The 288,358-nt window shown below is 44.6% G+C and overlaps 1 protein-coding gene across 3 annotated transcripts; it reads right to left on the reverse strand.

Moving 5' to 3' along the window:
- Window positions 1–16,991: 16,991 nt before the first annotated feature.
- Window positions 16,992–235,514, reverse strand: NUDT8 (nudix hydrolase 8). 3 transcript variants are annotated; one of them, XR_011281820.1, is made up of 6 exons: window positions 235,300–235,456; window positions 223,290–223,613; window positions 162,820–162,952; window positions 141,169–141,246; window positions 119,616–119,716; window positions 17,428–17,560 (listed from the first exon to the last, which is right to left on the reverse strand). XR_011281820.1 is itself a non-coding variant. In XM_069628917.1 (5 exons), the coding sequence occupies exons 2-5, from the start codon at window positions 223,595–223,597 to the stop codon at window positions 17,339–17,341; spliced, it is 741 nt and encodes a 246-aa protein (XP_069485018.1). In that variant the 5' UTR covers window positions 223,598–223,613; window positions 235,300–235,514; the 3' UTR covers window positions 16,992–17,338. The 3 variants fall into 3 exon arrangements, 2 of the variants coding, with proteins under 2 accessions (XP_069485018.1, XP_069485019.1); XM_069628917.1 differs by lacking the exon at window positions 119,616–119,716 and having other exon boundaries at window positions 16,992–17,560; window positions 235,300–235,514; XM_069628918.1 differs by lacking the exons at window positions 119,616–119,716; window positions 141,169–141,246 and having other exon boundaries at window positions 16,992–17,560.
- Window positions 235,515–288,358: the final 52,844 nt, after the last annotated feature.

Below are 288,358 nucleotides of genomic sequence, written 5' to 3' on the forward strand. Positions count from 1 at the left end.
TTGTGCCATGTCTAGAACATTCAGTTAATTTAGCAGCACGTAAGTCAAAACCCAGGTGTAGGGAGATAGGACATGAAGCTACCTCACCACCCAATTAGCCCAACATCTCTCATCACCCACGCTTTCTGCCATGAAATCGTCTTTGTACTTGGCCTCGCAGAGTATTCTCGTCCTGGGAATACACAGGAGTGAGGGCACTCGCTATCGTGTCTGGAACTCCAACTTCAAACTATTTCCATCCTTGGCTCACGTGACAAGAGACCACAATTTGGTTCATTCTGCAGCTTTTAAATGCTTTAAATGAATACAAACTTGGCATCCCTTGTAGTCTTTATTTAACCTTAACGTTAGAGGAATCATCCTGCGCACACTCGTTCTGCTTTAGAGTAGATAGCTGACCTCAATTTCTATTATCATGACTTCAGGCTAGACAGCCTCGCCACGCAGCTCCACTAGCCTGCTATTCTACTGTGACACAGCTTTTTATTCCCCAATCATGGTTTTTGGCTTATTTATTTCATGATACCAATGTCCAGTTTCTATACAATGGCGGCTTCGCCTGCATTCTATTCACTATTCATAGCTAGCCTATACAAAGACTTGATCTACCTTGCGTTTCAATGTCTGCACATTCTTCATGCTTCTGTTTTCTGCAGCACTTTGATAACATGTAATCTTTTCTACTTTGATAATTCAGTTGATTCTTTACTTCGTCATTTGTCCTCTAGGATCCATACATTGTCTTTATTCAGTATCTCGGGATGTCGTGCACACTTTCTTATGACATCATCCATTCATGTTCTTAGCTCTTTCTCATAGTCCATCAGGGAGTTCCTCCTGTAGGCTGTCATCCACTCAAGGGTACATTCGATAGGATTGTCTCAATGGATTTGTTCTTCCAAATACTTGCTGCAGTATTGGCACAATAGCTGGTGTCAGAGAAGGCATGGTCTCATGTCTCCAATACAAAGGAGGTAGGGGAGAGGGATCTCCTGTGGATGTATACATCTGCTCCTCTACATTCCCCCTTCTGGTCAAGTCCTCGATCACCTCAAGTTTTCCTGCTTCCTTGTATCTTCTCTTGAAGAAGGGTTTGTTGGGTATCCATATTTTTGTCAGCCCCCTCAGGGTGCCTGCTTTTTTATGTGTTCATCCACACTCCATGTCATGTAGATGCATTCTCCATTTGGGGTACAGAAGAGCCAACATCCCATGTAATTCTTATGATCATTTGTATACCAGAATTGAGTTCCTTCAGGTGCTACAATACTTGCTTTTATGTAGTCTCTGATGGCACTATCGGTCAGTACATGGTCTTCTGGTTCATCTCTTGTGTCAATCACGATCTTCATTCCCACTGCTTTCTTTGCCGTTTTCTGGCATTGTTCAATTAATATCCTTATGATAAACAATCCAAACATTATTATCACCAATATTGCTCCAAGAAACTTGAATAAGTTTGCCATCCAGTAAGGAATCCATGAAAACAGGAGGGAGAACCAACTGTCATCTCCAATTGTCCCGGGAGGATAGCTCAGCGGCAACGTACTCGCCTTGAAAACAAGACGATACGGAGAAACACAGGTTCGATCCCCAGGTCCGCGTCTTAGAAACCTCTGGGTATTAAGCGTGTTATAAATGACCTATCATATCATATCAATGGCCTCTGTCTCATCCACCATTTTTACCTGTAGCTCTGTCAACATTGATATGGTTTCCGTCAAAGTCCCGTTGTCACTGTCATGAGATGGCATGAATGTACAAAATGATGGCCCGATTTTGGCGCAAACACCTCCTTCCATTGCTGTAATCATGTAGAGGACATATCTATTCTGAAGGGTCATCAACCTTATGGCCCTCAGCTCTTCTTTTATGGCGTTAAATCCTTTTATAGTGGCATTGATTGTTTGCAGCAGCTCCCACCTGGTGATCTGTAGCCATTTGGCATTCACTGCTGTTTGAATTACAGGCATGAACATAGAGGTGAACATCACCACAGTTATGCTGAACAGTTTATGCTCATCAGGAATGTCTTCATAAGCCGTTAGTGATGTTTGTGAGAAATAATTTCCACTCTTCATCCGCCAGAGTTCTAGTGATCTTCTTTTTCTCAGGTGTAAGTCCACTTTTGGAAATCCTTCAATCTTCAGTTCACTCTGTGGAATCGCCAATACTTAAAAATGGATATATACCAAGGAACACACTCCACCCCAATTCTTGGGCAGTTTCATATATGCTCTAGATCCGCAGGCCCAATGTCGATGCATTAAGACAGCCGTCCCTCTTCTCATTCCTGGAACATCAATTATGTTCTTGCACCCTTTATTATGTCCAACTTGAATTGTTCCTTTGCTGCGAAAGCCCGGTGTCGCATTAACCAATGGGACTACAGCCACTGTGCCTGATGCATCTTCCACCCATGCCAGAAGTTTAGAGTACTGGGTCCATGACTTTAGATGCTCATCATTCACCTTCTGTACCTCCTCCACTGCTTCTTTCCTCAGCAGATGTGCTGTACAGGACATCATTCCATCCTCCCATCCTTTGGCCGTACTTGCTCGTCCATAGATTAGCAGCTGTGAACGTTCCAAGCAGCCAGGCATTCCAGCCTTTTCCATCATGTCAGAGCAGTTATTCATCTTCATTTCTTCAACAATCACCTTGTCTTGTCCTGCAGAAGGATACACAAGCATCTTATCTGTCCATCCAGGCTTCTTTTCCATTTGTGTTTTCTTGATATCATCATCCTGGTATGGAAATGACTGTCTTGGTCTCATCACAAGGTTGTCCATTTCCATTGAAACTGTTCTCTAGTAGTACATGCTGCTAGATGACTGAGGCACGTTGCATCTTGCGCCGACATCTCTCTTGAAACCAATGTTCTTACTGTACTCACAGCATAGCGGACGAGTGAGCATATTTAGCAATTCTCATCAGATGCTCTCCTCCGCCACCTTTGTCATGTGTTGGTACCACATATTCCCCAGGTGAGCTGAATTATCAAGATAGGTATTTATCCCCTGGTTATCTTCTTGTGTATCCTTCTTATGTCGCCTGACATGCCCAAAGAGGTCAAAGAAATTATCATAATCTGTACTCATACTAGGAAAAGTCAAAGGTGTTTTTTTTTCAATTGGAAGATATAGAAAGAAAAAGAAAATACATAGGCATATATATATTAGGCATAGAAGTCTGGAGAAACATTTGGCGTGCCATCCCAATACTCATTGAACTCGCGCTCTATCTATAACCACGTTTTCCTCTTCACAAATAATTTTAATACAGGTGTTCAATTTACATTCGTAGTTGCACAATCTGAACAATTATTGCAATTAGAAGTCTTCTTATAACTGGCAATTCTTTTCTGTCATAAAGAAAGATGTCAATATTAACGTCTCTCCTAACAAGAGCAGGGTATGACTGAAGTATAAACACACGAATAGCAACTACAAGCCGATATGTGTCACTGTCAACGGGTATCATATATTATCCTTGAAACAGATATGTTTCTAAAAACAAATCTGTGTATTGATCTCTCTTCCAATTTCTAATCCGGAACTGATGTTTAGGCATAGTACTGATGCGGTTTTTATCTTTTCAAAGAATTTCTAGAAAGTATGTTTTAGACTCTGGAATTCTATGCAAGTCCATGCACTCCCTGCAAAAAATGTGAAAGAGTGTCCACTGAATTCCAGTCCAAAAGAAATGTGTGCTAACCACACACTGTTTTATGGTCCTTCTTGGTCATCGATCGAATCTGCAGATGCGGAAATTCTTTGTCTTGCCTTGATTCTTGCTCAACAGGTGCTGGAGGGAGGGTCTCACCTTTGTAGATTTTTACATCTCCTAAATGTAACCAAGCTCTTCTTCCAAATACCCTAACTGCAGTAGGGGAAACTTCTTCTACACAGAAAGGACCATTACATCTTGGTTCGTGCCATCTACGGGTGAAGTTCTTTATAAGGATTTGGTCTCCAACATACAACTTTGGTGGTGGCAATAATTCCCTCGGATTGGTTACTTCGCCATCCTCTTTTGTGTTCCTTGACCCCTCCCTCTGATGCTTGACTTGATCTGCAATGAAAGAAACACTGGTAGTCATATATGTCAAATAATCGTGCATTTCATCACATAGAGTCTGCGCTACACTCTGGGCATAACACTTGAGTCTAGATGGGGGCGTAAGAGGTGTCCTCATGCAACGCCCTGTCACTAACTTGTGAGGCGTAAGATGATAGTCTGAGCCTGGCTGATTTCGGAGGGCATATAAGGCTAGGGGTAGGCAATATAGCCATCCCTTTTTCAAAGTTAATCTGATCTTGGCTATCCTCTCTTTTAGGAGGCAGTTTAGTCTCGCACATATCCCGTTTGCTTGTGGATGATAAGCAGAAGAACATTTATGTTTTATACTCACTAGAAGACCTATTTGTCCAAATAGCTCATTAACAAAATGTGGCACATTATCAGTACTTTGCATACACCCCATCTCAGAAATACTTTGCACACTAAAAACTTTGCCGCGCAAGTGGTATCAGGGTGTGTACGGGGACCGGCTACGATCCACCTGGAGAAGGGACCTACCAACACTAATAGATAACTGTATCCATTAAATGTCTGCAGCATATCAACATAATCGATATGCACATGTTGAAACGGACCATTCGGACGGGGCATTACTCCTCTAATTGTTCTGAGTGCATGCCTAGCTGTAAACCTCTGACACACAATGCAATTCACAATGAACTGGGCAACATGTTCTAATAATTTGGGAACAAAACAGTCTTCTGCAATGGTAGCCGCAAGACTTTCTCAGGTTATATGCACGGGGTAATGCAACTGCTCGGGTGTGATTTTCAAAAATGCTGCTGGCATCACTGGCTTTCCAGTCGGTCCTGTCTCCATAATGCTTCCGTGGGGGATAAAGAACACCCCCTACATTTACATAGCTCCTGTTCTTCTTGTGGGGATTTACCCTGAATCTCTATTGTGTAATTGACAGCATATTAAACCCTCCCTGTCTTAGCATTCTTCTGTTCAATATTTCCTTGACATTCTCAGTATCAAAACTTAAGATTTCTGAAGAATACGCAACCCTTATGGCTTCCAAATCTGTGGCTTCGTTACCACGCAAGATAAAGTCTGTTTGTTTAGTATGCGCTGCACATTTTATGACTACTATGGCTACTGGGAGTTGTAGTGCCTTAATGAGCCTGTCCAATACAGACGCATGTTGCACGGGAGTGCTGTCTGCGCGAAGATAACCCCTCCTTTTCCAGCGTAACAGCCCTTCGTGTACATTGATGTCACATAGGCGGAGTCACCGTACACAGTCACTTCCTGCCCTTCGTGTTGCAACAATAAGTGCTACCAATTCTCTGCCTGTGCTGAAAAATGGGACGTAGTCTTGAACTCACCACTACCTCAAATTCACCATTTAATCTGTGTCTTATAACCCTGGAGCCTGAAAGCCTCTCCCCACTTGTTTGGCCAATTTTCAAAGAACCATCAATAAAGAGAATTTCCCCTCCCGCTAGAGCATTTTCTAATCATAAATGATATATGATCATAAAATTCGATATAATTTGAGCAATCGAGCAGATGACCACCTTCTTCTACAGGTTTAGCTACAAATGTGGCTGGGTTCACTATTTCACACCTCACTTCCATAATTGCTGGATTAGAGAGCATCACCTCATATGCAGATGCTCTTTGTGATGGCAATGTACCCTTGGGTTTATGTAAAATGACAAACAAGGCGTGCTCAATGTAGAGAGTCATGCAGAAACCCATGGTAATACTTACAGACTTTTCAATTGCAAATGCAGCAGCAGCCAAAGATTGTTCAAATGGAAAATGTCCTCTCATAACTGGATCTAGAATCCCACTGTAGTACGCCAAAGGTTTATACCCTAGAGCTGTTCTTCGTGTGAGTACTGCTGTCATTACTGACCCATTGGTGTGTGAAAACAAATACAATTCTTCACTATAATTGTGAATCCCTAAAACTGGAGCTCCGTTTCTTCAGTCAATCCTATCTTTTCCTTACCAACTTGTGCTTTCTTAAGTGCAAAAGCGATTTTGTATATGTGCTGTAGTCGAACACACAAGCTCTGCAATAATTACATAAGCCCAGAAACTGCTGAATTTGCCTTACTGTATTTGGCATTGGTGTCTTCATGATAGCCTCATCTCTTACAGGTGTCATGTTTTTTCCTTCATGTGAAATTAACTGGCCTATGTTCAAAACCTCTTCCTGACAATACTGTAATTTCTCCTTGTCTACATTGTATCCCTTGTCTGCCAATATAGTCATTAACTGGACACAGTCTTGTCTGCATTCATCCTCTGTTTCACTGCAGATTAATATGTCATATACGTACTGAATTACTGCACTCTTGAATTCAATGTTGCCTAGATCCATCTACACAACCCTGTTAACGATTGACAGGGACTCACAGTACCCTTGAGGCAATCGAGTATGTTTAGTCTCTTTTGTCTTTTGTCTGAATGTAAAGGAAGTAAGGTCTTGTGGGTCTTTGTTGAACAGGATTGAGAAAAATGCATTTTTTAAATCGATCACCATGAAATACTTAGCTTCAACTAGGATGCTACACAATATTGTCGCAGGATTCGAAACTAATGGAAACTCGGCTTCTCAATCTGATTAAGAGGGCGCAAGTCCTGGGTAAATCTCTACGACCCCCCATTTAGATTTTTTTTTTATCAGATACACCGCAGTATTGAATGGGGATTCTGATGGCACTAAGATTCCTTGATTCATCAGCACTGATATAGTCTCAAATATGTCTTCATCAGCTTTTCGAGACATAGGGTACTGTTTTGCTTGTGGTAAAATTCCTCCTGGCTTGAGTTTTATTTTAACCTCATCTATTCCCTTTGCTAGGCCTACATCACAGGGGCCCATAGGCCAAAGGACACTTGGCCCCTTTTCTAGGTCTTCCTAAAAGAACGCTTGTCATTGTCGCATTAGCGCCATTCGCTGCAGAACTTCCCTTTTCTCAATTCTTATTCAATATGTAATGCTTATAAAAACACTACCTCCTCCTCTATATGTTCATCTCTGAACATATCTTGATCTGTTATGTCAGTCAGTTTGTATTCCCTCCTTAAGTGCTATCACTGTTCTCCAGGCTCTGCCTTCGTCTACTACTCCTTCAAGCATTGCTATTTTTCCTTTTACTATAACTGCTTCCAATTCTAATGGAATAGTCTGACCTTTTTCCTCATCCATAGGTATTTGTGGTCTGAATAAGAACTCATCAGGTATCCCCACAATCTTCCCAACTAACCGAGGTACCCATGTTAATAAAATACTCACCCCATACATGAAGACTTAAGGATCTACAGGGACTCCTTGTAGAGCCACTTGTAATGCCAGTATAAACTCTGCTATGTTTAAATAGTGTATTCCTGGAGTGGAGCACACTATTCCTTGATCAGTGAATGAAATTGTCATGTTAAGTTTTGTCATTAAATCTTTTCCCAAAATGTTAACTGGCGTTTGTCGCGAATATAGCAAGGGGACAGACATGTCACATTCCCCTATGGAAACAGGTAATTTATCAGTAAAAGGAATTACATTCGTAGCTCCAGAGAACCCTTGAGCATTCATGGCAATACCTGACATTGGATATTTTCCCTCCTTTATACAAGAGCGAGTCGCCCCAGTGTCTACTAGAAAAGAAGAGTATTTGTCTCCTAACGTCACATCGACCATTGGTTCTTCTTGGGGTCTGGTCTTACTGATAGTACTGAACACATCAAGTCACGCTATGAGCTGTCCTATTGAGGGTACAAATACATCCCTGTGAAAGGGTTTCCTCCTACCACAGTGACATCCCTTATCCTAGGTGTTAATATTTGCTCGATGTTCGCATTCTGTTGTGTTTGCATAGGTGCTTGTTGAAATTGCCCTTGCGGTGGGTGCATTTGCACCGGAGCCTGCTGCTGTGCCTGTTGTGCTTGCGGCACCTGTGTCTGATAGGATGTGTGATCCTGGGCAAAGCCCTCTCTTGCTTGTGTACTGTATTGCGGTGGATAAGCTTTCCCACCTCTTAAATGTTGTTCATTTTGTTGCACTCTTTCTCGGCTTCTACATACTCACGCAATATGCCCTGTCATCCCACAATTTCAACATATCGGGGGTGGCCCTCTCGCAAACCCACCATTATATCCTCGCTGAGGATTCTGACTTCCATACTGGGCATTTTGAAGTCCACCTTGGTGTTCTGAAACCCTCCAACTCTTCCTCTGAAGCCTACACCTCTACCTCGTGGCCAAAACCCATACCCACTTTGATCCACTGGGTGTACATTATTCACCTGTGAGGCACCCATAATTTCTTGCATTCCTACTCCTTCTCCGCTTGTTAATACTGCCCCTTCTATAGAAAATTTCGACAATTGTTTCTGGACTAACTGAGCTTCCTCAATCTTCCTGTTCTCATCTTTCTTATTGTTCTTCTCTTGTAGTAACCAACAATGATGCACAATAGTTAATTGTATCTCAGCTCACGGCTTTGCTTCCATTTCTACTTGTTTTTTCATTTGTCTCTGTACCTGTTATGGCAGTCCCTGACACAAAATATGATGGAAACACTTGTGTATGAGCGCGATCGAAATAAAATATCAATATCAATAGAATAGGGCCACTGTTTTTCCCACGGTTCACGCATTTCAAACTGCCATCTCTCTTGAATGTTGTGAATATGAGCAATAGGGTCCTCATCTTCTTTCATTTTACGTGTCATAATTGCACCCATATCTGATGTTTCAGGAAACTGTACCCTGAAAGCCCTCCAAATGTCTGCTCTGCAATTATCAAATGGCTCTCCATCCTGCACTGTGTTTTGTGCTGTCACACTCACATATCCCGCTCATTTCCAAATGTCAATCAGCTCGGTCTCCATGAACCAGTAGACCTTTATGGCTCCTATGGCCAGCGTGTTTCCCCGTGTCATTTTTTCTAATTCGTATATCCATATCCCAGCCCCCGAAGTCAAACTAGGTAACTTATATTTTAAGTTATCCTTATCCATCTGGGGCCATGGAATACATTGTGGTCTTGCCCCCACTTCTCTAGCAAGGAGAACTTTGAGAACCCCATCTCATAGTCAGACCCCATTACTTGTTTACCTAATGCAGGGGTAATCGTCCCTATCCGTCTTTGTGCTGTTAACCTTAACCTACTCACATAAGATGGAGATTCTCCTCTCTCACTACATAATCATCTTCGGGGAAGTTCAGGATATGGAATGGGATCTTGCGTTCTTTCCTTAGGATGTTCCAGATCTGACCATCTCACCTCTTAGTCCAAACCTTGACTTTGTCCAATGTACCCTCTCCCTTTATCGCATGACCTGACTCTCTTTCTTCGTCGACATTGCTAGACCCCAAATAGTGTGACTATCATCCTCATCTTCTCTATCTAAATTGAATCTGCTCAAAGACAATCTGCGTTCATCACTAAACATGTTTTAGTCCTCATCCTGTGGTTTATGTATCGGGGACCGGTTGCCGCTCCCTTGAGTCCTATACTCGCTGCCCTGCCTCATTTGCTGATACATTTTATCAATCCTTTCTTCAATAATTTCTGCATCATATCATTCCTCTTGCTGTGCTACTTTGGGTATTTCTTGACTTTTTCCTCTCATTGGGAGAACTTCACTTATTGTGTCCCATTGCCCCTGTATTTCATCGCTTGGTCTTATTAGTTCTTTAAGAACGAGACTGGCATCAAGACCTCGCCATCTTCTGTCCACCCCTTTATATTGCCATTTACCTTAATCTACTAACATCTATTTAATCAACTCGAGGCCTTCGGTATCAACTCCTCCTCCAATCCGACCACTTTGCCTTCCGTCCACAGAGCGCCCGTGGAAACCGAGCAGGGATTTCATCAAAGAGAGACCTGCCCACCGCCTCAATTCTTCCTGCAAGTTTATTTCTATCGCCCGCTCTCCACAGGAAACTCCACGATCTTCCAACTAATGGCAGAGGATGACAGATCGTCTGAAACGCTAAAGTCAAACTAGTTTAGATCTGAAACCATGCGCACTGCTACCATGTGAGCTTATGGCTCTTGGAATGTGCATTTGTTAATGGATGGGATTACACCAGAATAATTCTGAGTCCAAATAACGTGCCAAACTTAAGAAGATGGCAAGTTACTGTTTTATTAATAATTATCTAAAACAGGGAGGTTACAACGAACATCAACGGGAGTATGCTCAGTCTCTCAATGATTTCCACAACAAATACACTTCATATTCTCCATTATGCTTCAGAGTGACGTCATACTATGTGGCAATAGTGAAAAACCTATCAAGGGCTGGGATTGGTTAATGGAAACATCTATATATTCAATCATATAGGAGCTAGAATTGTTATTGGCTGTCCCTTATCAGGTTCACAACTTCTGCCAACCTCTTTAAACATGCAATTTAAGAAAAAATAGTTACATCGCGTTTCATTGGTTTTATAAGCTATAAGGTCCTTCATTATACAGACTAATACAATTGGTTGGCACGCTTGTGCCATGTCTGGAACATTCAGTTCATTTAGAAGCATGTAAGCCAAGATCCAGGTGCAAGTAGAGACATGAAGCTACCTCACCACCCAATTAGTCCCAAGTCTCTCATCACCCACGTTTTCTGCCATGAAATTGTTTTTGTACTTGGCCTTGTAGAGTATTCTCATCCTGGGAATGCACAGGAGTGAGGGCACTCGCTATTGTGTCTGGAACTCCAAGTTTGAATTCTATTTATCCTTGGCTCACGTGACAAGAGACCATGGGCCTCATTATAAGTTTGCCAGATGGTAGAAACGGTGCCTTAACTACCGGACCGGCAAACTACGAGTTCTGCTCGTGGGTGCCTTCCTGCCTGCCAGGTTTGAACTGCTGGGCGGACCAGCACCCACGAGCAGACCATGTCGGATGCACCAGCATCATTCACGAATGGTGCCGGTGCATCCGGGCTCCCCATTCCCATTGAGCCCTTTGGTGCTCGAATGGGAATGGGGAGCATTTTTTTCCCGCGCCCATGAATGGGCAATTACCGGGTCCGGCGGGGCCGTAATGACCCAGTAATTGCCCATTCGCGGGCGCCAAAAATAAAATGATACCAGCGGGAGCCGTGCCAGTTTTACTGGCATGGCTACTGCTGGTCTCATAATGAGGCCCCATGATTTGGTCCATTATGCAGCTTTTAAATGCTTTAAATGAATTAAAAGTTGATATCCTTTGTATTCTTTCTCGCACCCCAACGTGAGAGGATTCATCCTCTGTACACTCGTTCTTCTTCAGAGTAGATATCTGACCTTGATTTTTAGGATCTTGACTTCAGGCCAGACAGCCTTGCCACGCAGCTTCACAAGTGTGCTATTCTACTGTGACACAGTTTTTCATTCACCCTTCATGGTTTTTGGCTTATCTATTTCATGATACCAATGTCCAGTTTCTATACAATGGCGGCTTTGCCTGTATTCTATTCACTACTCATAGCTAGCCTATACGATGACTTGATCTACCTTGCAGTTCAGCGTCTGTACATTCTTCATGCTTCTGTTGTCTGCAACACTTTGTTAATGTGTAATCTTCTTTCTACTTTGATAGTTCACTCGATTCTTTATCTCGTCATTTGTCCTCTAGGACCCATACATTGTCTTTATTCAGTATCTCGGGAGGTCATGCACACTTTCTTATGATGTCATCAGTTCATTTTCTTAGCTCTTTCTCATATTCCTTTAGGGAGTTCCTCCTGTAGGCTGTCATCAAGTTGAGGGTACATTCGAAAGGGTTCTCTCAAAGGATATCTTCTTCCAAATACTTGCTGCGGTATTTGCACGATAGCTGGCGTCAGACAAGGCACGGTCTCATGTCTCCAATACAAAGGAGGTACGGGGGTGGGATCTCCTGCGGATGTATGGATCTGCTCCTCTACAGAAAATTCTGGCCAGAATATACCCAGATGGAGGTCCAGAGAAAATATGTTTTCTTCTGAAGTCGAACGAGGATTCCAATAAGGGTGTGGGGCTACACCCCCTTAAATATAGTCAATCTGCCACAGCTGAGTGACCCATTCTCAGCTTTCCATAAAGGTCCAATTCTGATTGCTGCGATCAGTGTCTTTTACTGATGTTAGTCCCAGAGTGCTTTGTTTGCAGGAAGTAGGGCAGGACAAAGGAAGTGGGGGAGTACTGGAGGATTCCAAGATGGTGGGACCCTTCTCTGGACTGGGACTCCTCACTTTGCTATTATAACTCTACCATCTCTCTTGTCTGCCCTGCATGAAAGAGTCTCCAGTTATTACCTTGCTGGTCTCTTGAACACAGGTAAAAGCAATCAGAAACAGAGAGTGCTTTGGTACCCTGTGTGCAGGCCTAAGGAGGAAAATGTACACCTCCATCCCGGCTGCCCTCCTCCCTGTAGCACTTCCATCTGATGCAGCTAAATCAGGTTGCATACGGGTATGTGGGACTGCACGAAACTGGCAAGATCGGAGGATTATTGCGACTACTGTAAGGGAGGCATGATATCACAAGTATGACACTGACACAAAAGGTACAATTTGTAAAACCTTTATTCAATTTTAGGGGTTTGGAAAAATCCTACTTTGCTCTGTAGCTACGATGGGAGTAGTCTCGATCATCAAATAACAAATAAAACAGTACTAGCTGAGTCCGTCAAATCAAAATGGCCTACACTAACAAAACCTAATGCCTACCCTATCTCTTGTACAAAAAGTGTGTAAAGGGGAATATGTATGCAAAGGAAAATCAGTGAATATAAAGAATAAGTATGGCTGAGTCAGCTCTCCTCCCCACGTTATACAACATGGAGTAAGGCAGTCCCCGTAGACAGGATGACACACTCTGGCTCAGGTTCTCAAAACAAGGCAGTTCAAAACGTGGATTGAGGCCCGCCTGGTCTTCCACATAAAAGTGTCTCTTTTGGGCTTTCAAAACACAGTCCCTCAGTCGGGCACAGACCTTTCAAAGCAAAATGTTCACATAGGTCTCCCTCAGTCAGGCTCTGACCTTTCAAACACAACACATGCAGGGATTCCCTTCCCCAAGCTTAATTCAAATCTGTTAGGGATTTCCTTCCTCTAACTTATCACACTTGCGGTCTCCTTCAGCCAGGCTCAGACCTTTTTCTGATGTCGAATACTTTCAAATGTGCGTGGCTTTTACTATAGACCTCCACAGGACCACTTCGACTATCAGCGCACACTCTTGTGTTATTTGCCTCAGTGTATCTTGATCTGGGTAGTTCGATGTCATAAGCACAAAAGTTCAACGCTCACCTTTTACTCCTCCCTTTTTCTCCCAGGGTTAATTTTGATGACTTTGCTTTTTATAGTTCATTCACTTCACTCCATAACCAAAACTATTTCACCTTTCACCGGACCACTCCACTACTTAGTATCGCTGGTTTCAGAGAGATGGGCAATTCAAAGTTCATCACAGGTCTGCCTTCCTTCGCGTCTCCACCCGCCTGCAGCCTTCAATTGAGCGAGATACTATTGCAAATTCAATCTTTTCTTAACACACACCGGTCTTTCATGTCACTTGCCAACTCACCGGCTGTGTGCATCTCTTTCTTGTCTTTGCAGTTAATTCACGAGTCAAGGTCAGCACCACAGGTTTGGCCTTGCCTCCCCAACTCTGCCGTTCACCCTGGAGGGTTTCCTTGTCTGGGATTTGGCTTTCTCCACGTGTCTTGCACAGCCTTTTGGAGGCAACATCCTACTGCAGGGAACTCCTGGGGTTTTCTACCCTTTGCTCTCATCCCTCGGCTCATCGCTCTGTTCCAGTAAGTTCGCCTTCGCCCCGGAAGTTCTTCTATTGCTCGTGTTCCACCTTGCTCAGAGTGTGTCTCTATGTTCCACCTTTTATCCGTGTGGGGAGAGCCAATTGGTATCGGATGTATGCACTTTAAGTCAAGTGTCTGACTTTGCCAGACCCGATTAGCGGGACATGTCCAATGAGATATGAAAGGGTTAGCCTCTTTAGTTTCAGTCGCCCTCTTCCTCAGCCCAGTATTTGTGTAAAAAGGGGGTGGGGGGGAGTTGGGACATGAGAGAATCCTATAAAATAGGATGGGTCATGTGTATGGGAAAGAGGGGAATACTGCGTCTCGCCATCAGTCGCCACACCCCCACTCCCTGAAGACCCCTCACCCAGGTGATCCTCCCCCACTGGTCCACCCGCAGAGTCTGGATCCAAAAGTGATGGCCGTGCCCTGGCTACCCGAGCGAGAGATCCCTGGGGACTAGTAGGTGAGACAACCATTGGTTTCTCACACTACCCATCCAACACTGGAGTGCCACCTGCTGGTAAGGAGTAGAAGCGAAGGAAGGGTTAGAATCCTCATACTATCCCTACACTGCTGTTCCCAGGGATCACTGTGCACAAAGCCTTCTTTCTCTTGGTACATCTGACCTGCTTGGTAAGGGAGAGGAGAGTTCTCATGCCAGCTCCCATACTTGTTTTCCATATCACCATGAGTGCAGGTATCAAGTGCCCTTGTACAGTGCTTCATGACAGATTCACTGTGATAACAGATACTCCCACATGCCCCTAGCATCCTAGCCACAGGACCCTGGTAGGATGCCGACTTTCAAGAGTGCTTCCTGCAGGCACAACTGGCCCTGCCTGGAGAGGGCTATGGTATCTGGGAGAGTTATGCCCTCTTGCTGTTTCGCACAACCCTTTCCCCTGGCATAATGCACACACGACAAAGAGAAAATGCTGGGAGTCCGAGATGGCAGTATAAGAGAGATGGGAGCAGAGAAAGAAGAAACAAGTGAGTGTGTTGGTACAAGGAAAACAGAGGAAAGGGAAGGCAGAGTGTGACAGTGAAAAGAAATCAAACGGGAAGAAAAGATAAGCAGGGAAAGTAAGGAAATTAAGCAGGAAGGTCAGATATAGTGGGAAAAGAAGAGACAGGTGAGGACACCAAGAGGTAAATAAAAACCGAAGGAATAATGAGTGTGAAACAGAAAGAGAAACAGGCAAAGGGAAGTGAAGCAATGCACAGAATTAAAGAGACTGTTATAGAGGAGCAGGACAATGACAAATGCAGTGAAGTGATAAGCGAAACCAGAGAAGACTGAAATGTACAACTATTTCTCAGAAGCTCATTACTAGATCAGAAATGGGTTCAGAAGCATATCGACAGGTAGCCACGAAATATATTCAAAAGGGACTCTGCTAGTTTGCATGATGTCAGAAATGCATCATCTGAGTAGCAATATCTTCAGAAACCCATCACAAGAAGAGGGATATCTTCAGAAAAACACACTAGTGAAGAAATATCTTTAGAAGCACTTTCCTATGATACGTACAGTACATCCTGACTATACTTAGTATATACCTTCAAAGTGAAGTAACAGAGTAGAGATCTTCAGAAGCACTTAAGTCTGGGAGCTATTGTAGATCTTCAGAAGGACAGTGAGAACTGGAAACTTTGTGTATATCTTCAGAAGGGCAAAAAGAAGATTGGAATATTAACACAATAGAAGATATCATTTGAGACATTACCATCAGAGAAAGAATAGCTCCACTCACAACTGCACTAATGAAGATAGAACACAGTTACAGAAACATCAGTTAAGCCAAGATATTTTCTGAAATAAATCAAATTAACTACTATTAAGAATATTGTTTTTTTTGCTTAATAAACAGTCCATATAATTTCTTCCCCACAGAATACTCATCAAAACATTTTAGTAAACAAAAAATTCCAAATACAGATAAAGTTGCCCTACTGTATAGTTGTAAGCCCTGCTGTTTGAACGTATATAACAAGAAACTTCTTGGTCTGGGCAGAGCATGAATGGCGAATCATCCCACCAGACATAAGTGCAAAAATATGTGAGACAAGACCCCAAAGAGAGCGGTCTTTGAAACCTAACGGAAGGCTTATAGAATGGTGAAGACCCTAGCCTTCCCAGGAGTAATATTCAACTCTGCTTTATGACTAACTTCCTTGAAATGTTTGCAAGGAACTTGGGGTTGGTCACGTTGAGTTACCTGGGGGCAACCAGACGTGGACTCCCTGCTCACTGTGCTCAGAGAGAAAAAGCTTCACATCACTGATGAGGCCCAACAAGGCTGAAACACATCTATGGGGTTGCTTTTGGTACTCTTGTTCAGAGAGGAATTGCCATAGCATTTCGGTGCTGGACTGCCCATGTGGGCGGGACAAAGACTGATATGCAAATGGATATTTCCCATCTGTGAAAGGTACAGTGAGCAAAAAGCGTGTGCTGCAAACTCTCATCTCAGAACAGGTTATCATGCCATGTTCATTCTGGAGAGGAGCGCCTGCTAAGTTCTTTGAAAAACTCTGATTTCTGAGCCTAGGCAATCTGCCAAATCATAAAGAGGCAGGGTTAATACAAAAAATGATCTGCATTTAGAACCCATTATAGGTTACAGAAACGACTCAAAGCAAGGGAAATCAATCACACAGTTGGATAGCAAGGCTTCTGAAGACACCCAAGACTGCCATAGCACAGTCACAGTGGAACATATACCATTTACGGGAAGTACTAACAACTTTCTGTCCAATAGATTCCCATGGCCATCAAGTGTTACAAACCAAGAGCTGGGCAGCACACAGCTTTCCCCATACAACTACAGATCATCTCAAGCCCCTATAGAGCCTACAATCTCCACCTTGCAAAGTCCCTAATGCGTAAGCCTGATTAAAAAAAGAATATATATGAATGGCTGGCTTTGGCCAAAAGACAATTGTATAAATGACTTTGATAATATTGTAGTAAGTCTTTCTGAAAGATGTGGCTGGGCTCTACCAAAAAATAAAGCACATTAATTAAGATATACTGCCTAGTTTGGCAGAATAATTAGATTTAATCATGTTTTGTGCAAATGTGTTACCGGATCCTAGAATTCCCTAGTACAGCACCAAGCGCATCGCCTGCAATGAATGCTGCTCACAAATTATTAATACACAAACCATCAAATCAGTTTATTAATTTTAAATTCCTACTTGTTCTACCTCAGAGCCATGAAGAGGATACTGCAGTTTGGTAAGGTCCAAAGAAAATTCAGCATGATGCCATATGGATCACTCTACCAAGCTTCACAAATGAAGATTTCCTCCAAACCCGTGGTGGAACAGAAATGTATAAAATGTTTCATCCAATGTTTCTATTCCCCAATTTTTAAAGCTATGGGAGAGTCAGTAGATTTGTCCTTTAATTTTTTATTGGTCTGCCAGGATCAAAGCAGGTTAATTTTCTAAGTATTGGGAATCCTCTGATGTCTGTGATAGGAGGTGGTAGTCATCATACTTTACGGGTTCCAAAAACCTTGCTCTGATAGGTGCTGGGGACCAACATCTTGAGTGCTGAATCAGTGAGGATAGCAGTCAACCCCCACACTCTGTGCTTCCCGCCTAGGAAGACAGGCAGAGTGTAAGCATAGCGTCCACGCAGGCGGAAATGAGTGTAGGCCTGATTATTCTCCATGCACAAGTGGGGGATCGATAGAGTGAAGATATCTTCCACCTGGAGAGAAGAACAGAAACAGATGAAAACACCAAAGAATAGCAGGCAAAACAGTTCCCTTTTATTTGGTTGCATTAATTTATCTAATGCTATTATATCGCTTTTTGTTGTAGTTCATTGCATTTATGCATCCATGGTGCAAATAGAAGAATGCTGCTCTGCATCCAGACTGCAGAGCGACAGATGACCAGGTTTGTGGGAGGCAGCCATATTGCATAGATGAACCTCCCATCTAACAGCTAGTCTTCAGTTTAAACAGCAGTAGCTTAAATTGATCACCATAAATAGAGCCCTGAGAAAATGCACAACATTTTGTATCTCCTGCCAATTCATTAAACGTACCCATAAACAACAGATAATACAAAGCAGGAAAATGTGCAAAGATGGTAGCCCCTGGTGATTCATAAAAGCTATTCAAATACAACCTAGCACAGGGCTACCCATTTCTGTGTTCAAGCTACTACCAAGGAATAAAAAGTGGTTACCCACTCCATTCTGCACATAAACACACCAAACCATGTCCTACTCACCAAGAGTCAATTATCAGTAGCCATTGGCAAGTGCACATTTTGAAGCCTGGCCTAACACATTACAACTTGGGGAAAGTATTAGTATTGGTTGATCACATTTGTCAATCCATTAGAAATAACCACAGGACATTACAGCCATTCCTTTAACGTAAAGACTCTCTTGCAAACCTATTTTATTCAGAATTTAATGTCTAATGGCTGACAATGTGAGAGACCCGCATTACTACTCCAGTTTGCTAAAAGCAATTTCTCAAAAAAGTTACGAATCCGGCATTATCTGAACTTGGTTGTGGCATAAATACAGAAGTAACCACCACTGTAAACAACCAAGCTACAGTAGCAGATGCAATCTCAAGTAAAACCTCTATTTCATCCATGCTCCAGCAAACATTTCAGCAGTCTACAGCATTCTTATTATTTACACCACAAGGTATATAACGGCACATATCTAGTCAAGAAGAAACCATGGGCCTCATTAAGAGGAAGGCAGTAACCCGCCAGAGCTACCGGCGGCTTTGCCGCCGTCCTCATACACTGAATCCGCGGCCTGATATCCCAGTGACATTACAAGTCCCGGCGGGCCGGGATATCAGGTGGTAGATTTGGTAAGTCCCCATTCCCCTGGCGTCCTATAGGACTCAACAAGAATGGGTTCACGGAAGCACCGGCACCATTGTTAGCGGTGCCAGTGCGTCCGTGACAACTCTGCTTTCTGGGGCCGTTGTGCCCGGCATGTCAGACCTGTCAGGTGCAATGGTCACAGAAGGCAGAGTTGCAGTGTGGCGGTCCGGTGTGACCAGCACCCTTATTTCCAGACTGCTACACTCATAATGAGGCCCATTATCAGAATAATGTGGGAAGGATAAAGTCAATTATCTTCTGGTCCACAACCACACGATCAAGCAACCTTCCGATTCCTGAAGACCGCAGATGACCAGAACCGTTGCCTGCAGCTGGCAAAAACGCTGTCTGACTTAAGGATGATTGGTCTCCATACCTGCTACAAGGATATTGGGGCTCATGTCTGTCAGTCGTATAACATGATTGAAAGGCATAAAAGCCTTGAGTAAGGCTTTAACGCCTTTCAATCGCCCCACACCACATTTTCATTCATTTGTATGGCTGAGAGGAATTTTGAAACGCAACTTGCGTTTCTGCCACCTCCTTCCTTTCTGCCATACAAATGCTCCAGCATGGATTTTCATGCTGGAGTAAATGCTGGAGACCACTATGGGGTCTTCATGCTCGATGCACCAGCATAAAGTAGGCAGACCCCATAGGGATCCATTGTACACACTCCATCCCATTTGAGCATGACAGGCAGCGTGTACAATTGAAATGAAACTCTCCCCGACATGCTTGTATTACGGAGAGGGTTTAATTTCCATTACTGCTTACCATGCACGTGTTTACTAATTTTTCACTGCAGAGTGCCAATGTGCAGGCAAAAGGTGGTGTACACACTTGTACGCTGCCTTTTGCCCTTTAAATTTGCACCCCGCAGTGCAATTGGGGAAACTTTGTAGCTGCTTATGTTACAGTGTAAACGTAACTACCGTCACATTATGCTAATGGGCAAAATGAGCTCCATTGGGCCTCATTACAATTTTGGTGGTGAAGGGAAAAGGAGGTGGTAATTCCATTACCACCACTTTTCCTGCACTGCCAAATTATACTTTTTGTCAGATTTACTGCCAAAATACTGCCAAACTCGTAATGAGGCCCATTGTGCCATAAATTGACTAGCCAACATCAAACATGAGGACAGCATGCACAGTACAAGATTTGAATAAACATAAAATCGATTAACTTGTATAAAAACTTACCATAAAGAGTGCAAAAATGCTTGTCTCTATGTCTTTAAAAGAATTAGAATACCCAGTACTATTGGGAATTCGAATTCAATAGCAAGACTAAAGGCAGGCATTATGCTTGTTTATGGCTTACTCACCTGAGCCATAATACTTTTAGTACATATTGCGGAAGAGGGACAGCCACTAAACGAAAAGGATGCCTCAAGATGATCAACATTTGCTCTACTCCCACAGGTTTCGATACCACTGTGATGGCTTGTTTAACATTTTTTGTATTAAATGATTTACTAGTTTTGTCTTACATAAAACAGAAGTTAAATTAAATGTATCTTTTAGCAGTGGGACACAAGGTTTCCAATGTTCAGTAAAAATATCATAGCAAGTAGAGTGTATGCATAGTACAGAACAAACATGTCCTTCTAGGGTTCGACATTGCTCAAAGCTATTTAGCTCCTGGATGGGGCCTAGAAGAACCCAGGTAGCTTGATACCAACTGCTACCAGGAGAGTTCTTTGGCTCCACAAGCCCACTGGTGCCACACAAAAATACATACCTGATTATTAACTTTATGGGCTGGATTCTCAAATATAAGTACAAAGGAAAGCAGTGCAGAGAATGTGCTCCTTTCATTTGTGCTCATTGCTGAATTGCTCAGGTCACCTTATTCACAAAGGTGGCCTGAGCCTTTCAGAAGGGGTTGGACAATAGTGCAAATATGCGCTGTCTAGCCACCTTGCATGCATTATTGTCGGGATGTATGACAGGGTCCCAGCAACCACGTGGTTCCTGGAAGCTCATTTCACCGAGATGCACCTTTAAAGGGCCAGTCTCAGTGAAAGAACATGAAAAAAGCATTTCCATTCTGGTTTGGGGGAGGGGAATGCTAGTGTGATAGTCGCAGTTTAAACAGCAGTGGTCAAAATTCAAATACAAATGAGGTCATGTCAAAAATGACCCTGCCATGATTTACGCCTCCCTCTGCGCCTATTTCAAAGGGTGCAGGGAGGGGAAGATCAGCCATTCTGGGCGTTTAAAAGCATATTCTATTCGTGAATTCAGGGTGCGCTTTTAAATGCCCAGAAATGCCACCATCTTTCAGAAAATGCGCAAAGGGGGGAAGAGAATCTGAATGAACGCATCCAAGATGCACACATTCAGATGTCCTTTGAGATTTGGGCTGCTCCTTTTTTGGGCTAAAGTCAGGAGATCTGCTAGCGCATCTCCTGAATTTGCACCAAAAATAGATTTGAGAATCTGTTCCTATCTGTCTGGGAATTTGCTTAAAAGATGCATTATGTTAAAGGTACTTAAACCGCACACTGTTGCCACCTGCGCGGTCTCTTGGCGCTCTATGTATTAGCGCCTCATTCTGCAGTAGCAGAGAGAAAGAGTGAACAAGGTCTCATCACAGAAAAAGAGGAGGCGGCAGAAAGACTAACAGAGATAATGAAGTAACAGATGTGGTAGCATATTTGTGATGTAGCAGCAAATATAGGTACAGACTAAATGAGAGGTAGCAGCAAGATGAAAGAACTGACAGAAAAGAAATGTAAACAAAAAGGGAAAGCAATATAAAGATAATATAAAAAAGGGAAGGAAGGTAAAACAACATGGTAAGAGACAGATAATTGCAGAAACAACAATAGATTACAATATGCATTTTTGAGTGCATGCAACAGTTAGGATTAAAAAAGCAAGTTCTGCCATGCTTTGGAGGCTCCATTCAGGAGAATGGACTTTAATAGCTCCTGGGTTGCGATAAGTAACTCCTGGTCAAGGAAAGTCCCGACAACTAGAAGCTATTTCTAGCTCATGTTCTTTGATTTCCAATTTTAACCACTGCGCTCTATCCTATATACTCCACAATGTAGGCCCGGTTACTTCTGATTCTATTTGTTTCACCTTTCGGACCGAAAATAGAGCTCTCCATTACACAGGTTCTGAGCACCTCCGACCGCCAGTTCTCAACAGACTGATGGTCACTCTTCTAAAACACAGGGGGTCATTACGACCCTGGCGTTAAGGGTTTAACGGCACCGTAAAAGGTGTCGGCGCCGTTAAACCCTTAACGCCTGATTACGAGGTCCCTTTGCGGGACCCGACCTTAACGGCTGGTTTTACCAGCCGTTAAAGTAGGGTGCCGCAAAGGGACCTCGGTGCTAATTACGGTACCGCAATTTGCGGCACCGTACTTAGCGCCTTTCCCAGTCCCATTGAGCCCTATCAGGAGAAAATGGGAATGGGGAAGGGCCATGGTGAACTGGGGAAATACCGCCCAGCCAACCTTGGAATGGGGTGGTATTTCCCATTCCACCATGGCGGACTCGTTACAACACCGGCACCAACCATGGTGCTAATAGCGCCATGGTTTAGCGCCGGAGTTGTAATGAGGGCCACAGTCTCTTCACATGCAACTGCAGGTCCAGGCCTTTATCTGCACCCATGATGAATATTTCAATCCAGGTAGGCTAGAACAGTATTTTGCCATTTAACAGGATCACAGGGTTTTGCCAAACTTAAGCTGCCAGTAAATCAGAAAGCTGTTCAATGGGTTCTTCTCATGTCTTGTAAGAGATACAGTAGTCACTAGTGCTGCAGAAGCCAATGGGCCCTCTTAATTGGCCTTTGAAACAGCCCACTAGTCTTCAACTGGGTAATTATCCAGCAGCCAGCCACCCAGATGACAGAGATAGTGTGGTATGCACCAAAGTCTGGCAGGTCGAAACTGCCCTTGGACAGGGGAAACTGCAGAGTTTTAGGCAGATCCCAGCAGGCCTAACAAGATATAGGAATTCCAGTGAGCAAGTTAATGTCTCTGAAGATCTTTGCTGGGACAGGCAGTGGAATAACGGACTGATTATATTTGTCTTTGGGGGCTATGATAATTTTGGCTGAATTAATCTGCCTCCAAAGTAACAACCAGATTGTCGATTATCTGACGACCAATGATTTGAGTTCCTCCAGTATTTTGTCCATGTTGTACCTCACAAGGTCCACCCCATCCGCCTATAGCTATACACTAAGGTATTTTAGACTCTTTGTGCAGCAAGTGAAACTCAGGTCCCCCAGGTCACTCTTATGACATGAATGGGTAGTGCTTCCGATTTGGACTGGTTGATTGTGTAACCAGACATAGCACCAAAATTATTATACGGGGATGATCTCAGTGACAACAACACATTTTTGATGACCAGCTGCAGATTATCTACGTTGTCAGACAAACAATTATTTTCCTATTCAGGCAGAGGCAAAACTGTACAATTCCTAGGTCTTTAAATAATGTCATTAAGAACAAAGTTGTATTCCTTTACTAAAAGTGTCTTAATACCATGTTTTGATTGATTTCCAAAGCTTAACGATCTATTTGGCTGAGGTACTCTATATATATGAAGATCTCTAACTTATCCCTGGTGTATTCAGCAAAGTTGGCATACCGCGGGGTTCAGTCATGGTTACATGTTGTGGTCATTTACATAGTACCAATGGCGTTCTATGTAGCGTATGACGTAATTCTACGCACAATAGTTTACACTGCGGTCAGGGTGACATCAAACACGTAACTTCTTCCCAGTTAGGAATGATTATTTGTTTTGAGATTTTGGTTAACTCAAACAACACTACTGCTTGATGTCCAGATCCAACTTTTTCATTTAATAAAGATTCACATATTATATTTAAAATTTCGGAGTACTTTATATTCTTGCTTTATTATAATTGTAGGTTCATTAATTATTTTTATAATGTTTGTTTTTTATAAGGTTGAGTTGCTTCAACATCTATGTGGGTTACTATGCAGAACAAAAGACAAATTCATAATTTTCATACAAAAATGTAGTGTACAAATTGCATCCATTATTGTGTTTTAGCATATCTACACAGATACATATGTATAGCATTGAATATTTTCTGGCAGTGAGCCTATTGAATTGCACATTCAAGGTCCCATTGTTCTCCAGTCAATTGTCCCATTGGTTACATAAATACATTAATCTCGTGCTCAGTATTTAGTCCATCTTGCAATGCTCTATGTTTGCATATCAATCTTTCTTCAATTTGCCTCAAATTAAGCTTTCTGTCACCTCCTCACATATCACTCTTCATAGCAGGGAGTGCATGCGGTGGTCAGGAAGGGTCCTCATCATTGCGAGGGGTTCATGTTGATGACTGAGGATGGCAGCGAGCTGGGAGCAATGTTGCAAATTCACATGCATTGAGTGCAGTTAATTATCTATGAGATATGTTACTTTTAGTGTCACTGTTTAGAATGTATACATATAGATGTTCACATACGTAGAAAGATACAATATTAAAACGGCAAATGCAACATGAACACAATGTACACACTGGGTGCTTTGCAAAAAATATAGTAGCTAGGTCCCTCTCGCAAAATGCATTTTTAACTTTTAAACTGACTTTTTCAGGTTTTCAGACGGCAAAAAATGAGTAAATCAGTAACTTTAACCTTTGCAGTTACCTGATTGAATTTTAAGTAGCAAGAACGTTAGTTGACGGAAAGAAGAATGAGTCATCTAGTAAGGTCGGAAACAGGACAAAGTTTTATGATTTAACAGTTCAGCAAGGGAAGAGATTTTATCTTCGTCATTGAATTGAATTTGCACAGAGGAGTTTGGTCATTTGTTTGAGCTGGCAATACAAATGGGTCCCGAGGCCAGGGTGTCTGGCCGTCAATTGGTTTTACAGATCGAAACCAGAGGCTGCATGTTCTGGAGTAGGGATTGCATACATTAGTGTGTCTTCAGAAGTGCCAGGAGTCTGGGATAGTTGGGATTGCAATCAGTAGTTCAAAGAATATTCTGTTTATTCAGGCCTTCCTTGTATTTGCTAAAATATGTAAGCAGACCGTGTGCAATCACACTTAAAGTTAAAGCCACTAGACCAGCTATTGCTAGTAAAGTATTATGTTTCAATACCAATGTTCAACCATGCACTGATGTCATGGCTGACTGTGGACGAATACTAAGAAGAGGTGTGCTCTGAATATGATCTGAAGATGACTATCAGGATAAGACTGGCTAATGAAAATGGAGAAATTGGGAAAAGATGGGATTTATTTGAAGAGGTTTCGGTCCAATCATGTTTAGGGGTGGACTGTAATAACTATTTGGGAGTGTTTTAACTGTTGCAAAACTATATAAAAGATGTTAACTGATGCAGTATTGATCGACTGATTTTATAATTTGTGAAACGCACAAACACCATAAGGCACCTTGGAGCTAATCCACTAAACGGAAAAAAGCAGACAAGTCACCAGAACAGAAAGGTTTTCAAAGCACGTCGAAACATAAGGTGATTCTCTGTGAGTCGTAGCCCACGAGGGATAGAGTTCCACAGTATGGATGGCAGCCACAGGGATTCGCCCGGCCTCCTACACGAGAGTCGAATTCTGGGGATAGCTATGACAGCATTATTCTGAGAATGAAGAACACGACTAGAAACATAGGGACTGAATTTGTGTTGAAGATATTCTGGTCCAACTCTATAAGAAGCCCTATGAACTAAGCAGAGAGATTAAAACTGCACTCTTTTTTCAATAGGCAGCCATTGTAGCCCACGAAGAGGGGGCAAAATATGTGTGGAGAAGGGGACCTGTGATACCATACGTGCCGCAGAGTTCTGAAGTTGCTGAAGACGCTGAATGAGATAAGATGGTTGAGCCAGATAAAGTGAGTTGCAATAGTTGGCTCCACTCAATATGAGGAAGGCGACCACAGGGGCATGTAGCGATACGGGAACAAAAGGAAGCATTTTCTGAGGAACTTTTAATTTAAAATGTTCAGCTTGACACACAGCTGAGATCTGAGCCTCATGAGACAGAGGCAGAAAGTTTGACCCCAAGATCCTTCACCACCAAGGCAGGAGAGGGAAGCGATCCAAAAGAAGCAGGCCAGAAATCAGTATTCCAAAGAGAAGCAACTGAAGGGGGACTCACCACCAAGACCTCTGTCTTGTCCCCATTCAGCCTAAACCAGTTGACACCCATCCACCCACCCACTGCCCCAGGCACTCTTGTAGATGACAACGCCCCCACACGCTGAAGATCGATATGGACAATAATCTGTGTGTCATCCGCATAAGAGTAGCACCTGAGCCCGGGGGAATGGATGAGTCTGATCAGAGGCTGAATGGACACATTGAAAAGTGTAGAGGACAAGGTGGAACCCTGCAGAACACCAGATGATAAAGCAAGAGGAGCAGATCTAAAAGAGAAGAGACAGAGACTGAGTGCGCCCAGTGAGAAAAGATATCAGCCAGGCCAGCACCTGATGAGACACTTCGGCCTCTATTAAACGATCAACCAGGATCGGGTGGTCGACAGTGTCAAATGCGGCTAAGAGATCCAAAAGAATCAGTGTGCCCACCCCACCCTGGTCAGAGAACCGTGTAAGATCATCCACGACAGAGACCAGTACACATTCGGTGCCCCGGGCCAAGGTGAAAGTCTGACTGGAATGGATCAAAAAATCCAGTTTTTTCAAGAAAAGAGCTAAGTAGAGGTGACACAAGTGTTTGGGTCTCCTATTTTCTCTGCTTAAAAGAAATATGTTTGCGGCATACGAATGTTGTGGTGGCACGTAAATGCTTGGTTCAGTGTTGCAAATTGCTCACTTCACTATGACTGTACTTTGTTGTAGATGAACCAGGGTCCACTTGAAGCGAATAAACTGTTGAATATATTTTACCCATTACTGTTGGTCTTCTCTTATCTTGTTTTCAGTTCCAAGATTTTGGTCTTACAAATTGGCGCCCAACGTGGGACCCTATCGAGGATGAGCCACCGCTTTTTTCGATGACGGAGTGAACAGACGTTAGGACCAGTGAGTGGGGGATCCCTGCTAATCTGAGACAGAGTTTCTCGCAGCTGCTACTCGTGATACACGTTTGTCTCTTTGGCCAGTGATCATCCCAGCGAGGGTCCCGAACTGTAACTGCAACTGTGTTTTCGCCCTTTAGAAGACCACCACCCAGAGAGTTTGTTTGATGGGGGATTGCTTTTGATTGGAATTAGGTGAGTTTTTTTCAAACTGGTTGTACACGAAAATATTTTGCAAAATATTTTCCAGGTGAGACCCTTTTTGAGTTAAGAAATGCCTCGTTTTAGTAAGATGTGCACATATTGAGCAGCACTTTGCTGCAATAGAAAACAACTCAATGGGTTAGAATATGGTCAGCCAGCCCCACCTGAGGGTTTCCCAGCCTATGAAAAGGTATATAAAATGTGGGTCAGGATCAATAGTTTTTAACAGTATTTGAAAAATATTTGGCACTGCTAGACCAGACATGTACCAGATTTGCAGTGGCCACAAAATGGTTTGTTTGAACTAGCAAGAAAACAGCATTTGGAGTGTTAATAAATAAAAAAAGCTAGGCATGCTAGTTTTGATGTGGTTCGCATTGGCGCAAAGAAGCCACTCAACGCCTCAAAAGTAGAGAAAAATATGCTCTCAGACATATTACCCAAGCAGACTAGCAGAAACAGGATGAGGCTATTAGGGCCATAGACACGAACCTCCAGTTAGATATACTTAAAATATACCTGTCAAAAGACTTGTGCACGTCTGATGAATTGATGGCCAAACACCTCCTTCAGCACCACGCCCTCCCATGTACCGCCACCACCTCCGCCAGCCGAACCACAGCTACTAGCTCAGACACAAGCCTTGACTCTTGACCCGCACCCTCTCCCACACAAGAATTATCTAAAACCTCACCACTGACATCCCCTGTTGCTTCCAATACTGCTCTTCTGCAATATTCACGCTTCTTTAGCAACCAGAGGTCAGGGCTTCGTAGAGCACTGACAAGGAGAGAAAAGGAAGATTTAGAATCAAAAGCTGAAGACTATAAGTTATAAAAGGACAAAGCAGCTGTGGCTGCTCTTTGCCCGACTTTTCTGAGGACTAGCGGAAACATTTATTTAGACACATGGGGGATACACTTGTCCGACTCTGGAAAAAACTCACTGATACTGCGATACCTGGCAAAATACAGCAACTGAAATATTCAGTTTGCTACCTCACTTCATTGGAAGAGGCACATCAGCACGTGTCAAACTTGTTCTCTCTAATAAGTGAAATGGATGAGTTTTATCTAACATATCTAACTAGATCTCGCACCACATTAGATAAAATATATGCTCAAAAGACTACCCTCCCCACCAAGGAAATACGCATCATCACTAGAGACCCTCACAGATGGATTTCAGATACCTCTATCTCCCCTAAAAAGATCCATGAAACTTTCACCCAATATTCCCCATCCATTCAGAATAAAGCATTCCAAGTTATGGCTGAATACTTGCAAAACGAATGTCTTAAAGGAAATTGTGTTGTGCAGCAGATATTATGCAGCTATATAAACACACATTTGCTGATGACAGCCCACCAACAACACTGTCCCTCGACCTAGCTTTGCTCCTAAGCAACAGGTTTGACAACCCAACTGTACAATAAGCAATGAGAGAGGTACCCCCTATGCTTGTACAACAGAAAGTGGAACCAGCCGATAGTGACATGCCTGTAAGGACTATTGCAGCGCATTATATCTCACAATTTGTACATGTCCCCTTCTCAAAACAGGAAGTTAACACCCTTAAACAATCTCTGACATCAGAAAGAATCCCAAAAGATTTTATAAAGAAGTTGAGTCAGTTTTAAATTCCTCCGTCTTCACTTTACGGGACATAGATTTGTTATGTCCTGTCATATGGCAACAGATCAGAACCATAGACGATGTGACTGCATTTGGCTACACATGCGTTGATCTTGTGCAGGCCGACGCAGGAAGGGATGCAGGAGAGAAACCTCTGCAAAGCATACTGGCATTACCTAACAATATTGTGAAGAAACTTAAGGCATTGGTGCCGGAAAAAATGATTATTTGGGATAAATTGACCGCCTGCATGCAAGGGAAAACAGAAGGGGCCACAGAATACAGATCGAGCAAGTCTTTACACATTATAGTGGTCAGAATTTGAGTTCTGAACCAGGGAAAATATTGTTTGTTGATAAATTTGTATGTGCATTATTGCCAGACATTCAGTCTCAAATCACTGCCTCTTAGAGTGCCTCACAAACTAAAACAACATCCGAAATCCTACATATGGCCCAGTGCTATGAGAATTGAGTGAATAGTGAGAAGGAAAAGATTGAAAAGAAAAAGTTGATTTAAAGACAAGGGTGCTTTTGCAGCAAATTGTAAGGGGATCGAGAGGAGGGTATGCCCAACCCAGAGGACAGTTTACCCACAAATAGGATTTGTGAATGTGATCGTGAACCAGTGAGCCTATTATAAACAAGAAGGCCATTGGAGGGCAGAGTGTCCGATCCTCCAGCAGAAGGAAAATGCAATGTGGGATAGAAGGCCAAGAGCATGTAGCAAAGGCCTGCCGGGGCCCGAGCAGAGGTCAGTTCTCCCAGAACCAGCAGTACGACGATAATACAGGAAATCAAGATGGGCAACAAAATGCTCGGGGTGCAAACATTTTTGACAACACTTCCCGCACTTATTTTTCTGAAGATTACACATCAGACGATATATTATTTCACTAGGACAGCCCAAAGCAGGATCTGGAACCCACTCCTATCCCTGTAGACCAGAAAGGACACTATGTAAAAATGAAAGTTGGGGATAGGTGTGGTTCGAGATATCCCCCTGTCAGGGCAACAAAATGTATCAGTACGGTTTTCTGGTACTCCGGTGGTAAGCCCGGTCTCTCAACCGGTGCGCATTTCTCTAGGACCTTTTACTGACTCATGCCCCTTTTTGTTAACCAAAAACTGCAGTGAAAATTTGCTGGGACTGAACTTATTGAAGTTACACGCTGTAATTTACTGCTCTTCTGATGGAGTTTACTTAACCATTTCCCCCCAGCGGAATTCCACCTCCCAATTTATGGCTTTGCCTTTACCCATTGAGCTGCACCACATACCTACACATCTGTGGGCAATCAATGACAATGATGTTGGAATTTTAGATGTTGAACCTGTGCGCATAGACCAGTGCCACATTGCCTCGTATTCTCCAATATAAAGTTTCGGTTGAAGGAGAACAAACACTTAAAAAAGTATTGTCTCCGACCTCGTACATCAAGGTGTCATAAAAGACATTTCTGGTAGCAAGTGTAATAGCCCGATTTTACCTGTTTACAAGAAGGGTGACGATGCATTACCCTCCCGTTTCGTAATTGACTTGAGACCTGTTAATAAGGTTGTTTGCCCCAGTTTCCCATTGTTGCTGACATCACTACCATTCTAACGATGATCGCTGCCCAGGCTACCCACGTTTTGGTCATCAATATGAAAAACACATTTTTTAGCATACACATACACATACACCAAGATAGTAGGTATTTGTTTGCCTTAACTCTTGGGGTATGTTCATTTACTTTTACCAGGATACCACAGGGGCACACAGAAAGCCCTAGCATTTACAGTAGGGCTCTCAAGGAACAGCTAGATGCACCAGAATTACCTTCCTCTTGTACGCTAATACAATACATAGATTACTTAATTATCGCTGCAGATTCAGAGAACTATATTGATGTTAAAACATTTAGCTGACAATGGACATAAGGCATCTTTGAAAACATTCCAGTATTGCCAACAAGAGGTCGCCTACTTAGGTTACCTCCTGTCGAAGGAAGGTAGGTACCTTGCACTTGAAAGGGTACAAACTAACTCTGACATGGCAGTTTCAAAAGCTCAGGAAGAGGTTAGGACTTTTATCGGGATGGCTTCCTATTGCAGGCAATGGATTCTGAATTTCTCCCTTTTTATTAAGCCATTGCTAGCACTAACAAAGAAAGATGCTGCTCTACCCCTACCTTGGGATACAGCTTGTCAAGGTGCTTTTGATATGCTCAAGACTGCTCTGTGATCCGCGCCAGTATTGGGCACACCAAATTACACTGAGTTTGTGTTATTTGTGCATGAAAGAGATGGTTGTGCTTTGGCTGTTTTAACGCAGGAACATGGGGGGGGAGAACAGGCCGTACGGCTATTTTTCCTCCATGTTGGACCCTGTTGGCCTGTGCTTTGCCAAAATGTCTTAAAGCTGTGGTTGCAGCCGCCGCCTCAGTAAAGCAAAGTGAAGGAATGGTTTTGGGTCACTGCTTAACCATGATGGTGCATCACTCGGTATATGTACTACTGAATAGAATGCAAACTCAGCATCTCACATCTGCTCAGCTCACTAGATACAAGCTCATTTTATTTGCACCCCACATAAAAATTAAGAAATGCAATTCTTTAAACCTGGCCGAATGTTTACCTCCTCTAGACGAGGACAGTACCAATGACACCAGTCATGACTGTCTCTATGTCACCGAGCAAGACACAAAAGGAAGAACTCATTTGATTGACACAGCCTTGCCATCCCCGGATGGGGAAATCTTTTGTGACGGCTTTTGTTTTAAACTTCCGGATGGCACTTCTACTGCTGCCTATGCAATCACCACCTTGGACACAATTGTTGAAAGTAGAAGAATTCCTCACAATTCTGCCCAGGCAGCAGAAATAATCACTTTAATTCGAGCTGGTGACAATTCCCAGGGGCTCAAAGTGAATATTTATACTGACAGTCTGAACGCCTTTGGGGTAGCTGACAACTTCGGGAGATTATGGGCAGAGAGAGGATTTTTAACATCCCATGGCACTAAGATTCAACATGGTCCCTTGATAATGCAACTATTGTCAGCATTGGCTTTTCCTAAACAACTTGCCATAATGTGATGCGCAGCACACCAGAGAATTACTGACGATATTGGGAAGGGGAACACATTTGCAGACGGAATAGTCAAACATACTGCTACAGATCTGCAATCAGGAATGTACGTATTAGGGCCTGCAAGATGGGTTGCTGAGAGTGGAATAATGGAAGAAGGATTGGGAAGGGGACCGCATTTGCAGACCGAATAGTCAAACAAACTGCTACAGATCTTCAATCAGGAATGTACGTATTAGGGCCTGCAAGTAGGGTCGCTGAGAGGGGAATAATGGAAGAAGGCATTAGCAGTGTAAAAGAGATTCAGGCTGAGGCCACGGCCAAAGAAATTAAAGAGTGGGTATCGGGACCGGCCCACATAGATGAGGAGGGTTGTTGGGTTAACCATGACAAACAAAGATGGATGTTACCCAATACCTATGTACAGGCTATAGTGACCATGGCCCAGCCAACATAAGCGCAAAAGGCATTTGTAAACACCTAGAACCGGTATGAAGGAACTCCAACATATCCAAAATAGCGGACCAACTGGTCAAAAACTGCATATCTGTTTACAGCATAACATTAGGAAAGGAACACCAGTACCTAAGGGAAGCTTTGATTGCCCTTCCATGCCCTTTTAAGTAATAAACTTTGATTTCATTGAGATGGAAAGATGTCAGAATGTTAAATACGTTCTAGTGGTAGTGTGTGCATTCTGAAAATGGGTCGAAGCTTTCCCCTCTGATAGATAACACTGCAATGTCAACAGCAAAGGTAATGCTAAAAGTACTTTCCCCGGTTTGGTTTACCAAGGTTAATATGGTCAGACAAGGGTCTCCATTGTGTAGCATCAGTCACCCAGCACATGTGTGAGGGATTACAAATAAGAAAGACATTTCATTCAGCGAATCATCCCCAATCAGCGGGATTAGTAAAGAGATACAACGCACCCTGAAAAGGAAGCTAGCGAAGATATGTGCACACAGCCAGCTGAAATAGCCTGACGCTCTACCCTTAGCGTTAATGTGAATAAGGATGACAGCCCAAGCAAAAACAGGTATGTCCCCATATAAAATTGTGATGGGGAGACCTGCTAATGTGTGGAATGTACCAAGTTTGAAGATTGAGTTTCGATTATTGGTGGGCTATTGTAACCAATTGACTCAAAACTTTTGATTCACCAACAGGCGTGAGAAGCGTTGCCAGATCGATACATGGGTCCTGGCCACACCATTCAGCGTGACGACTACGTTCTGTTGAAAGACTTCCTGCGGAAATCCAGCCTTGAACCACACTGGAAATGGCAGCTCCAGGTGCTATTGGCCACACAGAATGCTGTGTGTGTCGATGGCAAGAAACATTGGATTCATGTAGCACATCTGATGCGAGTACCTCTGCCATTGGCCTATAACAGATGGGTAAAGGAGGGGGTAGCTAACCTTGAACACTTTCCCTGCAGTAGCTGTGAAATGTGTTCCAATGGCAGCAGTACAGGGATTTTGTTGCTGGCCTTCTGGCCCAAAGCAACACCTCCATCATGTCTTCCGGAAGGTCCCAATCTTTGTATTTTACCCTTTCAGAAACCAGACGTGAAGATTCAGAGTACTGATTTCTGAATGAAGAAGGAGACCCCCCCTCTTGTGAGAGCAAGTACTCTTTTTGGGGAAGACGAATCGGAGGGCAGATGGCCATCTCGAGACGGTCCTGGTACCAAGTCCTCCTGGCCCAGTCCGAAGCAATGAGGATCATGGATTTTCCAACTTCTTCAACCTCCTTATGACATGAGGAATGACGAAGACTGGCGGAAACGCATACAGAAGTGGAAATTCCCAGTCCACCACAAACACGTGCTCAGAGAGGCACAGCTTCATCTCACTGATGAGGCCCAACAAGGCTGAAACACATGTATGGGGTTGCTGTTGGTACTATTGCCATAGCATTTCGGTGCTGGACTGCCCATGTGGGCGGGTCAAAGACTGATATGCAAATGGATATTTCCCATCTGTGAAAGGTACAGTGAGCAAAACGCGTGTGCTGCAAACTCTCATCTCAGAACAGGCTATCATGCCATGTTCTTTCTGGAGAGGAGCGCCTGCTACCTTTTTTGAAGCACCACAAACACGTCCCCTAGAGCTCCTCTTTGAGCAAATTCCCTGGAGCAGAACAGATCACACCTCCTGTTGACACTGGTTGCAAACAGATCCACTTGGGGGGTTCGCCAAAGGGTGAAGATCTCCAGAAGGACTTTGTGAGCCAACTCCCACTCGTGGTAGACTGTGCTCTGACTGCTCAGAGTGCCTGCCACTATGTTTTCTTCTCCAGATAGATGAAATGCCAGAAGAGAGATTCCTCCTTGTAGTGCCCAGAACCATAGCAGCACTGCCTCTCTACACAGGCGCAGTGACCCCACACCCCACTTGTTGAGGTAGTCAATGGCCACGGCGTTGTCCGTAATTATCAGGACATTTCTCCCCCGCATCGAGGACAGGAAGGCCATCAGCGCTATTCTGATTGCCCTCAGCTCTAAAAGGATGATGTGAAGTCTGGACTCTGCCAGAGATCAGTGTCCACTGACTGAAAGATCCTTCATGTGGGCTCCCCATCCTGAAAGAGAGGCGTCCGTCACAATTGACATCTCCGGCCATGGTTGCCAAAAGGGTTCTCCCCATTATATTCTCTCGGCAGGCCCACCACAGGAGATCATGGGCAACCTTTCTCTGAACCTGAATAAGGTTTGTCATTCTGCCAGAGAATTCAGACCACTGGGATCTGAAAGCCCACCGAAGGGATCTCACTCTCAGACGGGCTTCTGGAAGTCGACGGCCGGCAGATGTTGGGCACTCTGAAATTTGTGGTCAATCTGCGAGAGACGTTGAGCCCTTAACTCGGGTGGCAAGGCTTTTCCCGAGGCTAAATCCAGGACTACTCCAATAAATACAAATGTTTGAGATGGTGTCAAGTGGGAGTTCTTGAAGTTCAGGGAGAAGGCCAGCTTGTGAAAGAAGTGGGAAGTGTAACTGAGGTGACTCTGAGGTTGATCAACCAGTCGTCCAGGTAGAGGTAGATGTGAATCCCCTCTCTCCTTAGACTTGCTGCCACCACTGCCATAAGCTTGGTGAAGACCCCTGGGGCAGAGGTGAGCCTGAATGGCAGAACCCAAAACTGATAGTGAGAACTGCCAATTGCGAACCTCAGGTACTTTCTGTGCTTCTGATGGATGGGCACATGAAAGTAAGCATCCTGAAGGTGAAATGACACCAACCAATCCTGGAGTCGAAGGGCCTGAAGGATCTGGGAAAGAGTTACCATCTTCAACTTGTCCTTCATGAGGAACTTTTTGAAGTGTCTGAAGTCGAAGATGGGTTGCACGCCTCCGTCCTTCTCGGGTATTAAGAAATAAGGAGAGTACCATACCTTACCCCTCTCCGACCGCACCTTTCTTTAATAGGGTAAGGATTTCCTGTTAAAGCAGCGGATCTGGGACTCACATAGCAAGGCCTCTTGGGGGGCAATCTGGAGGTTTTGTCAGTAATGGGAGCAATAGCCGTGAGCCACTGTTTGAAGTGCCCACGCATCTGAGGTTATGCCCCGCCAACTCTCGGGATGTTGAGACAGCCTTCCTCCCACCACAGTCTTGTGTGCTAAGGAATCAAAGGGGTTTTGAAGGTGCCTCTGCTGCAGCTGAAGGTAAGGCAGCTGAGGCTGAAAGGGAGATTTTTCCTCTTCTACTTCTGTATCCACATGGAGCCCTTCTCTGACCCCTTTGTGAGAAATCGTCTCTTCCCCTTGACAGAGAGGAATAAAATCGAAAGGAACACCCTCTCCATAAATGCGCAGAACCTTGAGGTTGTGCAGGCTCGTGAATTGCCTCCTCTAGGGATTTTGCTGCTGCTTTTGAAGCTTGAAGCTTCTCCAAGCTACCATCAGTCTCCTTGGCAACTAACTGCCACCCGTCAAAAGGCATGTCCATTAAACGCGTCTGTACATCAGGAGCAAACCCAGATTTCCTGAGCCATGCGATATGTCTCAATACTGTTCTGGCTGCCATTGCTCTACTAACTGAATACACAGAATCCAGTCCAGATTTTAGTGGTTGGCACATTGCCTCTTTGCCATCTTGGACCAAGTTTAAAATCCATCCCTCTCCTCCAAAGCAGCGATGTCCCATAAGGTATGGGAGTATTTGTCCAATGCACAAGTCGCAATAATTGATTTTAATGCCATACTTCCAGCACTAAATACTCTTTTCCCCAGGACATCAATCTTCTTATCATCCTTATCCAGTGGAATGGAAGGGTAAACTGAAGCTCTTGAATAAGAAGTCTCTGTCTGACTTTCGGGAGTCGGGTGCCTGGATAAAAATTTAGAGTTTATGGAAGCAGCCCTATGTTTTTTCATTCGATTTTTGGTTACTGCTGCATGGAGTCGGGCTTAATCTAGTTCTGCAAAATCCTGGTCCTCAAAGCAGTGTCAAATGACAGTACCGCTGCTTTTGGTGGTCCACTAAGATGTCTGTGAGATCATCCTTTTCTACTACCGCGGCCAGTCTACCCCAGCCAAGATATTCAGTTACATTACTCATAAATGATCTAAAAGAAGGAACTGAAAAATCAGATATGCGGATGACTTTATCCTCTTTGACCGTACGTCTGGCATCAAAAATTTACTTAATGAGCTACAGGTATACTCCTCACAGTTGGGCTTGGTTATAAACCTGGAAAAAACGAAAATAATGGCTATTGCAAGAAAAGGGCCAAAGCAAACTGGTATTGATACTAACTTGGGAACAATTGCGGTGGTGGAGCAATATCCATATCTGGGTTTGGATTTCAAGGCTTTATCCGATTATGAAGCTATAATCGGAAACAAAAAATGGAGAGCAAAATTGCTCACCCTCCAGGCCTGCAGATTCGCAAAGGGCACTGCAGGTTTTAATATGGCCGGTATTATGAAACTGTACCAACAATGCTTTGTACCCGCAATACTGTATGGCTTGGAGGCAGTAGCCATGCAAGATCTAACTTGGCTCAACATTCTAGAGGGACACTATTGGCGCAGTGTTTTTGGCCTGGGACCTTCTTGCTCAGTACAATACCCAAGACTAGAACTGGGGCTAATCTCCCTGAGAGGGATGGCACTGCGTGCACGAGGTTCCTTTTGAAAGCGCTAGCAAGTCCCGGTTGTAAATTGCTCAGGTTGGCAGGGCAAAGCTACGATTCAGAAAAACACCCGTGGGGTAGGTCATATAAAGACTTGAATGAATCATTATTTGTGGAGATTGACTGGCCTCATGAAAAGCTAAAACGCTTACCATATATCCACCAGAAAAAAGCATTTCAAGATAAACTAAATAAGTGGGACTGGTGTAAGAATACAGACCACTTAACTACGCTCAGTGGCTACGAGGCAGTCTCTCATGTCACCCAAAGATATTTAAAAACTCAGGTGTACCTATTGTTATCACCGGCACCTGAAGTTAGACGCTTCTTGTTGCAATTAAGAGCTAACCAACTACCGGTCCTTACTATTATTGGGCCAAGGTTGAACATCCCCCGAGAGGCCAGGATCTGCCGAATTTGCCAGGGGACAGGAGCACTGGAATCTGCCCGACATATCCTAACACTCTGCCCAAAACTTGGTCCGACATATATGTGCACATACCAAAAATGGGTCCATAATTCTGAGGCCATAAAAGATGAAGCCTTTTGGTATGGCTGCCTGAATACAGTGTCCTTAAACCTGCAGCTAGCTCTCTTTAGGGTATGGACCCATATAAAGCCCTTACTCCAGTTGTAAAGTCATACTTATCGGGAAGTCGATATACTGCTTATTTGGGACTGTGTGAATTCTATGGTCGGTTTAACAATCGTAACGATAGCATTATTGCTTTTATATTTTATATTGCAGTTTATATGGCAGTGTATATCTTTTATGTTGGTGTTTGCTATGTGATGTACTCTATATCTAGTCGAATTTATTGCATATATATATTTTGTTTGAGATGTATATGTGATATGTATGAGTTGTGTAAAATCCAATTTCTGGATTGTACCACAATAAAGTATTTATTATTATAATCAGATACTTCTGGGTTTGCAAAATCAGTCTCTGTATATGTTTCCTGGCTGCTAGCTTCTCTCCAAGTCTGTACAAGATTTATCATTTTTGACTCTTCAGAGTCTAATTTTTCGGGTACATTGGGAGTACCATATTCTTATCCAAAGGGTACATCTTGGTCTTCATCTTCCTCAAATATAGACCCCATAGACCTGAAAAGATCCAAGGCCCAGGTGTCTGACCTCTATCAATCGTCGAGGAAGGAGAACCCGACTTCGACCTGTGTCTCGAGCAAGACTCCTTTGACAAATGGCGAGAAGGCTTTCTTACGGGGCTCTCTGATACACAAGAAGCGTAGGCTAGAGGTACTGTGTGAAACCTGAGGATATTCTCACTCGTATTACCCATGGGTCCTCTGCGCAGGTGGCCAGGAAAAGGCCATCGCTTTTGGATCCTGACCCTGGGGGTGGACAAGCGACAGAGGATCACCTGGGTGGAGGGTCTGTGAAGACTAGGAAAGGGATGCCCTTGGGAAAATCCAACAAACACCAAGGGCAGTGCTGTAAACTATACTTACTTCTATTGCATTCCTGCCATTAAAGCTAGCAATTTATAACAGAATGGGCACTGGAGTATTTATATACAATGGTTTCCATATTTGTTTTTTTTTTTTTTATTTACTTGATTTTAACCAAAAAGAATTGATTTTTACAAGGTATGAAGAAAAGAAGGAGATCAGCGTTTTTTTTTTTTTTTTTTTCTGGGATCTGTTGATGCAGTTTCGCCAGTTTTTCGTCTTAGCTAAGTTCGTTGTTTAGATCAAAGTTCTGTAGTTTGTTTTAAGGCAGCTTCGAGAATCTTGACTGCCACTATAACCCATTTTGTTTTTTCCCCGGCGATCAATCTAGACCACCAAGTCTGTTCTTCTCTAAGAGTAGAGTCCTGAAGTTGCGGTAGCAAGGATGTCGTTCGAAGGTGGGCGGTTTTAGGACAGTTTAAGATCAAATGTCTTGATGTTTCTGTAATGTCTGGGTTTAGACATAGTCTGCAGGTTTTATTTGCTAATTGAGTACGGATTGCTCGGATTTCTTGTGTTTGTATCAGGTTTAGTCTTGTTCGCATGAACGTTTTTCGGAGATTTTTGCTTGGAAATTTGATGCAGTAGTTCAGCGGAAGGTTTAGTTTGTTGGTGGTTGGTGGAAGGTGGTAAAGCAGTTTGTTTGCCGTTGCCAGATTACATGTGGTGATCCAGTCCTCATGTGCTACTTTGCTTTTAATTTTTTCTGGGTTTTGGATTAAGTCCTCGCGGGTGCAGGCAAGGGCTTTTAGTTTTAAAGTTAATTTCTTTTCCCACAGGGTCAATGCTTTACAGCGCCCCGTCTTAAGTTCTTCTCGAATCATTTTGTATATTGGGAGTGAGTCCGGGTCAATGATTTTCCTTAGTGCTCTCATTTGGCTTTGTTCTAAAGATGCTGACAAAGATAATAAGCCAAGTTCTCGTCGTATGGCTGCAATAGAAGCCGATTTTGGCAGTCCTAAAACTGCTTTCCAGAGGTATCCCTCTAGTTTTGGCCAAATGGAGTCGTGCATGTTGAGCGCTACGTCCATTCCGTAGATCAAAGCAGGTACCACCTTTTGTTTGTAAAACTGGATTGCTGGTATTAGGGAGAATTTACCGTATTTGTTGTCGATCAGTCTTGTTTGAGTGGTAAGTGTTTTGACTTTTGCCCACAGAGCCAGGATGGATGAGTTCTCATTTCTTGATTCATCAATCATGACACCCAAGTATCTGATGTTTGTGACTATCTCGATCTTTACATTGTCTAAAAACCAGGTACCACCTGGGTTAGATTTTGAGCGCTTGTTCCCCAAGATCAAGATTTTTGATTTCTCTATGTTTATTTCTAAGTCGTTTTGGATAATGAATTTGGCCAGGTTTGTCAACTGGCGCTGAAGACCGACTTGAGTTTGGTCCATCAGAATCAGGTCGTCGGCGTAGAGCAACCTGGACACCGCGCTGTTTCCAACTTTAGGAGGAAATACTCTCAATGAAGTTTGCGTATATTGAAAGTCGCCTAAAAATGTAATGAATAAGGCGGGGGCTAAAGGACACCCCTGTTGGACCCCTCTTTCGACCTTTACTGCTTCTGATAGCAAGCCTTGTCGGTTTAGTCGAACTCGCATAGTTGTCTCTGTGTGTAGTGCGATTATTGGTTCTAATATTTCCTCTGGACACTTCCAGTTGGATAGTTTCGACCATAGTCTTTGACGGTTTACTTTATCAAATGCTTTAGATAAGTCGATAAATGCGAGGAAGACTTTTGGAGCTCCGTTTTTTACATTGTCTTTGATGATGTTCAAGATCAAGATGTTTATGCTTGTGGAGGCCGTCTTGAGAAATCCCGTTTGGAAATGATCGATTGAAGGAGAGGTTCTTGCCCAGTTTTGAAATTTTGATAGGAGTAGAGTTGCAAATATTTTGCCCATGATGTCCAATAGGGCTATGGGTCGGTAATTCGCCGGGTTGTCTCTGCTTCCTTTTTTAAAAATGGGTACAATAATTGTCTCTGTCCATGTTTTCGGGACTTGTCTGGATATTCTGCAGTGATCGAAAATTTTTGTAATCAAAAGGGACCATTCCGTTTGGTTTTTCTTTAGATCTATATTGGTCAGTCCGTCTGGCCCGGGTGCTCTAGACGCTTTCAGCTTTGAGATTGCTGACTTGATTTCGTCTTGGACTGCTAGATTTATCCATGTTGCTTCCTTTTGGTTTCCCAACACCGTGTCAGATATGGAGGTAGGAGCGAATTGGGTAGAGTAGAAAGCTGTCCACGATGATTCCGGTATCAAGTTGAAGAGTTTGTCATCGGTTCGGATGCCATTGTTCTTTATTAAAGCCCAGAAATCTCCAACACTTTTTGACGCTAAAGTTTTTAACATCTGTTCTGCGTCCTTTTGATAAAGTTCCGCTCTCCGGTGTCTTACCCATGATCTGTAAGATCTGGTCGCAGCAGCCAGTGATTGTTTAGCCTTTTCGTTTGAATTTCTTTTGAAGTCGCGTTGTAGTTTTCTCAGTTTTCTTCGTTTTTGCACTAGAACTTTGTCATATTCATGATGACCAGTTGTTACTGTGGCTTTGCCGGTTTTTTGCTTTTGTATGTGGGGTATAAGGAGGGGCAGGTAATTTGGCCTAGCCGGAGTACCCGTGGCGTTTTGTTGAGCTTCATTGTCATTTTTCGTTATGTCTTTGATGTTTGATGATGTGAGCTGAAGCCGCTTTTGGTTCGCTGCCAATTGCAGTTTTGATGTATAAAACGGTCTCACCGGGATTTTGGATTCCAGCGTCATGGTTAAGAGGTTGTGATCACTTTCTTTCGTTTTATAAATCTCGAAGGAGGACGCGTAGGGTAATAGAGCGAGTGAAGTGAAGATATAGTCAAGTGTGGCTGTTGACGTATCACGTTCCCATGTTGGAAATGCCGGAAGTTGGCCCCTTACCATTGCCATGTTTTGGAAATTTCTTGCGTCCATCAGTTCTAACCACAGGTCTCCTCTTGCTTTTGCGGCTGTCGGTAATGCTGTATTCCTGAAATGATCACACTTTGCGTTCAGGTCACCGCAAATTATGATGAAGTCGATGCAAAGTTCGGCGGTGATCTTATCTAGCAGGGTGGTCATTTCGTCGCAAAATTCCTTGTTTGTATATCTTTGCGGGTTCCAATAAGTGTTAATGATAGCCAGTTTTGATTTCTGGTTTCCCTTTACGTTTGTGTTCGGATGGGACCATTCTGTCTGAAGAGCAAGGATTCCGTAAGTTTCTGCTATCTTTGCCTTGATTTCGATTCCGGATCCGATTTTGATCGAGGTCAGAAGGCCAGATGATGGTCGTCCAAAAATGCCTTTTGTAGCTGGTGATATTTCAGTGTCGTATCCATCTAGAATTGGTTTTTCCCTCAGCCAAGTTTCTTGGAGGCAGATTATGTCGAATTTTGCTAGGTCTTGTGTTTCTGGGTTTAGCAGATGGTCGTGACCTCTTGTATTCCAGGAACACATGGAGATGGTCAGGGGAAGGTCTTCGATGATTTGATTCAAAAGTTTGTCCGAGTTTTGCAGTTCTGTACAAGGTAATTGCTAGTTTTGGGAATTTGGTTTTAGCACTTTTCTCAACCAAGACCAGGACCCGATGGAGTCCGTGATTGCGATTGGTTCAATGGTTCTTTGTGATCCGAGGGGAAATCTTTCACTGGGGATCTGTCTGACCTGAGACGAGTTTTTTTCCAATTTTGACCCCCTTCTTGTCTAAGGTGGTGAGCTCTGCTTGTCCAGGTCCGTGGCGTATATTTAGGTCTTTCACGCTGGTGTTCTCGTGTTTCTGTGTGGTAACTTCGATGGTCGGTATTCTGTTTTACTTGCGCGCTTTTTTAATGATTTGTGGTTTGGGAATTGGTCTTGTAATGTGTTGATCCGGCTTGGCAGGTCGGTTGAGGTAGTTGTATTTCTGACAGGCCGAAGCCTAGTTGGAGCAGCGCGTCAAGCGTGTCTTTAGTTGGCTCATGTTGAGGGATGGTTTTTACGTGTAGATATGCTTTGGCCTTTTTCTGCCTATGGTATGGTTCAATTAAAATGAAGTTCGTAGTGGACAAATGAGTCAAACTAGGCACTTTGGCCACGATTGTAAGAACTGTTTTTCTGTTCAGAACAAGAAAATTTCTTCCTGGCGTCAGTTGTTCCATTTTAAAGAGTCGGGTTTGGTTCTTGGATTGGATGTGTGTTGGGGGGTCTTTTTTTTGTTTTGTTTTGGTTAATTCAGACCTTGACTGGACTGGTGTGTTAATGCACTCTTTATTGTTGTCCTGTGGATTATTTTCAGGCGGTGTCATTTTGACGGCCGCTATGGGGTGTGTATTTGCTGACTGTGCCTCAGACGGTAGTTCTTTTGCCGCTTTGATTGCGAATGAAACAGCTGAGTTCGATGAAGTCAAGGACGCTTTTGTGGAGCCCAGTGTAGATGGATCGGTAGAAGCGTTTGTTGGTTCTGTTGACGAAGACTTTCGCACAGTGATATGTGGATTTGATGTATCTTCCGGTTCTAGGTGTTGTGTGAGGTTCATCAAGGAGGAATCTAGGATCGATGAATGTAAATCGTCCACCTCGGTTATCTGCTGATATTCCAGAGGTGCTGCTTCTTTTGATAAATTCTGTGTCATGGTTTGTAGTAACGTTCTTTTGGGGTGTAGCTCCTCTCGTTGTTTATTCCAACTAAGGCTTTGTGCGGGTTTGGGTTCCGATTTCTTAGAATTGGTTTTTGCTTTTACGATGAGCGGTGTCGTTTTTCTGCTATGTTCATCCACAGCTCTTTTCAAATCTTTGGCTATTTGATGACAGCCTTCTTTGGGTAATTCAGTTTCAGGAGTGATTTGGGTTTCACTAATTGGTTGACCCTTGATTGCTTCGTTCGTTTTTTCCTGAATGGTTGTATATCTGTCTATGTTTGTTGATGTACGGAGTGTGTGTGGGGATCCTGATCTTGATTGGGTTTCTAGGAGTGACATTCTTTGATCCCACTGAAGTTCTAGTTCCGTGTTTTTTTGGTTTTGGGCCGTGATGAAGCCTTCCAAGAAGATCATTTTTGAGTTTGTAGAGGTTACTATTGTCACCAGGTCTTTCATTGATTCGTTGAGCGATTCATACAGTTTTCCAAACGGGGACAAGGCCACCGTGATGGCTGACATCACAGCGAACATGTCTGGAGACTGATTTTTTGACTCGTGGTTCAATTTTGATGGCGAAGACTCACTGAATTTGTCTTTTTCCGGAGTGGAGGAGTTTCTCTGATGATCTAAAGGGCGTGTGCATGGAGCGAGTTGGTTTGCAGTAGTTCTTTGAGGCGGGGTGTCATTTTTGGTTTTTGTTGGTAAGTTATGTTTATCTGGAACCAGGACACATGATCCTAGCACTCGGTCTTCGGATGACTCAACCAACAAGTTGAGAGCTGGTTGTGTGGGTCCAGTGGGTGGACTTGGCTGTAAGTGGTCCGAGTTATGTGACAAGGCTGAAGCTCTTACTGGAGAAAGGCATAGGTCAATTAACGGTGAGTTTTGTGAATCAACCTCCCCCGTTTTCTTTTGTTTAGGAGCCGGGGGAATTTCGGCGATTGCGTCCAATAGTTCTGCGTCTGAGAGCTCAATTTCCCTCACCAGTTTTCTCTTAGTCTGTCTGGCGAAGAAGTCTTTTAATGCATGACATGTTAAGGGTTTGGCAAGTAGCGTTTTTCCAATCTCGATTTTTTTTGCTGTTTGGCGCTGCTTCCGTTGATGATAATTGGAACTTTGTGAAGTCCCAGATTCGTGGGTTTTTTTCTGACGAAGTGCTTTTCGTTTTAGTAGAGCTATAGCAGTTTGTCTTTGTGAAGCGTAACGCTCTGTGGGTGGTTCGTTCTCCAAGGTTGAGTTTGGGTCCGCTTCCACGGCTGAAGGGGAAGAAGCCACCGTTAAAGGGAGGGACGAGGGACCTACCGACCTCTCTGTTGTCGGTGGAATTAGCAATGGGTGTGGTGGTAAAGTGGGAGGTGTTTCGGTATCGTCTCCTTCATCTAATGTGGTCGTGTGGCCAAAATTTGCATGCCATTCAACTTGAGTGGTACTTCCAAAGTCGGCACATGACACCAGGTTGTCTTCCAGGTTTCTAGCTTGTAGAGCGTGCGTATGGATGTTGCGCTTTTTGTAGATTTGTTGTAAGGTTGAGTCGATTAGGGGTTCGAAACTCTGTGCTTCCTCTTGGACTGAAGCGCAAGGGTCAGATCGACGCGACCTTCCAGCGACAAACGGTGCGATCCCAGTCGTCGTAGCAGAAGCTGGAAGGTCCGGGGATTTTTGTCGGCTCAGTAAGACCATACCGCTGGGGTCAACTTGACTGCGCCCTTCGGCGTTGTCAGGTCTGGTCCCATTCGCCACAGCGGAGGCAGGTCGATCTCTTGAGACTGAAAGCTGATTTCTCGGTGTCAGGAACGGTGTGTAGTCAGATGGGTTTGTCATCGTCGTTTCGCACTTATCTATGGAACCTCCTGGAGAGATCACAACAGAATTAGGCTGCAAAGGGGGTCCAGTAACGGCGGGGAGCTGATGGAAGACTTCGTCTCTCAATAGGTGTAACTCAGTTTGGACGGCGGTTTCTTCTTCTTTGTCGGCTTGGGAGCTTGCTTCACGCAGCAACTGGCTGTCTAGCGAGCTTGGCCTAGACGATGGAGAGGAGGAGGAAGAGGAGGAGGATGAGATGGATTTAGCCTCCCCCTTTGCCTTCCTTACGTTGCAATGGGATCGTAGATTTTCTCTGTCTTTTGTATTGCGTCGATCAATTCGTTCCAGGCGTGTGTATTGGCTGCGTAGGACGCGACCTAGCGGTGTTATTGGTGTTGTTGATGAATTGAGTGAGTTCGAGTTGACTGAGGAGGCCATATCGGCCGAGACGGCCACGTACTGCCGTAGATTGCTTGTGGTTTTGGCAAGCCAACACCGCGTGCCGCTTCGCGTAGGTGCAAGGGTTTTGGTCGCTCCTCCCTGGAAGAAGATGTGGTGTGTGTGATCAGTGTCTTACCTAGCCTTTTAGCCACCACCAGCCGCAAACAGCAGACAACAGCTCGCCCTTTTCACCACTCGGGCTTCTCGCCGCAAGGGTCGAGCTGTTCTGCTTATGAGGCTGAAGCAGAGGGAGTGGCTTCCGAAAGTCACGTGACACGGGTCACGTGTTGCAGGAGGGATGCCCCTCACTTCAAACTGCTCGCAGCTGAGCTGGGAGTCTTACGCGATTTGGAGGGGGCGTTGTGAAATCGATCCTCCTCCTGTCCACAAGGCGGATGCCTTTCAGTTCCTTCAGTTCTTTACACGAACAATGTCTTGAGCATGGGTAGCAGCCGCACAGCAGACAACAGCTCGCCCTTTTCACCACTCGGGCTTCCATATTCAAACTAATATCACAAAGCACATGGACTGTCCCTCATGAGACGCACACCCTAACCCTGTCAGGATAAACTCTCCCTAGGTAGCCGGTGGCGCACCTCCTATCTAATAGAGGTAGCGGAAGAAACGTACCCTCATCAACAATTATTCATAATAATGAATCACACACAATTTAAATATTCAACCAGAGCAAGTATGAGTTGAGACAGTTAACATTAGATCTTGTCTTCTCTGAGTCCTGTGGAAGACTTCTCCCACGGGGATTTTCTACATGTTTATTCACCAACTGGGTGGATATCTTCCAGACATCAGGCCTTGTTCCAGTATATTAAAACAAAGAAACCCCACAGATATGGGGTAGCCTAGAGGCCAAAGAGCTTTCTAGGGAAGATGGTTTTTATGACGTGTTCAGTCTGACTTAGAGGAACATCATCTTAATCATGATAAGTCTCATGATTGTTGGCTCGAACGCTTTCGATGACCAATACAAGTGGGGTCATCTTCAGCACGTATTTGCATCTGTCATGGGCGTAGCTCCATCAATGATCTGCTGTCATGGATCAGGCGGTACCTCCGCCCCCTAGAGGGAGACAAAAGGTGAAATGGAACACCGTCTAACAACGAGGTGAATTGAGTAAATGTTCATTAACACTTATTGAATTTCGAATCAAATGAGAAGTGTACCAATCATATCTTTGTACTTATTAAATGCCAACCTAAAAGAAAACTATTATCTATGAAGATCATACATGAAAGAAGCTTATAAATTCAGCAAATGTAAAGCTCAAAAGTAAATGCAACTTTAATTAAAAGTCAAGTTTATATATGTTGAATCTACATGTAAAAAAGCTTTGATTCAGAGAAATTAATCCTTATTGAACTTTAAAGTTAACAGAACTTCATTAATACAAGTAAACTAAAAATACGTTGGACTCCAGAGTGAATGGAACTTTAACAAAGGAATAAACTGCAACTTGCAGTCAAGACATTTTTGTATAAAGGCCAACCATATCCAGAGGGCGCAAGTTTGGCACAGAACTTTAAGAAAGCTGGGAAATATCATTTTTCATTGAAAGTCAATCTTGGGGAAGGGAACCCTGAGATTTATCATTAATAATTAGGAAAAGCTTACTGAAATGCGACAACCTCTTATAATGAAATGAACAGGTGAGTCTGAATTTTGAATTGTATTTGATCAATCTTCTTTATTTGCCAACTTAAATACGGTTCTTTTTTTCGAGATTCATGAAGTGTTGACTTCACACATCATATGTATTCTTCAGTTCAAATTTAGCAAATCATTTTCAACCAGTGTTGCTTTCACACTTTGTGACAAATAAATCCTCTTAATTTCAGGAAATTGACTTAGATTGCTGTATTGGTTACTGTGTACTTTATAGCTCATCATTTCTAACTCTCGACACGTGTATTCTTCAGTTCAAATTTAGCAATGATTTAGCAATGATTAGTCATAGTGATTCTGTGCCACAGCAAGCCACAGGACAACTGTATATGTTGTACCCCCATTTGGTCTTTAATTGTTTTAATGCATGCAGGTCACACTAGCATTAGACTCCCTTTACAGAGATGCACCTAACAGCAAGTTTGCCCCGCACTTTTATGTATTTTCTATTTAATACTTTTCCTCTTTTACCACACACAGGGGTGACCAAGTCAAGGCCCAAGAAGAAGGCTCTAAGCCGAAACGTCACGGGACTACATAATTTTGAAGGCTTTACTTCCTCCAATCCCGTCCATAAGTTGATCTGTCTCTAGACGTAGACCAAAGACTAGGTCCCTGTTTCTCTAAGAATTTACAGACACCAATTGTCTTGCATTTATTACTTACTCAAGACAAAAAACTTTGTTATTGATGGTTCAAGGTTTTCCCCTTTTTTTCAGTTTTTTTCATTTGTTCATTTCTCTGTATTTGTCAAGTTTTTTGCCACAAATATGTTTGTTTTCTGTTCCTTTCTCAAATGCATTTCTAAAAATGAGAAAATGAATGTATTTTGACGAACGATGTACCTTAAAAAACACCTATACATCTTCTTGTAAAATCAATTGCATAGAAGATGTTGTGCAGTTACTAGCACTAAGTAATCCTTTTTCCCTAAAAAATAAAAAAAGAAAATTAAAAAAATGTTGCAATTCAAGGGCCTCTTTTGCTCATCTTTTTAGAATACCCTCTGACAGCTAGCCAAGTAACAAAGCTGATGTCAAATCCTATTTTGCATGCAAAATAATCACCCTTTACCAAAATGTATAGGTAAAGAGACCTAAAGACAAGTGGCAGGACGCCTCCCTACTCGTTCCATATAGTGATTCTGTGTAGCAGCCACGCAGCCATTGGGATTTACTCGCGCTGACTACAACAGTCATCGAAAAATATTCAGAAATGTTCAAAGTGTCGCCAAGGGAGTGTTTTGTTGGCTGTGATTTTTTATTTAACCCCGAGATTTAACCTGCTCATTGACTTGAGGACAAAATCTGAGATATTTTGTGTTTGGAACTGCTTTATTTGTATTTGTATTTACTGTTTTATATAGCACCTTAATACAAGGCACTTTATAATGAACAACAAAATATACATTAAACATGGAACAGTAGAAGCTATAACGGTAAACATGAATCAAACCAGAAAATTAGCATGTAGCACAATTTACATATAAGAAAGAAGAGAAGGGGGGAAGAAGGGAGAGAGAGAGAGAGAGTAGTGAGTAAGGTGAATAGTAGGAAGAAGGGAGATTTAGAATAGAAGGGGAAGATAAAGAACAAAGAGAAGGGTAGAAAAAAGAGGGGGAAGGGGATCAGGGAGGGGAATGAAAAAGATATTTCAATGAGGAGCGGAAGGAAGAATAGGAAGGGGAGGAACGGATAGAGAACGGTAGGGAGTTCCAGTGTAAGGGGGCAAGGAGCTGAAAGGAACAGAACGAGAAGAGGCACAAGGGGGGGGACTGAGAGTAAGAAGAGATCGGCAGAACGAAGGGAGCGAGAGGGGGTGTAAAATGAGAGAAGAGAGGAGAGGTAAGGAGGAGCAAGGTCGTGAAGAGATTTAAAGACCAGGCAAAGGAAGTGATATTTAAGTTGGGAATGGAAAGGAAGACATCCTAGTGAGAAAGTGAGTTGGAAATGGAGTCATGAGGAGAGAGAAGACAGAGGGTGCGGATGGCAGGGTGTTAAAGGGATTTGAGGGGAGCAAGGTGAGAAGCGGGTAGACCAAAGAAAAGAGGAGAACAATAGAAAAGACGAGAAAAGATCAGGGAGGAGATTAAAAGTTTGGTAGCATGGAAGGTGAGAGAGGAACGAACTTTGCAAGGGAGTATATACTTGAACGAACAAACCTTATACTTGGGCAAGGGAGTTAAAAGAAAGCTGTGAGCTGGAGAGCTGTTGAACACTGTTTCATTGGTTGCTGATATCCCTATATATTGTAAGATTAGTTGTGAGGGCAAGTATAGGTTTGGGACACAGACAGATTCTTAAATTGAACATTTGGACTTTGACTTTCCTTAGTTTTGGTTTGGTAGGGAAATCCCACCATAGTAAAGGGCAAGATAGGCGTTTTTCCATCCTGACTTTTAAGTTAATAAAGTTTTATTGCTGATTCAGAATATGTTGTCTGTGTCTTACTCCAAGATATCTTCACAGTACCCTGCCAGTCTTGTCAGACACAGTGGGTTTTGGAGACTTTGTCAGCTCTTTTGGGGGGCGCATGGAGGAATACTCAGTGCAGCTTTTTGTAAAACCTGCAACATATGTAGTTTAAACTTTTCCCAATCAGCCGGGGATGTCGACTTCTTTGGAAAAGCAACCGTCCTATCAGGTGAGGAGGAAGAAGACGACGACCTGTGACGTCGTTTCTTTGACTTTTTATGTGAGGAGAATGACGAATGTCGAGACCTCAATCTCAAGCGCTTTTGGTATTTACTGTGTTTTTTTGATGGGGAAGCATCCCTCGAGTCATCCGAGGACCTCCTCTTTGACGGGGTAACAGAATGGGATTTAGATGGGGGCGTACATGCCTCGAGTTTCCCCTTCCTGTCTTGGAAGGCCTACCATCATTGACTGGCAGGAACTGCAGTCATCTACCCTGAGCTCTGTTCCCAGGCACAACACACAGACTGGATGCGGGTCTGTTATGGCCATTTTTGCACCACAATCAGAACACTGCTTAAACCCTGTCGTACGTGTCGACATAACATTCGAATTACTGGAAGAAACATAGATGGATTTCGCTGAGACAAAGAACTGGACGAAGCTCGTTAGCATGCTGAAAAAACACAACTGAGGCAACGGTCACCATGCGTGCTACTTATACCAGCATCGCCGTAAGGGCTGAGGACAGGACAAAGGCTGTTGAGAGCTGCAACTCAACGAAACAACGCCCGTTACTTGAAAAAAATGTTCTGAAGCAAGCTGGAAACAGACTTGAATATCAAAGATGAGGAATATGTGGGAGGACACAATAGATTAAAAATTCTGCATTTCTGGAGGCCTAACATCCACCAGCAGTAAGGACATTTCCAAACTTGAACTCTGAAGGTGCAGGAAGGAAAGAACCAGAAGACAAGTATTCGCAGTCTACCTCCTCCCTGGCAACACCAGGCTCGCCCTCGCTTCCACATTTCAGGAAGGAGCTTAAGCCCCTCCTCTTTAAGAAATGGCTCCTCTCTAACACCTAGGTCCACACACCCTCCACTCCTTCACCTAACCTGAGACTGGGGGATCTGCGGCCCAATGTTTTCTCGACTGGTTGCTTGTAGATCCCTTACTGTCTAATTACCCTTCCCCGTTTGCTAGCTTCCAACTCGCTAGTATCTCTGCCTACCTCACCCTGTCCTTCCCCTATGACTACTAAAGCACTCCGAAAGTTACTTCCCAGAGCTAGGTCTGCGCTCAATAAGGAAACTAATAATAATAATTATAATAATGGAGAGAAACATTAAACCTTATTGACATGGTTGACTCTTGCAACAGTATGCCGGTAGTCCTGGAAGAATAGAGTGGTGCAGCTGCTGTGAAGCTGCATGGAGGGGGAAGTCGGTCTGTGCAGCGGGGTTCTCAGCATGCACAGGAAATCTAAACTTCCAAACTAGTGATTGAGATGCACCCACTACTGAGTAGAATACTCTAGTGGGAATGACAAGGCCACTATAAAAGGAATAGGCACTTCACCATAAGCATGGGTGTAGAATGGTGAGTGAGTAGAGGAGGTTGCTGGAGGCAGAGAGAGGTGGTGGAAGACAGATGGAGGAAGGAGGATGGGAAGCAAAGAGGGGGCAGAGAAAGGCATTGGAGAGGAAGCAAAAGGAGCATGCAGGAGTGGCAATGAGAACATCAAAGTGGAGGTGGAAAGTGAGAGGTTGGAGACGGGAATAGAAGGATGGAGTAGATTAAAAGCAGAGATAAGGAAGATGCTGTAAGGGATAGAAGAGGCTGAAGGAGATACCAAGGAGAAAAGTCGAGGGAACCTTGATGAGGAGGGAAGAAAATCTAAGAGGAGACTGGAATAAGAGAGAGAGAAAGAGAAAATGAGAGTGTAGAGAGGTGGAGGAACAAGTCCATGGCGAAACATTGAAGAAGCGCTGGAGGAGAGACAGACTGGAAAAGAGAGGGAATATTGAAAGGGCTGTCTGAGCAGTGCTATTTCAATTTACTATGCCAACTACAAATGACGGCCCAACGTAGTACCGGCACAGCAGAGACACAGTTCAGTAAGATATCCATTGGGTACTTTGAAGGCTTTACATCTTGCCGATGAGATACAATCCACGGGGTAAAGGCCCCCTAAGGACAAACTATGTTATCTTGTTTTAAAAAGAAGATAGGTGATTCTGCTCTGTCACATGGTTTCCCTGTAAACAAGATGCATTCCAAGACCATGTTAGAAATCAACACCTTTTATTTGAGGCTTGTTACAAGAAATGCCAACTAAAATGTAACCAGAATCTTCTCAAAGAAACAAAATGGTCAGGATGGTTCCTCTCCACTATCCAAGAAGCTCAGTCGCTTCTCCATGAGAGACCTTCCCACAATGACCCTCTGATATTCCCAGATCCTCTGGCCTTCCTGGCCTCTTTTTTCGTGTCCAAGTCCTTACAATGCAAAGGGGTTTTGTTAGCCCTTCTCCTGGGTTGGTGGGTGCTGTGGACTTTAGGGTGACCCAGGCACTTCTTTGGTTGTTGGTATAGATGCAGGATTTCTGGAGACCTGTTCCTCATTACACTTTGGAGCGCAAGATCTTGCAAGTAGATGGGTCATGGGGAGTAGCTGGCAGGGAGCAGTGGAGAGGAATCCCTGGTGATCTGCCTTTCATTGTCTTTCTTCAGGTTCTTCTGCCCTCACCCACCTGGTCAACGGCACTGCTGGGAATGTCATGATTTATCTACAAGGCTGTTCACCTTCTCATGGGTCGCTCCTTAGATACCTGATGTTTTGGCACCTTCACATCCCCTGTTCGTTGTTGAGCACCTGAGGTTATGTCTTCCTTCTATGTTCATTACCACGAGAATGTCTGTGCCACATTCTCTACTTTCTGTTCCCACCCCAAAATACCTTCACCTTTTGGTGTTCTCTTCTGGGATATCCCCTTCTCCCCACAATGTTATACTTTCCACTGCCTCTATTGTACCTTCATTAATACCTTCATCAGTTAATATTTCTATCTCCACCTGCTCCCACCTCCTTTGTGTCATTTTCAGCATTCAATGGTATTGCCTACTCCTCACTTTGGGTTTCTCACTCTCCTCTTTTACCCGAGATCTTACTACCTCCTCCTGCAACCTCTCCCCTTCTGATGTTATCACCTAATCTTTCATCTCTTCCCTCTCACCACTTCCTACTTTCCATTGCTGCCACTGCAGTGTCTCCAGGCTCCACTCTCTCAAATTCTCCCCAGTCATGCCACTGCAAACATTGACCCCACAGCTCTTCCAACCAACAATGGCTTACTGGGCCTTCTGGGTGTTATACTCTTTTTCCTCCTCTTCTTGGGTTGATCTCATATTAATGGATCAGCACCCGCCCTAAGACAGGGCTGAGTGGTTCATGTTTAAAACACACCAGGGCTCCTTTTGGGTCTGGAGCAAGTTTATAACTGGCCTGTCCACTATCTTGGAATTTATCCTCCCCTTCCTGACTCTCTCTGGTGCTGCCTGTTCTTGCGGAGTGTAGGTGTCCTGTTTCTCCATAGTGTGGATAAACTGCTACGGAAACACTTGCAAAAGGTTTACAGTTTTTGCGTGAAGAAACTTTGTGTGCGTACGTGGTGAAAATTCAACATTGTATCCACGTGCGCAACTGCTCTGCACGAAAAATGCTTTGCCAACTTCAATTGTCATGTGATAACATCCATGGTCCGAAAGCTGTGAGCTTGCAAAATTGCATGCACATAACTCCCTGGTTCACCATTGTGTATCTTTTAAGCTACAAAGACTTCCCTGATGTTGTATGCTTAATTGTAACAATATTAGAAACCCCCCCCTAGTCGAATAAATAAAAGTGATTTCTAGACTTTGGCTTTAGACTGTCTTAGGTAGGGAAGAGGGGACTTTATCTTGGTAGTAGTGGAGTTTTGGAGAGGGTCAATGTTTTCGGAACTGACCACCCTAACTGGCTGGTGGAGTAAGGAGGGCAAAAGCCTCAGGAATGGCCTGCAATGCAGTACTCAGATTTTCCCCTGCCACGTGACAGGGACCACGGGTTTCTCCCATATCACCCACGGGCCGACTGGCCTGAGTGAGTGTTGCTCAAAAGCACTTTGCAGAGAAGAAACCATGTCAAGTAACCACTGTCTTCACCCAGTCGTCTGTAGAGAGATTGCGGTCCTGCTAAGGAGTACTTACACAGAGGTCACGTTTCTGCAGTAGGCTAAACTTTGAAATGCCTGCCAGGTAGGACCAGCCCGAGACCGGCCAGGACTTTGGCCACTATCCCAAATAAAAAATCCTGAAACAAAAATGTGGAATCACTTTAGAACCAGACTTGAATAGACCCCTATTCTCCAGTTTTACTCGGTTAACCCGTTCCTAAACCTATATTGTGGTTGCAATATCTGTACTGTTTAATCTATTTGTACATCTCTATACCTTTTGTGTGCTCTAGTAATAGGCTTCTCATTTTTATATGTATCTTTGTCATATAGGTTCTTGTTATCATAGTCTGTTTTATATGCTTGTTGTTTCATGTACCCCTTGATACCTTTTGCAGAACGAAAGCTTTACTTTGTCCTTTCAACTCGAAGGTGAGCAGTGATCGTTGATAGAGAACCGTGGGTGCATCTCTGTCTAGAGATAGCTGATGTAAATTCCTGTGGGGGCCCATGGACACGGCATAGGGTAGTATTCAATTTGTCCCAGACTTTCTTACATGGGGGCCATTTTCTTCGAAAATCCAAGTTATATTGCTACCAATTGCCTAGGAAACATGTGGTTTGTTTGTAAACACATAGATTTTATAAGCTAGAAAGAACATGTAGTGGGGCAATTGTTGACTAGAGAGCATGTGCCCCTCTGCCTTCCTCAGAAGAACCAGAATTATAAAATCAGTAAGAACACATTTGAAACCGTACTTTAAATTCTCCTGGAAATGAAGCTAGCACAAAGACTAGTTAGTTTCGCTACACAAGTAGGGGACAGATAAGGCATTAGCTTGCACAATTAGTGTGTTTTAAATAGCATAGAAAAGGTGACAGAGAGCTGTGTACCCAACACCAGGGTTCACTACACAAGTAGGGCAGTATGGCTATAGGTAGGATCAGGTTGGAGCTACCCATAGGTAGATATATCATGTGCCAGGCATGCACCAAGACTCGTTAGATAGATAGCAAAATAAATGCAGAGCAAATGTTTCCTACAGAGGAACATAACGTGACAAGCAGCTGCCATTTTAAATTGCACCAGCACAGCAGACAACTGAGCTCTGCAGCTTTAAGAAAAAGCCCCAGTTAAACACGCTTGAACAAATATATTTAATTCAGAAAAATACTGTGGCCAGCTAGATGATAGCTGCCTCAAAGGAATGTCACAACCCAAGGCCTCGTAGGGGAGGGTTACTTGGCAGAACAATACACCATTGTGTGCATCCAGCTGTCAAGGTAAATTAGATTACGATAATACGGCAGACCGTTTCAATTCTATGGGCGATACTGAACATCCCAGGAAGTTCATAAGTAGTTGGCAGATGAAGGCCTCTGCGTTCAGCTAGGCGTGACAGAGGAACGTGATACGACTAAAAAGACAACTTATTGCTGCAATGAAATCTTAACAGGGTGGAAGTAGCATGACTCACAAAATAGTTATTCCTAAATGTGTCAAGAACAGATGGCGCGGGTACTGTTGCGAGAACAGGTCCTTGAGACGACATTATGTCAGGAAATAACATGGGCTATTTTATTTAATTAAGAATAAGGCGATACGCTTGTCCTCTCTTTCCGCTCATTTTTTTTTTTTAAACTTTATTTAACAATTGTGGTGGTACACTTTACTTCACAACATGACATTCCATAACTTTCCACATTTCATTTATCCAATGTCGGGACTTGATTACAGTTTAAGGATTCTGCACTCTTGGTACATTAACAGTTCCCCCCGGGCTGCTTCCAGCCGACCCGATTCACACAGGTATACCCTAAATAGAGCCCATATGTCCTTGGGTTTGCATGGACTTGGCAAGGACATTACGTATTGTTCCTCACACTCATTTACATAGGCCAATTCTTTAAGAAAATGGTTTGCGCTCGGGGCGTTTGTGCTTTTCCAGTGTTGCAGTATACATTTTTTAGCCACTGCGCATGCTACATTGAATAATCGCCTAACCACTTCCGAGGTCTTGCCAATGTCACCAAACAAATATTTCTGGGGTGCTAGGTCCGCCGGGATCTGTGTGATATCTTCTAGGGTGGATGCCACTTCGCCCCAGAACTTGTGTATGAGGGGGCAACTCCAATACATGTGGAATGAGTCGGCTTGCTCGCCCCCACATTTCAGGCACCTGCTTGAGCCATCTCGTGTAAATTTCGCTACTTTCTGCGGGGTGTAATGTAACTTGTTTAACACCTTAAATTGGATCTGGCGGAGACCTGCATTGATGGAGACTTTTTTGGTTAAAGCACAGTACTTCCCCCATTTTTCGTCTGGGATCGTGATCCCCAGATCGGTCTCCCATGACAATCTGATCTTATTTGTTGTGGGTGTATGTACCTGCATTACTGCATATAGCCCCGAGACACTAACCCCCCCTCGGGTGGGCAGCCCAGCAAGGCATGGGTGGGTGAGTGGTTCCTCCGGAAACAGAGGCCATCTAGCTTTAAAAGACATTTGCATGCGATGGTATTGTAATATTTTCAGTGGATCCCTCCCCATCCCTACTTTAAATTCCTCCAAAGTTATAAACTTGCCATTAGGGTATATGTCCCGGAGTTTAAATTCCCCCTCTGGATCCCAATTTGTGCGGATACCCGGGTCATAGGACGGTGCTATACCGGGGAAGTTCCAGAAGGGTGCTTCTGAGCAGTAAGGAGCTGCAATCCCGAGCCTGCGGAAGAGTCTAGACCATGCGTGTACTGTAATACTAACCGGGTGGAATGGGCAGTCATCTTTATATTTCTTATTGAAGATTATGGACCGTATATCGGTGGGGAGAGCAGCGTGCTTTTCGATAACAACGTGTGGGGAGGTATCTAGCTCATCATACCAGTATTTGATAAATTGGGCCTGCGCCACTAGATAGTACAACTCAAAATCTGGGGCAGCTATTCCCCCTTTGTCATAAGGCTCCACCATTTTTTCCCATTTCATTCTGGCTGTGCTCCCTCCCCAGACAAATTCCACCGCCAAGGATCGAAGGGTTGCAAAGAACTGTGCCCCCGGCCACAACGGAATATTAGTGAATATATATAGCAATTTCGGGAGTATTACCATTTTTAGTATGGCCACTCGACCAATGAGTGAGATGGGGAGTCGTGTCCATAACTTGAGTTTGATAGAGATGCTATTCAATAGCTGGTCGTGATTGTCAGCATAGAGAGAGGTCGCTCCACCCGACACAACTATTCCTAGATATCTCATCTTGGTGGGAGACCATTGCAGACCATATGTGTCGATCGGGCATCTCGTGGCGGGGGTTAAGGGGAATATCTCGGATTTAGACCTGTTGGTTCTATAGCCCGAGTACTCGGCAAACTCATGTATGGTTTCGATCGCAGGGCCTAAATGTGCATCTGGTTCTCGGATATATAACAGTGTATCATCTGCATATAGGGAAATTGATTGGGTCAAGCCAGCCATTGTTATGCCCCTTTGCCCCTGGTGTTCCCTGATTGCTGCCGCAGCTGGTTCCATCGTGAGGGCAAACAATATAGGGGAAAAAGGACATCCCTGCCGCGTACCTCTACCCAGCCTAAACCAGTCAGACAGCACGCGGTTGGTCAGTACTCTGGCTCCTGGGTCCGAGTATAACAGACCGACACATCTCAGAAAGTATGGACCTATACCGAATTTTCCTAGCACTTTGAACAGGTAGAGCCATGATACCGAATCAAACGCCTTTTCAGCGTCAAGTGAAACAGCTACTGCCTGGGCTTCCGGTTTTATCTGGGCCATTATACCAAACAGCCTCCTAAGGTTAAGGGCCGTCGATCTAGTAGGGATAAAGCCGCACTGGTCGGGGTGTATCAATGTGGGCATGTGGGGAAGAAGTCTAGTGGCCAGGATTTTAGCAAATATTTTAGCATCACAGTTAAGCAGGGATAGGGGTCGATAAGAAGACATCTCATTGGATGGTCGCCTGGGCTTCAGCAATATTGTGATTATGGCTTCTCTCATTGATGGTGGAAGGGTGCCCACCTCCACAGCCTCCTCCCATACCGACAGTAACACCGGGGTTAGTTCCTCGCTAAGCTCCTTATATAATTCTGCAACAAGCCCGTCTGAGCCCGGTGCCTTACCGTTGGCCAATGATTTGATCGCATCGGCGATTTCCTCAGTGGTCAAGGGTTGGTCCAATGCCAGCCTGTATTCCGTGGGCAGCGTTGGGAGGGTGATGCCGTGGAGGTATGCCTCCACCTCTTCGGGCGATTTCGAGTCGTGATTGGAATAGAGATTTGAGTAGTACCGAGTAAACTCTCTATTTATCCCATCTTCGCTAGTGACCACTGAACCATACTCTATCAGTATACTGGAAATCGGTATGTGTTGCCTGTCGGCTTTCAGTAAGTTGGCCAGGGTGTGCCCTGCTCTGTTGCCCTCACCATATCTGCGTGCCCTATGAGGGGTTGACATATACAGTAGTTCTCTGGTAGCTAGTTTGTTGAATTCTAACAAGTTACGATTGATATCTGAGAGGGTTTCATTATCATGTTTGTCCGTGTATCTAGCCTCCAGGTTCCCCAGGCGTTTCTCCACCTCCTCCAGCTCTGTCCGAACTGCCCTCAGCATACCTGTGGACTTAGAAAGCAGTATACCCCTCACCCATACCTTAAAGGCCTCCCACAGGGTATGATAGCTATTCACTGAACCCCTGTTGATGTCGAGGAAATGTCCTACCTCTATATGTAATGACTCCGCTACCACTGGGTCGCTAAGGATATCTGGTGGCATCCTCCATCTTCTGGCTGGGGGTTTTATGCTTCCTAGTATGATTGTCATCATTACAGGGGAGTGGTCTGAAAAAGTACGGGGAAGTATTTCACAGTTGTCTATCTGGTGTAAGAGGTCCGAAGAAATCAACCAATAGTCTATTCTGGACTCGGTGTCATGCACTGATGAATAAAATGTGTATTGTCTCCTATGTGGATGTAGTGTTCTCCAAGAGTCGACCAGTGCCATTTGTGACAGAATTTGTGACAGCATCTCTGCCGCCCTAGAGAGTGCTCGATGCTTTGTACTGGAACGGTCTAACGTAACATCAAGGATAGTGTTAAAATCCCCCCCCACAAAATTTGTTCAAGTCCCGTGTATCCTATCTCATGTACCACATTCACATAGAAATCGGGATCGTCCAGGTTCGGCCCATATGTGTTTACCAGCACCACCTCCCTTCCCGCTATGCTCCCCCATACTATGACGAAGCGTCCCTGGATATCCACTTTGCTTTTTCCGTATCGAAAGCCAACAGAGGGGTGTATAAGGGTCAGGACCCCCCTCGCCTGTGTGGAGTATTCTGTATAGTATCGATTGTGTCCCCAGTTCTTCAAAAAGGCCGTGTTTACTTTGCGGAGTGCATGAGTCTCTTGCAGCATGACCACCTGCGGGTAATGCCTAGTAATGTAGGCTCCCAGCTTTCTAGACTTAGCTTGATTGTTCAGACCCCTAACGTTCCATGTAAGGAGCTTTAACTTCAGTCCCTTATCTTTAACTCCGGCACGTGCCATAGTTGTGTGTTAATCTCATCATTCTTGTTCCGGTTTTTCCCGGGCGAATGTCATGTGCAGCGTTGTGACCACCACTTTTAACTTGTAACACCCTTCCAACTGGGCTCCCCAGGCTCCCCAAATTCCTCCCCCCTACATGATTCCCATAGATCCCAACAGAATGAATTTTATCACAACTTCTTGGATCCCTCCCCACATCATCTACCCCAACCTGACGATGTTGCCCAATAACACTCGGGATTCCCCCGATGGGCATACCCCTGAAATAAACTTGGAACTTTCCTGAGGGTAGCTGCTGTCGCTATCTGGCCACCTTGTCGGGGGCTCACGGCTCGGACCTACATTAAGTTTGTGTCCAGGCCGTTCTCTGTATTAATTCACATTTCCCCGTGGCATGGTTTAGGCGGTACAAGTCCTTCAGTCTGCCGCATCCAGCCCCTCCACTCCTGGCCATTTGTATCGTGTGTCCTGTCTCTGGGAGGTAGAGGGATGGAGGCCTCCACGTATGCCATGGCCTCTTTGGGGCTTTCAAAGAAATGGGCCCTGCCTCCATGTTGGATTCTGATCTTCGCGGGAAAGATCAGGGCATAAGGTACATTCCGCATCCGTAGTTGTCTTTTCACCGGCTCATAGGATCTGCGTTGTGCCTGCACCCCAGCAGAGAAGTCGGGGTAAATGTGGATTCTATTGTGTTCGAAGTACAACGTGCCTTTCTCCCTGGAGAGCCGGAGGATTGCATCTCTGTCTCGATAGTTAAGGATGCGTGCTATGATGGTACGAGGCGGTGCCCCGGGCTTCGGTGGTGGTGCCAGGATGCGGTGGGCCCTTTCAACCAGAAAATGTTCCGAGAGGGATTCAGAACCAAGGATATCTTTCAAAAGGTGTTCCACCTGCCGCTCCATGTCTCCCTTGCCGAAGGTCTCCGCGACCCCAACAATCCGTATGTTATTTCTGCGGGATCTGGATTCCAAATCCTCGCATTTGCTCTGGGTTTTCCGCAGTTCAATCTGCAGTTGGGCTATGTCTCGGCCGTGCTGGGATATTGTATCTTCACTTGCACTGATTCTATTCTCCGTGTCCGTTATTCGTGAACGCTCCTTCTCCACTCTGGCCTTCAAGGATCTGATCGTTGCCACTATATCGTCCAGCTTGACGTTTACAGCCATGAACCCGTTCTGGACCAGCGTCGCCAGGCGTTCCAGGGGGTCATCTTCCTGCCTGTCCGGGGGCTGGTGAGACCCACCAGGCACACCGCATGATTGGGAGTTAGCGAAGGAATCCATTGGGCCAACCTTTTTGCCTCCTGCACCCTTTTTTTCAGTGCGGCCCATATAGGATGATGAAGTGGGTCGTATCCTCCCACGTAATGCGTCGTTGACTAGGACCAAAACAGTATGGGGGTTCTATGTCTTGTGTATCCGCTCTTGGTTCGGATATCTGTCCCCCTCTGCTTGTTCTTCCCGTCCGAACCGGTGCTGCCGACTGGCGGCCCCGTCCCAGCCGCTTGGGGAGTCCAATACACGTGGGTACTCAGCCGGCTGACTCACCGGCGCACCCGGGCTTACGTTGTATACCCCACGGGGAGTTATTGGAACCCAGAATAGTCCCCTTGGGCCTCCACGTTGTGCCTACGCAGCGTGGCTCCTGTCGTGTTTGTTGAGCCGCGTGTTATGCTTGTAAGGGATGGGGGGGGCTGGGAGTCCCACTCACTTGTGCCGCCGGGCCGGCGGTGATTCTTACCGCGCCTTACCAAGGCGCCCTGCTCGGGTCAGGTCCGGTTCCACAGGAGGGCGGCCGGGTCCGGGGCCACGTACAGCAGCGGGGCTCTCCCCGAGCGCCGACTCAGCGAGGCCGGGTCGACGTTGGTTTCCAGGAGGCTCCGTGACTCTCCGCTTGCCGCCGCGCCCCTCCCCCACTGCGGCCCGCTCTTCCTGCGGCCTCTAGTGAATCTGCCACGGAGCCGTCGGGCGGCGTCGCTGTCTCTCCCCTGCCGGTGCTTCTTCCGAACAGGATTTCTCGGCAGCCTAGCTGCGGTTTTGTCCGATTTTTTGAGGGTGTGTGTAAGAGACCCCCCGCCACAGGACTCTACTCCTCCAACGTATGTAGAACGGTTCAGGAAGGATATTTAGACATAGGATTTTCTGGCCGAGCCGGAGCTCTCCCTTCAGGCGGCCATTTGCTGTGCGCGCAAGACACGCCTCCTCTCTTTCCCCTCATTTACATAAAATATGTCATCATGCACCCAGTTCATGGAGAGTGTAACCGCCTGTTAACCAATGAGCGCATGTCTTTTATTTTTCACTGCAGAAGTAATTTAGGGCCTACCAATAATATTCAAGTATGATGAGTAGCACATTTTTTTTATGGGATGGTTCATGCGTGGGATCTTAGAGAAGGATTGTCCAATCACTAGTTGAGGACATATCGAATTATATATGTAGCTTATCAGAGCGAGCCAATGACCAGGAGCAATAGATTTTCATAATTGTGACATTACATCGCCTATAAAACCTGCTGTTTCCTGTTAATATGTGGAGAAATTCTTGAGTGAGAGCTTGGCTTTTAATCTTGCATTTTCCCCCAGTCTATATTGCAATAAAGCTGGGTTACCTTGCATTTGGTAACCCAGTAACAATCGCTACCAGTTATAGGACCATTTGGCTTTTGATCTGTTTCATCTGGTAGCAGAGGATGGTTGGGGCTGTGGATATTGGGGTGCCCTGCCACCCCCTGTTTTGGACAGCAGATCGGCCAGGAGAGCGGATTTTCTTTTTTGGTTGTGCACAACTTAACAGGAAGGATAGCAGGGGCTGGCTTTGGAGTGGAACCCTGCCTGGTCTTCCACCGCCCGCTGGAAGCAAAAGGAGGAGCTGGCAAATTGAGGGTACCCCAGAGCCCACAACTCTCAAAGGTCCACGGAAAAAGTGAGTGTTCCAGGGGCATGGTAACAATTGGGGGGTGGGAAATGTATTGTATGGTATTTATGAAACAGTGAAAAGTGATAAAGGATAACCCTAGACAAGGTCTTGGAAGACTGCGCTGTAGGACCCCTAAGGGCCCAACCTTCTTTTGATGGTAACGTTAAAGAGACAGAGAGATAAGGACACCCCGGGGCAAAAGAAATAAACCGGAAGACAGCTGTATTTTATTTTGTTGTATTGTGTTTTTATTGATTACATTGTTGATTGTGAGACAGGTCCTGTAGAGGTGGTTTTTCTTTGTGTGTTGGGAGAGTAGCAGATAGTATTGTTTGATAGAGGTTGATGCGGTAAGTATGAACATTTAGATTGTGAGCAGATTTTGTTGGTGTGACCCAGAGGTAGTATTTGGACATTGGGGCGTGGCCTAGACAATGAAAACAGATGTAATAGATGGTGTACATTTCAAGTGGGGAGTAAGTGTGAGTAAGGGAAAAGTGTGAGAGAATTCCAAAAATTATTTCTGTTCTAATTATTGGTAATATGACCACTATTTTGCATTTTTCATTCTGTGTAAGTGCCAAGCTGCGCGCTGCTTAAAAGTTGTCGCCATGTCAGATAACCCAATATTTCACCTATGCAAAGCATTCCCTAGATATACTGCCAAAATCATTAAGTATCATGCTGGGTGTGTGAAAGGGACTGCTTGGAAGATGTACCTGTCCTGGCCACAAGAGGGCACTCACTGTACAAAATTTACTCCAACACATGTCCACATACTTACACGCCACACACAAGGACAGGAAGCTCAAGAACAGGCTAGGTGTATTAGAACTCTGGAAGGCCTTTGGGGAAGAAACAGAGGGGCCTAAGAAGGAATGGATGCTTACTATGTGTGAGGGGGAGCGCGAGCAGTCCAAAGCGCCGCCGCCTCCTCCCTCTGAGGAAAACACTTACACACAGCCGACAGCTCTGCCATCACCAGCTCAAGCAGGCATCCAAACACAATTCACAGTACTGTCTCCGTACGAGGAGGGAACCCCAGCCTCAACCATCCCAGGAATATATCCTGTACAAGCAGCAGCTGTAGGGTATAGTAATCCCAGGTATGAATCCCCTGATGAGGAAAGTGATGATAGTAGGAGAAGGGTGAAAGTGGTAAAAGGAAAGGCACTATTATTGCAAATAGAGAATGAAGCATGGTACAGCTCAGAGTCACAGTTAAGGGATGAGGGAGAATACAGAGGGCTACAGAGCTTAGAAAAGCAGCTAAGAGCAGCTAATGAAGAGCTCCTGAGAGTGAGAGGCATGCAGATGATAGGGTGCAGATAGAGGGGTCACAGGGTGAGATGCGCACCCATAGTTAATGGAGATGGGGAGAGACTATGATGAAACCAGACAAATGGGTCGGAGGAAAAATATTGTTGAAACTCGATGGGAAAGGCACAGAAAATAATTATGTGAAGGTAGTGGAGTATGAAAAAATGAAGGAAGCAGGCAGGGAGGAAGTCAGGAGGGAAACACAGGAAGAGATAGAGGAAAATGCACAACAGGAAAAAGAGAGGGAATGGAGAGAAGCAGAGAAGATGCAGAGACAGGAACAGGAATGACAAACAAGGAAGAGGGAGGGAGGAGAAAGGCATGACTATGGAAAGAGGCTAAATGAGAAGAACAGGAGAATGGCAAGAGAAAAGGAAGAAAATGACAAAATGAGGAAGGAGATGAGCTGAAGGATTAGCATCAATATGATGTCAGAGATGTGAGGAGAAGGGAGTGGGACAATAACCCCAGAGACCAGGGGCAGAGATGTGTTGCCAGAGATAATGAGTGGAACATATGTAAGGGAGCCTGCTAAGGGAATGAGTTTTTATCTCATATTTGAGGATGACGAGAATGGAGAAAGTGACAGGGAGACAGATTGGGCAGACATTGATGGTGAAGAGGGGGGAGAAGAGGCAACACAAGCCCCACAAATGGATACCACAGGACCAGGCTTGGGAGAGATAGCAGATTTATTGGGGCGAAACTTAAGCTTGTATCCACCCCTCATATCAGTACTGCCCATACCATATATCACCATAATTCTTAAGAAACCTGCCAGAACGCCAGCAACACCGTGTAGATGAGACACTGAAAAGCAGAACTCGCACAGCATCACCGTTGCACAAGAAAAGGGTAACACAATTCCCACAGCTCCACAAGGGATTAGGGCAACTCTACTCTACTTCACGGAATCAGACAGACAAAAATAACGTGACGTATAAGCTACCATCACTGACAGCAGGGGTGGGCCGGTGGATCTACAAGCTAGAACGAGAGACAGCTGGGATAGCATTAGCTATAGGTGACATGAAAAGTGCTATAGTGTTAGCTTGTTAGCTTAGCTTTATTTATCTGTCTATTTCAGCTTTTGCTGGAATATCATGATGTCATCAGGTAACGTCCCTCTTCTACATCTGTGATGTTGCTTGTTTACTTTCATTGGGAATTCTATGTTGGGCAGTTGATGGTCAGCAATAATTGTTGGTGCTGTGTCTGCATTGCTGGGGGTCTTTCAGTGTTCTATTTCTCTTAATAAAGCCTATGAAGATACGACACGCGTCTTGGTGTCATTGGCTCAACATTAGCGATGAGGATTTTTTGTAAGACCCCCAGTCAAGAAGAGGGAAGAACCTGCGCCACCCGTCCACGAAGTTGCTGCGGGCAGCGAGGGACCGCCGCTCCATTTTCATTAACGTTGTAGCGGCCAACGTTTTCACAAAGCACAATGGACCAAGTAAGTTCCCCATTGCGCACCCTGAGTGCCGCCTGCCACCTCCCTCATTACAAAACCCCTGCCATTCTCCTTCTGCACCCATCCGGTCGTGAACGTACCCCTTTTCCGTTCACTGAAACGCCTCTGCCAGCATCGGGGCTGCTTTCCTGCCCTCTGCGACACAGAGTTTGCTCTGCCCACTACACTTGACTGTATTACCATAGTTCATGGTATAGAGGAGCAGCCAATTTGAAAGGCCGTAGCACTGCAGCTGACAAAGTGGTTGAAGCTGCATCCTGAGTAAAGACGAATTAAGGAATAGAGTAGCGGAGGGTGAGCGCGCAGAGGGGCAGAAGGGGCAGAAAAAAAACTAAAAAGAGAGAAGAAAGAGGTGAAGGAAACAAGGAGAAGAAGAGTGGAGGGCGAGTGTGCAGAAGGGGAGAAGGCCAATCCAGGGGTGAAGGAAACAAGGAGAAGAAGAGTGGAGGGCAAGTGCACAGAAGGGGAGAAAGCCATTCCAGGAATATAGGAGAGCAATTTCAGTCTTCAGCTAACAAGAGGCACGAGTTGCAAACCGACGTGAAATGGCAATGTCCAATGTAAGTGGACCACCTATGTTCATGGCTACCCTGGGACCAGTTAAAATCAAATGGGCACAGTGGAAGAAGGGATTTTTACACTACCTTAAAGCCGCTGGTGGGAACTATTCTCAAATGACAGGAAAGTTGCCCTGTTGATGCACCATCTGGGGTTCGAGCAGCAGAGAATTTTTGAGACCCTGCCACAGATCCCGAGTGATAGTGATGTCATGAATGAGCTCGAAAGTGCGTTTGCTAAATTAGACTCACACTTTAACCCCACAACTAGCACAATATTGGAGCGCTTTGATTTTCGCATGTGGGTGCAGGAGCCTGGAGAATCAGTAGAGGAGTATGTCACAGCCCTTCGCCAATTAGCATCGTCATGCAAATTTCAAGGATCTTATGATGAACACTTAGGGGACCAATTTATGACACACTGTAGTTCAGATCAAATACGTGAAGAATTATGCTAAAAGATGAGCCCACCTTGGATGAGGCCCTGAACATTGCCCGTAGAGTGGAGCATTCATTGGGCTGTATCCCCAAATTGTCAAGAAAAGAGTCCTGCGAAGTAAAGTCAGAGGTTTTGAGTGTGAATGAGCCCAAAAACAAGAAGAAAATTAAAAATAAGGATAAACAATTGCCGTGTGGTGGAACAGATATGAAAATTAGCAAACAAAGGTGTGAAAGAGGCAAAAGAGAAGAACGCTTACGCTATCGATGCGCTAGCAACATTCATTTTGCCGGCTCAAGGATATGTCCCGGAAGGAAGATGACATGTTCAAAGTGCAGGAGAAAAGGACATTTTGCCAACTGCTGCAAGAACTACCAATTCAACCAGAGGAGGGTATTGTATGTCAATGAGGAAGAGGGACGAAAATCGTCTGACGAAGAAGTCGATTATCCTGTGGAAAATATTACTGTTAATACCATAAATGTGGTGTGTGAGGATGATGACGAGTATGAACTTCCCTAAGCAAATGTTAAGGTCAATGGAAACGATGTCTGGATGATGGCAGACTCTGGGTCAAAGATTACCCTGGTGTCTAGGGAGGTGTTTGAGAGGGATGTAAGCCTGATATCAGACCTGGGGGTTATAATCAAGATGCCATTGATCTATTGGGATATACCATTGGAACGTTTGAATTTAAAAGACGCATGTGTGATGGGAAGGTTTGTGTAACTAAAAAAGGCCTCACACTATTAGGGGGGAGGGAGCAGAGAAAGTTGAGGATGAGACTGGATGCCAATGAAGTTGAGCAAGTGTTACAGATTGGAGGTACTGTTATGGAGAGGCACCCGAGGGTGTTTAGGAGGGGCGTAGGTAAGATTAAAGGAGTGCAGCACCAAATTATCCTGAGAAAGGGGAGTGTGCCTATTGCGGCAAAATTGAGCCCGGTACCCCTGGCCGTAAGGGAAGGGGTCAAAAAGGAGCTAAACAAGTTGTTACAATTTGGGATTATTGAAAGTGTGGGAGGAATGGACTGGACCTATCCATTAGTTGTGGTTAAGAAGAGCTCTGGAGAGTTACGTTTGTGTGTGGATTTACGCCAACTGAACAAATGTGTGTTGGTGGACCGACACCCACTCCCGAACATCGGAGAGATGTTGTCGAGAATAGGGCAAGGAAAGGTGTTCTCCAAGTTAGATATGGCATCGGCGTATCACCAAGTGGAATTGGAAGAGAGGTGTCCCAAGTTGACGGCGTTTATTATCCATGAAGGGGTATTCCAATACAGGCGAATGCCTTTTGGGCTTGTATCGGCGTCAGCAGTTTTTCAAAAGATCATGGAGAGGTTAGTTGGTGGGATAAGTGGAGTGTTTTGTTTTCAGGACAATATACTGGTGTGCGGGAGATCCATACTCAATAAGGTATTGGAAATGTTTGAGAAGAGTGGCATTGTACTGAGGGAGGAGAAATGCAAATTTGGCGTTACCAAGATGGAATACTTAGGTCATGAGATATCTATAAATGTAGTGAGACCTAAGGATAGCTTAGTGGATCCTATCAAAGAGATCAAGAATCCCGAGAACATGTGCAGTTAAGGTCGTTTTTAGGAATGACAGACTTTTATCAAAGATTTGTTTACAACTATGCGAGCAAAGTGGTTGAATTAAGAAAATTGTTGAAGAAAGGATGTGAATTTGTATGATCCCTAAAATGTGAAGAGGAATTTGAGAGATTGAAGAACGAGATAGATCTAGCGCGTCCCATGGGGTATTTTGATACCAGGCGCCGGAGCAAGATTACGGTTGATGCATCGGAAAGGGGGTATTGGTGCAGTTTTGTCGCAGATGGAGGTTGGTGGAGCAGAGATTATTATTGCACATGCTTCTCGGGTTTGAGGGGTGCTGAATCCCGCTACTCTGTGTTGGAAAAGGAGGCTCTGGCGTGCTATTGGGTCATGGAGAGGTTTAGGAATTTCGTTTGGGGGACGGATTTTGTTATTTGTACTGTTCATAAGCCCCTGAAGGAAATATTGGAGAATAAAGGCTTGGACAAAGTATCAAGGACGGTTGCTGGATAGATCACTTGCATTCAATGTCATAGTCTTGTTGTTGAAATTATTCCTGGAAAGGAAAACATTTTAGCTGATAGTCTGTCGAGATTGAAAGGGAGGAGTGATGTCGAGTTGGAAGGTGAGAGTATGGAAATTGTATATGTTAACACAGAGGGTATTGTATCTAAGGAAGAGTGGTTGGAGGAAGTCGGTAAGGATGATACCTTGGTACGAGTTATGTCGAATGTGGAGTCTGGCACCTGGCCAAGAAAGGTGGCTATTCAGCAGAAGGTGGTACCCTTTTGGGAGGTAAGGAATGAGTTAAGTGTGACGGGTGGAGTGCTATTCAGATGGGAGCGGGCTGTTGTTTCCAAAGGAATACGCAATAGGGTCATTGATTTAGCTCATGGAGGGCATTTTGGGATTACTAAAACTAAGGGTGTTTTGCAGAACTACTGGTGGTCTGGCTTTGATAAAGATATAGAGAGGAGGTTGTTGGATTGTCAATTGTGCATCAAAATAGGTAAGGGAGAGGAAGCGAGAAAACAGCCCCTATTGAAAGTTGAAGTGCCAACGGGGGTCTGGAAAGACCTAGCCATAGATATTTTGGGCCCGGTGGATCTGGGATACGGGAGATGAAAATTTGTGGTGGTCATTGTTGATTTATTTTCCCAATGGTGCGAATTCAGCATTGTGAGGGAGATTTCAGGGGAAACTATGGTTAAGGAGACCCAGGAAGTGTTCATTAGGGAAGGAGTTCCCGAAAGCATTTTAACAGAAACTGGACCTCAATTTACAGGTGGTTGTTTTGGCAGGTTTTCAAAAATGTGTGGGGTGAGGCATAAGAAAGCGGCCCTGTATCACCCCAAAACTAATGGATGTGTCGAAAGAATGAATAGATGTGTCATGGAAAGCACGCAAATGGCTACAGAAACTGGCTGTGACAAAAAGGTTGCGATTCAGGAAATATTATTCGCAATGTGGATGTCGTTGCCTACGACCACGGGAATAAACCCATTTTAATTGATGGGAGGGCGAAAACCCGACACGCAGTTAGTCCACCATGGTTGGGCAGAAGCTGGGAGAGCGACTATGTGGTGGATGATGTGAGGAGAGCATTGAAGAAGGAGGAATGGGTAGCCTGAGAGAATGTGAGGAGAGTTAAGAAAGAACTGTGGGTTGAATGTGGCAACATGGTGAGAATCAAGAAAGGAGTGATAAGGAGCAAAGGGGAGTCGTCGTACTCTGATACTGTGATAGTTGTGGCTGTGTTGCGTGGTGCGGTATGAATGGTTGGTGGTCAGGTGTGGAACAAGGATAGGGTAGCAGTTGTGAGGAGAGGTTGACGGATGTTTAACAAAATAAACGGAGGGAGGTGTGTTATAGTGTTAGCTTGTTAGTTTAGCTTTGTTTATCTGTGTATTTCAGCTTTTGCTGGAATGTCATGATGTCATAAGGTAACGTCACTGTTCTACATCTGTGATGTTGCTTGTTTCCTTTCACTGGGAATTATTTGTTGGGCAGTTGATGGTCAGCAAAACTTGTTGGTGCTGTGTCTGTATTGCTGGGGGTCTTTTAGTGTTCTATTTATCTTAATAAAGCCTATGAAGATACGAAACGCCTATGGGTGTAATTGGCTCAAAAAAAAGCCCATTTGCATCCATATTGGATGACCAGGCAGAGGACGTGTGGAAGCGAGAAGGCTATTTTGCAGTGACAGAACTTAACACCAGTAAATATGACGGGTCACCTTTTAATAATTGTAGAGCTAATGTATGGAAGGCACTCGGGTGCTATTTCCAGATCAATCTGACATGACCGACATAATGACTAGGAAGATGGGGCATACTGAGGACCCCGCTGCCTACATTCAAGACATTAAAGAACGTTAGAGTTTGGAAACTAAAGACCATTGGGATACAAATATACCAGTGTTTTATCATATTCTTTGTCAGGGCCTACCTGAAGAATTACAGAGACAGTTCAAAAAGATTGTGGGGATTGAAATGAGACCATGGCCAGAGATACAATTAACTATCGTACATCAATGTAGGTCAAAGCAGGGGAAGGATCAAAAGAAAATAGAGGAAAGACAAAAAGAAGAGGCAACATTGGTACAGAAGAAATTATCCAAAATGGAAGAAGGAGCGGTATTGGTGAATACAGGAGATGGGAATAATGGACAGAGAGCTGTCATGCCACAGCAGCGCATGGGTGGTTATTTTGCAGGAAGAGGGGAGAGTAGTTTTTAACCCCAGATAAGGAAGAGGATTTGTTCACAGAGGGAGAGGATTTGGGTTTAGTGGGGGACAGCCCTGTTTCAGAGGACTTAGGGGAACTGGAGCAGTATGTTGGGCATGTGGGAAAGTAGGACAAATTTCACGAATGTGTAGAAGTAGAGTAGCTATGCAGCAAGGTGCAATGCATTATGGGCCAAGAGGGGGGATGGCATATCCAGCACCATATGATGCACTACAGCAAAACCATGAGTACTATGACTACACACAATATTCACCAGTTCAGGCACAATCACAGCATGTGCAGCAACCCCAAGGGCCACAGATACCGCCACAGATAGTGCCACAACAACCACAGCAGACATTGACACAGCAACCACAGATTGCACTGCAATCACAACAAGCAGTGACACAGTGGGATACCAATATTCTGCCACAGACACCATGAATAGGAGGAGTGACAGCGGTTGGGGGGACCCCTTTTACAGGGACAGGACTGAACATGTATCCCCAATAGGAAAGCCCACAGAATAGCTTGGTGTGCCCTATCCTATCAGTAACCACAGACACTGAACAGGAACAGAGGGTGGAGTATCTATGGGCGACCAGACTCTCTCTTTCTTAATTGACACTGGGACAACAAAATACTGTGACCGCAGGAGATCAGACAGTAGCTATCCCATTTCTGTATTCCAGGAAGACACCTGTTGACATATTGGGAAGAGATCTTATGGCCAAACTCAATATGTCAATATCATTAACAGAGGACCGCATAATATGCTCTACACCAGGCATATATTTCCAGACAGCAAAAGAATACATACAACCCTTTCATGGGCAGAAAGTACAGAGGGGAGTACCAGTGGATCCTGAAGTATTTTTCTATGGAGTACAAGTGATGTTAGCATGGCTTCCTCACATTGAGGGACAGTTAGTGAGACTACTCACAGACTTTTTATTCAGAACTCAGATACCTACAAATGTAACTGGAGGGGAACTGGTTAAAATTGAGCTAGAGATGGCTTTAGTGAGGGAGGATAGAGTGATTTTACACGTCACTGATGAGTAAGGGGTGAGTTGGTGCACAGTAATAGCACTTGACGCATCACACAGACTGACCCAGTTGACAGATGATGAGTTGTTTGACTACAGTCACTCTGATGATGAGGTCTTGTTTGAGATAAATATACCATGTCATTTGAGAATAGAGTATACAGAGGTGCCACAACAAATAATGCTAGCTAAAAAAAGTACCATCATTTATGGAAGAGGATTTGGCAAGGGTACCCAGCACACTATGGACGACCAGTCATATGATGTTTACTTTACTTTTAATTTACTTTAATTTATTTGGAATGCGCAACCATGAACCCTTAGGCGTTAGGGTGCAGACAAAGACAGCACAGACGATAAACAGCAAGAGGAATTCAGCTGAGAGGTAGGGCAACTTTAGGACAAGAGGGCTAAGCCCAGCAACCGGATCAGTAGAACAGCAGCGTCTTCAGGTCTTTCTTGAAGATCGCTTGAAAAGTCTGACCACGCAGTACAAGTGGCAGCCAATTCCATGCCTTGGGAGCAGCAACGAAGAAGGCTTCATTTTGTACCTTCTTCATTCTGCATAAAGGCAGAAACAAAAGGTTCTGGTTGCTGGACTTGAGAGTTCTGCAGTTAGCCTTCTCCCTAATATGTTCTTGCAGGTCGGTAGCATGATCCCCAATCTGCATTTAAAAGTAATGACCAGAAGTCTAAATGTGACACGTGCCTCGACTGGGAGCCAATGCAGGAAGTGTCTGGCCTCCGAGACGTGGTCGCGGCAGGACAGACCCACGACCACTCTAACCGCTCCATTTTTTACCACTTGGAGTCTATTTATGTCTGCTTTGCAGACTCCGACAAGAAGATTACTACAGTATCTATCTTCACAGCAATCGATTCTGCGTTAGCGTTAGCTTGGGAGATATACGGTCTGAGATGAGCCAGTAGTTTGACATAGTAAATGTCTGCTGAGACCGTGCTCCCCACATGAGATTTCATATTTAACAGCTGGTCCAGAATTATGCCAAGGATTTTTACTTTAGGTTGCAGCGCTATTGTCACCTCCCCTAATCGAAAGTTCTTGTAAGCAGGGTCCAGTTTCCCCAAAATTGCTGGCGTGCCCTCAATCATGAGCTCGGTTTCCCCTCTATTTAGGGCTAGACTGTTACACATCATCCAGTTCTCTATGATGGTGAAGACTCTATTAAGTTCATATTCATCTTGGGAGTGGGAGCCTGTAAAAGGGATGACACACTGGCACAGAAAAAGATTAAATAAGAATTGAATACCACTGTAGTTGTCCACTTTTTTCTGTGGGTCAACATAGCTAACATAAGACGATACAAGAGTGCTGCCTCACTCCTCACTGCCAAACTACCAGGATCCTGAGGGAGAAGAGAACAAAACTAGACCGAGGACAAGAGGTTCAAGTGCATGTTGAGAAAGAAGATAAAAGGAATAAGGAACTTCAGAGTAAAGAAGATATAAATCACATTGTACCACTTGAGGAACACTGCTGCTGAACTCTGAGGCTGAACTATCACTGGAAAAGTAAGAAATGGATTGATGCTGAGGGCTTTTTGAATACACCACCAGCACAGTATTTCTGTTGATGTGAGGACTATTTTTCACAAGAACATACATCTATAACAGACTATTTATTCTACCTTTCTATCTTTACATTTCTGTTGGGACTATTTCTATCTTTCACATTTTTATGTTTATCAGCACTATTTTTATATTTTTCAATGCACCAGATAATAGTGGAAGTGGTTTGAAAATCAATCAAATATTTTATTATTGTCATTATATATGCTTGTAAAATGATTTGAAAAAGGTATATACAGCTCGCCTCACTCACCATTGAAAAATAATAACCTACTATTGCCCGGTACTAAGTAAACTGTACAAATGTTTTCATATCCGTATGTTCCTGATATCTTCATAATACCTCTATCAATATGCTGCAGAACATATCTACACACAACAGATATTATGGTTATTGCAGTCCTTCTGTTTTCCTTTCTCTTATGTTGTTTTTTATTTCTTATTTTATCTCACGCTGCATTTAACTGATTATGATAAGATAAACGTGTCCCTATAGCATAATGTTAGTGAAGAAGTTAAAAAACAGGAAGATTTCCAGTTAGAGCAGGAAATGGTATTCCGCCCAGTTGTGGAGACAGTAAGGGCGCCCAGTTGTGGAGACAGTAAGGGCTAGGAGAAGTATTGCAGATGATGAAAATTACATGAGAATGTATTTTGATTATTCCATAAATATTGAACAAAACTCAATGTATAGGTCAATGGAGAAGGTGGAAAGAGAGAGATCAAGGAAAGCTTCTTTGTTTCTCACTTATCCCCTATGTCATGACAGCCTCTTGAGTATTTATACCTCAAGATGTACCCGAGTACAGAGCACATTGCTTGGTACATCTCGCAGTATGCCAGACCAGAGGAACATTTCAGGGACAAACGGCCATGATGAAGTATTTCACAGGATCAGAATTCCCATACGTACACAACTATGTAAAAGAGGGACACATGATGGAGAGTATACAAATGAAAAGTAAAGTGCTCCAGTACATGCTATCAGGTCAAAAAAGGGGAGATGTTAAAGTAGTGGATCACCAAATATGAATGTGTACAGATGCCCAGTTTAATTTGACACCTCATTGTGCTGACAGACCAACATTGTGAATAAAAGGGAAAGTATATAATTCAGGAGGAAGGGTTGATGGAATAATGGGATGCAAAACAGAGGCAATATGGACTGCACCAGTAAAAGTGATAAAAAATGCAGACAGAGTGTGATGTGAGGAATGGAAAGAAACTGCAAATTTGTTAACATGGGTGGAAGATGAAGCAGGACCACTACCCATAACCAAACTACAAGCACCAAAATTATGCTTTAGAAATAATGGTTCAGTAAAGCTTGGTGGCAATGAAGGGTGCAAACGCATTATGGATTTACCAGGTATGAAAGTTGTCACAGCTGTACTAATGGACTATTACTGGGCCTTCGGTACAAGAGCGTATATGCAGCTTCCACCCAACTGGGGTGGCATATGTACAATAGTGCTACTAAATGCACCAGCACTGGTAATACCACAAAGTGAGGTTGACATTGGGACCTTTCCTTCACTGGCACACAACAGGAAGAAAAGATCCCTAGGCCTAAAACACACAAAAATAACTATTTTTCCAAAGAATCGAATGCTGCATTCGATGAAATCCCAGAGAGTCATAAGTTGTTTGGTAAAACAACAACGTTCTTCACATTCTTTCTAATGCCCGGTGTAACGCTCACCTGGTATCCACGGGGACGTCACTCAGCCTGTTCTGACCTCTTACGACCTCAAACTCTTCCCTGGAGTCTACTCGACTGGTGACTGGGCCTGAAACACAGGATTGGTAGAGTTTAACTCCCTATTGTCTCTGTGTGCTTGAACCCTTTCTTCCCTGGGGTCCAACCCTTCCCTTTGATCCACAGCTCACCTTGTTTTCTTGGAAAGTGTGCTCGCCGTCCTGCTTTCAGCGCAGGGGCGCGTTGATTGATGCGGGCTCGTTGCTGCCTAGTTACTTCACTGGCAAGAGTCCGACAGGTAAGTATAACAAGTCTTTTGAACAGTTCTCTAACTTCGTTCCTTTCCTTCCTTAGATGATTGTCGGAGTCCGAGGATGGTGACGTGCTGCTGAGATGAGTAGCGCTGAAGGTGAGTGAGAGCGCGATGCGCGAGGGGACCCTTTCGTATTTGTATTGAACCGAGTTCTTTTTCTGTGTCTTTTATGTGCCGCAACATTTTCAGCGTGAATGCCGGTTATGAAGAAGAAATGCGGTTAGTAAGCGCGGTATGCGGCGCCTCTAGATATTTTCCACGCTAACCTGGAGTGTCTTTTCCCTCTTTCAGATGGATGAGAAGTTCCGGAGACAGAGTTCCCCCAGAGCGGCTGAGATTCAGGTAAGCGTTTGAAGCTCGTACAGTCTTTAAAAATAAGCGAAGATTTGCTGAATGCTTACTAATAACATTTTTCTGTTCTTTTCCCTTTTCCTTACGAAGCGACGTGCCGGGATGGGAATGACACTGCTGAAGATGCCCGCAGAACAGAGGAAGCGATGAATGATGGGCAGAAGCGCCGCAAGGTAAGGCTGTTCCTAACGTTGTTCTTGTTCTTGCAGGAGCTGAGCGCAGAAGAAAGATGCAGGCCTACTGGAGACCGATCCGAACACGGTGAGTGTCACGCTGCAGGTGCAGAAAACACAAAGCATGTTTCTCAGCCTGGGCGTGGCTTAAATAGTCTCTGGGTATCCCAGGTGTCTCTGGGCTGAACCACACCCAAAAGACTAGACTGCACATGCAGTTCTGGGAACCGAGATATGTGGGGGCATCCATCTTGTCCCCATCAATGCACTACAAGTCCAATCCCCAATGTTATCCTATGGGAGTGAGTGAGTCTGATGCCACAAGCACAAAGTCTGACTCCAAGTGGGTCTTTGGAGGGATGGAGAGGCCCTTGAGGGCCATGTAGGTGATCGTAGCCTGGCTCCAGCCTGACATCTTGGAGGGCTGGGGACATGAGGGGCAGGAATCATGACACCTGGCCTGCAAGCAGCAGCAAATGCACATTGGATCCAGATAACAAGGTGGGAACTGTTACAAACTATTAAAGCCACAATAAAAGGCTTTAATGCCATCAAGGAGGAGTTAAGAGCGGTCAGATTGATGATCCTACAGAGCAGGTATGTTCTGGACCTCCTCACAGCCCTGGAGGGAGGAGTGTGCACAAAGATAGTGCCATGTTTCTGTAAAAATGTACCTGCACATGATGAGGAGAATGGGACCTTGACAGAGGCCATATACTCCCTGAAATGGCTGCATGATAAAATGGTGGAGGAAGTGGATGACATTGAGGACGATAGCTGGTTCAGTTATCTTTTCTGCTTGATGCCTACCTGGCTGACAGATGCATTCAAATTTCTGTTGGCAATTGTGGTACTGGTCGTGGTGGCTTTTTGCATCTTGAGGATAGCAATAAGCCAATGTAAAATTACTGGCAAGAAGGCACTCCGAATGACAGTAATGGTTAATGTGTTTGACACTGTACATCAGTACACTCAAACTGATGAAGAAGTTTACGGTCCCATGTACACCTTGGTGCAGCCAGCTAGACAACCTGGAGCATTGTTTAGATGGCCAAAATATACTCATAACTACAATGAGCACTGGATGAAATGTGACGACAATGGCAAGTGCTGGCTTATGACATGCAGTCCAGCAGAAAACATAGCAAAAGGAGGTAACTTGAGGGGGGTCACCAGAGTGTGGCTGCCCAAGAATGGCTATAATATGTAGAGACAAAACGAAGGCGTGGTCGATGACTTGACCAGAGGGGGAAATGTAGTGGGGCAATTGTTGACTAGAGAGCATGTGCCCCCCTGCCTTCCTCAACTTTAAATTTTCCTGGAAATGCAGCTAGCACAGAGAATAGTTAGTTTTGCTGCACAAGTAGGGGACAGATAAGGCATTAGCTTGCACAATTAGTGTGTTTTTAAATAGCATAGACTAGGTGACAGGGAGGTGTGTATCCAAGATAGGGGCTCACTACACATGTAGGGCAGTATGGCTATAGGTAGGACCAGGTTGCAGCTACCCATAGGTAGATATACCATGTGCCAGGCATGTACCAGGACTCGGTAGATAGCAAAATAAATGCAGAGCAAATGTGTCCTACAGAGGAAAATAATGTGACAAGCAGCTGCCATTACCAGCACAGCAGACCATTGTGCCTTGCAGCTTTAAGAAAAAGCCCCAGTTAAGCATGCTTGAACAAATACATTTAGTTCAGAAAAATGCTGTAGCCAGCTAGATGGTAGCTGCCTCAAAGGAATGTTGAAACCCAAGGCTTCGTAGTGGAGGGTTACATGGCAGAAGAAGACACCATTGTGTGCATCCAGCTGTCAAGGTAAATTAGGTCACGATAACACAGCAGACTGTTTCAAGTCTATGGGACATATTGAACATCCCAGGAAGTTCATAAGTAGTTGGCAGATTAATGCGTAGGCGATCGGCTAGGCGTGACAGAGGAACGTGATGCGACTAAAAAGAAAACTAATTGCTGCGTTGAAATCTTAACAGGGTGGAAGTAGCATGACTCACAAAATAGTTATTCATAAATGTGTCAAGAACAGGACGGCACGGGTACTGTTGCAAGAACAGGTCCTTGAGATGACCTCATGGCAGGAGATAACATGGGCTATTTTATTTAATTAAGAACAAGGAGATACGCTTTTCCTCTCTCTCCTCCCATCTACATATAACATGTCATCATGCACCCAGTTCATGGACAGTGTGACCGCCTGTTAACCGATGAGCACATGTCTTTTTTTTCGCTTCAGAAGAAATTTAGGGCCTACCAATAACATTCAAGTATGATGAGTAGCACATTTTTGGTATGGGATGGTTCATGAGTGGGATCTTAGATAAGGATTGTCCAATCACTAGTTGAGGACATACAGAATTATATGGAGCTTAGTAGAGGGAGCCAATGACCAAGAGCGATAGGTTTTCATAACTGAAGGCCACATTGCCTACAAAACCTGCTGTTTCCTGTTCATATGTGGAGACATTCTTGAGTGAGAGCTTGGCTTTTAATCTTGCTTTTTCCCACAGTCTATTTGCAAAATCTGGGTTGCCTTGCATTTGGCATTCTACAATCACTCTCTGTTGTCTCTTTTTTTGACAAATACTAGTTAGGGGGCTATTTGGCTTTTGACTTCTGTTTCACTTTGGGAAAAGATGTCCAAACATAAAACTACTTTAATGCTGCTTTTTCTATCAATCCAAATGTGTGGGATTCTGGTACAAACTTGAAAAATAGCTCAGCAGAGCTTAGCCAAGGTCTATGTTTTTTATTTGTGTGTGGTTCTCTTAACAATTAAGGAGTGGTGTTTGGTGGCATTGAAAGTGGTGGGGGCACCACGCCTGTGGTGAGTAAGCTTGTGCACAAACGATTCCAACACACACCTAGGGAGATTGAGGCTTCACTACACAAGAACATTTTGAAAAACAGGTTCAAACTATGCATTTTAAACAGTTTTCAAAGGAAAATGGCTAAGATGTAATTGGTTTTACAGCCAGTTCTTAAGAGGAATAATAAAGTGTGTCAAAATCTAGGGTCTGTTGCGTTTCCACACCATCAATGTTGCAGCAAATGATGACCTAGTTTATAGAACACCCAAAGGAATTAAAACAGCACCTGTGTCATCTGCTATGATAGACCAACCTATGCCTATCTGATATGTAAACGGTACGACTTTGCAATCAGCTTAAACGCTGTGTTTCGGAGGCTGGGACTGATAGGTATCTTTCCTTACAGTTAATGGAAGGACAAATTGTAGAACTCCCAGGATCTATGTATGTCGGCATGAAATGAAATAATGGTTTATAAGCCCCCAAAAATATGCTGTCGTTGGAAAAGGAGAAATCATAAAAACTCTATGAGTTTGGATTATTTTGAATGTCCAACCACACACAAATTTGGTATTTGATTAAATACCGTGAAACTATGTCATCATCTTAATTCTCTCAAGCACAGCAACGATCCCGAGGATGCAGCCTCTGTACAGAACTCGGTGAAGGTGAAGAGACGAAAATGTCACATTTCCATTATATTTTACTCCACTCTAGCACTACATGACAAGAAAGAAATGGTAGAATATTTCTTGCCCACTTGCAATTATATACTTCTGCCAATGCAATTATAATCATAGTGACTAATGATATCTGTTCAAGTGCATAAGTTGCAGAGTGTACATACATGCACACATAAACACACCACTGCTTGCTATTCAAGATAAGATAGTCCCATGGCATTGCTCCATACAATAAAACTTCACCGTTCATATATTGGACATCACAACATTATTTGTTGCCTGACGTCCTCATGGCACATTTCAGTAAAGTGACTTCTCATGTAAGTATCCATCAAGTATAAAAGGATGATGCCAAACCATCTTATATCAGCAGCATGTGTCGCTCACTGGCACAACCTGCAGTTACCACCAATGGCATTGCCTGCACACAGCTGTCACCTCCACCAGGTAGTCACAACAGTTATTCACATGTCATTGGGTATATTTTTATGGAAGACAGAGGGCCATTGAGAGAAAGATGGAATGGGAAGCAAGATACAGAAGTGAGAAATGCACCCATTGTACTGCCCTTGAACACTCTCCACTAACACTACACTGAAAACTGATGTTCTACTCGCTCTACACGCAGACACGGTCTGCATCTCCTTTTACGGCAAAACTTATACCGCACTGGTTCTACTCTTTCTCCCACAGCAATGATTTCACCAGTGCTGGAAATATAATTTGTTTACTTTGGGATCCCACTGGGGGACAGGCACGGTGGGGCAGTCATTGGGGGATTCTAACCCCATACCCTAGCCCACATCAACATTTGCCTCTCAGAAGGTTTATCATGAACACCTAGAATGAAAGCCAAGGAAGGAGTGTTTCCTATAATGTTGAAGCAAAATATAAAGTGTTCACACCTATAAAATATGTACTTGTGTATTCCCTTTTTCCTTAGTACAATCTTAACAAGCGAGTTCACAGACATCCTTATCAGACAGAACCTGGATTGGTCTTGTGGTTAAGTGCTTTAGTCCTAACGAACGCGGTTGCAATACTTGCTTCAGCAGCGTGATACCATTTAAAGCAGTCCAATTGCACTAAAATATTGGATAGTGGAAATGGATTCATTTTTGCCGAATCCCAGATGTGGCAAAATCCAGCCCAAATGCCATCGCTGAATGTAATCCTATAAACACCACACCACACCCACTGGTTACAGCACGGTTTTCAATGCACTGGTACAGCAGTGGTGGTACTGCACCTACTCCAATGGAGTGCTGCTCCTACTGCAATGAATCACTGACTGCATGTACTCTCCTGTCACTGAATTCACTCCCATGGCACCACACTCACTCTACTGGCCTTGAGCTCATTTGTGCAATACTTCTCCCAATCTCCTAAGTACTGCCACGGTAACATGCCAGAGGCAGCAATACTGGGAACGCAGTCGCCAGCCTCTGAGAGAGCTTGAAGGGGAGGATCCTCAGCTGGGCGCCAGGGTGAAATCATCACTGGGAGCCACCCGAGCGCCAGACGTCCAAAGGCAAGCAGGGTCTCGGGCGCACTATAAGAGGGGTAGGAAGTGGTACCCCCGCCCCCTTTGTCTAGCGCATCCAAGACCTGGCAGAAAGAGTGGCAGAGGCCGGGAGCGCTAACTTCCCGCCTACCCACCCCGGATTTAGGGCTAGGAGATGTACGGTTGGGGTATGGGTGTGAGCGGTAGGTTAAGCATATTGCATTGCATTTATACTGCTCCCTATCATTTTGGGATACTGGTAGGGAGAGTTGCTTCTCAAGGTTCAGGGCTTTATAGTGAAACAGTCATGGTCAGCGCTAACCAAATGGTGCTTAACTGTCAGACACACAGAGGTGTCCTCATTTCCCCAGAACCGTTTGGGGAGATGGGCAGAACTACTACACCATGCATAAGTAAGGGATTGGCTTTGGGAATGTAATGTTGGATACATTTAGAATGATGGCCATTCGCTTCTGTCACATTTTGCAAATGAATAAATAAATGCAGCCAAATGCCTTCCAAAATGATTACAGTGTTCCGTCTCTCCTTGGGCTTGCCGCCCACACTGCCCAATACAATTTGCTCACTCTGCACTTCACTCACTCTCTAGACCCTGAACAGACTCTCCTTGTATTATGCTGACACTACCATTCAGAGGCAGCCCGAGGCATGGGCAGTCTGCGCACTGGCCCAGGGTCCTGCTGTCTGTGGGAACACGCACGCACCAGTGCCCACATAGAATCCACCAAGCAGTGCAGTTTTAAACAGGGGCTCTTCTGCTTCTATGTACAACGTCCACTTTCTGCTACACAGTAACCTCCCAACCCGGTGTGAGGCTCTTGAGACAACTACCCAGTCCCAGTGGCCAATCAGACGCTGCTGGCCCCATAATTACTGCTCATCACTTTCTTTCTTCTAGAAGAGCTTTTAAAGTAGAAGTGATTTATTAGTGATGGCTCATTTCAGAGACCAATGTTTTGGACAAAAGTTCTTAACGTTTCCTCTTAAGAAATGCAAAGACTCATTTCTATTCTGAAAACACACACAAAAGCACCAGTTGGTAAGTCTATCACACAAAACAGTTTTAAACTGACTACATTCTTTTGAGATCTTCATATCTAACACACCAAAAAGCATTTATTTTTGGTAGAAGTAACAGTTTAATCATATCATAAACAAAGCCTGCATTTATCAAACATTGAAACACTAAGAGGTAACATGTTCACACATTACCTTTAGCTATGAGTCTTTACACGTTGAAAGTACATTTTCAAATTCCAAAGGCCATTTTTTGCCTTCTGCCAAGTTGCATTGTGGCATTTGTTGTCTCCCATTCAAGTAATAATTGCACTCTTTTTGCCTAACATATTTCTATACGGATCTATATATTTGTGGCAGTATCAAATAATGGTTTGTGTACTTTTCAAGTCATCTTTATAAAACAGAGTATTGTTGAAAGCCAAACATGGGGATGAGGAGGGGAAATGATGAGAAGTCATGAATATTTGCCCAGCATGTGGAAAGAGGTTGCAATCCTGGATACTGGACAGATTATTTTCCCTGGTTGCTGCCATGTACTGCTTGTCAGGGCACAAGTAGAGGATACATGTTGATGGACAGCTTCCGCCCAAGTTTTTCAAAGGGCAGACGCAAAACCCTTTTAAGTGTTCTTGAGGCCGGCAAGCTTACTCAAGAGTTTGGCTACCAGAACTTCACCCAGGTTGTCGTGTTCCCAGTACACACGCTTACCCACAATGCTATATAAAAGTGTCATAAAAGCACATGTCCCATATTGTGATTTTATTGTACAGAGAATATTTAATTTTAGTACCCTCCGAGGGCGCAATCAGCATGAGAGAACCATTCTGATTGGCCCTCGCCAAGGCATTACCCGGCCGGGAATCGCTCGGCCGGAATTCCACGGCCATTGTTCCCTGCAGGGGGCGTGGCAGGCCCTAAGCCAATGAGGAGGCTCAAAGCGGTGCCATCCCCACTACGAGCCTCCAGGCTGAGAAGCTGCCTTCGCTCCCCGCCGGGGACTCGGATAAGTTTGTTATTTATTTTTATTTTTTCTCCTCCCCCCTCCCGACCCCACTTACCTTTACCCTGTTTTGTCATTGGTGGGGGACGATGGCAGCCTCCAGCCATGTGGAGACTCGAAGCGGGGCCATCCCCGCTCCGAGCCTCCACACAGCTGGAGGCTTCCATCGCCCCCTGCCAGGGACCCAAGTACGTTTGTTTTTTTTCCCCTGCCTCCTCCCTCCCAACCCCAACCCCACTTACCTTCTTGTATTTTGTTTTCGAGAGCGGACACCCTGGGATCAGAAGTGTTCCCAGTGCGTCCACTCCTGATGGCCGCCATGGAAAGGGAAAACGGACCCCGTTTTCCCTTTCATGGCGGTCATTTTCTTGGTCATTTTTTTTTTCCTGTCCGAAACAGAACAAAATGCTTTTAGTGCCCCGGTCACGCAGATCTTGCGGGCCGGGGTACTAAAAGCAATAGGACCCTTGCGGCGGCAGGGGCATTACCACCTCAGGTAATGCCCCCGGTTCCTTCGTTGGGGCATTACCGGAGTCGCTAATGCCCCCGCCGCTCGGGTCATATTGCTTAAACAGATTGTTGTGTTTAAAAGGTGGGCACCATTTATACGTTGACATCCTAGTTATTGGAACATTTCCTTCCTCTCTCAGGTTATTGTTCCGGTGTTGAAGAATTGTTTTGAAAGACCAATGATCTTTTGTCTTGTGCACTTTCTTCTAAGGGAACAGCCAATTGAACTAAGTTTGTATATTTCACCTTAAAATATGTGCACTTACTGTGCGTATGTTCATGGCTGCCAGCTTTTGATTTTCGATATGAAGCAAAAGAGTCATATCCATCCCATGGTTAAAATGCCACATTTTACAGCACATTTTGCAGCAGGAATAGGAGAACAGCCATATGATTTACAGGAAGGTATAAACATATAACATCACAGAAACAGTCACCTAACCTGTTGATTTGCCGTTTCAACTTTCTGCTATAGGATCGCTTGCTTCCACCTACTATTCCCGCACCCACCAAACAGTTTTGGCCTGCCCTCCTCCAATTAAGATTCAAGGAGGTACATTGATGAGTCTCCCTTCTCATTTTGAAGTGAGCAGCACTTGATAATTTTGCAAGATGTTTTGTCTCCCGCATTGTTTCTTGTATGCGGAGGAAACCGCTGCAGCCCCCTAAGCCGTAAATAGCGAAGTAGGAGTGCTCACTTATCTAATTTTTTTTCAGATTCAGTATTTTATACCTATGCCGATTGCAGCAAAACCGTATCTACGACGCTCTAGATATGATCGTTTGGGTCGATACCTAGTTTAATACCGGAACTGTAGAGTGTTGTAGTATTAGTTACAGTACATTTATGTGTAGTCTGGCTTCCTCTGCGGTCCATTTTCCTTTTATGTGGAGAGAGCCCACATGCGCACCAAGGCCGGACAGCAAGGCTTCCGTCAACACTGTGTGGTGTAATCTGCAGCTTGTCGTCCCACAACCCTGTGACCTGGGACCATCTGCTGGTGAGGAATTCTAGCAGCGGACACATGTTCAGTGTGAAGTGCGGTATGAGGGGAATGCAGGAGGCCATAGTCCATAAAAGTCCCATGCATTTCCTGACTGATAAGCATTTTTCTGGTTTGAACAGAGGAATCATTGCCTTCAGGGTTTCTATTCTATCTCGCGAGGAGCGAACTAGGGCTTCGTATGTTGCAAAGTGAGCCCCCAGAAACACTAGGCTCTTGGATGGCAATAGAGAGGATATTTCGAAGTTTATCTAGAATCCCAATTGCTGCAGTAAGAGCTTCGTCTCCGCAATGGCTACGTGAGCGTCTCCCACGGTTTTTGCTCTATATGGATAGACGTAATGGGCCTTTTTCTGAGGGCTGCTGCGACCGATGCTAGGCATTCGGTAAATGTTTGTGGCACTGATTTTAGCCCGAATGGGAGCACTTTGAATTGATAGTGTTGGCCTGCTACTGCGAAGCGTAGATACTGTTGATGTTTCTGGTGCACCGGGTTGTGGAAGTACGTGTCTTTTAGGTCTAAGGACGCCAGGAAGTTGTATGAAGCACTGCTTTTTGATGAATTTGTTAAGCTTATGCAGGTCTAGTATCGGGCGCCATTTTTTGTCTGGTTTCTGCACTACGAAGTATCGAGAGTAAACGCCCTTTCCTGTTTGTTGTTTTGGTACTTTTTCTATGGTGTTTTTTCTTAACATCTGTTTTATTTCTTGTTTGAGCACCTTTAGATGTGCAGTGGAGTTTTTTTTTAATGATTTGATTTTATTGAGATTTTAGCAAAACAGGTTAAACAACATACAGGAATTGGACGATGTGTAATTTATCTGTTACAGTTCAATCTCACATACCCCGTTGTCACGCCAACTCTATCCCTTCATCTAAAAATAAAACCCCCTCCCACCCACCTCCCTTCCTGAGGAACGTCATATAGCACAACATATGTCTATGGAGAACATGGTCTTGTTAGCAACATGCGAGTCAAATTTATATATGGATCTTTTCCAATGTATTTGGGCTGCTTTTTCATAATATTAGCAGAGGCACAGCCTTGGTCCTCAAGAATCCACAGCTCCCAGAGCAGTACCTTGTCTCATCCCGGTAATTTGTGCATACAGTTTAAACCATCACCTGGGACAACATTCACCCCTTTCATCACGTGGTGGTAACGTATTGGCCCAGAAAGTCACCCCATAAAAGATTTCATACTGTGTGGCTTTTCCATGTAGGGCAGCTGTAATTTTTTCCATCACTCTGATGTTGATGGCGACATTCAACCATTATTTCTTATCTGGGGTGTTTGCCGCCTTCCACCGCAACACGATACATGCTTGTGCAGCGAGAAGGAGGGCCGCCGCGATTCCGGTCACCCTTATAAACTCGTCTCCACTCTTTTCCAGCCCAAACAGCATCAAGAAGGGTGTAGCTTCCCGCTGGATCCCATCAAGATCCCTAATCCATCTGGGAACCTCATACCAGTACACTTTAATTTGAGGGCATCTCCACCATACGTGCCAGTAGACTGCACGTTCTTCACATTGTCACCAGCAGAGAGGATTCATCTCTTGATTCATCTTGGATAGCCTGTATTGATCGTATTGCCATCTGTGAAGCAGTTTGATGGCATGTAATTTGTATTGGCATGCAATTGACACCAGTGAGGCACCCTTACACATTTTTGTCCACAACTCAGGGTCTATCACCAGATTCATATCTTTCTCCCATTTACTCTTCAAGTTAACAGTGGACCCATTCCCCACATTCATTAGTGTTTTATACATAATGGATATAAGGCCCTTAATCTCCGTGAAAGTATTGAGAATAATCTTCTCTTTCCCTAACCATCAGTATGTCTTTAAGTTGCAGGAAGTGGAAGACAGGGAGGGGGCCTATTCCTAACTCATTCTCAAGTTCTGTAAACGTGAGGAAACTCCCCGTCCTCCAAAGCTGTCCCACCCTCTCCGGGGCAGCTTCGAACCGGGGTTGAAATCTACTGTGCTCTGGGATCTCGTCTCAAATCCCCAGTGCCCAGATATGGCTCAGGGGGGATGGCCATTTGGTGATACTTCTCATCTCTACTCCCTCCCTCCAGATCTGCCATATGGTCCCTAATATGGGATGGTGTCTAATTCTACAGGTTCGTTTATCTCTTGGTACCCAGAGTCATTCCGATAAAGTGGCCGTGGCGAAGTTGTAATTATCGAGGTGTATCCACTGCAAGTGCGTGTAGTTTCGCATGTGAGGGACTAAGACCCGTAGCTGTACCGCCACATAGGGCCTCATTACGAGTCTGGCGGTAACCGAGGCGGTAAAACCGCCTGGTTACCGCCGGACTCGTATTACCATTCCGCCTCCGTGATTCCCGGAATTACCGGGGCATTACAACCCCGGTTTTCCGGGAATCACGGAGGCGGAATGGTGTTAATCCCCATTCCCATTGAGTCCTATGGGACTCAATGGGAATGGGGATCATGGAAACACCGGCAGCATCTCGTAATGCTGTTGGTGTTTCCTTGTCCGCCTGCAGGCGGGAGGTGATGTTCCCGCCAGGAGTCGCCAGGAGTCGGGATCAGGCGGTCCGGAAACAACGGTGGCGGCGGGTTTACCGCCACCGGTATTTCCGGACCGCCTGATTTGTAATGAGGCCCATAGTATTTTCTAAGATCGGGTAGACCCACTCCCCCCTGTTCTTTAGGAAGAGTTAGGACATCATAAGCTATCCTCGCTTTCTTCCCTTGCCAGAGGTACCTTAAAATGGCCCTCTTCACCTCCCCAAAGAACAGTTTTGGCATCTTGATTGGGAGCATCTGGAATGGGTACAGAAATCTGGGATAGCACACCATTTTAATTGCATTAAGCCTCCCCATCCACAAGATCGTTAGGGTCTGCCACTTGGCTAGGTCAGCATGAAATTGGGAGAGCAAAGTGGGGAAGTTGACGTCAAACAGGGTATCTAAATTTCTTGTGAGGTTTATTCCCAGGTATCGTAATGTTGTTTCTCCAATGGTGAGACGCAGTGTGGAATATCTGTCAGTGTCCTGTTGTGTAGGTTCTTTCAGGGGGAACAGAATTGATTTGGACTTTTAAAAGCCTGATAGTTGGCCATATCGTTTGACTAGTTGTATAGCTCTTGGTTTCGATAGTAATGGATTCGACGCATGCAGTAACAGATCATCAGCATATAAGGCTATTTTATAAACTTTCTCGTTTACTTTCCTACCTTCCACTAACTGATCAGCCCTGATTGTCTGTGCGAGAGGCTCGAGAGATAGATAATAATAATATCACGGACAAAGGGCAGCCCTGCCTTGTTCCTCGACCCAGAGCAAACCACCTTGAGTAAGTAGAGTTAACCGCTACGGAGGCCCTAGGGGACGTGTACACTGCCTTCACCCCTCTCTTGAATTTCTTGCCGAGCCAAATCTTGTTCAAGACAGCTTCGAGGAAGCCCCATTCCACCCTGTCAAAGGCCTTTTCGGCATCAATGGACAGGAGGGCAGGTTCTCCGGTCATACTTTTTGCCTTGTGGATCAAGTGTAGTGTTTTGCGCATCATATCTGCCCCTTGCCTCCCCAGTATAAAGCCCACCTGATCTGAGTATATTAGCCTAGGCTTGTATATTTCTAGTATGGATGCCAATATCCTTGAATATATCTTTGCATCGATATTAAGCAAAGATATTGGACGATATGATCCGCAATGACATGGGTCTCTACCTTCTTTGGGGATGACTGTGATCACTGCTTCTGAAAAAGAGTCTGGTGCTATCCCCGTGTCCAGTATGTCATTGAATAAGTGTACCATGAACGGGAGGAGGGCTGACAGAAAGGTCTTGTAAAAACCTGCCGTATAGCCATCATTCCCTGGGGATTTCCCAAGACGTAGCCTCTTCACTGCTCGCTCCACTTCTCCAGCCTTGATTGGGGCATCCATCGTGTCTGCCTACTCATAGGTGAGTTTCAGCATCTCTACTTCCCCCAGATACCCCTCTATTTCCATTGCATTCTGCGTCGTCTCTGATCTATATATGTGCTCATAAAATTGAGCGAATGCTTCTGGGATGTCTCCTTTGTGCCCATCTCAGGAAGTGTCTCCCCTTGAATCTATGGCGGTCACCCATCTATCTTCTCTCTGGCCCCTTAATCTAGCTGCTAGGAGGGCATCAGCCTTGTCTCCCATCTCATAATATTTCTGTTTAAAGAGCCGTAGCTTGTGGGCAATTCGTCCCTACTCAAGGAGCCAGAGCTCTTCCCTTTTCTGTTTGGCCATTGTGGATTTATCTGATCTGTCCTCGGTGGCTGTCCGAGCGGCCCAATCTAAATGTGTGATCTCGTCTCTCAGCTTGTTTTCAATCTCTCCCTCTTTTTCGTAGCTCCTTCCATGATCAGTATTCCTCACCATGTTGCCTTCCCCGCCTCCCATACTGTTCTCTTTGGTATATCCCCGGTGTAATTTTTATTAAAATATTCTTCTTTCTCAGTGGTCATTTCTGTTCGGAAGACAGGGTCCTTCCAAAGTGACTCAATACATCGCCATTTTGATCCCCTGTGCCGGAGGGCTATTCCACATATATCGGCAGTGACCATGTCATGGTCCGACCAAGAGAGGGGTACAATCGCTGAGGCAGTCACTGCCTCCGCTAACTCTTCAGAGATATACACGTAATCTATTCTGGTGAACATGCCGTGGGGTGTCGAATAGAAGGTATAGCCAGTTTCATTCCGGTGGAGTCCCCACCATATGTCTCGTAACCTATATGTTAGAATCATTTCGGACACTGCTGACCGGCCACCATCGCTGGATCGCCCTGGTTGGGGTTGCCAGCCTGTCCGTCCTCTCTAGTGTTCGCCCCGAGGTTGAAACCTCCACCAAGGACTAAATGCGCTGTGGCTTCTAGCATTATTTTGAGTATTGTCCACTGTAGAAATCTGGCTTGGCCAGTGTTAGGGGCAGAGAGTGTTGCAAGGGTGAACGTGGTTTCATTCACAGTACCGGCTACCATAAGTGCCCTGCCCTCCACATTGGTCCATGTCTTCAGAACTTTTAGGTTCAACCCCTTTCTGACGAGTATCCACATTCCTGACTTTTTGAGAGGGCCTGAGCACCAGTGTTCGGTCCCCAACCTAGGTTGAAGGACTCTACGTTCATTCCCATGTGCGTATTTGGTTTCCTGAAGAAATAAACGTCTACCTCTGATCTTTGAAATTCCCTGAGCACCAGGGACCTTTTCATAGGGGAATTCAATCCTTTGCACTGACTCTAAGGAGCTTGTTTTGCTTAGTACTGAAATTCACTGCCATACCTCTATTGCATCTTGTGATGCCGTCACTGCAGCTTCTTGGTCCTTTGAGTCACATGTGTAACATCTAAAACTACATATCGCGTTCTCACCCATATAGTCGTTCCTGTCCTCAACCCTCCCTTTATTATGTCCACACACCCAACCTTGCGATGGCATCCGATCCAGCTCGGTTATCACCCAGGTAGGATCAAACCACCAGTGGGAACCGGATCCCCCACGGTCCTGTCATGAACCAATCACTTAATCAGTGAGCCCCCACCTCTAAACCCCCCCCCTCCTTTACCTCCTCCCCACAATCTCTCAAGTCTTCACATTTCTTCCTTACTTTGCCTAGAACATATCCCCTTCATAGATACATCACCCAACTTAACAGCGTTCAATACGTCCTGTCGTCCCTGCCACCTTGTCTCTGGAGCAGCTCCCATGGGCTTCATGGAGTGCCCGTAGAGTGTAGTCGATCTGATGCTGGGTGTTTTGGAGTATCAATAATGTTTATTCCATGTTGTTAGGGATGATTATGACCTCTGAGAGTTCTTTTGCAACCATCATGCGTTTATAGCGACGGTACGTCCTGTCCGCCACGATTGTGTTCAATTCGATCATGGTGCATGGTGATGCGCTATTCAGAGGTCCGCACCTGGTGAGGCATTCATCCTCCTATACTTCCTTGACCCGAGTATGCGCCTGCGCCGGGGGCCTTGGATGCACCACTGCATGTCGTCTTCTCCTCTTTAAACATTGTTTCTCTCTGTCCCCTTGATTTGCCAGCAGGTCAGTTATGCTATTCTGGATGTCCTTCTCAGGTCTCAGACGAATCGTAGTCCCTTCCCATTCAAATGTGAGAATGGGTAACCCCAGCGGTATCGGACACCCTTTTCTTTCAGCCATTTGGTGAGTGGCATACACATTCTTCTCATGGCGAGAGTTAAGGTCGACCAGTCCTGGAAGATCGCAATTCTTGCCATGTCGAGGAGGATCTGCGGGCTGCATTTGGCTATCTCCAGAATCCTGTTTTTATTTGCATAATTGTGGAATCGTACCAAAACTGTTCTGGGATCAGCCACGGCTCGGCCAACTTTGTGTATGCGATCAATTTTCGGTTTGTCGATTAACTCGTCCTCGAAGAGAGTTTTCATGATTGTGTGGAGGGTCTTTTTCAGATCTTGCTCAGTTTCGCCCTCTCCTTCTGGGATGCCGAAAATGCGTAGATTTTTCTGTCGCTCTCGGTTTTCAAGATCGTTCATTTTTAGACAAAACTCCTCCTCCCTGGTTTCAATTTCTGTGAACCTCTGGTCCATTCGGGACTCCAGTGTGCCAAGTGAAGTTTGCTCATTCTCAACTTCCTCCAACCTTTCTTCCATTTTGTCGATCCGTTGTGTTATTTTATCGACCTTCCCATCTATGTCTGCTCTCATGCTCTTCATTTCCGTTAACAGGCCTGCCTCATCAGCTTTTGTTTCTACCGCCTCGCCCCGATGTCGCCATTACAGGTACTGGGACAGAACTCTGGTCGATACGGTGTGGATCGATCCGATATGTTGCGAGTTATGGCCTTATGTCCCTGCGTTTCCCAACTAGGCTCTATCTGCAGTTCACGGTTCGCCTTGATGCTTCACTTCAGTGTCACTTCTGTTGTCCCCAAAGGACAGTCAATTCACTGGGTCAACTGGGCTCCGTTGCTTGAGTCGCTTCCTCTGCTGCAAGGGGTACGCCTTATTATTTCAACTGAGATTGTCCGTGGAAGAGGGCACACGCCCCATAGGATTGAGGGCCCAACCTTCGAACTTACAGACACTGCTCTGGCCCAGAGAAGACTCTTATGTGTTCTGGATAGAGGGCGAGCAGGCGTTTTTTAGGACCGTGAGTTGAGTCTCACGGGATCTCAATGATGGTCGGAATTGGCTCTCTGTAAGTGTTGGTCTTTATGTGGATACCGAGCGTGGGAAGAGTCCTCTCCTCTCAACCGTTGTGCCTGCTGCTGCCGAAGGAGGGCACACGCCCCAACCATGGGGGCCCGACCATTCAGTGTTCTATCATGGAGCACCATAGGCGCGTCGTTGGGGTGTGCTATGTTGTATGCAGTTTGCTACCGCATCTACTTCTTCACTTTCAAATCACCTTCTCTGAGCAGGGCCATCAGTTTTGGTATAGTTCTCTGTCCCTTTCGCCTATTACAGTATGAGGCTGCTTTAGTTCTGTAGTAGACTGTCTGTAGAGAAGGGCCCACACCCCTGAGGAGGGGGCCCAACCCTCTCAGCAGCCATCGTGGGTCAGAAACACAGAAGGTAAGCACATGTTTTAGGGATGTGCTGTAGAGTGGAGAGGGGATTCCGGACTCCTTTCATCAGGATTCACCAGTAAATATTGTGTCAACTCCAGGAAGACTGGTCCCTAAGCGAGTTGTGGAAGTGGGGAAGATCTTCACCTATTAGTGGTTGTGTCAGCGTCACTCAGAGGAGGGCACACACCCCGATATCAGGGCCCAACCCTCTAGTAGTCTCTTATATTGTGCCCCCAAATTGTGTCTACTCTGGTATGGGGGGGCTGTACTCCTTTGTTGGGTATGTGTGACTCGACTTTTGTTATAATTCATCAGGCCTTCACTTGCCCTTTGTCTTTATGGAGGGAGCTGTGGGTTTTCACATATTAGAGGAGGGCGTGTTTCCCCAATTCAAGACTGTCTGGTAGTCCAGCCTTTACTGGATCGTGAGGTGACTCGTGGGCCCCTCTATGTCATCCCCTCAACACACAGAGCATTCCAGGTTAACAAGTATGTATTGATCTTGTCAGTTTTTAATACGGGTGTCTTCAGAATGATTCCAGGAGTTTGTGCTCTCTCAGGATGCTCTCTTGTCCCAGGGTCTCCTTCCCCACATCAGCTTCTCCCCAGCACACTGTTTTCTTGGGCTGTTGTCAATGCCAGGGATTGAGTTCTGTTTCCTCACCTTGCGTTTCCTCTCAGTGTATCAAAATATATGAAGAGGTATGTACCTAGCTCAGTTATGTAAGCTGGATCAGTGGGAAAGAGGGCAGAGATTCAAATACCCAACGTTCTCTGGCCTCTCTGACGCCAAGTGGTTGGTGCATGGCAGCCGGGGTATGGACTCCGAGAGAGGCCCCCCAGTAACTGTGTGTGCGGAGTCGCAGTAGTTGCGTTTTGTTACACCCAAGTGCAGTTAATTGACGTTGTGTGTTCTGGGGGGGGTTCTTTCCCTCGTTCACCTTGTATAGGGGATTTGACTTTGTCCGAGGTCTGTGGGATTGTTGCCATCGGGCGACCCGCCAGCTGTTTACACTATGCGATCCTTTTCACAGCGGTACAACAGCTTTCTGTCTAGTACGGTCGTCTGCGAAGGGGATGCAGAGTATTTCCATCTTACGAACCACAGTGAATACTGGACTGTGTGCCGTAATGCACGAATGTCCGCGCTTCAACTTTGAGTCCCTCAGCATGGGATTGCGCCCCCTCACAATATGTTTCGATTGTACCTAACAGCGTGTTCTCCGATATTCGGAGGGCGAAGTAGTCACGTCGCAGCAAGGGGGAGTGGTAATAGCTGCCTCACTTTGGGTACCACTTGAGGTGCTGCTCCTCAGTCATGCCGGCTACCGTGTTTCTGCCTCTTGTGTGCATCCAGGGGGGAGGAGGGCTGCTGTCCTCGCCGGCCGCAGGTGGGGCGCCTTCTAGAGGGGAGAAACGCCTCCGCTTCAGGAGTTCGTGTTGAGAATTCCAACTGCGCACTGGGCATGAGGTTGCTTTCGTTTTCTGTTGCAAGGGCCAGTCCTGGCCGAGGTCCTTACGCGTGTCTAGAAGGTAGCCGATTTCTCAGGGAATCCTGCTTCGATTTCTTCTGGATTTTCGATCAGTTGCAGGGGGGGGAGTCTTCACAACGACACTCTGCGATTTTCCTGCAGGGTTGGGGGCCATGCAGTGGGGGTTCAGTCCACTTTTTGGACCATGGGAGTGGGAGCTCATACAGAGGTAGAGCTTATCTGTGCGCCCCCTGGTGGCCAGTCCAGTGGAGGTTTTTAACGGTGGGATGTTTGGTGGTTGTTTGGTCTACTGTAGCAGGTGCCCTGAATCGACCACTTGCAATACACACTTGTCCGTTGTTATTTGTCGCCACCTATGTGTCTGTGCCTGTTTCAATTGCCTTCAGTGCCTCATCAATTTTGGGCCCTAAATGACTATCGCCTACGAAAGGTATGTTGAGCAGCTTCTGCTGTACCTCAGGTCTAAAATCTGTGCAGTGGAGCCATCCTTGCCTTCTGAGAACTACCCTGTTATTAATTTGTTTAAAACCAGTCTCGGATAGGTCAACTGCAATGTTGATACTATGGTTTGCAGCCTCCTCTCGTTCTTTCAAGATGGTGATTGCTCCGGCGTGCTTCTGTTCTGGCAAGTGTTCCAGAATGGGCAGTAATCTATCCAACATTTCGCGGTCATACCTGGACATGATGGCTAGCACGTTGGCTGCTTTTACTGTGGTGGCTCCCACCGTAAGTACCTTCTTTCCCAGAGCGTACATTTACGTGACAGAGTGTACGAGACAGAGTGTACGACTTTCTGCTGGCTGCCGCAGAGACAATCAACTCTGTGGACAGCTGCGACATGAGACACTTGGGAGTGGTGTCTTGTGCCTTAAACTTTTTGTCTAGCCTGACTTTAAATGCTGGTTCTGTAAAAGGGTGCCTCATGGTACAGAGCCCCTCCTCCCACACGTGGTCAAGGATTGTAATTGCCACCACTGATTTTCTTCTTTTATTCATATAATCAAAAATAAAACATCATTTTTTTCTTCTCAGAGGGGACAAGGCCAAACTCCTGGCAAGCTTTTGTAATGAGTGAATGGAATGCCCCAATGTCGTCTGGGGGTGATGGTTTTGGGGCTTTCTCCAGCTGGTCACCCAACTGATCGTTGTCCGTGTCCCACTGGTCATCATCCTGAGGTGGCGATGTAGTGGTGGATGTTGTGTCTTGCAGGCCTTGATCTGTGCCTGTATCCGTAAGCTCCCCTTCCTCTTGTTTAGTGCAGCGTATTTCTGCTGCATTAGAGCCTGAACCCCTGGATGTTGCTTGACGTTTAGGGCTGCGAGGATATGGAGAGAGCAATCTCTCTTTATGTTTTTGTTTCTTGTCTGCTTTTCGCAGGTGAGGGACAGTCATTTGTAGCTGGTGTCTTTGTGGTGCTACAGGTGGTTGTGTAGCCACTGGGGCATGTAGCCCAGCCGGAAGTCTAGTGTCCATTTGAATGAGTAAATAAATTCTTGAGTGTGGCCAGAACCTGCAGTGAGAGGAGAGATTGTGAATTTAGCAGGTGTTCTTGTGGTTGTGCCACCGGAATATCCCTTGGTTCCCTGGGGCTATGTCATGGACGCTGCGGGAGATGTGGCGATTTTAATGGGGGAGGCGATTTGTAAGAGCCTTCCCATGATTGTGGACTCGTCAGAGTCGTAGAACACTGGCAATGCTGTGTGTTGAGCTTCAAACTCGGAATACACTTTGTACTACAGGATGTCTTCAAGCATGACCTGTGAGTATGTGATTGGAGAGACTGGAGCAGTAATTGGATGGTGCTGGTTTGTTTCTCGCAACCCTGATTGGTCCAATTCTGTCTGTGGAGATTGTGTGGGTTCAGCATTTGCTGGCTTCTGCCTGCACTTTTCTTTTTCCACGGTCGACTGGTCTTTTGCCGCTTACGGTGCTATTTTCCCTATAGACAGCTGTTTCTTGTCCACTACTGGCAGATGGGATTTGTCACTCGCCGAGCAGTCTCTGTCGCCGCGCGGTTCTCGCCTGTCGAGGAGTGGCTCTTATCCGTCAACGAGCGGTTCTTGCCCATCGACATGCGGTTCTTGTCTGTCGACAAGTGGGCCTTGTCCATGGACGAGTGTTTGCTCGTTGATGAGTGTTTCGTTGACGAGTGCTTTTCCGTCATCAAGCTCATCAACTGGGGAGAGCCCTTTTCGACGTGTTCTGTCGTCCTCGATCCTACCATGAACGGGCCTCCCTTTCGGAGTCGTCAACGAGGACATTGGCTGTCCGGCGGCCTCCTCTATTGATGACAACAAGGCCTGGACCTTAATGATTCGTTTTATCACTAATTTAAGTGGCCAAAACTGCCCTTTTTGACCCAGAGTCCATTTTTTCTGGGCATCCTGGGACTGCCAGGCTTCTTGAGGACTCTGCCTCTGAAGGGGGGTGATGGCCTTCATTTAGCCAGCATGCCAGGTGTCTCTTTCTATCTTTGAGAGTTTTGGAGCTGAAGTTTTTACTTATTTCACACTCTTCAGCAGAGTGGTGTGGGTGAAGGCAGTAAATATATTACTCATGCCTGTCCCCCTCAAAAACGTGTTTTAGCCACAGTCAGAGCAGGCTCTAAAGAGGGACTTATTCCCTCCACATTCACTGCCCTCCCTTTTCACTTATCTGACAGAAAAAGGTGAAGTTCCTGAAGAGAGAGTTAGATGTTTTTGAAAAGATGTGCTGATTTCTCTCTGGAGAAACACATGAGGACTCCTTCCACCATGACATGCGGTTAGAAACTGAAGGGAGGCTGCAGTGAAGGAGCTACATACTCAAAGTCCCATTGGTGGGGACCAAAAGCACCCAAAAGAGAAGCAATTGGATACAAAATAGACACCTAAAGTTTTCTTTATTTAGTATTGTAAAAAATTAAACAAGGATTCCCAGCCTGACGACGGGGAATTGTTCATAGCATGAGAATCTATGAAAGATCCACTGCTGGAGAAATCTCCTTATCCTTCTTCCAAGGCTATTCAGCAGTCCCTTATTTCGTAAGTAGACTAGACTTGTTTCAATATACCTATAAAAAATAACATTGGGAGTCATTACAATACCGGCGGTAGCCATGCCGGTATAACAGGCACGGCAGCCGCCAGTATCATTTTTTTCCCGGCGCCCGCGAATGGGCAATTCCTGGGTCATTACGGCCCGCCGGACCCGGTAATAGCCCATTCGAGGGCGCCGGAAAAAAATGCCCCCCATTCCAATTTGAGCTCCATAGGGCTCAATGGGAATGGGGAGGTCGGATGCACCAGCATCATTCGGAATGGTGCCGGTGCATCCGACATGCTCTGCTCGTGGGTGCCGGTACGCCCGCAAGGTCAGACCTGGCGGGCGGGAAGGTACCCGCAAGCAGAATTCATAGTTTGCCGGTCCAGTAACAACGGTACCAGCAAGCTTACCGTTACAGTTGTTACCGGACCGGCAAATTTATAATGAGGCCTATTGTGGGCCCTGATCTGTCTCATCCGCTCTTATGGGCTTAATTGTTACTCATATGCAGATGACACACAAATCCTGATCCGTTTAGATCAGGATCAGTCTGAGGCCTCAGTGTGCCTCCACGACTGCCTTCAGGCAGTCGGGATTTGGATGGATCAGAATTGGCTAAAGTTGAACAGGAACAAGACGGAGGTACTGTTGGTAGGCTGCCCCCCTAACCCCTCCCTGTGGACCTCTGCTTTTTGGCCCGCTACCTTGGGCCCGCTGCCAAACCCAGTTAGTAAAGTAAAGAACCTAGGAGTCATTCTTTCCGCCTCTCTGTCGATGTCCAACCAGGTCACGGCTGTGTGCCAGTCCACCCACCACCAGATTCGAATCCTCAAGAAGGTCATGCCCCTGATCCCGGAAGCCCTCCGCCCCCCTGGACTATTGCAATTCGCTCTACCTGTCTCAACCGATTGGCCTTATACACTGCCTTCAGCGAATGCAGAACCTTGCTGCTAGGCTGGCTTCTGGCTCCCCTTACGGTGCATACATCACGCCAGTACTCCACCAATTGCACTGGCTTCCGGTCAACGAGCGAAATCTTTTTAAATCTCTGTGCATTGTTCACCGGGCTATTCATGGCCAGGGAGCTGAATTTCTGCAGCTCAAATTCACCCGATACTGTCCGGACCGGAACCTACGTTCTGCTTCTTCCAACCTGCTTACTGTCCCTAGGTTTAACCGGGCAAGGCTCGGAGGTAGAGCCTTTTCTGTCACCGCGGCCAATCTTTGGAACAGCCTCCCTGCATCTCTTAGGGCCACGGCTAACCATCTTGGATTCAGAAGAGCGTTGAAAACTAATCTGTTTTAAGTCTGTCCTCTTCACTGGTCTTTCCCGATTGGGTAGCTTCCTTTCCAGCGCCATGATGCCCTTGGGCGAACGTGCGCTTTACAAATGTCAATAACATAACATAACATTGTGTTACCCTACTGTTATGTCGCTACACTCTTCAAAAATGTGTTAAATCGTGTCAATGACCTCCTCTGATCCCCTAGAGTCACACTTTGCATATGCCTAAAACAAAACAAATTGTGCTGTCAATACTTTTATTATCACTTGCATCCTGGCAATACTTAAATTTAATGAACAAAACATGCAGATGCTCACCCAATTCCATTGAGTCAAATTACACATCGGGCACTTCAGGTGTTCAAATTGTCCTTAGCGATAAAACCACCTATGCAACAATATTGGAAACAGTCAAAACACACTATTGCACTTAATTCTGAACTGGAGTTCCCGGCCCTTTAAGATGAGGTAGCAATACCCTTGAGATGGATGGGGATGTAGAAATTATTCAAACATCAATAATCGAAACAACTCCGGCAGTTGGCAAAAGGATAGCTGTTTTAATATCAATTATTTAAAACAGGGAGTGCCACGGACATCAGCAGACATCTGCCATCACAATCTCAATGCATTTTGAAAAAAATCTTGCTTATATAACGGAAAATCGTCATAGGTGATGTTAACCCACGTATTACTAACGTCATCCTACATGGCAAACTACAAAAACCTAATGGCAAGTGCGATAGAGTCTAAGGAAACATCTAAGTATATGATCCATGCTCGTCTAGGGCAGTGGAATAAAGTGATAGGCTGCGTAACATCATGTGGGGACACTAAGCCCTCCCCTTAAACATGTCACTATGAACGTCACTAAATATACAACGTTCAATTGGCTAAACAACTATAGGTCCCTTCATTGTGCGGTCCCCTATTATTGGTTGGCTTCTAACCTCCGTCAGTACCTTCCCACCTACATATAGCAGCACGGAGGCTAAGCGTCTAGGTGCTGGTGAGTTTATCTTAACCATAGCTTCCCACCAATTAGCATATTCATCCACCATGACCTTAGTGGTCTGCTGTCAATTAGGGCTATGAACTTGGCTTTGGAAATGTTGCTTACTCTGGAGAATTCAGGGGAGTGAAGGCACGCTCTGCCCTTGTGCGTAGGTGTGACCATCATGCTCGTCCAACTTCATCTCACCACGTGACTGAAGCCCGCAAAATCGAGCTTCTTGTGTATTAAAATAATATTTTCTAATAGACCTCTGACGTCTTTCTTGTTTTTGTCCATGCCTCCTGAACAGGACCTTCGTTCTTTCACAAGATTTGTATCCAATGTGAGCTCACCCCAGCCTGATATGGCCTTGGCTTCTTGGCTCATCCAACCTCGCCTTTCTGCAATTCGACTGTAATTCACTTGTTTTTCTAACTGCGACATTCTGGAAAAGCGTTCTTTCTTCTTTTGCAGAGCTCTGCTATTATACGTAGTGGAAACATCCATTCTTTACTGACTCCAATATGTTAATATATACATGTTGGCGCATGCCACAATCTATTCACTATAAAGCTAGCCTCAAGAATACTTCATCTGCTTGCGTTTCTTTGCATATGTACACGTGTAAAACAGCTTGATATCTTCATCTATCTCGTTAGCATAAGCTTCTTCATCTTGATCCCAAGATGTCACTTATCTTTGATACTCTCTTGATGCCTTATAGAATTGTCTGCATTCTCTAGCCTCTGCATCTCTTCTATGCACGTCAGCTCTGTTCTGTATGATGTCATTGTTATTCTCGTTCAGTCGTTTGTCCTATTTCTTCCGGAATTTCATTTGAACGGCCATCGTATTGTCTTGTATGCAGGTATGGCTTTCTCAATGAGAACCTTGCTTCCAGGATTCTCCTTGGTATCTGTAATTTCAATGGCTCTGTACTTGTCTCATACTCTGGCTCCCAACATATAGGCAGTATAGGTGAGGTGATTGAGGTGGGGGCACTTGGCTCCTTCTCTACACTCCCCCCTCTGGGCGATTCATCGACCACTCTCCCATCATTCTTCATATCTAAACATCCTTGTCTGAAGAAGTGCTTCTTTGGGATCCATATTTGGATGACTCCCTTCAGGCATCCAACTGATTTTGCATGCTCATCCTTGTACCAAGTCATCAGCCTGTACTGTCCACTTGGACTGCAATAGATCCATCTTCCAACATACTTCTTATGGTTCTTTGGATACAGGAATTTCATTCCCTCAGGTGCATGGATACTGGCCTTCACAAGGTCTCTGATCTCTTCATCTGTCAGATCTCTGGCCTTCCATCCTGATTCAACATTGATCATGATTTTCATCCCTATAGCTTTTGTTGCTGTCTTCTTACACTGTTGATTATTAACTTGATCACACAGAATCACAGCAACACGAACACGATTAGGGGTCCAAGGAACTTGAGCATGTCTGCCATCCATTATGGAACCCAAGAAAAGAGCAACCCAAACCAGCTGTCATCGGCAATGTCTTCTACATCATCTATCATCTGGACGTGTAGCTTCGGTAGCATCCTATGGCCTCTGTCAAGGTTCCATTCTCAAAAACCAGCACTGTGTATTGCTACCCAGTAGGCCCAAATTGCTTCCTAATGGGACGGAAAGTCCCGAATTTCTTTCATAGATACTTTGGTAAACTATAGCCTGTACGGGCTTGGATTTATACCTGTACATTCATAAATAATCTGGTTGGATACAAATGGTTAATATGTATGCTTTGTTGCAAATCTTTCAATCAATAAATTATGTATTTCATTCAATAGACCCAATCTCAAACTTGATTATTAGAGAATCTTTCCCTTTTTAATTTTCTAGTATTAAACAAATACAAATAATAAATTTCAAATTTCAACATTGTTGTCTTTCATGACAATATAACAACACATTGACACTTCAAACAAAAAGTGAACATAACAATAGGAGCATCGTTTTTTGATTTTTAGAGTGTTTCAATATGGGTTTCCCCGAGTGGGGATGTGAAATGGAGTTGCCTTTAGTGATATTGCTGCAATGTTGGCAATTGTGGCACGGAATCGTGCCTTTGAATTGAGTCGATATCCCTGAAGGTATAATCTCTGGGTTCACTAGGCTCTTCCGTAAAGATTTGCTATTTCTGTATGCAAAGGTTGGAAGGTCAGGGAACAGGTGTTGTAGTTGTGGGTACAACTGTAGCATTGGCCAGTGCTTCTTTATTGCTCTTTTAATTCTCATGCTTTGCCCTGAATATGTAGTGACATAGACCAGTTGTTCCCCAGATTTCTGTGGTTTAGGCACTAGCATGGTCTCCCGATTGATATTTCTGACTTTTCCTGCTACATTGCTAATCAGCGATGAATCGTAACCTCTTTTTGTAAATTTGGTTGCCAGTGTGGACGATTGGCGTTCATACTCAGTGTCCTCTGAAATGCTTCTTCTGTACCTTAAGAATTGACTGAATGGTACGCTGTGAACTGTTCTTTTAGGGTGAAAACTCGTTGCCAATAGTAGGCTATTCTTGGGGGGCGCTGTTGCGCACAATGACGATGGCCGCCTGATTGCAAGCTCCCGCTCCAACTGAAAATCCTGGGTCTAGATATGCTTTTAGACGCCGCCAGGTGAGCTGAAAATCGAGGCACTAACGGCCAAGGCACCTGTCCACACCTCAAAAAAATCTTGCCCAGTTCTGTTGGTGCTGCCCGAAGTTATACCCGTTTGCTCCTGGACCAGACCCTGCGGTGGGCGTGATCCGTCTAAGGAAACAGTGGCAAAGTAACCAGCGGCCGCGGATGCGAGGAAGACATTAGGCCACGGTGGGCGGGGCTTGCGCTCCTGTGATTGCTGAGCCCGCACACCCGACGGAAGGCTGTCCCGAAGACCGAGAGGGTGCGAGGTATCGGCGCTGAACTGGGCGCCGGCCTGAGGCTGCCGGTGGCTAGAGCGGAGCCGCGCTGTGTCTTTCGGGGCCCGGAGTGAGCGATTGGCTCATGGCTGCAGGCGCGTATACCAGGAGGGACGCGCAGACACACAAGTAAGGAGACGGCTGGGGGAAGGAGCCCATCCATTGTAGGCCATACATTGTGAGCGGTTTCGGCCCTCCACCCCCTCTGTGGCCGGGTGGCAGGTCGCGGTTACCCGGCCTGAGTTGCTGCATCCGGAGCTGTGTGTTTCACGGACCTGGCGGGCTCCGGTCTTCGTATTGTGGACCCGCCCGGACAAGCTGGGCTGGGCCCTTCCCGAATGGCCTACGATGCACGTGCGCCTTAACGGATAATTGAGGGTTGATAAACCCCGAACTCGGCCAGCAAGGAGCCAGGCTCGATCCTTGTTTAGGAACATAGTTCTAGAGGCATACCGGCTACGCCTACCTGGTGGCCACGCGGGAGTGCACCACATTTACATCCCTTGGCGAGCCTACGTGGGAGGGCACAGTCCATTGGCAACAGATGGCCCCCACCCCCTGGAACTCCCCCTCACCGTTCGCTGGACTCCCTCTGCCAGTATCCGTATCCACATACACAATGGTCGTGGGCGGGAGAGGAGAGGAGGATAACACCATTGGGCAGCGCACATCCGAATATACTACGAATGAGCCACAGAGATCTGGGAGAGGGAGCAAGACCCCCGGCAACAAGAAAAAGGGCCCAATGGACGCCTACACGGGAGGCCAGATCCAGACCACAGCTGCAGAGGTAAACACCAACGCTAAAGAGACCCAATGTGCCGAGGGTGAGGAACACGAGGACAGGCTAACAACCATTGTCCAGAACGGGTTCCGTGCACTGAACATTAAAGTGGACAACATAGTATCCACTATAGGCTCTCTTAAAGCAAGGGTCGAAAAAGAGAGCGCATGTGTCACGGAAACGGAGAGCAGAATAAGTACTAACGAGGATACCCTAGCACACCATAGCAGAGACATCAACCAACTCAAGGAGGCCATGTCCAAAATGCAAAACAAGTGTGAGGACCTGGAATCGCGATCTAGGCGTAACAACATCCGTGTGGTGGGAATGGCATCCACATAAACCCCAATTTTTCTGCCGGGGTTCAGGCCAGTATTAGATCCTATGAACCGGTTAAAAGACTCCTCAGGGACCACCAGGTCCCATATGCCTTGATGTTCCGGCCAAGATGAGGATACAGCATGCGGGAAGGGCACACTTCTTCGAGTCCCCGGCTGAGGTAACACAATACATTGAGACTTCTATACCTCTCCCTCCTAGAGAGGGGAGACCAGTTCAAAACAACAGGCCAAGGCCGGAAGACTAAGATACACGTGCTGTTTGCATATCAATAAGGCTGAAGTGTCTTATGAAACTCAGATTAGCAGATAAATGGCCCGGGCGGGTCCATTTAAGTTTATCATTGGAGTTGTGGGGCCAAGTCGGCGGTCATGTGTTGCGACATGTCCACCTCTGGAAAGCTCCATCAGTTAATTGGGTTATGTCATCAAGTTGGGGGTGATGATTTGGGAGGGAGGGAGGGGGGAGAAGACGGCACTGTTTTTGTTGACGGGAGGAGTTTAGGTCACAAAGTGAAGAGTGGCCCAGGTTCTAGCTTGGCTATGGTTAACTGTTCGTTTCAAGTTAAAAAAAAGTGGTGGCACGGGGAATGGCGCTGTTCGGTTGGTGCATATGGCACAGTTTTATCGGTCATGGCTCTGGGAAGATTGGTTAGTGCATAATGTTGGTGATGGAATGAAAATAAAACTGCATACATGGAATGTAAGGGGTCTGAACAACCAGGTGAAAGTCAAGAAAATTGCTAACTATGTTGCCAGGCATGGCCCCAGATACTGATGTTGCAAGAGACACATGTAATGGGAAACTGTAATTTACACATGTTGCCTAAATGGGGAACCCAGCGCTACTATACAGATTACTCTACGCAGGCTGGGGGGGTAATCAATCTTATCCATCCCAGCATGGGGTTCGGGCCTGAGGGCCATAAGGTGGACCAACAGGGAAGATACGTGGTTGTGTGGGGCAGGCTCGCTGGTCAACAAATACTTCTGGTAAATACTTATGGGCCAAATATAGACGACCCTGCATTTTATGTAAATATGTACCAGATGATCATGGCCTGTGGTTTGTCTAATGTGATATGGGGTGGGGACTTCAATGTAGCGCTGCACCCTGGGCTTGATAGGGCCTGCAGGGTCAACAGAACTCCTAGTAAAACAGCTTCCACCCTGAGCAGTATCCTAGTTCAATTGTCAATGGTAGATGCCTGGCGTATGTTGCACCCCGGGGACAGAAAATACACGTATTACTCCTCGGCGAACTACTGAGTCCGGGATAGACTACTGGTTTGTTACATCGGCTATGTCTTCTATGCTGCAGAAATGTGAAATTTTGCCCCGTATGTTTTCGGATCGCTCCCCAGTACAGATAGAATTGAAGATTCAGGGAGCCCCGTGTCCACCTGCGAGGAGGAGAATGCCGAGTGGAATGTTGAGAGACCCAGGGGTAGTGGAAACACTACATGAGGAGATAGCAGAATTCTTCACGAATAATGAGGGAACGGTAAACAGATATGCCACGGTATGGGAATCATTTAAAGTGTGGGCCAGAGGTGTACTACTGTCTAAATCCGTGGGTATGCTGAAAGCTGTGCGTGCTGAACTGACAAATATTGAAAGCAAACTGGCTGCACTGGAGAGCGACTACACTCGGACACAGAATAGGGACCTGTTGGCTAATATACACACACACATTTGCAGGAATTTGATAAAATGGACGCTAGGGAGGTGCATTATGCTGCGGCCCCCATGCGTGCACACAGATATGGGGAGGGCAACAAGGCTCGTAGGACACTCTCCAATCTACTCAAGGGTAATAGACAATCTAACCAAATTACTAGTATACAAACTGAACAGGGGGAGCTACTTCTGAGGGAAGATGAGATAAATAAAGAATTTGTCCAATTTTATACCAACCTATACTCTAACCAAGATAAGAAATCACCCGGCGACATCAAGAACTATCTTGTGTCTCTAGACCTGCCCCAACTCTCTGAGGCTGACCTTGCAGCGTTGGATCAACCAATAACGGTAGATGAGATCACTGAGGCTATCAAAATGTTGACATCAGGTAAAGCGCCAGGGTCTGATGGGATAGGGACAGAATTTTATAAATAATTCGAGGAAGAGCTTGTCCCGGTGCTTCTCCAGGTGTGGGAGGAATCCCTTGACTGCAATATACTACCACAGTCTCTGAGAGAAGCGGTGATCACAGTGCTGCCCAAGCCATGGCGGCCACCACAGGATGTATAGTCCTACAGGCCCCTGTCACTTAATAAAGATGCTAAAATATTCGCAAAAGTGATGGCCAATAGACTTTTGCCGGCCGTTCCTGGGCTGGTCCACCCTGACCAAAAGGGGTTTATTCCCACCAGGTCCACATCCCTAAATCTCCGAAGGCTCTTCGGGCTAAAGGCACAAATAGACCCTAAGAGAAATGCGGCTGCTATATCCTTAGACGCCGAGAAACCCTTTGATTCGGTTTCCTGGGTTTACCTTCTTGCGGTAATCGAGGCATTCGGAATAGGCCCTAACTTCATTAGATATGTAAAACTTCTATATACTGAACCCGGGGCTCGAGTTCTGACCAATAGGCCCATTTCAGACCCGTTCTTGTTGGGCAGGGGCACCAGACAGGGCTGTCCTTTTTCACCCCTGCTATTTGCACTGACTATAGAACCCATGGCAGCGGCGGTACGGCTGAGACACGCTGACAAGGGCATAAACATAAAAGGTTCAATCCAGTTAATCTCACTGTGCGCTTATGACACGCTATTATACATCCGTGAACCCAAAACAAATATAACACCCATAATGGAGGAAATACAAAATTTTGCAGCTTACTCTGGGTACCGGGTGAACAGAGCCAAGTCTGAAATATTCCCACTCACACCTTCCACTGAGTGCCCCGATGTGCTACACGGACTCAAATGGTCTGATGAACACATTAGATATCTGGGGATCCTGGTATCCAGGGATAGAAACATGCTATACCGGGACAATTATGAGACTACACTGCAGGCCATCACCACGAAACTCCAGATATGGGGGCAGCTGCCGATATCCCTACATGGCAGGGTGGCAGTTCTTAAAATGATAATCCTTCCTAAGCTTCTCTATCTGTTTGTCAACATTCCAATATGGCCTGGTAGACCCTTTTTTTCTAAACTCCGCTCCATATTGGTGACGTTCCTATGGAGTGGGAAAATTGCTAGGATTAGTTGGGAGAAGATGGCTGAGTCATACTCGACGGGCGGTATTACAGCTCCCGACTTTGAACTATACTACCATGTGGCTCAAGCACAATTTGCAAAATATTGGTACGACACCACTCAGGAGACACCCCATGCACTAATAGAGGAATACACCATACACCCCACAAATATACAATCAGTCATCTTTGATACACTATACAGGGACACGTGTGAATACAACCCAGTTAGCTGCACGGTTAAAGCATGGGAGGCCATATACAGAAGACTGAGAATAGAAACACCCTACAATCCAGCGGTCCCCCTCTGGAACTATCCAGGTATAACCCCTACACATGACAGCACTATACAGGAGGCCTGGGACCCTAATATGGAAATGAAAATTGGAGACATGTTCATAAATGGTAAATGTGTGTCCTTGGAAGAAATATTGAGAGCGTTTGGTCGTGGCCAATTTAGGACACTCCAATATTACCGCATGCGGTCTGCATTTCAAAAGAAATGGCCTCTGTTCCCAGACGAACCACAGCCACACCCATGTTTACAGTTGGTGACTGCGGAAGGTGGCCTGGGAATTTCTAAACTATACACAGCGGTGCAGGGCCAAACCCCCACAATTAAAAGTGTAAAAGAAAAATGGGAAAGGGACTTACAGGGGCCCATCGAAGACGAAAAATGGAATAGATATTTTTCCTTGACTAAGAAGGTCTCCCTGAACGCAGGCCTGCAGTTAATTCAATTCAAGATTCTGAATAGATTACATTACACCCCAATTAAAATAGCAAAATTTACCCCAGGTGCCTCGGATGCATGCCCCAAATGTAATATGCCGCAGGCAGGAGACTATCATATGTATTGGGAATGTCGGGGAGTGAGGAGTTTCTGGAGGGAGGTCGCTGAAATGTTGGAAGAGGTCACACAGATCCCCCCTGACCTGAAGCCCCAAAAGTACCTCTTTGGAGACATAGGCAAATGTTCCGAGAAAACTAGAAGATTGTTTAATGTTGCTTGTGCAGTTGCCAAGAAATGTATTCTATTGAAATGGAAAGTTGCGAGCCCACCCAGCATGAACCAATTTCCGCGTGAATTAATGTATGTAAATCAGTCAGAGGAACAATATGTTATGACCCGACCCACTACCTGCAGGCCTAAGGACATATGGGGCCCATTCAGAACTTACTTATGCAACTTGGCCTCTGATGGCGAGGACTCTGTGTGATGTTACTTGATTGTCATGATCATGATGTAAACAATTGGTTTTGTATATGTATGGCCAAGGTGGAGGAGAGTCATGTATCTCTGTGTTGCCACTAATAAAAAGATTTAAAAAACAAAAATAGTAGGCTATTCCTGTCGTTCTGTTTAGTGTAAATCCTGGTTTCCAGTTTGGCCTCGGCTGCATATACTTCTACATCCAAAAAATGGATACTCATATTGCTAATCTCCATGGTTGATAAATTTAATTTGGGAATTCATCTCATTCATCATCTGAAAAACTTGACCAATTCATCATGTGGGCCAGTCCAAATTCCAAAAATGTCATCGATATTAGCCTCCCTTTACCTTACTTACAGCCTCACTTTATTATCATTAATTACTCAAAGGTATATCCTTTTGAATCCCCCACAGGATCAGAATAAGGAATCTACTATGTCTTGTAGTTCACCATTTATAGGAATAGAGAAGCCCCCACCCTCAAGATGGATCTTTGATCCGAAACGCGTCGGTTAATTGTGTTAGATCTATAAAGGGTTTCCCTGAAGGGAGTTAACCACTCCAAGAGACAATTGCCTTGAACACACGCTATGTTCTACAAATCAAAAAACTATGCTCCTATTGTTATGTTCACTTTTTGTTTGAAGTGTCAATGTGTTGTTATATTGTCATGAAAGACAACAATATTGAAATTTGAAATTTATAATTTGTATTTGTTTAATACTAGAGAATTAAAAAGGGAATGATTCTCTAATGATCAAGTTTGAGATTGGGTCTATTGAATAAAATACATCATTTATTGATTGAAAGATTTGCGACAAAGCATACATATTAACCATTTGTATCCAACCAGATTATTCATGAATGTACAGGTATAAATCCAAGCCCGTATAGGCTATAGTTTACCAAAGTATCTATGAAAGAAATTAGGGACTTTCCGTCCCATTAGGAGTGCATTTGGGCCTACTGGGTAGCAATACACAGTGCTGGTTTTTGACAATTTTCATGTCCCAAGTGGCCTTGTGATGTTTGCCCGTTTGCACCTGAAGTAGTAGGTAGAGACTCATTACATTTAGGAAGATAGATATCATAGAGTCTGATACACACTGTTCATAAATTAGAACCAGCTGTGCACCCCTGCACCCCAAATCCTTTAAGGTTCCATTCTCGTCATCATGAGAAGGTAGGAAGATGCAACATGATTCTCCAATTTGTGCATAAACACCTCCATCCACAGCTGTGATCATGTCCAAGACATATCTGTTCTGAAGAGTCATCAGGCATATGGCTCTCATCTCTTCTCTGATAGAATTGTATCCCTTTATAGTGGCATTGATTGTCTGCAGCAACTCCTATCTGGTAATCTACAGCCATTTGGTGTTTGCTCCAACCTGGATTCTCAGCATGAAGATAAACGCAAAGACTGACAAAGTCTGGCTGAACAGTCTGTGTTCATACGGGATGGAGTCAAAAGCTTGTATAGACTTGACAGAGAAATAGTTCTCCCTTTTTATTCGATTTATCAGCACCACAGATCTTTTCTTCCTCCGGTGAGCATCTGCTTTTGAGAAACTGTCAATATTGAAGTCACTTTTCAGAATCACCAATGCTGGAACATGAACATTCAAAAGTGTGCATATTCCTCCCCAGTCTGCGGGCAATATCATATAAACTTTGGCTCCACAGGACCAGTAGTGATCCATGATCACTGCTGTTCCAAGATTCATCTTTGGTGCATCAAAGATCTGACTACAGTTTTGATTCTTTTTGACTTTTCTTGTGCCATTGTTTCTGAAGCACAGTTTTGAACTTTCCAAAGGCAATATCTGCAAGGGTCCTCCTCTGTCTTCGGCCCAGGTCAACAGTTTAGCAAGTTTCGGCCACAATGGTTTGCATCCTACTTGTGCATTCCAAACAGTTGATTTGGGACCATCATATATCATCCAAGCTCTGCAGATAACCACTACTTCCTCCAATCCATCGGGTGATAGCATTGATCCCCAAATCTGCATCTGGCCTCTGTTCTTCCAATGTCGGATGTCTTCTTCAGTTTTTCCTGAGCTCTCAAGCCTTTTGTTTATTTCCCATCTGATTCCAGCTCCTTTTACTCTAGGCTTTTCATATCTAATCACGTGGTTCTTGCTATGAGCTCTGTCTCTTGTCTTGGTATCTTGCACATAGTCATCTTTATCTGGATCTGTCCATTCAGTTTCTCATTTGAGATAGTCATCTCAACCCATGAACTGGCCTCTTGTTCTGCAGAGTGCTATGTGTGACAGACAAAGTGCTTTCTGGACGTCTATTTCAATAGCTATGAAGATCTTAGACTTCTCCATGCTATTTGGCACAATTGCACACACAAAGCATTCCTCCTTCGAGGTCCTCCTTCCCACTTCCTTCATATGCTGATACCATTTGTTATTCCCCAAATGTGCCTGTACTGTCCAGGTAATCATTTACCTCATGATCATCCTCCCTAGCACTTCTCTTGGATCTGGTTCTTTTCTTACAAGGTTCTTTTACCATCTTATGGTTAACATGGCATCATAGTTCTTCTTCATTAGATCACCTATAGAATCATTCATCAGTAGACTGGGTGCGTTTACATGTGTTACCTGTGTAGGAGAAAGTTCCAGAAGTTTCATCCTATCAACATAGATTTAAGGCATCAAAATGTCTTGCATAAACTCCACATGTGATCTCTTTCTAAAAGGTGACCCATGTTCATTCATCACGGGACCAGGTGCTCTTGTGTGTAGCTCTAGAGTAGGAAAAATCACATAAGGTCTTGGCTGCCTTGTAGTTGCCACATCTGTACCCTTCTCGTGTACAGGAGGATACACAGGAATCTTCATTCTATTTATTTCTGCATAATAAGGTTTACGTACTGCAAGTGAGAGCAGTATTACTATGAACAAAATACAGTTGTAAATTGTGCACAAACATGACCACTTATAGCAATGACTTTTGGCACATCGTGGACGTCTCTCTGGATGTGATGACGAAATTGCTACTGATGCTGCCCATCTTTACTTTTAAGGAAGGAAATAATAATCTTTAATGGGGCAACATCATGCACTATTTCTGGAATCTGTTGAGTCAGCTCAGAAAGTTCCTCAATCAGCTTTAGCAGGCTGACTATATAATAATGAACTCAAATTCCCAATGGATGCCACGAGTTGGCCTCTGACCAGCCGACATCAAGATCTTCTCTCAGCATGAAACAAAGTTCCTCTATCAGAAGGCTTTTTAATCTTCTTCGTCAAAAGTGTTAATCTTCTCTCAGAGTACCCATTCACTTGGATAATGATGTCTCTCAATATTTCATTGAGCGCTTCATTATTTCTCAGATCTGTCAAGAAAGTTCGGACATCGGTCATGAAGCTGAAGGACTGTTCGATGATAGCTGCAAGCAATCTTCTCACAATTGGACCATTCTTAGGATCTTGCAAGAATAGATGAACGTTAATAGTCCTCTCCACCAATGCAGGGTAAGCATGCAAGATGAACAAGAAAACAGTAAGAACGATCCGGGAAACGTTGTCATTGGCTAACACCATGCGTGCCTCTGAACAGGAACTCAGTAAGAAATGAATATGGGTACTGCTCCCTCTTCCAATTGTCAAAAAGGAACTCCATATTTGGCATATCTTCTTCTTTTTAATCAAGGCTTGCCTCAGTCCAATGTCAACAAACTCCTATGGCTCAAGAATACAATAACTTCCCTTAACTCCTGTTCAAATGACTGAAAAGAGTGGCACGAAATAAGCCACAGTCCAATTAACTCTTATCTTTCCTTGAAAGCAGCTCCTGTGTCCTCCTTTCCTCATCATAGAACTAGTCTGCACGTGCTGTGGTTCTTCCCCGATGCTCTCTTCGGGTGTGGGTGAGGGTGATTCTCCAGTATAGATCTTTACATCGCCGAGGAATATCGAAGCACGTCTGTCTTGCACCTTGCCTGCAGATAACGTAATGTCTTCCACAATGAAAGGGCTGTTGAAACAAGGTTTGTGCCACTTCCTAGTGAATTTGCGGATTAGGACTGCATCTCTGGGAAAATGTTTGGGACGACAAAGCTGGTCAACTCTGGTTGTTGTGGCATCTCCTTCTGTGTTCTGTGTTGCCCTACACCCCTTTTGCTTGAGCTGATCTGAAATGACAGAGATACTTGAAGACATACACGTAAGGTAATCACGTAGCTCCTTTCCTAACAATTCTGCTGTTGGCTGGGCATCACTTCTAACCTTAGGTGTGAGAAGTGTCCTCATTCGCCTCCCTGTCACTATCTCGTGAGGGGTAAGATGGTGGTTTGAACCTGGCTGGTTTCTCAATGCATACAATGACAGTGGTAGACAATGCAACCATCCTTTCTTCAGAGTCAATTTCAATTTGGCTAGTCTCTCTTTAAGCAAGCCGTTGAGACTCTCACAGAGACCGTTTGCTTGCAGGTGATACACTGATGAAAACGTGTGCTTTATGCTAAGCAGCAAGCTTATTTGTTCAAAGACTTCATTGACAAAATTAGGTCCATTATCTGATCTCACTTCTTCACATATTCCCCATCTAGAAGGCATTCTCGTACTAAGAATTTGGCTGCACAGATGGCGTCTGGGTGTGTACATGGACCAGCTTCAACCCACATTGAAAAGGGACATACTACTACAATCATATCCATTACAAACTTGCAGCATGTCAACATAGTCGATGTGTAAATGGTGAAAGGGACCATAAGGTCTCAGAATAACTCCTATAATTGTGCGCAGTGTGTGCCCAGCAGTAAAGCTTTGACATACGATACAACTTACTACATAAAATGTAACGCGAACTACTATATTTGGAACAAACCAATCCTCCACTATTGTTGCGGCGAGCTCTCTCTAGTAACGTGCGCAGGGTAGTGCAGCTGTTCCAAAGCCACCCTTAATAAGGCATCACCGGTTTACCAGTGATGTCTTATCGCCACAATGCCTCAGAGGGGATTAAAGAACACCCTCTCCGCGTCCACAAGTCTTTTCCGTCTTGGGGCGCTTCCCCTTGAAGTTCTCCCAACTGAGTTCTAGACAAGTTATTATTACAATTTGGCACACTCATCATCACAACCATGCTTTCATTCACATCAGGCGTATCAAATGACATAATTACTTCTGTACATGTAATACGTTTTGCTTAATCATCTGCTTTTTGATTTCCACGTGAAATAAAATCTACCCTTTTAGTGTGAGCTGTGCACATTACGACTTCTATGGCTACTGGCAGTTGTAGTGCTCTAATAAGTCTGTCCAATAAGGCTGTGTGCTGCACCGGAGTGCCGTCCACTCGGACGTAGCCCCTCCTTTTCCAATGTACTAGCCCTGCGTGTACCATTGATGTCACATATGCAGAGTCACTATACACCATTACTTCCTGGTCGGAATGATTCTCAAGCGCGACAATTAGCGGCACTAGTGCTGCAGCCTGTGCCGAAAAATAAGACGGTAGTCGTGCACATATTACTACTTCAAACTCTCCACTGGCCATGTGCGTTACCACTGCAGCACCTATATATCTTTGTCCATCATTTTGATTGATTCTAGAAGAACCGTCGATAAAGAGAATCTCTCCAGTTGCCAATGCATTTTGCTTTATCCTTGGGAGTTCGTCATAGAACTCCTCATAATTCAAACAATCATGTGCGTACTCACCATCTGCCAGTGGTTCAGCCACAAACATGGCAGGATTAACTATTCTGCATCTGACTATTTAAATAGCCGGATTTGATGTGACCACCTCATAGGCAGAAGCCCTCTGAGATGTCAACGTGCCTTACGGTTTTTCCAAAATGGCAAACAATGCATGTTTAACAAACAATCTCATAGAACATCCCATTACTATACTGGCAGCCTTCTCAATGGCAAAGGTGGCAGCTGCCAAAGATTGTTCGCAAGGGAAGTGACCCCTCATTACTGGGTCTAAAATCACACTGTAATATGCAAGGGGCTTGTACCCCAATGTGGTTCTCTGCGTAAGCACAGCTGTCACAACAGTGCCATTTGTGTGCGAAGACAGGAAGAATTCCTCAGCATAATTAGGAATCCCTAAAACTGGAGCTTTATTTTAATTCATCAAACCTTCCTTCCATTGCCTCATTCCAAACAATTATTTCCTGATTTATCTGTGCTTTTTTCAGAGCTTGCAACAAGGGCCTTATATATGACCTGTAGTCAAAGACCCATCCTCTCACATAATTTTATAGTCCCAAAAATCTCTGCATGTGCTTTATCGTGACTGGCTTTACTGTTTTTAATATAGCCCTAGCTCTTTCAGGAGTAACCTTATTTTCTTCATGCAAGATTGACTGGCCTATGCACAGCACTTCCTTCGGACAGTATTGTAACTTCTCCTTGCCTACTTTATATCCTTTGTCTGCAAGAATAATCATCAGTTGAACTGAATCGCGTCTGCACTCTTCCTCTGTGGTGCTACAGACCAATATTTCATCCACATACTGCAACACAACACTTTCTAAATCAATATTGCTTAAGTCCATCTGCAGGACCCTATTGAAAATCGATGGGGACTCAATGTACCCCTGTGGTAAACAAGTGCTTTTCAGGCGAGTTTGTCTGAACGTAAATGACGTCAGATCTTGTAAGTCTTTGTGTAATGGGATTAAGAAAAACGCATTTTTCAAATCAATCACAGTGAAATATCGTGCCTTAATAGGTATATTGCATAAGATTGTCACCGGATTAGGAACTAGAGGGAACTCGGCTTCTACAATCTGGTTAATTAGTCTTAAATCTTGAATTAAAAGCCACAACCCTCCTTTCCCTTTTTTGATCGGACAGGTTGCAGTATTACACAGTGATTCTGACACCACTAAAATACCCTGTTCCATCATAGGAGATATTGTCTTAAAAATACATTCATCTGCCTCTCGAGAAATGGGATACTGCTGTGCTCGAGGTAGAATTGCTCCTTGTTTCAATTTAATCTTTACTTACCCACCACCCTTCAATAGGCCTACGTTATAGGGGCCTTTTGTCCATAAAGAAACGGGTAACTTTGCCATGTCTTCTTCGTAATACTTAGGGAGTTTCTGTGCTAACATCATCTTCTGAGGAACTTCACGTTTAATTGCTCTCACCCAATAACTGATTCTTGTTTCAAAGATTACATTGTCATCTGATGGAAGGTCTCTAAACAAGTCTTCATCCCGTGATGTCAATCAATCTGTAACCCTCCCCAATGGCAATTACGGTGACCCATCGTCTGCCATCATAATAAACTCCATCAAGCATCGCTAATTCCCCTTGTACTATAGCAGCTTGCAACTCTAAAGGAAAGACTCGTCCTTCCTCTTCAAACATAGGTATCTTTGGCCTGAATAAAAATTCATCAGGTATTCTAACAGTTTTGCCTACTAAGCCTGGCAGCCATGTCAACAGAATGCATGCTCCATAGTAAAAAACTTCTGGTTCTAATGGCACTCCTCGGCTACCTGTCCTTCAAATGCCATAACAAACTCGCTCACATTTAAATAATACATTCCTGGTGTTGAGCACACTATGCCTTCATCAGTAAACCAAATCGTCATGTTCAATTTGGTCATTAAATCTCGACCCAATATATTGACAGGTGTTTGTCTTGAATATAGTAACGGTACATACATGTCACACTCTCCTATAGAGACTGGTAGTGCGTCAGTAAAAGGAACTCTACTTGTAGCTCCTGTGAACCCTTGAGTATTCATTTCCAGACATCGAAAATGTCCCTCGTGTATACATGAGCGTGTTGCACCTGAATCTACTAAAAAAGAAAAACATTTGTCTCCGATATTAACATCAACCCTTGGTTCCTCTTGCGGATTAGGCGTTACTGATAGTATTGAACACATCAAGTCTCCCAGTGAGCTGTCCTATTCTGGAGTACATTCTCATCCACGTACCTGTGAAAGGATTCCCTCCATCAAAAGTGACACCCCCATTTCTAGGAGTCATTAACTGTCCTGTGCTTGTGCTTTTGTGTATCTGCATAGGTGACTGCCCCAGATTCATTGTTACCTGCTGTGTTTGAAAGTCTTGCTGTACTCTCAGCGCTTGTGTCTGGTGTGCTGTCTGATTCTGAGCAAACCCATTTCCATTCTGCTGCGAATATGCAGGTGGGTTTGAAGTCCCCCCTCTCGAAAATTGATCATTCTGCACGAATCCTTGACTTCTACACATGCGAGCAAAATGACCCGTCATACCACATTTCCAACATATAGGCGGAGGTCTCCCCATCTGTCCTCCCTGCGTACCATGATGATCATTTTCCCACTCTGATTATTCTGAAAGTTCCCCTGATTATTCTGGAAGCCTCTTCCTTGAAAACCTCCCCTTCTCGTGGTATAAACACATTATTACCTTGCTCAAACTGCCTTTGGTTATTCACTTGTCGCATGTTTGCTGCTTACTGCGAGCTTGGTCCGTCTCCAATAGTCAACATTGCCCCTTCAATGGCGTACTTAAGAGTTTTTTCTGCAGTAACTATGCCTCTTCGCCTTTTCTAATATCGTCTTTCTTTCGATTTCTTTCTTGCAGAAGCCTGCAATAATGCGCGATGGTCAGCCGAATCTCCGACCCTGGCTTTGCTTCCATGCCCACTAACTTCTTGAGCTGCTTCTGTACTGGTTCTGGCAGCCCTTGGCATAGTATATGATAAAACACAGGTATAGATTTCCCCCAAGCCTTGCGTGTCTCCAAAGCCCACTGCTCTTGAATATTCTGAATGTAAACAAGCGGATCATCCCCTTCCTGCATCTTTTTTGTCATTATAGCTCCCATATCTGATGTATCTGGATGCAGCACTCTAAGCGCTTTCCAAACTGCTGCTCTACAATTATTAAACAGTGCTCCATCATGAGCAGTGTTTACTGTGGTAACACCAGAATATCCTGCTCTCGACCAAAAGTCATCAGCTCTTTCCCCAAGGATAGCAATCAGGTGACCCTTAATGTCCCCTACAGCTAACCTGTTTCCTCCTGTCATTTTCCCTAATCCATTTCCCAGCACCAGAAGTTAAACTTGGGAGTTTGCACCTTAAATTATCCTTATCCATTTGCGGCCAAGGTATGTGCTGTGGTCTGGCCCCTCCCTTCTCTAACAACCGGAACTGTGAAACCCCAAACTCGCATTCATCACCCATCATTTGTCTGTCCATAGCAGGGACAGTGGTTCTGCACCGCATTCTTCCTGGCAGCGACCTTAATCTGTTCACATATGGTGGCGAGTCCCCCCTCTGACCATGGGACCGCTCTATAGGCTGATTTAGCCGCGTCACTGAGTCTGACGCCCAAGATATAGGGAGGTCTAAATCCGACCATCTTACTTCCTTATCTTTTGACAAACATCCTACAGGTCCACCTGTATTACCTTCCTCCTCCCCAAGGAAGGCTTCTCTGTCTTCGTCTGACATCGCCTGTGCCCAACTCTTGTGACCTCTGTCCTCTTCATATCTATCCAGAGTCAGTCTATATAGAGACAGCTCTTTGGGCTCAAAATTACACGAGGCTCTCTCTTTTTCGTACAACTGCGTACTCTCCCCTGGCTCATTTTTACCCTTCCCCTGCAGTACTTTCTTAGTCTTCATATCATGATGGACTTTATCGATTGCATCCCCAATGCTTCTAGAGTCAAACTCATCCTCTAGATTTGCTCTTGACTGACCTGCTATTGGCTCATGTTCTGGGAAGAACTATTCTAAATCTTCCCACTATACTACTGGATTAAAGGGATGGTCTAGTAAAATTTTTTATTTAAAAAATAGATAGGCCACATAAAAAAAAATATACTAGCATCCTCCGTTTTAAAACTTCCTATGTAAAATTTTGAGCTATTCAAGCTCAAAATTCGAAAAAGCAAGCACAGGGGCGCCGCCATTTTGTGAAATGGAGGCCCTCCTGTGCTGGCTTTTGCTTTTGCGGCACTAATGAAGGAAAAGCCAGCCAGCTGTAGTAAACAAAGTCTACCGCTGGGTGGCTTTCCCTTCATTAGTGCCGGGACTCGGAGGACGCGGACCGGAGACCAGAGCAGGAAAGCTGCAGCTGAATCTCGGTAAGTGCTATTTATTTTTTTTACAAAAAATAAGCACTAGCTGCGGTTTTTTTTTTCTAAGTTTTCCAGGCTGGAGGAGCCCGGAAAACTTAGAAATAAAACCGCAGCTTTAAAAACGTTGTATTTATGTTTGCGGTCGCTTTTGAAGCGACCGCAAACATAAATAAAACGTTATTGTGTTGGAAAACGCTGCGGTTTTAAAACCGCAGCGTTTTCCAACACAACCGCGTGTGTTTCTGCCTGCTGTGGCTATCACTTTGGGTCTCCGGTGCTCCCAGGGTAGCACCGGAGACCCAAAGTGAAAGCCACAGCAGGCAGAAACACACGCGGTTATGTTTACATGCCGCGTAGTGTTTCTACCTGCAGCTGATTTCCCATTTGGGGCTCTCGGGCTCCCCGTGGGGAGCCCGAGAGCCCCAAATGGGAAATGCTAAATGCTGCGTTGTCTGCCTAAATCTGCTTTCCCATTTGGGGCTCTCGGGCTCCCCACGGGGAGCCCGAGAGCCCCAAATGGAAAAGCAGATTCAGGCAGACAACGCGGTTGTTTTCCGCAATGCCGCGTTGTGTCTGCCTGAATCTGCTTTTCCATTTGGGGCTCTCGGGCTCCCCCGGGAGCCCGAGAGCCCCAAATGGTAAAGCAGATTCAGGCAGACACAACGCGGTTGTGTTGGAAAACGCTGCGGTTTTAAAACCGCAGCGTTTTCCAACACAATAACGTTTTATTTATGTTTGCGGTCGCTTCAAAAGCGAACGCAAACATAAATACGTTTTTAAAGCTGCGGTTTTATTTCTAAGTTTTCCGGGCTCCTCCAGCCCGGAAAACTTAGAGAAAAAAACGCAGCTAGTGCTTATTTTTTGTAAAAAAAAATAAATAGCACTTACCGAGATTCAGCTGCAGCTTTCCTGCTCTGGTCTCCGGTCCGCGTCCTCCGAGTCCTGGCACTAATGAAGGGAAAGCCACCCAGCGGTAGACTTTGTTTACTACAGCTGGCTGGCTTTTCCTTCATTAGTGCCGCAAAAGCAAAAGCCAGCACAGGAGGGCCTCCATTTCACAAAATGGCGGCGCCCCTGTGCTTGCTTTTTCGAATTTTGAGCTTGAATAGCTCAAAATTTTACATAGGAAGTTTTAAAACGGAGGATGCTAGTATATTTTTTTTTATGTGGCCTATCTATTTTTTAAATAAAAATTTTTACTAGACCATCCCTTTAAGATCCATTCCCTCCTTTTCCATGCAATCAAGATTGCGTGCTCTCTGTCTTCTCTTTCGTTCTACTTATTCGTAAAACTCTCTTTGCTTTCTTGCTTCCTCTCGTACCGTCTCCTTCTTTTCTTTTCATATCTCTTCTCTCATTTGTCTTCCGTATTTTTTCCTTTCTGCGCATTTGCATTCTTTTATCCATCAATTTCTGTTCTTCTTTTTCTTTCTAGTCTTTCTTTCTCTTCGATCGCCCTCTGTCTGTTGTCATACTTTCTCTGTTCTTCTGCTCTTTCCTCAGTTGCTCCTCTTGATACAACTCGTCTTTGTCTATATTTTCTTTTTGTTCCATCGTCTTTCAATCTTTCTTCCATTTCTTTATCTTTCTTATCTTGTTCATCTCAATCTTCCCTTTGCCTTAACTCCTTTAAGCCTTTACCATCGAGTTTCAGCAAAATCTGACCACCCATCCATTTGTTATGTATAAGCGCTAACACATCAGCCTTATCCTTTTCTCCTTTCCATCTCTTTATTTCTCATCTTATATCTAGAGGGTTACTTGGTTGATCGCTTTTCTCCTTGTCACGTCCTTCCTTGTCCCTTGGGACCTTAGAAATTACATCTCTCTCAGTATTTTTCTCTGGGCCCTCGGTGCTGCTTTGCGCAGGTGACTCATATGCCGGGATGCTATACCCTGTTGCTGGCTTGAGCTTCCTTACTGGGTACAGCCCATCACCCTTCTTACTATCGCCGTCTGCTTCAGGCACGGTGGGTGGAGCAGAAGGCTCCTCACCCCCCTCAGTGCATACATTAAGTATCCAATCTACAGGAGGCGGGTATTTTCTTTCCTACTGGTACATTTTCCAGAGCTCTAAGCTCGCTAGTCGTTTGGGTAATTTTTTCCCCGTATATGCAGCATGCAAATATGACATCATATGCTGCAGAACTGCCTTCGATAGCTATCCCCATTGTGGCCATGGCAGGAAATTTTATCCGCATTTCCTTTAACCCATTCTGCACTGTACTGTCTAAGCTTAGGTGCGTGTTTCGGTAGTTGCTTACAAAGGTGTATAAGGGGAGTAATATGCTCCATTTTGACACGTCACTCTTTGACCGTCAATACTCACAGTTTACTCCTTGCAATGTTTAATAATACTTTTCAATTAAAACAAAATAATATCAGCATGCACCTATCGCCGCAGGTTCCAAACCCTTTATTATTACGTTTTTTACTTTAATCTGCTAAAAATACCATCAATTCAAGTTAATTAAATACACGCTTAGTTCTTTAACTCTCGCATTTCTCCTTTTTTCGTTTATCAATTTCGTCTATCATTACATAAAATAGACAGACAAACACGCTCGGCCGACCACATGCATCTTAGCCTTTCTCCTCAAGACTTATCCTGCCTCTAAAAATACTCCTACGGAGTTTGAATTGACCTCATTGAATTAGTCTTTAAATAATATTTGTCTCCTATGTCACCCCTAAAGGGCTCTAGGTGTGATTCCTTCTGACCGTTATTTAAAACGCAGGTATCTAGGAGTACTCTATTAACGTGGCTTCTCCTTACTGTATTTCTTAATTCCTCGGCCTCTCCTCAAGTCAATTTACTCAATATGTAACACTCCTCGTTCTCAAGTTACGTTATCCCCGCCACCCTCTTTACTCGTTTTCCCCTGATCACTTTCTTCACCCACTGCCCATTCACACTTTTGCCAACTCGCTCAGTTTCTTACTCACCATTTGAATTATTCACAGCCGACTCTCGGGATCGTGGGCCTCCTCAGTATCCTCTCCAACTTTCTGTTCGTTCAGCTTCCTGTAGACGCCGGGAGGGGTTTCTGCATGAAAACAAGGGGACCGTCTAACCTGGTTTGCAAGACTTTGCGTTACACTAAACCGCTATCTACAGGGAGCATCAAGTCCTTTCAGCCGAATGGCAGAGGTCGCACGATATTTCCGGGACTCAAAAGCTTACTTATCTCGATGACTATCTAACCATCCTCTGCTACCACCATAGCTGGAGTTCCCAACCCTTTAAGATGAGGTAGCCATACCCTTCAGATGGATGGGGATGCTAATCGAAACAACTCAGGTAGCTGGCAAAAGGATAGCTGTTTTAATATCAATTATCTAAAACAGGGAGTACAAAGAACATCAGCAGACATCTCTCACCACAATCTCAATGCATTTTGAAAAAAGCCTGCTTATAGAACAGAAAATTGTCATAGATGATGTTAACCCACGTATTACTAACACCATCCTATGTGGCAAACTACAAAAACCTAATGGCAAGTGTGACATGGTCTAAGGAAACATCTAAGTGTATGATCCATACACGTCTAGGGCAGTGGAATAAAGGGATAGGCTTCGTAACATCAGGTGGGGCAACTAAGCCCTCCCCTTAAACATGTCACTATGAATGTCACTAAATATACGACGTTCCATTGGGTAAACAACTAAAGTTCCATAGATTGTGCGGTCCCCTATCATTGGTTGGCTTCTAACGTTCGTCAGTACCTTCCTAACTGTGTATAGTAGCACACAGGCTGAGCGTCCAGGTGCTGGTGAGCTCGTCTTAACCATAGCTTCCCACCAATTAGCATATTCATCCATCATCACCTCAGTGGTCTGTTGTCAATTAGGGCTTTGAACTCGGCCTTGGAAATGTTCCTTGCTCTGGAGAATTCAGGGGAGTGAAGTCACAGTCTGCCCTCGTGTGTAGGTGGGACCATCATGCTCGTCCAACTTCTACCCACGTGACTGAAGACAACGAAATCAAGCTTCTCATGTATTAAAATACTATTTTCTAATAGATCTCTAACGTCTTTCTTGTTTTTGTCCATGCCTCCTGAACAGGAACTTCGTTCTTTAATACAATTTGTATCAAATGTCAGCTCACCCCAGCCTGAAACGGCCTTGGCTTCTTGGCTCATCCAACCTCGCCTTTCTGAAATTCACCTGTAATTCACTTGCGACATACTGAAAAAGCGGTCTTACTTCTTTTGCTCAGCTTTGCTATTGTACGTAGTAGAAACATCCATTCTTTACTGACTGAAATATATTCATATATACATGTTGGCGCATGCTGCAATCTATTCACTATAAAGCTAGCCTCAAGAATACTTCATCTGCTTGCGTTTCTTGGCATATGTACATGTGTAAAACAGCTTGATATCTTCATCTATCCCGTTAGCATAAACTTCTTCATCTTGATCACAAGATGTCACTTATCTTCGATACTCTCTTGATGCCTTATAGAATTGCCTGCATTCTTTAGCCTGTGCATCTCTTCTATGCACGTTAGCTCTGTTCTGTAAGACGTCATCAGTATTCTCGTTCAGTCATTTGTCCTGTTTCTTCCAGAATTTCATTCGAACGGCCATCGTTTTGTCTCGTATGCAAGTATGGCTTTCTCAATGGGAACCTTGCTTCCAGGATTCTCCTTGGTATCTGTAATTTCAATGGCTCTGTATGTGTCTAATACGCTGGCTCCCAACATATAGGCAATATGGGCGAGGTGATTGAGGTGGAGGTACCTGGCTCCTTCTTTACAATTCTATTTGGCTAATGAAAGCCCCCACCTGATCCAAGTACTCACTAATATAAGATGATATCTCAACGGGCAGTGAGACAGCAGACTGGCATTACCGGTCAGGTGCCCTGCGTCCGCCTATTTAAAACCTAATTTGTTTTGTGTTTTAGATGCATGTAATTAATGGAAGACAGCCACAAAACCGGTGGCCATCTCAGAGTGACTTGGTTTCTTCATTGTTCCAATGGGGCATCCCCACTCTTATACTGATCTGTCGTATTAAGAAAAGCTGTAAAAAAAAATATATATTTTCACATTAAGATAAATCTGTTGTCGCTCATTTAGAATTGAATTGCGACTAAAATCACAAGTGCGAGAATGTTGTACTCGTGAATGTGGTAAATATGGAAACACAGTAGTCAATGCCAAGATCAACTCCTGAACAACAAATGTGTAATATCTCGAAAGCATCCGTTTAAAACAATTATTCGTCTCATGTTTATGATACTTGTAATCGTGGGAGTAGCCGGTGGAACATCTTTAAATTGCACTGTGTCTTCCTATTTTTGCATTGTTGTCTCCAATCACCAATTAATGATTTTTTTCCAACCAAATCACTCGGATACCCAATTGTCAGATTCCTAAAGATCATTAAAAATACAACTGCCATGCAAATACAAATGCAAATTAGTACACCCTGCACATCTTTTGCTGCATAGAATTTTGCAAGTCCTGGAACTGGTCTTGCCAACACGGCCATTATGTCTCATAAAGTCTGTACAGCAGCATGCCAAAATAAAGAGAACATACTGTGAGGGGCAGCACCATAGGATGTTGATTTATGTAAACAGTCAGTCTTAATAATGGACATTTCACCATGTGCGAAGATGATTGTGCAACTTTTTTTTCTTTTCAAGTTGGGTTTTGGAATGTGAAAGAAGTGCTGTCAAACAACAAACATGTTGTCGAGGGAAAAGGCCTGTGGTGGTAAACCTTGTAGTGCAGTTACACACAGAAAAGTGCGGATGGGAGCACAACTCGATTTGGTTGAAGTTAGAAAATTAGATGTCTATGTAAGATCAATATGAGTTTCTAACGTGAATCAAACATGTATAGTTATTTCAGGTGCAAAGGGGTAGAGAGTCTCAAGGCCACCCAAGACTCAATGGGAAAGAAACAAAAGCGTGACCTGTTGTGTGTCAGCAGGTAACCCCAGTATGCACTCCCAAGGCATGAAGAGATCCCAAAAGCTTTTGGAAACGTACAATGGGGCAGACCCTATAAGATGGGTCACATCAAATACGTTATCCATTTTAAATGTTTAGATGATTTTCAGTATCTAGTCTGAGACAGATGACAGTTACCAATATACACATTCATATTTCACAGAGGACCTTACACCAATCCAAACAATTCAATATTACAGTTGTTAAGAAGAAAAGCTTCAGATTTAATGAGTTTGTTTCAAAATTTAATTACGATAAATATCATGAAGGAAAAAGTGACTCTCCAAAATAAATGGTAAGTACATCAACACATATACGAAGATTTAAGTCATACAGTAGTAGGTTGTGTTTTATGTGTCACACAACAACTTGTAACAGTGTCAAAATTTCCAATGTAGGTGCTTTCATTAACATCCTAATAAACTCCACTAATGATAGTCTTGTTAGTAGTTGCCAACACGTTTCAGATTCTTCCTAAATCCTTCTTCAGGGCCTTGGAGCCTATTATTCCTTGTTCATGTGATCAAACTTAAGCGCCTGGATGTGTACCTGAAAGGTAACACACAGAGGCTAGGTTCAGAAAAAGGATCAATTGATCATAAAGAATAATAATCAATATGAACCAGGTATAAAAGGTGACTAACCTTCAGTCTTCCTTGTGTAAAGACATAGGGCCTCATTACGAGTCCGGCGGTAACTGAGGCGGTAAAACCGCCTGGTTACCGCCGGACTCGTATTACCATTCCGCCTCCGTGACTCCCGGAAATACCAGGGCATTAAGACCCTGGTGTCCTGGGAATTCCGGAGGCGGAATTCGGTAAGTCCCCATTCCCATTGAGTCCAATAGGACTCAATGGGAATGGGGAAGTGGAAACATCAGCAGCATCTCGTGCTGGTGCTGGTGTTTCCACGTCTGCCTGCAGGCGGGAGGTGTTCAGGGAACATCACCTCCCACCTGCAGGACTCAGGATCGGGCGGTTCGGAATTAACAGTGGCGGCGGGTTTACCGCCACTGTTAATTCCGGACCGCCCAACCTGTAATGAGGCCCATAGTGTCCGTCCACTGTATTCCAATCTCCTACAGTTTGGGGAATGAGTATATTCTCACTACTGTGTATTAACCAGCCGCATTGCTGGAATTCAACTTCTCAATTAATTCCCTGGCGACACTCGCCGTGAATGGTGAAGGTCTTCTGGCGGGTTACTAAACAGGAAAACCACAGTTTTCTGTGGATAAAGAGTGAAATTAATCGTGGTGATGGGTTAGTTCTCATGTGCACCTTCAGCAAAAAGCACTCGAGTCTGAGTACGCCTTACACAGAGGAGGCATATTTTGTACTAACCATGTCATTCGGCTAAGTGTAATATTTTCGTGTCATTATGGTATGTCATAACAGACTAAAACACTATATATGAGCATACTGGCATCTGCACGGTCAGCCCGTGTGTAAAAAGTTAATGAGTGTTCCCTCAAATCTATATGTTAGACCTAATCACACTTGTGATGTGAAGATGTTTGTAGTCTCCGCTGGACTCACCTTAGTGTTACAGTAAAGCGTCCCACGTCAGCCTTCCCTACGGCGCGTCACCATCGGGCAAAGTGTTTATGTGGTTGCTGGGTAGGTTTTGAAGCGCTGGGTAACTGATGGGCATGCGCATTCGAGCACTGTGTGGCCATCTTTGTGTGGGATTGCATATGTTGCCATGGGATATCATTCTGATTCACAGTGCATATTCACCTTCCCCGTGGGAGGGAACATTAAGTATATAAACGTTTGTTCGAATATTAGTGAGGCACTATACCTTGTAAAGAATAAAGTTGAGAACCGTCGAGCTGAAGGCTTGGCGGGCATAGTCTTTGTAGACAGGAGGAGGGGCAGACTGCCAACAAAAATCAGCTGGGTGCCCCATTCCTGTCAGTGTATCCAAGTTATAGGAAGTCGTATATATTGGTGTTATTAATCATCCAAATTGTCATGTATTGTGCGAATGATCACATATCATAGTGCTAACTGATTTAGTTTAGTTTAGTTTCTTTATTTGTACCGCGCACCGAACCCTCGGGTAACTGGGTGCTTCAAGCTTATACAGAGACTAGTACTGAGATGAACAGGGCTAGCTCCTTAGCGCCTTCCTGAATGATCGTAGCTGGGCAGAGATCACCTTGGCATTTGGAAGGTTTGAAACATTTGATAATTTTTTTTACTTCTTTAGCCGAGACTGGCGAGAAGGAAAAAGGTGGGCATTCTGGGATGTTAAGCGGTGGAGTGGCGGTGGGGGAGGTGGAGTTCTTGATCAGATTGCTCTTTTTTTGCTTAATTTTGGATTGGAGTAGAGACATTTTGTCTGCAAGGGCTTTCTGGATGTTTGCACACCAGATTGCGTCTTTAACGCAGGTTTCCGAGGGAGGTGCTGGTGACTCTAGCTCCCTGAGAATGCTAAAGAGCTCTTTAGTTTTGGAGTTGGCGTTGTGGATGCAGTTGTCGTAGGTTTCCTTATTTGTACTGAGGATGGCAGTTTTATATGATGTTGTTCCTGCGGTGAAGAGGGCCTTATTGTTTGGGTTGGGGGGATTTTCTCCAGTGGGTTTCTGCTGCTCTTTTGGCATTCCGCAAGATTTTGGGATCAGGCGTAAACCATTTGTTGGGGTGGGCAGTTGGTTTGGCTTTGGCTAATTTGATGGGGGCGATGCTGTTCACAGCTGCCTCAAGAGTATTGTTGTAAAGATCCACTAGCTTGGTTGTATCTAGGTCCTTAAAGAGGGTTGGGTCGAGGACGTTCTGGATCAGGGATCGTAGGTTTTGAAGCGTTAGGTTACGGTTATTCCTGGTGAGGACTTGTGGGGCAGTGTGACAGGTGGGGATGGTATGGGCGTTCCCCCGGATGATAAAGGAGAGGAGGTGATGGTCCAACCATGCGGTAGGAGCGTTTTGGAAGATGGCTGTAGAGCAGTTGAGGTCAGCCAACCAATCCAGGGTTCTGCCTTTATTGTGGGTTGTGGAGGTGACACGATGGTTAAAGCCGAGTTGGGAAATGGTGTTATCCACGGATGAGGCATTGGTGTCGTTAAGATCAGATAGACCTGGGTTAAAGTCACCAAAAAGTATTATTTGTGAGCTAGGTTTGGTGTTGTTGGTCAGTAGGTCAGAGATGTCTTCCTCGAAGGAGGAGATGTGACCTGGGGAAGGTAAATGAGGTGGATGTGGATGGTTTGAGTTGCTGAAATGGGGAGCTTGACTCAGAGGAGCTCCATAGATGATGGGTTGGCTATGGAGGTGGCTCTGAGGCCGAGGGATGTTTTAGCGATGAGGGCTACTCCGCCTCCTTTGCTATGCTCTCTGTCCTTCCTTATTATTGAGTAGCCATCTGGGATCGCTAATAAAAGGGCTGGGCCAGCTACCTGTTGCAGCCAGATCTCAGTGATTGCCAAGAAGGGAAGGTCATTGCTTAAAATTAGGTCTGCAATGTCTAGGGCATGGGCGATCATGGAGCAGGTATTGATGAGTGCGCCTCTAATGATAGGTTGTTTATCTAAGCTAGGAGTTTCAGGGGTGTTGGGCGTGGAGAGTGGAGGAGGTGTCCTGGTGAGAGGATGCTGTGGTGGGCGAGGCTGGTGGGTTCTCCAATGGGGTTCCTCCATGGCGGGAACCGAGAGCTGAGTCTGGAATTCCTCGCTTCCACTGGGCATGGGGTCCAGGGAGTAGGACGGGCTGCATAGCGGTTGATCCATTCAGAGGGACGAAGGGGGGTGATCGGGGGATGGGGTATTACAGTTGATGCCGGAGGAGGGCTCTGTGAATGTGTAGGGGCAATGTTTCTGAGAAACTGGATGTAGCGGGTGAGAGTTGTCTGGTGGGGGGAATTGTGTTGAGAATAGAGAGGGCAGAAGCCATGATTAGAGTGAGGTAGATCATAGTCCACTGGCTAATTACCGGAATGCAGGACTGAAGTGGGTCAAATGCAGTCAAGAGGGCAGCAGGTCTGAGCTGAACAGATGTAATGGGTTAGGGTGGCACAATAGTCAGGCCAGTATAGATTGATTACTCATTGACAAAGGCTGCTACAAAGGTGTAGGATGCAACGTAGGGTGCAGCGAGTCAAATCAGTGGACTCACTGCTTGTCACTAGGTTGCAGGTGCGATAGGCTGATACATACAGTAGGTAACAGTAGGTAGGCACACTCAAATATGATGCAGTGGGCTAGGTCATAAGGTTGCATGTGCAATAGGCTAATACAATCAGTAGGTAGCAATAGGTAGGCACATACATATTCGATATTACAGATGCGTTAACAATATATCATAGTGTCATGCAGGTAGAGTGTTATATATTCATTGCATAATGGGCCACATTGTGTGTGGGTCTGCAATGTTGTTTTCCTGGGTTCGTGCCCGTCAGAGATATCTATCGAGGCAAGTGGCCCAGGGGGAGATCTTGGCCAAGTTATCTGGCTTCGCGTGGTGAGCTTAGCAGGTAGAGGAGGGTGGGCTAGGAACACACTGGTGATGGAGGTGGAAGGCAGCAGGCCTCCGCTAAATTCTATTATATTAACAGGTCATACGAGGTGGCGCCAGCATTTTGCTTCACACTTGCAAATTTAAGGAGCACAGACAATAGGGTTGTAACGGTATAACGGTATACCGTTAAAGATACCGTGAACCACTTAATTGAACAATAATAACCGTCACATTGTTTATACGGGTATACCGTTTATACCGTTAAGTGTGCTTTTCAATCTGATTTGGAAAGGCTGCAGCAAGCAAGTGCTGCGCAGTCTTGGTCTTGTACTGTTGGATGTGCTGTCTGCGAAGTAGTTTCGGTTGGAGCAGTTTTTAATGCCATTCCATAAACCACACATGCCTGACATAAAATCAATATGTTAGCAATAGGAAGAATAAATACAGTGCCAAGAAGGAAAAGGGTTTACTTTGGGATGGCGTCTTTGGGGTTTATATATTTATAATGGATAACGTTTGCTAACATATGACAATGGGGGATTTCGCTGGTTCCATCATTGAATTTACATAGAATAAGTCACTGGGCCTCATTACGACCCTGGCGGTACGGGGTAAACTGTGCCGTAAAAGGTGCTGGCGCCGTTTACCCCGTACCGACCTCATTACGAGGTCCCCTCGCGGGACCCAGGAAGCAATGCCTGGTCAAACCAGGTGTGCTTACCGGGTCCCGCGAGGGGAAGAGAGAGCAAACAACGGCCAACTCGTAATGGCCCCTGGTTTGCTCCCTCTCCCATTCCCATTTAGCCCTATGGGGGCTGAAATGGGAATGGGGAAGGACCAGGTCCGGGTCCTTGGAGGGAGGAATTACCGGGCCTTCTGAACTCGGAATGGCCCGGTTATTCCTCATTCTGAGGATCCGGACGTGATTTCGGCGGCAGCCATGCCGCCAATAGCGGCATGGCTACCGCCGAACTCGTAATGAGAGCCACACTGCGAAATTCACTCAGCTCTGTGGGTATTCCCTGCTGCCATACCAAAGGGTAACATGTCCGTGATTACTGAACACCTTTTGGCCTGCAAGTAAACTAAAGGCTGTAACGTAAAGAGTGTGTGTGTGCGTGTGTGTGTGTATGCGCACAAACGTATACTACCATCAGCCTCCATTGATCTATCAAGATGGCAACATGTTCATCTTCACCAGTAACCAGTGGGGGAGCTAAAAGCCTAAATGACCACTTAAGAAAAGCTATTCAGTCTGCTTTGCCAGTCGCAGCAGGGCTCCCCCCCCCACCTCTTCACACGTGGGTTTGGTGGAAGCAAGCAGTGGCATTTCAGTGGAAAGTATGTTGAAAAGCCCAATTCTGGCCCTGGGTGCCTGGTTTTGTTTGTGATGATAAATCTGACAATTTATGACCTTTTAGAAAATATTTGTTAAGATTAGTTAACTCCACCTGCTATACCGCGATAACCATGATATACCGTGATACCCCTAACAGACAATGCTCACCTATGATAGCGGAGTACAGAGTCGCACGCCTGCACAGACGGCTGCCGCCTTACGGTGGTGGTGATTGGCTCCTGCGCTGGTCGCTGCTTGAGGTGAACAGCCTCAGTTTCAGGCCGCGTTGCACTGGTCATCTTAGGTTGGGCAGAGGCCCGGCAGCAACGTAGCGAATGGAAAAAGGGAATTGGAACTGCACAATTCGTGTGCATTGGCTGGAAGGGAGTCAGGCACAATTTGTGCATCGGCTGGGATGTGATCAGGGTAATTCTCACCCTGTGTGTCAGTGGTTTCACTGACCTGCAATCCTGGCGCTGGGTGTTGCAAATGATGCGGTCGCTGGAGATGGAGGTGCAGGGGAGGAGGAGGGCTCCTGCCCACTCGACACTGGCGGTGGGTCTACTGAGCACAGGAGACAAAGCAGGGCCTGGTCCTGGGCCTTTGCCGGAGGACGGCTGCCGCCTTACAGTGGTGATGATTGGCTCTTACGCTGGTCGTTGCTTAAGAACTGCGGTAAATAGTCTCAGTTTCAGGCCGCGTTGCTTAGGTTGGGCAGAGGCCTGGCATCAATGTGGCAAATGCAAAAGGGGAATGGGAACTGCACAATTCATGTGCATTGGGGTGTGATCAGGGTAATTCTCACCCTGTGTCTCGGTGGTTTCACTGAGCTGCAATCCTGGCCCTCGGTGTTGCAAATGATGCGGTCGCTGGAGATGGAGGTGCAGGATGGCTCCTGCCCACTCCGACGCTGGCTAACAGTTTCACATTGTGGGTAACACACTTTGTAAAGTCACAATTTCATCGTGCTCACCAATCTAACAATTTCAATCTCTAACATCAGTCATTGCATCAAGACAGCTGTAATACCAAATATCGTTGTCATAAGAATTATCATGTGTTAATAAACACGTAAGACTCATCACATTAAATTCTGGCTGATTAGACAAAACACATGAAATCTGATTTGCAATTCATGCCCCTATGGTGGATAGAACCCAAGAGGTCAATCCACAGGACTTCCCTTTGTAGTAGCCTCCTATGTACGGATGGACGGAACATAAGTCAAATATCCGTACCAAGAACACTAAATCTCCTGTGGCGATGCACTTTATGGAAGTGAGACACACAGTGGCCCAACTTAAGTGCGTGATCTTAGAAAAAGTAGTGTTAGGGAGCGGAGGAGACCTACATAGACCTTAATGATTAATAACGACCATGATTACGTCTAACATATAGATTTGAGGGAACCCTCATTAACTTTTGTAATTCATTGCAACACAATACGTACACATGTGTTATGCAATACTAGAACCTTAGGCTAGTTACAATAACTCCCGATTGAATAGGTTTGGAGGTCTTACCTGAGCAGACTGATATGTTCAACGGGAAAGCAAATGCTGAGCTCAAGAATCTCCCCGACCAATGCGTCAACCTCTCAACCGGTAGGGAAACTCAGCGTGAGAGGTACGCACCAGTCAGGGAAACCCTCTGGGGAAGAAAACCCTGGTCGAGCGCAGGATCCGAAGATTGGAGTGTGGTTTGAGTGTGGTTCGCAGGCTGATGACTCCTATTCGATCATGGCGTTGAGTATCGGAAGACTGCTTCTGGAGAGGGGAGAGATGAGAAGCGAAGAGATGAATAGTAGCAGTACAGGAAGGGAAATGGGTAAAAACAGGCAGGAGACTGATTTCCCTGACCTCTTAACCAGCCGGATTAGAAATACCAGGAGAGAAGCCGAGAATACGGGACACAGAGAGTGGTAACTGGAACACTAGTCTGTAAGAAGAAAGTAAAGGTAAGTAGAATCAGATCCTAAAATACTCGAAGAAGGAAGGGACTTGGACGAGAGTTTTTGTTAATACCCAGAATGCAGTAACTCGAGAACTCTGAGGCAGCGTTTCAGAATGAGACGCTAGATGAATCCGGGGAATATGTATCTGCCAAGAATGCTGGATAGAGGATCTGGAAGGTCAAGAGAAGAGGGGTTAGTAATGGTAGAGGTAGAGGCTTTACGAAGGATTGAGATTGCCTAGTTGCGAACTCACGGAGCATCCGCTAGCACAGTAGCGACGCGAAGAGCTGGAAGTCTCCATGGCCTATGAAGAGTCACGTGAGCGGTACGCCGTACCTCTGGCGAACGTGAGAGGACTGGAACGGCAATAGCGGAACCGTTCGTACTGCGATCCACCATCTTGGAGGTACCATTCCGAACGGAACCGCAGAGCCGGCTTCTAGACCAAAGGGACCAGCGCTTCGTGAGTGTAACAGTATGCCCCCTTCTCCTGGGGGGCGACCCTGGTTTCCCTGGATGCAACCTAAAGAATCGTCGGACCAGACGTGGAGCATGAACTCCAGAGGCCGGCTCCCACGTTCTTTCTGCAGGGGAGTACCCCTTCCAGTCCACCAAGAACTGTAGCCTCCCCCTCCGATAACGGGAATCACAGATACTGGCGACTTCATATTCTGGACCAGTATCGGTAGAGATAGGAGGAGGAGGGGTACAATCCGACCGGTGAAATCGATCCGGTACTGTCAACCGAATCTGGGAGAGGTGAAAAACAGGATGAATCCGGGACCATGACGAGGGCAAATCGAGCTTGACTGCCGCAGAACCCACCATCGATAAGATCCTGAATGGACCGAAGAACCTAGGGGATAACTTGGAAGGGACCAGATGCCGGGGAAGAAAGCGAGAAGCCAACCAAACAGTATCTCCCGGGCTCAAAGGTGGGACGTCTTGGCGATGTTTATCAGCAGTCCGCTTGGCCCTATCTTGAGCCATTCGTAATGAGACTCTAGCCGATTTATGTCCTTCTTGTATTTCGGAAATAAGGCCATCCACTCCTGGACAACTAGAAGGGGATAAAGGGACAGAAGGAACAAAGGAAGGATGGAATCCATAAGTACAATGGAAAGGGCTAGTATGAAGGGCCGAATGAAGGGCATTGTTATATGCAAATTCGGCTAAAGGCAACAAGTCCAACCAATTGTCTTGGGCGGCTGATGTGAAACACCGTAGATAGGCCTCCAAGGTTTGGTTAAGGCGTTCCGTCTGTCCGTTCGTCTGTGGGTGATATCCCGAGCTGAGAGCCCGCTTGATTTCTAAGACTTGGCAAACCTTTTCCCAAAACTTGGAGGTGTATTGAGGGCCCCTATCGGAGACCACTGTGTCCGGTAGGCCATGTCTGGAGAAAATTTCAGAAAGGAAAATCTTAGACATTTCCCCAGCCCCAGGCAGCTTGTTCATGGGAGTGAAATGTGCCAATTTCGTAAGATAATCAATGGTGACCATTATGGCGGTCTTGTTGCGTGAGGGAGGAAGATCTACTATAAAGTCGGTAGAGATCACTTGCCAAGGTTTCTCTGGAATCGGCATCCGGGTGAGCAGCCCCAAAGGCGGAGTTCTGGGATTCTTGGATTGGGAACAAACGATGCAGGCTGCTACATAGTCCTGTACATCCTTGCGGACTTCCGGCCACCAAAAATATCTTAGCACTAGGTTCAAAGTGCCTTGAACGCCTCGATGCCCAGCGGCCCGAGAGTCGTGACACATTCGTAATACTTCATGCTGCAACTCTGAAGTAGGGATGAAGACTTGCGATTTGTGAAAGAAAAAGGAATCGTCCTGGGAAAGATGGTAAGTACTGGCTGTCTTCTTGCAGGCGTCAAGGTTAGAAACCGATGCAGTCCTCAATTCGCTTAAGAAGTCGGTGATGACAGCGATGAATTTTGCTTTGGGGAACAATTGTTCAGAGCTGAATTGGGAGACAGGAACGTCCTTACGAGAGAGAGCATCCGCCCTCTGGTTTTGTTTTCCTGGAAGAATAGTGAATTCGATCCGGAATGGAAGGAAGAAATACGCCCAACGTGCTTGTCGGCTGTTGGTTGTATGTGCATTCTGTAGGACCCTGAGATTTTGATGATCTGTTCGTACCACTACAGGAAAGGGTTAACCTAGTAACAAGTGTCTCCACTCTTCAAACGCCCTTTTTATAGCCAACAATTCTTTTTCGAGCACAGAGTAGTTCTGTTCCGAAGCATTGAAGGTTTTAGAAAGATATGCAACAGGTCTTTCATCTCTTTGGTCGGTTTGTTGGAGTAAGACCGCGCCCAGAGCATGATGAGATGCATCAGTTTCCACAAAAAACTGTTTATTCTGGTCGGGGGTAATCAAACAGGATGCAGAAGTGAACAAGGATTTAAGTGTTTGAAATGCAGAATCGGTGGATTTATCCCAAACAAACGGAATTCCCTTCTTTAACAGTCGAGTCAGGGGCAGAATAATATCCGAAAAGTTAGGGATGAATTTCCTATAGAAATTAGCAAAACCTAAAAACCGTTGGATCTCCTTAACGTTAGAAGGTATGGGCCAATCAACCACAGCGGAGATCTTTTTTGGATCCATGGAAATGCCTTGGGCTGACATCACAAACCCGAGATAGGTTACCTGTCTTTGGTGAAATTCACATTTAGATGCTTTACAGTACAGCTGATTTGACTGCAGTCGTTTGAGTACAGTTTCTACATGTATCAGGTGTTCTTCTTGAGAGTAGGAGTATACTAAGATGTCGTCTAAGTAGATGATTACAAAATGGAATAGAATATCTGCGAACAGATGGTCCATGAAACGCTGGAACACAGCAGGTGCGTTCACCAATCCAAAAGGCATGACGTGATACTCAAAATGCCCAAATGGGGTTCGAAATGCTGTCTTCCATTCGTCTCCAGGGGCAATCCGGATGAGATGGTATGCTCCGCGAAGGTCCAGTTTAGTATAAAAGGAAGCTCCTCGGACTGCCTCCAAGATGTCAGGGATTAAAGGCATAGGATATTTATCTGCCACTGTGATTTTGTTAAGACCCCTGTAGTCAATACAAGGTCGAAGTTCATTAGTCTCCTTCTTTGGAATGAAGAAGAGAGAGGCTCCGGCCGGGGAAACCGACTCAGTAATGAGCCCGTTCCTTAAATTGGTTTGGAGATATTCTTTGAGGACTACCTTTTCTTGTTGGGAAAGGACATACATCCTCCCAAACGGGATAGGTTTGTCCGGAAGAAGTTCAATGTGACAGTCATCTCTTCTATGAGGCGGTAGAGTAGGGAACTGGGGATTGGAAAAGACAGACTGATACTTAGAATAGCATTCCGGAACAATCTCCAAGTTGTTTATTGAGGATACTGGTGAAGGGATCGAGTTTTCAGTCGGGATGTAGATGCCAACTGATTCCTTGGCTAAACAATGGCTGACACAGTATTCCGAGCCGAGGAAAAGAGTACCTGCTGTCCAATTTATAAAGGGGTTATGTCTCCTTAACCAGGGGAGACCCAATATAATGGGGAAATGGGCTGCCTTGATTAAATCGAAAGATAAGGTCTCTTTATGAGAGGCAATTTGACAGACAACAGGTTCTGTCTGTTCTCGGATAGGACCAGAACTTAGTGGATGTCCGTCCACTCCTTGAATAGGAGTGACCATCGCTTTGGGTATACAGTTAATTCCATGTTTATTGGCCCATTGGTCATCAATGAAATTCCCTGCAGCACCGCAATCTATCAGAGCAGGTATGTTCTGTACCATCTGAGTGTGAAAAACAAGAGTAACAGAAATAATAACCATGTTTTGAGTGGTTGCTACTGAGTCCAGATTTACAGGGATTCTCTTCGGGGAATCAGAATCTTGCGCCCCTACCGTTGTTCCCCCTGCGGTAGGGCTTTGAAGTTTCCCGACCCCTTGGCTGGAGTGCGTCGGGGGGGAACTAAAGGACAATCTCGTAACTTATGAGACGAAGCTCCGCAATACATGCATAGTCCCATACTCTTCCTTCTCTCTTTCTCACCTATCGATAGGGGCCCTCTCACTGTTCCTATTTGCATAGGCTCGTCTGAAGTGATAGCTTTATTTGTTACGGGGGGATAATCGAGTTGAGATCGTATGCCTCTAGTTTTCTTCTTTTCAAAAGAACGTTCATGTAAGCGGTAATCGATTTGCATGATGAGTGTGATCATATCCGCTAGATTTGCCGGACGCGGAACCTTAACTACCTCATCCTTTAATTCGTCTGAAAGTCCTCGTCGGAATAAGGTGAGCAACCCATCGTCTGGCCATCCTGACTCAGAGGAAAGCTGTTTGAAGAGAGTGATATAGGTAAGTAGGTCTTTGTTACCTTGTCTAAGATCTAACAGTCTTTCTTGCGTGGATACCGAGATCTCTTGTCTACTAAACATTGCTTTCAAACTGTTGGTGAAAGCAGAATAAGAGTCCAAGATCACATTATTAGAGGTCACTAAAGGTGTAGCCCAGGCCAAAGCAGGTCCGGCCAAATGAGAAATCACAAAGCCAATCTTATCTTTGTCTGTTGGAAAGAAGCGGGACTTGAAGGTAAATTGCACAGTGCAGCTATCAAGAAACTCCTTGAGTTTGTGTGGGTCTCCGTCAAACTTGCCTGTATTCAAACATACTGGAGGAGAGTCTGAGAAGGCACGAGTAACCTGTTGTCGTAATTGGGCATTATCCTGTTTAAGAGCTTGTATCTCTAGGGACATTGATTGCATGGCGGCAATTAGTTGTTGCATTTGCTGTTCCATTGAATCACAGTCTGCCGTAGCCTTATTTTATATTTTTATTTTGGGCGTCGCTAACTGTTATGCAATACTAGAACCTTAGGCTAGTTACAATAACTCCCGATTGAATAGGTTTGGAGGTCTTACCTGAGCAGACTGATATGTTCAACGGGAAAGCAAATGCTGAGCTCAAGAATCTCCCCGACCAATGCGTCAACCTCTCAACCGGTAGGGAAACTCAGCGTGAGAGGTACGCACCAGTCAGGGAAACCCTCTGGGGAAGAAAACCCTGGTCGAGCGCAGGATCCGAAGATTGGAGTGTGGTTTGAGTGTGGTTCGCAGGCTGATGACTCCTATTCGATCATGGCGTTGAGTATCGGAAGACTGCTTCTGGAGAGGGGAGAGATGAGAAGCGAAGAGATGAATAGTAGCAGTACAGGAAGGGAAATGGGTAAAAACAGGCAGGAGACTGATTTCCCTGACCTCTTAACCAGCCGGATTAGAAATACCAGGAGAGAAGCCGAGAATACGGGACACAGAGAGTGGTAACTGGAACACTAGTCTGTAAGAAGAAAGTAAAGGTAAGTAGAATCAGATCCTAAAATACTCGAAGAAGGAAGGGACTTGGACGAGAGTTTTTGTTAATACCCAGAATGCAGTAACTCGAGAACTCTGAGGCAGCGTTTCAGAATGAGACGCTAGATGAATCCGGGGAATATGTATCTGCCAAGAATGCTGGATAGAGGATCTGGAAGGTCAAGAGAAGAGGGGTTAGTAATGGTAGAGGTAGAGGCTTTACGAAGGATTGAGATTGCCTAGTTGCGAACTCACGGAGCATCCGCTAGCACAGTAGCGACGCGAAGAGCTGGAAGTCTCCATGGCCTATGAAGAGTCACGTGAGCGGTACGCCGTACCTCTGGCGAACGTGAGAGGACTGGAACGGCAATAGCGGAACCGTTCGTACTGCGATCCACCATCTTGGAGGTACCATTCCGAACGGAACCGCAGAGCCGGCTTCTAGACCAAAGGGACCAGCGCTTCGTGAGTGTAACAACATGGGCTGACCGTGCAGATGCCAGTATGCTCATATGTAGTGTTGTAGTCTGTTATGAAATAACATAATGACACGAAAATATTACGCACAGCCAAATGGCATGGTTAATACGAAATATGCCTCCACTGTGCAAGGCGTACTCAGACTTGAGCGCTTTTTGCTGAAGGTCTACATGGGAACTAATCCATCACCATGATTAATTTCACTCTTTATCCAAAGAAAACTGTGGTTTTCCTGTTTAGTAAAAGAAGGCCTTCATCATTCACGGCAAGCGTCGCATAGGGAGTTAATTGAGAAGTTGAATTCCAGCAATGCGGCTGGTTAATACACAGTAGCGAGAATACACTCATTCCCCAAACTGTAGGAGATTGGAATACAGTGGACGGACACTGTGTGTTTACATAAGGAAGACTGAAGGTTAGTCACCTTTTATACCTAGTACAGATTAGTAATTATTCTTTATGATCAATTGATACTTTTCTGAACCTAGCCTCTGTGTGTTACCTTTCAGGTACACATCCAGGCGCTTAAGTTTGATCACATGAACAAGGAATAATAGGCTCCAAAGCCCCTGAAGAAGGATTTAGGAAGAATCCGAAATGCGTTGGCAACTACTAACAAGACTATCATTAGTGGAGTTTATTAGGATGTTAATGATTGCATCTACATTGGAAATTTTTGAAGTTTGAAACTCTTACAAGTTGTTGTGTGACACATATAACAGAAACTATTACTTTATGACTTAAATCTTCTGTATATGTGTTGATGTTCTTACCATTGATTTTGGAGAGTCACTTTTTCCTTCATGATATTTATCGTAATTATATTTTGAAACAAACTCATTGAATCTGAAGCTTTTCTCTTAACAAAAGTAATATTGAATTGTTTGGATTGGTGTAAGGTCCTCTGCGAAATATGAATGTATATATTGGTAACTGTCATCTGTCTCAGACCAGATACTGAAAATCATCTAAACATTTAAACTAGATAACGTACTTGAGGCGACCCAGTTTATAGGGTTTGCCCCATTGTACGTTTCCAAAAACTTTTGGGATCTCTTTATCCCTTGGGAGTGCATACTGGGGTTACCTGCTGAGACACAACAAACCTTTTAGTGCATCCACATAAATGGCATATGCCGTAAATGAACTACATCAAAGGAGGCTAAGACCCAAAGGGCCTGATTTACAAAAGCCTTTCACAAGGGAGCAATCACATTGAAAAACACTTTGTAAATTAGGCCCAGTGACTACTCACCTAAGTGACCCCCTTAGGTTTCAACTGTAAACATCAGTGCAGGTTCCCTTCCAACATGACCGTGTCACGCCCACTTTAAAGGGATGGTCTAGTAAAAAATGTTATTTAAAAAATAGATAGGTCACATAATAAAAAATATACTAGCATCCTCCGTTTTAAAACTTCCTATGTAAAATTTTGAGCTATTCAAGCTCAAAATTCGAAAAAGCAAGCACAGGGGCGCCGCCATTTTGTGAAATGGAAGCCCTCCTGTGCTGGCTTTTGCTTTTGCGGCACTAATGAAGGAAAAGCCAGCCAGCTGTAGTAAACAAAGTCTACCGCTGGGTGGCTTTCCCTTCATTAGTGCCGGGACTCGGAGGACGCGGACCGGAGACCAGAGCAGGAAAGCTGCAGCTGAATCTCGGTAAGTGCTGTACAAAAAATAAGCACTAGCTGCGTTTTTTTTTCTAAGTTTTCTGGGCTGGAGGAGCCCGGAAAACTTAGAAATAAAACCGCAGCTTTAAAAACGTTGTATTTATGTTTGCGGTCGCTTTTGAAGCGACCGCAAGCATAAATAAAACGTTATTGTGTTATTGTGTTATTGTGTTGGAAAACGCTGCGGTTTTTAAACCAACACAACTGCGCTGTGTCTGCCTGAATCTGCTTTACCATTTGGGGCTCTCGGGCTCCCGGGGAGCCCGAGAGCCCCAAATGGAAAAGCAGATTCAGGCAGACACAAACGCGGCATTGCGGAAAACAACCGCGTTTGTGTCTGCCTGAATCTGCTTTTCCATGCTCCTCCAGCCCGGAAAACTTAGAAAAAAAAAGGCAGCTGGTGCTTATTTTTTGTATAGCACTTACCGAGATTCAGCTGCAGCTTTCCTGCTCTGGTCTCCGGTCCGCGTCCTCCGAGTCCCGGCACTAATGAAGGGAAAGCCACCCAGCGGTAGACTTTGTTTACTACAGCTGGCTGGCTTTTCCTTCATTAGTGCCGCAAAAGCAAAAGCCAGCACAGGAGGGCCTCCATTTCACAAAATGGCGGCGCCCCTGTGCTTGCTTTTTCGAATTTTGAGCTTGAATAGCTCAAAATTTTACATAGGAAGTTTTAAAACGGAGGATGCTAGTATATTTTTTTTATGTGACCTATCTATTTTTTAAATAACATTTTTTACTAGACCATCCCTTTAACACTCACTGCCTCGCATGGCATTGTTACACTATCATGCCGATAAGGTGATATGGTGAAAGTATGAGCAGGCCCAGAACGGTTCGACAGCGGAGGCAGGGCATTCATTCACCCCAGAAAGGCGCAGCTATCCGATCCGTGTTCCAATAGCTTTACTTCGCATTTAGTAAGCAAAAAACGCATTGCAAATACTCAGCGAGAGCCCAGCTGCAGCCCAGGCTTTGATGAATAGGGCCCGGCCCTTCATGGAACCAAAGCTTACTTATAAACTCATTCAAAGCAGACATGTGCCTTACTTCATTACTCACAATCAAAAGGTTCATGATTAAAACACCTCTATTTTTAATATAAAACAAAATGCATAAAGTAATAAAGGGGACTGCGCGGGCTGAGCTCCATCACGAGCAGTGACTTTCCAGCTGCATGGCGGAATCCAGGGTCGGAAAATGTTCATCTTACCTCCAGACTGGGTGATGAGAACTTAAGTTATACATATCACAGCGTGAGTCTCCACTGGCTGGGCAGGCATGGGCTACTGGAGGAGGAGGAAGGAACCTGAACTTGTCTTCTTCTCGAGTTGTGTGGGTCTGTGGGACCTATTGCTTTGCTCTGGGCAGGCTGGAAGGAGAAGGATGACCTCCATGCGCAGGGCAATCATCCACACTATAGGACCTTTACACAAGCCCCTCCAATGTAGCACAGAGGTGGAAGCCCCACGCAGGTAGCAAAGGTGTGCTTCCAGCTGACACCACCCCAGTCTCGAAGAGGCATAGAGTAGGTGTGGGGTTAGGGTGTGGGGGTCAATGACCAGTTTTCACATTAAAATGCATGGGCGCAGCCTACTATCGCCCCCCTGGGAGTTATGTTTTGAACTGTTTTAAGGTAATATCTGGCACCCGACCAGCTGAACTGTGCATGTGTGGAGTGGGCTGCTCAGAAAAGCAATGATCAACCCCATATATTCACAGTTCAAAAGCTGCGTGTCAATGAGTGAAACTCTGCTCCATCTCATTCAAACACATCCGCAGGCTGGGCTTTCAAGGAAGGCACCACCCAGGCACCCTAAAACACGAGCCGCCACTACAAGTTTCTGTACTCAACATATGAAACACAATATTTTGACACGTTTTACTATAAAGCACTTTGAGGCCTTCAAAGTTCAGCTATAGAAAGCCTTCAACAAAATAAACGGACAAATGAGCAGGGCTCAAGTTGAGGGTACACACGGGTGGCCTTAGTCCACCCATCTTTTCAGAGGGTGGATTTAGTCCCCCCCTTGCTAAAATGAGAAACATTGAATGTCCTCTTTGAATTTATGAATTAAAGCCGACTTCGGGATCGAACCACAGTCGTCATGTTTGCAGGCCGGATACTTCACCACTGCACTAACCTGATGAAAAATAACAGACAACTAAAGGAGAAATGCCCCATTTCGGTACTGCAAGTTCCAGGGAAAACATTTGTATTGGTTCTTGAAGTTTAAAACATGCACACCTTTTAACATTTTCAAAAACACTATTAGAAACAAGTATCCTCTCTTGGTTTTGTTTGTTGTGTTGATTTTATGAAAGGCAAATGCCATTTGTCCTGTGAAATTTGGGTGGTTATGTTAAAACAAATGTAATGAAATGTGCATATTTCACCTTGATATGCTAACTTCTGGCGCGTGACATCCCATTGCGTTTGTTGATGAGAACCCTACTTTTATTTTTATGACTTGGACCTGTGCATGTTAGAACATGCCAAGTAGGGAAGTATACCACTTTCAGCAACACAACAGCTCATCACTGACCATGGACAGCAACAGCAGTTAACAGCAAAGACAGCAACACCCTCAGCAGCACAGAACTCCAAACTACGAGACAGCTCACCAGCAGTACAGCACCTGCTAAGACCAAAGAAAGCACCTCCAGCAGCACAGGTCCCGAACCAACATAAACAGACACTCTAGCAGACAAGTCCCCTAACACCAGAGAAGGTGGCTCTGGAAGTACAGGTCCCCTAACAGCATAGGCAGCAATGGCTGTACAAGAAGCACAGATACCCAAAAACCATAGATATTTACTACAAGCACAAGTCCCCCAAAAAGCTAGACAGCCACTGCAGCAACACAAACCCTTCCAGCACCATAGACAGCAACCCAGCAATGCAGTGACCCCTAAAACGATGGATCGGCCTGTTAGCACAAACCTACCATAATCAAAGCAATAGACAGCCTTCACACCAACACTGCACCATTCACCAAAATAGATAAGCCCTCCCAGCAGCACATCACCCACTAAAACCATAGACCGCATTGCCAGCAAAACAGGTCCCCTAATCACATGGACAGCCACTAGAGGAGCACAGCAGAACTGGTCACTTAGCACTGCAGAAGCACAGTACCCTAGACACCTCAGAAAGCTTAAGCTTCACTCTCATATTCTGCAAGATGACACTCTGAACCAGTAAGTGGATTTTGTACCAGCTGTTAACAGGTAAATATCTACATTTCAGTATCTATTGATGGATTAAGGCAGTGTATCATTTGACAGTATTACCTCATTTCTGTTTGGTTTAAGAGAAAGTGACTCCAACGGGCCAAGATTTGCAACCACTGGAGCAACTGCCATTCCTGCCTGCAGTGGAAATAAAAGGACAAGAGAAAGAAAGACCTTGAGTGAATAATAAAAATATCACAGAGCTGAACCACATTCCGATGGGCCCTGCCTCTTTTGGGATGGGAGGGGAATTTATGTTCAATCAATCCTGGGCTATTCATACCCATATACCATATTCATATACCCCTCCCCCCTCTCTTTGGGCACTCACTGATCTACCTATGGAAACAGTGCCTACTTGAAGGGACCACTATGCCACTAATGGGCTCAGCCCTTCCATGGAGTGGGTCCTAGCACCTGAGGTGAGAGGAACCCAGTGTGACTGTATATTAAAAACTGGTCTTAACAGCACTGTGCAGCGTTATATGCATCTGATGCAATCTTTAGGGCCTAAGAACAACTGTATGAGCCACATACAAAACATACAGGTTTTCAATTTCTGTCTCACTACCATCAAGGAGAAATCCTGCCAAATTGCCTGAGAGAGAAACTTAAATATCAGCAACTTAAAAGTTAAATGTTCCCTCCCTTTCCAATTATCATTTGGTCAAGTACTTGTTTTACCATTTCTCCATAAGTACAAACATGTATTAAAATAAAACATTTCTGGAGGGCGTGGTCAAGCAGCAACGGAGATGGCAGCATTGACGCGGAGCTCCAAGAGCAGTGAGATTATATTTACAGCATGAACATTTAACATTGAATGTGTTAACTCCTACACATTACCTTTTAGTGTTGTCAACAGCAGGGTATAATTTTTAAAGCATTTCCGCGGCTTCAACCGCAACACGCACTCTTATTGTGGTGCCGGTGACTTTGATGTGAGACGGTATAGTGCCCGCACCTTCTCGGACGTCCTCCAACTCGGTCTCTCCCTGATATCTGCTGCTGTGTGTGCCAGGAGGCTTGGAGGAGGAGGCTTTGCCGACACCTGGCTCGACTTCGGAGTGTCCTTCATGACGGTGACAGTTGCGCTTTACCTCGGAGGTGGGTCCTTCATTAAATGCGATGCATTTTTGCAATTTTTGCCAGTGCAGTCCCTTAATTTCACTTCAGCAGCCACACAGTGATAAAAGCAATGATTCCTGCCATTGCTGCGGCTTGTTCAAGCTGGCTAACCGCTTGTGTCCTCCGTCGGAGCCTTCTCCTTTCTTCCTCACAAGCAGGAGCTTTCCTCACGTCATCCAGCCCGTCAATCACTTTACCTCCTGCCTGCAACTGCACAGTGAGGCCTACTCTCTAATGGCACCAGGTGGCTGAATTGTATAGTACATCTCATATTTTATTTTAATTTCTTTCTGATTTCCTTCAACTTCAAGCACACAACAGCTATCTTTTACGTCTGAACATGGCTAATACTACCAAAACTGCACCCATATCAGATAATTCACCATTTAATTCCTGCATGAAATGTCTTTTAGAGAAACTCAGCAACATTTGTTCCTCCATTTCTACTCTTGACTCCCACTCCTCCAGCATACAAGAAGAACTTAAAGGCTTCAAAAATGTAATTAAAATATTCTCTGGCAGACTAAATGAAGCAGACGAAAGGGTTGCTATTGTGGAGGATAGGGTGGAAGGTCTTCAGAGCATGCATCTAAGACTTGCATAACTGGAAGATGAATTCACGGAATTAGAAGATAGAAATCATAGAGACAACCTACACCTTTATGAGATCCCTGAAAAAATGGAAGGAGACGACCCCATCAATTTCCTTTCCAAATGGATCCCATCCACCTTAGGTATCACCTTTTCACCCCCGTTCGTACTGCAAGGTGCTCACCGGAAAAGGCCTTGCTTCTCTAACAGCAGCACCACGCCAAGACCCTTAATTGCTTGCTTTTTAAGACATCAACAAGCATGCCAATCTCTACTAGCTGCCAGAAAGAATTCCCCCATCCTTTTTCAGGGCAACAGAATCTTTATCTCTCCAGACTTCTCCAAGATAACTCAATCCACGAGGAAAAGATGCCTTGATATGAGACGTCCCTTGACATCAGATATGGACTACTGGATCCTGAAAAGATGATAATTACCATTCTGTATGGACCTACCAAAGAATTCACAGAACCAAATGATCTCTTCAATTTGCTGTAATCTCTTCAAGCTATGTCGATGGATACAACCTCCCTGGACTCCTCGTTTAGCACATCCAAGCCAGACCTACAACTTCAACTATCCCCCATGATACTCTTTCTTACTTCCATTGAAACTAACCTCACCTCATCTCTTTTACCATTACTTATGTTTATATCAACACTAATATTGAACTTAGTGTTTTTTCCTTTCTTGTCGTGACCCCACCCTTCTGTTTCTCCCCATGTACACCGGTGATGCCACAACATGTAGTGAGTATTGCGCCAATGGTTTATTACATCTCTTAAAATCACATTTATTGTATTACGTTAATGTATTAACTTTCACTGCACTCTTTGTTTTAGTGATCATCAACCTTGTTATTGCATATGTCTATTAAGATTGTTACTTGGAATGTCAAAGGATTGAATCATCCTATTAAACGCAACAAGATAATCACTTAACTTGCCAAAATTAAAGCTGATATTGCTTGTCTCCAAGAGACTTATCTGAGCTCTGATAGCGAAAACCTCAAAATAAGAGCCTCTTGGGTCAGCCATATCTTCTCCAATGCTTTAGACAAAAATGTGTCTCTGTATTGATCAATAAGCATCTACACTTCACATTAGTCAATGAAGATAAAGACCCTGAAGGCCGGTGAATCATTATAGAAGCGATCATCAACAACTTGCCAATAACTATAATCAATGTCTATTTTCCCAACGCCCCAACCCCCTTTTCTGGTCTAATTTTAATCTAAAGCTTGCTCAGAAGAGTCCAGATAGACTTATTTTATGTGGAGATGTGAACCAGGTTTTTGACTTTACCCTTGGCCGCAAATCTACATCAAATCTTGTCGATTCCAAATTCTGCAGCAGTTTCCTAAGCTTGCTACAAAACCTCAATTAAAATTGACTCTTGGTGCTTCTGTTACCCAGATACAAAAGATTATACGTTCTACTCCCCTGCCCACCAATCCTTCTCTAGACTAGATAACATTTTTGCTAACTCTTCACTAACCCCCACTATTATTAATTCTGAAATCGGTCACATAACCATTTCTGGTCATGCACCTGTCTCTACTACCCTATAATGGATACCTATACCTAAACTCTCACCAAGATGTAGATTTAACTCATTTCTCCTTGAAGACAAATCCTTCATCAACAAAACCAACTCTTTTATCGAAGAGTTCTTTCTCAACAACCGTCCAGAACACACCTTCATGCATAATAACTGGGACGCTTTCAAAGCCACCCTACGTGAGTTTATGATTCAGTTCTCTGCCATTAGAAAACGACAATCAGAATTCACTCATAACACACTAACAATCTCAATTAAAGAACTTGAAAGGTCGTACTATGCTAACCCTGATCTCAATATTGCAAAAGGTCTCAAGAATTTAACAAACTATGCACCAATAGAGGGTTCCATGTAATAATGTCGCCACAAAAATCTCGCCATGCAAAAATATCGCCGCAAAATGGCAGTTTTTTGTGGCAAAATTATTGCATGGAACATGCGAGGGACACCCCGGCAACCCCCAAACCTTTTTTTTGTTTTACATTTTTTTTTTTGCCCCGTCCCCATATATATGGTCACCCAAATAATATCGCCACAACATTTTCCCGGCGATATTATTTACGGCGACCATATATATGGTGATATTATTACCTGATACCCAATAGAGCTGCTAATTCGATACTTAGATCTAGATCTAAACTATACAATGAATCTAACAAAGCTGGGAAAATGTTAGCATCCTATCTAAAAAAGTAAAAAGAAAAATCGCTCATTACCCATATCATCTCTCCCGATGGTAATAGATTAACCAATCAAAATGATATAAATGATGCCTTTCTTGACTTTTACTCCAACCTATATTCCTCTGATACCTCTATTAGGATTTCTTAAATCCATTTCTTTGGAAAAAATAAAAGATAATCCTTACATCCAGTCAACCTTTCCCCCCTTTAACACACCTTTATCCCTAACAGAAATTAAACAAGCCATATTAGATCTCTACCCAATAAAGTCCCAGGTCCTGACGGTTTCACCGTAGACTTCTATAAGGCATTTATTGATTCCATTGCACCAAAACATTTACAATTATATTTGTACTTTGTTGAAAGTGGCCAAAGCCCCGGTTCCTTTGGTGAGGCACTTCTCATACCTTTCCCCAAAGTACATAAAGATCCCTCATTAATTAAAAACTACAGACCCATCTGTATTATCAACTCTGACTCTAAGATATTTGCCAAAATTCTGGCAAAACGCTTATAAAAATATCTTCCTAAGATTATACACTCGGACCAATCTGGTTTTATCAAAGATCGCCACGCTTCATCTAATAATAGACTCTTATTTAATACGCTTTCTCACTCCCAAAATTCTGACAAACCCCTGGTCCTCCTGGCACTTGACGCAGAGAAAGCCTTTGAATGTGTATCTTGGACCTTTATGTTCTAATCCTTAAAATGGCACGGCTTCTCTCCTTACTTTATCAATTTGGTCAGAGTCTTATACTCATCTCCTACCACTCGATTTCTTATTAACATTTATCTCTCCTCTTTCCAAATAAAAAGAGGCACCCATCAAGGTTGCCCCCTCTCTCCCTTGTTATTTAACTTTGCACTAGAATCCCTTCTACAAAGCATCAGAATAAATACCAACATCAAAGGTATCTTCATTAATAAAATAGAAATAAAATGATCTGCTTATGCGGATGACATTCTAATTTATCTTTCAAATCCTGCCTCCTCCATCCAACATTTAATATCTACCATAAATAATTTCTCTATTGTCTTTGGTTACAAATTAAATTTTGATAAATCTGAGGTTATGCCTCTCACTAATGCATGTAATCCAAACAATACCCCATTATCTGGTATGTCATGGCAACCCCCCACATATTAAATATTTAGGACTTCATATTGCTAAAGATATTCACACCACTATCAACCTCATAGTCGAAAAAGTAACAAAAATGATCTGAGGGTGGTCACCTCTCTTCTTATCTTGGTGGGGGCGTCTTGATACCATAAAAACGATGATTAGCCCCATTATCGTCTACTCTTTATCTATGATCCCCATAGCAATTCAACTAAATGTTACAAAAAACTTGACTCCCTACTTCTTAAATTCTTATGGAACCATAAAACACAGTGTATTGCCATCAACAAACCAAGACTTCCTAAACTTTTAGGTGGAGTTAAATTTCCTAACTTTCAGTTGTACCATAAACCCTTCGCCCTAAGCAATTAACTATTTTTAAATACTATGAAACCCACCTCCAAAGCGCTCCTTTATGGGTCAGTATAGAAGACAGCATTATTTCATCGCTCTCCCTCTCCCGCTTCTTAATTGCACCCTCTTGCCCTAATATTACTTATTTTCCTCCACTGCACTTTTTAAAATCCATTTGGAATAAGCTCCCTACCAATTCTTATTTTGAAGCCAGCATAGGTGACATCGTCCTCTGGTTCAATAAACACAATTCCACCAAATCTAACCCCACTACTATTTATAGCTGGTACTCATCAGGCATCACATTTATCAAACAACTACTCCATAATTCTGTAGAAATCCCCTTTGCACAGATTTGTTCACAATACAATATCCCTGAATCGGATCTCCCCTTTCACAAATTCCTCCTCAAATCAATATCTAAATATTTGCCCATCCTTGACCCAAAAATCCCATACCCCACTTCTGACTTTTTTAACCAACAATCCGTCCATTAGTTCAACCAAATTAAATGTGTTCCTAAATGATCCCCCTTCACCCAATCTATTAAAATCTAGTGTAAACAGGCAATGGGAGATTGACCAGAACTTTCAACCTACCTCAGATTTGTGGGCGCAAATTTTGAAAATGTGCCATTCTATGTCTGTAGCTGGCAATCTTACCCAAACCCATTTATTAATTTTCCACTGCGCTTTCCTTACACCCCTACGAATTGCCAAAGTTGTGTATAACTCACCCAACAATTGATGGTCTTGTCATGAACCAAACACAGATTTTCCTCATTTAATTTTTAATTGTAAATATGTGTATGCTTTTTGGACAAGGATCTAGTCACGTCTGAAAATGATCTTTCATTTCACAGAACCTTTGTCGCTCTCAAATCTTATGATTGGTTCCATTTTTAATCCGATTATACAACAAATTGAATCTCCTGCATTATTTAATTTGTTTGTCAGTATTGCTTTCCATAACATTACTTATAACTGGAAGAATACATCTAATTTACCTTATAATAGCTGGTGGAATTTTATCTGCTCTACTCATCGGATTGAAAAATTACATGCATCTTCTCTCGACTGTTTTTACACAAATTTAACAAATAATTGAATGTGTTTGTTCATTACCTTAACAATCCTGACTAAGTATAATAAATTCTCAGTCACTGATGTCCTTTACCTTTCCTTCCCTATTGTCTTCAGTCTTATATTTTCGTTTTTGTCTCCCCTGTTTGTCTCAATATCTATTCAGTCAAATAATCGTATCAACTTTATTTTGTTTAACTTGTTTTATCAATCGTTATGGATATAATACTCAGAGAGAGTATAATTGTTAAAATATGTTTACCATATACTTGTATTAACTCATTTTTCTTAGTGTGACTTATCTGCAAATGTCTGAGTCTGAAAAAGTGAATAATTTCAGTGTACGCTTTTCAAAAAAGCGCAAATTGTTGAGTCTTGCTCCATTTTCAAAATAATAAAAATGATCAGCATATAACAATTTATGTCTTACTTACATTCATGCCATAACTTTCCATTATGCACTAGACTATCAAAGGCTGGTGTCACTTCCTCATACATTTATTTTTTCTATTGTCACTCCTGGCAGGTAAGTACAAAAGCAAATAAGGTCACCCTGCACATCTTTTGCTGCACAAGGCTTCACAATTTCCAGAATTGGCCTTGCCAACATGGCCATCATGGCTCCCAAAATCTGTACAGCAATATTTCTTAATAAGGAAAACATCTGTCAAACGCAAAGAAAGGGCATGGGTTGCATAATGTGACAGGTAGCCATGCCCACTTTTAGTATGACCTTCACCAAAGGTCATACCAAAATGGTGTACATTCTTTGATGTTACACCTGCACGTTGTACACCCGCACTCCTCTCTCTCCTTCTCTCAACAATTTCCCACACCTGTCGCTACCACCTCTTGAATATTCGCAAAACCGTCCTTCTCTCACTTTCCACGCTACTAAACTTCTAATCTCCTCCCTCATCTTCTCCCGCCTCTTCTACTGCTCCTCCCTACTCTTTGGACTTCCTACTTCTCATCTTGCCCCTCTTAAATCCATCTACCACTCTGCTGTTCGTACCCTCTGTCTACTTACCACCCGTGACTCCATCTCTACCTCTCTCTCTTTCCTTGGCTGGCTTCCTTTTCACTCACAACTTAAATCTCAATTTCTCTGCCTTGTTTTCAAATCTCTCCATAGTCTCACTCCCCCTTATCTCTCCTCCCTTCTCTTCTTCTACTCTCCCTCCCGTTCCCTTCGGTCAGCTGACCATTTCCTTCTCACTGTACCTCCCTCCCCTTGTGCCTCCTCCCGTTTCCGCTCCATCCAACTCCTAGCACCTGTACACTGGAACTCCCTTCCTCTTGCTATCCGCGCTACCCCCACCTTCACCTCATTTCGCTCTTTGCTTAAGTCTGTCCTCCTCCATTCTCCTCCCTGAATCACCTCCCCCCTCCTGCGTCCCCCCTCCCATCCCTATTCTTTCCCCTGACTATCTCCCCCTCTCCTGCCTCCCCCTCTCACCCTCCTCCTTCCCTCCTCCTACCATTGTTCACCACTCCCCTCCTATCCACTCCCTCCCCCCTTCCCCACCTATCCCCCTCAGTTAATTGCTCTTTTCACTGTTTTGTTGATTGATTCATAATGTATTTGCTTCAACTGTTATATTGTTTGTTTATGTATTATGTTGTTCAATTTTACAGCGCTTTGGCGTAAGGTGCTTAATAAATCAATAAATACAAATATAGAAGTGACCCTGGATCAATTATAAAGGTTTTACTTCTGTATTAAAGGGCATTCATTGTACAAGCATCAATTTTACGATCTGTTGAACACAACTAGCGTATTATATAGTCAAGCTTTCAAGCGATGTGAAAGGAAGATCTTTTATAAAAGTGTGAAAAGCACAGCACAACATTTAGCACAAACTGTAACACTGATTCTACATTAATAAAAACTAAACATCATCTAAAAATGTAATAAAAATAAAAGGTATTTATATGTAAAGTGTCTCTTTTGTTTTTTATCCTTGGGAGGGAAACTTGGCAGAGAAACTGTTACGCAAAAAATCTACTATGATGAGGGGTGTGTGGGTAATTACAGGTGTTTTGATCCCTTTCTTAAAGCTGTGGAAGCTGTGGATAAGAAGATCAAAAGGTAAAATGTGGTAGAGTGGTTATCGGGGGAGGACTCTTACACACTACATCAGCTGACTAGAAAGCGCTAACTTAGAAGAGCAGTTATAACCGGTTATAAAGACTTGCAATGGCAGGCTGATTTAACTGATTTGCATAAGTTTAAAAATCACAACAATGGCTGCAAATATATATTAACTGTCATAGATGTCTTATCCAAATATGCTTTTGCAGAGATTTTGATGATAAAATGGGCACCGTAGTGACTCAGGCTTTTAAATCAATTTTTAAACAAGGCTGTATACCTGTAAAACAACAGACCAATGCAGGTAAAGTGCTTTTGAACATATCTTTGAGAGCATTACTAAAGAAGTTCAATATTCAGCATGTAGTTAAGCATACAGAGGTCAAGGCATCTATAGTAGAGCCTTTTAATAGAATACTAAAAAAGTACATTATGGCGTTATTTTAACATTGCAATACCTACCAATACACAGATGTCCAGTAGATGTTTATAAAGTCGTATAATGCTAAGAACCACAGATCTATCAAAATTGCTCCTAAGGATATGACTGACGATAATGCTTTGATAGTGTGGCGAGACCTTGATGCATTAAGGTTAAAGTCGTTAAAAAATTGAAATGTTATTCCGAAAGGATGATCACGTGAGGATCTCCAAGTTGAGAGTTGTACTTACCCAGGGATATGTACAAACGCGTGTGACTGAGCAAATTATCATAGATGAGTCCGGTGTCAAGGAAGGCTTAGCTATCGACTGTTTTAAGGACTATAACAATGAGGGAGTCGAAGGTGTTTTTTTATACTGAAGAGTAGCAGAAAATAAAGAACGATCCGAATAGAGTATTTCGTGCTGAAAATATTGTATCAACAAGGGGTAGCAGTTGCCAGAAAGACTATCTGGTTAAAGGGACAGTTGTAACACAACATTTATTAGTTGGATTTTGGTTAGCTCCATAAAAGATGCAAAGGCTTAAAATGCTACGAGTAGGGTAAGAAAATGGAAAATCGCTCTTTCTATATCACTGTACCATCCAACCCATTCCCACAGGTTTCCAGACATCCAGATCTCCAATTACACCGTAAAATGATCCAAACCTGTAGATTTAAAAGGGCTGTGGAAAGTGTCCCTCGCCAAGATTCAATATCCTAGAACATGGAATACTTTTACAAGAATCAAAGCAAAATTTGCAATCATGCGTAATAATCCTACACCGATACTGCATAGTTAATTCCCTAATTGGTATTACAAAAGCGTAACAAATGTCATAACCGCCATCAATAAGACGCTTTCAAACATCAAGACGCATAATGGGGGTCATTACGACCCTGGCGTTAAGGGTTTAACGGCGCTGGAAAAGGTGTCGGTGCCGTTAAACCATCAACGCCTGATTACGAGGTCCCTTTGCAGCTCCCGACCTGGTATGGACCAGCCGTTAAAGTAGGGACCCGCAAAGGGACTTCCAAGGTAATTACGGTACCGCAATTTGCGGTGCCGTAATTACCGCCTTCCCCAGTCCCATTGAGCCCTATGGGGAAAAAATGGGAATGGGGAAGGGCCAATGGTAAATGGGGAATTACCACCTGCCAACCTTGGAATGGGCCGGTATTTCCCCATTTACCATTGGCGGACTCGTTACAATACCGGCAGCAACCATGGTACTAATAGCGCCATTGGTTACCGCCGGTGTTGTAATGAGGGCAAATGACGTGCAATTGGTTATACATGCCTATGAAAGGAAATCATTTATTTTAAGTCCCGATTCAGATACCAAATTTAATTTTACTCGATAGCTGTTCAGGGTTTTAGGAACGGTACAGCACATAGACAACATAAAGCCTTTGGACAATACCCGGGAAGATATCAATGGTTGTTTCTGTACTTTGTTTCTATACTTTGACATTGTAGAATCTCAAGCGAGTGGGCGATAGTTATGCACCTCTGCTCAGACCCATACCAATCAAAGATTTGAACAATTAGATTGTGAATATTCAGTATATTAAAATGGACTATGTGCCAGTGTGTAAAGAACATTTTGATACTATAATCAACTTTGTTAAAAAGGATGTTCAGGCTTTTCCTGTGTCTTTCAAGTATGGGAAGGTGATCAAGAAGCTACATCTTCGTCCTCGAAAGACTGTTGACTATTGATCATGGTTTTGATAAAAACGATGTCGACCCTGCCCTTTATAGAGATTACTTCATGACCCAACCGGGTCATGGCATGCCTGTCTTCCATGGGGCTCCTGTCATGTACAGTGCAGGATTGGGTGATATATTTAGATGCTTACTCAGAAGAGTCATACCTTTTTTGAAGAGAGGATTACAGATGGTGAAGCCCCATGTCACCACTGCTGCTAAGAACATTGCTATGGATGTGATGGGTTCGGTATCATGGGCATTGTATAATCGTATAGATAATAAGACGCAGCAGCATGTTGCCCAGCAGGGATCTGGACTAGTCTACGTGCGGTGTGTAAAACAGGTACTAAAAGAAAAAGAATCAATGCATGTCATAGACCACCTAGACCTAATAAAAGAAGAAGAAAAAACAAAGTGCCAGCCCATTCACAAAGAGTTCACAAACATCGAGGAACAGTGCTTAAGAATATCTTCTAAAACATGGATTTTGTACATCTGCAGAAAATGACAAGTTGGAAGTTGACATTTTCCAAATACCACCCACCCAATCCAGTGTAGAAAAGAGTTACTTTTTGGAAGTCCCGCTGTCAGTGGATCTGTATGATTTTCCCGCGGCTGAATAACCCGCAACGGAAATGTTTGCATGCGAAATGTACACAATACAAAATGTTTGGACATTTCCCATGCGGGCATCCATTACAAAACAACCCCAAAACCATACAAACACACACCTCCACCCACAACACAATCACACCCACACCCCCAACATACCCCCACCACCCTACTTACCTTTCCTTCCGATGCGCTGTGTCCCTGCAGCGCCGGTTCCCTTTCACTTCCGTACTGTATAGTGTAGTGAACGGGGTGTTGCGGGGGACACCCCAGCAGCCTTTCTAAAAATAAATCTTTTTTAAACCGACCCCACCAAAAGACCTAAACATATACCACGAAAGGTTCGAACTTTTGGTAGTTCGAACTTTTCGTGGTATGTGTTTTAGGTCTTTTGGTGGGGTCGGTAATTTATATTCAGTCATTTTGACTGATTCCCTGTTAGTGGCCCTTTGCAGTTCTTTATAGCCAGATCCCATCTTTACTTGGATCTAAGCAACACACTGTTATGCTTATCGTGTCAGATCACTAATGCTGATGGATCAAACATCGGTGCTGGGGCCAGGGTAGCGCATGTGTGCTACCCCATCGCTAGCCTATTTAGTCAAGTGGATGTGATGCTTGGAGATCATTTGATATTCCAATCTAGAAATTGTTACGCTTGCAGGGCCTATACAGAACTGTTACTAAACCATAGCAATAATGCCTTAAGTACTCAGCATACAGCAAGTCTCTTCTACAAAGATACACCTAGATTTCATCAATCTACTGCTTTGGATGGAGAGAACTCAGATGTTATTAAAAGGGCACAGTACACAGACAGAAGTCACAGGTTTGATTTGATAGGCCACATACACACAGATCTGTTATTTCACCAGAAACCTATAATTAACGGATTAGATGTCAAACTGAAACTCACAAGGAATGCCAATATGTTATGCTTGATGTACAGATATGTAAAAGCCAGTGTACTAAATATTGTATGTGCGAGTCTATTTGTGAAGCGCTCACAAATTTCATCAAGTGTGTAGCTGGCCCAATCAGAAGCCTTACAAATTGCCAAAGCCAAATACCCTGGTGATAGTGTAACCATTAAATATGTCAATATTCAAAGAGGTAGTGCCAACAGTCAGGATAATTTATTTATGGGGCAGTTACCGAAACTAGTGATAATAGGATTTGTGCTACACAACTAATCCTTTCAACTTCAATCATATAAATGTGGCATAAGTGGGAGTGCAAAGTGATGGAACAATAATACCTAGTACAGCATTGATGCCTTATTTTGAAACCCACAACAGCGAGATAGTATATGAATCTAGTGCCATTAACAAGAAAACATCTCAAAGACTGCGGTATAGCTGTGGATCGTGAACAATTTGGGAACGGATGAACAAGTTACTTACCCCAGATAATGTTCTTTTGACTGGATGTTTGTTTGGGAGAAAAGGTCTTCAAGGCCCCCACTCCCCTTCATTCAAACCAACGTGTGGACTATGATTCGTCCAGCAGCCACCCATGCGCCTGTGGCCAGGGATGCAGGATGGCTGTGGGTTGACCCATATGGCTGCAATACTCAGCCAGCTGGACTGCATTTTTATGCCACACTTAGACTCTATTTTGTACATGACAATTTAGGGCTCATAAACATCAGCGGCCTGCAGGGCTGCAGCTCTCCCCTCCTGATCGCGCACAGAGGGCCAGTCACTTCCCACTCCCTCCTCCCCTCTGCGTCCCTGCAGCAGGCCTGTTCTCATGGGAGACTAGGCACGAACAAGCTACATGACAAACACTGTATCTTTCACCTTCCGGAGTCCATCATTGACCTGCAAATGACCGTGCGGAAACTGGGGATTGAGAAAAACAAGTTATCTCCATAAACTTGTCCCGTCCCCTTGCAGACCCTACATTCATGACATGCGCTGTGGATAAACCTGCAACCCTATTCCCCGGTTGAAGTGCCAGCTATGTATGCCAAGCATGTGTGCCACTCTGTTTCACCTATGCAGCTAATCCTACTGAAGAGGTTATAAATCCATTTCTGTTGTTGTATGCCAAGAGATAGATTGTATATAATGAAATAAGGTGACCCTTAGCATCTCCGACTGCACCCAAAGCTATGAAGTATAAGTCTAGACTTCTCAGCACCGGTCAAGAATTATTCTTAGGTACAAACTACACGATGCACTGTATGACATCAATGTAAAAAAACGTTAACGGGACGTTATGGTTAAGTTGCGCAACTAAAAACCCATGAAATTCAGTGAAAAAATGTTGTTAAAGGGGCGTTATGGTTCCAAGTAAAACCGAAAAAACCCTGAAATTCGCCAGTTATGGTAAGCTAAGCAACCATAACTCGCGCCACCACCGTGCACTGCTAAGCCTAACACCCAGGACATCAAAGATGACATCACAAATAACTGGCGAATTTCAGGGGTTTTTCGGTTTTACTTGGAACCATAACGTCCCTTTAACACAGTTTTTTCACTGAATTTCATAGGTTTTTAGTTGCGCAACTTAACCATAACGTCCCGTTAACAAAGTTTTTTTACTGAATTTCATAGGTTTTTAGTAGCGCAAGTTAACCATAAACTCCCTTTAACAAACTTTTTTCATTACCACGCAGACAATATACAAAGATGGAGTGTAAAAAGCAATTTCTCAGGGATGGCTTTACACAGAATGTTGCAAAGTAAGAATTTATGCTCGTTCACAGTGAAGGTCAGCTGCTTCCATTTTTTGCTCGCGGGCCGGAGTGGCCCACGACTCGCACTATAAGGTTCTAATGTTTTTTTACCAAAAGACTTCTTTTGAAGGAGGGGTGCAAAAACGTTAGAGACGATAAGGACGAAATTTCTGAAACTAAACCACTTTTATATATTATATCACTATGAGAAAGATCGTTGGCACAGACGGAGTCGTATTTAGGGACTGCATTACGCGTAGACAATGGAAAATGCCAATATAATGTAAGTAACCCTTTAGATTATTTTATACCGGAATATAATAACAATAGCGTGGCGTTAAAGCCCGGTTAAGTTGTACTTGTTCGTTCAATGTAGCATATTGTTTTGTACCGCGCACTATCACCGCCGAAGTGGTCCCTGGCGCTCAGACAGCTCTGAAAAAGGCAGAGGAGAGAGGGTGTGTTAGTGGGAATAAGTTAACATGCTCCGTTGCACTATCCTCGCTAGCAAATAGTTTCACGCCCTAATAAATAAAATGAATATTTTTAATGAAGATCGGCTCGTGAGACTAATTTATGTTTTTAAAACAGGTAAATCCTTCCCTACTATCAATGCCACGATTTTCAGACCCCGGCCGACAGATATTTTAACTGCCAGGTGCAACTACTTCTAAACAACTTCATGACCGTCACCATTTTATTGGACAATCGCCAAGGACCAATATGCCCTTACGCGGTACTAGCGGCTAGAAGCAACATACCAACCGTTATGGTGGTCTAATGCCTCGTTGTTGGAACAGCCTTCCGATATCAGTGCGACCATAGTGCTTCTTTTATCATAAACCAACACCCTGTGTACCGCAAAGGAACAGCGCGTGACTCAAGATGAACTTTTGCGGATCGACAGCAAAGACAAATGCAAATCGCTGAATATTCTCTAAACATTTGATGTCAAATAAAAGTACTTTACGAAATGTACAATCTTGCTGTTTGCTTTTAAATCACAGTTTCATATTCCGAATTGTGGCGCGCTGTGTTGGGAGATGATCTGGGCGCGTTTGGCTACGCACCCTGTAACATCACGGAGAGAGACGGGGAATATGAATGCTTTGATAATGTCAAGCTTAGGGGCGGGACATACGATTTAGTGTCGCAAAAGCAGGTCAGCCAGGTCGATGGGGCAAGTGATAGGATTATCACATAATGTCGGCGCACAGCAGCCTGATTTATCGTTTGTTTAGTGGACAAAAAGTCGGGTAAGGCCCATAGGAAATTGTAATGTCAACGGACATAAGGAGGGTTCTTAGAACACTTTCAACCTGACAACGAACAATACGAACAGCGTTCTCAGAACACCCCCATTTTGTTTAATTGCAAACATTACCTCCATGTCCACTCTTCCTCGTCCCAGTACTTACTTCATGAGGCCCCTGCCTCCGACACAGGACCTTCTTCTATTTCTTTAAATTCCTATAACTCCTCCCCCACATCCACATCACTCAGTTTCATATTACCAAGCCGGAGCATGGGAACTTCCCCGCAGGGAGGGTGAGGAGGGTCGTCAGTACTGTGACGAGGAAGAGTAGGACTAGGAGTAATGAAAATTACCAGTAAGTAATCAGAGCATTTCAGGACACCGCGAGTGTTCTTAGAACACATTCAACTTGCCAGAGTACAATACGGACAGCGTCTTCAGGACACCTCCATTTTGTTTATGTACGAACATTTAAGGACACCGTGAGTGCTCTTAGCTCAATTTTAGCTTGTTTGCGAACTAAACGGACACATACTCCGTCCTCAGAACACCCCACCATTTAGTTTATATAGAAAATTTCAGAACAGCCGTGTTGACCGCAGACAAATCGAACACAACAAAAGTGTCTAGCACATAAAAAAACAGAACATTGAACCTATCTCATACTCCCCCACCCTCCCCAAACACTCTTACACACCAACACACTCCACTAAATACAATTTTTAATCTTAGTTTCACCGCGCTGTCCGCGGTCGTCAGCGAATGCAAGATGGCGGGCGCCACAGAAAATCTGACACGCTTCACGCACCACGCCGTCCAATCAGCGAACACGTCGCATGTCTGCGGACATCACGCAAGCCGCTCGGCCAATCAGGGCACTGTCCGCGGAGCAAACCGGGAAGTCCGTCCGCGGAGCGAACAGAGATATCACTAATTTGTTTGCCTTACATTTTGGTCATTTTGGTCACTACTGGACGGATTCACACCAAATTTGCAAAAGCACGCTTTCGGGACCAAGCACCTGCTCCTGCCGCAAATTTGGTGTAAATCCGTCCAGCGGTTTGGGCTGCAGGCGTGCGCAAAATTTTTTCCCATTATGTCTATGGCAGTTCTACCGGCGCCGTTTACCCTCTACCGCTTTCCTCGTAATGAGGCCCAGTGTCTTCTGTATCATTTTGCATAACCTCAAAGCACTGAACATTGTACCCCATTGTGTAAGTAAATCTTTGTACACCATGTAATGTACTTGTACACACACACTAACCTATTTCTACCTCGTTTGTATGATTCATGTGTACTTCCCGCAAAATGCACGAGATACGGTGCAACAAGCTACAGGGCCTTCTCTCCCCTTCCTGCAGCGCCGCATTCTCAGCCCCCCACCTTCTCTCCCTCTCCCAGGCCGGCTGACATGTAAAGTCCTGGCTTCACTGACAATGTGATGATATGATTGGAACCCCTTACCCTTCCGCTGAGCCTGCACTAGATACCCACCCTCCCCCAAGTCCCCGGACCCACAATAGCACCATAAACCTTTTCCACACCCCCAGACTCTCGTTAAAGATATATGGGTAACAAGTCTCTCATCCCACAGCCTTTTTGATGTACCAACTATGTGCCCTTTGACCAGGTAGTATCCCAGCTCACCCTAACCCTGACTGATCATGGTAGCCATATATTTGTTCTTGTACTAACATACTATAAAGATGTCTCTCACTAGATCTAACGTAGGATGGAGATAGAGGTATCCCTGAAATGTACCCCCTGCTAAGCCACTTGAAACCATGAAGCAGTTAATTTATTGTATAGTATCTTTATGATGATGAAACGCGAACACCCAGAGGTAGGTGCTATTTTTCTTGTGATGTTAGAATAACGACTTGGAGGATTTAAAGGGTATTGTGAATTATAGTTAACACTGAATGAGTATGTGTGGCCACAAGGGCAACTGTTAGTACAGTCGAGATGTATCAACTCAAAAATCGCCTGACCCAGCTCTCCATCCCGACAGGTCCAGATGACATGGGAGCATCACTGTGACACCACGTGGAGCCTCGCCAATCCTGGAGCTTCGACACTATATATTCTGTACTACCCATTCCTCATTGCTCAATCTCAGCGATTCATGTAATCCCTAGTTCCCACGTCATAGGTGACATGGTTTTGTAACAAAATGTTAATGTTTTCTGATGTTTGCAGAGAGCTCTCAGAGTTTGCAGAGTTCTCTGCTTGGCCTATTTTGGTTTGGATAAACTTCTACCTTTTCACTTCACCCGCACTTGGTCTTGGTCTCATTCCCTTCTGGGGTGTGTCCTTTACTGACTCTCATTGGGGAGTTTGAAATGCATTATTGGGGAATGCTAACTTTCATGTTCCTCCCATGTATTCATCATCTTTAGATATCTTCCCTTCCAGCATCAGCTGCGTCAGAATTTCTTTTTTGGCAGAGGGTGCTGTGCGTCGTCATGGTCAACTCAATGTCCCTCGAGGGCCTGAGTCTCAAGGTTGACCTCATCGAAGATATAAATAGCATGCACTGCGCACGTTACTTCAGTTCAATTTTTTCACCTTCCACCCACAGGATAACCGGCATTAGCATGACCAAGACAGTATTAGACACTGAAGAAACGCAAGGTGTAATACATGGAAATTCCACTGAGGGGTAGGATGGGAGGGGCGATGAAGAATACGTGGGAGGAACATCCAGTTGAAAGAACGTTTCCAGGGGTAAGTAACTTGTTCTTCAAACGGACTGTGTCCTCCCACGTATTCCTCATTATTAGACTTCCAAAGCAGTATGATATTTTAAGGAGGGAGTAAGAATTTTCAGAAAGGAATAATAATTCTGAGATTTTGTCCTGAATGGAATGTAGAACGACCTTTCCAAATCCCGCCTCCTGGCCTGAAGCAGAGTCTAGGCAATAGTGCTTTGTGAAGGTATGGATAGAAGACCAGGTGGCCACCACACAAATGTCACCAATCACCACTCCTATTTGTAAGGCAGAAGAAGTAGCCATACCCCTTGTGGAGTGAGCTTGCTGACCTTTTAGGGGATCCTTGCCCGCCAGCCTATAACATTCCGTGATACACAGAATTATCCATCTGGATAACGTTTGTTTGGTAACTGATTGCCAGACCCAACATATGCCGGTTGTTATCCACAAAAAGCTGGTTGTCCTGCCTTAAGTTATGAAGACGTGATATGTAAAAGCTCAGCTCTCTATTAAGGTTTAGTCTGTGCAGTCTTTCTTCCTCCTTAGTAGGGTGTGGAGGAGGGTAGAAAGTTGGCAAAACTATTTTCTGCGAGATATGAAAGTCAGTAACTATTTTCGGAAGAAAAGTGGGTTTAACTCTCAAGACAACTTTGTCCTTATATAAAGCTGTAAACGGTGGCTTACATGATAAAACTTGTAATTCACTCATCCTGTGGGCAGATGTTAGAGCAATTAGAAAGGTTGTCTTGAATGTCAAAAGCCTCAATGGACATGAGTGAAGAGGCTAAAAGGGAGCACACATAAGGAATTCTAGTACTAGATTTGAATCCCAAACTGGGACCAGAAATGGGACTGGAGGCTGAGTTCAATAAGGGTTATACAAAATAAAAAATGGTGTTCCTTATAGGTTATTTGTATTTGTTAACTTCATTGAAAATAAAATGTTTAAGCAAGGTTCGTATACATGTCTCCATTTAAGTGCAGCTCTCTTCTTCAAACTTTTTGTTTCGGCTACTTCAACATCAAAACATTTGTTATTTTTCTTATGGTATTTTGTGTAGGTTTTGTATTTTTCAATTGAAGCAAGAGTCTAATCCTTGAGAGAGTAGAGAGTATAACTGGTCCACGTTTTGAGATAAGAGCAATTTAGGAGAATTAGTTGAATTCATATTTATTTCCAAATAAAGTGGTATCTACAAGTCTCTCCAAACTCCTATGAGAGGTTGTTGGGAAATAATTGCCACCAAGATAAAAAAAAAGGCACAAATAGGAATATGCAGCTTCACACAGGAATAAACATGCAGTAAGCCTATGGAAAAACAAATAGATGTCTGGCTGTTCGTCCAAACGTTTTGTAGATATACATTATAGACAGAAGAAAAAACGAATGGCCATACCGAGTAGTAGTTTAATAAAGTGAATGCTACCTAAATATGTAAATATATACTAATAGTGTGAGTTTAGGAAGGTATCAAACCATTACCCATTAGGGTGAAAGAATTTTGTATTTACGTTGTAGGATTGGGGGAAAAAATACTTTATTATCTGATTTACGGTTATAGCTGACGACACATATTATTCTATTCCATTATTAAGTACTTCAACAATAATATAAGATGTATCCTATTTTAGCCATTATACCAGAGTTCAACATACAATTGGCAACATTGATGTAGACGGCATTCTATTTAATACATAGTTATTTACTAATGTTCAGAAAATAATGGATTACGAATAAATCTTTATTATAATTTTGAACGGCACTCTACTACAAATCGACTCATACTTTTCTTAAAGTTCGCTTTCCACATCTACTAACAAAGGGGACCACAAGATTGTTTTAAAATGGCACTGGCAATGAGAGGAACGCCAAGAACAATAACTGGCAATACCAATTCTATAGTTTCAGTCCATTTTCTATGTTTATTAGTAGATTGGGATTAAATAAGAATTTGAAAATGGCACATGCAAATGCATGTAAGCAGAACAAGAATTGAACCCCCTTTCTCAAGTCCACTTTCTATATCTATAGATCGACTGGCACTATATAAAAACATCAAAACTGCAGAAACGCCAAAACACACAGCTACAATACCGCATGCAGAGTTTACAAGCTCTGTTTTGTATTTATCTGAAAAAATTACATTATGATAAATACGTGCTTATTTCCTAAAATGTATAAGATAATCTCAACATACACAAAACTTGTAACATTTTGGGGTTACTAAGAAAACATATTTAAGGAAGCTGTTCTAATATTTCAGAGTTTAAAGAAGAGAAAAACAAAGGGAACATTTTTTTTAGACCAAAATGAACTTCAATCTATAAACTCATTTAAAGGAAAATGTACTAGGTGAAATCATATGATTATTTGATGCCGATTATAAACTGTATTTTTGATTCTTTATTTTTTGTTTAGATGTGTGATAATTAATATCTGTGGATTAATAGTTAGTTACAAAGATACTATGTGGAGGGTGCACAACAAAAAAACACTTTGAAAAAGTAAAATACAGAATATTATCTTACTTTAGATTAGTACCTTTGAAATACATCAACACTAATAGGTTGTGCCACTTTTGTGATTTTATTCTTCCTTGTGACCTAAATGCCCCTCATACAAAATGGAAGGATACTTAATATGCTAAATATTGTGTATAAAAAGTTAATACACCCTGAATAAGCTCACACCTAAAATTTTCACTACAGATTTTGAGTGGCCTGACATGTGTAGGCTGGTTAGTTTCTGTTGAGTTTACAAATAGGAATAGCAGACTTCTCCAAGCCATTAACTGACTTTGACATAATGGTGAGCAGGTTATGTTTAAACTAACAAATTGGAAGACTATGCTTTGTTAAGGTATAACTTGTTCATGTTACAACATTTCCAAACAAACACATTTCAGAGAATAATTTCTTTTTGTACATATGATATGGTTATATTAAGCTAGACATGTAACACTTGGATAAATTGTATCCTCTGGGAGGTAGCGATTGTTTTGAATTATTGTAACTTGATCATTATGTTTTAAGTATTTTGAATATGAATTTGTAACCAAGAATAGGGTGGGAAATTGTTCAATATAGTAGAGGACAGTGTCAATATAGTAGCTAATTTAAAAAATAGTAGTGTCCACAACTCTAGGATATCACAAAACACACAGCGCTAATTTTTTCTCATTTTTTTCCTTATTTATTTGATCTTACCTGTAGTTATTAATTAAGTTAGAATTGACACATTGTCACAAAATAAAAAACTGACTGAGCTCAGTGCAACCAAGAAATATTCCCTGTATTAATTGAATTGATCATGATTTGTAAGTTATAACATCTTATCTGAAATTTTGACTGAGGTTATTCACAGATTGACAGGTGTGCATGGGACGGGGGTGTCCTAGAGTTGTGGGCACTACTATTTTTTGTCATTGAATAGTAGTGACTTCCTGTGCCAGAGTCATGTTTTTCTCGCGTGCACTCTTAATCCACAGAATTGATTCCAACTCTTAGCTAAATTCTTGTTAACATAGGTGTGCATGCTATTTCTTTTCCCAGTCCGTATAGAAGCTATACCTATTAATTTAGCACACTTAATCACCAATTATAGCAACCTGTTCTAGTTCTTGTATGCATGAACATTACACACTCAAGTAAAATAAATCTGATTTGGAGCACTGAGGTCCAATCTAAATTACCAGATCCATGATTGGTTTCATGACGCCCCATGTGCTCTCCTCCATCACTTGGATCCCTAGCTCTTCCTGAGCCTCCCTCAAAGCCGTGTGGACGATGTCTCGGTCCGATGGGTCGGACTTTCCCCCCGGGAAACTGGAACAGAAGAAAAGAGAGAGACAAAGCCATGAGATCACCTGGCATATAAATCTGTTAAAGAATATCACATATATTTTCCTTGGCAGGTCTTTAGCAGGGCGTCCTATGGCCACTGAAACCTGATAACTCACAGTATGGTGCTGGAAATGTGTCCCAGAAGCATTCTGGACCCTACAAAATGGGTCAAATAATAAGGAGGTTTACATAAGAAAGGAAAACAAAAAGATACATAGAGGACACCAAACTATGCCCAAAAATAAGAACATGAAATAAAACCATGTATGCCAGAGAGCAAATCCAAGAGTGCCCGAGAATAACCATAAACCGATCACCTTTTATATTCGCTCCAGCTTTCTTGCTCTCTAACCAGTTCTACCTTACACTAACTTTACCTCCTTTTTATGTCTCATTCCTCATTTTCTCTAGTCCCTCTCTCTCACTCTCCCACATCTTCCTCTCTCCTTTATCTCAGTGTTTCTTGCCCCAACTGCTTCGATCTCTCTACCTATGTGACTATCCCCATTGCTCCTGAGCCTGTAAGGGTGAATCTCACACACTGCTGCAAGAAACCATAGTATGAGCATGTTTCACTTACTCTTCCTGCAAACATATGGCATCTAGAGAGTGAGTGACAGAGACAAAGGAAGATAAAGAGGCATTGGCAGATTGTAGGAGACATCCAGGGACTGTGACAAAGATCAAGACAAAGTGAAGGAGATGGCTGGGGACCGGGACAAAGAGAGACTTTGACAGAGTGAATGAGACATTTAGGTGACGAGACAATGAAGGATAAAAGACACTCCGGTTGTTAAGGAGAAATCAAGGGAGTGAGACAAAGAGAGAATCTCTGAAGCTCAGCAAATAAAACATCAAGGAGGCAAGACAAAAAAGGACAGCGACACAGAAACACAACGGCAAAGAGAATGATAGAGAAAGATACAGAGAATGAAGAAGATAACAATGCAGTGAGAAACAGATGGATGCAGAGTGGGAAAATATCAATGGAGCAACATAGCAACAGAGGAGGAGACATCAAAAGGAGAGAGAAAAAGAAAGGCAAAGAGGATTAGGCCATTAGGAAATTTAGAGAGAACAAGGCACAGATAAATCAGGCCTGGGGAGCCAGCAGGAGACCTCTAAAGAGTGAGACAAAGAAAGATAAAGGCACACAGCTAGAGTGAATGAGTCATTCAATGTGTGTACATAGCATATATGAAGAGAGATGGAGCCATCAAAGGAATGAGGCACAGAGAGAGTGTAGCATTAACAAAGAGTGAGAAAGACATAAAGACAGAGAGGAGACATTTATAAATGTGAGTCAAAGGGAAAGCCTGGCACACAGACATTGTGAAGGAGACAACGACAGAATCAAGGAGAGAGAGAGAGAGACAAAGATAGAATCAAGGAGAGAGAGAGAGAGAGAGAGAGACAAAGATAGAATCAAGGAGAGAGAGAGAGAGAGAGAGAGAGAGAGAGAGAGAGAGACAAAGATAGAATCAAAGAGAGAGAGAGAGACAAAGGTAGAATCAAAGAGAGAGAGACACACAGATAGAGAGAGAGACAGAGAGAGAGAGAGAGAGACAGAGAGAGACAGAGAGAGAGAGAGAGAGAGAGAGAGCGAGAGTTAGACAGAGTGCATGTGAGAGACAGAGAAAGAGGGAGAGATAGGGAGAGAGGGAACGAGAGAGAGAGAGAGACAGAGACCGAGATAGAGAAATACCATGGAATATAAAGACATAAGGGTAGAGAAATAAATATATTTGGGAAGAGAGACAAAGAAAGATAACGACACACAAGACAAGTGAAGGTACGGAGGGAGAACAAAGGATGAGCAAAAGAAACGCCAAGGTAGCGGGAGAAAGAGAAAGTGGAACACAGGCAGAGGAGGGGACAGATCAACAGAGCGAGAAAAAGACACACACGCACACCAAATAGAGGGTTATTCAAGATAGAACAACGGGTATTGTGACTGAATTCTGAGAAAGTATTTTTTGCAGGGAAAGACTAGGCACATAAATGGTGACAGATAATAGGATGCAAACAGTGTCCGACATGTGACAAGTACCCCTCTCAAGCGGGGGCAAGCAGCCTACCAGGGTATTGCAAGATCCGACGTACCCCAGAGGTGGTTTGAGGGAGTTGAGAGGGACCCCTGTCCCTCACTTCACCCTATGTTCTCTGTGGTGAGAAAGTATTGGGACCAATATTGCATCCACAATGCTTAGCCGCCTCTTGTGTGGACAAGTTGCTTTTGTTACAGAATGACATCACCCAGAATGCCACATGTTGCAGCAAGAAAAAGTGAAACGAAACCGCAAGACCGAAAAGACTGCGGCGGAACGCTCGACAACCTGAGACCCAATCACGGCACCAGCAGATGGAACAACAATGAAGCAGGAATTGGAACCTTACTCGTCACAGGAAGATGGTGCAGTGAAAAATAACTTTTAGTCAGGACTGCATCAGAAAGCACACTGTAGACCAAAAAGAGGGCAGGACTTACCAGGATTTTGAAAGCATCTGACACAGAAACCCTACCCCCTGTGTACAAAGCAGGAGGGAATTGACCCAAGCACACAAGTGGCACGCAAGAACAATGGGAGCCCCGGGGAAGTACCAAGATAAGGGAGTCTGTGCTATAAAAACTCAGCGGGACAAGGAATGAATGAAAGGTGTTCGATGAGGTCAGAAGTGGAGCTTGTGGGCCAATAGAGCTGATGGTGGAAGGTAGTGTTGAGGAGTCTGTTGTAGCATTGGGAAAGAGCGTGGTTAAGGAATTGTGTTTGAGAGAGAGAGTGGTACCAAGTCTGATAGTATAATGTAGTATGAGTGTGTTAGAGTGACTGGTGGACAGAGAGTGAGAGTGACAGAGTGGGAATAATAGCGTAAGAGTAGAGGGGGCGTTATATAGTGTGTGGAGGTGGGTGGAAGTTGTGGAGGTATTTGTGAAAAAGAGAGGGTGTGACAAGAGGGAGGTAGAAGAACAGAGGTAAAGATTTTGGGAATGGTGGAGAGTAGGAGGGTGGCATGTAGGAGTGGAGGAGATAGAGGGAACGAGGAGTGAGAGAGATAGTGTGAGAAAAATCAGGAGAATGGGAAGAGAGGCGGATACGATCATCAGTGGGCAGATGGAGAGAGGGAAGGAAGATAGAGGAGAAAAGTGTGAGAGAGAGACAAGTAACAGAAAGGTGCAAGCAGTGTAGAGATAGAGAGAGTGAAGTAATTAAAGAGAGCAGGATAGGTGTAGGGAGAGGACAAAGGTGGGAGTGTGAAGGAGAGAGAGAAGCAGAGAGTACCATCTAGATATAATAATCATAAAGCCCATCAGAGTGAACAAAAAACCAGACAATCCCAAACAGAGTGTGACAAAGAAGGCCACAGCTTTTGGGTCATCCCGTAGAGATATCTTAGAAGTAGATTGTTGGGGTTACTAAAGCTAGTAAAAAAGCTCAGGGCCTTAGGCAGCGTTAAGGACAACTGGGCTAAGATGGAGGGAGCCCAGATGGAGGTTGTTAGAGGTTTAGAGATCCCACCCTTGCTAGCATGACCCCAGCATTCCTTAGAACCTTGTTACAAAACAAATCTCAATAAACTATAGCAAATATACTATCTGTGTCTGTAGATTTGGTAGGCCATCTGTGACAAAAACAGTTTTCTCTAAAGGGGAATAGTATGAAATGGCAAACCTGCACTGTATCACCCAGAAACAAATGGGTGTGGGAAACAGTTTACCAGCACTATCATGGAGTGAGCAAGGATGGTGGTTCATGCAGTAAGGAATTGGGATACATTTTGAACAAAGGGGTGGCAGAATACAGATCAGCATGACAGGACACAAGCAGACGTATTACATTTTAAATATTAATAAGGAAACATAATACAAGATTGTGTACATATTTTTTTTTTATTTGTGTTTAATCAAAAAGATTTTTTACAAAAAGAATCACATGAAAGCAAATTCTCGAAAAAAGAAAAAAAAATGCTAATCATGTCAAGAAGCAGTGCAAAGTTCAACGTCTGTAGACAGTTTTGCTAGCGTGCTAACTAACTAGGCGGGTCCTGTAAAAGTAGAGCCGTATTTATATAATTCAAGATGTTAGAAGTTGCCAATTGCCAGCTTGTTCTGTCCACCCCTATTAGTTTAGCCCAACAGTTGTCTTGGTCACTTAATACAAAGTCACTCATAATATCTGGTAAGTACTGCGCTCTTAGGCCTTGAGTGCCCGAGCATTCCAGGATCAAATGCCGAATTGTCTCTATTGCAGCTTGGTTAGTACAGAAACGCATTTTTTTGTTGGTGAATTACCTCTAATAGCCAGGATTTCGTTTGTTAATAAGAGGTTCAGTCTTGCTCTCATGAGCAAATCACGAGCCCGTCTTGACGGAAACTTTTTAATATAAGGTTGTACTTCATTGAATCTCCTTGTGTTGGGAGGCAAGTGTTGAGTCAATTTGTTATTTGATGCTGTTTCTCTTGTTCTGATCCAGTCTATTTCTTTCAATTTTTTCTGGATTTTAGTTGGATTTGCGAACAAGGTTTCCTCATCACTTTCAACTGATGCTAAAGTATCTTGATTCGAAGAGAACCAGGCAGTTAATGTTTTGTTGGTGCCTTTCTCTGCTTCTTTCAATATCAGGTTGTATATTGAGTGATCTTCTGACATCTTGCATTTCCTGAATAGCATCAGAGAATTGATTTTTACTATGCCTCCCAAAGACAGCAGGCTTAGTTCTTGTCTAATCACTGCCACCGATGTAGAGTTTGGAAGTCCTAATATTGATCTCCAGAATAAAGCTTCTATTTTTGGCCACAGGGCGGCTGGTAGAGTTGGCATTGCGTCAGCACCATATGTCAAAGATGGGACGACCTTTTTCTTGTAAAACTCAAGGACTGGTAACAACGAAAATTTGCCAAATTTCCTATTAATGGCCTTCCCTTGAGCAATCAGTTTTTTTGTTTTCAATTGTAAATGAGTCTGCATCGCTTTTTCAGAACTCGAACTGTCCAGGATTACGCCTAGATATCTGAATTCAGTCACCTTTTCAATTGGTTCTTTTGCTAGGTGGAGTGTAACCTTTTCAGATCTTCTGGTTTTGGCCGAAAAAATCATAAATTTGGTCTTTTTTTCGTTTATGTCCAGATTATTTATCCTCATGTACTCCTCAAGGCCGCTTAGCTGACGTTGCAGCCCAATAGGTGTATGATTGTGTACATATTGGATAGAAGGGGAGCACTGTTATTGATAGAGCACATATGCACAAGTGTTTTGCCAGCACCAGGCATGTAACAAAATTAAACTGGGCATTGTAAGAAACATATATATATATATTTATTAAATGTTTTATTAGTTAAATAATGTTCAACCTTTCACATAATCACATATCCTATTTACATCATTATCCCCATCAACCTTCTATATCCATTAATTACCCTCTATATCAGAATCCTGTCAAGTAATTCTTATTTAAGGTCAAGTGAGTTCCTCAATGGGGGTCTTGCCCAATAGTTTCTCTGCACATTTTTGTGCATTAATTGTCCGACCCAATCTATTTGCTGTTAGAATATTCTCCCACAACTCTTCCTCCTCCCTAGTATCACAGTCCCACACCTTGAGATTAATTTCCTTTTCCCTTATTTTATTTAATTCAGGGCATCTCAACATCCAATGTCTTATGGTTTCTATTGAGTTTCTTTCTTTGCAGTATCTACAACACGCTTCTTTTCTTGTTAATTTCTTTCTTCTCAGCATATCTTCTCCAGTTGCCAAGGTATTTAACCTAATCCATAATAGCAGGTCTCTATAATGCGCTGATGGAAATTTTATCAAGTAGAGTGGCAATTCATTGATCTTCGCACGTTCCCAAATGAGGCTGTAGCATAATTTACTTTGGCTCTTGAAATCAATAGTTCCTATCCAATCCTTTTCCTGAAGCTTTTTCTTCACGTGATCAGGATTCCCTTTCAGGGTTTCAAGATCAATGCTTATACTATCCAAGTTTGTTTTGCATCTATCTCTCCATCTCTGAAGGCAAACATCCTTTTTTAATCCCCGGCCCCTAAGTATCTCAAAAGGACCAGGTGGAGCATCTAACACACATTTCCTGTAAAGAGAAATCGACTTCCACAGGACTGTTGACTCTAAGGAGTATAATCTCAGCTTGTGTCGGATTAGTAAGAAATAAAATAAGCACTGTTATCCATAAAAGAAGAAAGGTTAATTAAAAACTCAAGACAAAAGTGGGATGGGAGAGCATTGCGTGTGTGCAAAGGAATCAAATGTGAGAATTACACCCTACCATACACATTGTAACAACGTAGAAGAATAAAGTGAAAGTAGATGTGGTAGAAGTCTGCATACACACGTGTCCAAAAAGTTATGTCAAATTTTTCAAAGACTTGCAGGGTTGTGGAAAAACTGGGGAATATAATACAAGGGATGGGACTGGAGGAGATTACATCATCCAGTGGTATAAGGCAGTTAGGAAGTTGGTTATGCTTTCAGATATTGAAGGGTGTGAGGAGGGCACAGAGAAGAAAATCTAAGTATCATCAGCAAAGAGGTGATAGTTAATGCCAAATGGGAAAAAGAATTTGCCAAGGGAGGAAGTGTATAGGATGAAGAGAAGTGGGCCTACGGCTGATGTTGAGAAACACATACTAGAAGGGGTGTCCTGCAGGAGGTTCTCAATTCCCATGAGAGGGCGAAGGAGCGGTTAGAGAGATAGGAGGAGACCTAGTTGTGTACATTTTCCTAGAAGCTCAGGTGGGAAACTTTGAAGGAGGGAGGGGTGAACCACAGTTTTCAATGAAAGGTATGGAAGGGTGAGAAGGAAGTAGAGGTAACAATGCTTGCCAATGGTAAACATTTGGATAAAGCCAGCAAGGAGGTGCACCTCAAGATAGGTGACAATGCGGTTGAGGACATATCTCGGTATTAAAAGGTCAATTGTCATTCGAACAGTTGTAAAACGAACAATTCGTATACAACCCATATCTCATGGCTATTTCATGGCTGATTTAAGAGTAGTAAGGGAAGGAGAAGGTCTGTGGAAGGAGAAGTTGATGGAATCAGCCCCTGGCTTCTTTAGGAAAGGAATGACTGTGGCTATTTTGTAACAGGCTGGGAACATACCAGTTGAGAAAGAGAGAAGTTGAATTAGGCAGAGAGGTGCGGATGTGACAGGTGCAACTTTCATAACAATATGTGCTGCAAAGACATCAACTGGAACACAGGATGGGGTTGGCAGAGCAAAGGATGGATAGCATTTCAGTGAGAGAGGTGGGTGAGAAGTGGAAATGAGAGGAAAGTGTTTCAAAGATTGGTGAATAACGGATGAGGTGGAACGGTTGACAGGGTGTCCCGTATTTTGGAGATTGCAGTGGAGAAGTCTGTGGCGGAGAGAGAGGAGGCAAGAGATCAGTTTTTGGTTTGGGAGGGGGAAGAGTATGACCTGGAGCTGGAGGTCCTTGTTAGTTTGCAAGGGTGTGAGCATAGAGAGGAAACAAGATTAGTCTAATAGGAGGAGTTGGCTGTGTTGATTGCTGTAGTCAGGGTCAGTAGAGAGTTCTTGTAAGGCATGGTATCAACAGTAAGACAGACATAAGTGACCACAGTTCAAGGGTGTTTATTTAACTTCAACAAGGGTGTGATAAACACCTATCTAATCATAGATCTACAGATGGGAGTAAGCTACGACCATCAAATAATAATAATGCAGTGCTCGTGGAGTCTTGTCAAAATAAAAGGGCCTATACAAAAAAAACTATTGCCAATCCTTACCTCTAAATACAAATAGTGTGGGTAATGTTTATGAAAAAGAAAGAAGTGTTCACAAAAAATGATATGTCAGGATGTTAGACCTCCCTTCCCCACGTTTTCAGCACGGGACAAGGCGGATCACTCTAGAAAAACACAATGTCTGGCTTATTCTGCACGAGGATACAGTTCAAGTACCAGCATTAGGGCCTTCTGTGCCCAAGTCTCTTTGCTTATCAAAGTCTCTTGATTCAGAGGGCCTGATGTACCAACACAAACGAAAAGTTCATTTCCTCTTACAAGTACTCAATTCAGGTGATTCACTCTTCACCCTGGATCCCCCTCAGCCGGGCTCAGATCCCTTTTATACAACAATCATTACTTTGGAGCCCCCTCTTCCGTGCTCAAATCCCCTTTTCCAATGTTCAGAGAATATCTTGGGTGACTTATGGTTCACCCGGGATCACCCTCAGCCGGGCTCGGATTCTTCCTTTTACGCAATTAGTCTCCCTCAGCCGGGCTTGGACCAATTTCAGTTCGTAATTGACTATCAAAGACTTCCGAATGTGCACAGGGCTTAACTTGACCCGCTGCAGGAACACTTCGATTTCACAATTCCTTTTTACATATGCCATCTCTCAGTTGGATACCTAACAGAGATCTTTGAATGAGCACCCACGTGGCGCCGGACCACTCTGTATACGGTATCTATCTTGGCTTCAAAAGATCAGTCACACCTTTGTTGTTCAACTATATTTGCGTTGTTTGTTGCATAAGCTTCACACACTATTCTCTGCAGATTTCTCCATACAATGTTGCCGCTTGAAACCTTGGTTCTAACACAGACCGGTCTGCTATCAGTTTTTCCGACTCACCGGCTGTGCTGACTTTACTGGCGCTGCTTTCTTGTAGGAGCCAAGGACAGTACCACTGCAGCAAACGCTCCTCCCCGCCTTGGCTATCAACGCAGGAAAACCCAATGCAGGTATTTTCAACTTTAATTCCAGGTCTTATGTTTCTTATTCTCGAAGGATTGTGAAAGTAACAGTTTTTCTCTGAAAAGGTCAAGGGCACTTCCCTCCTTGCAACCCTCTCTGGTCTTGCCGTCTTTCTCCTCGTATTAAACTGCCATCTTGGAACTGCTGCTTCCTTATGTGCTTTGCCTTGCTCAGAGTGTGCTTTCGTGCTCCACCTTTTATCCGTGTGGGGAAGTGTGATGGAAGTCGGGTGTGTGTAATGATCAGTAATTGCCCGACTCTGCCTGACCATTGTGTTGGGACATGTCAGGTATACAACTTGGGTGCTGTGTTAGTCCGTTTTCTCTCACAGTGAGCTGTTCGTGAGAAAATGTTTGTGTCGGGAAAGAGGGCTGGGGTGTTGAGTTCCTCAGTATTGTACCTGGTAGGATGTGGAAAAGGTGTTACAGGGAGGGGGATACCATCTCACCATCCGGTGTCCCACTCCCACTCCCCCAAGGACTCCCATCCAGGTGATCCTCCCGCACTGGTCCACCCCCAGGAACTGGATCCAAGAGTGATTGCCATGTCCTGGACACATGGATGACAGATTCCCGGGAACTAGCGGGTAAGACACCTTCAGGTTTCTCACAATACTAAGTAACGGAGTGGTCTGGCGAAAGGAAGTAGCCCATTCGAAAGTCTCTATGAAAGGTACATTGTTTGAAGCTAAAGCACGAGCAAACAGCAAAAGTGAATTAAGCATGAGTAAAGGTGAACTTTGAGTCGAAGTGGTCCTGCCGTGGTCTGTAAAAAGAGCCACGCACATTGGAAAGTCTTCGACATCCAAAAGGGGTTGAGCCCAATTGAGGGAGACCCGAAGTATAATAAGCTTGGGAAGGGAGCCCCCAGCAAGTTTGTGATGAACTGTGACATGAGAGGTCTGAGCCCGGCAGTAGGGGACCTTTGTGAACTGTGTGCTGTAAGGTCTGAGCCCGACAGAGGCGGATCTTCGTGTACTTTACATTGGAATACAATTTTGAAAGTCAAGAAAGAGTCTTTAACGTGGAAGGCCAGGCGGGCCTCAATCCACGGTTTGGAACTGCTTAGAAACCAAGCCAGAGTGTGTCATCCTGCCAGAGGGACAGCCTTACTCTGTGAGGTTAAATGTGAGGAGGAGAGCTGGTTCAACTACCTTTATTCTTTTGAACACTGATTTTCCTTTGCATACATTTCTCCTTTTTACACTTTTTGTACAAGAGATAGGGTAGGCATTAGGTGTGTGTTAGCATGGGCCAATTTCGATTTGACTGACTCCACTAGGACTGTTTTGTATATCGTTTGATGGTTGAGACTACTCCCATCTTAGTTACAGGGCAAAATAGGTGTTTCTCCAACCACAACATTTTCAATAAAGGTTTTACAAATTGTATCCATTGCGTCAGTGTCATACTTGTGATACAATGCCTTCCCTACACTAGATCCCTGTGTTCACCAAGAGAGGGTGCAGAAATCCTGATGGCTTTACTGTGCAGCAAACCCAGAGATCCAATGTAAGTAATTGTCCAACAGAACCATGTGTGTTGGGGTTCTGTTTCAGTTAATAAATTCCCCTTTTATGTGGGTGAGGGGGGCTGAGTAGACCCTTATCAAATGTTACGGAGTAATAATGTAATTAACTCCCATATAGTCATGGAACGTGGGGGGGCTCGGGGAGTTCATAACCTTTGCCCTTTTTCCTGGCGCTAATTCAAGTTATTGGGCCTCATCACGAGTTTGGCGACAGCCCTTAAATGTGGCGGTAACGGAATTAGCTCACCAATACTGCTCCGCTGGAACACGAGTCGATGCAAAATACCGCCGGCCACAAAATGAACCAGCGCTATTGCAGCTGCCGTTAATAGTGCTGTCAACATAAAGTGCAATTACAGCTGTATCACAAAATCCTTGTACGGCGGTATTGGCCCCGAAAATCAGCGCTAATACAGCTGAGATTTACCTCCAGATGGAGGTAAATGAACACAGGTGCCAGAAATGAAGCCACGGGTGCACCCAATGCACTCCAGAGGGCTATATAAGACCCGCCCATACCCAAAACACTGTTTCCAACACCATGCTGCCATTATTTGCTGCGAGCTGGGACAAGCAGCTGGTCATGATGCACCTGTAAGATGAGATGCAGGACAACCAGGTCAGGGTACAGGGAGTACAGGTGGTGGGGAGATGGAAGGTGAGGAGATCCCAAGCAAGACGTGCACCCATCCCAAGGGTCAGGCCCTCACCCTGGACCCTCACAGAGACCGCTGTTCCGCCTCAACAGGCAGACCATAACTGAGCTGCTCAGTACAGTAGAGGATGGCCTAGGGAGCAGGATAAACATCCGGACAGCCGTACCCCCACTGCTGAAGCTAGTGCCTGTACTACAATTCTTAGGAACTGGCATCTTCCAGCACTCTGTGGCCATGATGCACGGCATGGCACAGGCCACATTCTGTGCAGTGTTGGCCCAGGTGCTGGATACCCTCCTGCGGCATGTGCATCAGCACATTGCACTGCCCACCAACCCAGCCCAGGTAAATGCCATGAAGGCAATGTTCTATGGCATAGCCCATCTGTCAAATGTAATAGCAGCCATGTGGCCGCACCCATGTTGCGTTGGTGGCACCCCAGGCCCACAAAGCAGTCTACAGGAATCGGAAGCACTACCACTACCTCAATGTGCAGGTGACCTGTGACCCCAACCTCATCATCACGCACTGCTGTGCCTGCTACCCAGGTTCCACCCATGACTCTATGGTCCTACAGAACAGAACACTGCCAGGATACATGGAGAGGCACAGGGAACAACAGATGTGGCTAGTGGGTGAGTGAATCTGCCTGGACGCATGTGCTGTGAAGCACCTGACCAAAAGGGGTTAGGAGTGTGATGATTGACACAAAGCATTTCCTGTCAAGCAAATGCGAATGTAGTACCTGGGTGTCCCGTGCACCAACATCAGAGCACAGCCTAGGGTGCATGCACATGTTGGACACACCTGGACGGACATGCTGTCGAACACATACAGCATCAATGCACACCACACACGACTACAGGTACCACAATGCATCATGCATGATCCAAAGCAATACCAAACAAATGCCTACATTGCATCGTCCAACTGCAGACTTGCCAGTGCCACAGCCATGTTCACCTGTACACCCACCCTGCAATGTTGCCCAACTGCCCCCAGAAGAGTATGGAAGGCCGATGGGAAACCCTGCATGCCACAAGCAGGCGAGCAATACACAGGCCCAAAGCTGCCTACATAAACACATGTCACCAACAGACACTACCAAATATCTAATGCAATGTAACATGATGCATGTGAAGGTCAAAGAATGCATGATACCAGTGACACAGTACTCACAGAAATTGGGATGAGTCCCCATATGCATGCAGATGATGTCCATTGCATGGATAGAAAATGTTAATCCACCAACACACATTTCGCAGTGACTGATGTGTGTGCCTCTCCCCATCCAGGTGACTCTGGATACCCGTAGCTGGCCTGGCTGATGGCCCATGTGTATGGTCCACGAACACTGCACGATATGGCATACAACCATGAGCACAGCAGGACCCGTGTGTGCATTGAGCTGACGTTTGGACTCCTGAACGGATATTTTCACTGCCTAGATCGCACAGGCGGAGCCCTTATGTACGCTCCTGGAAAAGTAGGGAAGATAGTGCTTGTGTGTGCTATGTTGCAAAACATTTCTATAAGGCAGAATGTACCTCTACCCCCTGACGTGGGCATGCCACCCCCAGAAGATGATGACGCAGTACCTGAGGAAGGTGCCAGACCAGGCAACGTCAGAGATGACCCGAGGGAAGGGAGACTGGCTCGCCAGGCACTGATTGACATTTTTTTTAAAGTCATTTCCCTTGCACAAGCCATGCACCACTGTGGGACTGTCACTTGTAAGGAAGCCATGGTATCAACAGTAAGATAGACACAAGTGACCACAGTTCAAGGGTGTTTATTGAACTTCAAAAAGGGTTTGAAAAACGCCTATCTAATCCTAAATCTACAGATGGGATCAAGCTACGACCATCAAATAATAATAACGCAGTCCTAGTGGTGTCTTGTCAAAATAAAAGGGGCCTATACTAATAAACCTATTGCCAATCCTTACCTCTAAATACAAATAGGATGGGAAACAATGTTACATAAAAGAAAGAAGTGTTCAAGGAATGATATGTCAGGATGTTCAGTCCTTTGGCCTCCCTTCCCCACGTTTTCAGCACCTGACAAGGCAGTACACTCGAGCTGAGCACAGTCTCTGGCTTCTCTAGCACAAGGGTGAAGTTCAAACATTAGCATCAGGGTGTTCTGTGCCCAAGTCTCTTTGCCTTTCAAAGTCTCTTCTTTCAGCGGGCCTGATGCGAAAAACAAACAATACATTCTTTTCCTCTTGTTTTCACACATTCTCAGGTGATTCACTATCCACCTCGGGATCTCCCTCAGTCGGGATCAGGTCCTCTTTAATACAATGCTTGTCAGATTTTCACGTATCTAATTTCTCGGTTTATTCACGATTCACCCCCCGATCCTCTTCAGCCGGGCTCAGATCCGTTTCAACACAATGTTCAGTCTCCCTCCACCAGGCTACGACAAACTTTCTCTACTTTGTAATTTCAATCAGTCACCCTCTGCCGGGCTCGGACCGACCTTTGTCTATTTTGTCATCAACCTGCTTGGCAGTATCAATATGGAAGACTTTTGATTGACCCGCCGCAGGACCACTTTGATGTACCGTTCTTTTGCCAATCATTCACCTTTCTTAACTCTCAGTTGGATACCCTATAGAGACTTTCGAATGAGCACCCAGGCGGTGCTGGACCACTCTGTCAAGGGCATTATTTCTCGGTTTTAAAAGTTCAATCACTCATTTGTTGTTCACTTTTTACTCGCATTATCACATGCTTTTCATACACTGTTCGCTTCACTGTTCGCTGTACAATGTTGCCCCTTGAAACATTGGCTTCAACACAGACCGGTCTGGTATCAGTCTCCCCAAGCCACCAGCGGTGTTGATTTCACTGGCACTGCTTTGTTGTAGGAGCCAAGGAGAGTACCACAGCAGCAAGCGATTCTCCCCGCCTTTACTATCGACACAGGAGAGCCCTGGGTACCTCAGACACACAATGCAGGATTCTTCAGCCTTGTTTCCTGGTCTTACGCTTTCTATTCTTAAGGGTTTGTGAGAGTAACCATTCATTATTGAAAATGCCAAAGGCACTTCCCTCCTTGCAATCCCATTCTGTTTTGCCGTCTTTCTCCTCGTGTTAAACTGCCATCTTAGAACTGCTGCTTTGTTGTGTTCTTTGCCTTACTCAGTGTGTGCACTTGTGCACCGCCTTCTATCCGTGTGGGGAAATGTAATGGAAGTCAGGTGTGTGTAATGGTCAGTAATTGCCTGACCTCGCCTGACTATTGTATTGGGACATGTCAGGTATGCGGCTCGGGTGTTATTCTTTTTCTCTCATAACGAGCTCTCCCTGAGAAAGTGTTTGTGTCGTGGACAGGGGTTGGGGGGGGTTTGAGCTTCCTACGTATCCTACCTGGTAGGTACCATGGTCAAGGTGTTACAGGGAAGGGGATACTGCATCTTGCCATCCGGAGTCCCACTCCCACTCCCCGAAGACCCCTCATCCAGGTGATCCCCCTGCACTGGTCGACCTCCAGGAACTGGATCCAAAAGTAATGGCTGTGTCCTGGCCCCCTGGATGACAGATCCCTGGGCACTAGCGGGTGAGACATCTTCAGGTTTCTGACACACTTCTGTAAATAAACTCCACAATGACACAATCAGGAATGTCCTCGCATTGATGTAGTTCAACTGTTTTATTCTTAACTATGTGCCCCAACTATCCCCCTTCCCCCTCCCACCACCAACTCCCCAGCACACTATCCCCCCTAGCCCCTCCCACCACCACTCCCCAGCACACTATCCCCCTCCCACCACCAACTCCCGGCATGTCCACTCATGGCGGCCGTTGTCCCAGTGTCAATCACGGTCGGGCCTCTTACTCCCCCCTTGCTGGCCCCAGGTGATCTCGGGCGTAGCAGGCGCTGCGACTGGTTTTGTGGCATGCCCTGCTGTGAGAAATCTGTGAGGGTGGTGGAGGTGGATGGTATGGACCCAGCCAAAAGGTGCTGCTGCCGCTGCAACTCATTGCCCTGCCTTGTGGCTTCCGCAAGGGCAGAGACACCCTCTGTCATCTCACGGACACGTTGGGCATAGAGGGTCAGGGCGGACGTGTTAGAACTGGGCGTGTGAGCTGTGGCCTTTTGGTCATTGGCCTGTGTTTGGGTAGGACAGGGTGTCCATGCTTGGGCAGATTTTGTCTGACATGCATGCTCGTGGTCCTTCATGGCCCTACATCCCCTCCTCGGGTGGCAGTGACATGGTGGGGTTGGGGGGGTGGCTTGTTCCATGGCACCCTCATGGCTCTATGTGGCACTGCTGTGCTGCCAACTGGGCTGTTCTGTGGTGCACAGTGATTGGCATGCTGGGAACAGGTCTGTGTGGGACGTGCACTTTCATGTGGCTTGTCTGACATGCCCTCATGGGGCAGGGCTACTGGATCCGCTACATTCTGGGTTGCTCACACACCTCAATCCCACTGGTACATGGAGCGCCAATAGGGGGAGGTGCGCATGGCATTTGTTTGGTTCACTTGCCTTCCCTTCCCACTGCTGTGATGCTCAGGGATGCCCTGCCCCATGGCTGCTCTGGGGGTGGCTGATGCGATGCTTGGTCCCTCTGCCCTGTCGGCATGCCCAGCTTTGTGGTCTGCTGACTTGTGTCCCTGTCCACTGAGGCTCCTTATACTAGTTTGACATTTGTGCATGCATGGGGGGGAAGCAGGTTTCACTCACCTCCTGCCTCTTGGCTGCTGGGTCCCCCCTCTGCACTGCCGTGGCTCTGCAGTGCCTCCTCCTGTTGCCAGGGACTCACAGTGGTGTTGGGCCGAAGGTCCCCTCACCCGTACCCTCAGGTCGTTCCACCTTTTACGGGAGTCCTCACCATAACAGGGTATGCTGGCAACTGCTTTAACCTTCTAGGCGATGTTGGCCCATATGGCAGTGCGCCACTGCCCACTCATCTTCCTCTGCCTGGCTCCATGCATCGTCTGTTAGGACCAAAAGCTCACCCCCAATAAACTTGGGCTTTCTGAGCCGATGTTTCGGCACCCTTGACGCTCAGGCTCTCCTGTGTCATGTTCGGTGGTTTGCAGTGTTGGATGGCTATAGGAAGTGTAGATTTTAAATGGATTGTGTTTTGCAAAATGGCTGCCACGATGCTTCCCGTTCCGGCGGCGACGCAAATCCTGTCGGCACTTACAGCGCCGGGCTAGCCGGCGGTAGCGCTATTAGTGCCAGCTATCCCAGCTGTAGCCCCTTATTTGAATCAATTAACAGGGGGCTCTAATAGCGTTACCGTCAGAGTAGGAAGAGGGCGCACGCCAGGTTGTGATGCAGCGCGGATACCGCTGCGCGACCCGGCTGTCACGCTATTTGCACCCGGCGGTAATTGCGCCCATTTACCGCGGAACTCGTGATGAGGCCCATAGTCATTTAAAATAATTCAAGGGAAGGGGTATCCTTGTCTAAAAATGAAATTCCTAAATTGTTCACCATTCTTCAGATCTGGCTTTAATGCAGAGGGGTGATAAATGTACACTGAATTTTAGGATTATTGGTGCTGGGGCAGAGAAGTGTCTTGCTAAATGAAATAAAGTGAAGTCTGAAATTGAAATATACACTCTCTCCTGAGAGTGAGAAAGTGACCCTGATAGAAGTGAGATTTTAGATTGCTTCAGGGCGAAGGAGGAAAAGGTTCCATGTGTGATAAATGTGCTGTTTTTCAATGTTTGATGTGCTTTGACATTGCTAGTTTGACATGTGCGTAAGGAGATTATAAGTCAAGCGCACTACATGGAAGAAAGTGCTTTACACAAATGAACAATTGGGCTGTGATTTAAATCCAACTTCAGAAAAGGATTACCATGTCCATGATTTGGTAATGTTCCACGGTATTGTTACATTATGACATTCAGGGGGTTTTGTGGGACAGGACGGTTGAACGGTTTATTTGGCCTGTGTTCCATGTACATGACACACAAAAGTGAATTCCCAAAAAGTGAGTTTTTGTATTGAAGCTTTGTTTTGTGCCACAGGGAAGGTGGCATGTGTAATCATTTGGTGCAAATATTAATTGGACATATTATTCAATAAATATATATTCTGCCTGTACCCTGGCCTGGTTTTTGGTGTATTGGTGGCACAGGGGGAGCGAGCTACGTGGCTCTTTATAAGTCATAGACAGGGCTAGACTGAATCAGACAAATGATATACAAGGGTTGTCTCGAAATATATTGTTACAAACTACAAACATCTCTCAGCAGTAAGTTAAGGTATGATGCTGACACTTGACAGATGCATTGACAGTAGGCCTGGGGGTAATACTCTCATAACTATATGATGGACGAGAACATCCTGTCCTATACACTCGTATGAGACTGTTTTCTAGAGAGCAAGCCAATTCCACGGTAGAGCTAGAGGACCTCGCCATGAAACGGGCTGTCAGCAGTCTATGATAATGCCTGGCAGGACAGAAGTTTAGCTTGGTTACTGATCATTCCCACCAATATGGATGGGTTTAAGGAAGGAATCTAATGCAGAGTAATGAGATAGGTCTTAGACTTGCAACCATTCTGCTTCTCTGTAGAACATCGGAGGGGAAAGGAAAAAGAGAATGTGGATTTTCTCTGCTGCTTCCCGTTAGGCCGAGAAGAGAGGAGCTACCATCTAACGGAAGGGGTATGTGACGAATCCAGGAAATAAGTCTATTTTCCATGCAGAGCCACTCCTTTCGCACTAGGGAAGAGAGTGCACTATGTAAAGCACTCCCAAGGGGACAGGGCAAGCAGGATCTCATTGGGAGTGATGCCCTTCCCTTACAGGACAAGGAACCCCAGGTTCCCAATGTTTTGTTCGGTAGAAGGTGCTAAACACATTAATAATGTACAGAGGTCTTTAACAGTGCTTGATATGGCTGCTGACCCCACCTTGATACCAGAAACACAGAACTATGGTGATGCATCTCTTGTTTGCAGAGGAATGCAAGAGGGCTGAGACCCTTGCCTGCGGGGGACAAGCCAGATGCTTTGAGAGGGCCAGCCAGTGCAAGGCCACACACAGCGAAAGGGGGGCAGAGGGATCTGGGAGCCCGTAGAATGCTGCCAAGTCCAGGAGGGCGGAGAGGCCCAGGCACACAGCTCTGCGACAGAGTGAGACCAAACTGCCGCGAATGCGGTGCACCAGCATGCCCGAATCACGTAGCCCGGATAAAGAACTGCTGTGATGGAGCCGACAACCTGAGAAGCGTGGTACTGCAGCTACAGGAGCAGCCACCTTACCCGACGAAGAATGCTGCGGAAACACAGGTATGTGGCGGCAGAGCTCCGAGACACACCAAGAAGGAGTGAGGACAATTCAAGACCAGCTAGGGAGCCAGAAGGCCCATGTGGGGCTACCAAAGATTTAACATAAATATAAACATGTTGGAGGGTTGAACTTGAAACCAAGATTCCGCAAAGGGAGTACCAGAGACCTGAGAGAAATAGAAAAACCCAGAAGGGGTGAACCTGAAAGCAAAACCCTGCAAGTGGGTTCCAGTGACCTAAGAGAAATAGAAACATCCGGGAGGGGTAAACCTGAAATCAAGAGCCACCAGAGAATCAAAAGGATTAAAGGACCAGAGCCCAGTCCAGATCCGAGAACCATAGCCACTCACAGAGGGTGAGAAACCACGTTAAAACAAAACTGACAGAAGGTTCATGCTGAATCAAGAAAAGCCAAGGAATCCCTCTCAGATGAAAGGTGCCGGGCAGCCAAGAATGGTTCCTGCAAAGTGGCTGGAAAGTGGCATCAGTCTGCAGTCAACAGACAGCAGTAGCACTAGCACTCAACAGGACTCTGGTGACTATGCCGGTGCCCAGTGAAGCCCTCACATGAGTACTGTGACCCATACTTGAAATTCCTTGGACTAGGTGTGGAACACCAAATTTGTTATTATTATCATGTTGTCACAGGATTAAAACAACTAACAGCTGAGTTGCTGAATTTGGAGGCTTGGAGGCTGCAGGGTATTAACCCTTTGATCCAAGCAACTGCAGCGTCTGCCACCCTGTGGACTGATATTATCCAAATTGCTGAACTTGGAGGCTTGGAGGCTGCTGGGTATTAACCCTTTGATTCAAGCAACTGCAACGATAGGCCCCCTGTTGACCGATAATTTCCAGTAATGTTAGGAGGACAGTCGAAACATTTACGGACTTGAGCTCTGGGTGCGAGTCTCCGGGTCCCATAACACACTTGGCGACAGACTCTAAAGGAGGCGACAAGGCTGTCACGACACAAGCCTACTGCTCAAGGAAGCTGTTGGTAACCATCCAGGTATCAGCTGCTGGGACACCGGGTTTGAAGTTGGCAGAGGAATGAGGCAGGATAGAAGGCTGCAGGGGGTCTGCCCTATTGATGGTAGGGTAGAAATTGGAGCCACAACGGCCTAGCCTCGGAACATTTTGGAAAATGAGGCGGTTTGCTCCACCATGAACTTGTAGTCCCACAAGCTTGTATAGGTGATGAAACCCCGGGCCACGTGGTCAAACTGGCAGAGGATGCGTCCAGCAATGTGTCGGCAGAGGTCCAGGAAAAAAGTGGAACTACTGAAATTCCTGCAGCTCCCCGGTTAAATAAGGAACTCGGCTCTAATGCAATCACCATAAATCTTACAACAACGGGCAATTTAAAAAACAAACACAGCCCTCTCTGAAGATGGTTTGGAAAACCGCGTGCCTCACCCCCACCAATTTGCTGTCAAAACAAAGTTTTTTCTACCGTAAAATAGATAAGACCTCGCAACCTGGCGGTACTGTGGTAGAAGGAAACGTGTAACCTCTGAACCTTGATCCACATGCCAGCCCAACTCACGAAATTGTTGAAGATTTGGAGAAGGAAGTGGGGCCAAATATGCACATGGAAGCCACGCATCCAACTTGTAAAAGAGTTACAAATTCCCTAGTTTCAAGGGAGAGAGGGTCTGATGACCGCGAGAGTCAGAGCGAGGTGAGAAATAACATCAGCACAGGGCATTCCCGACATCTAGTGCCTTGAGGTCCTGGGCACTTGATATTGAATCATCTCGGAAAAGAAGAATTACAGAATATCAAGACCCATGGGGGTCAGCATTAATGAGTAGGAAAAAGGCCAAATTGACCTCAGATAAAACACAGCAATTCAGCCCGCCTTGTGGAAACAACAGCAAGCATTTAAGAACATCATCGACCATAGAGGAAGTACAACGAAATCCTGAAAAGCCTCTATCAGACGAAGACCGTCTGCTGGACATGGCAGCTGCCCAAGTGGAAGACCGGTCATCAGTTAAGCCTACGATTGATGCAGGTCTGATTGCGGCCTTCACAATCACAATGGCGCTATTCATGAAGCTTTATGAAAATCTGAGTGATCAAATTAAAGACCATACAACTGTGATGGCAATGCTTCACTCCAAGATTATATTTGTGGAAGGCTTTATATCGGCCATCCAAGGAAACCTAGCCAAAAACTCAGAGCAGATCACAAAAATTCTACATTGTATTATTGATCCAATAATAAATTAAAAGAATAAAAGACGGTGTGATTTGGATGGACAGAGGAGTGAATCAAAACTTGAAATAGATAAAACAAAGAACAGTGTACGTTTAAACAAATCCAACGCCTAAGCTTTGTGAACCAGCCCCTTTAGCTAGTTCTAAGGTCCTGAAGGACACTCAGGAACAGGAAGCGAGACCTAAGGAAAAGGCCTTTCTTGAGCTTACGGATGGATTTGCTTGTGATACTAGTTGTTATGAGAATCCAGAAACAAAAGGAACAACCCTCTCAAATGAACAAACTACACTAAGCAAGCTTAATCAAGGCTCAAGACTGCCTCCCATGAATAAAGAGTTATTAAAAGGCAATCCCACCAAGAAGTTTGAGATATTTTCCAAATTGATAGACAGGAGAAAAACAGGTCTAGACCTTGATAAGTCACCCCAAAGTAAGATAGAGACCCTAAAGTTGAGACTTTCTAAACAAAGGAAACAAGCAAGTAAAGGGACAAGAAACTTCCTCAGCCCAAGACTGCCTCAGCACTTGCCCCCTCAGAAGAAAACATTGGTATTGAGAAACGTATTCCTCCCAAAAGATACCAAAGCCCCCACGCAGAGAGAGAAAATCAAACCTATCTCAAATGTAGGTAATAATATCGAACAGGGGGCGTTTCCCAGTTGAGCAGAAAAAGCCTACCCAACAAATAGAGGAAGTGCCTGAGGAAGAGGAGAATGTGGATTTAATCAACTTATCAACTTACACATCACTTGAAGAAGAGGGTAGCATTGACCCAGGAGAGTTGGAAGATCGGAGATGAAAAGCAAGTGTACCTTGAGAATTGAGATAGTAAGCTCGGAAAGGAGGAGGGGCAGGTCTCTCAGTGCGATCGAGGTCCATGCCCCTGCCTCCAAGGGTAACTTCTACCCAATTGAGAAAGGAAAACAACATTTGTTTTTTTAAAAAAGGATGCCGGAACTATTCAAGACAATGGAGCAAAGGAGGATTGACCTGATCAGGGGAACGAGTGCTAAAAGGGGGAAGAAACGTCTGATATCACAAAAACTCACTAAAATGGAGAGGGGTGGGACAAATAGCAGCCAAGAATGGGATCATGATATTTTTAGATTGCTCCTGGAGAGAGTAGTATATATAAAAGATGAGCTAATCTTAAATAGAGCAAATGTGCTGCGGCTTTTCCACTGTATCCCTAATTTAAGGGGGATTCAGTCAAAGCACTTAGATCTGATTGAATTCCCAGAAGAAGCCCGGCTGGATAAAGCAGTGATCTACTTATCCTCAGCAGTGAAAAGAAATCTGTTGCTTAGAGAGGAGGGGAATTCATTGTCCATGGGCTTTGCCTTATCGAAATATGAGCTAAAAGATCAAAGCCTGCATAGAGCACAAAAGGGAGGAAGAAATATCCCCCCTGCGAGAAGCACAACCCCCAGAAGCTCGAATACACAACAGAGGGCAAAGTGGGAGCCTAAACTAGATCTACAATCTACCTACTTCCATCACACAGTGACCTGAAAAAATCTAAGACTCTGCATAGTAGTGGAAAATAGCAAACCATTAGAGGACGCAAGAGGCCATGAAGAAGTTCAACGGCAAGGACCGCTTGGGCTGGTTAGCAGGTGCTCTGGCTGCCGGTGGTTCACGTTCATAATGCTTAAAGCCAAAGGTGAAGGAAACAGATCCCCCTCAAATGGTGATAGGTAGTTGGAAAACAAGAGGTTTTGCACATCTCTTTGGAAAGGGGAACCTAAACTTCGCAGACTACGACATAATTTGCCTACAAGAAACGTGGCTGCGGGAACTACCACTCCCACTCCACTCCTTCAGGCGTTGACACTAAAGGTGGGTCCCCGTCAAGACGGTACAGTAAGGATTGTTTGATATTCAACCTATACTGGAATATAACATCATCCAATGCAGGTGGTTTTGGAAGAACAGTTCTAGATCTAATAGATGAGGCTATGGGAAGCTGGTCAAACCTGGACATTGTGATATGCAGGGATCTAAATATCCATTGTTTTGATGCAGAGGTAAACTTGATCAAAGAGCTTACCCTATCGGCTTCACCCTCAGTAGTAAGAGGATTGCAATGGAGGAATGATCTAGCAATGAGGAATATCACGTTGGAAGGCAGACACATTAAAGGTGATATACCGGCCATTCCAACATGGAACAGGGGCCTTGAGAAAAAGCCTTGAAAAAGATACTGGATCTTTGTTTCAATTTATATGGAAAGCAGTTGAGTCTGGAGGTACAGAACACTGAGTTCAGCAATCATAACATCATGAAGCTAACTAACAGGAGTTGGTACCCCAAACTCCCTAAATTTATGCTAGTAAAGTTTGGAGTTGCCCCTGGTAGAAACAGATCAAGAACACAGCCTGAATATTCCATTTACCCAACGGAAACCCTAACTGGGAATATAACTCCTGATTCAACTACTACTCTTAAGGCTTTTGCGGAAGTAAGATCTAGCGACTGAAGAAGAGGATTTTCAATTAGCCATAGGTTTGACACTGAAGTGGCAACAAAGGAAAAGGAGCTTAAAAGGTTAACGAGAATATGAAAAAAAAACAGATACAAAGGGGTCTCTGGAAACCTTAAGGAGATTGAAACAGTAGTTTAAAAATTGGATGAAGGGGCACAAGTATAAAATGTTCCAGCAAAACCCGGAAAAGATATTTAAAATGGTGGCCTCAAACAATACTTCGGAAATGTGGAGGGTAATTAATAATATAAGTGCTCCCCAGTTCTCTCTGATTTCCAATCCATGCCAGCCGAAATATGGGTGGAGCATTTCGGCACACTGTTTATGAGACCTGGGAATCCAGAGGTCTGGGAGGATGACAGCACCTCAAGAGACTGGTCCATCCCACCAGAGAATAACAAAGTTACTCACTATAGTGACTACCTTACTCCTAGTACATAGCCCCCTTTCCTCCATACTTGTGGGACATTCCGTCCTTCGGGACGGACCAGAGCACTTTTGTCAAAAAGCATCAAAAATGAAAAATGTTGTCCTTCTCTTTTTACGTGAGGTATGATATGATATGATATGATAAGGCATTTGTAACGCGCCTATACACAGGTGTTTCAAGGCGCGACGAGGCAGGGAGGGGAGGAACAAGGGGAGACAGACAACGATCCTACTAGGCCAGGTGTCATTCAGATCGCGCAAGTGCAGGGGTGGGGGAGGGGGAAAAGTGCAAGGGGAAGGGGAGGGGGGGAAGTGCAGTACAAGGTAAGTGGCGTAAAGTAATAAATAAATAGGGCCAGCTGGTGGCAAGTGCAAGGTAAGTGCAGAACAAGTGCTGGAAAGGGGGGGGGGGGCTGAAGGGATACAGAGAAAGTCCCGCAGTGCAGAGGGGATTCCAGGGCATCAGTGCAAGTGGAGAGTGGCTGGGCCCAGGACCGAGGCCGTTAAGAGTGGTCCAGTTGCAGAATCAGTGCAGTTTCAGTGAAGAATATTAGCTGTTCAGCAGGGGAGAGGAAGAGAGAAAGCAGAAGCAAAGAGGAAGGTTTTGAGGTGCTTCCGGAACCGGAGATGGTTCTCCTCAAGTTTCAGGGAGGCAGGAAGGCTGTTCCAGAGGGAGGCCCCTGCCGTGGAGAGAGATCTACCCCCAGCTCGTTGCTTCGAGAAGCGGCTGACCCTGAGGGAGTTGGAGGCGGATGAGCGAAGGGCTCGGGAAGGAAGATATTTGGGAAGAGAGAGTTGAAGGTATTTAGGACCAAGGCCCCAGAAGGCCTTGTGGACAATGCAGAGGGTTTTGAACTTTATCCTCGCAGCCACTGGGAGCCAGTGTAGAGATTTCAGTCCTGGAGAGATACGGTCCCTGGGCTTGAGGCCAAGGACAAGTCTCGCAGTTCTGTTCTGGATGAGTTGCAGAGGGCGGAGAGTGGAGGCAGGCAGATTAAGATAGAGGCTGTTACAGTAATCCAGCTTCGAGAGAACCAGGGCTCGGGAGACAGTGAGCTTCTGGGGGAAGGAGAGGAAGGGAAGAATACCTCTGAGGAGGTGCAGCTGGTAGTGTGACTTCTTAGCGACGTCAGAAATATGAGGAGAGAAGGAGAGTGTGGAGTCGAAGATGACCCCAAGGTTTTTTGCATTGCAGGTAGGAGCAGGGAGGGGGCCAAGGGAGGCAGGCCAGAGAGCTGCAGGGAAGGAGGGAGTGGGTGTACCGATGAGTAGAATCTCAGTCTTACTGGCATTAAGGCAGAGGTCATTGGCGGCACACCATTCCTGGATAGCAGACAGACAGTCAGAGATGAGGGAAGGAGAGGGGGAGGCTGAGGGTAGCCTGAAAATGAGCTGGGTATCGTCCGCATAGCACTGGAAATTAGGGCAGAGAGCGGCGATGCGGTGGGCAAGGAGTGCCAGATACTGGTTGAACAGCCAGGGAGAGAGATTAGATCCCTGGGGGACACCACAGGTGGAGAAAAAGATGTCGGAGAGGAAGGACCCCAGTTGGACCTGGGAGGGTCGATTTGAAAGGAAAGAGGTCAGCCACGCCAGAGCCTGACCAGTGATACCCAGGTTTTCACGGAGACGGTTGAGCAGGATGGCATGGTTGACAGTGTCAAAGGCAGAGGAGAGATCGAGCAGAATGAGAACACACGGAGTGTTGGAATCGAGGTTCAAGAGCAGGTCTTCACGGATGTTCAGGAGAGCAGTTTCCGTGCTTCTGGCAGCTCTGAAACCAGATTGATGGTCATGAAGACTACCAACAGATTCAGCATGGAGGTTAAGCTGGGAGATGGCCAGTTTCTCCAGGAGCTTGCACAGGAAGGGAGTGATGGAGATAGGGCGATAGTTAGCCGGGCAGGAGGGGTCGGAAGAGGGTTTCTTGAGAAGAGGGTGCACAAGGGAGTGCTTGAGGGGGGAAGGGAAGACTCCAGAGGCGAAGGAGGCGGCACGCGGCCGTAACCCTGTCCTCCTGAGCTCTGCCCGGCCCGAAGTTGGAGTTCTGAGTTGGCAAAGACTTTCTTGCCCAAGGAGTCCAGAATCGTGTCTTCCTTGGACAGAATCTGAGCCGCAGCCGTTAAGGTCGCAGAGGCTGGCTTGGATTGAAGCGTGGTCGAAGAAGGGAGCGGACAAGACGCCAAGGCTATCTCCTCAGAGGTGTGGAGCCTGTAACGGGCGTCAATTCTCTTATTGATATGTAGCGCCGTGTGGGGTTTATCCCAGACCTTATGGGCCTCAGCCAAAACGTCCTTCTGGAGGAACAGGCCGGTGCGTTCTTGTGGTGACAAGGTGAACACTCCCAAAAGCTCCCCCTCCTGCAGAGCGGGTGCCTAAGGTACTGGAATGTCAAGGAGGGCAATCATATCCAGGACCCGATCATGGAACGCTCTGACAGAGCGGGGCTGCTCATCCCTATCCGGATATGCTTGAGGGTCATCCAGCGAGTCGGGAGCAGACGGCTGGGCCATCACAGGTTTTAAAGTGCTATCTCTTTCTATCGGTGTCTTCTCTATGGGAGACAGCGGGGGTAGGGGAGGAAGAGCTGGAGGTGCGCCAAGAGGAAGAGGAGCTGCTGGAACAGCCATAGTGGAAGCTGGAGCTGGAGGTTCAGGGTAGATTTCCCTGAAAAGACCCTTAAACTCTCCTTCATAGGGTCAGAGTGCATAAGCCTCTGAAATTTCCCAAAAATACATCTTCTGATGAAGGTTTAGGTGCTGGGGCAGGCAGAGGGCGCTCATATGGGGCATACCCTCCACGAACGCAATGAGGATGGTTGCCAGGAAGGCCCACCACCAATCAGGTCCGCATAGATCAGGGGAGCAAAAAGCAGGTGGAAGCGAGACATTATGAGGCAGCGGGATCCGAGTACGCCAGTCATAAGAAGGGCAGAAAAGATTTTTACCTTCCCTCTGAGGTGGAACCGGCTGCTCAGCACCAAAAAGAAGGTTCCCAGAACATAGGTGTAAGGGAAGAATCCAAAATGGCCGCTGACCATGAGGGTTGGGCCGCCATTTTGTCGATGCCTGAAGAGAACTGCGTCACATGTGCAGATGAGGCAACCGTCTCTTCAGGCTGGTCAGGGGACTTAACTAGCACCTTAGCCTTAACACAAGGATCCTTGGCAGAGCCGGTACAGGGGGTCTCGGATGCTTACTGGACATCTTGGGGGTGGCCCCAAAATTAGCCTCCAGAGGAGGAACCACAGCAGAGCCAGTAACAGAGGAGTTCCGGTTAATGACCACCCTCTTTGCCCCCTCGACAGAATCGGTATCACCACGTCCGTGAGCGCGGGAATGCTGAGGAATCCACGTCATAGACAAGACCTTCAGAGCAGGTCCCTCGGTTTTATCGGTACATACCTTAGCCTCAAAAAGAGGAACCTCGGGTTTCCTCCCACTACGTGTAGCTCCCTTCTGAGGGGCCTCAAGCTGTGGCTTGGTACAGAAAGCTTCAGAAAAGGAGGTCTCAGGGCGTACCCCGGTGTCTGTGTAGAAAGCTCCAGAAACAGAGACCTTGGAGCAAACCCCGGTGTCCAAAGCCACAGATGAACTGGGCAGAAGTTTAGCACCTGACAGGTAAACCGTGGAACGTGGTCTGGCCTTGGCAGGTTCGTCTTAGGAACCCTCAGAGAAAACTCTGTTACGCCTATTAGGCCTGCGAGGCACCTCAGGTGAAACCCTGGTGGTAGAGCTGCTCAAGCCCCTCCAAGAACTAGAAGACCCCGGGAAGGAGTCCCATGGCCGGGGCGCCCTAAAAAGTAAGGAACTGACCGGGCGTCTCTTTTTGTCAATGAAAAGCTGAAGATGAGGTGGAGGAACACACTGAAAGACGTCCTCCCACCGAAGAAGACGGCACCAAGTGCCCGGACGGAGAGGGAATCGCAGTAGAAACACGAATCCCAGCGATGGTCCGGACCGAGACACTCCAAGCAGAGAGAATGGGGATCCGCCCTAGCGATGTTCCCATTAAGAACAGGACACAAATCCCAGACGCTCCGGCATAGACGGAGGACTAAGCGACTGCAGAACCGGAACCGAAGAGAAGGCCAACGGGAACAAAAAATCTTTCCCGGTGATGCAAGTGTGTCCAGCCGCAACCGCGCGGAGAAAAGGACTGAAGGGCGATGTGCGGGTTGGAGCTCAGGTGGCGGGGTTAAGGCTGCGCGTGGTACCCCATGTAAAAAGAGAAGAAGGACAAACATTTTCATTTTTTATGATTTCGGCCAAAAGTGCTCCGGTCCCGTCCCAAAGGACGGAATATCCCACAATTATGGAGGAAAGGCGAACGGGACGTAGGAGTAAAGTAGAATCCTGAATCTAATTAGGAATGCAAGCAACTATAGGGCCGCTGGACCCGACGGCATCACAAACATAATATTGAAAAAAGATCCAGAGAAATAGGCTATCTATGCAGGGTTTGTTTGAAAAAATCAAAAAGACAAAAACAATAGCAGACTCATGGACACATTTGATTATTGTTCCAATCTTTAAGAAGGGTGATAGGTTGAACCCTAACAACTACAGACCAATCACTCTCTTAGATGTGATTTGTATAATCTTCAGCGCATTGATCCTAAAGGCTCATAATCGAAGCACTATGATCAATGGCAGGTGGGATCAGTGAAAGGGATCGGTACTGCAATAAATCTCTTCCTGATTAACATCTTAAAGTCCAGGGCCAAGTCTAAGAACATCACTGAAATATATTTTGCCTCAATTGACCTAGCCCAGGATTTTGACACAATCGACAGACATACTCTTGGGACAAAGCTAAAAAATGGTGGTTGCCCACAAGACATAAGAGACGCTTTAAGGACTCTATATACGGATGCCACCTTGAGAGTGAGGTTAGATAATGCCGGAAACTTGACAGAGCCTATTCAAACATCTAATAGGTTGAAACAAGGCTGCCCCAGCAATGTTTAACATGTTTGTCTCAGACATCGAGAATGCTTTCAGAAATATAAGAAGTTTTCCACCACGAATAGCTGGAGAGCCCGTATGTCGACTATTGTACGCTGATGATCTGATTCTGCTGGACCATACTCAGGTTGGCTTACAAAGGCAGTTGGATGCACTGGCCTGTTTTGTTGAGTCGAATGGGCTTAGAGTCAATGTACAAAAATCAAAAATTCCAACTCTGGGCCATAAACCGGGAAAAAGTGGCAAGGAAAAACACTTGGAACTTAAGAGGGGAGAAGATAATGGAGGTCTCCTCCTTAACATACTTGGGAATGTGTTTAAGCGACAGTGCCACTGATGCTCAAAGAGAATTACGGAGCAAGACAATGAACCTGGCAGCTCAGGCGAGATTGATACAGGTGAGACACTGCACATTCTCGCTGATTCTGGTCATTAAATTCTACCGCATGAAAGTGATGCCAATTTTGACTTATTGTGCAGAGGCCTCATTTACCTTGTCGGCAGGGGTCTGGCCAAACTTGAAGTTATTTTTTAGAGACGGGTGCTGGCCTTACCTAAGTGCATGCCTATCCATGCAGTCAGAATGACGTTGGGCCTCACCTCGATGTACGCTCTTACGGTTTGGAAAACGTTGTCATTCTACCGTAAGTGTATCATGGCGAATAACGAGGGAGGTTTTGCAGTGCTGAAGAAAGCCTTGACAAATAACACAGAATATTCATTGGTGTAGTGGAGGATGGCCTGTAGGGCAATTCTGAAAAATGTGAATACATCCGCAGAGACCCTAATGGTGAACCCAGCCCAGGTATTACGGAAATTATATGATCTGGACTGGATTGAGACACTGGAGACCAGAAGAAACTGTAAACTCTATGGGAAAAGTAGCCCAGAATTGAGGGCCGAGGGCACGGTCCCAAGTTACTTGTCAAGATTTCCAAGTAGCTATTTGCGTGGGCAGTACATGCACTTTCGATTCAATTTACTGCCAACGAAGGAAGTGACTGAGGTAAGAAAGGACAAAAATCTGAGTGACCTCACCTGTAGACTGTGCAAAATTAATCAGGAATCACTGTACCATCTCACTTTAATTTGCCCAGACCTAAGAGATATAAGGACCAATTGGATGGGGGGTTCTTCAACCAATCATTAACTCTATCTGCAGAAGACTGGTGGGTCCTTCTCTTACAAGGGGAACGGATCTCATTAACATTGGCACTGCTCATTTTCTTAAGGACATTTTTTCAGTAATTGAGGCGAGCGCTCAGCCTAGTGGTTGACCGTAAAGTACTTCTGGTCAGACTGATGGGGGCCATGTAGAAAGCACTTCTAAATGTAGGTAATCATTGGTAGATATGGGTTGTTGTCCTTGGCAAGGAGAAATATGAATTGTGAATTTTGTTTTTGCATTAGCGAAAAGGTTTGATTTTGTAAACCAAGTGCTGATAAAATAAAATTTTAAAAAAATAAAAAATAAAAAGAATCAAGAAAATCCGTTCTTTCAAAGGAACTAAAATGCTCTGGATAAGTGAGCAAGAGATACCAGTTACAAAATTGGATGATTTACAAATGCAAGTCTTGCTATTAAGGAATAAACTCAAGCAAGGTTTTGATGAGGGCATCAGAAGCCCCTTTTGTTGTATAGAAAATCAAGGAACTGTTTGAATTGCACAAACAGGCTAAGGCCTGAATTTGAGAGAAACATAAGCCAAGAAGGGAGAGGGGGGAGTAAGAGTAAGAAAACACTTCTCAGGACTAAGTTCTGTTTTCCTTATTGTTAGTGCTAGGGTCGGTCAGTAGGATAGAATTGCTTTGGACAGAAGACAAAGTTTTTTTTTGTGCAAGACCTGATGAACACATGTTTATTATTTTTCAGAATAGAGGACCTTCATCGTAGAAGTAGGGATAGAGGAGGCACTTTCTTTACTTTCATAAAACTGACACACTTTAACGGTTCCATGTGTTAATAACGAATTAAAAAATAACGGAAAATGTTATAGTGAATTTAAAAACAACAAAACAATTGTTGATATTTTTTCTTCCAATTTGGGGGGTCCCCCCCAAACTCCCTGTTTCTCTATATTTATTTCCCCACCCCAACACCCACCCAACCTTCTTAATCCGTTATCCCACACCTCCATATACTTTTAAGATCAAATTCGAAATGTTTTCGTTATTTATGTTTTGTTACATTCAATATTGTTAATTCATTATTAACACTGTATACCCTTTGAAACATGTCTTCCAGTCTGTCTCTATGTCTCACTTATCACAGATGCCTATTGCTTACCCCAAGGGTCCAAGCGAAGTCAGCTTTTGACAATGGACTCCCAAGCAGACTTGCTGAGGGATTGGTGAAAGGTCAGCTCTTTAATATGTTTGACCCTGTCCACCATCGAAGAGTGCTTACCACCTATTGCGACACCACAACAAGATCGTTCCATCCGCCAGACATGTGGGACTATTGGATTGAATCTGCTATACTGGATTGGCGCTGGTCACGTCACACAAGTAATCAGGCTAATTACCTAAATTCTGCTTTGAATGAAACAATTGTGTGTTGTGATGCTGTCGACCATATTCATGAATGAGGACTTAAGAACTGAGTAACATGTGCTCAATGTTAAGAGTATGCCCACAATTGTGCTTCTTAATAGGTGTTCACAATCAAACGTTGTGTGTTATTAATGGAGGTCAAACCATTCATGCATCGGCTAACACAACATTATTTGTGTATGACTAAAATTAAGGCATAGGCACTTTATTTTGTAATGCCCAACATATGCACTCACACACGTTGTCACCACTGCTTTAACAAGCAGTCATTGTTAATGATAGAGAAATCTGGTCTCCATTACTTGGATGTCAGATCCTTCTACACATGTGACTGCCATCCTGTATCGTAATGTATTCTTGTATCATCTAGCATTTATCTGATACGGGCAGCACTTGCAATTCTGGCAAGACTTTGTTAGGACATATACTTTTCTGCTTTTTTCAGTTTTTGGACACTTGACCCTAAAGAATTGACTATATACATCAATGTGTACACGGGATGAGTGTAATGTCTGTCTTGTGCATTGCCCCAGTCCATGGAACCAGTTGGCTATTCATCGTCGACTAATAATTGCTTTATACCTAGACATGTCACTCATCTCTCTTTTATTTTTCTCCATATCATACTACACAACTCCTTCCCTTGCCCACCCCCTCTCAATCCCTCTGACTCTCAATGATATTATGTTTATGATGCAAATTGGTGTTTTCCGTTTTCTATCGTCGATGACCACGATTTGTTTCAACAATTGGTAAATCGCTCCTTATGTGTATTTTGATCCATGTTGGAACGTTCAAAACAACGATGTTTATCACCACAATGTCTAAATGATTTCTAGTCCCTGTTTTGAAAAAGACCTTGTTACGGTTGAAACACGTGTCACACTTTTGGTGCATTGATGATTAAATGCACTTTTCTAAACACACAACGTGAGTTGTTTCGAAGCAGAATTTAGGAAATTAGCCTGATTACTTGTGTGACGTGACCAGCGCCAATCCACAATACCAGATGCAATCTAGTTTCACAGTGTTAAGGCTTTGGGAATGCCTTATCAGTACCTGGGGCTGCTTAAGCTCACGGCTTTCATACTAGCTACAAACCTATTTTCGATTAATTTTTAGCACTGATCGTCCCACAGAGAGCGGAATGCTTCATGTGGGACTATTGGACTGAGAGCCGTGGTTGTAGAGGGCACATGTTTAGTTGTACGTGCTGAACAATGTAAGTACAGGAAGCTATCATTCCCAACAGCTTCATGGTCTTTCACACTGTCATCTAAGATCTGATGTGGTGACAGGTAAACTGAGCTAATATTGCTTGCACTCCCTCCTGAGAGGCATAAACTAGTGCTCATTCCGGGTTTCAAATTGCCCAGAGGAACTGTTTTCTTTGCAATGGGCTGAGGCTTGATTTTGTTTCTTTAATCAAACATTTTAGCGGAGAACATTTACATTCCTTTGCCTGGTGTGCAATCAAAGTGCCTCTGTTTCTCCCAATACTAGCCAGTTGCCTGGATAAGGGTATACAGGAATAGTCTTGTGGCGAAGATGTGCCGCACGACTGCGAGAACCTTCCTGAATACATGAGGTGCCGACAGTTTCAAAAGAAAGTGCCTTGAAGTGAAAGTGGCTAGAACCTATCTTGAATCGCAGAATCACAGATATTTTTGGTGACCTGAAAACATTGAAAAAATAAAGCATGCATGTCCAAGATTGCAAAATAATCCCCCTTTATAGGCGTGGGATTAATTCTTGAGGGGTGTTCATACGTAACCTCTACGGTTGACATGCTTGTTTGATGGCTGTCTGTCTAAGACCAGCCTCTTTGTCTTTTTAGGAAATAAAGCAAATAAATGTCCAGGTTTACCAGAGGTCTTGGAACTGCTTCAATGGCATGCTTTAGCAGTCGTTCCTCAACTTCCTTTTGAAGGAGATCTAGATGTCCACACACCATTTTCTAATTGTTTGCGGGCGGTTGCATGGTCTGACGACAAGTGCCACACAGTAACATTGGGTCACTTTACCCAATACCGACTTGTCGGACGTGATTCCCCCCCATGCTTGGGTGAAAGAGGATATTTTTCACCCCAGTATGGAAACATAGGTTGGGACCTAAACTTTGACATCACTGTTTGGAGTTTGAGGCCACCCCTCTTGGGGTCTGACCACTACCTATAGATCTGCCTCTGCGCTGCTGGCGTAATGCTGAGGAGTAGGTTAAGGTTGCTTTTGAAACCTCGCGAACAACCTGATTTTAGAGTTCTGGCTAGGGTGGTCTGAGGTTTGTCCAAATGTCAAGCTCTTAAATCGACAGCTTTTTTTTGAGGATTCTCTCTCTTTATAGGCTTTGCCTGAAATCTGACCTGGGGTTTTAGGTGACACATAATCTTTTTTTTGCCCTTTCTAGAGCATAGTCTACTGATTTGCGGAAACGTAGAGTTCTCAAATGGTTTGTCTAGTAGCGTGGTCTGTGTTTCCACCTTGAAACCTGTCCCCGTTAGCCAGGCTTGTTGTTTGATAACAATAACCCCTACTACCTGAAGGCCCAGGGTCTAGGCTGCGTCTAGGAGATTTATTGTTACTGCATGCTTCCCCGGGTGACACCCCTGGTCCCCTAGTTCGGTATTTTGGTATTCAGTTTTTTCAAACAGACAGAAAGCACAATATGTGCATTCAGTCTTTTTTGTTCGATCTTTTCGTGTAATACCCAACTAAAAACATCATTGATAAAGACAATTTTGATTTAAAACATTTCATGCTAAACAAAACCCATAATACAACATCACGCGTCTAAAAAAATCAAGACATCATCTAAAAAAATGTATAAACCTACAAATACCAATTTTAACCTAAACTTGATTACAAACATTTTTTGAAAGCCATGCTTTCACTAGATTACGAAATTGTAGACAATCCAGTGTCATTCTTACATCACAGGGAGGTTCACTCCAGCATTTTGCTGCTGTCCCCGAAAGAGACGGATTCATAGTACTCGACCTTTTCAATGTAGGTACTTCTAATCTTAAAGATTCATGACTCCTTACACCTTGCGCTCCTCCGGAGATTTTCAATTTTTCTGCTAGATAAGTAGGAGTCTTTGAATAAAGTGTGTTGTGCGTATTACAAATAAATCTGAGAAGAATTGTCGGTTCAATGGGCAGTCAATGTAGAGTTTTTAAAATTGGCGTCACAGGATCATATCTTCTTGCCCCCACGATTAGCCAAGCAGTTGCATTAAAACTGCTTTCAATGGGGCTTTCAATCGTGCTAAAGAGGTTTTCAGAAGACCTATTAGCAGCTACATCACCCATTGTTTTGTGTGTGTATCGGAGACACATCTGTGGCATAGAGCGTTCTGCACCATATGATTTATTTCATATTTTGCATTAACTGTTGTTAATAAAACATAGTAACTATTTTTGCGTTTAAACTTTATAAGTAGAAATGCTCATTAGTGGCTTAAGATCTTGACATTAATTTCGGAAAAGATACTCAAAATTACAAAATATTGTACAAGATCAGCTTACTCTCCCGCACACCCAGTGGTGTTCTAGTATCCGCTCCACCCGACCTTCCCTTTTCCCTTCATAGATAGTAAAATGCTAACGAACAGAACACAATACCATTGGCTATTCGAGAGGTTACTCTCTCCACCAATGTATACATGCACCCGCCTACTACAAAAAACACAGCCATGCCCTAGTCAGGGGAACGCCAGTGCTTACATTTTGGACAAGCTGTATGGCAAATACAGCTCGGAGGTCATGTGCCTACCAAGACCCAATCACAAATACAACAATCCTCTTTTTAAAGTAACAGATTGGTAAGCTTTACCCAGTGGTCAAAGAGATAATTGTAACACTTGATCTGACTCCTACAAGATGAGAAAGAAACAGTGCTTCTGAAAATACACCATATAGTGTGTGTCACTTCAAGGCAGGCATTCACACGTGGCCAAAAAACAAAGTCAGGGAGGGAAACGCCATATTGAACACAACCCCATTCTGATCAATGGGGCCTAGATTGTCACCTCTTGAATCTGGTAACCTGGTGCATAAGGAGGAGGCAAGGAAAATATATGACGACGCTGGTGGGCAGGGGAGATCTCCGCGTTGCAATAAGCATGGTGGTGCCAGGAAATACCATGCATAAGAACCTATCTCATTTGCACCAACACCGAAAAGGGCTTCAGATAAAATGGCCAACGTTTTGGTGGAGCGGTACAAGCCCACCACTTACATAATGTTCAAGTTTGTGTTATAGAAAAGAGAACATCCCGTTACTCTGGAGAAAGAGGGCTGCAGTACTGTGGTATCAGAATAAATGCAGACCTTAATAAAACAAGTGATGTACTATTTCCCTGGGCGGATACTAGGTTTAGAAGTCCAACAAAGAAGCTGAAGAATGGCCATCATGCTTTAATTGGCGGATCTAGGTTGTTACTTCAAATCAGGTTTCTACAGGATGTTCACATTTCGATTCAGCACGTTTTTCTACACCCCCCTTACCCTGCCTTGCTTTCTTTGGGGGGAGTTAATGCATTGTATACCCATACCTAGACCCTGTGCTCTTCCATGCCACCCCTTCTAACTGTTTTCTGCTGCCCCCACCGCTGATGTACTTGTTTGCACTTTTTGAAGTAATGGTGTTTTGGCTCATTTTCGTAATCGTACTTTCATAGTGCGCTGGATTCTAAGCAGCCGTTTGTAAAACAAGCTGCCCTGCTCTTACTAAACAAAATCAGGTACAAAAGGACAAGCAGGCTTGGCACGTGAGAATATTGTCAGCATGCTGTCTGTTTTAGCTCAGAGTGTGAGATGTACTGTCAACTCCGGTGTTAGATCCTTCAGGTGAGATTCATGTAGTCCTTAATGCCAGTGTGTTTGCAAATGTTTCTAATGTCTGCAGACCAGAGAATACAATATTTTTTTTGTAATGGGTTTATGGTCAAAAATCCTGTACCCCTTCCCAAATGTGATGTTGGTTCATGGAAATCAATTACACTGAGGTGAATGTATTTATCCAGAAAGATAGCTATGAGGATCAATATGGAGGATACTGTGATCCTCTTTATGCATAGAGGTTGCTAAAGACTCAACATTTGTATTTCTTTGCTAATTATGCAATCAATGTGATGGTTGTTATACTGCAATACAAATTGCAGAGTGCAAAATAAATTGCAGTGTTGTACTGTATTGTCTCTAAAAGATTATTTTTCAAAACATTCTTTGTGCTACCACAGTTGGTGATATTATTGTATAAATTTGTTGTAAAAGGTCACTCATATCCTGACGAATCTTGCCCACCTTTGTCCATGTGCGAATTACCTGGATGCCAGTGAAACACGTGTTGGTGTTGGCTCAGTATTAAAATGAATTGTTATTGGTTTTATGTATCTGTAGTGCATGATTAAACTTGAAATACATGTATTGTGATTTTGCAAAATTATGAACATACACAAAATTATATATATATTCACGGCTCGCAAAATCTACTATCCCACTTGCATAGGCGAGGAAATTTTGTGAAGGGCGAGGTCCATTTGCATGGTGCTAGACCTTGGTGGCGAGCATAGGGATATTTCAAACTTGTTTTACTTTTAAATGGCAAATAAAAGTTTCACTGTCCATGGATGGCCTTTGGTTGGCAGCACTGCACTAAATATGAAGTGCGATTATGGTGCCATGAACCATTTAGAAAGCACTGGTAAATATTTTGTCACCCGTCACATGGGGTGATTGCATTTCTCTTAGGTTGAGTATGTAAACTAAGGAACTCGCCATGCAGGTCTAGTGAGATTTTTAAAAATTTGCGAGGCATGTATATGCATTAAAGAATGCTCTATGCGTCAAATTATTGAAGTACAGTTAGTGAAATTGCAGAATATAACACTATGGGCCTCATTACAAGTTCGGCGGTAGTTTTGCCGGTAAAACTGGCTGGCTGCCGCCGAACTTGCAAATGTTTCTCATTTTTTCGTGAATGGTGCCGGTGCATCCGACATGCTCTGCTCGCAGGTGCCGGTCCGCCTGCCAGGTCAGACCTGGCAGGCGAAAAGGCACCCCTGTGCAGAACTCGTTGTTTGCCGGTACGGTAACAACGGTACCGGCAAGCTTACTGGTACTGTTGTTACTGTACCGTCAAACTTGTAATGAAGCCCTGTTTGGAAATTGGCTTATTTTTTCTTTGACTTGGGAATCAAGGCACACAATGATAAAGTGCCAATTCTCACAGAAATGTAGGCCCAGGTTGTGGCTGCCGAAAACTAACTGTGTACGGATAGCACATGCATAGTGTTCTATGAATAGTGTCATGCGCGAATTGAGCCATTTTGTAATTTTGATCATGACAATATATCTCAAACTGCAATATGATTATCACATGATGTTAGTTTAAGATAATTTATAGCGCACATCTTTTTCCCCAGGACAGGGATCTTGGCGCTGAAGCTTGAGTGTGTATAACAATGAAAAAGGTTTGGCTGTGACTTGGTAGCAGGAAAACTGATATCTTAAAGACTTTCAAATAGCTAATCTGACAGAAAATAAGTGGTAGCACATTCCACAAGGAAGGGGCCAAGAAAGCTTTGCCTCTGCATTTTGCAGTTTTAACTTTGGGAATGACTAAATCCGGAAAATGTCGAGCTAAGCTAACAAGACGGTGTGTAATGTGTGATATTGAAGATGAAAACGCTAGAGCTTAGTAGCCTTCCTTTGACAGGATTTTAAGGCCAGGCAGATCTTAAAATTGGTCGTTTTAAAATCTGGAAGCGAGTGCAGAAGTTTAAGAGCAGGTGTGAAGTGGGCATTCTGGGAAATTAAGATGCGCATGAGTGGCTGAGTTCTGAATCCTTTGTAGCCTTTCAGTTGCATATATTGGGGATGTCCACAGTACATCGCATTTCTTTACTCATGGTGTGATGTAGATCTATATTGTGCTAGCTGTTTTTAGATTTATATTTGTAATCATCTTAGATTTTAGACTTCATTTACATCATCCTTTTCCATTTTAGTGATGTTTTTGATTTAATGTGTTTTTATTGGGGTCTACTGGCCCCGAGGTGTCACTTTTACCACATTCATTCTTCTCGCCTCCCACACAGGAGCTAATGTTGAGGGAATACTACATTTCCAAGTAACACTAGCCAGCGTGCAGCCTTTCAGATGTTTCAGACAGCCTGTTATTGGCTGTTTGAGCCTGGTTTGGTCAGATATACTGTCCAGCTGTTGCTCAGCTCGCTTTTGCCAAACTCCCTTCTTGTGACTGGGCCCTTATCTTTGTGGTGCCCCCTCTCATCAAACATTACCCACTTTTCTTGGTTTCTAAACAAAAATATGGGAGACATTACTCACCATATTCATATTTCTGGTGCTTGTATCTGCTTGGATTCACGTGCTCTGCATAGTCCAACATCTGGTGGTAGTCACAGAGTATTAAAAGATTTGTTTTCGAAAGTCAAAAATGGACTTCGACAGGGCGTGTTAGTAATACTATCCCTAGTGTGACGTGTACTGTACCCATGGTCCTTAATGCGTCAAGGTCCCTCAGATTGTTTGTTTCTGACATGAGGTTGCATGAAGTGTAGCGCGAGTACAGATGTGATAAAGCAGAAACAGTGAAAACCTAGAAAAACATCTATGCACCTTCTACTCCAGTAGGGGAGGCAGGGTGGGCGCATGTGAATCTAAGCAGATAAAAGCACCAGAAATACAATTACCGTGAGTATGTATGCCTTCTGCAGCCTGTGGATCTGCTTAGATCACACACTCTGCACAGATTAGCAAGCTGTATCTGGAGAAGGAGGTGGGAAGTGAGAAGGTACAGGGGCAAAAAGATGTTTTAGAACCACTTGTGCCACCTGTGAATCTGCTTTAGAGTGAGTGTCAATGCAAAAATGCTGTGTGAAAGTATGGATGGAACTCCATGTAGCAGCTTTGCAAATGGCGTCTAGAGGAACATTTGCCATGAAGGCTAAGGTAGCTCCTGTGCCTCTAGTAGAGTGAGACCTGGGAGTGGAAGGTAAAATTCTTTTGGATAGCGAATAGCAGAGCTGTATGCACTGGAATATTGATTTGGAGATGGTGTTATTTAATATATGATTACCCTCTCTACCAGGTGCTATGGAAACAAAGAGATGGTCTGTTTTCCTTAGAGGTTTAGTTTTGTTCACATAGTACAAGACCGCCCTCCGTACAGCAAGTGTGTGGAGGCTCCTTTTGGATGGATGGATTTTGAAAGAAGGTAGGAAGTTCTATAGATTGATGAACATGGAACTTTAGGATGAACTCAGGTGAAAACCTAGGGTGTGTTCTGAGGACAACCTTGTGCTTGTGTATTTGGATGAAAGGGTCTTGTACAGACAAAGTCAGTAGCTCACTGACTTGTCTTATAGAGGTGATAGCTACTAGGAATGCAGCTGTGTAAGACAGATGTTTTAGGCTGGGCTTGTGCATATGCTCAAAAGGTGGACCCATGAGCTTTGAGAGCACGACATTAAGTTCCCAACCCGGAAGAGGGTTGAAAATTGGAGGGTATAGCCTTTTTACCCCTTCCATAAATGCTTTAATGACAGGAATTTTCCACCAGAACACCTTGGTTTGTGAAGTGGTATAAGCTGACAGGGCTGCCAGATGTACTTTAATGGAGTTGAACACTAGGCTGCAGTCTAGTAGGAAAAGCATGTAATGTAGAATGTTAGCTGGGGAGCATTCTATTGGATTCAGTGTTTGTGACCTGCACCATATCACAAATCTCTTCCACCTATTGAATAGCAGTGTCTGGTTTGGGGTTTACATGACTCCTTTAGGATATCCATACACCTTTGTGGAAGATTTAAGTGGCCAAATTCTATGACTTCAGGGGCCAGGCTGCCAAGTTCATAGATTGAGAGCGCGGATGGAGGGATGCTCCTTTGTGTTGTGTTAGCATGTTGTACAAGCACGGGAGCTTGGTTGGGTCGCACATCGCCAGTTTGAGCAGATGTGGAAACCAAGGTTGTCTCGCCCACATAGGAGCAACCAGGATTGGAGTCACTTGTTCGTGGTGCATCTTGTGCACTATTTTGCTGAGGACTGGTGTCGGGAAAAGCGTAAGCATTTTTTCCTGACCAATTCATCCACACGGGGTTCCCCTTGGACCCTGTTTGGGGAAACCTGGACATGAAGTCTGGGCATTGAGCGTTTTGGCTTGTGGCAAACAACTCTAATGTGGGTGACCCCATTGTGAGAATATTCCGTCGAGGATATCTTTGTAGAGTTGTCTAGGGGAGGAGTGGTCCAAAATACCCCCCTCCTTGCCTACATCTCCACCCCGGGTGAGGGCCATGGCTCATCGGGCGTTCCCTCCTACCACCAGGGCCCAGGTGGTGGATGGCTCACCTGCTGAAGACATTGCCCGCAGGTATTAAATTTAGCTAGGCCTCAGAAACCATTTTCTGTCTGCTAAAGATGGTGTGAGCTCAGCGCGCTGCAGCGCGGCCCCCTCCTTCAGAGAGTTTCAGTCCTCCCTGTCTCCGCAGCACCATGGTAGATCCGCTGCAAGCCCGTTCCCACGAACAAGACGGGCATGATCTAGCGTAATACATTAACATTGTAACAGTTCACCTTCCGCAGTGTATCACTGCTCCCACAATGACCCGGTCAGCAAGGCCTGGGCGATGGGAAGATCTGTAGAATGGTCATCTGCTGGAAGCAGACAGGTACCCAAATATGAATGTAAGAAACCACTCTTAACATATGTATCCTCTCCATACAACCACTCTTACTAAAGAAATTTGTGAAATTGTGCAATTATCGTACATGACACCAGCCGTGACGGACCCACACCGCTGCAGGGGTGTGCAAATGTTAGAAGCATTCTCGGGGGATTATTCTTCATAAGTATCACTGAAAGCCACACGCCCCGCGGTCCCACTCCACAAATGAACTGATGCTGCTACGGTACACAAGAAAACGAATGGAACCATACCACAGGCACATGTGAAGAGTGTGCGAGAATGCACTCGTCACACGTGTATGGCTAAGCCCCTCACGTGCCACCTCCGCCACGTACAGTGGCGAGTTACTTTCTATGTACTCCACCAACCCCCAATACTACCTCACTTACTGCAAATGTATATGCATATAACTAAATACTGTAGTTGCTAAAACATAGCGTACGGATAAGGTGCTCAGACTGAGTATAATCGAAACACATCCAGCAAAGTTTAAATGCATGTTTCAAAATGATTTTGAATAAGTATTATAGAGTGTTCAAATGTTTGTGATGTTTTTACCTAAAATCGGCAACACACGAGGGAGATACCTTTGTGAAATGAATGCAAGGCCGTTCCCCTCCCACCCTGTGAAGGCTGCCAAGACATGAGAGCAGAGGCCCGCGCTGCGCTACTCTGCCTCCCCCAACCAGACTGGAGCCGCTTCAAAGATTTGGAGCCCCCTCTGCAGCACCCAAGGCCACGGCCCGCCACCCGCATTATTTACAGCATGGCAGTAAACCTCTACCTGAACACACACTTCTAAAGGCACCCCCTCGTAAACCCCATAGCCCACCGGATCATCTTAGACTTATGGCCCTGTGCAATCAGGACACCCAATACTTTGACAACACACAGCGGAACATCCATAACAACTTCTAACAAGGCAGAAAGACCTGTACCGCCCGCCCCAGGCCCTGGAGCTTAGCCCCTCGACCTATAGCCCCGGTCAACAGGACACTGGTAACCATGTCCTGACGTATTACCTCCAGACCCCTCCCAAGGTACATTTCTCCTGTGTTGCATTAACCTGTAGAATAACCTATTGGAAGATTTACTAAAGAAGATAATATTGAAATGACTGAATGACTGCGGTGTGCATGGCTTAGGGCAAATAAGTCAGGAAAAGACATTCATCTCTGACACTGGCCGCGATGGCACAACAACACCGCCCGGATGAACTCTGCCAACCTGCCAGGCCCTGCCCAACCCACGAGGCTGCCCAGTGACGTTCTCCAGCCACGGCCAACCGCATTGCAGCAGCACCTATAGTTAGTCGTCGCCACCCAATCCCATTGGACTTGTGCCCCCTATAGTGTGTAGGTTTTTATGATGTTTTTTGTAAATATATACGCCTGTCTTTGCTATTGTCAGACAGAGCGCTCTCGGAGTTTGCAGAGTTCTTTGCATGCCGTATTCTCGTTGATAAACTCCCATTTAAGCTCACCCGCACTCTGTCTTGGCCTTATTCCCAGTTTGGGAGAGTCCTTCATTGTCTCTCATTGCGGGGAGGATCGTGCTGGCTGGGGACGCGTGCCTTCAGTGGTGACCCCGAAAGCGTGATCATTATTATTATCATTTTCCTAACATTACCGTCCCCTTTTGGCACGAGAATCTCCGGTCGAAAAGGGATACGCACGGTGAGCCCGCTCCGGGAGGCTGCCCGCCAACGGCGACCGGTACACTAAGAAATGCGCACTCAATAGAGAAAGGGTACGGGATCCCGGTTGAAAAATCCCCTTTGAGTACCGCTCGCCGGAGCCGGGGCTGACTGTTGAGCTGACGGCAACACTGCCTGGACGGACCCAGTCTCGGAGACTATCGGTTCAAGACGGGCACGTGAGTATTGAGTGCGAGCGATTGTAAAGGGAGTGGGGGAAGAAGTGTAGGACAGGGAACGAAGAGGGGGTACGCAGATCTACTAAGGATCATCCTAAAATTTTCCTTGCTTTTTCTTTGCATATGGCCATTAGGATTAAGAGGTGAATAAGAGATAAAAGTGACGGGAACCTAGCTCCGAAAGGGGGTGGAAGGCGGCGCCTCATAGTGCTATCTTGACTAGTACTGGGAATATATGAAGAAGTGGAATATAAGATAAAAGTGTTCAGCAAAAGGGGGCACTGCGAATATATTAGTGATCGCTATTACTTCTTTCTTTTCTTTTTCTTTAGGGTTAGGGGGAAAATAAACAGTGAGATTAACGCAGACTTAAGGAGAAAGTAAGAGTCCTACTAGAAAAGGGAAGAGCAGACCTATATATATATATATATCTTCAAAGCACTGAAAAAACGTCAGGCTGGGTGAGTAGCACTCTTCATAGTTTTGAAAATAAATAAAGTCCGGACATCCAAGTTGAAAAATAAAATATATATATTCCTTTATTGGTGCCTTGCAAAGTGGCACAATGTAGTTAAAAAGCCATAGAAATAAGGCTCTCCCAAAGTGCAAAAAATGTGCGCGTTTGGAACGTTAACGCGTTTCGCGGCTTTCCTCGCCGCTTGATCACAACAATTCGTTCCTAGTCAACCATAGAGTTTTAAACCATTAGGCAGAGCGGACGGCAATCTTTGTGCCGACATAGAAAGGGGACTCCACTTCAAAACTCAGCCCAATCGAAGCTAACTGATGGCGGCCATCTTAGTGTGGTTAGTACTACACTAGTCTGATGGTTGTGCATGCCACTTCCATCTAATTGGAGTGGTATTCTCCTTAACTGTGTCTAGTTAGAGTTTGAAACTAAATATGCTTCAAACTCAATGTTGGTCCGCCGCGGTCTGCCTCGGAGAGTGAGAGTTTCCCCGTGGAGCCCCGTTATGTGTCAAAGGCCTATTACAAATCCAATGCATGTATTGTCTAGCCTCAGTCTTATGGCTCAAGTGCCTCTCTGCATAAAAAGTACTTAGTGCAGTAGCAAAATGCAATATACAATAAAGTGCATCAGTCTTAGAAAGTGCAAGCATCGCTGTAAAGTGCAAAGTGCGGGTATATTCAATAATACAACAACATCTGTTAGTAATCTAAACATTCTCAGCCCGGGTAATAAAGCATTAAATCTCATCATTGAGATGTCTCGGTCGAATGCTGGGATCGTTTATAAAGTGCATAGTGCCAGTAACATGTTGGTCTACACCCAACTCTTTAAAGTACGGTAGTCCCTAAGAGTTGCACCGATCTTGTTGAAATACAGCAATCAGTGTAAAATACATTGTATAAGCATACTTGCTGATGCATGATGCCAGGCTAAGACTCTTTCAATTTGTGCGAGGTCCTACCATATTGTCTATTTCGACACAATCCCTTGACAATTATTGATTCAGGCTCTGCATTAACAGTTATATGTCAAACTCTGGTTTCTAAAACAGGGGGAGGGCGCAACTACCTCCCACACATGTGTAAACAAAATTGAATAAAAGAGCAAAAGACAATCACCTAAAGGTTAAAATCGTATCCTGTACGAATTAAAACAATGTGGAGTTGTAGTTAAGAAATATATTTTAAAAATATTTTAAAAATATATTAAACAGTCTCCAAAGGGCGGGGCTGATAACCAGCATTCTTGTTCATTCCTAACCACTCGCCCTAAATTCCACAAAGGAGATATGAGAATCCTACATTTTTTCTTTTCATTATGCTTTCTTCAAACACTGGAGAAAATATAAGAAAAGAATTTATTTAATATATATATATACGCATCCATAGATCCAAGTAAGACGGACAGGGACAGCCGGCTAGGGAGGAAAGGGAGGACGGCGTGAATTGTGAATAGAGTGTTACCAAGAAGTGTGTGCACCACGCATGTGTCAGAAGACAATTTGATGTTGTGAATGTGTAAAACGGTTATAAATGTATAGTAGTTAAATGGTCATGGTAAGTGTGACCGGATAAAAACTTTTTGAAGACAACGTTGATACAGTGAAGTGAGTGGGTACCTTTTTGATTTCCGGGTTGATGATGTCAAAATAGATGATGGGTTGCTCTTGCATGTGCCCCCCAAAGAGAATATAGTAGAAACTGTGTACAGCCAGTCTTGTATTGTGCAGGCAGGGGGGGGGGGAGAGCCCAAAGGAGCCCAATATTGAATGCGAAGTAGAAAACGAAAAATAATATTGATAATACATTTACATTATAGTTGCAGACACACAGAGACACACAAGCACTAGGAGGGCGCAGAGATGGGGGCTGAAACACCCCTATCACATATTTGTAAGAATCTCCCAGGGTACGCGGAGCGGATTAAGAAATATCACGACCAATGGATAACCGAGTTGAAGGGAGAGGGGTTGCCCCAGATATGGCCCGAGGGAGGGTCGTTTGATAAAAGTGTTCTGGATATGGTGGCCACATGCATTTGTTTGAAGTACAAGGGGAAGCAGTTGCAAAATAGGAGGGAAATATTAGATCTCTGGAGGTTATTTGAAGAGATACCACCGCCTAAAACACCAGCATTAAATCCTGATCTCCCGTCCACCACAGACAACCCACTAATGATACAGAAAGATGTTAAAGAATTGTCAAGTGTAGCGCCACCAGTAGAGGTAATAAGTTTGTACCCGATATTAAACAAGCCTGTGCCCGCAGAAGGATACAGTGACCCCACATATGTGCCTCCCCCGACAGCTACTACACCCCACCGGCCCACGGCACCCCCACCATATGAAAGTACGAGAGAGCGAGGCCAGGCGAGTACACAAAGGGTGGACATAGAGAAACTCACAGATGATTTACAGTCAAGACTCTCAATAGCAAAAGATGAGCTCTCGAGGATAAAAGACATGTGTGGACAAACAGCCCTTAATACGGCTAGATCAGGGCGCACGTCTAGAGCGCCAGGTGAAAATAGAAAGCCTGAAGAGGGGTGGAAAAAAGGTGAGATACTGTTCAGAATTGAAGAAGAACCGACACGAATAATTGAAATAGGGACACGGGAGGGAGATACTGACAATGAAGAAAGGCCTATGGAGGACAGAGAGGAATTGCTATGTGACATAAGGGACGAGTTAGAAGAAAGCGACAGGTTGAGCATGGCAATGGGAGGGGGAAGCGAGGGGGGGGATGGTACGTGTTCAATGAGAACACTGGATGATGAGTGGACGGGGCGATTAAGGAACAGAGTGGGGAAAATGGCATCACTGGGAACCTCAGCAGCAAGAACGGGTGCAGAGGCAACGACAAAAGGAAGGCTACAGCTCCCATTGATACATAGGGGAGGAGGGAGGCCTAACTACATCCCATGGGCTCAGATGGATAAAGCCAATTTATTAAAGCTATTGCCCCCGTTATCAGGAGGGGCAAGTAAGTGGATATACGCCTTTGAGAAACACACTGCCGGGGTACCCCTAGCTATAGGAGATGTGAAGAGTTTGCTCGTATCAGCAGTGGGCGATCAGGCTGAAAGAGTATGGGTTAAAGCCGGTTTCCCGGGAGTAACATTAGACTGTGACCGCCATGATGGGGCCTCCTTTAACACAGTGCGAGCCAGGGTGTGGGATGCCTTACGCGAAACATTCCCAGATACACCAGACTTACAGTCAGTGATGCAGTGTACAATGAATGACGGGGAGGAGGCTATGGATTACATTTTTCGGGTCCAAGAGATGTGGAGAGCAGAAACGGGCACGCCCTGGTATCAATCGACATCTTTATTTTACTTCATTATAAAGAGAGGGCTCCCAAAGGAAGTGCAGAAGGCGCTCGACAAGATAGCAGGTATTGAAGCAAAGGGATGGCCAGAGATTCAGAGTATAATAGTACACCATTGTAAACGAATCAAGGAGAGGGAGAAGGAGGTGGCGCAGAAAAGATTGGCAGACGAGGCGAAGTTAGTACAGACAAAGTTGGTGAAGGTTGCAGCAGCAGTAGCCGCGCTCCCACACAGCAGGGAGGGAGATGATGAGGAGGAGGGGCTGGTAGCACTACAAGGAAGGGTGGCAACTAATTGGGCGGGAATAGGACAGCGGCAGTGGAATGAGCAGGAGCAAGGCGGAGGTCCGCAGTGGCAAGAGTGGACCCCTCGAGGGGGACGAGGTGGGTACAGGGGCCGAAGAGGAGGTGGATCAGGGTACAGGGGAATGGGAGGAAATGGATGGCAAGGTCCTAGAGGTGCGCAAGGAAGTTGCTGGAACTGCGGGAAATGGGGGCATTACTCTAGAGAGTGCAGAAGCAGACCCAACAACGGGTTCCAAGAGGTAGAACAATATGGCCATCCCCACCCGGGAAGCCCATATGGTCTTCCAATGGGACAACAGCAACTAAGAAACCCAGGCCAAGGTAATGCTGGTCAGCAACAGGGACCCCAGTATAGAACACAGAACCACCCACAAAACAATGACAGTATGCAATACACGCCAGGTAACCCTTTCGCGACAACAGCAAACGGGGCCCCCGCACCAGTATCTTACAACAGCATGTCAGTGATTTCAGGAAGTGTCTTTAATGAGGGGGGGGCGATGAGACACCCCGCATAGGACAGCCCACAAAGAACACTTGCATGTCCAGTTCTATCTACCACCTACAATGCAGCAGAGGAAACATTGGTAGGGGCGCAGATAGGAGACAAGCAGTTCATATTCATGGTTGATTCGGGAGCGGAGAAATCATGTATCAGAGAGGGCCGGTTCCCGTTATCTAACCGGAAGTTAGAGACGCAGGGGTTCTCTGGGGCTATAATTGAAGTTCCTTACACAGAAGCTTTGGACGTAACAGTGGGGGGTAAAACTGTGAAGGCACCCTTACTGTATTACGAACATTCCCCAATAAATTTGTTAGGAAGGGATCTCCTGAGTAAATAACATGACTATATCATTTACCGAGAGAGGAATAGTGTGTTCTACACCCGGGATATGCCCATTGCGTGCGATGTTGGTAGTGCAAGCCTACACAACCACACAGGAAATACGAGGACTGCCACAAAATGAGGAAATGTTTATTGAAGGGCTAAAGACTTTGGCCCTCATAATTCCAGAACTAAGAAGAATGGACTGGAGGATTCCAGCGGAGTTCCTCTTCCGCCCCATAGTGTGTCCCAAAGCAGCACCAGGATCAGTGGTATCATTGGACTTGCACGCTGTACAGGTATCAGCGAAAAGGATCGCTGTGATTGGAGTAGACAGGGAAGGATGTGAGTGGCGCACAGTGCTGTGTACAAACGCCAACATCGCCCTACGAGAGGTAACAGATGAGGATCTCTTTTCAGACACAGAAGTGGATGGTGAGATAGTGATGGAAATAGCGATGCCCTGTGACATCTTGATTCAAGCCAGGGAAACCCCCGTCCAATTGATGGCAGTGGTAGGAGCACCGCCGTCCTTTTTTGATGACGACATGAGGCTCGTACCAAACAATTTATGGACAACAGGCCCCCATGATGTAGGGCTGTTGCACGGAGTACAACCTGTGGTAAAAAAACTAAAGCAAGGAGCAATTTTACCCCGAGTTAAACAGTATCCATTGTCCCGTGAAGCTGAAGAAGGGATAAAAGAAACAATAAATGCACTACTAGCACAAGAGATAATAGTGCCTTCAAACTCCCCATGTAACACATGTATTTATCCAATCAAAAAAGCGAAAGGAGGGTCTTGGAGGATGATACAGGACTTACGCCCCCTCAATGATGTAATTCAGAAAGAGTCCCTCTAGTCCCGAACCCTGCATCAATACTATGCAGCATCCCGAAAGTGGCATCACATTTCACAGTAGTAGACTTGAAAAACGCATTTTTCTCAATACCACTGGCTGAAGAGAGTAGATACCTCACAGCATTCACACTGGGGGGTAAGAGATATGAACACTGCAGACTACCGCAAGGATACTGTGAGAGCCCGAGTATATTCAACCGCATATTGCATGAAGACTTGGGAAACCTATCAGTTGAGAGTACGATTATTCAGTACGTAGACGATTTATTAGTGTGTGCACATGACGAGGTAACATGCAGAAAGGATTCAACAACGCTCTTGACCCTACTGGCAGACAAGGGGTACAAGGTAGACAAGGAGAAGTTACAGTACTGCCTGACAGAGGTCTTATACTTGGGACAGCTCATATCAAAAGATGGAAAAAGAATAATTCCCGACAGGGTAGAAGCAATAAGATCAGTAGGAGAACCCACAACAGTGAAAGACATGCAGAAATTCTTGGGGATGTGCAACTATTGCCGAGCATGGATATTAGATTATGCAGCATACACGAGGCCCCTCCTACAAGCACTCAAGGAAGCACAACAGGAGAACAAAAAAATAGAATGGTCAGAAGAAATGAGCACATCATTTCAATCATTAAAAGAGCTAATTTCAAGCGCTCCAGTGCTAGCAAACCCTGACTATGGACGCGAATTTTACCTATTTTCACACTGCAAGGGAACGCTCACGACAGCTGTACTGACACAAAAGACGTCCTTAGGACACAAGCCATTGGCTTACTATAGTGGTACTTTGGATGCCGTGATGCAAGGCCATTTCGCGTGCGAACAATCACTCGCTGCAGCCGCGTTCGCGATTGAGAAAAGTGCCACAATAGTAATGGGTTGCCCTGTGACATTGTTTGTGGAACATTCATTATTTGCAATACTTGAGAGATCAAAAAGCACACTGACCACACAGCGAGCGACAGCCTACGAGATTATATTGTCTAGCACCAACATCCATATAGTGAGATGCCAGACAGTGAACCCCGCCACATTCATTACAGAAGCATGCACACTAGAGGACATGCAGAGCCATGATTGCGCAACCTACACAGGAGAAAGAGGGGAGGACACATTTGTGTGTGAGAACGCTCTAAGCGAGGGGGAAGTGTACTTTGTGGATGGGTCTGCATCAATTGACGTGGACACGGGAGAAAAACACGTTGGCATGGCAGTAGTGAGGTTAGAAGACGGTGAGTATGAAACACTAGTACAATACCGCCTCCCGTCACATTACTCTGCACAGGCAGCAGAACTGATTGCACTCATAGAAGCACTACATGCAGCAAAGGGTTGTGCAGTGACAATATACACAGACTCAGCTTACATGACGACAGTACATGGAGGTCTAGCAAGATGGGGGCGTAGGGGATTTCGACGGGCAGACGGAACACCAGTACAGCATGCAGAATTGTTGAAAGAGTTAATTGAGGCCCTACAAAACCCTACTGCAGTAGCAATAGTAAAGTGCCAAGCACATACATCCAACACAGACGTTGTGTCTTTGGGAAACGCGGCAGCGGACGCTGCCGCCAAGGAGGCTTCCTATTTTCAAAAATATGACGCAGGTGAGTACATGCTTCAGCATAAGAGAAACGAAGAGCCCCTAGCAGGGTACAACATGATGCCCATATTACAAATACTAGAATTGCAGGAAGGAGCTAGTGCAGAGGAAAAATTGATGTGGACAAATCGGGGGTGCAGCAAGTCGGGAACAGACCTGCTGTGGCGGCAAAATAACTCAGGGAAGGTGGTAATGCCAATACAGTTACTAGAAATTGCATTTCAACAGCTACACTTCTCCGCACATAATACCAAACAGCACATTGCAGCAGAAATACAGGAAGAATGGTTTGTGCCCTGTCTCCAGGAGCACGTATCTCGATTAGCAATGGAATGCACAACATGTCAGATCTACAATTCAGGAATGACACTACGCACACTCCGGGGAACAATTCCTAAACCCACTGGCCCATTCAGAGAACTGCATATAGATTACGCAGACATGGGGGAAAGGTGTAATGGCGCACGGTACATGATCGTGGTTGTGTGCCCATTCTCACGGTGGGTGGAAGCTGGACCATGTGCACGACCTGATGCCAAAAGCGCCGCCAAGTTCCTAGTGAGGGAAATATTCCCGCGCTGGGGAATTTGTGACGTGATTCGCTCAGACAATGGTACTCATTTTGTAAATGAACTTTTCAAGGAAGTAACTGCATTATTGGGAATAAAACACAAATTGTGTTCGATTTATCATCCTCAAAGTAATGGCGTAGTGGAAAAGATGAACGGACTACTAAAGGGCAGGTTATCAAAACTCTGCTTTTCACTTAAAAAAAACTGGATCTACTGTCTGCCCCTTGCACTATTTGAATTGAGAAATCAGCCAAGTAAAGATCACCATTTGTCCCCGCACGAAATCGTGACTGGGAGACGAATGCACACAGCACACTCCCCGCTGCGCGAACACTCAGATGCACACAGAAGCGCCGCAATATTAGGAGAAGAATTCATGGACTATTTGAAAAAACTAACAAGGGCAGCGCGCGTAATATCACGGCAGCTCTCCCCACCCTTCACTAGAGAGGAGGGAAACATAACAGGGTCTGTCACAGAACCTGAGCAGCAGCTACAGCTAATGCCAGGCGAACTAATCTATGTCAGGAGTTTTGTGCGTCGATGGAATGCACCACGGTTCCACGGCCCATATGAGGTAGTGTTCTGCACGCCCACAGCTGTAAAAGTGAAGGGCTTGCGGTACTGGATACACTTGACAGATGTGCGAAGAGCTTATAATAATGTGCAAGAGGAGGCAGATGAGGAGGCACAGACATTAACTGAACAAAATGTCTGAACATCGACTTGTGTGTGTGTGCGTCAGCAATGAACACGAATGGGAAAGTGACTGATGAAGTATTGTTGCATTTTCTTGATTATTTGTTTTTTGTTGTGTTTATCCCATTATGTGATTGATGAAATTATCCAATTATAACTTGTTAACACCCTTGTCTGTGAATTCCCCTCCCTACAACCCTACCCACCTCCATTTCCCGTCAACATATAACGGCCCTAATGGTGCCAACAAAATGTTTACATGCATGCACTTAATGCACTTTTATATCTCAAACAGGAACTACCATGGCATCTAACAGGCAGCCTGCAACGGATAGAATTAGCAGAATGAAAGAATTATTAAATGAGAGATGTAGATATTCGTATGAGTGCGGATTGTCTGTGTGTATTACGATGTTTTTTATGCTAATGTTTGGCCTGGTTACATATTGGTTTGTCGCGTTCATCTCTATCGAGATGAACGAAGGGGGAGGGATTAACAGCACTGGGATTAACAGCACCACTGGGACCAATGTAACTACAAGTGTCAATACGAGAGAAGGTGATTTTCTGGTATGGGATGGAACTAAACTTGTATGGGGTTATCACACCACACCACCCAATGCTGCCATATCAGAGAAGAAAGAGCCACAGGGTGGAATGCAAAACAACACAGTGTCTCCACCAGTGATGTATAGGTATAATGCTCGCAGCTTAAATGACCGAAATCCGTCTGCCATATCGTGGTTGTATGATACCCCCACCAGTCAACCTGCCCCCGTCTTAAAAAACCTGCAAGATAAACTCAGGGACGAGAAGGAAAAGATGATAGCAGCACACGAAATTTTATACGATGAATGGGCCGCGGGGGGCGGGAATGAGAAAGGGGGGTCTATTTTATCCTTCGCCCAGGGAGTTGGGAAGTACATGAGGAACAAGAACAACAGACGGAGGAGGGAAGCAGGGAGGAGAAAGTATGATGAGTACTATGGGCTAGGTTTAGATAAGATGGAAGACCCACGACCCCCCCACCAAACAAATAAATGGTATGCGGATATGAGTGCTACAGCTAAGCAAACAACAAACGAGAGCTGCTATGTCTACTCCCTCATTCCCCACGCTTCAGGTACACCAAAAGTATTGCTACCCAAAGAGTTGCCAATTATAGATGCCCAATGTCTCCTTCATCTCACGTTATGCAGGATTAAGAACACCTTCCAGGCACACGAAGTTACTTTTCAAATGCTGCAGAACGAGAAAACGTGCTATCCAAAGACGGCAGGGGTGATATGTTTGAAAGAACCGTTTTTTGCAATACAAGGGACACTTTTTTCTGATAACAAGTGGAAGGATGAAAAAGTAATGTGCAAGGCGGAAGCACTGAGAGGTGTGGCACCAGAGAAATTGCAGTGGATAGAAGAAACATGCACACCAGTATGGAAAGAACACATTTCAAAACTAACTTGGGTAACCGCCATCGAAAAACCTTTCAAACTACAGAGCCAAATAGACTATGAACTGTGTTTCAAAGGGGAGGGGAAGACCTCCATGGGAACAAACAAGAACTGTAACAAGACCCTCACCATCCCAGATCTGAGAAAAGGGACAGCGGCCCTTATGGACACGTACTGGGTATGCGGCAACCAGGCATACCTACATCTCCCCCCGTCGTGGAGTGGCAGCTGCTCAATGGCCACTCTACACTCAGCCCTAATGGTAATACCAGAAAGCCACATTGACGGGAACAACGAGACACCGGAACGCCGGCAACAGAGTGCAGCCCAGCCAACTGCGGAGTCGCAAATGTACGTCCTATCTTCCGGAAGCAAGGGAAAAGTGCTCACCCGTAACAGACGTGCGTCAAACTACATATCAAAGGAATCCTCAGAACTATTGGCCCAGATCCCAGATAGATATCGATTATTCAGCTCAGCAGAAACATTCTTTGCCTCACTGGTCTCAAGTGTCCAAGCAAGAGCAAATGCAAAATGGCTCCAGATAACACGCTGGGAACTGATTCAGCTGGCGAACGACACTGAAGAAGGGTTTAACGTAATCAAAGTGGAACTAAGGGCTTTGCGACTGATGACCATGCAAAACAGGTATGTCCTGGACCTGTTGACGGCGATGGATGGAGGTGTTTGCCGAAAAATCGGAAGTGCCTGCTGCACTTTCGTACCTTCCGAAGACGCAGAAAATGGTTCCCTGTCCCATGTGATCGAGGCAGTCCACAAGCTGGGAGAAAAAATGAAAATAGAAGGCGGAGCAGAAGAGAGTACATGGTTCGATAACATCTTCTCCTGGGTCCCCTCATGGCTTGGAACAACTGTGAAGTTTTTGATGCCAGCTGTGGTGTTCCTTCTTTTAATTTTTTGCCTGTGCCGGGTGGGCCTTCGATGTTGTGCTAACGCAGTACCTAATGGTGCAATGATGATGGTGACAATGGGCAACACCCGTGGGACAATACAAAACATGCAGGAAGTACAGGTCCAAACAGGAACAGATGACACACCAAGATATCAGCTAGTGCCTATCTATCACGACAAAGATATCATAGATAAAGCCTGGCACACCACCATTAGAGAGCCCCGTGTATTAGAATGGTACCAGGAGGTGTGGGTAGATTTGGCGGGAGATGGCGGATGTCTATACCTGACTTGTACCCCAGATGAATATGCCAGAAGAGGGGAAAGCTTAAGGGGGGTGTGCAGAGCATGGATGCCCATAAAAGGCACACCTGCATGGGACGAGGCAGTGATGGACGAAGTGGAGTGTAGAAGGTTGGAGGAGTTAAAGTATTCGTTACTTAAGTAACGAAAGGGGGGAAATGTAGGGGAGGAGTGGTCCAAAAGACCCCCCTCCTTGCCTACATCTCCACCCCGGGTGAGGGCCATGGCTCATCGGGCGTTCCCTCCTACCACCAGGGCCCAGGTGGTGGATGGCTCACCTGCTGAAGACATTGCCCACACGTATTAAATTTAGCTAGGCCTCAGAAACCATTTTCTGTCTGCTAAAGATGGTGTGAGCTCAGCGCGCTGCAGCGCGGCCCCCTCCTTCAGAGAGTTTCAGTCCTCCCTGTCTCCGCAGCACCATGGTAGATCCGCTGCAAGCCCGTTCCCACGAACAAGACGGGCATGATCTAGCGTAATACATTAACATTGTAACAGTTCACCTCCCGCAGTGTATCACTGCTCCCACAATGACCCGGTCAGCAAGGCCTGGGCGATGGGAAGATCTGTAGAATGGTCATCTGCTGGAAGCAGACAGGTACCCAAATATGAATGTAAGAAACCACTCTTAACATATGTATCCTCTCCATACAACCACTCTTACTAAAGAAATTTGTGAAATTGTGCAATTATCGTACATGACACCAGCCGTGACGGACCCACACCGCTGCAGGGGTGTGCAAATGTTAGAAGCATTCCCGGGGGATTATTCTTCATAAGTATCACTGAAAGCCACACGCCCCGCGGTCCCACTCCACAAATGAACTGATGCTGCTAGGGTACACAAGAAAACGAATGTAACCATACCACGGGCACTTGTGAAGAGTGTGCGAGAATGCACTCGTCACACGTGTATGTCTAAGCCCCTCACGTGCCACCTCCGCCACGTACAGTGGCGAGTTACTTTCTATGTACTCCACCAACCCCCAATACTACCTCACTTACTGCAAATGTATATGCATATACCTAAATACTGTAGTTGCTAAAACATAGCGTACGGATAAGGTGCTCAGACTGAGTATAATCGAAACACATCCAGCAAAGTTTAAATGCATGTTTCAAAATGATTTTGAATAAGTATTATAGAGTGTTCAAATGTTTGTGATGTTTTTACCTAAAATCGGCAACACACGAGGGAGATACCTTTGTGAAATGAATGCAAGGCCGTTCCCCTCCCACCCTGTGAAGGCTGCCAAGACATGAGAGCAGAGGCCCGCGCTGCGCTACTCTGCCTCCCCCAACCAGACTGGAGCCGCTTCAAAGATTTGGAGCCCCCTCTGCAGCACCCAAGGCCACGGCCCGCCACCCGCATTATTTACAGCATGGCAGTAAACCTCTACCTGAACACACACTTCTAAAGGCACCCCCTCGTAAACCCCATAGCCCACCGGATCATCTTAGACTTATGGCCCTGTGCAATCAGGACACCCAATACTTTGACAACACACAGCGGAACATCCATAACAACTTCTAACAAGGCAGAAAGACCTGTACCGCCCGCCCCAGGCCCTGGAGCTTAGCCCCTCGACCTATAGCCCCGGTCAACAGGACACTGGTAACCATGTCCTGACGTATTACCTCCAGACCCCTCACAAGGTACATTCCTCCTGTGTTGCATTAACCTGTAGAATAACCTATTGGAAGATTTACTAAAGAAGATAATATTGAAATGACTGAATGACTGCGGTGTGCATGGCCTAGGGCAAATAAGTCAGGAAAAGACATTCATCTCTGACACTGGCCGCGATGGCACAACAACACCGCCCGGATGAACTCTGCCAACCTGCCAGGCCCTGCCCAACCCACGAGGCTGCCCAGTGACGTTCTCCAGCCACGGCCAACCGCATCGCAGCAGCACCTATAGTTAGTCGTCGCCACCCAATCCCATTGGACTTGTGCCCCCTATAGTGTGTAGGTTTTTATGACGTTTTTTGTAAATATATACGCCTGTCTTTGCTATTGTCAGACAGAGCGCTCTCGGAGTTTGCAGAGTTCTTTGCATGCCGTATTCTCGTTGATAAACTACCATTTAAGCTCACCCGCACTCTGTCTTGGCCTTATTCCCAGTTTGGGAGAGTCCTTCATTGTCTCTCATTGCGGGGAGGATCGTGCTGGCTGGGGACGCGTGCCTTCAGTTGCCACTCATGTTCTTCTGGTAGAGGGTATCTGCTCAGAGTGTCTGCCAGAGAATTGAGTTCCTCGGGAACATGTTCAGAGGTTAGGAACGTGTTCCGCTTGAGTGCCCACTTACATATTTTTTGGGATAGCTTGGACAGACTTTGAGAGATAGCTTGGACAGACTGAGAGGGTGTCAATGTTTATGTAGAACATAGCAGTGGTACTGTCTGTGAGGATTTGCACTGTTTGACCCGTAAGATGTTGCTGAAAGGCTTGAAGAGCCTTGAGGACTGACAAAAGTTCCAGTAAATTGATGTGACTCTGGGCTGTAGCACGTGTCCAATGACTGTGCGCTGTGTAGTGAAGGAAGTGAACCCCCCATCCGGTGAGTGAGGCGTCTGTAGTTAGGATTCTTGTGCTGGTGGAACGCTGAAGGGTTCTCCTTTTAGCAGGTTGTCCCTGGACCACCAGCGAAGAGCCTGTACCAGGGTTAACGAAACAACCACTATATTGTCCCACTGACCGCTTGCCTGAGACCATTGTTTCGCTAACAATTCCTGCATTGGACAAATACTCAGGCACACGTGTGGAACCAAGTGAATGCATGAGGCCATCCCGAGCAAGCGCATTGCTTTGCATACAGTTATCTGGAGACCGGTCTTGTAGTGAGGTATCTGCAATAGCATGTTTTGTATTCTCTCGTTTAACAGGAAAGCCAACCCCTCTTTTGTCTTTAGAATTGCTCCCAGAAATTGTTTTATTTGGTTGGGGATTTGACTTGATTTCTTTTCGGTGATGGAGAAACCCAGATTGAAAAGAAGGTCTATTGTCTTTTGCGTGTTTTGTTTGCAAATTTGAGAGGATTCCCCAGTAATTAGCCAGTCGTCGAGATAAGAGTATACAGGAATTGACTTTATCCGCAGGTGTGATACTACTACTGCGAGCACCTTGTGAGTACTCTTGGCACTGAGGCGATGCCGAAGGGGAGTACTTTAAGCTGGTAGTGCACTCCGAGTATCTTGAAACGCAGATATTTCCTGTGCGCAGGGAGCATTGAAATATGAAAGTATGCATCTTTCGTACCCAATGTTGCCATGTAGTCCCCCTGTTTTAAGAGGGGAATTACTTCTTGAAGCGTGGTCATGCAAAACGTTTGGGGTTCGACATACTAGTTTGAAGGGTGCAGATCTAGTAATGGGAGCATGGAAAGGTCTTTCTTTGCCACAATGAAGTACGTTGACTAAATACCCTAGTTTACCTGATTTGCTGGAACAATCTCTATGGCGTCCTTCTACAGCAGTTCTTTTACTTCTTCTAACAGTATGCATTTCTCCTCTGCCGTCATTGTTCTCTGCCTTGGCGGGCGGTTGGGTGGTTTCTGTAACAGTTCAATACAATACCCACCTGCCGCGGTGGACAACATCCACTTGTCTGCATTATCCCCCTCCTATCTGGGGCTGAAGTGTGAAATTCGAGCTCCTACTGGAGTGGCATGGGAGGGCACCAGGTGAAGTTCTGCGTCTTCCTCTGGATCTTTTATTTCCTCTTTGAAAATCGGAAGAGGAAGATTGTCCTTACGATGGGATCCAAGATGAAGGCTGTCCGCCCTACGTGTATTCGAAAAAGCGTTGTTAACCTTGACCACAAAACTTTGTGGAGTTAGAGGAGCCCCGTTGTTCCCTCCCTGCTAAAGGTTCTGGGTAAGACAGTGACCTTGCAGATGCAAGCACACATGGTACCCTACCAGCTACTTTGAGATTATCAATGATGTGTCCATATCAACAGGGGCACGTAACCTACCATTATCAATGTCACAGAGAACCTTCTCCATAACCTTCGCCATGATGCTCAATCTATCCAATGCTTTCAACACTGTGACAGAGTCAAAGGGGATGGGAACTCCTATCAACCTGGGTAAGGAGGCTTACCAGTGGTTTGCCTGAGCCAGTCTGGTAAGGGAATTGGGGGGCAGGGAGCAGTCTCTGTTCCTTCAACATGTGCCTGGTTAGAATTACCATCAGCCCATGACAACTTTACCCTTTACTGCCCAGAGTCTTTGCTCTTTCATTTCAGGTGGTGAGGGAAAGCATCTGCAACTCAACGGCAACCGAGGCGGCAGCAGCCATCACAGCACGAGAAAATTGCTTGAGGCGAATCAGCAATCGAGACGCTCACCTGCCACATGCTTTGAACTGACATTGACTTTTGCTGCAGCGGGCCGCCATTGCGAGACATCGGTGTACCTACGTTCAAAGAGGGGTGGGACGTATGGGGCGCTTCATGATTTCCCATCTCTGTAACCCAACCCCTGGGGGAGAGCAGGACCGAAATTGGCTAGGGGAACCAGCTGACATGTAGAGTCATTGGAACAGGGGTGAGAGAGATGAAAAGGTACTGGGAAGAACAGGGATCTGTGGGTTTTTTGGGGAGCTTATGGGAGGAGGAGACAGACCGAGAGACCAAGCGGAGGAAGGACGGTGGAGTGGAGTGGAGTGTGGCCGAGCCTTTCAGCAGGAGTGTGCAAGGTGAGGTATTGGTTGATGAGAGAAAGTGGTACTTGGCCATGAGAGCACGTTTCTGGTGAGAAATGTGAGTGTCTGAGATTTAGCAGGAGTGCAGGGGAGTAAGGCTGAGTGAGATTGGTGATTGGGAGAGTAAAAGAAGGGTGGCTAGTAGAATAGTGGGAGTGGGTAGTAGTGGGAGAGGAGACTGGTGGATAGTAGAGAGTAGTGGACAGTAGATGGAGTAAAAGTAAGGTGAAGTAATATTGGAGGGACAGACAGAGGAAAAGAGAAGGGGAGAAATAGAGTGGGAGGAAGTGAAGAGTAGAAGAAAGGGAAAGGAAGAACAGAACATCAGGGCAAGGAGTACAAAAGCGTGCAAGGGAGAAGATAGAGTGAAACCTGGGTGGTTGGAAAGTACCAATCCTCATTGCAATTCTTATTGTGGGGTCCCAGGTTAGTAAACACCTAAAAGACCATGGAGGGGCTAAGATAGATAAGGTGGTTGCCTTTAGGCTTTCGACTATAGCCAGCAATGTTCTAGATTGTAGTGGTTACTGATCCCTAGTGACCAACTTGGGGATTAGGGAAGCCATGGCTAGAGTGGAAGTAGACCAGGGGAAGACGAGAGAGAGTGGGATGGAACTTAGCTGGACCCTCTTTAAATTAGTAATAAAAACCTGTGAACCATGTTTGGGAGACATTATGTTCTTGAGGCCATCTGTCACTACAGCCTTGACCATTCACTTATGATGAAACATTCGAGCGATGCGGAAAGGTTCCTCGAAGGGCTGCTACCTGTATTGCTTCAGTTTTGAGAAATATAACATTTATTAAATTATAAATATTAGCTTGTGCCTAGCCAATGCTGAACAAGTAAGCTGCCGTGTGCCGCAGGGATCCTGCGTATCCACCCATATGTTTAATATTTACTTAAAACCCTTGCATAACCTGCTTTTGAATCCAGTGTCTTATATCAACATTATGTTGATGATATGCAGATTGTGTTCAGCTTAGAAAATGATTAGTACAATAATCAGTGGAATTTCCAGAACATCTTCAGCTATGTTGAGGATTGGATGAGGGAGAAATGTGTAGACATCTTCTGAAAGATAATTATTTCATTACAGATGTAAATCTGCTCTTGGTCTAATGAAAAATGTCTTAACCAAGTGCGGGTTAAGAAACTTGATTTTTAAGCAATGTATGTCTCCCTGCATCTGTTCCTTGCATTGAAGTATTGTATAAACCAAGCAATGGCAACGTCAGTAGTTTGGTGGCTTTCATAGGCATTTACCAGTTACTGCCAGCATATGCCCACCTAGGTACTCACACAATTTGCCAGCGGCCGTCATTTTATCGCTGCTAGGTAGTACCATCAATGCAGTGCCTGGCAAATGACTATCCCGTGTCCCATAAAAGTGAAATATGTTGGCTAACTGGCAAAAAAAAAAAAAAACACTTCAGCTCTGTGACAAACAGGTACTGTGGAAAATAACGTTCTTCATGTTAACATATTAACTAGAGTAATGCCATTTGCAAAAGTATACTGTTTTGTGGGAATATATTAGCACATTGCTTCGTTTAGCCAATCAATCACTTAAATGTCATGAATTCTCCCATAGGATCCAGCTCCATCACTTGGGCCACTCCCTCAACCCACAGGAGGAGGAGTGCCAAAGTGTATTTTTTGCATTTCTTTACATTTCGATCAAGGAGAGCTCGTAAAGAAAAATGTGCAGCAGGAACAGGACAAGTAGTTGTTAGTGGATGGATTTGCCTGCCATGCCAGAAACTTAAAATGGAAAAGAAATGTAAACAGCATCTTAGTGTCAGTAAAATTAAATCATACCTGACATCTCCCTTATGTTTCCCTCGTAGCTCGCTGGACCTCAGAGTGTACAGTAACGCCGGCTCTCCTCCCACTGAGCAGAGTGGCACCAAAACAGCCGCACCAGCTTTCGAGGCGCGGTAAATACCTGTGGGTTCTTCCAGCATTCCTCGGCAACGCGTCTCGTTCTCAGGAGACATGCAATTCCAGGCCACGTCTCCATCGTTGGCTCCCTCTGTAGATGCTGGACTGGATAAAGCTGAAGCACACCACCTGGTGATGGCAGTGGGCTCAGGTCTCCAGGTGAAGCGGCAGACTGCACGCAGCATCCCCTTTGTGGCCGTTCTGGGAAGAGAAACACGAGAAGTTATCTTAAGAAATGTTCATCTACTGACAAGGATCGGTAACTTCCTGCAGATGTATTGGTAGGGAAGCACTTCTTTCTGGACACTACAACAATTAACAGAGTATCTCTGTGCTCATAAGCACTCAAATGAATAAGCAAAGGAGAGCCCTTGATTGAAGGGCACTCACAGGATTTACTAGAGCAACCCTAATCTTATCTATAACCACAAGAGACATTTGTTGATACACATATATTATGTAAGGTAAGCTTTCTACGAGGACTCAAATCTGGGAAACGACTTAGATATTTCTGGATATCCACATTTAGCAAGAGAGGAGAACTTTATTTCTAGACACATAGTGCTATTACCAGGAGAGCCCTTAGTTTCTGGGCACATACATTTATAAACAGAGGACCACATCTTCATGGGCATTTACAGTGATACGAATATGCTCTTACTCCTGGGCACTCACATGTAAAACCATGGGAGCCTTTTATTACTTTTTTGTGTGTGAGTTTTATTGGTTAATTAAACCTTTTAACACTTTAAAATACAACAATTGGTTATTACAAATATGTAAAACAATTCATTATCAAAGTTCAATTTACATACAGTCAACACTTCAATATATTAAAAAGTGAACACTTCATAGTAAAACAGATTTACATAATAAAACATACCTAATTTCCTATGATTGATCTCAATTCTTAATACATCAATAAAATCACATATAACTCCTATAATTGTCTAAAATGCGTACCTATTATTCATTATTGTGGTGTGTGTCCACTGAGAATCTTAGTTCATACCTCACTTCTCATAGTTAACCTTTTATCAATTACAGTCCACATATGATATAGGGTCAAATTAATTATCATACTTTCGCCCGAATAGAGGAAGGTCCATATTTGATCCGATTGGTAGTTCTCTGTTTTGTATCTTAGATTATGGAAACCTTTAACATGCACTTCCTTTAAGTTATTATATTTTGTGAGATGTCTAGGTGTCTCTATCTCCTCCCCACATAAGCGGCATATGTGCCTCTCATAGGCTATGTCCGTCCATGCTCCAATATGGGATAGTGTGAGTAGTAGCTCCAATCTAAGTAATAGGATGAATCTTCTTACACTGTGATCAAAATGGTTTGTGAAATACTTGCATGGGATATCAACTTGAAACCCCTGTTTAATGTACAATTTTCTTTGCATCCCCAATGTGGTCATGCGGTCATCCCAATCCCATGTATAAGCACATTTCACCAACTTGTTTTCATAGTCCAAAATGGGTACTGTATTCTGGTATACAAAATCTATGTCCCTAGAAAATCCAGCTACTTCCCTGACCCACTCATACAACAGGTTTTCAGGTTGGCAGTTCTGAACCAAGTCTTCATATTTTGTGAGAATGGAATCGCGAGAGATACTCTCACTTATCATTCAGATGAAAAATAGGCCCATAGCAATTTTACATTGTGTTTTCAGCAAGATCATTCTTTATTCACAATGAATGCCCTCACGTGTAGCATTTTCTTGGAAGGCTCAAGAGTCTTCTCCACAGTTTTCCCTCAATTTTGATTATCCACTCAGTCTCTTTCATGGAGTAAATTTCCAATTCATAGCAGAAACTGGGGATTGAACAGGTTTTATACATTTTTAGGAAGCCTTCTATGGAAAAACCACCTTTGTTCTTAATAAAGTTCAGTATTGCCAGTGACCTTTCCATTTTCACTGCTGTTTGTCTTTTTATTTCACTAATTTCCAGGGTATCCGATAGATACATTCCTAAATAGATATATGATCTTACTACCTCGATGTTCTCATTAGCCATCTTCCACCTCCATTCCAGATTTTTCCTCATTCCTGTTTGAATTGTCATTATTTTTGTTTTTGATGATTTATAAGCAAACTAGTGTTCCTGAATAGTTACATAACACATCTATGCTTCTTTGTAGTCCGATCAGAGTCTTATCTATTAGAAGGGTGTCATCTGTGTAAACCAGCCAACCAATATTTTGCTTTTCTATTTTAGGGGTTAAGTTATTGAATTTTTCTAATTGGTTACACATATCTAAAACATATAAGTTATATAAGGTCGGTGCCAGGGGGCAACACTGTTTTAATCCAAAGTTTGTTGCAATATTGTCACTCAAGGTCCCTTCTTGGTCCAACCTAATTTGCACTTAGCTGTCAGTGAGAATTCCCTAATGAAATAGAGTATCATGGGAGTCATATTCCACATTCTTAGTTTTCCCCATAGCAGGTCACGATCCCCTGTGTCAAAGGCCCCTTTGAAATCCACAAAATATATATATGTCCCTTCTTTTTTCTTTAGAGCTTCACGTATAATGTAAGACAATGTCCAGAGGTTAGATAAGACACCCATGTTTTTCGGGGAAAGAGCCTCAAAAACGATCAAGGATGGTAATGACTAGTACAGAGGCTGCTCTGTAGGAGTTCCCAGTGTAAACATGATTGATAATGACACTGAGCTACATTTAACTCTTAAGCAGTACAAGAAGAAAAACGAGCGAAATAAACAGAATTACCAGACAAAAATAATGGAGAGCCTTCCTGGGAGTCGGTCTCTGCCTAATAAAGAGAGTGCGGCAGAAGCTGTGGAGGTATCCTTAACCAAAAAGGAAAGGAAGAAACTAAAAAGGAGGTTGAAAAGTAAAAATAATGGCCTAGGTAACCTAAATGACTGGGTCATGAAACGTAATATGCCAACTGTCAACATCAGTCACGAGGAAGAGGAAGTATGTATGGATCAGGAGCAGTTAGGTACACTTGAAAGACTTCCATACTCTGCATCTAACAGTTTAAACCTGGTAGAGAGTGATAAGGTCGGAAGAACGCTCCTTACAAGTTAAACAACCTTCAAAAGGAATTAACTTGTAGCTCCATCTCTGTAACAGGGCCTTGCGAAATGGAACATCTGAATATTACTTCATTCTCAATCTCTGATATATTCCCAGAGAAGAACAATAATACCTTGGTATAAACCACGAAGGTGCGGAGGACAGTCCAAATGGGAGCCAGGTCAACTGCCACCCCTGTCCCTCTGAAAGGAATTGGAGGAAACGGTGCGGCTCGTACATGGAAACTGCTAAATTCGCATATCTAAGATCTATTTGCTACCCCCTGCTTGCAGAATGTCTTGCAGCAGTTGGATGCCCTCCACCTTGATGTGCCGATAAACAAGGAAAACAAATCGAGGGCTCTGAGATTTATCACAGGCCTTATTTTCTTTTTCCTCTGCACCAGTAAGAGATTGCTCACAAAGCCCTCCACTCCATAATGGACTCACCTGATGTCCACTTTTTTTAGAAGCTTCGAGAGTTACCCTGTTACCGCTAAACTCAGCTGATCACCACGAGACCACAGACGAGGACGACACCCAGCCGGGCACAGATAATATCCAGTACGATCCAAATCACAGACAACCTCCTCTTCCAACCGGGACCACACATTTCACGTTAATGGCTTGAGAAAAACCTTAAGGTTGAAACACGTGTTGGCACTAGAAAACACAAATTGCTTTTTTCCAAACCTGTGGAAGACTGTACAAACTAGAATGCATGCCACAAGAGTGACAACCAATGTGAACCAGAAAACGGGTTAGAAAAATAAAACCAACAACTACTTCAAACATAAACAAAGTGTGGAACTTAACAATTACTAAACAAGAGATATCACTTTGCCAGTGCCAGAGTATAATAATTGGATTTCAGACACAACAACAAGTAACCCTGTAATAAGAGCTTATTCCTGTTTTGAGAACACCAACGGTCTGGGGGAGCTCTGCCTGTTCAGGCTCTGCATAAAAATCTTATTGGAAGCCCTGAACTGTAGTTAGCCCACATGCACCCCCAGTGATTTCCTGCCATGCTCGCAGGCATGTGGCTACCCTGCCGCATATCACAGGAAGCGTGTTGCTGGTGCTCTATGCCAGAGCCTGTGCTCTCACCTGTATTATTTCCTTGCCCTGCATTGGTGCCTCTCCAACCCCGACCCTTGCCTCTTCCTCTGCTGAAAAAGAAGGGGTTCAGTCTTCTGCCATCCGCCGGGATCCCCTACACAAGGACCTTCCTCTGCATGGCCGGTGGCGCGTCCTCTCCCTCTGCCGTTCAAGCCAAAAACCTTAGGGATGAAAACCTTCCTTAAGGACACCTTTGCCTTATCCAACCCTGTGAAGGTCTGAACGAATTTCTCACGTCTTTAATAAAGATGTCTCTGAAGAGGCATCCCTTTGCTGACATGACCACCTCAGAAATCGCCAATTCCCCTAACTTTGCTCTTTCTCTGGGTCAGACGGTACGTCCCTGCACGGTTCGTGGACTTTGGAAGTCTTGTCTTGGAACGGCCGTGCTTGCCGTGTTGGGTAGGTGGAGAACCTGGGTGGGGAGGGTTCAATGCTTTCTTCACCACAGGGGTCTTCTTGTGCATCTTTGCACGGTCTTCCCCCTGCTCACCTCTTCCTTTAATTGCCTTTTGTGATGGGCTGAAGTAATTGGGGCCTTGCAAGGAGAGCCAATCCTGCAGAAGGTCTGCTTTACCAGAGATAGGCCCCATGCCTGCCCAAAGCGTTGTTTGCAGCATTTGCCCCTGGTCTGCAGACAACCAGTGCAAGCCTGATGGCCCTGCTCGTGGAGACTCTGAGCCTGAGGACAAGTCACTGCCATACTGCATAATCTTGCTTGACTCAGAGTGTTCTCTAGAATGTATACGACTGCTGCCAATGCTTGTGCTTGTGCCAGCTGTAGCAAAATCAGGTTTCTTGGGCCTGCCCCTACTGCTGGCTGCCGTTACTGCTTGTCTGCTGCAGCTGTCCCTTAAGCCCTTAAGCCCTCTGAACTGTGATGCTGCGTGTCACTTACAGATATGTCGCTGTGTGCCTGAAGGATGCCTTATGTGTGAGCCGCTGCTCGTGATCAGTGTTTGCCTGCTTAGGCACGTGGAAAGCTGAATGCTATGCCAATTATTCTTCCCAATTATTCTTCACTATGCGCGTAAGCGGGGGAGCAAGAATGACGGCAACAGGAACTTCGTATTGGGGGTCCTACGCCGGCGTCCCCGCTCTGCGACGTCCACAGCTATGCGCTGTAAGAAAGCGCGTTTGCTGCGTTGTGCTCACTCTGTGACCGCTTACGCCACTTAACCAGCAAGCGTTTTTTTTATTTTTATTGTGCATTTTGGTTAAAAAAATAACCTTAACACAAAAGTAAAAGACGACGCACATTACATTGTATCACATTGCGTCCTAAAACGCTGGCATGAAGGTTAAAAGACCTTTAGTTTGGCAAAATAATGAAGTAACAAAAACAAATAACAAGCAACAAAATAGAATAACAAAATATCCTTAACAGATAAGTAGAGGACACACATTAGGTCATTTCACATAAGATCCGAATTCATATGGATATTTAAGAATAAAATTATTGCAATTAGCTTATTAGCACCTCGAGCAGCATAGAAATAAGAATAAAATGGATGAGCACAGAGAAGGAATTCCCAGATTGGAGGGCGAGAGCATGTGGGAACAATAGAACATTCAAGTTTTTTGAATGTGTAAAGACTGTCCTTTGCAGGAAGTGGTACACGATGTTTGAACATGCTGTTTTTTCTCTAATGAGAAATAGACACTGAGTAACGGTCGCGGTGGGCGGGAAAGAGGCGCGTCGGAAGGCGTGTGAGGAGATAAATGTTTTGGCACTCTGGAAGTGGGCGGACCCAGGCAGGGCGGAGCGGTGTCTGGGTGGAGGGAGCTGGGATTAAGGAAATAGAGCGGACTCTCTAGGAGAGTGCAGGGGGAGAGTGTGCTCGGGGGAAGTGGTAAGAATGGGAAAGGGGGGTGGGAAGGCTGAAATGAAGGGAGGGGTGGAGGAAGGTGAGAAAAGGGGGAGGACACTGACTGTGAAGTCTACATCTCTGGAGGGGGGAAGCGGGAAAATGAGGGGCAGCATCGCAGCAGGTCTCCACAAAAGAATGATGGTGGGGGGACGGTTAGGGATATTTCAGGGTCAGGGACCCAGGAAAAGTGTATTTTGTAGGGGCTGGGGGCCTCAGGAAGCGGTGTGCCTGGGGAGGAGCAGATGCAGTATGACAGTGTGTGGAAGGTGGTGTTGAAGCCAGATAGTCGTGGGAAAACGTTTCAGGGGGAGAATCCGATGGTGATTGCTGGGTGGTTGAAAGAGGCTGTGGGGAATGTCACTCGGGTGCAAGTGGTGACTGGGGGTCGGTTGTTGGTGGAGGGGATGGGTGCTGATAGTAAGGCTAAGATACTGGAGGTTGGTTGTCTGGGTAGGCGTGCGGTGCGAGTGTTTGATCAGAGTGGTGTGTCGTGTAAGGGGGTGTTGTATGGGGTACCGTTGACTGTGAATATGTCTGAGGTGGAGGAGCAGCTGGCAGAGGTGGGGGTAGTGGAGGCGTGGAGGCTGGGGAGGAGAGATACACATGGGAATGTGGTGTCTGCAACTGTGGCAGTGAGGTTTTCGAGAGCGGAGTGTCCGGAGGTGGTGAATTTAGGATATTAGAGGTTTCGTGTGAAAGCTTATGTAGCATTGCCTTTGAGATGTTATAAGTGTCAGCAGTTTGGACATGTGGCGAGAGTATGCAGGAATGAGAGGCACTGTGGGAGGTGTGGTGGAGATCATGATATTAAAGAATGTAAGGTGGAAACTCCGGAGAAGTGTGTGAATTTTAGGGGGGGCACTCTACTGCATTTAGGGGGTGTGAGAGTCAAAGAGTGGCGAGAGAGGTGGTGCAGGTGAGGGCTGAGGAAGGTTTATCTTATGCGGAGGCTGTGGCTAAGGTGAAACCGGTTCGAGTAGTGAGTGAAATGTGTAGGAGAGAGCCGGTGGTGGATTAGGCTGCAGGAAGGAAGGGAGTGGTGAGAGAGGTGAAAGGGGTAGAAATGGTGGTTGTCCCGAAAACTGAGTTTATGTGTTTTATATTAAATGTGCTGGAGCTGGTTCAGGGGAATTTGTCAGTCAGTGTGTTGAATCTTACGAAAGGGTGGTGGAAGCAGGGAGGAGGTTTTTGAATGTTGTAGATGTGTCGGAAGAAGATGTGTTCAAGAAGATTACTAAAGTGCGGAAACCGAGTGGGGTGTCGGCCTGAGAATTTTGCAGTGGAATGCGAGGAGCTTGTTGAGGAATGGGCAGGAGTTGAAAGCGGTGTTGTGTGGGGAATTGAATGTTGATGTGGTTTGTATTCAGGAAACGTGGTTAAGGGGTGATCTGAGGTTTGTGATTCCGGGTTTTGAGTTGTTTCGTAAGGATAGGATGGAGGGGAGAGGGGGGGTATAGCTGTGGCAGTTCGGAAGGGGTTGGTTGCAAGGGAGATTGTGGTAGATGGAGCAGTGGAGGTTATCGGGCGGGGATTCGGGTAGGAGGATCAGAAGTCTTAGTGTTGAATTATTATAATCTGTGTGAGGTGGTGGAGGTGGATGTGCTGTCTGAAGTGATAAGGGGACATGTGGGACCTTGTGTTTTATGTGGTGATTTCAACAGTGCCAATACGTTGTGGGGCAGTGATCGGACGGATGCAAATGGGGAACTGTAGGAGGGTATGGCGGATGAATTGAGTCTGTTTTTGCTGAATGACGGTTCGGGCACACAATTGGATGTGAGGACTGGGAAGTTGTGTTTGGATCTGACCTGGGTGTCTGCTGCGATTGCGGGTGAATGTGACTGGATGGTGCGTGAGGATGGGGATATGGGGAGTGATCACTCTGGCATTTTAGCGACTGTGAGGGGTGAGGTAGGGGTCAGATCCCGGATGCTTGGAAGTCGGTTGAATTTTAGGAAGGCTGATTGGGAGTTGTATAAGAATTTGTGTCAGGAATTGATTGTTTCTCGGGATAGGGATGGGGGGGTGGATGAATGGAATGAGCATTTGGTGCAGGGAATGAGAGCGGCGTCCGTAGCGGCATTTCCGGAGGTAGAGAAGGGGGAAGGGGGGAAGGTTGAGGTTCCTTGGTGGTCGGTGGAATGTTCACGAGCTGTGGCAGTGCGTAAGAAGGCGAGGGCCAGGGCGGTGAGAACGGGAATGTTGGAGGATTTGTTGGCATATAAGAAGGCGAAGGCGGTGGTGCAGAGGGTGATTAGGGAAAGAAAGCGCGGATATTGGAGGAGCTATTGTGGGTCTCTGGGGAGTAATTCTGATGTGGGTGAGGTTTGGAAGCAGTTCAAGCGGATGTCCGGGTTAATGAAGTCGCAGGGTGGCATGTCTGTGTTGTTGAAAGGGGTGGAGGTGGTCAATGAAGATGGGGAGAAGGCGAATTTGCTGGGGGAACATTTTGCGGGAGTGCACAGTTCAGAGAACTTCCCGGAGGCAGTGAGACTAAGTATGGGAGTGGTTGAGGAGGAGATGCGGGAGTTGTTGGCGAATGTTGGGCCTTGGGAAGAGCAGTATGAGGCTGTTTTCTATGGCGGAGTTGGATAGGGCGATTCGGAAGGGGAAGTGGTTGAGTCCAGGGGTGGATGGAGTCATGTATGTATTTTTGGAGAAGTTGTCGGTGGAATGTAAGTTGGAGGTGTTAGCATTGTTCAATGAGATCTGGAAGAGTGGAGTTTTACCGACATTATGGAAGAGAGCGATTGTGGTAGCGATTTTGAAGAGTGGCAAGGTCCCGACGGAGTGTAAGTCATATAGGCCGATTGCGCCGACTGTCGTTATGTGTAAGGTTATGGAACAGATGATAGTTGAGCGCTTGGGGTTCTATTTGGAGTCGAATGGGTGTCTGAGCGATTTTCAGAGTGGGTTCAGGAAGAATCGGTCAGTGGCAGATCCGTTAGTGAGGTTGGTGAATGGAGTGGAGGAGGCTTTGTGTGATGGGGAGATGGTGGGGGAGTTCTTTTTGGATTTGGAGAAGGCGTATGATATGGTGTGGAAAAATGGGTTGCTGGTGAGAATGTTGGAGATGGGTGTGAAGGGGAGGATGTTTCAGTGGATTAAGGCGTTTGGCTGACAGGACCTTTCAGGTGAGAGTGAGGGGGGTGTTGTCTGAGGTTTGGAAGATGGAGAATGGGACACCGCAGGGGAGTGTGATTAGTGCGATGCTGTTTAATGTGATGGTAGACGGGTTGATTCGAGCTTTGGAGGGTTTCGGGTGTCAGGTGGATTTCTTTGCAGATGATGGTGTGGTATGGGTAAGAGGGCGAAGTTTTTTGTTGATGCAGAATCGGTTCCAAGCTGCGACAGTGAGTATGGAGGAGTGGTGTGGGAAATGGGGCTTTTCAATGTCTGTGGATAAAAGCGTGAGTATGGTTTTCTCAAGGAGAAGAGTGCAGCAAGGGTTGGACTTGGTTTTGAAAGGTGAGAGGGTGTAAAGCGTGGAAGAGTTTCGGTATTTGGGGGTGATTTTGGATAGGAAGTTAAACTGGAATTTGCAGGTGAATGGAATGGTGGATAAGAGCAAACGAAGGTTGAATTTGTTGCGGGCGGTGACTGGGAAAGAGTGGGGTGCTCAACAGAAGTGTCTACGAATGTTGTATAAGGGGTTAATTTTGAGTGTGATGGATTTTGGATGTCAAGTGTCAGTGGGTTTCAAGGCAAGTCAGAAGTTGCGGTTGGACAGGGTTCAGGCAAGGGCATTGAGGGTGTGTTCGGGTGTGATGAGGTCCTCTCCAGCGAATGTGGTTCAGGTGCTTGTGGGGGAGATGCCGTTGGGGTTGAAGAGAGATGCGTTGAATATGAGATGGTGGGTGAAGTGCAGTGCTAAGAGTGTGGCTCATCCGGTGCGTGAATACTTGAAGTATAATTGGAGGTTTGATTATAGTAGAGACCGGTGGAGGAGGAAAGGAGGCACTTTTGGGTTTCACATGTGGGAAAAGGGAGTGCAGTGGGGTGTGGGCGACTTGATGACTGTAACAGATACGGATTTGGAGAGATGGCCGAGGCAGATGATGGGGTCTCCAAAGGAGTGTTTGGAGTTAGCGAATGTGGTGTCGAAGAAAAGAGGATTGCGGAGAGAGATCAAAGCTTTGGGCCAGGCGTATGTGTCAGGAAAGGAAGGATGCAAGGTGTTTACGGATGGTTCGAAGGATACTGTGTCTGGGAGAGTGGGTATGGCGTATTATCTGGAAAGCACTGGGGAGTATAAAGTGGGACGATTGACAAATGATGTGTCAATTTGTACGGCTGAGTTGGTGGCAATTGCATTGGCGATTGATAGGGTGTGCAAGTTGGGGTTAGATAAGGTGGTGATATTTTCAGATTCATTGAGTGGGTTGCAGGCGATTATGGCAGGGGATGGTGATAGGAAGGACGTGATTATGGACATCAGGAGGAAGATTGATCGGTGCATACACGGGGGAATGGATTTGGAGTTGGTTTGGGTCCCCAGTCACAGTGGTATTTTGGGTAATGAGTTAGTGGATCTGGCGGCGGGTGAGGGTATGAGAAGGGGAGCGGTTGATGTGAGATTACCTTTGAGTGTGGATGAGGTGAAGGCGGTGGTGGTGAGACGGGTCATAGATGAGTGGCAGGAGAGGTGGGTGAGTGGGGTGAAGGGCAGGTGGATGTTTGGTGTTCGTGGGAAAGTGTCGGTGAAGGTGGATGCGGGGAGTCTGAAATGGAGGAGGGGTAGGAGGTGATGCTGAATCGGTTGAGGATAGGACATGCGGGACTGAATGATTGCCTGTTTCAAGTGGGGAAACGTGAGTCGAGAGATTGTGCGGTGTGTGGTGTGCCTGAGACTGTGGGACATTTTCTGCTTAGGTGTGAGAGACATGTTGAGGAGAGAGAATTGATGAGGGTTCGATTGTCTGCGCTGGGTGTGGCTGAGGTGAGTGGGAAGACTTTGCTGGGAGGTGAAGGGGAGAGAGGCAGGAGAAGGAATAGTGTGATGTTGGATTTTGTGAGGCAAACAGGGCGGTGGGAGGAGTTGTGAGTTTATGTAAGCTAAGTATTGATTGGTGGGTCTGGTGCACATCATCCTTTAGGATGGGGAAGCGCCTGCGTGGGTCCGCCCATGCATCCGATAATTAAGAAGAAGAACAACAACATGCTGTTTTTTTGCTACACAACACGTAATGAAAAATAGGAGAGCATAATACAAGCCTCCGTGTCTTGATGTAGTTTGAATTACTAATGTTTCAATTTGTCAAGAAGGTCACCGATAGCGAACACACATTCTCAAATGAAAGCCTAGTAAAGGGTAACACAAAATTGCAATGCTGTACACACTTCAGTTGAGTGACGCAAATAAGATTTAGTAGCAGTTTGTCATTTATACAGCACCTTTATCCCATTAGTATGGCCTCAACACGCTTGCTTGTCTTTCATAATTAATCACATTCAACTAATGAACTGTCATCTCTATTAGGCCAAATACACACATCTACTATTAAACACTATTACACAAAAGTAAATAAAAGCGAAATGTGCTAGGTTCAAATTCAAATGCAATTGTCCCCAATGTGCTGGGTACACAGGCATTTTGTCTTTTTAGTAAGGTGGGTGGAGCCATGCACATTTTACACATTTTGGAGCGCGAGCTATGGGAGTGTGGCAAAGCACAAGTGACGCTGGAGCCCACTCTGAATAGTTGCCATATAGAGCTTTTCGGCGTAAAGTGCGCATTATTACTTCAGATAACTGATTCACACCTTTAGAGATCTATTGAAATCAGACTCCCAAAACACAAACACTTGGACGTTAATTGAAGTCAAAGTAACGCACCTCAGCGTAGGTTTTAGTTGTCACACATGGGACCGTAAATAACCGTTAAGCGGTTTTAATGAGCATCGGGGGTACGGCCAATGACAGTGCTGTTGCGCTGAGTTACCATCCGAGAAGCGAACCCTAGCAACGTTCCGCCGCCTGCTCTATATCACGTGACTTCAAGCACGTTACGTTCCTTGTGTCACGTCAATTAAACGTAGCAGAAGATCAATCGTGTGTGAAACTAAAGTCACTATTTCCAGACGGGAGAGTTTCCGCAAAAGCGTGAAAAAATAGGAAATGCGGCTGAACATTAGATTTAAGCATCCTGACTGCTTAGGAGAAGAAGAGACATCCGAGTTTGGATCGGAAGGAGGAACATCCGAGGGCTCTTGGGAAAGCAACAAGGCATCTACGTGTGGGTGTATCTGAAGGAAGGAGGTTGCGTCTGGATGGATTCTGAGCGTGTGTCTTTCATCCCATAGTCTGTTGGTTTACCACAGGCTCGTTGACATTCTGCTATGTTGTTCTTTGCTAGCATAAATCCACTATCTGTTCACGAGAGTATTACACTCGTGCTACAGGAGTTCGAGCTGCTCTCCCATCCTGTGTGTGTTCAACTGCTGGAACCTTATCACACCACAAGGTTCCAGCCCAGGGAAACATTCCAGGACCTGCATTTACAAACCAATCCAAGTGCATACTACAGAGCTCACTGCGTAGCGCCATTGGACCCATAGACTATTTCTCCTCCCCTATTGCAGGCTCGTTACTTGCTCTGGTGCAGGTCTGCCCTCTGAAACCTTGCCTCGTGTCAGGAAGTGACACATGTCGGATATTTAGAGGCCATGTAGTTGTTTTCTGCAGGAGAAATGGCTATTTTCTTCGAGTTTCGTATCTTTTCAGCCAGTGCCCTTGGACTTTTATGCATTTACATTTCCTGCTGGGGCAGAAATTGTTTGCACCAGTAGGTGCTGAAACGCCCCTACCTATGCGCAAAGTATTCTCCCAGTTTAAACACATGGTGGCCGATGGCGTTTACAAAGTTGTACCTGCAATTATTTTCCTTTTTTTTTTTTTATTTATTTATTTATTTTTTATTTATTGTGTTGAGTTAATTGGAACTTTTCACAAAAATGTACACACAAACTGCCTACATTAATTCTTAATATAAACCATGTATTCAATCAACACTATACAGTCCTCATTCAGTAAATACATACATTCCATAATAATCAATGATGGTAATTATGACATTGGAGATAATGACAATAATAATAGTAATACAAGCTTTGTCCATAACATTAAATTTAAAATCTGTCCCTGCTTATCTGTCATTTAAATATATCCAACATTTTATTTACCTGCAGCTAAATGCGGTATAGCGCAATATTACGTCGTTCCCGAGTTAGTTACTGAATTTCTACGACCTCTTTCATTATCAAGAAATATATCTGTGGGAATAAACACCACTATTGCTATTTGGGTCCAGAAATCATTGGTCTTAATAGTGTAGTTGAAGACGAACTGATCATAATTATCCACATAAGTGGGTCCAAGCATAGTGCATTCGGTAAAAAAACATGTTTGGCAGTTTCCATCGTATGCAGCAAATTGCATATCCGACAGAATCTCATCTCACGTGGTACATTTAACTGAATCGCACACAGTGAGCAAAGGAAGCTGGTTGATGCGCAATAATAAAATCAGCCTATGAACTGCCAGGCTCGAACATTGCATTGATAAGATTGTATTTTCTTAAATGTATGTACTACCATTGGCCAGGATTTTCTAACTTGAATTATTTTACTCATGTATGCAAAGAACCCTGAACATTTTTCAGTTGTGTTAAAGCCCTTGCAGGTTTATCTATGCTCTGCATGTCAGACGGGCTATTGGCATTGTAACAGCTGAATAAGTCAAGAAACTAAATTTAGGAGCCAGTCCATCCATGCATCTCGTAGTGGTATTCAATTGTAAGAGACCAGTACTGCTTTCACCTGAGCTTGTTCTGGACGTTTTAGATCTCGTCACCTGCAGTGGAATGGCATTGCCCGTAGTTGCTGAATTTCTAATTGGGGAGGAAAAAACAACCTCTTTCATTATCAATAAATATATCTGTGGAAATACACCACTGACTGTTATATGAATTATCTTTTTGGTCATGTTGGATAACGTGACTAAATCCAATTTCTTGGTTTGTCTTTTTGTTAGTGTCCGTTTGTTTGCTGATCTATAGGTTCTTGGAACTTACATAATTTTTCATTTGTGCTCTTTAACGAATTCAAGGGTTAATGAAGGTAGTTCTTATTTACCTCTAAGCGTTGTTATAAATGGTCATTTCTGTACTGTATTAGTTTCTGACAGTATTGTGTAGAAATGTTTTGTTTAATACTAGGAGTTGTATGGTATTAATTCATAAGGTATTGTGAAGGCATCATGAAGCAAAACACAGACAACAGATTCACCTTTTAAACAAAAATTATTTATTGTGTATGTCAGGATGGATTATGGCTTAACTTGCCCTATGCTAAGGTGGGACCTACCTACCTAAAGAAACTAAGGATCATCTGTGTCAGTAAAGTCTGTGTCCAAATGCTTGCCCTCACAACCAATGTTCCCTCCAAGCTGTGCGCATGTGCACTTGCCCAGCTTCCTTCTGAGTGCCGCTCAGAAGAATTTGAGCAGCACACACAGACAATTCCCATCTTGTCAAGAATGAATAAGGCACAAGCCACAGCATTTAACTGGCATTTGCTTTCTCTCCAAATAAAAATAAATTATACGAAGTAGTCTTGATATTCTGGTCTACTCTCATAGTAGTGCAATGTAAATAAAGTGTGACCTTCAAAACCTAAAAACCCTAAACAGAAAAAGAGGTTAAAACGAATATGAAAAAGTGGCTCCTTGAACCGAAGAAATAACTACGATATGCCCACATACATCAAATAACCTTCCTCACAGATGACTTCTATGCCTGACTCTACCATACTTGTACGTTATGTCTCTAACTTCCACCTCAATCCACATTTAGATATTATAGGACAACCTTGACTCTGACAATGTTGCCTCTGGGAAAGGTTAGCATCTATATCCCCTTGAATTATGTTTGTGGTAATATGAATAACATTCAAGCACCAGAATGTGTGATACTCGTCCCTTATCAAAATCGGCATCCACACTATGTAACCGAACTGTGAATTCAAACATCTGCTATGTACTATAAGCAGACTCATGTGTAACCTCACTCAATGCTTCCTATTCTTTGTACATATGCCATACAAACACTTTGAAATGGCACCCTTGCAAGTTAATGCATCATTAAAATCAATTATTAATTTTCCCCCTAAGGATTTTGAGAAATCAAATGTCTAACTCAGTGTCTCCTACTATAGCATTGCTAACATTACCTCATAAGTGGAGAACAGCATTAATACCCAGAGGTTTCTAAGCGCGGACCCGGGGATTGAACGCGTGTTGCTCTGTGTCGTCTTTCTCCCAAGGTGAGCTTGTTGCCCCTGAGCTATCCTCCAGAGACAGCATTGCAATATCATTTACTTGGCCTGCAAGGACTATGCCTGGAGTTACTTGTACATTGTATTAGGGCAATGGCTATTCAGACAAGCGGAATGCTTTTCTCACAATCTGGGCATATACCTTAACATGCTATAAAGAACAATGGTTTCACTGAGCACTTGTATAATCCTACCAAATAATATTATGGTGGTGTATGTTGCAAACAATCTTGTATGGACGGCAAAATAATTGCATACTTCCAGATTCCTGTCATTCTCTCAAACTTCCAATACAATCACAGTGAAGTTTTAAATGTTTTGCTTGCAAGGCATTGTGGGTATGTAAATATCCTAGTGAGTGTTTTACTGCTGCAATCCCTCACTTTTTACAGAGCCTGGTCAACTAGTATTGGAGGCTAGCACAGGAGCCGGGGAAGGGTATTGGGAAAGAGCACAGGAGAACACTGCCAAGGAGTGGATAACAAATGGGCAACTTTCAAAAATCAAGTCTTATGTTTCAGCAGTATAGCACAGTGAAGGAAATGTGTTTGTTGAAGGATAGTAAACTCTACGAGCAGTCTAGGAAACTCCACCTTCTGTTTGTTTCTATGGTCATTAGCTGAGGGTTTTTCCATATAAATGCATGTTCTGTGTTTAGTGCACTTAGCATTCCCATGCATCTTGTTTAACTGATATCAGTGAATTGCAGAAGAGGGGGTCCCTAGCTACAGAAGAAGTAACTCTTAACTGTTGTACCTGTGAGAATACTGCTATTAATATAAAAGGCAAATGCATGTGTTTTCCTTCATCAGGCTCCATAAGAAAACTCAGTAAGGCTCTTGTTGAATTTTGTCTAAGCTGTGGTGAGGAAGAGTAGGCACAACTATAGGCTGTATTTTGTGCCCTGACATTTCACTTCCTATGTCAGGGTTACAAGCAGGACTTTGATGAGATGTTACTCCCTACATGGAATGAAATGATTTTTCAGGGAGCAAAAACGTAATTTGCTTTACCAATAGGGATACTGTATGCCTATAAGATGTTCTTTCAAACACGCAGTAATATTAGTAGAGTTCCTTCCTATGCCACTGCTCTGCTGGCTACTACTTCGAAAATCTCAATGGGGCTTTGTGGATAGAAGCAGGGGATAGGCGCATATAGTTTGTTTGCAATTTGTGTTGTGCAAATGTTCCTTTGTTAAGGGAATAACAATGAGTGGCGGTGTGCCTCTTGGCTGCAAGACTGGTTTTGATTAAGTTTTGTCACAGCTCTGTTTACAGGACAATGTAATGTGGATGGTAAGCGGAGGCACAGGAATTCTGATCATATTCTGTGGTGCAGTTATTCTGATGTAATTTTCATCCTCACACAAATTATGTTCTCCTGGCCTTTAAATTAGTTCATTATGGTGGAGGTTCCTTTTAGTTGCCATTCATCCATCTGCAAATATTGTTTCCTGTCTGAATTTTTTGCCAGCCACATCACTTATGATGGGTGATTGTTTTGTTTGTTGTTGTTGTAATAAAGATTTGTTTTTTTCCAGTGGAATAAAACACTGCAAGTCTCAGAAGGAGTAATTTTGCTAGGTATTGTCGCAGTTCCTTAAGTCTTAGACTGGTTGATATCTTTATAATCACATATAAAATATATTTGTTTAGTCTATCTTTGGATAATGTTATGTAAATTACACATTTTACACTGATTTGTAAAGAGTTGCAGTGGCCAGAAAGGAGAAACTCCCTTATAACCGCTTTGGGAATGACAGCTCACCAACTATGCATGCTCATAAAGTGGCTTACCTTGTTAGTCAGTTGAGCACATGTAAAATAATGTGCGCACAAAGGCCAGCCATTTCTGCACGTACACACACATAATTAGAGGGAACATTGACTCAGGACACCCGAGCAAATGGGATTCTACCACCTATATCTAAGGGAGCATGTAGCATCCTGATTTTTAAGTCAGTCAAAGATAACACTTATTGAATGTTTTACTATTCATTGTAGACAATACGATCATAGCCAAACTGCTCGATCGTAGATTGATCGTCTTTATGTCATCAGTAGTGCTGCCTCGCCAATTGGGGGTAATCCTAGGTAGTCACACAAGCTATTCTGGGATATTAGTTAAGTAAACCTGCGGTCACTGCACCACTCATGGTGCGAAAAAGGCATTTGACTACCTGGAGTGGCCTTTTCTGTTCACTCTGTTCAAAACGGAGGGAGTGGGAGATAATTTCCTCTCTCTTGTCAGTCTACTGTACAGGGAACCACTGGCCAGTGTATACAATAACGGATACGCATTGGAGTGCTTCCGCATGCATGAGCAGGGGGGCACGTTCCAACTGCCCACTGCTCTTGTCATTAGGGACACGTTCTGGCTGCTCACTATCCCAAATAGTGGAAGAAACTCTTACCTGCATGAGCATATCATGGAGACCGGGGCCTCCTGCTCTACGATGAAAACGCTGAGGAGTTATTCTATGCGGTCGACATGTTGATTTGCGTTAGAAACCCAGAGATGAATATTACTATTATATTATGGGTGAAGATGTTTGTTTTTGTGAAGACTCTGGTTTGCAGATCAGTTGGGGCAAATTGAAATTGTTGCCTCTGAGTGTTTCAACAGTTTGCCGGGAAAGCATTGCAGATTCATGTAAGCAGTCATGCAGGAATTCTGGTCTCTTGTGACGACATGGTGCTGTACAAGAAAATCTGTGCAAGAGTGATCAATTTGATTTATGAAGGAGTGAGGATTTATGACTTGGGCTAAACATCCAAGATGGGCAGCCTTTCCTTAATTAAGAAGCACATTCTCCTCCACTTACTGTACCTATTTTTCAATAAACTGATCACACTCCATAGCACTCTTTTCACAGATTAAATTCATGCAGTGTACTAGCACCCTACACTCAAATGGGAGGTGATGACTCAATATGTGATGCTGCAGCACTGCCCTTCCCCCTCAACATTTCAGACTTCAGAGGGATGTGTTCGCCTGGTCAGCCTTGGGAAAGCACTTGCGAGTGTCTCCCTCAAACTAAATGCAAGAAGCAATCAAGTTGCCCAGGCAGTGTGGGTCGATGCAAAGCTGCATGGCAAGCTCGCAAAACCTACCACTTATTCCTCTGATATCTATCTTGGCTGACTCCGGGCAGTGGACCCGACACTTGAGTGATATAGGAATTGGCCAAGGAAGGACTGATGAGGCTGGAGACTGATTTATTGAAGGAGAATTCATGTTCCAGCTAGGTTCAGGGAACTGTGCAGTACCTCAGCATTGCAGTTCATGTCCTATTATAGATTAGGAAAGGAGAAAGGGAGATTGCCTAAAGGATTGTGGGTCTGACCTGAGAGTGAAGTTGCTTATTATGTGACATGATTTAAATCGATTGTAAAGGAGCTTTGTCATGAGCTAGAGGAAGGGGAGCTCAACAGCAGCCATATCCAGATGAGAAGCAGCCATTTTACTGCTATGTACAAATCTCGAGTACTTACCTGTGAAGTACGTGCACTGACTGTTATATTTTACGTTTCGCCACCAGGCTTGTCGCACCCCCATTTTAAATAAAGACATTTTACCCTACTGTATCCAGAGCATGCCAATGAGGTGAACAGAATGATGCAGACGATATAATCTAGCCTGCCTTTCCTCTGAAGTAGCCCGATTCTGCATGGGAATCTCATTCACATCTCAAGAGATCCTTGGGTTGAGTATAAAAGAGGGCCTTGACTAAAGGATGATGTCATGCCCACAAGGTGGCATCTTTCATTAGAAAATATTTAGGCGTGCCTCTTCTTCTGGCCAGGAAACAAGTGGGGCAGATTTGAAAGTGACCACTGCCACCATTGTTTAAGGCTTTGTACAGTGATCATATACAATGTAATGAAAATGAGGGCACCAACAAGGAACTTTCATCTGCATATATTCTTGTTAAAGGGTTCCAAAAAGAATCCTGTGCATATTTCCTTTCTCCCGTTCCAAGCCAAAATGGAAGTCAGCTGTACTCAGATGAGAGGCAGTGACTGTGGCATTGATGACTGCATCAATGTTTTAAAAAGAAAAATATCTATGATACCACGCCTTTAAAGATGTTCGGCCTGGTGTATGCAGACTTCAGGGACTAGAGCCCAGGTAGTCCATGACCCAGGGGGACCGAACATGCTCTTGGTTGAGTATCTGGGACGCTGACGAAAAACACAATACGGAATCTTATATATTTACAAAGCATGGCACATAAGGTAGTACCACCACGTACAAAGAGCCTAGAGCTAGAACTCCCCACTCTGTGTTGCTTTCGATGGTCATTTAAATGCAATGATTTCAAACACATTGATGAGAGAGTAGCCTCTTCCGTTTGGATGCTTTGCAAAGAAGCCAGTGCTCATTCTTTAATCTGTACTTTCCACTACCCGCCATCTCAGGTAGCAGGCTGGCCGTGGGCCCAGTGTGGCACCCAGAGGCAGATTCCCGCAAGCATTATTTCCTTGGCCGGTCAGGACTGGCTTGCATAACTACATTTATTGAATACCTTCCACCCTCCTCTCCCTCCTGTGTCATCCAAAGGAATTAGTTATTCTCTAATCTCAGCATCCCCTACATTCCCACATCGTGTGTGCCATCCACCACTGCCTGTTGTCAATTGCTTATTTGTCAACAGATCTCGAAATTCACCCAACAACTTTCAGGAGAGTAGTTCATTGCTTGGTCCTAATGCAAACTGACAAAAGGAAGGTTATTTTCACCCTTAGATCAAATATCTCCCATATTCCTCTTAAAGCCCTGCTTCACGTTGCCTCTAATTTCTCCACCAGTGTGAAGCGATGTGAAGGCATCATATTAGCTGCGTGTTTCTGGGCACTGGCTTCTCTTTCACATCTCCTATAGATGATTCTGTACCAGTTTCCAACCCATCTACCTGCAGCCACCGGCTAGCTCAGGGTGAAGCTTTCCATCTCTGGAGGCCACTCACACGGCTTAAGAAGACTAAACCTCAAGTTGAGAGTTCTCTGACTTTGCACCAAACCTTTGGGACACCCTACCACAGGTGCTTTGTGTAGTTTACTAATAAGTTCCCCATCCATACAAATGCAAATACAAATGGTGTGGCTCTAGTGGCCCTTCCCACTGCCCCCTCTGGCCATGTATCTCAGTCCTCTACTGTGCCTTGCCCTTGTAAACTAGGATAGTGCGTTCATTGTATTCTAGATCCCCTTTATGCAATGCTGTAAAGTGTCCCACTGCCCTCGTGGCTAGGGTCGAGCTCAATAAACCTCACATTTAATATAAATGAAGACATTTAGCACGGTTCCCAGTCAATTGGTCGAAAACATTTGGTCGACAGGACAACTGGTCGACACCATTTGGTCGAATGCCAAATGGTCGAATTTTTTTTTTTTTTTTTTTACCCTTTTTTGGTTTTTTTGGGGGGGGTCCCCCCCGCAACCCCCTTTTTTTTCTTTTTTTTTCCCCCCCACACGAAAACCCACAAAACACATATATATATATATATATATATATATATATATATATATATAAAAAAAAAAAATTCGACCATTTGGCATTCGACCAAATGGTGTCGACCAAATTGCAGTCGACCAGTTTGCTGTCGACCAATTGACTGGACACCATTTAGCACATTATAAAATCATAATCTGCATATATATGTACACAATATAATCTCATTCAGGACACAATAGACATGACGGGGGAATTCAGTCTCCTTGCTGGCCAAAGGATCCCCATTTGATTTGGGATTTTGCCTAAACCCTCCCTCATATCGGGATATTTCCAAAACCTAGTGCCCCGAGTAAAGCAGGAGGTTGCCACCAGTGCTTCCCAGGTAGCCAGGTATTGTGGCAGGCTAGTTCAGAGGATTTCCAAGCCAGCAATCCTTCCTTATTTGCTCCAGCAGAATGAAGCAACTTTGGATAAGGGCACCTCGGTCAGCCCTGCGCAGTGTCTAATGGGCCTGCCCTACCATGTCTATCTGGGACTGATTACATGTGGTAGGCTAGTAAACGGGCATTTATTCTAAGTGGTTATTGTTGATCTCGGTGTGCCTTTGCCATTTATGGTTTAATATGCCAGTTGTTCCTCTCAGCTTCTCATCCTTCCGAGGATGGCAACATGCAAGCCATAAGTCCTGGTATTTGTCAGTGGCAATTTCCTGTGTAATAGGACGTCCCCTGTGCACACAGGCAGGGAATAACGTGCCCCTTTCCATTGATTAGTTGGCTTGGCTGGCTGGGTTTCAACAATCGGGTAGTTTGTAGCTATGGGCACATCTCGCATAAAACGCGTCAGTGCATCCCCAACTGGGGCACCATATTTCTTACGCTAAATATTCTGGACCCCCTTCTGTGGGTGAGGAATTAGAGAAAATTGACCTTTTGTGCTCCCATAATACCAGGATCATTTGAAAAGAATATCCTAAGGGTGCAAAGACTATATTTAAAGGGAAATTATCCAATCTTCCATGGACTAGTGAACGTTCCCACAAAATAATCCCACGTGTTCTCTACCCTGCATTTACCCCTAATAGAATACACAAGAAGTGGCAGAGATTTGGAGATCAAAGAGACTGATGTACACAGATCCAGCTCTGACTCTATAGATGTTATGTCCACATGACCCAACACTTTAGGGGGCTGTGTGTCCCCCCCTACTGTTCCCAGGCTCATCGAAGGAGGAGAAGGGGGCACCCTTTGGCACCGTTGTCCACGGAGGAGACATTACACGTACGCTCCACTTCTGGATTCTCATTGGACTGCATTGTATTTTCCTTGTGAACTCTATCCCCCGGCCCTATCTATCGGAGTATGTGGAGAGAATTTAGCACAGGCACTTAGCAGTATATCAACGAAGCTTGATATGCACATTGAAACGCTTTTAGCTTAAACTCCTTTACTGCACTGCGATTAGGTTTTTTATGTACGCCATCTTAATAGGTTTTTTATGTACGCCATCTTAAAAGGAAGTTACCCTCTCAGTAACACTCTGCCCATATAGACACAAGTTGCCCCTTTAGTATTTAGAATTTATTGTCGTCATAACCGGGAACGAGTGCCTAAGTCCTTCATAAATGATTGAATTGGGTTTTCGTGTGCATTCTGTGCTTTTCTCAAGGTTTTAGCGTAATTACTTTAAGGATCTTAACATAGTGATCTTGACACAGAGTCCTGCACAGTGTGACACGTTCAGCAACTCTCAGGCGCAGTTGGTTAGCGCTAGTTAAACTTTGATCTAAAAGCTAAATATTTCGCTTTTTAAAGGCAAGTCTACCTAAACGAGTGTCTGCCCCAATGAGTCATCCATTAATACTGCATCAATACACAGGCATAGGCCATCCTAGCGTTCACCTGTATCTAAGCTATACCTGATCAAACTAAGATATGCCACAGACAAATTAGTTAGATCAATAGCACACCACCAATGGTCAACCTATATGTTAATTTGGAAAATAGCTAACAGTAACGTTATAACAGAGGTCAAAGGTACTCGCAATTCCAGTGGTTAAAAAAACATCTGAGCGTTGTTACAAAAAATCCTATCAATGATTGCAATGCACAGGTGACATTTCCAACTGAGCCATTAACAGCTTAACTCTGCCCAGCTGATGTCAGCCATTCGGTAAAGTCACTATGCCCCAGGGGGCAAAAGACTATGAATACCATTGAAAGTCGTGTGCTTTGGTGGCTGCTTGACATTCAGCTCTATTATGTGAAACCCCATTACAATTCTAAATGATGCCACTTGTATACCCTACAACACTTCTGAAAAGCGTGGTGGGATGGGTAATAAGTGGGTATTTTCTGTGAGGAAGGTTTTGTACTTGTGGGTTGCTTTGGAGCTACACAAGGAGTTTGGTGCCCCCAGGTCTATTGGGAGGACCGACGGCTTTAGGGGTACAATTATGGTAGGAGGGAGGTAGGGGTGGCTGGGATTGTCTGAATTTCTGTGGACTTTCAAGCTGAAGAGTTACCAGGGCGTAGGGGGAGATTGTATGCACCAAGAGCCAGCAGGCCTGATGTCTGAAGTAATAACCGGTAGTCTGGCTAGGTTTTACTGGGATGTGGTGGCAGTGTGAAAGACTTCTTATGGTAGTTACACAGTTACACTGAGAGAGATTCATTAGGAGGTTGGCATAGAAGTCTAATTTGATGCTGAGAAAGGTGTTGATTAGGCTCTTTGCAGAGTGGAATGTGTGTGGGGGCCTTTTGAGCGGCTATTCCCTAGAGAGGAGCTGGCAGGAGTGGCAGTTGAATTGATGTAGGTGGAAAGGCACAGTATCCAGTGATATTAACGAAAATTAAATAACGAATAACTTTAAACGAACCTTGAATACCAAAAAATACCGAATTGTTTTTCAGATATATATATGGGGGTGCGGTAAGGGATCAAAAAAAGGGTGGGTGGATTTGGGTGGGGTTACAATCATAGGGAAATGAGGGGTTTGAGGGGTAACCCACCCAAACAAAAAATTGTAAAGATTCTGTATTTGTTTTGGTAATTAAGGTTCGTTAAAAGGTTTTAGATATTACAGTTTTTGTTAAAATCACAGTGACACGGAAAGCACGTGTGTCTGTCAAAGAGGACCCTGGAGTTTCAGCCTGAAGGGAATGGGAAGGTGTTCTCCAGGACAATAGAATATTCCAAGTTACAGAGGCGGATGAGATTGATCGCATTTCTGTTTGCCCGTGTTCACTGAGGTAGTGCTTGGCTAGCCGGTGAGGAACGGTGGTAAGCCAATGGGTCTCTTGGTCATGGAAGTGAGGAATGATAGTGTGGAAGGCAAAAACGCTTTACCAGTTGTCGTGAAATATGTGGCATGGGAAACTGACAGGGGAACTGATGGCTCCTGAATGTGAGGCACTGCAGAGAGCCAGGAGGGGGTTCTGGGACAGAGATTTGGAGAATGCTGGATGTTGTGGTCGGCCAAGGGTTTGTTGTAAGGAGAGCGCCGTTGTAGGTGGAGGAAGATGGGTAATGAGGAAGAATTAGAACATTCATTCAGTGTTTTTCACTTATCGCAGCCCTCTAAATCAAATCATTTCTAGGAACTGTCATGATCTTGAACTGGATGTGGATTCATTGAATAACTGGTGGCATATCATTGGGTTTTACAAAGTGCAGTTTCTGCCATTTTCATTGCATTCTGGCACTCTGGCTCATGCAAGCCAATCGGTTGGGTTGGATAGTGGGATCACAGGGAGTGTGGTAATATTGCCTTGCTCTTGTGTTGCAGTGCTCAGACCAGAAGGAACTGGGCTTTTTGTGTGGGCTACACTGCCAAGTTTCTTTGAAGGGGTTTCCTGCTACACTTGTGGTTGCAGCCCTATTTCCATGCCAAGCAGCATTGATTGCCAGAGGTCTGGTTACAGGTGGCCCGATGTGTGCTTCAAAGCCAGGTATGACTTTGATATGCCAAGTCACAGGCTGGCCAACTCAGTGGTCCAATAGCTGCGGATGCTGGGCATTCAAAAACCTTTTACTCACCTTCTGCACATCTTGTCCTGTACCGTCCAGACACTCCAGGCCCACAAATTGCTAGCATACACTCTGCCGACTGACAGGAGTCACTGTGGTGTGGAGCAGTCACCTGTCACCTATAACTCCTGGGGGTCATTATATGATGATGAAGGTCAAAAAGTAAGAAACCCATTGTTATCCACTGTGATCTTAACACATTTTATTTATGAGCCATTTTGCAATGTAAGCATTTCAGGTTTCTTGCCATTCACAAAGTAATGACTGAAAATGTAATAAAAAAATACAACAAAGAAATACTTAATATGATTAGTTATTTATCATGACAGTCAGTCTGTTTTTAACACTACTATAATTGCCAAATTTTTTACTTGAAGGCATTTTATTAAAATAAATATACATCAAATGCCCGACTATGATTGAACTATTCTTTAAAATCATACTAGACAATAATGTTTAACACACATTGAAACACATTGACAAAATGCAGCTAATTAGCTGTAAAACTGCAACGGAGTTAAATAGTTTTGTTTTTTTATTTTGTTTTTTTAAACAGAATTATGGATAATTCGTTAAAGTGAAATCAAAACGTTATCGGCACACTGTCTTCCTTCATGATGATTTGGTCCCATTAACCCATACTATCAAGTTCAGTCATTAAGAACTACCCCCTCTCTATTTTATCAGGATACCCACACAAAAATCGTTTGAATACAGTAGCTCAAAAGGGGAGTTGTTTACTTAATATGATGCTATCCTGAAATCCCGGTGTGGTTGGGCGTCTGTAGGACAATACTTTGAAATGCCTGACCCAGGGAATGTTAAAATAAAATGTCAATTTTGTTTTTTGGGCCACTTTGATTAGTCTTAATCCTGGCGGGGTGTAGGGCGAAGGAAGGAAAGGTCTGTGTTCCACATACTACCAGTCCACGAGCAACTCCAGGCACTGGGCAAGCATTTGTTCTCCCTCTGTTCTGGGAACTGGGACCTTGGTTTCTAGGGTGCTAATATTGTCTTTTTTAATTAAAGGTTGTTTATCCAATATTGAGAGATGGATGACACTATTTAACCATACATTCAATTCAAGTAAAACTGAATTCATTCTTTTTGCTTCTCCAAATCAGAAAGTTGACAGCAATAGGTGGCTGACCACTTCAGGGGTTGTGGGAGTTATTACTTGACTTACTTCTTACTCTAGATCCTTGGGCTTCTGGCTTCTGACTCAACTCCAAACTTTCTTTGAAATGCCATTTCGAAAAATGTCTGCAGCTGTAAACTTTCAACTGGTAGTCCTTGGGAAGATTGAACCTTTCAGTCCAGAAGCCTTATTCTGTACGGTTCTCCACGCACTGGCTCTTTGACGTGTTGGTGGAGGGATTGCCCTCTATATGGGAGTTTCTAAAAGGGCTCTTCGGCCGCTGGGATCAGCCCTGCAGTCTGCAGCTTGGTTAGTCTTAGGTAAAAGGAACCTCGACCGAATTTCCCCGATTCTGACCAAACTGCGTTTGCTCCCAATTGTGAGGACGCATTTTGCCTGCATCGCCTATAAAGATGTAGACTTTTGCTAATCTTCTAGTTTAGCAAGATGCTTGATAATCTCTGGTGGCTCTCGAGCTACCCATACTCAAGATGTTCTCCATCTTTCGATCCCTAAAGTGGGAACATCTCAAACATCTCGGCAAGCTCTTTCTGTTGCCTTTCCGTGCCTGTGGAACTCATTGCCTGTTTCTCTTCGTCTGACCCCCTCGCTGCTTAATTTTTTAAAAGAGCTGAAAAGTGTTCTGTTTTTTCAGCTCAAAATGAGTCTGTCTTTTTGTTTTTGTACTCCCCTTTCTTTGTCTGTTCTGCACTACCATGCCTAGGCCTTAGGTCCGTGCAATACAAATGTAGGCTACGGTAAGAAGATAAGATTTTAAAATTATTTTAAAAATATTCCCTTTGATGATAGGGTGTGCATGGCCATGCACCCATTCACCAGGCCATGGGGCCTCTGTGCCTGGATGTGTCAGATGGTGAGGGGGGAGGTTGACAGACCGGTGCTTCAGGTAAGTGTGAGTGTCTGCAGAGGATGGTCACAAGCACGGTTAGAGAATTTTATTTTATTTATTTATTTATTGAACATTTGTATGACGCCTATACACAGGTCTTTCATGCACCACAAGACAAAAGAGGAGTGGGGAGCATGGGAAACCATAAGAATACAACAACAAAGAAACAGTTCTATTGGTCTTGTGACAATCCTACCATGCAAGTGCATGAATGAGGTGATAAGAGCAAGGGGGAAGGCGATAGAGGGAGAAGTGCAGGGTTGGTGGTGGGCAAGTGCCAGGGGAAAGGGGGGGGGAGTGCAGTGGACAGGATGATAAGTCTGGAAAGGGAGCCCAAGTATAGTACCTTAATGCCAGTGGTATCAGCTGATAAACCAATACTGCTGGTTGTGAAGACGCTGCCAATATAGGTGCTCAAATGGGAACTGAGGACAGCACACCCTAGGGCCCCTATTTATTACTTTAGTGTGATGCCTCCTGTAGTGGCATTACACTTAAATGAACACCATACTATAAAATTCCTCCTTTATCATAGCAAGCAAAACTGTGAGTAATCCTAAACTGTACATAACAGATCAACATTTTCACTTAGAACACACATTTCCAACTAGTCACATATTATGTACTCATCCAGGTGTTTTGGTCTGGTACGTGTTGTCCTTTTCGGATACTACTGAACCGTATCTCTTGGCATTACCAAGGTGCTATTTGGGTCATCAGCTTGGCATCCACTTATTTCTCTTTCTGTTGACTCTTCCAATACTACATGCACCGGCATTTCATCCAAATTATCTAGTAAATCATTGCTGACATCCTGTTTATGAATTGCTGACGGGGATATTTCAATTTCTCTAGCTTCTTAAAGAAGATCGTGTTTTGTGTCACTGTTTGTCTCCCGTCGGACACAGTGATCATGGACCTTTTCCGTCCTACCTTCTGCAGTGGGTGTGGTTCATAGGTAAGACCCATCTTCCCTGCAGGTTTGTGAGTTTTTACAAGAACAGTGATCGGATCATGTAGCCCCTTGTGAATGTGTTTTTTTAGTGTTTTTAGCTTCTCACATAGTACCGATTGTGACATTGTCAATGTCTCTGGTGTCTCTAGATAAATTATGAGGGATCTTTACACTGGGACATCTTCCCAAGAGTGTCTCTGCAGGGGCACCTCCAGTTGAAGAGTTAGGTGTGGATCGATACTCCAAGAGAAACTGACATAGTGCTCGTTCCTTGCGCCTGCACAATCCTGAACACCTGGTTTAGTGTTCTCATAAACCGTTCTGCATCACCATTGGCACGCAGCTACACAGATGTTATCCTTTGGTGATGAATCCCTGGATCCACAAGAAACCTTTGGAATTCCCCCTTTGAAATGGCAGTCCGTTGTCTGAATTCAGCTCTATAGGGAATCCATGGGTCACAAATATCTTATCCAACACCGAATAACATAACACGCTGCTGTGGATGATGCAAACACGGCTCTGGATACCTAGGTCATTGATCTACCAACACCTTAAGTGTCCTTCCACACTTGTAGATCCAAAGTCGATGCTTATACGCTCCCCAGGGTTACAGATTCTTTAGGCTGATTGGATGTGGGGGTCGTCCTCATATTGCAAGTGCTTTCACCTAACGGTATACACACTAATTGGTGTATTCATCGATTCGACTTTCTAACAGTGGAAAACTGAATTTTTGGTGTAACCTGACTTTTCCATATATGTACCGGTGGTAGTGTTGACATCCCTGTAGAACCTCCATGCCTCCCGTTCAATCTGGGAATACCTCTGTCCGATGACAATAGAGCACGGCTTGCAAAAGCCACAGATTTTATTTGACCACCAGAATCAATATGCATGAGGACTGCCATGAGAACAAAAGGACTTGCATCAGCTACTATTTCTGGCAGTTTCTTGGATCAGAAAATGGCATTGTTACATTTGAAGTTAGAGCTGGTTTGATTTCCTGGAATGCAGATTCGTCAATACCTGTCCATTGCCAAGAACTATTCCTTTATGTGACGCGTCTCAGCAGTTCTGACAGTCGCCAAGTCCTTGATGAATCTCCCTCCGTAGATTACCATTCCTAGGAAGCTCCTAACATCCAAGGCAATTTGTGGGGCCAGTATGTCATTGATGTCTTAAACCTTTCTTGGATCCGCTGATCAGTGGTGTAACACAAAACATGGGTGATGGGGGCTGCAAGTCATGTTGAGGGGGCTCTCAAGCTCATCAACAAAGATGGGGCTGCATCACACTCTGGGCCAGCGTGGACCCCAATGCATGTCCAATGCAGATGCAGATGATGATCATGACGATGCAGGGGCATGTTGCTTACATCTTTCACCTAGCATAGAAACAAGTGGGGGCTGCCTGACCCCTGGCACCCAAATGTACCAGGCACCAGAGGCGGATGGTGAATGTTTGAATTGGAGTGGCGTAAATATTTTCCACAAATATGTCTGAGGGACTGAGCATAGTGTTGAAGCTGGAACCAACCAAATAAGGTTTTATAGGGGTTCTCCCACAAGAATTCTTTTTGAATAATGGGTTAAAATGGTGCATTATAGAGCACAGATTCTGCAAAAAAAGTGGGTAAAAGGCCAGAAAGTTTGCAATAGGTGTTGTAGTGTAACTCGTCAAGGTTACCAAAAGTATAGAGGAGCATTTTCCAAAGATTTTCATGATGCCTTTGCCCACAATATTTGCCAGTATAAAAAGAAAATGTTCACGCTGGATGTGCCCATACGTTTCAATGCTGGTTGCACCAATATATGCCAATATACCCTTATAAGAACATACTCATGTTTGCTTTGCACATAATGCCAGAAATGACACTATATGTCTGTACCCCATGCAAGTATATATTCCCTTTGTCATTAAAAATGCCATGTCACAGTAAGAAAACATGCCCAAACTGGCTGAACCAATGTAGGCCAGTCTAGACACATAATAACACTTATCATGTTTGCTTTTTCATAGATACCCAGTATAACATGCCATGCTACAGTTAGACATTATAACCAGACTACCTGAACCAAAAACGCCAGTCTAGCCACACAATAAGGCTTATCATGCTTGTTTTATCATAGATGCCCAGTAAAAGATGTCATGCCACAGGAAGAAAATAGCTAGGCTGGTTGCAATAAAATGGCAGTCTAGCTTCGTAATAACACCTATGATTCTTGCTTTATCATAGATGCTGAGTAAAAAATGACACAAGCTAAAACCAAAAATGCTTTACATACCAAAGCTAACTTATTAAGACTCAAAGGGAAGAAAAATGACCCTACATTAATTCACTTGATGAAATTCTCCAGACAAAGTGCCCAATCAAGGGACTACTCAAGAAAAACTGGCAGATCACTAGACTTGATTCCCAATTGTCCAAACTAGTCCCACGCCCACCCATGGTAGCGTATATAAGAGGAAAGAACCTAAGAGACAATTTAGTGAAGGCAGAAAGAGTAGATGCCTCCAAACAATCGTTTCTCAATACACCTAAACATGGAACCTTTCCATATCTAAATTGCAGTCATTCCACTAACGTACAGAAAGACGGCACCATAAAACACCCACGGACGGGACAGACGATAAGCCTTAAGCATTGCTCCATGTGTCACTCTAAATTTGTGATTTATGGACTTGTGTGCCCATGTGGGAAATTGTATATAGGCCAAACCACAAGAAAAATGAAAGAAAAACTTAATGAGCATAAGTACAACATCAGAACTAAAAATGTGAAGTCTCCAATGGCTAGACACTTCTTAGAGAAGAGACACTCGATAGTCTTAACAAAAATATCTAATTCTAGAAGTAGTCAAAAGTCCAGCAAGAGGAGGTAATCACAATAAACTCCTAATGGGCAGAGAAATGTATCGGATCCATAAGTTGGACTCACTAGAATCAACTGGTATGAATGAAAAGTTTAGCCTTATACCATTCCTATAACTGAAGTGATGTGTTCCTGTTCGCTGTACTTTCCTTTGTACTTTACACAATGTCTCTACACCTATGTGGCTAACTCCACTTCTTGAGTAAAATGGCACATTATTGTATTATCAACATTACTGTACAGTGCCTTATCTTGTGTACAAATGACACATCAATGTTCCAACCATGAATATGTATTATGAAATCTGAAAATATATGGAATTTACCCTGTTACCCCCACATATTATGAAAAGTTTGATAGAGAAAGCATATATGCACAAAACCCATGTGTAATTGAACCCAAATGTGCAGTGAGGCATAAAGCCCATACAATTTACGTATGATATGCTCTGTAATGATCACTATTATATAATGACATAGATTCCTGACAAGTACTCCTCTCCATCCAATCACAATAGTTAACATGCAATTACCTAGACAACTATAAAGCAGGGGCCCTTATATCTCATGTGTTTTAGACATTTAATATTCTCTACATTTTATATTATAATTTTTGCTCCATAAAAAGAGAATATATATACTGAGATTACACCCGAAATGCATTCTATCAAAATATTACAGAGCCACCGGTGAGGTGTTGATAAACAAAACAAATCACTAACGTGACGTCATCACGTGCGCAATGACGTAGCGCGCCATTCTATATAAATTGCCCGTTTTGAAAAAAACAGCATGACTGCCCTCAGTGAAAATAGTTTGCACGCTTTATTACCTCTTTTGAGCATTATCACACTTGAATTGATCCCATTCTGGAGATCAACCTTAACCTAACCCTAGACACATCTATCCTTCCAAACCAGGTTCTACTGCATGATCTGATAGAAATCCTTTATTCCAATCCCTTATTACACTTTCCTCTATGGATAGCATCCTTCATCTATCCCAAGTGATACAACTATAATGTGAGTGTTTACTCACCTCTCTATTGAAGTGTTTGTTTGGTTTACTCACGCACCCTTTACACAATAGCTGACAGAATCTGGTATATACCCACAGAGAACTATATGTGTGCCTGGGCCCAGCCACACTCCACTTGCACTGCCTCCCTGGCATCGCATCCCCTGCACTGCGGGACTGTCTCTGTATCCCTACAGCCCCCCCTTCCCAGCACTTGCCTGCACTTACCTTGCCACCAGCTGGACCTATTTATTTATTTATTTTTATTCTACTTACTTGTACTGCACTTCCCCCTCCCCTTCCCCTTGCACTTTCCCTTCCCCTACCCCTGCACTTGCGCGGTCTGAATGATACCTGGCCTAGTAGGATCGTTGTCTGTCTTCCCCTTGCCCCCCCCTGCCTCATCGCGCCTTGAAACACTTGTGTATAGGCGCGTTACAAATGCCATATCATATCATACCCGCTACAGATGATTAAGATGCCCCTGGTGGACCGGGAACCATTTCAGTGTCTTCCATTGTAGGGTAGGCCTCTCAGATGATAACTAATCAATAGAATACGGTCACAATGAAGATGCTGAATCGATATTCCAACCTCTACATGTATATATTATATTAGGTGGATAACCTCTCCTCATCCTATAAAGAAACGTTTACAACTCAAAGAATAGACCACCTCCATGATCTTCAATGAATGACTAAGGTGATGTTGTAATGCTCTTACAACAATCTACAACATGTTTGATTACTATTATTTACCCTATATGAAATCCCTAAACTAAAGAAACTTTGTTGATTGACTTTTTGTAGATATATGTAACAAAGTATGAAGACTAATTGCTACTTATCTAAGAGTTTCTTCTCCTGATGAAGGGACTGTGAACCTGAAATGTGTTGAGCTTATTATTTTGTATATATCACATGGTTTATCACTATTGTTTTTGTACAGCACAAATTCTAAAAATCTATTGACCTTATTTTTATGTAAGAATAGATATTAAACTTCAACTGAGTTTTCCTCAGCTCAAATGGTGTGCAGGGGACGGGAGTGCCCACTAACCAGGACACTACTTTTCTCTTAAAAAATGCCATGCCACAGTAGTAAATGGCAACACTGGCTGCACCAAAATGCCATTTTAGCTACATTATAATGATTATCATGCTTTCTTTATCATAGATGCCCAGTAAAAAACATCATGCCACAGTAAGGAATGGCTAGACAGGCTGCACCAAAATGCCTTTCTAGCCGTGTAATAATCATGCTTACTTTAATATAGAGAGCCAGTAAAAAAGATATAGCAAGTCAGGCTGAACCAAAATGCCAGTCTGGCCACATATCATGCATGCTTTATGATAGATGAGTGTTATTATATGGTTAAACTGGCAGTTTGGTGCAGCCATGCTATGTACATAAAAACACTTATCATAGATGCCCAGTAAAAACTGACATGCCTGCACCTTTTAGTGCCTCACATACACACACACAATCACATTCATACCCATTCACCCAACACTCAATCACCCCTAGATCTTCTCTCCCATTCACTCACACAGGCACCCAAAACATTCACACTGGATTCTCCACATGCACCTCCAGAACATTCACACACACACTGCATTCACATGATACACATACCCAGACTCATACAATCATAAACACCATTCACACGCACACATATACACGTACATACATTACATACATACAGAACCGTCATGCAATCATGAATAATATACACATACAGATATACACATTTTTTAAAGTCTTTCTTAGCTGTAAAATCTAGCATTTGTAGCCAAGTACTTGTTCGAGGCGTTCTAAATGGTCTGCTTCGGATGATGCAAACATCAGCATGTCATCACTAATGTTAAGCACCCCCAGGTGACCTTCTAACGACCCTCTGATAAAGTGTGGGAACACTTCAACAGCCGAGTGTTTGCCCAAGCTAAGCATTTTGTATCTCTTCAAACCTCTATGCATTGTGAAAGTTGTGATGTATTTTGAGGCAGGATATAACATCACCTGATGGTAAACTCACCTCCAGGTCTTACTTAGCAAAAAATGTTGCACCTTGAAAATCTGCTCTTATGTTATCTATGGTGGACGTAATCTGTCTCTCTCTCTTGATTGCTTTGTTTGTCAATCTCCTGTCCAAACAGATTCAAACAGACTCCTTCTTACTTTTTGCTGCCGCAACAATTTGAGATACCCAAAGTGCAGGACCTTCCCCTTTTCTGATGATGTCCTCTGCAACCAGTTTTTCCAGTTCCTCCTCCACCTTGCTTCTTAGTTGGAACGGCTTCTTTCTGTGTTTGAGGGCTACTGCTTGTATGGTGGCATTTTATGTTATGTTATTGGAGCTGGTTATAGCACACCTATTACCCAGGGGTATCTTGGCTCTGTTACTGAACACCACATGGATTATTCAGAAAGGGTGGCAAAGAGTAAGGAAGAGTAGGCCGTAACAATTAATGCAGGTATAGAAAGGTCTTTAAAGCCTTACACAATTTAGAACAGTCGCCACTAAGCCTCAGAGCCGGGGGCAGGGAGTTCCAGAGCCGAAGTCCTGCCACAGAGAAGGCTCGACCCCCAACCGTGCTTTTTTAATCCAGGGTACAACAAGACGATGATGATCAGCGGAGTGCAATGCCCCAACGGGGGCATAGAGAGTGTGCTTTTTGCACAGATACAAGGTCCCCTGGACATGCAGTGTGTCATGAATGAGACACAGAGCCCTAAAGTTCACTATGCCTTTCACAGGAAGCCAGTGAAGTTTATTTAAGATTGTGGGGCATGGGAAAATTTGGGATGGCCACCACCAACCGGGCTGCCGTTTTTTGTACCACCAGTAGCCTCTGGAGATAGTATTTAGGCCGCCTCAGCAGTTTGGCATTGCAATAGTCCAGAATACCCAAGACTGCACAGACAACCACTGTCGCTCTTCATATTAGCAGCGATTAATGGCATCCATTTTTTAAGACCATCAGCTTGAAAAAAGCCATAACTACATCTGCCATTAATCTGTAAATCAGGACAAAGAGTATTAGAAATCTTATCCCCTAGATTGTTTACTGATTCAACGGGGTGGGGGTGGGGGGTGTTGGGTGGTTGACACAAAGAAGGGGGCCAGAATTCATCAGCCCATAAGAACTGGGCAGGCAGAGGGCCAATCACCAATACCTCAGTTTTGCTTCCGTTAAGCTTGAGCCAGTTTCGTCTCATCCACGCACCAATGTCTACCAAACACCCTCACAAGCATGATGTCACTTCCTTAAGGTTAGGATCAACTTAAAGAAGGAGTTGGTTATCATCGGCATATGCATACAATTGGCAGCCATGATTTTGTATAAGATCAGCCAAAGGGCAAACATAGAGATTAAACAGGAAGGGCGAGATTGCAGATCCCTGTGGAACCCTGCAAGACAGAGCCACAGGAGCTGATCTGAATGGGGAGAGATAGCTTTTAGGAGCGGTCAGCTAGAAATGAGGTAAGCCACTCCAGGGCTACACCAGTAATTCCGGCCTCCTCAAAGCATTGACACAAGATGGTATGGTTGATAGTGTCAGACGCTGCAGAGAGATACAAAGAATAACGAAAGCCCACCCCATCTTGATCGCTAATTCTAGCCAGGTCGTCCATCACTAATACCAACAGAGCTTCCGTTCCCATCATGGGACGGAAGCCCGATTGATGTGGATGTAAGATCATAGCTTCCTCAAAGAAAGTATATAATTGTGGCATCACAACAGCCTCCATCACTTTCATAAGAAATTTGAGGAGGGGAAATGGGTCAGAAAATAACTGGGAGCGTAGAGTCAAGAGTAGATTTCTTTGGTATTAGGGTCACTAGAGCATGTTTCAAAGTGGGAGGAATTTCCCCAAGTGAAAAAGAAGAATTAACAGCTAGCGATATCAAGGGGCGAAATCTCCCCGCTGATGTTCATAAGGACTTGCAGCACAATAGGGTCCAGTGGAGAGCAGGATTTTCAGCTGAAGAATATTTTTGTAGATCTGATCTTTTGTGACAAGGGCAAATGTTGAAAAATGTGCCTGGTTAAACTGAACACCAGGGTTAGATGTCCCCTCTGAGTGAAGTGAGATATCTCTCCGGATATTCATAATCTTCTCATTAAAAAAGTGCACAAGAGTATTACAAAGAGCCTGCGAGGGAAGCACCTTAGAGGAGATCATTCGAGGAGAAGAAAGTTCTCTCACTACTGAGAACTGCTCTTTGGGCTGATTCAAAGCTTGTGAAATCCTAGCTGAAAAATATATCGGTTTTTTTGCTTTCATATGTTTATGATTACATTTTCAGGCGATGCTCTTTCATCACAGTTCTATCCTCTTCATGATACTCAGTCCGCCATGATTCTTTTGCCTGTATTTGCCCATTTTGAAGGGAGCTAGTTCATTGGCTGCAGCTGCAAAAGCTTCTTCTACGATGCTTAAGTAATCAGAGTCCGAACTGAGCACAGACTCATCGAAGTAAGACTGGATTAATGAGGAGAGGGCCGTGGGGTCCACTTTCTGCCAGGAACACCTGGGGTTATTTAACAAACTAGCTAGTAAAACGGGAGAGGATAGGGCTATTGTAAAAGGCACTAAAGTGGCTGGACCACACCGGAGATAGGCAGGCATACACAGTATCTGCATTCTCTGTAGCGAAAATAAGATCAAGCTACTGGCATTTAATGTGTGTTGGGCCGGTCACTAGTTGAAGCAACTGCTGTTCAGCCAGTGAGTCGACTAGTCTATGGCCATAGAGATCAGAAGGATCCTCGGGCCAAAAGTTAAAATCCCCCATGACATAGGGGGAAGGGTACTTCAGCTATACATCTGCAATCCAGTCAACTAAAGTCTCTACTAAATGGTAATCAAAGCGTAGTGGACGATATACAATTAAAATATACAATGAGTAGGAGAAAACGAGATTCTAAGTAGCAAGTATTCTATCCCCATACAACGAGAGATAGTTATACATGCACATTGTAGATGCCATTTATATAAAAAAGCAAATCTGCCACCATGGGAGGATTGCTGTTCAGTCAACATAAATAATATATGACCCTCATAAATCTCTTGTAGTGATTATACACAAACCAGGGTGTGTGAGGGACGGGAGAGTTCCACTAGCTGGTGGACATCTGTTGTATGTGCATAGACGAAACCGCCCAGTGCCAGGGGTGGTAATTCTCCCTTGCACCCCACTAACCCACGTTTAAGCTCCAAAATTAACATATGAACTTTAGGCGTGCCCCTGATTACTCAGACGCAAACATGCAACAGGTACTGCCAATATTCTGGCATACCCTACCATCCATAGCTGTTAGGAGTTCGAGTATATAATGGTTTTGCAGAGTGATGAGCCAGAATCCCCTCAACTCTTCCCTAATGGCACTGAATGCTTAACTGTAAGTGTTCACAAAGAGTAATAATTCATACCTGGTAACCTTGAACCATTTGGCATTGGCAGCTGCTTGGGCGCAAGGTCCTATGAGAGAGGCAGTGGGAATGTCCTCTAGAGCCTTACACAATGTTGCTGAAAGATGGTTCGATCTTTTGCTGCATTGCAATAATTTCATTAAATAGTAATAATATAGGTCTAGTGGAGTATAGTCAAATAAAAAGGGCCTATACTAAAAAAAAAAACAATTGCCATTCCTTACCGCTAAGCTACAAAATAGTGTGTGATGTTCACAAAAGAAAGAATTGTTCACAAATGATAAGTTAGGATGTTAGGCCATTGGCCTCCCTTCCCCACTTTTTCTAGCACTGGACAAGGCCGGTCACTCCAGCACAGCACACTTCTGGGCTTCTCTGGCACGCGGTTCAGTTCCTTTCACCAACATCAGTCTCTTTTATGCAAAGTCTCTTGCCTCAGAGGACCTGATGCACCATAAACAACAAAAAAAGTTCCTTTCGCAATGTTTAGCCTCCCTCAGTTGGGCTCAGACCAACTTCAATATTTAGGCATCCCTCAGTCGAGTTCACATTTGCCACAACAATCTTCTCGGGTGTGTTACTTTTCACCCAGGAACCCCCTTTTCTGGGCTCAGACCCCTTTTCTACAATTAGTCCCCCTCAGCCCGGCTCAGACCAATTTCCGTTTTTAGGCATCCCTCAGTTGGGTTCACATTTGCCACAACAATCTTCTCGGGTGTGTTACTTTTCACACAGCATCTCCTTCTTCCGGGCTCAGCCACCTTTTCTACAATTAGTCCCCTCGGCCGGGCACAGACCAATTTCAGTTTAGAGACAATGAAAGACTTTCAAATGTGCATAGCATTTAACGTAACCGGCTATATAACCACTCAGATTTCACAGTTCAATAATTCTTCCCCGTTTACCGGGGTGGGGGGCACCAAACTGAGACCTTAGAGTGAGCACCCACGTGGTACCAGACAACTCTGTATCTGGTACCTATCTTGTTTTCACACACAAAGTTCAATTGTATTCAAGTTCTCTTTCTTCATACAATGTTGCATCTGCCTTGCAACCTTGAGCATAACACAGTCTGGTCGGCTATCAGTTTCTCCAACTCACCGGCTGTGCTGAACTCATTGGTGTTGCTTTGCTATCAGAGTCATGGACAGTACCACAGTGGCAATCCCTTCTCCCCACCATGGCTATCAGTGGGGAAGTGCCCGGTGTACCTTTGACACATGCTACACTGTTCGTCAGCTGCAATCCCCGGTCTTAAGTTTATTTTGCTTGAAGCTTCTTGAAAGTAGAGGTTCTGTGTTGAAAAGGGCAAAGGCATTTCCCTCCTTGTTGTCCTCTTCTATATCGACGCTTTTCTCCTTGGTTTGAACTGCCATTCCAGAATTGCTGCTTCCTCATGTATTTTGCCTTGCTCAGAGTGTGCTCATGTGCTCCACCTTTTATCGGTGTGGGGAAGTGTGATGGAAGTCAGGTGTGTGTAGTTATCAGTAATAGCCTGACTCTGCCTGACCCTTGTGTTGAGACATGTCAGGTATGCATCTCTGATGTTAGTCCTTTGTTGCTCACGATGAACTGTCAGTGAGAAAGTGTTTGTGTCGGAAAAGGGGGTGGCAAGTGAGTCCTAGGTATCCTACCTGGTAGGATGGGGAAACGATGTTATGAAGAAGGGAATACCCCGTCTCAGCCTTCGGTGTCCCACTCCCCAAAGACCCCCCCCATCCAGGTGACCCTCCTGCACTTGTCCACCCCCAGGAACTGGATCCAATAGCGATGGCAGTGTCCTGGCCACCTGGATGACAGATCCCCGGGGACTAGCGAGTGAGACACCTTTAGGGATCTCACATACCCTTCCTACATGCGATGTAGCCACATCTGTTTCACAGGGGAACCGGGAAAGGAAATATACTTTCCCTTGGTCTTTACCTTTTTGGTGTTCCACAGTGAAACAGTGGGGCTACAAATGTAAGAACCATTGCATGACACGGGGTTGGGGTCTTTTCTTTAGCTAACCCACACAAGTGGTGAAAGGTCCATGACGAGTGTGAACTTTCTTCCCAAAGGGTTGTAGCTAAGGTGTTTCAAAAAAAGGTAGCAGGCGCTCCTCTCCAGAAAGAACATGGCATGATAACCTGTTCTGAAATGAGTTTGCAGCACACGCTTTTTGCTCACTGTACCTTTCACAGATGGGAAATACTCATTTGCATATCAGTCTTTGTCCCGCCCACATGGGCAGTCCAGCACCAAAATGCTATGGCAATTACTCTCTGAACAAGAGTACCACCAGCAACCCCATACACATGTTTCAGCCTTGTTGGGCCTCATCAGTGAGGTGAAGCTGTGCCTCTCTGAGCACAGTGAGCAGGGAGTCCAGCACATAGGATTTCTTTTTCATGTGGGAAAAGTGTGCGACTCGTAAACAAGATGGGATGTTCTAATCCATTGCAGATTGTAATCGAACTGCTCCTAACCTTGTAAGGAAGGTATCTGTTTGCAGTAAGAATTCCTTTGAGAAATCTACTGCCTTTTAGGATTGGGTTCTGGCTTGCAGGTTTCTCACACTGCACACACCTCGTCAGTCTGGAAGCAACTGTCGAAACACATTCTATGTGCAGGTCCAAAAATTGTCTAAAAGAGCAGCCGTACTTCCTGCTAGATCTGTGATGCAAAGCGTGCGGCTACAGTTCCCGTTTGTGCCAATGGGTACCATGCCATCACCCTTAAAACACACAGAAAAAGGGGTGTCTGTATCTTAACAGGATTTTCTGGCTCCTTGAGCCACCTCAGATACTGCTAATTATTTCTGCATACTGTCTCACACTCTTGACTTATTTGTGCCACCCCTCCTTCCTCCAGCACTGCAACTCTTCACCAATTGCTTCCATCGATCTTTAGAAAAAATAGCCCCTTTCAAGGTCAATTGAGCTCTTTGAACACATCTAATATTCTTTTGCTCGGTACGGTCGGCAACTGAACAGTCGTCAACTGGTATGATTTATGCTGTAAACGACTGCCCTTTAAATTGCTCTCTAACACTGCACAGGGCCAGGTGCACTAGACATAGTGCATCTGCTACTTCTACCTCACTCAGGAAAAATACCCTAGGGACACCCGAAGCATGGGTGATGAGAGGGCAGATGTAGTAATATTCTATGAATCTATCTCCCCACCTTCCTCATATGGCTATAGCATATGTTATCCACTGCAAAACCATATGCATTCATCGTAGGATCAAATTCATCAGTATCATTCTAAAAGAGATAATTGTCAACATTCCTTTTTCCACTTAAGATAGACAATTTTAAATGTTGTGTATATATACTCAGACATGATATAAAGACCATAGAAACCATAAACATATACATTTTCTTAATCATTTACAAATCTAAACATCTAATTTCCTCGACAAAATTGTTTATATTCCAAATCTCTATTTGCACCCCGTTAGTACTGAAACGAACAGTGAATTCCTAGGGTGTACTTAAGTTCTATGCCTGCTCCTGTGCCGGTGGAGGGCTACCAATATCCCTTCAAGTATCACTCAGGTGAATCCAATTCTTGTTGCCCTATACCATCACAGCAGTCAGAGTCGCATAGATTACTTGGTGTGGCCCATGGAACCACTGCTCGTTCCAATGATGCATGAAAGTGCGGATGAGGAACCGGTCCCTGGGGAAGAGCTGTGTCTTGTGCTGATCACTGGTTGTCTCGTTGTTTTCTCCTGTTGTCTGTTGGTGAGAAGACACAACCTGTGAAGATAATTCTAGTTTTGCTCTTAAGAAGTTTCATATAGAAAATGTAATAGTTTTGCTTTTAAGAATTCACTCTTATATTTTTTAACAGTGTGCTTGCTGATCACGTGCCAGTACTTGTTTTTTACCTTGCGCAGTTTGACTGCAACTTGATTGTTTCCCTACTCGTGCTACCTGGGTAGTGGAACTACACTTCCCAACAGCCTTGTAGTTTTCGGCTACCTTATCTGTTTAAACCCGGCGCGAACGCGCCGGCGCGAAGGGGGCAAGCCGGTCTGTGCCGGTCTGGCCGGACTATAAAGTCCACTCTGATCTACCTCCTTTTTTTTTTAAGGATCCTCATTTTAAACGCTGCCGTAATTCGTCGCATCTGGTAATTCTAGTTTTGCTCTTAAGAAGTTTCATATAGAAAATGTAATAGTTTTGCTTTTAAGAATTCACTCTTATATATTTTAACAGTGTGCTTGCTGATGGTTGCCAGACATTTGGTCGAAAAAAATTGGTCGACCAGACAAATGGTCGAACCAATTTGATCGAAAACCAAATGGTCGAACTTTTTTTTTTTTTTTTTTTAACCCTTTTTTTCATTTTTCTGGGGGGGGCCCCCCCAATCCCCTTTTTTTCTCTAAAAACCCCTTTTTTTACTAAACGAAAACCCGAAAAATAAATATATAAATAAAAAAAAAAATTCGACCATTTGGTTTTCGACCAAATTGCGTCGACCAAATTGCAGTCGACCAGTTTTTTTTCGACCAGTTGACTGGACACCCTTGCTGATCACGTGCCAGTACTTGTTTTTACCTTGCGCAGTTTGACTGCAACTTGATTGTTTCCCTACTCGTGCTACCTGGGTAGTGGAACTACACTTCCCAGCAGCCTTGTAGTTTTCGGCTGCCTTATCTGTTTAAACCCGGCGCGAATGCGCCGGCGCGAAGGGGGCAAGCCGGTCTGTGCCGGTCCGTGGCCGGACATGTCGGCGCTCGGTGCAACTCCGAGTTGGGACCATAATCTTCCTCTACCTGACCCACGAGATTCTCGAACTCACCTGGTGCCCTAGTGTTTTGGTAAGCGGGGGCGAGAGACATGCATACACCAATTGTAGACACACAAGTGAGCCTGAGAGAGGGGGAGGAGGCCACTAGCCATGAGAGGGAGGGGAACTCGTCTGTCGACACCCTCAGGGATGGTATGGAGAAGTGGATGTGCCTGAACATTGGTCTTCTCAATACACGCTCCCTAACCAAACACGCTATCAACATCAAAGACATGATATCCTCCAAAAATTTCGACATTCTCTGCATAACAGAAACCTGGCTCAAAGACCCAGTAGGGCCCACATGTGAGCAGGCCATTCCAGCAGATTATACTATTTACTACGACAACAGAGTACAGGGTAGGGGAAGTGGGGTAGCAATTATTGCCAAGAACAGCCTCAAACTTTTCAAGGTATCTGTAGGTTTTAGCGGGTGCGAAGCACTACACCTCAAACTGATTTTCTCCCCCAACAACTGTCTCAACTTGATAGCTATCTATAGACCACCATCATTGGTCTCAAACTTCTCACTGGAACTTTGCTCTCACTTAAACACTTTGAGATCCGTCAACGCGTCCACGGTTGCTATGGGAGACTGGAACCTTTGGCGAGGCAATAAGAGGGACAAAGGGGCTATAGCATTGGAAAAAGCTCTGAATAATCTTGACTTCAAAGTCCTCAATCAAGATCCCACTACCCCCCAGGGAAACAAGTTGGACTGGCTGTGTGGTCACAACATCTTTTTACAAAACTGTAGCACCACTCCCTGCATTTGGAGCGATCATTATTTGATATCGGCCAACCTAAAGCTGCCCTGCTATGCACATAAGTATAATCCTCACATTAAGGCAGAAATCAGAGATTTTAAAAATCTAAACGAACTCCAGCTAAAGCCTTGCTTGGAGAAAATTCTGTGCTCATTTCAGGATCAGGACTCATGTGCCGAATTGCTAGACAAATATAACAAACACTTACATGAGTTAGTAGAAACCGTGGCGCCGCTCACCGTAAGTTAACTAGGAGGAACAGTAACAACCAAAAATGGTACACACCAGAGCTTCTTCTATTGAAGAAGGAAAAAACGGACTTTGGACAGAAAATGGATCACAGATAAATCGGCGGATAGTGAAGCGAGCTGGAAAAGGAAGAATAGGGAATATAAAGAGAAAATTAAGTCAGCCAAGGCTAATTTCTTTAACGCGGAAATCGAGCATGCTGATAACAATACTAGCAAACTCTTCAATATTTTGAAGAGTATAGAAAAACCTGCATCTCTTACTCCCCCATACACGCCTTCTGAGGAGGACTGTAATACGGTGCTCAATGCATTCCAAGCCAAAACGGAAAAGGCGAGACAAAACATTATTAAGGCCAGAACTTCCTCAAATCAAGAGATCTGCCCCTCCGAAGGGAATGTATCTGCCAGAGAACAACTCTTTAAATTTGACCCTATCTCAGAAGCAGATATGCTAGAGGTGTTGAATAATATGAAACCTACCACCTGCGCAGAAAATATTCTGCCCCCTGGTATTATTCTTCAACACAAGGATATATTTGCTCCCATCCTCCGGAGAATAGTGAATGCTTCATTTCATGAGGGCATGGTGCCTAAAGATCTGAAGAGTCACTATCACCCCACTTGTTAAAAAAGCGGGACTAGATCCCAAGGATCCCGCAAATCTATGTCCCATAACCAACTCGAATTTTGTTCTCAAACTGTTGGATAATGTAGCTACACAGCAACTCCAACACTTTGTTGAGAACCAGGAGATTCTGCACCACCAACAATCCGGCTTTAGAGCATCCCACAGCACTGAAACAGCTATGCTAGACCTGCAGAATCAGATGTTGACTATGCTGGACGACAACAAATTGGGGATGCTGATGCTTTTAGACCTTAGTGCAGCGTTTGATTTGGTGGATCACCACCTTCTCATCAAGGCGCTTAGGGAAAACGTTGGTTGCTCGGAGGGAGCTATCGATTGGCTCCTATCCTTTCTTTCTAACCGCCAAGCGAGAGTACATTGGGGTAGCAGTTTCTCCGACCCATGTGACATCATATTCGGAGTGCCTCAAGGGGCTAGCTTATCTCCTATGCTTTTCAACATATATATGCGCACTTTGTGTAGCCTTCTGGTGAAAGCTGGAGTGGCATTTACAAATTACGCAGATGACGCTCAACTCATATTGGAGTTGGGGGGTAGGAACCATGCCACGGACAGTGAAGTGCTCACCAAGGTTTACAAGTTAATTGACGACTGGATGCAGGCAAACTGGATGTGCCTGAACGACTCTAAAACCGAATTGATGTTGTTTGGCTCCAGTCGTCAGTTGGAAAAACTAGGGGCAGAGTACAACTTTTTTCAAATTAAAAATGCCACTATCCAGGTGGTTCCCAAGGTGAAGACTCTGGGTATGATGGTCGATTCAGCGGTTGACTCTCACGCCCAGACTAACTTCCTCCAAAAAAACTCAGCATACTATCTCAGGCTTATGAAAGCAATCAAACCACTCCTTAATGAGGAAAACAGGGCAACAATAGCCAGAGCCATTATTCTCTCACGGCTCGACTACGGAAATGCCCTCCTGTTGGGGGCCGCATCCAAGGACTTATCTAGTTGTCAGGTTATCCAGAACAACGCGGTCAGATTAGTGAAAAATCTGAAAAGGAAAGACCATGTTACCGAAGAGAGGCTTGCTCTGCACTGGCCTAGAGTAGAAGAGCGTATCAAGTTCAAAGCTCTCTGCCTGGTACACAAGTGCCTTTATGGCACAGCGCCTGCCTACTTAAAAACACATATAGTGCCCTATAACCCCAGCAGAAACCTACGCTCGGGTGGAAAATGCCTCTTGCACGTGCCCAAGTTTAAGCTAAAAACAGGGCTAGGCAGATCCTTTCTTATGCTGGCTCCTAAATTGTGGAACAGTGTCCCCGAATCCCTCAGGTCTGAAGTTAATCACTCTGCTTTTAGGAAGATGCTGAAGACACACCTCTTCAGATGAGAACCTGGGCTTAGGACTTCTCTCAGGGACCTCGTTACGCAATAGATATTTGTACTCATCGTCCGTCTCATACTTGTTGTCCATCTTGCAGTACCAGTGTTTTATGTACAAGCGCCCTGATGCCCTTGGGCTACCGGCGCTATACAAAAATTAAATACATACATACATACATACATACATAATCTTAACACTTTTCTTTAAAGCCCTAAGGTACTCCCTAAACTCATCTCCTTCGACCGCTGCAGTCTTATGTGTGTCTGATGCCATTTGTATAGGTGGAAGAGGTGTATGTAGCCTACGCCCAGTCACGATTTCCTGAGGGCTCAAGTCGGGTCCCTCCCTGGCTGATTTCTCAGGTAGAATAACACTAGTGGCAGGCACACATACCAGGATTGATTTAATTCTGCACACAAAGTTTGGCTAACCGGGCCTTAAGGACCCCATTGAGCCTCTCCACAAATCCATTAGCCTGCGGGTGGTACACCAAGCACAATCTATGCTTTATTCCTAACAGCAAAGTGATTTCTGGGAACAAGGCTTTAAAGAAGTGGGTTCTGTTATTGGATTTTAAGATCTCACAAATTCCTCATTTTGGAAATACCCCTCTCACCAGAAATCTTGCTGCCGATTTAGCGTCAGGATGTACGCAGGGACCAATCTGAAGCCACCCGGAAAATGAATAAACCACGACAATTAGATATCTGAAGTTACTGCACCTTGTGGTCCTATCTACAAAATCGATGTGGAGCTCCTTGAATGGACCGGACGGCCTGGGCAATACCCACCCCACATACCTCATGGTATTTCTCGGATTGAACTCTTTGCACACTACACAATTCCCTACAAATCTACTTAACTGTTCTTGTAAGTTAGGGATAAACTGATCCTCCCGGAGCTCTGCTGCGATTTGCTGTCAACAAGTATGTGATGGTAATGTAGTTGCTCTAGAGCCAAAAGAAGTAGCTCTTCAGGCATTACTACCTTCCCCATCACCTCCTGTCTCCAAAGCAGATCCATCGGTTAGAGAACACATCCTCTCTTTTTCCAAAGCTCCTGTTCTTCTCTAGGGGCTTTCCCTTGCATTTCTATTATCTGGAGCACCGGGGCTGTGGTGTACGGGCCTGGTAACTGTACATGTTAAGACACAGTTTGCATTTTACGGGAATCTTCGAAAGGTAAATACGATGCTTCCTTCACCACCTTGTCTGCAGCATCATTGCCTAGAGCTATTGAGTTAGTATGGTTAGTGTGGGCAGTGCACTTCAAGTGCAAGTCACCCCAATTTCAAAGACCATCTCTCCTGTGTATTCAGTGTCTTCGAACTACTGCTCGTCAGACACGTTCCTCAGTAACAAGGTTGGATCGATGCACAGAACTGTGCACCACTCTCCGCCTTCCTCATCCATGCTTGAGAGAACCACCTCGATATTCTTTATCTCTACAGCCTGTTAGAGAATCATAATAATGGTGCCTGGTGTTACCTCCTACGGCACATCAGCCCAAAATAAAAACTCAAATGGTACCTGCAAAGTCTGATTTCTGATCCCTGGGACCCAACTCAAGAAAACTATCACCCCATAAAGAAATAATGCTGAGTGTACGGGAGCCTCTCTAATCATGATATTGCTACAATAGGCCTGAAAACATGCTGCTTCCCTTACTGAGTAAAATCCTGGGGTTGAGCATACTATACTTTCCTCTGTAAAAGCAATCGACATGTGGAGTCGACTGAGAAGATCTGTGCCCAAGAGATTTGCTCGGTTGTCCGTACAATCCAAAAAAGGGGCTAATACATTTGGAGCACCTACCTTACGAAGGTCTTCAGAATAAGGAACTGACAGGATAGCCCCAGCAAATCCATGTGTGTCCGTCGTTTTGCCTGATAAAGGGAACTCACCTTCTTTAATGCAAGATTTTGTAGCCTTGCTGTCGACCATAAATCAGAAAGTTTGGTCACCTACCTGCACACCTATCCGGGGTTTCTCTTCTGGGTCGGTGGTAATGGACTGGACTGCATGCATCAGAGACCCCTAATGGCTGTCGTACTCCTGGTATATATTGGCAACTGGGAGAGAGAAGGGATTCCCTCCAAAAACATTTGCTCCCATGTAGTACGTAACCATTCCTTGGGGCAAACCATGTCTGCACAGATGCTTGTCTGGCATGGTTGGTGGGATCCCAAAGGGCTTTGTAGCCTCAATTGGTGGGCGCTGTTTGACCCATGCCTGCAGACATCCCTGAAAAATAGAAGCAAATTAATAAGACATCAGCCACCAACGACAAGGAGTGTAAATGATCCACCAAACTATCTAAAAAAGTTCCAAATAAGGTTTTGAGAAACATCTTCTTGAGATTTCGAATGAATCTCTTGCCAACAAACGAGATCAGAGCGATAAGAAGAATATCGCTGGATAACGGTTGCCGCTTCTGTAAAAAGAAAGAGCAAATTGAGACACTTTGGCATCTTTTATTGTCATGTGCAAATTTGTCGAACCTGAGAAACACGCAGCTGGGACATATATTCAAAGAGTCGACAATATGTGGAGAAGAGGATTGGTGCAACAGATTAATAGAGGGGAATAACACTTCATATGTGATTGCGGTCTCCCAATTCTTTTTGAACTTGAAACTTCAAGACTGAATGAGATTTGACAGAGAGCCAGAGACCAAAAATTGAGGTGTATCACCCGCCCCTGTCCGACTTTCTTTCTTTTTAAATACTTTGTTTCAAATACCTTGTTTAACGTTAAGGAACTTTTAGTGGTATTGGACACATGAAAGATGAGAAAAGACAAAAAAAGCTCATTTTCTTGTAAATATGTCTTGTAAAGTGAATCAAGTAAATAAAAAATACTATGAAAAGGTTACCTTAGGCGTCAGCTTGATATGGAAGAAAAATCACAAAATAACAAAAACAAGTATTGTTCTGAGTTGGGCAGTTCGACTTGGTTCATCAATAATTATGTCTGGTTACCTGTGTATAGGTATTAGCAGGAGAAGCCAGCTTATATCACGGAAAGGTGGTTTCCTGATTTATCTCTTGGAGATGTCTTCCCATAGACAGCTGTATGGAAAAAAGACCACATGATTTGAGGGTACCACGTTAGACAGCAAGACGTCTGTGTGTGTTACGTCATGTTTTTTCATTGTGTTTTTGTGAGCAGAAGCGTACATATACAGTGAAGTAGGCACAAAAGCATACTTAGCATTACAATATGGTGCCATCTCCCATCTGCCCTGCTCAACCCCTGTACCTGTGGAAACACCCTCATCCTCCAGGTGCACCCTGACCTTTCTTTATTTTAATACTCTTTAGTTTTGAACAAATTAACAAACGTTGCATTAATAACATATAACCGAGTTGTTACAACTTCCAAATGATCAAATTTCAAAGTTAGATGAACATATCAATAAGTAAACATATCATAGTGTACTGGAGAGACCCCCGGCCAGCCCATAGACTCGGGGTTTGCTCTGCAGTGCTTTAAGACGAGATAGCTGCACTTTCAGATGGATGGGGGTGCAGGTTTTCTTACTCCAACACCAATCAATAAGGACAACTCAATGGTTTGGCAAAGGGGAGTCCATTTAATGACAAGTACAAAAAACGGGGAAACATGGAAATCAACAGTGATGTGATAGCCCGTCTCACTTCAACTCCCAAAAACTTCATACAAATGGTAACATTTATACCCAAAACTCATCATCATTGACGTGTAATACTCAAAAGTTAACATGCAATTCTATTGGTTTGGAAAAGGTAACTTTAATATAGGTGCTATATCTGTATATGGTAACGGAGTGCGGGATTGGATAAACACTATCAGGTGGGCGTCTAAGCCCTACCTTCAAAAATGGCTATGGTAGACGTCACTAAAAGTATGACGTCCCATTGGTTCTACTATCTATAGGACCCTAGATTATTTGGTACATTGTGATTGGGTTGGCATTAACCTCATGCATAAATCTCCACTTTACTTAGCAGCACGCAGAATGGTCAACCAGGTGCAGGATGCCCCAAGATTCACCCGGCCTCCCTTCCATCAATCATTACTTTAGTGGCTATGTGTCAATTAGTTGGCTGTGGTCGGCCTCGAAGCAGTATCTTCTTGTTGGGAAAAGTTAAGATAGCTCTGTCTGGGCGACAGCAGGCATAGGTGTGAAAATGTGCCTCTTCTCGCTCGGCTGGTCCATTGGTAGCACACAGTGAATCTGCCTAGTTTTCCTTCTATTTGTGCATTTAATTCTTATTCGGCTTGCCACCTCCCTGGGCCTCCTTATCTTGGCCTTCCTGAGATAGGCTGTTCTGTCTTTAAGTTTTATTCCGTGAAGCCACTGTTCGCTCCTTCTCCTGGTCTGACCTTGGCTTCCAAGGCACGAGTTGCTCTTGCTGAGTTTCGATTCAGCCATCTCTTCTTGTTTTAGCTGGAATACGAATCCTGTCCTGTTTGACCTCTAGTAACCTGAGTTAATTCTCCTTTAATGTAAAGTGGACTCGCCCTTATATAATGTGCTTCGTTGAGGTAGATATGTATAAGTGGCGCTTGCTGCAGTCTATCTTCTACTAAGCATAGCAAGCCGCACTATTTTCTTAGCTTCTTGCGGTTTCAAGCATATGTACAGGCATTAGCTGGTTGAATAGCTTGATCCTGCTTACGGCTTAAGTTTCTTTATATGTCAACATCGTCTCTCCTTCTAAGTTCATGATATCCTTATTCGTGGCGTTTCGTCTCTGTATGTCATCTTTGGGTCGTCTTATCTTCTATCTGCAAGTCTGTCCGGGTCTTCATGACGTCACCATTCATCTTCAATTAAGGCCCTTAGAGTTTCTTCCGGGACAGTGTTTAAGCAATCTTCATTTTGTGTCATTTGCTGGTAGGGTTTTCTCAATGGATACCTTACTGTCCAGGGTTGTCTGGTTATCGGTGCTTGAATAGGTATTATTCTTTTGATAGGCACAGGGCAGAGCCCTACTGCTGCTCTCTGCTGGTTTATTTGCTCATCATACGTCACATATCTCGGTGTGAACGTTCCTGGTATTTCAAAATGGGCGACTGGAGTGCAGGCCTCGCTCGGGACCTCCTCTACACTCCCCCCTCTGGTTGATTCATCGACCCCTTCCGCTTCCTCTTTTGGATTCATCTTACTTGGTTCTTCTGTATTAATTTCTTCATCTTCTGGGTTTGTACATGATGGTTTGAAGAGGTGTCTCTTTGGAGTCCATATTTTTAACACTCCTTTCAGACTTCTTGCTGTACTTACATGTCTGTCTTTGTTCCATGTCAACAGCTGACATTGTCCATTTGGGCTGCAATAAATCCATTTTCCTTCATAATTTCTGCATTTCCTGGGGTAAAGAAACTTTGTAACTTCTGGTGCATGCTAGCTGGCCTTCACAAAGTCTCTTATTTCTTCATCAGTCTGATCTCTGGGCTTCCATCCGAGTTTGACTTCAATCATGATCTTCAGCCCTATGGCTTTCTTCACAGTTTTCTGGCATTGCGAGATCATTATCTTGATAATGCAAAATCCTAGTAATATCATCAATAGCAAGGCTCCTAGGAACTTGAATGTATCCGCCATCCATTGTGGAACCCATGAAAACGGTGATCCAAACCAGCTGCCATCATCAACTTTGCCGGTTTCATTGATTCATCTGGTTCTGCAGGCTTGTCAGCATACCTATTTCTTCTGTTAAAGTTCAATTTTCTTCATTGTGAGAAGGTATAAATGTGCAACATGATTCTCCAATTTTTGCACAACCTCCTCCATCCATAGCTGTGATCATGTCAAGTACATATCCTTTCTGGAGAGTCATCAGTCGGATGGCTCTTAACTCCTCCTTGATTGCATTGAATCCTTTTATTGTTGTGTTGGTGGTTTGCAGTAACTCCCATCAGGTTATCTGCAACCATTTAGTATTTGCTGCAACTTGACATCTTGGCATCAGAATTGTCATGAACTCTGATGAGGTGAGGCTGAACAGCCTGTGTTCATGTGGGATTGCATGAAATGCTTCTTCTGACTTGGCAGAGAAGTAATTCTCTTTCTTCATTCGGGTTATCAGTTCCACAGATCTCTTCTTCCTCAGATGAGCATCTGCTTTCGGGAAACTATCAATATTCAGGTAATTTTTCGGAATCATTAATGCTGGAACATGCACATTCACTATAGTGCATGTGCCTTCCCAGTTTTTCGGCAGTCTGATGTATGCTTTGGGTCCACATGCCCAAAATTGATCCATGATCACTGCAGTCCCATGAGTCATTCCTGGGGCTTCAAAAATGTGTCAGCAGTTCTGATTCTCTCCCACTTTCCTTGTGCCATTGTTCCTGAAGCACAATTTCAGACTTTCTAGTGGCACGATCAGACCATAGTGGTTTGCACAGTCTTTGTGAGTTTTCAATTGTTTCCTTGCAGGCTCCGAAGACCATCCATGCTCTGCAGATCATTACTCCTTGCTCCCATCCGTCTGGTGAGAGCACTGTTCCCCAAATCTGCATTTGGCCTCTGTTTTTTCCAAATTTGAGCCTCTGCTGGAGTTTTCCCTTGGACATTTAGTTTTGGGTTTACTTCTCATCTTATTCCTGCTCCTTTAACTCCAGGCTTCTCGTACCTGATCACATGATTCCCAGTATGGGCTCTGTTTCTCATTTTAATGTCCTGAACATAATCATCTTCATCAGGATAAGCTGTTTCAGTTGCCCATATCAACGAGGCATCCCTTCCCATGAACTGGCCTCTGGTGTTGCACATTGCTATGTGTGAGAGACAGTGTGCTGTCGGTAGGGGTGTCACAGTATTCGTTTTATGATGGTACGATAACCTTCTTGCCAAATGACGGTATATCATGGTTATCGCGGGATAGCAGGTGGAGTTAACTAATCTTAACAAATATTTTCTAAAAGGTCATAAATTGACAGATGTATCATCACAAACAAAACCAGGCACCCAGGGCCAGAATTGTGCTTTTCAACATACTTTCCACTGAAATGCCTTGCTTCCACCAAACACAAACACACGTGTGGAGAGGAGTGGGTGGGGTGGAGGCCTGCTGCAACTGGCAAACCAAACTGAATAGCTTTTCTTAAGTGGTCATTTAGGCTTTTTGCTCCCCCACTGGCTACTGGTGAAGATGAACATGTTGCCATCTTGATAACCTGCATGCCACAGATCAATGGAGGGTGATGATAGTATACGCTTGTGCGCATACACACACACCCACACACACGCACTCTCTCTTTACGTTACAGCCTTTAGTTTACTTGCAGGCCAAAAGGTGTTCAGTAATCACTGACATGTTACCCTTTGGTATGGCAGCAGGGAATACCCACAGAGATGAGTGAATTTCGCAGTGTGACTTATTATATGTAAATTCAATGATAGAACCAGCGAAATCCCCCATTGCCATATGTTTAGAGAACATTATCCATTATAAATATATAAACCCCAAAGCCGCCACCCCAAAGTAAACCCTTTTCCTTCTTGGCACTGTATCTATTCTTCCTATTGCTAACATATTGATTTTGTGTAAGGCACGTGTGGTTTATGGAATGGCATTAAAAACTGCTCCAACTGAAACTACTTGGCAGACGGCACATCCAACAGTGCAAAACCAAGACTGCGCAGCAATTGCTTACTGCAGCCTTTCCAAATCAGGTTGAAAAGCACACTTAACGGTATGAACGGTATAAACAATGTGACGGTTATTATTGTTCAATTAAGTGGTTCACGGTATCTTTAACGGTATACCGTTATACCGTTACATCCCTAGCTGTCGGGACATCGATTTCTACAGCCACGAAGATCTTGGATTTCCCCATGCTTTATGGTAGAAGTGCACAAACAAACAAAGCATTCTCCTTCTGAATTTCATCTTCCAACTTCTTTCATGTGCTGATACCAAATGTTGTTACCTAAGTGTGCTGTGCTATCCAGGTAATTGTTTAGTTCATTGTTATGTTCATGCATGCTTCTCTTGATTCTTAAGGTTTTTCTGTAGTTTGCTATAACTACATCTCTGAACGCCTCTGTATGGCTTTTTCTTGCTGGAGAATCCTGAGGTATCTTGGCCCATGGTGCAGCCTTCTCCATCTGTGCCATTTGAGTGGACAGGAGTCTGGCAGCTCTTTCCCGGTCCTCATGCATCTTTTCTCTGCTGCGTGTAAATGCCCATGCCAACCAGCCTGACACTGGTCCGGTATATGGCTGTATTGTAGGTCTGGTACTTGTCCCTTGTGTTAGAACGTGTATGCTGGGTAATACAGTCTCTGTCGTTTTATTCTTCAGTTCCTCTTGTCGTTTCCTCGCTCTGGCTATGTATGGACATAGTAAGTTTACTAACATTTGTGTTCTTGCGCAGAGTTTTTCTGAGGCCGCTTCTGTTTTCTTAAGGGTTTCTGATATGACTGCTTCTGTTGGTCTTTCTCTTAATTCTTCTTGTTTTCTCCCGCTATCTTCTGTGAGGTTTTAGTGGTAGGCAGTCTCATCTCCTCTGCTGCTTTCGTTTGTGGTTCTGTGGTCATTGACACTAGGCTTGTTTCGTGTGCATTCAGTGTGTGTGTATTTGTCAGTGTTTTTTCTTCATTGATTTCATGCCGCCACTGTCTCGGGCTTTTCTGCTCATTCGTTACCATAAATGTGTGTATGTCACTATTAATCACGTTCGTTTCAAGGTCATTTACTCTATCATCAGATTTTCTAGCAACTGGAATTACTATATAAGGTCTGGGTGCTTTTGTGGGTTTCACATCATGCATATATCATCAGGTGGGTGCACCAAAATTCAACTGCTTCGTGCACCAATAAAGAATGCAGTTCTGATCGTTAATGACAGAAAGATAATGACAAATATAATACATAAGTACATTATGCCCTTATATGTCAGGCGACAGAATTTTCTTCCAGAGAAGCGAGGATGCCTCTCTGCTTGTGGCAGGACCAGGTTGCTGCTCTGGGCCCCCATCTCGATCATTCGCAGAATGTCAATTTTATTGTTCCCCCACCCAATATCGTTCTTCGAGTTCTGTGTCAAAAGTGTCAGGTGCTTCACAAGTGTCCCCCCTCTTACGAGCGACAATTGTCTTTTACTTCAGGATACAGTTTCTTTGCTAGACTATGGGAAAAATAGATTAAAATAATACTTTGGTGAGTCACGTTTACTGTGCATGTTCAAAGTACGTGAGCTCCCATTCCACTCCTCGAATCTGCTTCAGTCCGGAGGACATATTGGACACTGGTCAGTATGACGAAATAGGGAAAAAATAACAACAAACATAACAAATGGAGTTCTCGACTTTGCTCCCTTGATGTGTGTGATGCTGGAAATGCATCGGAGGGACAGGGCCTCCGTATCCTTGTCCTTTGCTGCCTTTTTATCGTGTGCTCTGTCGTGTTTTCCACGCAGGAGTTCATGTGGGACTCCTGGTGGTGCAGCTCTCTCTCTTTTGGTTTGGTGAACAGACCCATGGGATACCCTTACGGCACCCATGGGTGGGGGTACAACCCTGTGCCCCTAGTGTATGTTTTTGGGCACCTGTGGGTGGCCCGCAGAGCAGGGTATGGGCTTGTGGCAGTTCCATGCTGAATTTGACAGGTGCGCTGAGTATCCTCCATTTTGGGATACCCAGGCCCTGCCATTGGAATCAGTTGATTCCTGATGGAAAACAAGATGGCCCCTGTGGCCTCTTGCTTTCTATTGCCTGTTACATTGTTTTCCCAAAGTCCTGGGAAGCCCTGACTCTGTCCCTTCCCCCTGACTGGCTGTTGGGTGGAAGTTCCATATATGGTGTTGTTGTGAAGTCCAGTCCAGGCTGACTGGAGCCTTCCCAGTATGTTGTGGGTACGCCCTGTGGGTGGGACCTGGGTGAATGGAGTGTGTGACCAATATGCACTTCTTGTTGTGGCTGTCTGGTTTCTGGTATGAGAGACAAAGACTGAGACAGCCCTGCCCGAAACTGGCCTGAATGCAGTGTGTAGTGTTGAATGGCTGAGTCCCAATCCACATTCCTTGTTGTGAGTGTCTGAGAGGGAGGAGGATGGCCTGAATGCACTGTGTGCCTGATTGGCTGACTGACTGCATGAATGCCCTTCTGTATGATTGGCTGCTGAGAGTGACCCAGCAGTGTGGGTGAGAGACAAGATAGTATATCTGGGGACCTCTCACCACTGGAAATTGTTCAGAAGCTGTGTCTACACTTGAAGAGTAACTGGAACTGCTGATCCTCGATGCCCAGCTGGAAGAAGAAGACTTGCTGTTGCATTTGCTTCGACCTGATCTGGAAGCTGCCGAATTCGTCGAAGACTGGTCCGAGAGAGGACCTTGGTAAGGCACCCTCTTCCCGTGCTCTGTGGGACCATCGAGCACCGCTAACCTTCGCCGAAGCTCCCTGGAAGTCAGACCGTCGAAAGGCTACCGACCCGAGACTGGAACGCTGAGGAGACCGAAGCAAAGCACCCAGACTTTGCCGCTGTCGAAGTCTATTGCCGTCGACCAGGGTTCGCAGGTTTGTGTAACCACTGGAGGCCTGTCGAAGTTGTGTTGCCCAGCCGTGGGGACCAATTGACGCCGTGCCGCCGACGACCGGAGCCTCCCCCGCTCCCTTGCCTAAGAACTCCCTTGTCCGCAACATCGACCGCTTTGTCCCGCCGGAGAAAGTCGAGGACGGCCAACGCGCCGAGGAAAAGCCGCCAGTGTATTTCCCGCCACCTGAAGGCCACAAAGACTTCGATGACTCGACACCCTTGTTGGGCCACAGTTCTACTAAAACTCTTTGCGGTCCTGAACAATCCATCGCCGAGGTGCCCCGCACACCTCATCCTCGCAGGACGTCGCTGCCGAGCACCGCCTGGATCGACATCGGGGTCTCGACACCCTTGAACTTCTCATTGCCGCCGTCGACAAGTTCACCATCTTCGATACCTCTCGACGATCCGTGGCTCCTGCTTGAAATCGAGTCACTCAAGAAGGATCCGTCGACGCGTCCTCGAAGAACTCTACTCCACCAGGTACCTTGGGGGGGTACCACCATAAGACTAGTGAACAATATCTGGACTGGGCTTGTGCTATATATCTTTATTTTATAGGTTGCCCACGTGGGGGGATCTCCACACAGAACTGTGCCTAGTGATAGGGGCCAGAAATATGCCTATTGTTTCAACCATCTTGCTTTCCTTCCTATCTCTATTGCTGGTTTCCTCGTTATTGATCTGTGTGACATTTTAACCATACAGTTGATGCACTTTAATGAGATTTGATAACATTGGTGGTACCACTTTAGAATTGTATATATTTATCATTATTGATTTCCGAGTACAAAGTGCGTTATTGTGATTGTGTACATACCTTTGAATATTAATTATATAACGACTGTGTTTTCAGTAATACAGTGTGGACATTCCTTTGTGGGGGTTCGGGGACTACACTGTACTTAAGAACCAGCCTGCATCACCTCCTGAGAAGCTAGGCCTTGATTGCTCGTCCATTGCTACCACAATAGAGACTCTTGGCTGGGGTCCACTGTGCCTCTCCTCTACCATATAGAGAGTGGAAGTACAGACACCCGCATCCAGTCTTTACAATGTGTCCTTCGGCGGAAAGTTTTACAGTCTTCTCCTAAGGACTCGATGGAGATTGGAAGTTTTGATTTGAGCTATAATAGCATGCAAGAGCATGTTTAGCTGAGTACATTTTACTGGATATCCGAGAAATGTAAGTACATCAACATTGGTTGGTCTTCCCACTAGCTCTGGAAAGTTCTCAATGAGGTGAAAGAAGACATTGTATGCAAATCTGCTGTCTTGTGGTGACAAGGACATCTGTCCAGTCTTCGTTGAGATTCAGGATCATATGTTTTTTCCTTGATGTAAACAATGTTTGCACTGTCCGGTCGTGTGGAGTGCCACCAAAATGATGACCTTATTTAAAAGATGGCTTAAATGTTCAGTGTTTGCTGAATCTCGAAGGAATGTGAGAGTGTCTGTTCTCCCGACAATAGTTGGACAGTCTTCAATTATGCGAAAGAACAGTGTGTTGATGAGCTCATCTATTTCCGCCTGTGTTGGAAGCATTTGATTCCGTCTCACTGTACTCGGGGAATAGGATGAATTGTTCGGCAATAACAGTGAGCAGTTGTCTGATTATTTTTTCGTTCTCAGGATCTTGTAGAAAGTCTGTGACACTGGTGAGCCTCCCTACCAGTGACGGGTACGATCTTAGCACTAGGTTGAAATAGGTGACCACGTCCTTTGTAATGTCTCTACTGTGGGACACCATAAGTGCTTCCAAACAAAGTCTCGGTTTTGGATGAACTGGGATACTGTATCTGTTTCCAATCTAAATATCCACGGTCAAATTTTGTCATAGTCTTTTTTTCTCATCACAGCTTAAGTGTGCCTCAGTTCAAAGTTCAACTCAACAAAACATGTTGTGGCCTATACGTGCAATTTTCTTCTTCACCCTGCAACTAGGATGCACAGAGGGTCTGTTTTTATGTCCTTATCCCCTTTTCTGCTTAGAGGAAGTGTCCAAGTTAACCCACAACTTGCACTTGGATCTCGTATGCATGTGCTGTGGTTCTTCCCCGTTGTCTGTAGTCTCTTCGCGGTGGGGTGCAGGCAGGGGGATTCCTCTGATGTATGGCTTGATATCACCCAGGAAGATGCAAGCTCTTCTTTCTTGTAGCTTGACTGCGGACCGAGTGCCGTCCTCCACTGTGAAAGGACCGTTGAACCTTGGCTCATCCCACCTTTTCCTTGTGTGATTCCTCACCAAGACGGCATCTCCAGGGAAGACGAGTGAAACACTTAGACCTTGAACTGAGTCTGGTGTAGTATCTCCTTCTGTGTTCTGTGCTGCGCTGCACCCTTTTTGTTGTCGCTGCAGCTGTTCGCAATTATAGTAAGGCAAGATGTTATGTAGTTCAGATAGTTTTGCATTTCAGACCCTAAAACCTCTCCTGTAGACTGGGCATCACATCTAGCTTTATCTCGGGGTCTGAGGGGATTTCTCATTCTTCCTCCTGTGGCTATCTTGTGTGGCGTAAGATGATGGTTGGAGCCAGCTTGGTTCCGAAGAACATACAGTACCAGTGGAAGGCAGTGCAACCATCCCCTCTTTAGAGTAATCTTCAATGTGGTTATTTTCTCTTTCAACAAGCCGTTGAGCTTCTCACAGACTCCATTACCTTGTGGATGATACGCCGACGAGAACTTGTGCTTTATACCAAGCAGCAAGTTAATCTGCTCGAACACTGTATTAACAAAATGAGCCCCATTACCTGATCTCATGACTTCACACACACCCCACCTGGGGAGCACTTGCCTCACTAAAAATTTGGCCACACAGGTAGAGTTTGTGTTTGTACATGGACCTGCTTCTATCCATCTAGAGAATGGAAACACCACAACAATTAAATATCTGTACCTGTTGCATACTTTTACTGGTTTACCAGTGCTGTCTTGTTGCCACAGGCTGTCAGAGGGGTTTAAAGAACACCCTCAATGTTTCCACAGGTTTTTCTTGTCCTGCGGCGCCTCCCCTTGGAGTTCCATTAGCTGTGTTTGCCCAAGATCGTTATAGGCTTCAAGTTTTGTTCGTGCAACCACCATTCTTTCCTGGGTGCACATGACTTCCACTTACATAATCATCTCACTTTTGGATGCCACACGCGTGGCTTCCATGTATGCTGCTTGATTTCTGCGTGAGACAAAATCTGTCCGTTTCGTGTGGGTGGCGCATTTCACGACCGCTAGGCCCACTGGGAGCTGTACTGCCTTAAGCAGCCTGTCCAATAAGGCTGCGTGCTGCACTGGCATGCCGTCCGCTCGGAGGTAGCCCCTCCTTTTCCAGCGCGCCAAGCCTGCGTGCACTGTTGATGTCACATAGGCGGAGTCACTTTACACCGTTACTTCCTGGTCTGCATGATTCTCAATGGCGAGTATCAACGCCAATAATTCTGCAGCATGTGCTGAATAATGAGATGGTATTTGTGCACTAATAAGCACTTGAAACTCTCCATTCGCTGTGTGCTTTATCACAGCAACACCTGTATATCTTTGCCCATCACTTTGCTCGATTCTCGAAGACCCGTCAATATAGACAACCTCTCCTCCTGCTAAGGCATTTTCTTTTACCCTGGGAATTTCATCATAGAATTCTTCATAATTCGTGCAGTCATGTATCGGCTCTCCTTCCGTGACTGGCTCTGCTATAAACATAGCTGGGTTCGCTATCTTACAGTAGACTACTTTAATCGAGGGGTTTGATATGATCACTTCATAATCAGAAGCTCTCTGAGATGTCAATGTGCCCTTTGGTTTCTCTAGAATGGCAAATAATGAGTACTCGATGTACAACGTCATGGAGCATCCCATTACAATGGTTGTCGCCTTCTCCATGGCGAACGCTGCGGCAGCTAAACTTTGTTCGCATGGGAAGTGGCCTCTCATTACTGGGTCCAGATTACCACTGTAGTATGCTAGAGGCTTGTACCCCAAGGAGGTTCTTTGAGCGAGCACTGCCATCATGACGCTGCCATATGTGTGTGAAAACAGGTAAAATTCCTCTGCATAATGGGTATTTCAGAGAGCTGGAGCTGTACAAATCGCTCTCTTGAGTTCAGCAAACCCTTTCTCCATGGCTTCAGACCATTCAATTTTTTCTTTTGTCACTTGGGCCTTCTTTAGGGCCTGAAGCAAAGGCTTAGTATAAGAGCTGTATTCGAAAACCCATGCCCTTACATAGTTGCACAGGCCTAGAAAGCTCTGCATTTTCTTTATCGTGTGTGATTTAGCCATGTTCAATATGGCTTCAGCCCTTTCTGGGGTCATTTTCTTGCCTTCATGTGAGATCAGCTGGCCTATATACAGCACTTCCTGATGACAATATTGTAACTTTTCCTTGTCAACCTTATAACCTTTCTCAACCAATATAGTCAGTAGCTGAACAGAATCGTGCCTGCATTGCTCTTCTGTGGTGCTACAGATTAGGATGTCATCCACATACTGCAAGACGACACTTTTTAATGCAATATTGCTTAGGTCCATCTGCAGAACTCTGTTGAAAATAGACAGAGACTCACAGTATCCCTGTGGCAACCTCATGCTTTTCAGACACATTTGTCTGAACGTGAATGACGTCAGAGCTTGTGATTCACAGTGCAATGGGATTGAGAAAAATGCATCTTTCAAGTCAATCACTGTGAAATAATTTGCCTCGATGGGTATATTGCATAATATTGTAGCCGGGTTTGGGACTAAAGGGAACTTGGCCTCAACAATATCGTTTATCGGTCCAAGATCTTGAATTAGCCTGCAAGACCTCCCTTTGATTTCTTGACAGGATAAACTGATGCATTACATGGTGCCTCTGACGTCACTAAGATGCCCTGGTCCATCATGGCAGAAATTGTTTTATAAATCCCTTCATCTGCCTCTCTGGACATGGGATATTGTCGGGCTCTTGGTAAAATTGCTCCTGGTTTCAGTTTAATTTTCACTTCTCCCTCCCCCTTCAAAAGGCCTACGTCATAGGGTCCGGTAGTCCACACTGAGACAGGCACTTTAGCTATATCATCATCAAAATATTCAGGACGTTTTAGCACCAACATCATTCTCTGAGGCACTTCTCTTTTAATCATCTTTACCCAAAAGATGAGACTTACTTCCACCATTGTCTCCCCTGTTCCTGTTTGTTCTTCAAACAGATTGTCATCGGTGTCGTCAGTCACTCGATATCCTTCTTCAATGACAATTATTGCGCACCATTGTCTGCCTTCATTATCGTAACCGTCAACCAATACCACTTTACCTCGCACTGCAGCTGTGTGTATCATCAAGGGAAATACTTGTCCCTCCTCCTTTTGCATAGGTATTCTTGGTCTGAATAAAAACTCATCAGGGGTTCTCATGATCCTGTCTGCAATGCCTGGCAATCCCGCCATAAGCACTTGCATGCCATATGTGAACATTTCTGGCTCTAATGATATGGCCCTCATGGCTATGTGTCCTGAGTATGCTCTAACAATTTGAATAGTGCATTCCTGGAGTGGAGCATACTATGCCCCCCCTCTGTGAATGAAATTGTCATGTTAAACTTTGTCATTAAGTCTCTACCCAAAATGTTTGCTGGGGTCCTACTGAATATAATAAAAGTACATTAATTTTGCACTCTCCTATGGAGACTAGGAGTGCGTCTGTAAAGGGAACTTTACTGTGAGCTCCTGTAAAACTGAGTATCTATGGCCTCACCAGACAAGAAAAACTTGCCTTCACGTATACACGAGGGTGTCACACTCATGTCCACTAGGAAGGAATATTCTTTACCCCCTATAACAACATCCACCCTAGGTTCCCTATGAGGGTCTGGTGTCACTGATAGGATAGAGAACATCAGGGTTCCCAGTGAGCTGTCCTAGTTCATATACAAGTTTGGCCCACTGTGCACTTGTGGATTTTCCTCATTCCCATTGTTACTTCACCTTCCAGGGTCTGGGTCTGCCCTGTGCTCATCGTGTGTGACACTTGCAACGGTGCCTGTTGGTTTTGTCTTTGTGGAAAACTGCCCACGCTCTGAGATTGCACTCCTTGTTGAGCTCCTGACGCTTGTTGCACCATGTGATTCTGTGTAACGCCCTGTTGTAAAATTGCGGGTGCATTCACAGTGCCTGCTCCCATTCCTTGGCCGTTCTGCATCATGCCTTGACTTCTGCATGTGCGCGCCAAATGCCCTGTCATTCCACTCAGCTAACAAACTGGCGCAGGTCAGATTATTTGCCCATTTGACATATCCGGGTTTCCATTTTGCATATTTTCAAAGCCTCCTCGATTATTTTGGAAACCTCCCTGATTGCTCTGCCATCCTCTTCCCCTAAATCCTCTTCCCCGTGGGTTAAACCCTATGTTACCCCGATTATTCTGCTGTGGACTAGCCACCTGCTGCATGCTGTGTTCAGCTGCACTAGGTATCATGGCTCCTTCAAGAGCATACTTTGATAGTTTATTCTGCACCAATTTCGCTTCCTCACCCTTTCGAGTTGCCTCCTTTTCGCGATTCTTTTCATGCAGCAGTCTGTGTGATAGTCAACTGTATTTCAGCCCATGGTTTAGCCTCATCTCCTACCAATTTCTTAAGTTGTTTCTGCACTGGTTCTGGCAACCCTTGGCACAATATATAGTAAAATACAGGTATTGATTTCGTCCATGCGTTTCAAGCACTCGCGCGTCTTGGAAATTCTGTATATAGATTAGCAGATCTTCAGAATCCTTCATTTTTCGAGTCATTATAGCTCCCATATCGGAAGAATCTGGGTAAACTTGCAGCGCTTTCCATACTGCTGCTCTACAATTGTTAAATGGTGCTCTGTCATGCGCTGTATTAATTGTGGTTACCCCAGGGTAGCCTGCTTGCGCCCACACATCGTCTGTTCTCTCACCAAGTATGGCGATTAGGAGACCTTTAATGTCCCCTATAGCTAACGCGTTTCCTCCTGTCATTTTTTCTAACTCATGTATCCACTTCCCGGCTCCCGATGTCAGCTTTGGAAGCTTGTTTTTCAAGTTCTCTCGATACATGTGTGGCCATGGAATATATTTTGGTCTTATTCCCCCCTTCTCTAGTAGGGGAAATTGGAATGCTTAGCCCTCTTTCTCTTCTCTCATTGTTTTCCTGTCTATCGCAGGGGTAATATTCTTGCATCGCCGTCTACCTGGCAATGTCCTTAGTCTGTCTACATAGGGTAGTGAAGACACCCCCACTCTGACCATGAGGTACTCCTTCATGTCGGTCAGACTGCGTGGCTAACTCTGATGCCCTCGGTGCGGACTCACTAGCGTCTGACCACCTTATTTCCTTTTCCCTTGGGAGTCACCTTTCACTTCGCCTCCCTTCCTCGTTTTCTTCGCGCTCCTCCCTTTCGGAGTCAGACATTGTTTGTCCCCAATTCACGCAACTTCTCATATCCTCCTTGTTCCTGCTTATTTCTAATCTATCCAGAGCGAGCTCTCTGTTCCCACTGCTTTGAGTGAGCTCCTCAGTGTCATACAGCGGAGTGCTTTCCAGGCGCTCGTCTCCCCCCTCTCCTTGGGGTATTTGTTCTAGCCCCATTTCATCATATATTCTATCGATCGCTTCTCCAATGCTTCTGGTGTCAAAGTCATCATCAATATTTGCCCTAGACGTGTCTGGTACTGAATCGTACGCAGGAAAGAATTTTTCAATGTCTTCCCAATCTACGACTGGAGCAGGTTTTTTAACCTCTCTCCACAGATATTCAAGATCGCGTGCTCCCTGTCTTCGCTTACGTTCTACGTCGCCATCAAATTCTTTGCGCTTCCTCGCCTCTTCTCTGACCCTATCTTCTTCCTTTCTCTTTTCATTTCTACATTCATCTGCCCTTCATATTTCCTCATCTCTTTGTCTCCTTATCCTTTTTCCACGTATCCTTTGCTGATCTTCTAACCTCTGCTGTTTCTGTCTGTCTTGATCATAGGCTGCTCTTGTGTGATGTGATCAAGCTGTTTTTCTTGCTCTTGGCAATATAGCTGTTCTCGCCTTTGTCTGTCTTTCCTTCTTATCCTTTCGTCTCTTAACTCCTTCTCTTTCCCCTTTCTCTGTGTCTCATTTAACCTCTCCTTTTGTCTCGCGTCATCACTGCCTTTCCCATCGGGTTTCAATAAGATTTGTCCTCCCATCCATTCGTCTTTTGCAGATGCTATCTCATCAGTTCTGTGTTTGCTCCCTTTCCATCTCTTCCCTTCTCTCTCCTTGTCGAGAGATGCACTTGTCTGCGCCTGATCTTGCCTTTCATCATCGCGTCTCCCCTTGTCCCTCGGGACTACAGAGGCAATATTCTTGTCCTTATCTCTCCCTTGATTCTTGTCACTACTATGTGTAGGTGACTCGTATGCGGGGTTGCTGTACCCCGTGGTTGCTCTGAGCTCCCTTAACGGGTATAATCCCTCGTCCTTACTTTCTTCGATTTTTGTTTCGGGCGGGGCAGTTGGCACGTTAGGCGTCTCACCCCCCCTCTGTGCATACATTAAGTATCCAATCTGCTGGCGGCTCTTCCTCTTTTACCTGTTTGTACATTTTCCACAACTCGAGAACAGCAAGGCATTTTTTAAATATGTCTTGCCTGTATATGTGGCATGCAAATATGTCGGCATATGCTGTAAGACCGCTTTAGATAAAGACCCATTTTGTGACCATGGCATAAACCTCTTTTGGGCGGTACCTTTAACGCACTCAGTGCTATATTTCTTTAGCTTGGGTGCGTGTTTTGGCAATTGCTTGCATAAGTGTGCTAATGGAGTAATGTCTTCCATGCTTAAATTTGTTCCCTTTCCTTTTATACAACACTTGTCAATGCTTTCATGCAAATTCGACACTACAAAAAATATGAGCGAGCACCAAATATCACAATCTCCAATCCAAATTTTTTACAAAAAACTTTTTATACTTCCAATTTGTTCAAAAACATCAATTCACATGCGATTATGTCTCGGCTATCAAATCGCATGAAATTTTAACTCCATTTCCTCAAGAAAATGTTCAATACACATGATGTCACGACAGAAAACATGTAAGCCAGATGCTTAACACACTAGACAGACACCAGCTGGACACAAATATCTCTGCCTTTAATCCTTACCCCTTCATAGAGTGTAAACGAACACCTTTCACAACGTCTTTAAACGTTGTCGTAGCCTATTCATTCCCCATTATGTGGGACTTTGGGTACACGTTTCTTCTGGCCGCTATATTAAAGCGCAGGAATAATGCGAATCCTCTCACTTCTCAGTTGTCCGCCCTGGTAACCTCTCTTCTCGGATGTCCTCCCCCGTAACCTCTATTTATTTTATTATTATCAAGTCATTATCCCCTTATATATATATAGTCTTCTCTACTTCTGACTATTTTGTTTTTCCTCCTCCCTCCGTTACCTTTTGCCTTTAC

This window comes from Ambystoma mexicanum, chromosome 12 (genome assembly GCF_040938575.1).
Source record: "Ambystoma mexicanum isolate Mex_15411 chromosome 12, UKY_AmexF1_1, whole genome shotgun sequence".
Lineage (NCBI taxonomy): Eukaryota > Metazoa > Chordata > Amphibia > Caudata > Ambystomatidae > Ambystoma > Ambystoma mexicanum.

Coding starts and splice junctions, on each gene's coding strand:
- NUDT8 (XM_069628917.1), bottom strand. CDS start 223,597: ATGCTGCGTGCAGTCTGCCGCTTCACCTGGAGACCTGAGCCCACTGCC. Junction 141,247..162,819: donor TGAAACCAATCATGGATCTG/GTAATTTAGATT, acceptor TTTCCACTGCAG/GCAGGAATGGCAGTTGCTCC. Junction 17,561..141,168: donor TTAAACCAAACAGAAATGAG/GTAATACTGTCA, acceptor TCTTCTCTCCAG/GTGGAAGATATCTTCACTCT.